This window comes from Neolamprologus multifasciatus, chromosome 5 (genome assembly GCF_963576455.1).
Source record: "Neolamprologus multifasciatus chromosome 5, fNeoMul1.2, whole genome shotgun sequence".
Taxonomy (NCBI): Eukaryota; Metazoa; Chordata; class Actinopteri; order Cichliformes; family Cichlidae; genus Neolamprologus; species Neolamprologus multifasciatus.
Window position 1 is genome coordinate 24,556,756 of NC_140443.1, and position 222,161 is coordinate 24,778,916.

The 222,161-nt window shown below is 39.9% G+C and overlaps 4 protein-coding genes and 2 long non-coding RNA genes across 12 annotated transcripts; 2 read left to right on the plus strand and 4 right to left on the minus strand.

Moving 5' to 3' along the window:
* Positions 1-6,508: 6,508 nt before the first annotated feature.
* LOC146518802 (uncharacterized) lies at positions 6,509-11,194 on the minus strand. The gene is made up of 5 exons (XM_085159368.1): positions 9,788-11,194; positions 9,398-9,688; positions 8,454-9,217; positions 8,133-8,363; positions 6,509-6,512 (listed from the first exon to the last, which is right to left on the minus strand). Exons 1-5 carry the CDS (start codon positions 10,589-10,591, stop codon positions 6,509-6,511), a joined length of 2,094 nt encoding a protein of 697 aa, XP_085015494.1. The 5' UTR covers positions 10,592-11,194.
* A 20,788-nt stretch (positions 11,195-31,982) lies between these two features.
* Positions 31,983-45,765, plus strand: LOC146518803 (adenosine receptor A1-like). The gene is made up of 3 exons (XM_085160170.1): positions 31,983-33,257; positions 37,853-38,144; positions 38,236-45,765. Exons 1-3 carry the CDS (start codon positions 32,923-32,925, stop codon positions 38,614-38,616), a joined length of 1,008 nt encoding a protein of 335 aa, XP_085016296.1. The 5' UTR covers positions 31,983-32,922; the 3' UTR covers positions 38,617-45,765.
* Positions 45,766-46,218: 453 nt separating this feature from the next.
* LOC146518804 (uncharacterized) lies at positions 46,219-51,218 on the minus strand. Of its 2 annotated transcripts, none has more exons than XM_085160171.1 (4): positions 50,813-51,218; positions 50,311-50,426; positions 48,606-48,860; positions 46,219-46,745 (listed from the first exon to the last, which is right to left on the minus strand). In XM_085160171.1, the coding sequence occupies exons 1-4, from the start codon at positions 50,931-50,933 to the stop codon at positions 46,725-46,727; spliced, it is 513 nt and encodes a 170-aa protein (XP_085016297.1). In that variant the 5' UTR covers positions 50,934-51,218; the 3' UTR covers positions 46,219-46,724. The 2 variants fall into 2 exon arrangements, with proteins under 2 accessions (XP_085016297.1, XP_085016298.1); XM_085160172.1 differs by having other exon boundaries at positions 48,606-48,827; positions 50,813-51,208.
* A 25,796-nt stretch (positions 51,219-77,014) lies between these two features.
* Positions 77,015-209,725, minus strand: cpne5b (copine Vb). 6 transcript variants are annotated; one of them, XM_085158904.1, is made up of 22 exons: positions 209,429-209,706; positions 209,009-209,281; positions 180,224-180,264; positions 179,835-179,881; positions 169,112-169,215; positions 163,010-163,049; positions 162,103-162,117; positions 160,060-160,136; positions 123,673-123,736; positions 111,597-111,700; positions 110,385-110,489; positions 98,809-98,850; positions 98,458-98,533; positions 96,611-96,664; positions 95,256-95,317; positions 92,149-92,195; positions 90,102-90,283; positions 89,810-89,937; positions 88,549-88,651; positions 81,654-81,711; positions 80,915-80,988; positions 77,015-80,306 (listed from the first exon to the last, which is right to left on the minus strand). In XM_085158904.1, exons 2-22 carry the CDS (start codon positions 209,125-209,127, stop codon positions 80,115-80,117), a joined length of 1,734 nt encoding a protein of 577 aa, XP_085015030.1. In that variant the 5' UTR covers positions 209,128-209,281; positions 209,429-209,706; the 3' UTR covers positions 77,015-80,114. The 6 variants fall into 6 exon arrangements, with proteins under 6 accessions (XP_085015030.1, XP_085015031.1, XP_085015033.1 ...); XM_085158905.1 differs by lacking the exon at positions 162,103-162,117 and having other exon boundaries at positions 209,429-209,671; XM_085158907.1 differs by lacking the exon at positions 209,429-209,706 and having other exon boundaries at positions 209,009-209,358.
* LOC146518806 (uncharacterized) lies at positions 124,602-160,053 on the minus strand. Its single transcript, XR_014874003.1, has 3 exons — positions 144,020-160,053; positions 137,371-142,605; positions 124,602-137,159 (listed from the first exon to the last, which is right to left on the minus strand). It is a non-coding gene; the product is annotated as an uncharacterized LOC146518806 (long non-coding RNA).
* Positions 163,906-170,013, plus strand: LOC146518807 (uncharacterized). The gene is made up of 2 exons (XR_014874002.1): positions 163,906-164,806; positions 166,005-170,013. It is a non-coding gene; the product is annotated as an uncharacterized LOC146518807 (long non-coding RNA).
* Positions 209,726-222,161: the final 12,436 nt, after the last annotated feature.

A 222,161-nucleotide genomic window follows, 5' to 3' on the forward strand; every position in this document is an offset into this window, starting at 1 on the left:
GGCCAGTCAGTGCATTTGAACCAGGATCTCTTGCTGTGAGGTGATAGTGATGCTGCTAATCAGCACACTGAATGGCAGTACCATTAGTAAGCCTCTCACTTAGACTTGGAGTTCAGATACAAAAACACACCTGACAGATTTATTGTTTTACTTGAGCTGCAGGGGAAACACTAAACACATGATCATATTTAAAAGCCTGCAGAATGAACCCATTAAAAATTGTTGACAGGTTGTGTAATTGTCTTTCTTTAGTTTTAATTTTGACTTCATAGGTCTCTGAGGCCACAGACTCTCGTGCTAAGGCTGTAAAGAAAAATGGGGCTTTAAACTAATATGAATTGCCATGCACACTATATAATAGCTTGGAAAATACATAACAAGCATCACAGGGGATTAATTTGTCCATAATAGGATTAAAGACCTCAGTCACACATGAATGCCAGCAACAGTACAGTAGCCACCTACCTGACTTTTGTTTCTTCCTTTTGCTGCCAGTGCTAGGAAAAAGCTTGAGGGACATGCCTGGATATAAAGGCCCTACCTAAATAGGAGTCTTTCAAAAGCTCAGAAGGATGAAGCTTTTACAGTGAAGCAGAAGAAAGGAAATTTGTGTGGAAAAAAATAGGCACAAAGTTAAAGGAATAACATAGTTTGGATAAATGCTGAGGGTAACCCATGGCTGCAAGTGTCTCATGGATTTAAGCTGGTTTAAACACTGGGGTCATTTGAAGTAAACAGTGTGCAGGGATGAGTGACAATACAAATGTCAGTGAGCGGGATGGCCTCAAATACTAATCTGACAGAACAGATCCTTATATAGGAGAAAACTAAAGCAACACAGGAAATACAGACTCTGTTCTCTGTTCTGGACTTGATCCCTGTGAATTTAAAAAGATGACTTGACACTGAATGAGTTTCTTAAGTTTAAGAGTGAAGAAGTGTCACAGTTTCCTTTGTAACCCTAGTTTTTCCTGTGCTTTCTATTTTCCCTTGTTTGTGTCTCGCTGTTTCTTTGTATTTATTCATTCCGTTCTACTAGCTCCAGTTTTATTTTGAAGGTTATGTCATTTTTTTGGACAGTTTTTTGTAGTTTTTACATCCTCTCTTTGGTTCTTTTCAACTTCTTGGTGTCTGGGAACACCTGTACTTTATCACCCTTCTCCCAGTTGTGTATTTATTCTGCTACCAGGTCTCCTTGGTGCTTTGGTTAATGTGTCACCTTATGGGTCAAATCCTTTCCCCATGAGGATGTGACAGGAAGCAGTAAACAGTCAGTCACTTTGGTTTCATCACTTATTTATGAGATGCTGCACAGTTTCCCATCAAACCACGAGTGTCTTTTTTAAGTCTGCAAAATGTGCTTTTAATGGTTTTGAAAAGAACACTGATTAACGTAGTAATACCAATATTATATATATTAATTAATATTGCTGTTTTAAAGTAAATTTTTGAAATGAGTGTGTCTTTGCTAAGATAAAACACAAATTACTATGACACAACAACAACACTGACATTACAATATATAGCTAATCTGATAGGTTTGTTCAAAGGCACAGTATGTGCATATGAACTAACAGTATCATGTGTTGTTTTCTATAAGCACAAACTGTCACCAGCTTAGAGTCTATGATCTTTTTTCAGCCATGTGATAAAACATGTCTGTCATTCCCTGCTCCAGGCTCCTACAGAAACTTCCTTGTTTCTTCGATTTGGAAACCGGAGAATCCTTGATGATGGCGGAGAAAGAACAATTTCAAGGTCATAGAAGGAAAGAGGGTGTAAGGAAGTTTTAATAGAGGAAGACGCTACGTTTGATTAACCATGCACTACAGAGAGGCAAAGATGGTGACTGTCCCTTAATTCACTCAAAAAAAAAACCCCAAACTAGGCAACATATGAGCATTTTTTTTTCTATTGTTCTGGTAGGATGAGCTCTGTTATTGATTGGCACTCAATAAGGCCAAAGATTATTTTCAGCAAAGTCATTCTTTTGTGAAAAATGAGGACTTTTGTGTTACCCACCTGCTGTTCCTGCATTTTGTTAATGCAATGAAAGTAATAGCAGAAATGATTCAGCGATCTTTTACATTTTATGTTGATTTCAGACACTAGCTTACTTTCCTTTTCTGTCTTTCTCTGTTGAAACTCACATACCTGTTTTCTTAAACAATGTTATTGTTTTTATTTATTTCTCTCCTCTTGACATCCCTCCCCTTCTGCCTTTGCCCTTCTTTCTCTGAAGCTATCACTTCCTCCTCCACTCTCACTCCCTCTTGCAGCCTGGTCGTCTCTTGGACTTGCCATCATATTTCAAAGCAGCCTTGCTGATCATAGCCTTGATGCAAATACACTGTCTGAAGCCATAAGTCTCCAGGATTACATGCACAATCGTATATCTGGTTCCCTATCCAGGTAAAGAGGGAAATCTGTGTGTTTTTCAGTCTGCTGGTACTGAGTGCCTGTAAGTAGCAAAATAAATCACCCTGATTCAGTGTTGCGTGATTCTGTGGAGGATAGGAAATCAACAGTGTGTGACCAAAATAAGAATTCAATGAAACACATGTTTCTAAAAGTGGAAGCAGGCCCTCTGTACAACTAACTAGTATTTGATGAAACACATCAGTCACTGCAAACACAACCACTCTGCCAAGCTCTCAATTAGCAGACGAGTACAGAAACAATGTCTGTCTAACATGGGCATACAAAGAGAATACAATGATTTGCAAATCTCTTATAATCATCATTTATTCCAAATAGGGCATGGAAAATATCGCTCATTTAAATTGAGACTTTTTACTATTCCATGAAAATTCTTAGACCTTCACCTCAAATTAATATAGTATACTTATTTATATTATATTTATGTATTTTAAATGCAAAATATGATCATAAGATTCCTAGAATCTTGTGAAATCTCTTTTGAATCATTCTCGGATGTCCATGAGTTTTGGGCTCTCAATCCTGAGATTAAAACAGGAATGGCTCTGCCACTGAAATCACTGCATGGGCTCAGGAACACTTCCAGAAACCACCGCCTGTGAACACCGTGCCATCCGTTAATGGTTAAAGCTCTATCATGCAAAAAAGAAGAAGCCATATGTGATCCAGAAACACTCCTGTCTTCTCTTTGCCATAGCTCATTTAAAATGGACTGAGGCAAAATGGAAAACTGTTCTGTGGTCCAATGAATTGAAATTTAAAATTCTGTTTGGAAAACATGCATGCTCCGTCCTGCAGTATAAAGAGGATAAAGAACATCCGACTTGCTCAGTTCAAAAGCCTGCATCTCTGATGGTATGGGGGTCCATTAGTGCCTATATATATATAGTGATCTATTGCGAATAAAATATGGGTTATTGAGACTTTTGAATTTCTGTTTTTTGTCTTTCAGAATTGGGATTGTACTCAATGTCCACTCAAAACCCAACGCATGCAGTATCACTTTTCATACTGATAAGAAGGTTAACCGTTACATTAATTTTGCTTCTTATCTGAATGACACTGTAAATGCCTGTTCCATTTCCACACTGGAAGTGGAATCTGGACAGCTGTAATGTCCAAGACAGACATAAATAATTAGCTAATAATACCAGGCTTTACCCACTTTAGACTTGTAAACCTGTCTTCTTTACTGATGGTTCTCACAAATTAGGGATTTGTGTACTCTTGCAGCACTACACTTAACAACTTTCCCCCTCCAAAACGATCTTCTGAACTAGCTGAATTTTGAACTAGACAGTAATTCATCTGCAGATCCATGAGAAGACCCATGTTTACATAGATTAGAAAGCTTGCAATGTACACCAGTAACTACACATTGTCATTTTATTGGTCTATACCAGACAGTATCACTTCTGTCTACAGCCTGGCTTTATGCATTTGTGCATGTTAAAGTTTTTAGGACAGCAGGAGGAATGTGATGGATGAAGCAACAAGCAGAAGTCAGCAGTCCCCACCAATATTATCAGAGTTTGGTCAAGAATAATACACAGATATGTTCTGAGTTCAAGTGCAAGGAATGTTCCACCGTCACAAAATTCTTACACGAAAGGTATTTATCAATTTATCAAGCCAACCAATGTGTGTGTGTGTGTGTCATATTTTCAACTGCATTGAATTTGGCTTCAGCCAGTATTTAATTTGACTTGGTTTCTTTCGTGCCAAACAACTTCTTGGCAATGGCACTTACAAACATGTGGATTGTGTTGACAGTTACTGTAAAATAAGGTCATTTTCCCATGGTCTCTCCATTTCTACTCTAATGTGATAAATGACACAAAGATTACTGAGTTCTTTGAAATTGCTGTACTGTCTGTTTAATACTTTATATTTACAGAAGGAAGGGAATGAAAGAAAGTGAGGGTGGCCAAATCAGGGCAGTTGAGGGCGTTGTGGTTCACTGCGCGCTGAGTTTAGTGGGCCTCATTAGAGACGAAGCTTCATAATAGAGGATTCTCACTAATAACCCTGCTGCTTTGACCCATGTGGGCCGACATGGTTTAGTGAGGACTGGCTTTGAAGAATACATCAGGATTTCAAGTGCCCCTCTCGGGTCTTCTGGGGCTCTTCTGTTGTTTCCCCTTCTAGAAATTATTTATTGTGATGACAGGATTACTCTGAAAATCAATAACATTAATTAGTAAGCCATCAAATGAACTGGCCTAGCTCCAGAAGAGGATAAAGGACTTTAGAGACAAAAGTGGGGAAGTGATTTACTGGACTCATTCACTGGCTTCCTGCCAAAGGTTGAGAGCTGAATGATGATTAGAGGACAATACATATAACCAATATGGACTTTCTATGTAAAGTCAGTTCATTACTTTTGCCATCAAATAAAAGTAAAATTGAAGTAAAACTGAACATACCAACCTTCTTGAGATATTTCCCATCTTAAAAACAACACTTTAAAACAACACTTTACTATACTTTATTATGTCATGAACTTAAGGTAAGCATTGATTCTGAAATACAGGAAAAGTCTTTGACTCCCTCATAATGCAAGAGCTTCTGTGGAGTTCACACCAGTCATGCATCTGTGGTACATAAAATGCAATTAGACGCAGACGGTCCAGAAAGCTATTCCAAACAAGTGATAAGGTCGATAATTCTCTCCACTGCTCTCCATCAAATCCTCCTCTCTTATCTCTATGCAGTTTCAAGGAGTCCTGAATTATTTCCAGGTATTTATGTCTTTTACTGTATTATACTTTATAATATAAGATGGCCAGAGAGATTTGTTTTGACATGATGAATGAAGACTATTTATGGTGACCCTGGTCCAGGACAGAGTCCTTAGATGACCTGAGTGGAGATTATCCAAGGAGGTTAAGCTAAATGTATTCAGCCATCCTGCTGTACGTGGATCTCTCCTTTTCTTTATGTGTATATACTGTAGATATCTATATTTCATTATATGGACAAATTGATTTTCATGTCATTGAGTCAAATACGTTTTTGCTCCCCTACAATCCAGCGAGAATTCTGGGTCCAACAGACTGAATGTGTGTCCATATGGTACTGCCAAGGCAGCAAAGGACTGACTAAAGAAGAAGCACATTAAGGTCATAGAGTGGCCTAACCAGTCTGCAGACCTCAGTCCAGTAGGAAATCTGTGGAGTGAGCTGAAGCTTTAGAGTTGCCAAGCAACTCTAAACAACCTAAAGGATCTTTCTGTAAGGAGGAGTGGGCCAAAAATCCCTCCTGAGATGTTTGCAAACCTGGTGACCAACTACAAGAAAGATCTTACAGCTGACCAGCAATCTGAGTGGAGGACAAAAAAAATCCATAATGTCACAACAAACCTCATTCCATATAAATCACACAGTGAACACGTGACGAGTTATGACACAAAAGTCTTGTTAACAGTGTGCGTTTGATCACATCAATACAAACATCCCTCAGTGTATCCTGAGACGTTATTCTATATTTAGTCCAGTCAGCTACTGAGATGGGTCGATCAAAATGTCAGAGGGAAACGGGAGTGTGCTGGTGCAGAGACACGGAGGCCACTAAGTCAGCGAGTGTCTTGGCTCAGTTCCTCAGAGAGGAGCAGTCGGTCTCGGCTGCGGTTCTGCATGAATGGTCATACTGATCTTTGAGGCGGTGATGTATCAAACAAATGTCAGAGCACTGCCCAAAGCTGTCAAAACCAACAAGATTTCCCCTTCATCTCCACCATTCCTTCACATGCTTCAAACAGCACAAAGTCTAAAGGGACACCATATGTAAAGTGAACAAGCTTCACAAGCAATTACCATCAAAAACGTAACTCTGAATAGGAAAAAAGCTAATGTTTACTACTTTGAGTTAATCCTGTTTTCCTAAAACCAAATAGATAAATAAAATCTGTTTTATTCAATTCATCTAAATGTCACCTGAGTGGATGGTTACATGCACCGTGCCGTCTTCATGTGCTGTTTGGAATCTAATCTGAACATGGTGTCTCAAACCCCGCAGTGCTGGCATTTGACATTTGTTGCTGCAACAATGTTATCACAGAGACAATAGTCTACCTGGGGAGAGAAGGAGACACAATTCAAAGAGGTTCAGCCTCACTGCCATAAAAAGTTAATCAGTGAAATGCAGCAAATGTCATTTATGGAATTGAGCTGTGCACATCTCCAAAATATTCATCAGGGACAGCGAACAATAGCCCATCCCCCACATAGCTTCATAACGATTTGACACACCATCACAGTCATAACATACAAAGAGCCAAATGATTTTCACAGCAGACGGGCTGTCTGGTTAATGGAGAGAAATCAAAGTGGAAGCTCAGGAGTTGGAAGGCGTCTTTAGCACAAACCAGACACAACAAACCATTTTTAAAAGAAACAGTTAAATGTTTATGAATATATTACCGTGAATAATTACTGTTAGATGACTTTATTATGTGTGTACATATAAATCTATAGTCAGGATAATATATTTAGTATAATTTGTTTATTAATGACATTTTTTTCAAGTATTTTTATTTGTTTTTTGACTAACTGCAGATGAAAATTAGGCATCAGATAAAACTGGTAAAAAGCATCTTTTTGTCTTAGGAGATTAATGTTCTTGGCAAATAAGCAAGAAAAAAAATGAAAGAGACATTTTTTAAATACTGATAGCTGCCGGTGCAACCCTCAGCCCCCTAAAACATGCACCTATTATACAAGTTTAAGCATCCTAGGTTACTTCCTTCTTGAATTATCACAGGTTATTCAGAAGCAAACACAGAGATTCTAACGTGTCCAAGATTTTTACTGGATACACTTATGGTATCAATTTGAAAACCCAAGGTCATGTCTTTCTTGAATTATTGTGTTCACAAAGTTTGGTGACCAACCAACCAACCAACCAACCAACCAACCAACTTATATTTTATAATCATTAGCTTTAGAGGTCCTGGTCAGTCTTTTGTTAGGGAACGGCTGTGTGCAGACAGGAATAGGACCCAAAGTGCAGACTCCAGAGACAAAACTTAAACTCAAAACCGCTTTAATCTTAAACTCAAATATAACATAACTGAAAATATCCAAATAAACTTACACCGGAGGACTGAAAAAACACACAGCTAAATAAACGGTAGATCACGACAATGACAAACTGAAACACAGGGCTTAAATACATAGAGGGAGCAATCAGGGAATGGACAACAGGAGGGAAACACAGCTGGGGCAAATCAGAACTGACGAGACAAGGAAGCGTAAACTGAACACACTGAGATAAGACAGAGACCTTCAAAGTAAAACAGGAAACACATAACACAGACTGAACAAAAGACACAGACTCACATGCAGGCACTACAACAGAGGGAACAGAAATGTGGGACCAGGACAGACACAGACTGGACACGGGGATATAGCAGACAGGGGAGACAGCAACTAAGGATTACACAGAGACAAACCGTAAGACATGACTCTAATGAAAACCCAAAGACTAGAAATTATAAATAATATAATAAACTCAAAACCCCTGGGTCAACGACCCAGGCATCACAACAGTATCCCCCCCCTAAAGGGCTGGCTCCCAGACAGCCCAACCCGAAACACCAAAACAAAAAACAACCCAACCAGAGTGGGCGGCGGGGGAACAGGTAGGAGGGACCGAAATGAAACAAACACACGGAGCCAGACACAAAAAAATACAGGGAGCAAAACCCCAAAACAGAACAAAACAACAGCACTGCGGCCCAGCAACAGTCCAAAAGAAAACAGACAAAAAGCCCATGAAAGGCGCAGAGGCCCCGGTACCAGTCTCGAAAAGGTACAGGAGGCCGGCCCGGAGGCTGACGGCACAACAGTCCAAACCCGGGCAGTTCAGGGGGGCGGCCCGGAGGCTGGTGGCCCAAGAGCCAAAAGGACAGTTCAGGGGGCCGGGCAGGCGGGAGGCACCGGCGGCGACGGAGCAGGTCAGGAGGCCGGCCGGGCGGGAGGCACCGGCGGCGACGGAGCAGGTCAGGAGGCCGGCCGGGCGGGAGGCACCGGCGGCGACGTAGGTCAGGGGGCCGTCCGTAACGGCAATGATGTCCAGTCATCAGCCCGGAAAGTGGCCGAACAGGCCGGACAGGACGAGCAGGACCAGACGGCATGGGGACCTCAGGCGCAGACGAAGATAGACGGAGCGAGGCCGGACCAGGCGACGCCGAGGGCGAAGACTCGGAGGCCGGACCAGGCGACGCCGAGGGCGAAGACTCGGAGGCCGGACCAGGCGAGGGCGAAGACTCGGAGGCCGGACCAGGCGAGGGCGAAGACTCGGAGGCCGGACCAGGCGAGGGCGAAGACTCGGAGGCCGGACCAGGCGAGGGCGAAGACTCGGAGGCCGGACCAGGCGAGGGCGAAGACTCGGAGGCCGGACCAGGCGAGGGCGAAGACTCGGAGGCCGGACCTGACGAGGGCGAAGACTCGGAGGCCGGACCTGATGAGGGCGGCGCTGCAGGGAATGGTGCGGGAGCCGCAGGTGGTGGCGCTGCAGGCGATGCAGGTCGCTGGACGGGCCCCTCGGACCCTCCAGCGGGAACAGGAGGCTGGACGGGCCCCTCGGACCCTCCAGCGGGAACAGGCGGCTGGACGGGCCCCTCGGACCCTCCAGCGGGAACAGGCGGCTGGACGGGCCCCTCGGACCCTCCAGCGGGAACAGGCGGCTGGACGGGTCCCTCGGACCCTCCAGCGGGAACAGGCGGCTGAAGCGGTCCCTCGGACCCTCCAGCGGGAACAGGCGGCTGAAGCGGTCCCTCGGACCCTCCCGCGGAGGCAGGATGCTGGACGGGTCCCTCGGACCCTCCAGCGGGAACAGGCGGCTGAAGCGGTCCCTCGGACCCTCCAGCGGGAACAGGCGGCTGAAGCGGTCCCTCGGACCCTCCAGCGGAGGCAGGCGAAGGCTGGACGGGCCCCTCGGACCCTCCAGCAGGAACAGGCGGTGGAGTAAATGACTGAGGTGAGAACTGAGCAGGTGACTGAGCTGATAGGTGAGCTAATGCCCGAGCTACGGAGAGAAGTTTAATATGTATCGACTGTTGTAGAGATGGTAGTAATGGTGGGTAAGGTGGTGGATCCGCAGTAAGCTGAGCTAGTTCCCCTGAGCCTCCAGAACCTGAAGAAATCTGCTGGACGGGCTCACCTGAGCCTCCAGCGAGGTCAGAAACAGGTGCCTGCCGGACACCAGCCACTCCCACCCGAGGAGAAGGTACGGGTGCCGGAGCTAACTGGTTCCCGGTCATCCTCACACTGGGAGCCGGGACAGGCACCGTCAATGGCTGTGCAGCTGCCGTCCCCACCCGAGGAGCTGGCATGGGTGCAGCGACAGGCAGAGGCTCAGCTGGCCTGGACACCGGAGCAGGGACCAGCTGGACCTCAGCCTCCCTCACCTGAAGCACTGAAACAGGTGCAGGGGAATGCTGGGCCCGAGCTGCCCTGGGAGCAGGAACACAACGGTGCAAAGGAGCAGGCTCAGCAAACACAGACTCCTCTAAAATGTTTCTTAGCTTCCTACCACCACCACGTCTAACAGTCTTAACAGTTTTCACAGTCTCAGAATTTACAGTGTGCACATGATTGTCTTTTTCCAGCTCAGAGGGAGCAGAATGAAAACAGTCAATATACCTCACCATGGGGAGTGGCTCAGCAGAGACAGAGTGGCGACCGCGTGAGCGTCGCTTTCTCCGGGAAGTGGGAGGTGGCAAACTGGGCTGCGAATCCTCCAAAAGACCGGGCTGCGATGAGGAAGCAGAGAGTTTGTGAAGCTCAGAACGTGGCAGACCCAAAAACGAAGCGAAGGACTGCAGTGGAGTGAGTCTAACGTCCGGCGTCCAGTAATCCTTCTTCCTCCGCTGCTTAACCCTCTTGTCGGACTGGTAATCCAGGGGTGGAGGCGGAGGTGTAGCGACTGGAGAGAATGAGCATGTGCTCAATCTGATCGCCCGAGGCATAGGCGCCGGCTCGGCCGTAGCCATGGCAGTTTGGAGGCTGCGGGGTCCTCCCCAAGCCAAACGTGAACCATAGAAAGGTGACTCGAGCTCCCGGGCATGCTTAGCCTCCTGCCTCACGCTCTCCTTGAGGAAGGCAGAAGCTGCGGGTTGCCAATACCACACGGAGTCTGCTGGGTCCATGTTATGGTCGCGATCTTCTGTTAGGGAACGGCTGTGTGCAGACAGGAATAGGACCCAAAGTGCAGACTCCAGAGACAAAACTTAAACTCAAAACCGCTTTAATCTTAAACTCAAATATAACATAACTGAAAATATCCAAATAAACTTACACCGGAGGACTGAAAAACCACACAGCTAAATAAACGGTAGATCGCGACAATGACAAACTGAAACACAGGGCTTAAATACATAGAGGGAGCAATCAGGGAATGGACAACAGGAGGGAAACACAGCTGGGGCAAATCAGAACTGACGAGACAAGGAAGCGTAAACTGAACACACTGAGATAAGACAGAGACCTTCAAAGTAAAACAGGAAACACATAAAACAGACTGAACAAAAGACACAGACTCACATGCAGGCACTACAACAGAGGGAACAGAAATGTGGGACCAGGACAGACACAGACTGGACACGGGGATATAGCAGACAGGGGAGACAGCAACTAAGGATTACACAGAGACAAACCGTAAGACATGACTCTAATGAAAACCCAAAGACTAGAAATTATAAATAATATAATAAACTCAAAACCCCTGGGTCAACGACCCAGGCATCCCAACATCTTTGTGTTAACAAACTACCTGTATATTCAGCTGTATTTACACATCTTGCGTATGGTGCCTATATGTACCGTCTCTCCTCTTTACAGGTGGGCCAATCTGCTGAGACTATGTAAAAACATCATCATACCTACAATGATTATTCACATCTATTTTCATCTGTTTTGTTAAAAAGATTTATTCAAAATCCCATTTCTTTTGATTTTCCTGTATACTAGGTTCACTTCCTCGTCCCTGTGTGAATGTAGTGTTATATTCCCTGTTTGCATTTTTTTCATCTATGATTGTTGCTCATACGCACTTAATGGTCAAGAAATGGAATTTTGTTCAGCTCATCATTACATAGAGAATTAAGAATAAAAAAAGGCCTTAAATATCACAGACATGAACCTTAACATATGACAAAGCTGGAGATGTTTGAGACGACCATCAAAAATGTAAACATCAACCACGCGATTTACAGGTTAGTTTGCTTTTGTCTTTGAAACTGAACATGTTTATATGCTTGTAAAGCAGACAAAAAATATATACATGTATCTATCATTATAACCCGTATATATCACTCTGTTCTTAACTGTTTATAACCAACCACATTGTTGTGCCTGTCTCTCTACAGTGGTATAACATAGATATTAAGAATAGGAAGATAAATTAACCAAACGTGATCAAAGTGAGAAAGTGCCTCAGGCTAGTTACCACAAACATGTGATATTGACCTTTTCCTCTTCTCAGCAGGAAAGCTGATACATTTTTGTCTCTAAAAAGCTTAACTATGCCTTTAATCTCCACAGACTACATGTTAGCAGTATCAAATTGCCAAAAGGCCACAGCCTAGATGAGGTCACCACCTTCACCTTTTTTGCACGCCAAACATACATGCCATTGGTGGATGACATGTGCTTTAAATTTTAAAGGGATACTTTTTTACCTCATGTTTTCTACCTTATCATGGAAAAACAAGCAACCAAAAAAACCCTAACTAAAACAACAACAACATGAGGCAAAAGATACACAGATCTATCTAATTTATCATTTGTAACAGCTCGATTACATCTGTCATAACCTCCTGTTAACAGCTATGTAAACTCAGTCACTCTGTGGATTTGTACCTTTTTACACCCAAAATAAAGGGAAAAGAGTAACAAAAGGAACCAGCGTACACTCATTAACCATAACATTAGAACTATATGTTTAATGTTATAAAGGGCTCCCTCTTAGTCTCAAAACATGGACTCCACAAGACCTCAGAAAAAAGTTAGTAGCAGATCCTTGAAGTCCTTCAGGCTGTGAGGTGGACCCTCCATGGATCAGACTTGCTTTTCCAAGACACTCCACAGATGTTCGGTTAGATTGAGATCTGGGGAACTGGGAGGCTGTAGCTTGATCTCCATCATGTTCCTCAAACCATCTGCAGGGTTTGTTATCTTGCTGAAAGAGGAGATAGCCATGAAAGAGTGCCTCTTAAAACAAGGGGTGCATCTGGTCTGCAATAATGTTTAGGTAGGTGGTACACATTAGCAACCATGTGAATCCCAACGTTTCCCAAAACAACACTGACCAAAGCAAATACTGGTTTCCTGGTTTTCTGTGGTGACAAATTAAACTTTTAACCTACAAAAACTTTTCAATTAGTGGCCTTAATTAAGGCTTGTTTCACTTCAGTGACCTTCTTATTCTTATGAGATTCCCATATGCAACGAGTGGGGTGATAGGTGGACACCACTGGGGACTGAAGCGTATATGAGAAAATAACTGTTTTGCCAAATAATTATATCAAGACTCAATTTCCTGGCTGACAACAGGAAATTATGAGGGCTGAGTCTGAGCATGACAGATGCATATAGTTTTACAACATCAACACACAGGATTTCAATGCAGCTGGCTCTTATCTTAATGAAACAGACCTTAAGCAAAAATACTTTTACCATACTACACTGAGTGTGGCATGGATGAAATGCAATCAACAAATGTATACGTTTAAATGGCTGCACAAAGCTGCACACGGCAGAAATCTCTCTAATCTAGAATCTAAAATTCTTTAATCTAAGCACCTCCAAACAGATGTGTGACTCTTTCCTGACTTGTGACTTCACACAGGATCCAAACCACACTCTCGCAGGTGAAAGTCTGTACAGCCCCCAGCATCACCCCATCTGGCTGCCTTTGTTAATTTTTTGCTTTTTAGGCAGTTGGGCTACAAGAGCCATCTCTTCAGCCGCAGTTGCTTAAAGTCGTCTTTACTTTAGGAAGTTATAGCATCCAAAAGGCTCTTGTGTGAGATAGCATAAGGAGATGTAGGTGATAATCCAGAGGGAAGAAATGCTAACCCTTTTTAGCATGTAGATTATTTTTGTAGAACAACAAAATTTTACCCTACTTTTTGGGAGGTTGGGAAAATAATGTACATTATCATATTTTTAAATATAGTTATTTGAATTTAAGCATGTACACAAATTTTATCAGTCCTCAGAAGGTGGCACTGTGTCCCATGTGGATTTGGTCCCTGAAAGGTTTACTCCAGCCCCAGGTTAAAGTAGTAGTAGAACTAGAACTATTATGTTTGGTTAAAAAAAAGATCATCTCAAAAATATTTGTGGGAGAAAACGACTGTTGTTTTTTATGCATATTTCTTTTATGGCCAAACATTTCCCAGATGCCTCAGACCGTTAGGGCTTTAAATGTAATGGCTCAACAGGAAAAAATTAAGTAAATAAATAAATAAAGAAGTAATGAATAAGTAAATGTAGGCGAAAGAGAAAATATTTACTGACGGGCAAAGAGGGCTGAAAAAGAATTTTCCTAATAAGGATGAACTGCACCTTTAGATGAGGCTGAAGCGTTTGTTTGGATGGTAGTTTGCAATTTACTATTTCTGTCCTGAGATCCAACACAGAGTCATCCTGATGAAGGACTTCTTTGTTGAAACCGAGTGGCCACGTATTTTGGGAGATATGTAAATGACAAGCTTAAGTCAGGGTTGAGTGGGTGTCCAGTCTGACTTGTTAATGACCTCTGTGGGCCATGACGCCAATGCACTGGATCACTGGTCTGTGAAAAGGTGATGTTCAATCCCCTCTAAATCTGTTTCATGTGTCCAGTGAATACATCTGTTCATTAACTTTGTTACAAATACCACTGAAATGTATCCAAGAGACTTCTGACTAACTTTTAAAATTATGATGTTTTTTTTTTAAAACAATTGAAATATCTTCTTACAAGCTGCTTTGTCTTTGTTACTGTTTGTTACTTTTGCCTAAGTTATAACAATTTGATATTCCACTTGTAATGTCCTGATGAGTTATCTTCTAATCTCTCTGTATGTTTATTTCAGAGATGCACTAATTGTTTGTATTATTTCCATTAGAAATTCTGGTTAGAAGCTGACCTTTTGTTTCTTCTGTTTGCATAGAATAGAGAAAGAAATATTTCTTGGGCACCAAGTGCCAGCCTGCACCCTCACCTGTCAGCTCCTCTCTTGGTGTGAATGAGGTGCCTTTGGGAGTCTGTCACGTCTTCCTTGCTTTTCTCCCAGAGCACAGTGCATCTTTGCTGACCTGTCCATCATCTGAACCATCTCAGCCTCACAGAGCCATGTAAACAACAAGCAAGCAAACAAGAGCAGGAGATACACCTCTGATGTAGGACGTGGGATACATACAATAATCAGACTCTCGTACACTCAGCAGGACCTGGAGGACTGACTGCAAGACTGCCATATTGTCCACACTGCATGTATTTTACAGGAAGATTTCTCCCAGCAGTTAGGACATAAAGCCACGACCATCAGTGTGATGAGAAAGAATGCTGCTAAGCCACAGATTTCACAGGGTGCATACAAAGTATGTGGCTAGCTGTCACTGTTAGGACTGTCAGGCTGTTAAAAATGTGCTGTAACTGGGAGATGCCACAGATGTGGCTTACTGATGAAGTGCAAACCTTCTAATGACTTCATTTTAATAAAGCCAAAATCCCAAAACATATTCAGCTGATAGATACTACCTCTCTCTCCCACTGAAGGAGGGCTATATCTGTATGTTTGGTTCCTGTTTTATTGAGTGGGAACAGTCTAATTTTGTCATGATCCTGAGTCTCTGACCCACAGTTTCTCTTAAACTCTAAATTCTGAGTGATCATTAACTGTTCTCTATTTTGGTCAGAATCTGAGTTTTGATGTTCTGAGTCTTTAGTTTAGAGCTTCTGGGTGTTGAGGTTAGTTTTAGTCCTTTTACTTATAAATAACACTTTGTAATACGGCCCATTACAAAGGGCATAATTCTCCTTTAATTAATTGGATTTTCAGTGTTTATTATTTGATTTTACAACATAATTATATTTTGATACAAATATTTAAGAGTAGCTAGAGCAGAATAGCAGATTAACAAGTCAGGTTTTTGCAGTAAGACTATAAATTTTTAATACCATGAGAAATTTTCATGTGCTCAAGTATTTGTATCCAAATATATAAACATTGTAATTTAAAATAAAATGCATCCACATATAAATTCAGTTTATGTGTGTGATCTTTGCATTATTACTTTGCATTATTCTGATACTGTGTTGAGTTCATCAAACTGTCAGTGTGGGAAAATTAAGTTAGATTAAAAAAAAAAAAACAGTTGAAATTGAGCTATAAAACATTAGCTTGACAAAGTAACAGTAATTACCGTCTCTCTGTTGTATAAATATTTGTGTAAAAATTTCTACACTATTATAGGCAGATGGATAGAAATACAGTAAAACAGGTATAATAATGAACAGCACACTACAAGTGATGTTAGCTCTGTGATAGTCCTTTTACCCAGTGATAACTGGGATAGAAGCCAGCCCATCCCAACCAGATACGCTTTTAAGAAAATGGATATATGGACATTAAAGCCCATTTAAAAAGTCAGATTTTACACACTATATGCATCTGTATGCAGGGCTGTATCATGCATGTTTAATTTTAGGTATCATTGGTTCTGTGGCTTCTGTATTTTTGTATCACTACTCCACTGTTGCAGTCCAACTCCATTTCCTCGTGACATTTGCTAACAGGAAAGCTGACAAGATGCTTTGTCACGAGGCTTTGATCAGACCCGGGGGGATGCAACAAAGAGAATCTCAATGTAGATGACATACAGGGAAACATGTATTTGACAGCTTTCTTTTAATTTAGGGAATCAATATGTAGCTTTTGTCTCTAGCCAGCTACCTTTACACTCCACACACTCTGCTCTCCTCTCCAGTCCTCTCAGTACATCTGTGGGATCTCAGAGAAACTACTCTGGGTGTGATTAACTGTGATGAGCTGTTGAATTACCCAACATGCCTCTCTGTCCCAATTAGGAGAGAAATAATAACAGTGCTATAACAATGCTGTTTTTGATGATGCCCATTACATCATCTGCTTTTGGCTCGCTGGGAAGGAAACTCGGCCCAGTCAATCAATTGGCTCAGCTGGGCTTTATAAGAGGTTTCTGACATCAGCCTGTCTGCTTCTTGTTTGTAGTTGTAGCATGAGATTTGCTCCTGTGCGGTGTCCTGGAAAATTAAAAGGACTCAGCATCTGCTCCTGGTCAATAGGAAAGCTATGATTTTTATAACTTCTTCATGCAATTAGGGCCTGGGGGTGAGGATAATGTTTGCACTGTAGTAGGATTTATTTTCCATGACTGCTTTCTGGGGCTGTTTCGCTGAACTGGTGCTGATGGGGAAGAGCAAACAAAATTAAAAAAAAACTGCGGTGCAAAGTATTTGATCGGGTTTCTTGTTTCGGACATTTAACTTGTTTTGTTTCTTTAGTCTATTTAATGACACAGATCTGCATTTTTTAAATGTAATTTTCATTTTTGGCATGACTACAACAGGCTTAATATCATACCAGGTGCTAAAAGTGATAACGTTTGACTTAGTGATTTCCTTTTTTGCACACATAATCCTTTTTTGTTGGGTAAATTGGTAATAATTGCCAACAACAATGAAAGCCATATTTTGTTCAACATGATAATGATAGCTGTATCACTCCATCTGTCAGAACACATATGCTGTAGTCTCTTTCCACATCATGTTCTCTTTGTTTCTCTCCTCTGATCTGAAAGCAAGGAGCCTCTATCGTCAGCTGACTGAGCTATTTGTTAATTCTTTGATAACATCTTGACCTTTGAGCCACGTTTAGAGAGAGAACACGGACCAGTTTGTTTGTTTTTGACTCCGCAGTTCATTTATCATTATCGATGCCACTTGATAGCCTCTGCCCACATCACAGACAAACCTGATCCTCAGGATTTGATCACTCAGCGATCCCACGGCCTCCCTTAATGAACAGCAACAAATGACTTGTCAGAGCCTCACAGCTCTCAAAGGAGCCTGATTGGCTGATAATGCAAAACATCAACATCAACCTCAGCAGCCATTTAAAATAGTCATATTCTTCCCTCCCTTGTTTCTTCTTAGAAAAAGAACCCCTGAGAGAATGAGATTATGGATTACATTCCATTAAGAGATATGAGGTTTAAGGGTACATTCGTATCCCTTTACCATCTCTCACACACCCACACGGTGACCCATCTGTCTGTGATTTTACCATGGCACTCTTTATCTGTCATTCTGATGAGTCTCCAGGGAAATGAGTTGCTGGCATTAAAGGATGTCAGGCATTAGTGTTAAGATGCAAATGCATTTATGTTCTGATTGATTTGGTCTAATTTCTTCATCGAGCTCTTCAAAGTCTGGATTTCCACACTAACCACAAGGTTTTGTAGTCTCAGGCTTCTCAGTAAGATCAAGTGCAGACAAATTAAAATGCTTGCTTCATTAAAAATGAGACTATTTACACACTGTTAGGCAAATCATTGTAATACCATTGTTGGGATTGTGGTTTGCATTGCAGTGTACATTCAGTGGCACATTGTGTCTAATCAACATGAACAAGAGAGAGTCCAATGCACTTACAGTAGGCAACTTAACTATGTGAAAAGAATAAATAAATAAATAAAGAGTACTAAAAAGATGAAAAAATCTAATTCTGAAAAAATGGGATGCTGTATAAAACATAAGTAAAAACAGAATGTTTATATATTATCACATGATCACATTTTAGTCACAATAAAACATAACAATGCCACCGTCTCTGTGCCCAAGCACATTTAAAATGGACTGAGGCAAACCGGAAAACTATCCTGTGGTCAGAACATGTATGCCGTGTCCCCCAGACTAAAGAGGAGAGGAAGTGTTATCAGCGCTGTCAGCGCTCAGTTTAAAAGCCTGTATCTCTGATGGTACAGGGTCCATTAGTGCTTAGAGAATAGACATCTCGCCCATCTGGAAATGCACCATCAGTGGTGAAAGGTATATACAGGCTTTACAACAACATATGCTCCCAACCAGATAATGTCTTTTTCAGGGAAGGCCTTGCATATTTGTGCAAGACAATTCCAACCTGCAGTCCAGACCTTTCACCAACTGAAAACTAAAAAATAATACAGCCCAGAAAATAAGACCCAGGACTGCTGAGGAGTAGAAGCTTTTATCAGACATGATTGGGACAACATTCCTCTCTGCAAGTCCAGCAGCTGCTCTTCTCTGTTCCCAAAGTGGAAATGTTTGGGCCTAATGCACAGCGTATCAGCGCAAACACCTCATACTAACTGTCATCTTGCAGTCAACGAGTCTACCATGAAGTCCTCTGTATACCAAAGTATTCTAGAGTCAAATCTACGTCTGACGGCTAAAGTTTGGCCCAAACTGGTTCATTGAAAGAGGACAATAAAACTAGTAAACTACAACAGACTGAAAAAGAAAAAAACAACTTAGGGACTGTGTGCACTGGAACATGTGCACAGTCGTCTGCTGGGGTGAAACTAGGGTGTTCTCAAGAGGCACTATAAAAATGCACATGACCATATTTTATGCACATGTTTCATAAATGTGGACAAATCATTGAAAAATGTGACTTCATCAAAAGGTTCATAATTTTTATACAAATGAAATACAGGTTTCCATGTGGGCTGAAAGGACGATCCAGTCGAATTTTTTGCTTTTGTTCGGGCTTCCTGCATTTGTGACTGTAGGAAAGCTGCAACCACAATCCGAAATGTAAATAATCCTAAAACCACAGTGCTTAAAATGAGAACGTAACAATGGAAATGATCTTGAAGATCATGAATGTTTCCTATAATTTCATTATAGCTAATAATCTTTATTTATAGATCACTTTTTAAAACCCACCTTCACACAAGCCAAAAACAATTTGCTCAAAGTCCAAAACGTCACATATAAGCAGCAAACAAGTGATTTACATAATGATCAGATGTGAGTTTTCTTAGTTGTAAAATTTTGTGATGTGTTTTGAAGTGTGGGACGGTACTATCATCTTTCCTTTCTTAGAGTTTAAAAGGAAAAAGAGAAACGAAGAGTCAAAGGACCTTTCCTTTGAATTTGGACAATTCAGTCAGCTTTTGTCATGGCTGTTATCGAGACACTTCAGCTAGAAACTCAATTAGCAACCGTCATATGAAACTGAATGAAATTCATCTGCGGACTTTCTGTGTGTCACTATGTGCCTGGTGATCAGTTCCCACCTCTCCTGCCAATCGACCTACAAACCTGAGATTCACCCACTCACAATGATACTGCAGTATTTAAACCATGGCTCCTGATCTCATTCTCCAGCATATCTTTTAGCAATGTTGTACTAATGCCAGGTTCAAACTCAAGTCAAATTTTTGTGTCTCCTTCAGAGTGCATAAGTTCTCCACCACTATCTATAACAAGATGAAGCTTGCCTTTCCTGTCTACATCTGTCCTCATTCTGTCACTCAACTCACACTAGTCAGCTTCTGAGGGCATTGATCCAAACAGTTGCTGACTATTTGCAGAGGTGTAACAAAGGTGTAACAAACCCTGTTCAACTGTGCACATGCTTGCTTCTTTCTTCTGAGTCAAGTCTCTCCACGTGATCAAAAAATCATTTTCACCTGTCCTTTGAGGGAAAAAACCATGAGAGGTCAGATCTTCTCAATTGTTCCCACTATGATCAAATCTGAAAATTGTTTTCCACTCTGAGATTCATTGCTATATCAGTGAGAAGTTGCCTTTTCTCCTCTGTGCCAAATCTCCATCCATTTTCTTAACCGCTTATCCAATTCAGGGTCGCGGGGAGGCTGAAGCGCATCTCTGCTGTCATAGGCCGAGAGCCGGCATAGAACACATAGAAACCGACAACCGTTCGTGCTCACATTCACACAGATTTAGAGTCACCAGTTAACCAAACAAGTATGGCTCTGGACCGTGAGAGGAAGCCAGTGTACCCAGAGAGAATCCACACAGGCACAGGGAGACTTATTGTGAGGCCGCATGGCGCCCTGTGTCTGCCTATGACACATCTCTGTTTTTGTTAAAAGAAAAACAACGTAGAGCTTGTTTCTGATCTATTAAACCGAGCAACCTTTGCTTCCTGATTCACAAAGACTAATCTAAGGTAATAGAAGAATTCAACAGGGCAAAAAAAGCTATTTTACCCGACTGCTTAAAATTCGTTTGATACCTCAATTGTAGCAAGATGTTTAACTAGTGAGAGACAAAAATATAAAAGTATAAATTGAAACTAAATTGACAAAATAGATGCAAGCCTGCGGTTCACGCAGGCAATTCTCTGCTTCTTAAACTAGCATCAATCAGCTTCCTGCTTTCCATTTAAATCAGAAACACATGCAAATCAAGCTGCATCACAAACAAAATCTCACCATGCATCACAATATCTCTGCTCAATCACATCTCACAACGTCTGTCTGTGCATCTTATACATGATTTTCTTGAGGCTCTTAGAATATAAATGAAGTCGGCATCCAGCAAAACACCTTTGGATAATTATAGAGCCCTCTGAAAGATGTTCCTGTTTGGAATAGCTGTTTGCACTTTAAAACCCCCAGTGCAATCCCTTTGTGCATTTTAGTTCAAGATGTGGTATTCACTTTGATCATTTTGACACCCGTGCTCCATGCAAACAGACCTTTTTACATGCAAGAGCTTTGAATTGGTTATTTTGCTCATTTTCTTTTCAGCCTGGAGGAAAGAAAAAACATTTTCAGTCCCAAACATCTCACATATGTTCACCTTCTTGGAAAAATCCACAATGAAATGAATTTGAATAAAGCAATTGTCAAGGATTACGTTGTTACAAATGTGGACTTCTTGACTTCAAAGGGGACATGCTAGCAAAGGGGGAAAAAACAGGCTGAGAGGTTTGATGCCTGCAGAGGTTGTAAAATTCAAATTCAATGTGAACGCAGGTTCGTCAAAAGCAGAGCTACAGTGGAGGGAAGGAGCTGAATAGCAGTTTACAAGCACTGTGATCCGATCAAACAGTTATTAACACACTGAACACAAACTTTGTTCTTCTTATTTGCTTAGCAGTTGTAAAATAAACAGCCCCGTGACATCACTTTGTGAAACATATTGCTGGTGATACTGAAAGAGTTATAAGGTATTTGCTGTCATCTAACAATATGGCGTATATAAACACACAGCCTGAAGACTGGGCTAACATTTTCATTCAAAGAAGGTGCTCGCTGGTCTTGAGATATGATTCCTGTTCATGGTGCAATGCTGGGTAATGTGAACAAGATTACAGGTTTAAAGTGTAGCAAAGGCAGCTTCTTGCTGATGAAAGTACAGATGATCCTGACACTCAAGCAACGTGGGATCAGCTGACGTGATGGTGGCTATTTCAGTTCTGTTTCCTTGATCTTTATAATGCATTTGAAATTTCCACCTGATAGTGCTATGCTGGATGCATTTGTGTGGCAGGATGCTTTCATAGATTAACTTTTTGCATGTGATGTGCTGAAAATGAATTTTTTTTTTTCATGATTTGCACAAAAAAGTTGGAACAAGCACTTATGTTTTCTAATGATATCAAAAGCACCTAATTTAGATTGTCACACGTGACAAGGCAACTTCCTTGCAATTGGTCAGTCGTGTTTAACAAAGGTTTACGTAGGTAATTTCCCCCCTTTTCAGTTCTCAATGAGATCTGGGAATTCCTGCTATTGTCCTTCTTCTACAACTCCCTCAGCTTCTTGAGCTGCTCTCACCATGCTGTAAAAAGGCCTTTATTCATGGATGATGATGCTGCATTCTTTGAGCCAGTTAGATACACATTGATGGGCTATAATAATCAATTTCCTTCTCTGCTGTCAACGTCAATCAACGTTCTTATGTACTCTCCATTATGCTCTCCTTATTGATTGTAATACAGATCATGATTTGTCACAAGAATGCAAACAGCACGTATCCAAGCATTTAAGGAAGCTGCCCTCTGTGGTGAAAGAAAGAACCCTTCAGTTCATTCAGTTTCTAAACCAAAATGAAATCAAAAATGTATTGTGTTCATTTAGTTCACATTACTTTCCAATAAGTTTCCAATCCTTTTAAAATAATTATATTTATACATTTGTTGTTATGTTTGTTACTGAATAAGTCATATGTTTAGCTGGCTTACAGTTTGGCTACAAGCCTGTCTAATTTATAAAATACACAAACAGATATGAAGCAAAACTAACAGCCATTTATTTAAATCTTCATCTGAAGCAGAGACTGGGAGACCTCACAGTGTTGTGGGAATGTGAATGTCCTCTCCTGTCCGTAGCGCCAAAGCTTAAATACACAACTTTTCATCTCTTATTTTGTATAAAACCTTGTATTGTGCATTTTTAAAATGCAAACATGTGCCATTACAGAACAACAAATGACCTCACATATACAGACTACATGCACCAATTTCTGGACTAACAAACAATACTTTTAGACCGAACAAAGCTTTAATTTAAAGCAGAAAATGCCAGGATGTGCTAAAATTCCCACAGTACAATGCTGGACTCCTGTTAAGCATTTTTGGGCTAAAATATTGAGCTGAGATTACTCGACAAAGGTCATTTGAATTGTTTTCTTAAACCTTGGCAAGGTATTTTAGTGACAGAGAAGACATTTTACAAATCCCCCCCCCCCCTTCCACAGAATAATTTAAGCACCTCTTAATAAAACACAGCTAAGTTTGTCTCAAAGATCAAAAATAATTCACGTGTGTAATGTTTTGGTATTTCAGGCAGCTCAACAACAAACATTTCTCACTGGAATATCAAGCCTCCCATGATTTCTAAAGGAGTTATGCATCACTGGCTCTTCAGTGATGCATAAATATATGTGATGCTGCTGGTAAGCATCAAAACAAGTCAGGTATGACACGCCTGACACCTGTCTAACATGCCTCTCAGGTGACTTATTCCAGATTTATGCATCCAGGAGGAAACCACCCAGAGCGATCCAGGAAATGCTGGAGAGATAAAGCATCTCAGATTGCTTGGGAATGCCTCGATATCATCTTGGAAAAGCTGGAAGCTGCTTTTAATACTTCAAAGCACACTTGACATTCCAGTGATTTATATACTGCAGAATCATGGTAATGAAACAGAAGGTCAAGTGAAAACATTTAATCTGTTACTCAAGGAAATAACAGCAACTGCTAGTTTTTCCTTTTTAAACCTTTGTAGCTCTGCTTTATATTCAGTCTGCTGTTCACTCGTCTTTTATCCTTCCTTAGCTAATCCGCTCTTCACATGGCTGACATTATCGCTCTTCTCTCCGTCTTGGATGTGATGCCACTTGATCCAGCTACCTGCTGTCTCGCTCTCTCCTCATCTTTAAAGCTGTACGGTGTTTGTTGTCTGCTCCTGTGATGCTCAAACAGCCAAGGTCACACAGTGATAACAGGCAAACTTTGTTCAAAGGTCACAGGAAATGATTATCATATGGGCTTCCCATGGTTTAGAAATGTTTTTTTTTCTTCAATTTTTCTGCCTTCAGCAGGAGCGATGTTAGTGCCTTCTCTCGTGTGGTTTCCTCTTGTGTTGCTGGGCTCTTTGGGATGGTTTGTTTTTTCTTCTGTGGTTATCAGCAGCTGCAATAAGGAGACTGAAAAGAGAATGTTTTAGGAACTGACTCACTTGGTTTCTAATGGGTTTTAGTCACACAATGATCTGTAACGATGCTGAGTGTATTTGTTTCTTTAATGATAAGGGATATGATGCAATGATATGACAATATTATTCATCGTGGTATTTTCTCACACTAGTTGACCAAAAAGAGCTATTTCCAGTGGATTTTCAGAAAACAGTGAAATGAACGACTTGTACAGTGCATAAGCCTCAAGAGAACATGGAGAACATGGAGAAGTATTTGTTTTCTTAAGAAAATGTGGACAAAAATATCTGAATGAGGCAGTGTTTTTCTGTTGTGATTTCAAAAAAAGCTGTGACTCCGTGTACAAAGTGATCATTTCCAAATCCCAGAAACACAACAGACCAGGGAAAACACATTCAAACTGGCAAAATGTACCATTATAAACTGGCAGCAACAAAAGTGTTGGGACTGAGCGATGTTTGCCACTTTGTAGCATCCCCTCTTCTTTTAACAACAGTCGGTAAACATTTGGGAACTGAGGAGAGCAGCTGGGAGAGCCGAGGGAGAAGAAAGTTGTCCCGTTCTTGTCTGATAAAAGATTCCAGCTTCTCAAAAGTCTTGGGTCTTATTTTTCTGGGCTGTATTTTTCGTTTTATGATGCTCTAGTTATAAATATAAATGCTCTTGTTATATTCAGTCATGTTACTAACTTGTTGCCAAGAAACCTAATTTTGGTCAAACGTACTTTTGTTGCCTGCTTTTCAACATTTCTGAGATGCGTTACTGCCATCAAATTACCTTTTTTTCCCTCTTAAAATGCTTTTCTCAATTTAAATATTTGAGCTGCTGTGTCCATTCTGAATATTTTGCTTTTTAGCATTTTATAATGAAGGGGAATTTTTCACCTTTTTGTTTAACCCATATCAAACAAAAGAGTTCAACAGTCAGACCAGAGAAAATGAAAGTTCTAATTCATGCTACTTTTTTGTCCAGTCTGTTTATTCCAGATAAAACTGAGCTTAATCGATTGTTCTTTCAGTGCACTGAACTTTGGCTGAAGTGTTATTTTCAGCTCTTGATATCAGTAAGACCCAAAAAGAAAACCTGACTGGTGTATAAATGAGTCTGCAGCCTATGAGAAGTCTTTAGTGTCTCAGTTTGCTCTCCTCTTATACTTGTCTCACTTCGGTTTCTCACAGATTGATCACAAATGCATTTCAAGCTCCTTCTAAATTATTTTCAGGATAATTGAACAAATGCATTTAGAGATATGTTGTTCTGATTTGGACAGACCAGTAGATTGTGCACTGAAAGCCCGCCGTGAAGTAATAAACCAAAAAAAGAAAAAAAAAAGCAGCTGGAGGCCATAATCATACTAATGCACTCTTAGCATTTCCCAGCAATGGACGCAAAAAGCCATCTCTGTAATACATGAGGGACTCGCGTGTCTGTTCTGGTGGAAGCTGCTGATATGTTCAACACGTGCTTTTCAGTATTGTTTCCAGCACAGCTCTGTTTGGATAAACTTTGAATTCATGTCTTTTAACTTCCAAAGAATAATACTTTGTCCACGATGAGAGCCTGATATCAAACTTACAAAAACACTGCAGTTTGAACCACGTAAGCTCTTTTCTTTTATGTTTTTTATTGGTTTCTTGCCCAATCAAGTAAACTCAGAGAAGCCTATGAGCACAGCGAGAGAAATCCTGCTCTTCTTTTGGTTTCTTATTATTCACAGGTGTTGTATTCCATCTTTTTTGCTGCTTATTTCTCCCAGTTGGAAATTAAAAGAAACAGGTCACCATTCGGCAAATTCCAAATAAGATGATGTATTTTTCAAGCCACAAAAAATAACACAGTTAGCAGCAACTTTTCTGCTAATAATGGCTGAAACAGCTCTCTAATGATAAAAAAAAATTATGAAAAAAGCTTCATTTATACAGGAGGATTTTTAGTGATTATTCTTGAAGTGGTGGGTAGGAAAATAATGGAGGGCTAGGAGACCGTGCCGAGGTGACTCAGTTGTTTTGTCCGAATTTATCCATCAAATAAAACTCAAATTTTGTCCATCAAGAGAAAAGAAAGCTTGATGTAGTAGCCATCATTAATAGTCTTACAAAACAGGACAGTGTGGCGTGGGTGGAACGGAGTCCAGCCCTGTGGCCTCATGTTCAGTTTTCCCCACACTACTTATTTGAAATGTTACAATTGTTACATTTTAACAGATCACTATCATTAGAAATGCCAGGTGTCTCTTGGTTGTCAACCAGTACAGCATACACTGACTCTTTAACAGTCACACTTGAGTTGGATCACTGATGACGATGAATTCAAACCAGGGAAATTTCCCTCAAACTTTAAACCATTGATGAGAACAGGAATTAAAGCTTTATGTTCACTTATTAAAAAGTGTCATATTCAGAGTTTTGAGGATTTTAAAACCCTAACCCTAACGTGCCATCTTACAAATCAGGACTCCTTTAGGTACTTACAGGTGCATGATTACTAACTAAACTGTATAAAGAGAAATGAGAACAAAACTTTCAGCGTGGCATTGCTGTTAGTGTCAGACTGGCTGGTCTGAGTATTTCAGAAACTGCTGATCAACTGGGAAAAAAATGGCCAAAAGAGGAACTAGTGGGCAGCAAGAGCTTTTCTCTAGAAAATGACTGGCTGCTACCGAAGGTCAGAGAATATGGGCACATAGGAAGGCATTGGCAACTCAAATAACCACTTATTGCAACCAAATATGCAGAAGGGTATCTCTAAATGCACACTGAACCTTAAAGGAAATAAGACCTCACTTGGTGACATCATCAGGAAACTGGCGCAGCAGAAGATTGAAAAACTTTGCCTGGTCTGATGGGTCTTTGTTTCTACTGTGACACTGATAATTCCTTGGACACGTTGGACCCCTTAGTACCAGCTGAACAGCACAGCCTAACTGAGTATTGTTATTGACCATGTCCATCCCTTCACGACTACAGTGTACCCATCTTCTGATGGCTGCTTCCAGCAATTTAATGCACCGTGTCACAAAGCTCAAATCATTCTAAACTGGTTGCTTGACCATGACAATGAGTTCACTGTACTCAAGTTACTGCCACAGTCACCAGGTGTCAATCGAATAGAGCTCGCTAAATCTGTGCCACCAGGAATTAAAGCAGTTCTGAAGGAACAGAAGAGTCCAGCCTGGTACCATCAAGGTGGACCTAATAAAGCGGCTGGTCAGTGTCTTTTTCTGTTTGATCGTGGCTTGCTCATCGTCCTGGGTTTTTGTTTAGTAGTTGTTGAGTTTTGTATCCTTTATTGATTTTTTGTTATTTCTTATGTTCACAGTGTTGCCCTCTGAATCCCCTGTTCTCATTTCTCAGATTCTGCATCCTCTTTTCATTTCCTCTCCTTGCATTTTAGTCCCTCTTGCCAAAGATGTGAGCAGACGAGGCAAGAAAGAGACAGTGGACAGAGAAGTCGAGGCAATAGGTGAGACAGTTTTGAAGCAGTGTCAGTTTGATTTGCAACAGTGGTGCAATGTGACGATATATTACGTCTTCATGTTTAATCACACAGAGACATTTTTTCCCCATGTTTCATTAATGGCTTGAACTCATCCTCAATTATAGCTCCTCAGGCAAGACTCCTCTCTCCTCTGTCCTACAAATGCATTTTAAGAAATGAGACATCCTTCAACATGACATAGAAGATTAATACTCGGGTCATGTGTAGAAGTAGCAGGGACAAATTGGACAATTAAGAAAGGCCCTCTGTGTTCCCATCTCTGTTAAAATGTTTAGTGTCAATCTTCGCGTTTTTCTTATTCCCCATCTTTGTCTTCTCTTCTGTTTCTCAAATTGCCTTTATCCATGTCTTCACCACTTACTTTTCCAGCCTCGCATGTCCTGTTCCAGCTTTTTTACGATGCGTTGCTTCCATCAAATTCAAAATGAGCTAATGTTTTTTCATAAAACAGTAAGATATCTCAGTTTAAACATTTGATATGTTTTCTTTTTCCTATTGTGAATAAAATATAAACATAAGGTCTGCAAATCATTCAAATTTATATCAGCGTTTTGGATTACATGCTGCAATTCTCAGAACAAAGCTGATTTTCAGATTTAAACAGGGAAGCCAATGACTTTGCGTGCTCTCTAAAAGCAGGGCAGAACAAATCTAATGGTTTCATGATGATGTAAATGTGAGGGATGGAAGACGGGGCTGAGGGCTGACAGTTGTGATAAAGTTTTGAAAGAAGGAAATTGTTATCTTGCTCACCATATAAAATGTTGCAACTCCTGAAAACAGCTTCCTCATTCCATCTGAGTGGCAGATTTGTCACTGGGCGTTTCACTTAAAACTAAGAGTGAGTAATTTTTAACTTGGAGTATACTCTTAGCTGACAGACACTTTTGATATAAGACTCACTTATACAGTATGAGTGAAAACTAAGGAAGCATGAAGGCACACTCCACAGAAAGCCACCTGTCCATTTGTTAGCATTATCCCCTATACTCCCCTGTCAAGAGATTTATTCTAAATGACACTTCTTTGACTGAGAGTCTAAGAGTGAAGACACACAGGGACGCTGCAGTTTTAACTTGCAAAGGCGTTTCACGGAGCGCTCACATCAGAGAGTGGGGCCCTGTGATCAGCGCTCTGTTCTTGCACTTGTCTTTTATTTATACAAAAGGAAAATGAAAACATTTGTTCGGTGGAATGTTGATATGTGAGCATGTGCGTATGTGATTGTGCGTGTGTGCGTGTGTGTGTGCGAGGTCAGAACTGCTTGTTCAACTTCTTACTATCGCTGTGGGAAGATTCAGATAGAAATATCAGAACACGTTTTATAAAGAACAATCAGTTCTGAACAATGAAAAGGACAATCAGTTCCAAGCAGGGAAAAGGTCATTATGCAGTATTCTATCACATGTAAACTTATATCATTAAAAGCTTATACTGACTACTAAGTACAATTTTCCCTTAACAGAGCCCCGTTGTGCCTGGACCTATCAGCATACCTTCATGGACCTTCATGACAGAAATCTACATGAGGCAGGGCTTCTGTGCTGAAAAGATGCTAATTTGCCTTTTTGTATATTTAAGATCCAACTGAACTAAATGATCCAAAACTAAACAGAAAGTCCTTCTTAGTGCTTTCCTACTTGAGATGTTTCTTACTAAATAAATTATTATGGCATGTTTTGAAGAGACTGGTTGAGCATTGGGAATATCACTTTAAATTATGCAGCATTTTGTACATTTTACCCTCAGGTCATTTGATTTTCCATCCCGGAGGTCAGCAAATGAAGTGCTTGTAATATGAGGCTCATCCCAGCAGTAAAGTGAACAATCCCCTCCATTTAGGACTGGAGAGGGTTGACGAGGAGTTGCACGTTCTCTCCCTAAATTATCATGCTTCAACAGCCAGCACACAGATTTGACACAAAAGAGCTCGCTGCAAGCTGGCCAAACATTCAACAGATCTTTAAGAGGTCATTTCTCTAAAAGACACGAGAGAAGTTTAGTTTCAAAAGCAGATTTTGATTTAAAATAATCATAATTCTAAAGATAAAACTGAATTTACTATTAGGCAAAGTCCAGTGAGGCCAGTTTAGCTCATTACTTGGAGCCAGTGTTGAAGCTATAAAGCCAGAAGACAATAAAATCAAGCAAAGAGGTTCCATCCTTTTTATTAGCCCATGCAGAGCTGCACTCTTTAATAAAAATTCAAGGTTGTGTGCAATCAAATAAAAATTGTTCCTGAAAATGCTAGGCTCCAAAAGAGCATTCATCACATTTCTCTCTGGTTGCACACTATGAATCACATAACCACCCTGGTCATTTATCATAAATATTAAGTTGTTCCAGGAAAGAAAAAAATTCACGTCTGGCAAATATTGATAAGGTAAAGTAAGACCACACAGCCTGTCTGGTTGTGCGCAGATACACGCAGACGCACACAGACACACATGTGCTCTTTGATTCACCGAAGTGAGGGAGGATGAATGGTGAAAGGAGGGAAGAAACTCAATGTTTATGCTACACTGAGATGAAAGGCTTAGCACGACAACATTCAAACTCTGAATCATGATTTATGTGTGTGTAGTGTTCTTAGTATAGAAATTAGATCACTGATACGGATCACATAAAAACATCCTTTAGGATGACTCAAAAACAAGAAGAGCCACAGCTCCCTTTTAAAAGTACAAAGTGCTTCTATCATCAGAATAAACAAAATAATTTGGAAAATGTACTTTTTTTCCCTCGACACCATTAACATAGGGACACAAATCTATTCTTAGCTCAGGTTTAGAGTTGTCTCTTTTCTCTGCCCAACAAAATAGAAAATTGGGTGCTAACAAAAACTCACAACTTTTTTTTACTTGTTTCAACAAATCAGCTTTGGATCACCTTCACACTGTACAGAATGCTGCGGTGAGAATTTTAACTGGCACTAACAAGAGATTGCATATTACTCCAAGTTTGGCTTCACTTTATTGGTTGCTGGTAAATTTTAGGTTTCATTTTAAAATTTTAGTTTTAACTTTTAAGGCTGTACATAGCAAAGCTCCCCGGTGTATCTCTGAAATTTAATGTAAAAACAAAACAAACAAACAAAAACAAAAAAATCATGTATTGTCACCACTAAGTTTACAAATGCAAGAAAAATCGTTAGGTTCCCCCAAGACAGCCGCCTCTCTGTGAGCTTTCTTCTGCTGGAGGTTTCTCCTGCTGAAAGGAGGGTTTTTGTTCCCACTGTTGCCAAAGCGCTTGTCTTTGTATTGTTGTTGGGTCTTTACCTTACAATATAAAACGCCTTTAGTCAACTGTTGTTGTGAGCTGGAGCTATATAAATATATTTGAATTGAATTGAACTGTGCATCAGTCACATGGTAACTATTATATCTATGCGCATACATATAATAGTATGTGTGCCTTTCTTTAAAGCAGCATATATTTGTCACACTTACCTGTTTTTTTATATCCTCAGACTGATGCAAATATTCGACAAAGATAAACTGATTAAATACAAAATGCAGTTTTTAAATGATGATTTCATTTATAAAGTGAACAAAGGTTATTCAAGCCTACCTGTGTGTAAATGTAATTTCCCACTAAAACTAGCTGGGCAATCATTTGCAGCAAGAACTGCAATCAACCATTTGTGTTCACTGACAATGAGTCACACACACACACACTCCCTTAAATGAAATATCTACTTTGCAAGTATCGCAAGTTGCCCTGTTGTTATCCGTTCTCGTAAAGTATTACCAAACTTTTGAGCGTTTGAGCCGCTTAGTCGAGTGTTTCCTGCCAGGTAAATGACGCACCGCAACGTGGTGACGTCATTCGGGGCGACTGGAATCGATAAGGGAATCGTTTGCAAAAATGGCAAACAATTCCAAGGACTTGAAACAGTGGGGACCGGTTCTCAACAAGAATAGGTTTCGATACCCATCCCTACGCACACACACACAGACACACCGAGGGGACTTCCATGAATGAAATCGCCATTTAAAAACTGCATTTTATTTACTTGAATACTTTTTGTTTAATGTTGACATTTGATGGTCTGAAACACATAACTGTGACAAATACGAAAAAATCACTGGACAACAAATTGAGACACAATAACTGAGGAGGAAAAAGGCGCTTGATTTACAAACGGTTTACAACAAACTCGTTTTCTCTTTCAACACTTTTTCAGTCAAGTTCTTGCTCTTTCAACAAAAAAAATGTAACATTTTACAGCCTCTGGAAGCGTGATAAATGTAACTTTTTAACAATGAGTAGTCTTCAAAATTCGGCTTGAAGAGTGTGATGTCATGATCACAGGTTAAACTCTGAAGGTTTCATGCAGAGTGATAGCCACGGAGGTTTTGCTGATTCGTGAATGACTCAGAGTGGTGACAGCGATGCCACTGATAGGCACCTGTACATTTCACACGAAGATGTGCACTTTTCCGGTGTGCGTACAAAAATGGCATGCAACTTGTTTATGTCTCCGATATGTCTCTGGTCATCTGTTGCTTTCTGTGAATCATCCTCAGTATGAACAAAGAGTCGCGGGCTTGTTTTTTCCACCACTTCTTACGCAGTGAGCTTTAATATTTGATATAGTAAAAAGAAAAAAAATGACAAATGCACCTGTCACGAATCCATGTCCTCCTCAGAGCTTGGCGTGTCACTCCCACAGAGGGCGAGCTTTCGCTTACAAATAATTGCAAAGAAAGAAGAGAAGGGAAACTGTTAATCTGACGTCCCTGGGGATACTTTTAGATTATTCTTTTGTTTCGTGTTTTTTTTTTTTTTTTTTTTTTTTTACATGGAACAAGTATCCCAAGACATAGACATCTTTGTTTATACCAAGTAAGTGCTGATGGAATCACGTAATAATTAAATGACTGGAATAAGCGGGCTATGTTTAGGGTTCCCTGTTTATTTTTCCGACCTTTGACACATGCCCTACACCGAGGAAAGCTGCACAGCTAATCTGCTCTATGGGAACCTGCATGTGACTCATTCAGTAGCTTTCCTGTCCCTCTGCCAGCCGGACTGCGGGGGCCGCTCCATTCCCGGAATCTTCAAAGTTACGCGTCGGGCGCGTGGATACATGTCCCGGACTATATTTGAAAAGGAGAGGCACTACCTCCGCATCCGTGGGACATAAAACATGCGAAAAATAAGAAGGGGTGTCTCAGTCGACCCCCACAAACTCAAACAGGGAAGTCCTTCTACGTGTTCGGGTTTAATTTTCTCCGCTGAGCGCACACTCATCCAGTATCCGCGATCATGACTGTGGATGCTTACAAGGCTCTCTACATTGGGATGGAGGTGGTGATCGCCTTGTCCTCGGTCATTGGGAACGTAATGGTGGTCTGGGCTGTGCGCATTAACCGGTCTTTGAGAGACACTACGTTTTGTTTCATCGTCTCCCTGGCCTTGGCTGACATTGCGGTCGGAGCTCTTGTCATCCCCCTCGCCATAACCATCAGCATTGATCTCAAGACACACTTCTACAGCTGTTTGCTGGTCGCCTGCACAGTGCTCGTGCTCACACAAAGTTCAATCCTGGCGCTGCTGGCCATCGCCATCGACCGCTATCTGAGAGTCAAAATACCCATGAGGTAGGCCTAAAGGTGAATTCCTCTAGTTTTTAATATATTGTCTCGTTTCTACAAGCCTTTGTGTCTGGATCGCTGCTGGGATCAGGGACACTAACCAAAGACGCTCCTGCCGGTTTCATGCAGGATTTTCATTTCACCCACCAGAAATTCGTGTAATACGTGGGGTAAAAGTGTGTCTAGCCGCTGAGATAATTTTACCTTAACAGCTCTGTAATGTCTCTACTTGTAATTATTGGTGCTGTAATAATACAGCTAACGGACTTATCGGTGTTTATTAACACTTTCATTCATTTAACTATTAAACATAATTCCGACGTGCCTTTCCAGCGCACAAATTAAGGTGCAAATTGGCAAAGTAATGCGTATTTTTCTCACATTTTGCAGCACATTTACCTTGATAGATAGATAAATATGTATGTTTTCAGTCTGTGCTAAACAGAAAAAGCTTGTTGACTTTTATTTTCGTCTTCTTAATTATATATATTGTTTAATTTTAAGAATCATCTTTATATGCCTTTCTGTTACGGTAACTTCTCTCATGAGGAGAAGCTGAGGTTTTGCGCTCAGTGCCTTATCATTTTGCACTTCTCCTTTTGTCTCACCCTAATATCTCTTTAATGAAAAAGTCTTTCTCGTCCACTTGAAGCTGGCTCGTTTGAAAATAAGCCTGTAAGAGTGAGGCAGAGAATGCATGATTGGTCAATAGGCTCATGGTGGTTGGTTGATGAATTACATAATTTGTCAAGTTGGCTACCAGCAGACACACACTGCTCTCTGTCAGTGCAGGGGCATTGATATAGGTTACAGTGACATTAGCCAGACAACAGTTCAAATATGTTATCTGTTATATGAATGCTATAGGTCTTGTAATAAATAAACTGTTATTTATTGCGTTCTCTTGGGGATTTCAGCCCCTTTCATCATAGTCTTGAGGTGTAGTTACCATGTAATGCATTCAGCAGATGATTTACCCAAGTCAAAAGCGGTATACATTAATGTCTATATTATATGAAGTAAAGTTTAATAAGCACCATCTTTATTTTTCCTTTAAACATATCAGTATAAATCATACCTTTAATAATCAAACATAAGGTCTTTTTATTTTTGGGATGTCCTCCAGCAGAAACAGTGATACTGGGTCTACTTAACACAGACAAAAAATGCAGTGCTTCTTACAGTGTTAGAACACTGTGCAAAAATCTTGAGCTGTCCCTCTTTTGCTTTCAGTATCCAGACTTTCTTCTAATTTTTTTTAATGTGGCCTTGAGCCAATAGTTCTTTCTGAAGATCTTTCAAAAAATGTTCTTTGGAAATTGTCTGCTTTTAGACTCATTTTCAGTCCACTCCTTGTACCTGACTATTTTCACAGGAATGTATTTTTGTTTCTTAAGCCACTTAACACTGACCTGTGAATCATTCAAGCATAAAAAGGGGACTAACTCAACAAATTAAGAGTGTTGTGTCTACAACAGACAATTTACAAAAAGAACGGATTTCAAATTGCACATTTTGTTATTAGCAGCCTGTTGTAAAAACACATCATCTGCTGTGGCTTTAATTTAATTAGTTGAATCTGTGTAAAGTGCCAAAGATAACACAGTCTGACAGGCATAAAGTAGTATTTTTGCAACAATAAGCTAAAGAGCTATTTCCTATTCCTGAAGACTACTTAAAGAAATGACTAGAAAGCTTGCTTAAGAGAGTTCAGACTGTGTTAAAGAATAAAGGTGGTCACACCAAACTGAATTGTTAGAATTCTTGGACCCACTTTATGCAATATTTTTGTTTACACACATTTCAATAAATCCCAGTACACATTTCCCATTTCCCTAGCAACATATTTAGGAATGAAGGGTGACTCAAGACTTTTGCACAGGTGAGCAGATACATTTTTCTTCCAATTCAGAGTATGCGCTTTAGCAACAGACTCTTATCTAGAGTTCAAATACTTGCACCTGCAATTTGTGTTTTACCGATTCGTAGCGAGCTGGTAATATGAGCCAGAGATTGAGTCCTCTTCCCTTAAATACCCCTAGGACTCTGGAGGGACACAGTTTAAAAAGCAGTGTTTGCTTTTTTTAGCTGAAGTGTTTGGAAGCACGTTGTCACAATAAGGACGGTCTGATATTGCCTCACGCATCACTGTTTGGCTTAGCCGGATGATAGAATTTCCAGGTGGGAGATGAGGCTCAAAATCCCAGAGGAAAGACGAGATAACTGGACTACAGTAGAATCCAGAAATCAATTTTTGTCAGACGGACTGCTCATCTGTATGCAGCCAGCCAGCCATCCAAGGTTTAGAAAAAGCTTTACAAACACTTATGAGTGCACAGATCAAGATAGAAATGTCACATGATGCCACATGTGGGAAGGTCCACTCCAGGCACGGTCTTTTTTAACTTCATTTTGTTCATTTATCCTGTGTTATGTCTGCCGCACCCTGGCTGAACTCTTACTCTGTATGTGTGCGTGTGTGTACTATATCCAGCTCTGTGCATGTGTGTGTGTGTGAGAGAGAGGACAACAAGACAAAAAGGGGAAAAAGAGGAATGATAATAGTTTGGTTCTGATACGTACCTGAGTTTGTCAGTGTGTTTGTCGTAACCTTAGTGTGACCTTAGTGTGACTAAGTGAGTCAGCTTGTATTCCTTAGAAATGAAATGAAATAGGAAAAAAGGCAGGCTGCTACAGGAATCCTGAACGAGTATTTCACAGTTGTTCACAAACCTATAACAGCAGCTCATTGTTTGTCAGAAACAGGACTGGTCATTTCCCAGGAAGATAGCAAAGAATTGTATTGACTTTAATAACTTCCTAATTTCTTCTTCTGAAAACCAGGAGCTTGTCAGGACCTGTTTCTGGCTTACATATCACAGCATATCTTTTTCTAGAAAGCTGATTTCTTGGAGCAACACTTTAGTGGCACGCAGAGATCTGTGATAAGTAAAGAAGTGATAACTGCACAATGAACAAAAAATCCAGTGCTATAATTCTGTCAGGACAACATGACAAAATGCGATGCCAGAGAAAGAAAGAAGAGCTAACAACCTTACCTGTGTAACTGTGCGCTGGGAGCTTCGTCTCATTGGTTTCCATAGCCAAGCAGCTCCGGTGGGTGTAATGTGTAGGTGGCCCCATGCTTTTGTCCAGTTAGTGTATATTAATTATTATTAAATAGCCAATTTTACAAATTTTACAAAGCCCACATTTTTAATTAATGCTTATTACCATGACCACAAATATATGGCATGTATATTGGGACAATCTGTGTCAAAATGTGCAAAATAAGATACCTGATTAAATAGGCACTAATTTACATAAATGTCATTTATATCATGTGTAGTGAATAAGCACCGGTTTCTCCCTTTAAGAGCTAGAACAGGCCATGAGGAAAAGAACACATGATCATTTCTTCTTTCACTCTAGTAATAAATCAGGTCATGTGAAAAAGAAAGTTTTCACAGGGGTTTATGTAGCTCTGTGAAAAACAAAAGACACCTTTGCTGTTTCCATAGGAATTAATAGAGTACGTAGCAGACAGACTAATCAAATGCACTTGATTAACTGATTATCAGTCAGTGTGAGCACCTTCACAAAAAGCAGACGTTATGGCAGTTCATTAGTTTGGAGCATTCAGGTGTGTGTTAACACATCTCCCAGGAGTGGACGTCTCAACAAATTCATCACGAGGTCAGATGGTGGACTGCTCAGACTCTACACGCCTCAGTTAGCATTTTAAATGTTAAAAATCATGAGAATAACGTATCGTAAATATGTCTTATGCTATGATTCCCACAAGTCTGCACACAGTATAACTGTATATGAATCAAATAAGCATATGGTATGAGAAAAACACAGTAGAAGGCACTTTCTTGAGTAAAATATAGTTTCAGAGTGCCCAGCCATGACTTTACAATCACCTGCCCGGACAGTATTGTAGGTCCCCTTAAACAGTTGTGACCTGTAGGGTAATGGATGTGTGACTTCTGGTGGTGTCCTGTGCTGTCTGCCACCAGGACCTTGGCAGTGGATCCTTTGCATTCAGCAAGCTGCTGGGTGGAGCCTTCCATGGATTGTGATTTTTCCATTGCATTCCACAAATGCTCAATTGGATTGGCATCCAGCAAGTTTCTATGACGAGCCAACAGCACGGGCGCTTTAATGTTCCTGAGCAGAATGACAGGGTGTGACGGCGCTCACTGTTGTGTTGCAGCAGGCCACACAACACTCTAGTTGGAGTACCATAGCTAAGGGTGTGCTTGGTCACTGCAGCAATGTTTAGGTGTGCAGTATATGTCAAAGTAGCATCCACATCAACACCTGGACACAAACCTTTCCAGCAAAACAAAGAACTATAGCAAGCTTTTGTATCTGCTTTAAATGTTTATGGAATGATTTGCCTTTTGTTTCTTCTTTTAAAAATTCTTTAAATGCAAAAAACTATAAATAAAGTATAATATTATTTGATGTTTTAATAGAATATTAACGTATGTACAGATACTGTTATATAATTTCAAACAGTCCACAGTCAGTCATCTACCTGACATCATCCAGATTATTTACTTGGTGTTTCATCTTCTTTTTTGTTGTCATAGCTACAAGAGGGTGGTGACCCCACGGCGAGCCGGCACAGCGGTTTTATTGTGTTGGCTGGTGTCCATCATAGTGGGTCTCACTCCGATGCTTGGATGGAATAACCTGCAGCAACTTCGTAAAAATGGCAGCTTGAAAAATGACACCTTGGTGGTCTGTAAGTTTGAGACCGTCATCAGTATGGACTACATGGTCTACTTCAATTTCTTTGGCTGGGTGCTCCCCCCTTTGCTACTAATGCTCGCCATCTATGTTGAGATTTTCTACATGATCCACAAGCAGCTCAACAAAAAGGTGAGACCATCTTCTTCTCGTGACGGGCAAATCGAAGACTGTGTGAATACTACAGTTTTACACTGATATCATGTTCTTTAATTTGCCGTAGGTAACAGCAAGCCACACTGACCCGAGACGCTACTTTGGAAAGGAGCTTAAGCTGGCCAAGTCCCTCGCCCTAGTTCTGTTTCTCTTTGCAGTAAGCTGGCTCCCTCTGCACATCCTGAACTGCATTACTCTCTTCTGCCCAGGATACCATGAGGTTGGATTCATATACATCGCCATCATCCTCTCTCACGGAAACTCAGCTGTAAACCCCATCGTTTATGCTTTCCGCATCAAGAAATTCCACACAGCTTTCCGGAAAATCTGGAAACAGTACCTGCTCTGTCGGGATCCAGTTGGTCGTCTTCCTCAAAGAGGAAGCCAGAGAGGTCAGAGTCATGAGAGGAGGTTGAGGCAGAATGATGACGACGACGATGACGTGTGACCTTTGGTAGCTAGTTGGATTGCCGTGTTACTGCCAAGTGTCAGAACACTTGTTCGCAAAGTGGAAAGGACACCGGCCTTATTGTCAGGCTCAACAGGTTTACTGGTTGAAATGGCTTTCAGAGGATGTCCAATGTCTGAATGCTTTCCTCCAACCACATGCACCGACAAGGAGAGAGGATTAAAACTCAGCTCGGGGATGAGATCAACACTATAAATCATACTGATTTCTCCATTGGCTGACAAAATACCGATTGTGTTACATGGGACAAGCACTCCCTCGCTTTCAAAGCCAATTTTTTGGACCAACTAAGTGTATATTTGGAGCACATGTGGTACAATAATAGTGTCTGCTGTATTGTTTTCTTTTCTTTAACCTAATTAAAACTCATGGCCTTTTTCATGTGATTGATGTCCTAGTGTGTGCTACCTTAACATGCTTTGTTCTGTGGCCTTGAGGACAGAAAATGTAACAAAGAACTGAAGTAAATTGTAGCCTAGTGTTAACAGTGACAGTTTGTTAAACAGGAAGTGTACTCAACAAGCTCAGTGGTGTGAGGGTATAACTGGAACTGTTTGTAACTAATCAAACTTTACAAATGTGTTGACCTGTTCTCATTTCCAACTTGTCATGTATTAATAATCAGGACACATTATTTAGCATCAGTGTTCAATGTACAGCGCAGTCCAATACAGGTCAATAGAAGTTCGCTAAGTGAGGAAATGAGACACTATGAGACCATGCGAAAAAGGGCTTCACTGACATGCAACCGTGGTAACCAAGGAAAAATGAGAAAAGCTTGTTGCAAATAGAAGATGTTTGCCTTTGTCAATGTGAAATGATGTATTTTAACCCAAACCATTTTTCTCCTAAGCCTTACCAAAGTGCTTAAAGAACTCAAGTCTGCACAGTTTTTATTTGGATCATATTTACTAAATCTTGCATTTTTCTGCAATTGATTTACATTTGTGAAGAAAAAAGGCATACTGATGATTTAGAGGTCTCAAGAACTCCTATCAAAGTGTATCAAATATGATACACTTGGTGTTACAGGGTAAATGGGCAGCCAAATCCAGTAAAAACCACTTCATCCTTATTTTGGTCCAAAATAAGCCTTATAAAGCTTCCTCCCCCCCTGCAAGGTTATGGAAATAGTTGTGACCTCTCTTGTGTGTATTTGGTGGCAGTGTTTAGTATTTAAGAATGCTCCCAGTTAATTATATTCAGGAGTCTGTGAGTGTCATGTTTCCTTCATATATGACATTTATTTCCTAAAATACAAATTAATGAGCAACTTAACTGCCCAAATCTAACAAACACGAGGGGAGAAAAAGTGGCTCCAGACAGGTTTTTATCTCTTGTCTCAGGGGGTGAGTTTAAAATTCACTAATCCACCTGCCTCCTAATGCAGGCCGTTATTGTTCCTTACAGTGCAGATCAGTCATGGAGTTCTTACTGTAAAGGGGTTACCCTTCGTTTTTGGACTTGACAAAGAGGTTTCTGACCGAGTGCCAGATTGTGATAAATTAGCAGTGAGAAAGGGCTTAATGTGTTGTTAATTATCACATTTAAAGATAAGGGTTTTTGCATTATTGAGACCATTTGAATGATAGTAGCTTATCAATCAAAAATAAAAAAAAAAGCAGAGAATTTACTTGATGCTGATAATTGTAAATTGGACAGCTGTAATTACCACTGATCCAGCTATAGTAACCATATAACTATACATCAAAGCATCAGTGTGTTTAAAAAAATAAAAATCTGTATATCTATAAAACTGTGAAGGGATGTTGAAGCAGCACCATCTACTAAGCTCCATCCAACCTTATCATTTAACTCTATAATGTACTGCACATGTATTACTGGAGCCCTTTCTAATACTCACAGGTGTTAGGTATTGGAAACAAAAAGAAAAAAGAAAAAAAATCTACTTGTGAATCTTTGTAAAATATATTTAACAGTATAGGATCATTAAACCGTCTCTGTGAATTTTTTTTTTTTTTTTTTTTTTGCTGCTGAGCTAAACCAACCAGCATTGACCTCGGCGACTTTTATTTTTAACATAACCGATACATGCTGAGATGGGACTGCTGACACCAATATTATGTAGTAGCATACGTAACTCTGTGTTTAAATGTTAACAGGAGATACTGTCTAAAACACATCGCTGAGCAGCAGCTGCATTATCCCTGACACGTCCTCTTGCAGGTGTTCATCAAATGAGCCATCCTCCAAGCTTCTCTGCTGTTGTGCGAGCTGCAAATCAAAAATAGAAGTATGTTGCGGCGTATGTTGATTTATATACACAAAGCTGCATAGATTAGTGTGCATTAGGAGTTTTTTTGACAAAGGCAGCAGACTTCTTCCCAGAGAGTCATGTACACACACGTACAGTTTGCTCATTGTATTTCCAGCACCACTCATGTACTAATGCTTCATTCTGTTTTTTTTTTTTACTTTGTGCCCATGCAAATTATTGTTAAAGCCATTAAGTCTACAATTTAGTTTATGTTAAGTGTATGACAAAGTTAAATGTAATTGAATCGACTCCATCAAAGAGTCCATTCAAAATTTTCACATCAAATTTAACTTTGATGAAATCGACTCATGCAATTGCACAACTGACCAACACCACAGCATTTTTTCATTGTTCTGTTTTGGTTTGTTAACTATTAGTAGACTGTGGGAAAGTGAACACAACAGGAGTGAATGTCATTTTGCAGTGTGAGTCTACACTGGCTGGTGCTTTCATGTTTTTCATTTCTATAAATATAAAACTGTCTGTTTACTGGACCAGTGTGAAGTCTTCAAAAATCATTTGTGCAATATTCTCTAATGTTCTATAACAGTATCAGAAGAAAATCTGCAGTGTACATATTGTACGTGTAGAAACTGTCATTGAGAATCAAGAGCTGTAATAATGGGCTGTAATAATTTGTCGGTATCTAATTACTGTATATAGGAATGTGTGACTCTACAGGTCAACAGATTGATGGAGAAGGCAGAAAGCAGATTGCTTGTGAATGTGCAAAGTGTTTCAGTGCACTTAGTGTTGTTTGACGTGCTGTTGGAAAATACACAAATCAAACACAAGACAAACAAAATAAAGCTACTGTCACTGTGCTGACTGCAAAGAATCTAATGAGAAATGGTACAAAGAAGTCTGGATATTACTAAAAGGATTTCTTTTGGATGTAATAAAACATTATCCCTTGTCATCCAGTCAAATCATGTTAAGGCTTAGATAAAGGCACCATGAGATGGCATCATCTGCTAAATGTATGACACACATAGGTTAGCTCTTATTTTTTCATGTATTTTAGATGTGATTTCATAAGGAGATTTTTGTTTGCTTGTTTGTTTAAAATAAAACTTTTCTTACCTTTAGTTTTGCCAGAGGGGAATACTGAGTAAATCTGCAGTCATTGTGACTTTCCAGCTGCCAGCTGCTTTACAATTCTTACTGGAATGAAGCCATTGTTAATGTAATTAGTTCCACCTGTGGCTATTTCTACTTTGGAAAATCAAACTGCAGTGAAAATGACGCGTAATCTGATTTGTCTGGACTCAGTATATACTTACCGCACACTTAGGAACACATTGCTACCATTGGGTTGGATCCCCTTGGCCTTCAGAATTGTAAGTTCTTCGTGGCACAGATTCAGTAAAGCACTGCAACCAAAGGTTTTGCTCCATGTTGAAATGAAGCATCACACAGTTGCTGCAGATGTCAGTTGCACCTCCATCGTGTGACTCACATATCCCAATTAAGCTCTACTGAATCTGCATCTGGTGACTGTGGAGGCCATCTAGGTACAGTTAACTATTGTCATGTTTAAGAAACCAGTTTGACATGACATGGCTGGTGCATTAGCCTGCTGTAGTAGACCGCAGTGTAGCTTTATAAAAGGATGGACATGATCAGCATCATTACTCAAGTGCCCTGTTGTGTCTAAATGATGCTCAGTTGGTACTAAGGGGCCCGAAATGTGCCAAGAAAATATCCCCACACCATTACACCACAGCACCAGCCTGAACTATTGATACAAGGCAGGATGGAGCCATGCTTTCATGTTGTTTACACCATATTCTGACCCTACCATCCAACTGTTGCTCCAGAAACAGACTCATTGGACCAGGAAACGTTTTTTCTCATTTTCTGTCATCCTAATTTGGCGAGGCTGTGTAAAATGTAGCCTCACTTTCTTCTTCTTAGCTGACAGGACTGGCACCTGTGTAGAGCTCAGCCCATCTGCTTCATGGTCGTGATCTTCTGCAGACATTGGTTGTGAGGAGTGGTTATTTGAATTACTCTTTCCTTCCTACTAATATTATTTCATCATCATTTCAACCTACATTTGAATACATATATGTCTGTGAAGGTTCTCAGTCATCCAGGTCATCGTAGTCAAAGGAGGTTGCAAAGAAAAGCGTCTGGACTTCTTTAAGTTGCTTGAAGACGTTTCACTTCTCATCCAAGAAGCTTCTTCAGTTCTAAGGTCAAATGGTGGGGAGTCCCAGATTTAAGAAACTTTAAGGAAAGCACAGTGTCTACATACATAGTGAACAAATTCCAGGGCAAAAGATGATTGTCCTTTTCCCTGTAACACGTTTTGTTTATTTCCTCCCTCCTGGCTGGTGACTTCAGATTTCTCTCACCATGTCTCACAAAGTTAGTGGGAAGTTGAGGAAGACTGCCACACAGCAGCACAACAAGATTACACCATGCCAGTGACTACAACACAAGGCAAAATTGCAGTGGGTGTAAATGACTTCTGAATTAAACCCAAGTGAAGCAACAAGATTTATAGGTCAGTAAAGGCGTTGCATCGTGTCAGGACTGTCAGCAAGAATTTCTCACATATTTATGCGCTCTCTTTGCTTTCCAACTTTCACACCTGGGTGAAAACCTACAGTCAGATGCTTTGAGTCTCAGTGTGAAAAGCAGTCAGAGGCAGCAACGGAGAAAAGCAGAAAACACTCCCTTTAAAAGAGGCTGGCAGATAAAACTGTTCATGTTTGATATCTCCAAACTTTATACAAACTAGTGTTATGGTTTGTTCTTAATCCCCCTCTGCAGATGTATTGTTTTTTTAGCTATTGCTATACTGGCATCTAGCAGATTTAGTGTGCAGTGCTGCACTCTACTGGTAGCTGCTCAGAAATAACTATGATGATAATAATAAAACGATCTACAATCAGAAGCATCACAGGACTGGGAGGACTCAACAGATAACATTTTTGTTTGCTTACATGGAACCAGAAGATACACGCAAGTCTATGCAAAATTTCCAGTTTGATACTACTGGAAGGAGGACAGCAGGAATGTTGCTCCTAATCTTATTTATGCTATTGCAAATTTGGTCCTTCTGCCAATACGTCAGATCTCAGTGCGCACGAGTGGAAAGTGAGTTCAAGTAAAACATTAATATGAACAATTAATCAGAACACACACACACTGGCCACTCCCTTAGGTACGTCTGTTTGAGCGTTTGTTAGGAAAAATATTTAATAGGCCAATCACATTCCAGCAACTCAATGCATTTAGGCATGTAGACATGGTCAAGATAACCTGAGCTGTTGAACCGAACGGTGGAATGGGGAAGAAAGGCTACTGAAGTGACTTCAGCGTAGCATGGTTGTTGTTTGCAGAATGGCTGTCTGAGTTTCAGAAACTGCTGCTGACCTCCTGGGATTTTCCCCAGACAACCACCTCTAGGGTTTACAAAGAATGGTTTGAGCTGCAAGGAAAGGAACAGCAACTCAAATAACCACTTGTTCCAACCAGGGTATAGGGCATCTTTGAATGAATATGTTAAAGCAGGTGGGATAAAGCAGCAGAAGACCACTCTTGTCAGCTGGGAACAGAAAACTGAAGTGACATTTTAACAGGCTCACCAAACTTGGAGAAGAGACGACTATGAAAAAAAAAGAATCTAGATCTCAATCTAGTCGAGCACCTTTGGAATGTGGTGGAATGGGAGAGTGTGACGGAAGAGTGTAAGATGTGCAGCCAACATTACATCAATATACACCAGAACCACTAAACCTATTCAAGGAAGAATTAAGGGGGGAAAAAATGAGGTTCAACCTGTTACCAGGTAGGTGTAACTAATGAAATGGCCAGTGAGTGTGTATGATGACTATAGTTAAACTTGACTCCTAGGTTATCACACTTTAATATTCCAGAGTAATCAGCTTAAATCAATAGATGCATAATCCCCGTACACTGGCAGTAAACAGCATTGAATGGAAAGATACTCAAATGTATATTTAGTCACAAAAACTATCCTATGTCCTCTGGAAATATTTTAAGACAAAAACAACTAAACAAAGATGCTAAAAAGTCATAAGATGGAATCATTGCGGTCGCATTTGTATACGCAAATATGCTTTGATTTTTTTTAGGGGTTGAATACTGCATACTGCAAAAGTACATCTTTGGTGTGACGCGCATATATATATATATATATATATATATATATATATATATATATATATATATATATATATGTGTGTGTGTGTGTGTGTGTGTGTGTGTGTGTGTGTGTGTGTGTGTTAAAACAATAATTCACTGAAACTCGAAAAGATTTTCAAATTCTTTTTTTATTTAATCATTAGAAAAATTACAAAAAGAAAAAGCTTAGTTGCACTTTTAACTGACAACAATGTGCAAATATACATTCATTTTTTATTTGCTTCATCTTTTTGCTTTTGTTGCTGGGTTTAATGACATCATCGTACAGCACCAATAACCATGATTTCCTAATATCTGCTTTATTGATTGACATCAGCAAATCTTTAGCATTCACTGATTTTTATCCATCACTGTATAATCTAGTTTCCTAAATTTAAAGATACAGTGCTTAACAAATGCTTTTAAAATTGATTAAGCAGTCATTGACGAAACAAAAAAACAAACATTATTTTAGAAATGCTGTCAAAAACCTACTTAAAATGAATGAATTCACTGAACTTAATTTGAGCCGGCACTAACAACTAATCTTTCTGTTCAGGAACACAGGTAAATAACTGTCATTTGGTCTCTATTTCTTTTAAGTGCTTTACTATTGTTTCTGAATTTTTGTAAAACAGCAAATTTGAAAATTCATGGATAACATGAAATACACTTTAGCATTAGAAATATAATTTCAATTAAAAACCTTGTCCATAATGTTGGATTAACCATTACATTTAAGTAAATACCACTACTGTTTAGAGTCATTTAGAAGAAACAAATAAGAAAATAAAAAATATTTTACCAGCTGACATACAAATATTTTAATGCAATTGGCACATCCCTAATGGCAACACGTGTGTACCTACGTTTGAAGTTGTTCAGTTTTTCCCAGTGCAAATGTGTCATCATGAAAAAAATTAAATAAAATGCAGACATAAACATAACAACCTGACAGCAGGTTCTTCATCATCTGATGGCTCAAGATATGTTAGACTACCTGCATTTCACTAAACTGTTTTCAAACACCTGAATTTAGAGCTCGATCAAAGATAGCAAAATGTAATGAGTATGATTTAAGGTACATATGGAGTCAAAATCTTAACATGCTGGGTTTTGCAAAAGGGACAAATCCCTTTTTTAAGAAGGTTTTTTCCCCATTAAGAATTCAAAACACACCTAAACTTACTAACTAATGCTAATTAATCTAACCATTTTCTCGTTACTGAGAGATGCTAGAGCCTCCCAAAAGACAGCACTTAGAAAGACAATAAATAGACATGATTAGAGGCTACCCCACTGATTACTCAAAAGAATCTCCCTTAAGATCATGATGTAGTGAAGATCCGCTGGTATCATATTTTTATATTATTTGCCCTTTATTTATTAACCCGTTCAGGGAGAGCATTTCAAGTAATACAATTATTTTATCACCACATATAAAGCCAAGGATCACTACATGGGCTCAGCCAAACAGGAACTTCAATGAGAAAGTATTCTGTTTTTTTTCCCTCTCTCTCATATAATAAACAGGCTTAGTGTGTGATAATATGTCTGCCTGTGTGATAGCAAAACCCTGAACAGACATTTAAGAAATTAATACCCGGTTTGATTGTAGAGCTCTATGAGGTTGGTTTGGCTGGATTTAGTCTCAAACAGGTGCAACTTTGCCCTGAAAAGTAACAAAAACACGCACAATGAAAAGACATGAATTTGTATATGTCACTGAAACATTTCAGATATTGCACACAGTGTATAATACAACAATAATCTTTTAATCATTTTTTAATTGATTAAAGATGACTTAACTACAATAAGACTGTGGTTCAGGTCAAAGACAGACGAAGAATGACCGACGGATTCGAAAATCATCCAAGATAAAAGTTCATTTCATGTTGTAAAAATGCTGCATAACAAGGTCATCTGCAATTTCCTGTAGAGTAAGGCAGTATAGCCTCAGTAACTTTGCCAAGTGCATCAGGTTTAACAAGTTCGATCAGGACAAAGTGCAGTGTCATTTTAATAAAACACCAGAAACATTTATACAAAAAGACTCTCTGACCCTTACTTTTCTCCTCTTCTGTAGAGCTTTGGTTACATACACTTATCATGGGCGTGAATGTCAAGGTAATTTGGGGCTTTTAATTATTTATTTGAACTGTTATTTTACCAGGGTGGAATATCTGTACTGCATACATCCCAAATACCTTAAAAAAACAAAAACAAAACAAGAATTAGGTGCACAAATTTATTTCGGATTTTCTCTAATCCACATAGGCCCAGAAGTGTGCATACAGGCTTAAATACACACACACACACACACACACACACACTAATATTTGGTTAAATGTCCCCGTAGCAAGGTAGAATCTCACATCACCTTTCACAATTTTAGTAGCAATCGACAAGCTTCAAGTTTGAAGCCATCTGCTATCAATCTGTTTTCTCTCATTTCAGATCTCTTTATTATGCTTTCTGACTACCTGTCATTCTCATCATCCATTACACATCTATTCATTCCTTAATCTGTATTCATTTGTTTTTCATTTTGGATTTTCTCTAATCTACAGAGTCAAAATTATGAAAATCTTTTAGGTTTTAAAGGTTCAACAGTTTTGTTTCACTTGACAAAATTAAGGCCTATTAACTTCTTGTTTTTGTAATCATGACTAAATATAAGTGATAGTTTCTCTTTGGCAGTATAAAAATAATTTGTTTGTCAGCACTCAGTGGATTGACCTATAAAATGGGAAAGTCCAAGGAAGGTAAGGTCTCTCTTGCCATTCATAAACAACCGCTTATCCCAAAACCATCAATCCAAACACTTGTACGCAAGTACAGGTTATTTTTAGTTTGTTGCCACTTTGTCAAGGTCTGGATGAAGACCCATACTCTCACTATCACATGAAAGGAAACTGACAGGATCACTGTCAACATAGCAGAGAAAGTTTACATCACCATGAACTGAGAGTACCAAGCTTGGACAAGCAAAATGCTATTTGAGAAATGTTTTATGATCAGATGAGACTAAGACTGATCTATTTGGCCACAATGACAAGAGGTACAATTGTGGTTAGAGGTTTTCAGCTAAGAGACCGAAAATGTATGAGATATATGCCTTACTGTGATTCCACCCTGGAAAAAGAGCAGTTCAAAGAAATCAATAAAAGCCCCAAATTGCCATGGTATTCTTATTCATTACAAGTGTATTTACAAAAACATCTTGTTTAACCAATATTTGCAGTGGGACAATTGAAAGTCTACTTCAGCTGTCATTTTTTTCAGTGTCTGACCTCCAACCTTATTATGATTAACATCTAATACACAGAAAAATCTATTTGGAAATCCCAAGACGCCTCATTCTTGAGTTATTGCATTAACAAAAAAAAAAAAAAAAAAGAAGAAGAAAAGGTTTCGACACAGTCCATCCGGCAGCTTGTCATCAATACCCCAGCCAACCTTTTTTGGCTGAGGTTTACTGTCATATTTAGACTTAAATCTGAAGTGATCTGAATCTTAAAGGTTTACTTACCCATCCACCTTTCTCAGTGACCCATTTGCCCACCCGCCTGTTGAGGAATGAAGCCAAGGCTGTCTTAACATTCTCTTTCATCTCTGGGTATGAGTTTTTCAGATAAAGTCCAATAGCTGCTGAGGCCCGGATCAGCTGCATCTCTGGAGCAATGTCAGCTTTCTGAGCGACATGACTCTTACATAGGAGCTCCACGCCACGTTCAAATGCAGCCTCTGTAGCCTGGGGTGAGAGGAGGCGGTCCTTTATAAGAAGCTGGAAAACAAACATCCTAATAACTCTGACCACATCCACCCATCTTCTTCAACTAACACCAATACTTTATCTCCTAAATTATCAGCATACAATAGAGCATATTATATTAACCTCCTCGGACCTGGCATCCACATATGTGGACATCACATTTTGGGTTGTCTAGACCAAAGTACAAAATTTTGCTCTACAAGGGCCTGATATCCACGTGCGAGGACATTATACTGCCACTGTTCTATGGAAATTTAAAACGAATGTCCTCATATGTGGATCTCATTTTTCTCAGAAACAAAAATCAGGTAAAAAAAAAAAAAAAGTCTGGTAATTCTTTGTTTCTACATTCATCAGGTCCCAATCAGCCCAAATAGCAAAGAGAAATTAAAAATGCATGCCATGAAAGAGTTCGGGTCTAGTTTAGTTTACCTTGGGAGAATGTAACTGCATGTTTTGGGTATTTATTCATTCAATTGATTTTATTTAAAGGTGGCACACTTTGGAAATATGGGCGATCGTGGCTCAAGAGTTGGCGGTTCGTCTTGTAACCGGAAGGTTGCCGGTTCGAGCCCCAGCTCGGACAGTCTCGGTTGTTGTGTCCTTGGGCAAGACACTTCACCTACCGCCTACTGGTGTTGGCCAGAGGGGCCGATGGCGTGATAATGGCAGCCTCGCCTCTGTCAGTCTGCCCCAGGGCAGCTGTGGCTACAACTGTAGTTTCCCTCCACCAGTGAGTGAATGAATAGTGGAATTGTAAAGCACTTTGAGGTTTCTCAAAAAGCGCCATATAAATGCAATCCATTATTATTAAGTGTTAATATAAAGTATGGTTTATATTAAACGACATTATCATATTTCCAGCTCATCTTTGTTAGTAGCTATTATATAAGCCATGCACTAACCAAACACTCTGTGTTTGGTTAGTGCATGGCATGACTGTCGTTTTTTTTTTTTTTTTTAAAGCAAATATCTTAGTGCACTGAACATGACAACAGCTAGTAGACTGCAGTCAACTACAGTCAAATGCCTCACAGGGGGCAGATCTCGATTTTGAGAAAAACCCAAACCTTAGAGGAACATTTTCAGCACCTTGTTGAATTCATGAAGAATTAAGAAGAATTGCTACTTCCTGGTCCAACCCAAACTGCCTGGTGAGTGTTTTAGTTGCTCTCTAATTCTAAGAGAGCAACTAATTCTATCCATTTTTAAAATATTGTGTTTAATGTATTTCATGGTGACTCTGGTGATGATCTAACACCGAAATATATGGTTCAGAATCAAACTGGGACTTTAAGCTCTTCCCATTAGCTAACATTCCCATGATGGCACAGGCTCAGCTGTTACAAAACCAAACTGGACACTGTAGATTTAGAAACTTAAAACAGTTTACAATCATCCTGCTGCTGTGTGAATAATGACAAAGAGGACATTAAATAAGGATGTGTTTTTATGGGTTTACCTCTGTTGCTGCGGTTTTCTTCAACTCATCTAATGCTTTTTTAAAATTGGGGTCCTCATTCAGGGTATCGGCGACAGCTCTCAGTTTATCAGCGATTATAACCGGGTCAAAATCGTCTTTAAAAACACAGAGAAGCACACGGTTAATACGTTTGTCATATTAACACTGACAGTCATCCTTATATCGTACGTTAGACCTGCTAACAACAAGCAATGGATGAAGACACTGAGATGAACTCCGTGGGGTATAAGAGGAAATAAAAATATTAGACTAAAAATACCAGACTCAAAACGTCTTCTTCATGTTTTAATATTATTTAATGTCTGCTAGGAGCGAATTTCGACTGCAACAGAAATAAAACAAGGAAACACTTTAATGCCAACCATTCAAAAATGAAAGCGTTCACAGTAAGCGTTTTAGCTTACTGTGGCTAGCTTACTCGGTTGGGTCGCCCGCCAGTGTAAAAGAAACGTTATATTTCACATACAAAAGCTGCACTAACCTGAACTGTCAGTCTCCAAATCACCACCTGGCATACGGGACTTCACACCGTCCTCGTCGTTAAACAGCCATTTAATTATCTCTTCTGTTTGCCACTGTACAATTTTTTCATCCGGCGCCATGGCTATGACTAACTATAAGCAGCCGGAGGAGCAATAGTTGGCTAATTTCCGGTGTGCGCCACTCCCCTCTCACCATCCACGTATCCCTGAAAACACAGGATTAAAATAATACTATCCTGCTTCCGCACAAAACACCTATTATATTTTTGTGCAACTAGGCTACATTAAACGTCAAATAATGAAGTCTGTCACGTTTTACATTCTTCCTGCATCCTTCTTCCTGCATGATGTCCCTGACAGAGTCTTCTGTCCCTGACTCTTTCCCTGGCAGAGTCTTCTGTCCCTGACTCTTTCCCTGACAGAGTCTTCTTCGGGTTTTGAGGTTAACATTTGTCTGAACTTTTATTCGGTCACTTTGAATCTATTTAAAGGCGTACGGGAGTGGGATGGGCTGTACTGTGACGGTTGTGTTTTCTTCACTTTGAAAAATATTGCATCATTTCCTGGTGAAGAACTCAACCCTAACTAGCCTGAACCGAACAATACCCCAATCATAATTCAACGCTGAAATTAAACGTGTGTGAGGACTTCTATTTGGGCACCAAAAATCATTGGTGATGGAGATCCTTTATGGGGTGCTCAACAGGGTCGGCAGCAGACCATATGAACTAAACAGATAACTAACTTTCTTGGATTGCAGATACAAAGCAGGAGAGTCTTGGTTTGAGGGTGGGTCAGTAAACTCACAAGACACTAGGCTGGGTATTTGTCAGTGCAATATCCTTGACATATTTCCTTCTCCTTTTTTCTCGTAATATAGGGTCATGCTTTTCATTATGAAACTGTTTGAACGAGAGTAACTTGCAGTTGAAGTGTATCTGCAGAAGTCCGGGTGACTTTACTGGGCGGGCCTACACCCCGTCCATGCTCAAACACTCTTAAATTTCATCATAGTACCCCTAGAAATAACTATAGCGATAGCAATTATAATAAAGTATTTTGATATTGTTTTCTAAAAAATTTTCTTCTATTTCCCAACTTTTCTGTTAGAGTCGCTTCAGGTTTAAACAAGTTTTAATCCCCAGTGTTCCTGATGTCATGATGTTACACTACATTCACACAGATGCTCTGCATTCTTCAGCAGTGTGGCAAGTTCATTGTGTGTTTACATTACAGTAGGTCTCCAGAGGGCAAATGAGAAATGTGACCTGTCAATGGCCAGTGGCAGCCCATATTCAATTAGAATATTGTCCATCCATCCATTCGCTTCCGCTTATCCTTTTCAGGGTCGCGGGGGGCGCTGGAGCCTATCCCAGCTGTCATGGGGGGAGAGGCGGGGTACACCCTGGACAGGTCGCCAGTCTGTCGCAGGGCTAACACACAAGGACAAACAACCATTCGCACTCACATTCACACCTAGTGGCAATTTGGATTATCCAATTAACCTATCCCCACAAGCTGCATGTCTTTGGACGGTGGGAGGAAGCCGGAGTACCCGGTGGGTTCCCTCCGGTGAGGAACCCCATGAGAGCTGCCCCACGGGGAGAACATGCAAACTCCACACAGAAAGACCCCGGCCTGATGGTGGAATTGAACTAAGGACCTTCTTGCTGTGCGGCAACAGTGCTAACCACCGTGCCACCGTACTGCCTTAGAATATTGTTATAAAGTTATTTAAAACAAGCCTTTTATTGGTAGTAAAATCTGTTTTACTGTTACATTTACCTTTTGGTGACAGGACAAAGGCTGAGAGATGAGGATAGAGATGCAGAGAAGGAGAGACAGCAAAGAAAAAAGAAACAGGTAATAGTGGACATGCAAGTCAATAATATTTAACAAGGTTTCTGTTTTGCTCACATTCATTGATGATGAGTTCAAATTCTACACAGAGCATATTAATTGATATGAATGGTAGCATTTACCAGGATTTCATATGAAAATAAGTTTGTAATTACATAATTTACAAGAACAGACACTAGACACACAACCTGTTGTGCAGTTTATCTCCAGAAGATGGCGGCATTCACCTTCTGACCATGCCCTTTCATGAGAGCTGCCCCACCCTGGCGCAAACACAGTGGCTCTTGGACACTAAGACAATAGTTTGAGCAACATCTACATTATTCACATTCTTAATTACAACATGTGGTGGTACCATACATGTTAGAACATTGTGTGCATATGCATCTGGATGATTATATGTGCACACAAAGCAGAATCGTTAATGCATCATCCCATACGCTGCATAAACACCAGGATTTTTAACCAATAGCTAAAATTTAAATCTCAATGCAAAACAAGGAGCACTGTCTCACAGTACACCAGCCTTTCTAGCTGTGAGTATGAGATTTGTGGACAGGTGACCATGATATTTCAGCAGAGAGCTCAATACAGTTTTTTCTGATTTATTTTAGATTAGCCCAAGCTAACTTGGGACCAGCCAACAGTTTGATTTCTAAAAGACAGCGCAATAGCTGCTAAAGGCCCCCTTTTTGCTTCATTTTAGTCTCATCTGTACAAGAATGATGTTGAATTTTGTGCTTGTGATACTTATTAATGAAACCACGTAAATAAAAAAGAAAAGTTGATGGAGTCACTAATTAAAGTGGCTACTAAAGAGGAGTCACCACCAGTGATTACTAGTCATGTTTTTGAGAAGTACAATCTAAAGAAGTCAACAGCAAAATAAGATTCAGCAGCTGGTAGGTTGGAAAACAGGCTAATAGTCAGAAATCTAGGCAGTGTAGATACAAAAATCTAGCAACCCCCCCTCAAACAATAAAAACAAATGAATACAGATTAAGGAATAAATAGATTGGTAATGGATGATGGATTTATAGGAGAATCATTGAGGATAACTGGTGGTCAGAAAGCATAATAAAGAGACCTGAAATGAGAGAGTATTGATTGATGGCTGTAGACCAGTGTTTATCAGTTGAAATGTTGGCAATCATTTGGAGCCAATAGCCTAAGCAAATAAATTCAAAGAGAGGACAAGAGGAAGATAGATGGAAAACCCTGTGCGTAGTTAACTGCAGGGCTTTTGGTTAAATAAGAACATATGAGGTGAAGTAGGCAAGTAATAAATCCTGCATTACAGATGACACATTCTATTTTTTACTTTCATTAGGTACTAGAGCTGATTAAGAACATACTATTGCACATATTATGCACACAATTAGCCAGTTTAACTTCTGCTTAACACTGGCTCTGAACTTTGACTCTTTTACTCTTTTATCCAACGAAACGAATAAAAAGGGCATGCATGTTAGTCAGAAGGGGTGCACTTCCACTGTGGATCACGTGATGGTCAAAAGGATGTTGGCCATTCTATACTAAAGGTATTCTTCAAATACTATTCAGCATATTTTCCTGGTATACTAAATTGTATTGTTGTATGGGTAGTGGAGCACAGCTGACATTTTGCTTTGGAGGGTGAGTTCTCCTGTCACAAGCATCAGCTTGTTTTCTGTGTTCATGACTGTAACAGCACAGAGATTCATTTCTGAAGCCCTTGAATCAGTGTGGAGTGGAAAGGAGAGGCTACCAATTCTTTTCAGCTTAGTCGGGATCCTCTCTTCTGGCTTTGTATAATGAAATACCTGATCAATAACTGCTGGTGTTGTTGCTTTTCATTATTTATGCACTGTGGTACCAGTAGTCCCAGCATTTCACTGAGCATTATTCCACCTTGTATCAGCCTGTGAGAGTTTTTATAGTTTACAAAGCACATACGTCTGGTTTAAAATGGTCCTGTCTCCCAAGGCCTTCCTATCTATATGCCATCCCTTTGACCATGTATTTTGGCAGATCCACTAAAGCCCCATTAACTTTTGGTAATCACCATAATGGTGAAATCTAAATATTAATGTGCGACTATTGTGTTGAAGTGATTTCCCTTTAGGTTGTTGCCTTTTAAAAAAAAAATGAAACTTTGGTTAATTAAAGGTTGCTGGTAGAAACTAATATTCACTTTAGGGATGTAAATTGCTGTCTTGCACACAGCCCATTTACATTATTATCACTGTACTCACCTTCACTAAAGCACACGTTGATTCTTGTAACTTTCTAGTTAATGTCACGTCTAAACTAAACTAAACTGATGCTAAATTGCTGCACCGGATACTCACTGATCTTAAGCCTGTTCAAGTATTGATAGTGGAACAGATGTCACATTTTGGCATGCATTTTTATCAAGAGGGAAAATATCAGTTTTGCTGTATACTTTTTTGTTAGGAGCCAGGGCCTCCATTCATGACCCAGGCAACCACTACAACCACTCCTCAGAGTAGTAAGTCTAGAAGAGGGTGAGCCTATGTTGATCTTTTGGGGTAAGCATGGCTGGGTTAATGGACAAACTGTTCCCTTAATTTTGATACATCTAATTCTGGGCAAATGGTAACTGGATTTGTTCTTATATGACACTTTTTTCTACTACATTTGGGTACAAAGAACTTCATACATTCAGATCTATTGATGCCTAAGCAGTTTTGAACACATTGGAAATAATAACTTGGGGTTCGGTATCTTGTACAAGGATACTTGGGCATGCAGACTGGAGCAGCCAGGGATTGAACCACCTTCTCATTAGTAGATGATCTGCTCTACCTTCTGAACTACAGCCATTTCAGACGTATCCTAGGAGGACACAAGACACAACTAGGGCATGCTGGAAAGATTATTATGGGAGGATTATTTCTTGACTGGCTTGGGAATGCCAGGATATGCTATCTTCCTGTTAAAAAGGAGTTCTTCCTTCCCACTGTTGCCAAGTGCTCACTTATACTGGGTCCTCTGATCATAGTGGTTTTCACCTTATTATTAGGATCGTTACGGTACAATATAAAAAACCTTGAGCTGATACTTGTTGTGAATACGAGTTATATAAATAAATTGAATGGATGTTACAAAACCAGCTGTTTATCCTGCACATTTTGCCCAGTCCTTCAGTTAATGCCACCAATGCACCTCAGTGCAGTCATATTTACATAATAAATCCATTCTGAGTGAACAGATTCACTGAACCAGGGGTTAGTTTAATACAACTTTTAATCACAGAATAATTTCAATTCTCTGCCCACACACTGCCAACACCACATTTTTGTTCAAGATAATAATGGCACATCAAAACTCTTTCCAGCTATACAAGGAAGAGGAAATATATTTTGTTTTTAAGTGATTATGTGTTTTGAAAAATATTGTTTCTAAATTTCATGTTAATTTCTTTTACATATTTTATACAACTCTTTCTCGTGCTCATGTGTCACATGTTGTGTATTCATTATCACTGCACTAAGATCGACTTTGGATTCCAAATCTATGACACTGGTGTGAGTGCACATTATGATATCCTGAGCACAGATCGGAGATTGACTAACAGCAAGTCTGCATCTACACATTAACTTACCTTCTATTATAAAGATCCTGCTGGTCTAATTAATTCTGAAGGATTAGAGTGCTGCTCTTCGCTGCTCACTTATTGCTTCTCGCACTAAGTGTGCTTCTCTCAACTCAGTTTACAGTCCTCTTTTTGTAGTATACACTTTCAGATAACTGGATGGAAAGCTCTGGAACGTTGAATGAGCCTTTTAAACAGTTAGGAGGCATATGGATTTTTTGTGTTCATGGTGGTGCTCATAGGTTGAGCATTGCCTATATTAAGGCCAAAAAAGACAGTTAATTTAAAAATTGAGCATTAAGCATTAACCTCAATGTATGTGGACATTTTAAGAAGAAAAACAGAAAACTTTAATGATGTAGTTACATCTTTACAAGTTAAATGTGCTTCTTTGACATGAAGTTGGTTCACATGAATATCCATAGACAACGTGACCTCTGTGAGTCAGCTCACATTTGTTATTTCGTCCCATGGAGCCAGAATGGGAAGTTGCAGTTATGGTTGGGTGGAGGGGTGAAAGTCGCTGCCCTTTTTGTCTGGGTGTGATTGCCCTTTTGAAATGTCGAATCAAACAGCTTTTCGCTTATTTGTTGGTTGCACCTGTTTTTAAATGATGCCAGTTTCATCAAAATGTTTTATTTCACCTGATATGCTTTTTCAAAAAGATCAAACTATATGTTTGTGTTAGATTAGGTAAAATAATATTTGTCTTCCTCGTAGTTATCAAACCATAGAGTAAATTAAAAATTGCTCAAAAAAGGTCACCAATAAATCCAGAAGCCAGCTGATCCATAGAAAAGTTGAACTTTTCCGTAGCTATGTTGAATACACTAACTTTGCAGTGTTTCCTGTCAAGTGCAATATTTTAAATGTCTACAAATTAGTACCAACCTCTACACGAGCATACTCAAGGCTCTCTCCATGTAGGTCACTTCAGGTGCTCTTTCAAAGGTTGCATATCCTCACCCTGCCGAATGGATAAGTTTGCTCACTTACAAAGAGATGAATAGTCTCCAATTTCATGGTAGTTTAATTTTAATGAAGAGCAATAAAATATAAACCAAAAACCCATAAAAAAAAAAACTCATTACACAAGAGTTACAACCCAACCAGAATTCCTGCTCCCATGGATTGGCTGTTTGTTCATGTGACACACAGATTGCCATCAATTAATCAATCAAATAATTATAAATACTGCTGATCTCAACTCATTATATGTATAAAGCTGTTCATAAAAACAATTTCTTCTATTCCAACCTCTCCACCATCATGGGCAAGACCAAAGAGCTGTCATAGGATGTCAGGGACAAGATTGTAGAGCTGCACAATGCTGAATGGGCTACAAAACCACCAGTAAGAAGTTTGGTGATGACAACTGCTGATGTGATTATTCAGAAACTGAACAAGTATAAAATGACCACTAATTGCCTTAGTCTTGAATTTGATGAAAGATGTTGTCTCATGAGGTGAGGATGGCGATGAGGGAGGTGGTGGATCAACCCAAAGCACCTGGGAGGAGCTTACTAGTGATCTGAAGGCAGTTGGGACCACAGTCACCAAGAACACCACTGGTAACACACTAACTCGTAATGGATTGAAATCTTGCACCCCTTGCAACGTCCCACTGCTCAAGACGACACTTGCACAGGCCCGTCTTAAGTTTGATATTGAACATCTAAATGATTCAAGGAAGACTTGTGGAAAAGTGCTGCGGTCAGATGAAACCAAAATTAAGCTTTTAGCATAAACTCGACGCACCAACTTGGGAGGAAGAGAAATGCTGAACGTGTCCCAAAGAACATCATCAGACATTATGCTTTATAGCTCTTTTTCTGCTAAAGGTACAAGACGATTTAACCATCCTGAGGGGCCACTGGGACAAGAACCTCTTTCTCTCAGCTAGAATACTGAAGATGAGTCGTGGATTGGTCTTGCACCATGACAGTGACTCAAAACATACCACCAAGGCAGGAAAGGAGTGGCTAAAGAAGAAGCACGTTAACGTCATGGAGTGGCCTGGCCTGTCTCCAAACCTCAATTTATAGTCAATGTATAAGTTTTGTGTAATGCATTTTTTTCCTGGATTTTTGGTTGATATTCAGTGTCCTTCAAATTAGAGACTATTTATTTGTTTGTAAGCAAATTTAGAAATTTGACAGGGGATCAAATGATATTTACTCTACTGTAGATTACCTTTCAGCTACTTTCGGTTATTATGAAGGGAGCGACTGCATTAACGTCTTGTGCTTCTCAGTCTATGACATACAAAGTGAAGACAGTTCCCCAGCAGGGATGTTTGACCTCAACCAGTTGCATCTTTAATTTCCTTAAGTTACTACCCAGAGGCTATACTGTAAAGGGATTATACCAGTGAGTGACTGACAGACAGGCAATCTGTCAAATGACTAGGAGTGACAATTGCCTGTATTTGAACAATCATCTGTCCATTTTTTTTTAAACCACTTGTGGGTTAAATTTACTGTAGACATCTGGTGGGTCATAAATACAATCCCAAGACAGAAGCTGTGGCAGAAGATGCAGGAGTCATCACAGCAGGAATAAAAGATCCCAAAGTTCCCAGAGATTTGAATCCCTGCTGATTTTAAAGCTGCCTGTTGACAGGCTGGGGCGCAGATGAAGTTACTTGTAGCAAAAACTTTTCTTCCAAACTCTGTCACGGTGCCACTTTATGTAGCATTGCAACCAGCTAGTCACACTTTTGCTCTGCTCATAGTTTTAGTTTATATTTATTGTCATTACAGACTAAATATAATGCATCACCAAACTTCATAAGTTTCATTTCATATGTTGTACGTGAAAATGCAGGTGCCAGCTGTGCACCATAAATACATTCAATTTGTTTTACAATTTTTCTAGAAATTCAAATTCAGCTTTAGAGGTTATGTGATCTGCCAGTACAAGTGTGTTGTTCCTAGTCTTGACATCTATTACATATAATTATTATATTTCTCCTTCTCATCTACTTTGCCACTTCAAACATATTCAGAAAAAAAAATATAGAAAGATATCATGCTGTAAAGATATATCTGTGACTGTAAAACCATGCTATTTCCCCATTTTAATCATTCTAGTAAACAGTACAATCTGTTCGCTGTAATGAAAATGCAGCAGCTGAAATGTTTAGTCCAACAAAACCAATCTGCCTGGTTTAGACAGCAAAAGCAATGTTATTAAAAAGCAATGAGTAGCATACAGGAGAAAAGTGACCCCTACATATGAATAAGTGTGCCCTCTTTAAATTCTAAGGTTTTACATATCAGAACATTAAAATAATTATCTGGTTGTTAGCAGGGGTTAAAATTACATTAAAAGAACCTCAGATGAATGACAACATGTGACATATTGCACTGCGTCATTATTTATTTAACAAAAACTGAGCCAAAATACAGAAGCAGTGTGTGAAAAACGAAGTGCACCCTGTGATTCAGCACCTCATAGAAGCACCTTTAGCAGCAATAACTCCAAATAATAATTTTTCATCAGACTTTCAGTCTCAATCTCTCGCATCATTGAGTGAATTTAGGCCTCCTCTTCTTTACAATGTTGCTTCAGATAATTGAGTTTTCCAGGCATTCATTTATGGACAGCTCCCTCAAGGTCCTGCGACAGCATCTCAGCCAGGATGCTGTTTCATTTGCCGAGCTTAATTCTTTACTTTTTCAGTCATTCAGTTGCAGATTTGCTGATATGTTTGGGATCATTATTCCTGTTGCATGATCCAAAAAATGGCCAAACTTTAGCTACCAGATATATTAGAATACTTATCTGACACCACAAGCTGTCCATGTCCTGTGGCAGTGAAACAAGCCCAAATCATCCCCCGTCCATGACTGTGCTGACGCTTGGTATGAGATGTGTTTTGCTGATGTGCTTTGTTTGATTTTCACAAAATGTGGTGCTGTGCATTATTGCCAAATATCTCCCCTTTTGTCTTGTCAATCCAAATAAGATTATTCCAGAAGTCTTGTGGTTAGTTCAGATACAACTTTGCAAGCCTAAGCTGTGTTAACATGTTCTTTTTGGAGAGAAGAGGCTTTGGCCTTGCAGACTTTCCAAACAAGTCGTGCTTTTTCTGTGTTTTTTCTGATTGTACTGTCAACATCTTTAACATTTAACATGCCGACTGAGGCCTGTAGAGCCTGAGATGTCATTTTTGGATTTTTTCTCAGCTTCTCTGAGCACTGAATGGGCTGACCTTGGGGTGAATTTTCTTGGATGTCCACTCCTGGGAAGATTGGCAACTGTGCTGAATGTTTTTCGACTTGAGAAACATTATTTTTTTACTGTGGTCACACTTGTTTATGGAGTGCATTTGATTAGCAGCTCCTGGCTATTACTTACCCTTTTAATTCCTTAGTTTTTGTTAATAAATAATGACAAGATGCAATACATCATGTGGTATTGTTCATATGAAGTTGCATTTATTGATGTCATGCAAACCTGGACAAAAACTAAGTATTGCTGAACAGGCAATCTACAAGACAGCTAAGTGTTTTGCAAGAAAGCAGGAATCTAATAAAGACATCATGTGTGCTCAGCTGTCTTTGAAGTAGTGAATATTTAGCTTACATGGGGAAAAATATATTTACTTATTTGGAGGTTTGTGGGTTTGTGCTGTGAGATAATGTCTCTGTTCAAGGCTCAGGAGAAACTCTCAGAACTTAATTGAGCTCAATTCAGCTGAACATCTGTGATATTAGAAACTCATCTGAAGACTCCAGTGACTGCCAAGTCATATACTTTTTTTGGCAGTACTCAGGTAATTGTTAACATCCCAGCTGACATCATCATCTCATTTGTGTGAGACCACAGACACCACAGCAGCACCTGAGAACAACCACAGATCTGCCAGAAAAAGGTTAAGGACCAAACAGCTGTCCTGTGCCAAAGTACAAGTGTTGTTTGATGGCTGACACACACTAGAAAACACAGCAAAAGCACAAAGCACGGAGTCTGAGAACACAAAAATAAGTGTGAAGATGTGAGATTGTGAGATATTAAATTTGATGAATCACAAAACATTTGAGAGAAATCTGACTTTACTTTAGCATTTACTTTGGTAATAATCTGGAGTGTTAGACTGTCAGTTACTGCTGTAAACTGTTACTTTCTCAACCACAGATATGCCCAGCCTCGAAAAAAGCAACATTTCATTTTTTATTTCACATTTTGATTTTCTTTGAATTAATTTTGTGGCTCTTAACTCACTGTTCCATTTGTATCTGTAGGCATTTCCCCCTCAGGTGCAGTTGTTTGGGTATTTCATTGGAAGACATCTGCTTGGTTGTATTTCACTCTGCCACCTCCACCTTTGTGCATGTTCTGGGGAGCTTGCAGGAGTGCTCACAGACATATTCAATCTGTCCTTGGCCCACGCTGTGGTACCAGCCTGCTTCAAATCCACCTCCATCGTCCCGATACCCAAAAACTCCAACCCATCTTGCCTCAATGACTACCGCCCAGTAGCACTCACCCCCATCATCACTAGGTGCTTAGAGCAGCTGGTCCTAGAACAATTCAAATCCTGTCTCTCTCTCTCCCCCCCCCCCCCCCCCCCCCCCGGACCCCCACCAATTTGCATACCGCCAGAACAGGAGCACAGAGGATGCAGTCTCCATCGCACTGCACTCTGTCCTCTCACACCTGGACAACAACAACACATACGCCAGAATGCTGTTTATAGACTTTAGTTCAGCATCCAATACAATCGACCCCTCACAACTCATCAGGTAACTGACAGATCCTGGGCATCAGTTCCCTCATCTGCAAATGGTTACTGGACTTCCTGACCAACCGCCCCCAACATGTCTGGCTGGATGACCACTGCTCATCTACAATCACAATGAACACCCGTGTATTTTGCAGATGACACCACGGTGATTGGCCTCATCAGTGACAACGATGAGGCCGCCTACAGGGAGGAGGTGGATCGTCTGGCTGAGTGGTGCAACAGAAACAACCTGCTGCTTAACACCGAGAAGACTAAGGAGCTCATCGTGGACTACAGGAGGAATGCTGACCCACATCCACCCATCCACATTAAGGGGACGGGCTGTGGAGGCGTGTGAGCAGCTTCAAGTTCCTGGGAGTCCACATCTCCGAGGATCTCATCTGGACGACCAACTGCTCCAAGCTGGTCAAGAAGGCCTCACCAGCGCCTCTTCTTTTTGAGGACTCTGAGGAAGAAACCACCTGTCCTCAGACATCCTGGTGAACTTCTATCGCTGCACCATCGAGAGCATCCTGACCAACTGTATAACAGTCTGGTACGGGAACTGCTCTGCCTCGGACCGGAAGGCGTTGCAGAGGTTTCGTGAAAACTGCCCAGCGCATCGCCAGAGCACCACTTCCTGCTATAAAGGACATCTACAGGAAGCGGTGTCTGAAAAGGGCTGGGGAAATCATCAAAGACCCCAGTCACCCATCACATAGACTCTTCACCCTCCTGCCCTCTGGGAGGCGCTACAGGAGCCTCCGGACTAAGACCACCAGGTACCGGAACAGCTTCTTCCCCACAGCTGTCAGACTCCTGAACTCTGCCTCCTGACATCTGACCCACGTTAAACTCATGGACTGAACATACACACACCCACAACCACCTACACACACACACACAATGGACAACCGTACCCTCAAACACACAATAATAACATGGACTGAACCACCACTCACAACCACCAGCACTTTATAGCCTCTGTAGAAATTATCCACATATCTCACTTATCTTAACTGCACTACTGTATAGTTCTGTGTAAATAATCATTCTGTACATACGATAATTTTTAATCCTACAACTGTTTATAACTTGCATAGTTCACATTTCTGTATAACTGTATATCTCAGATTTCTATATAGTTTTTTTTATTTCATATTTATATCCTGTTCATAGCCTGTACATAGCTTGTACTTACTACAGCCTGTACATACTTACAATTATAGAATATTCATAACATACTTCATACCGTGTACATTATAACATACTAGAGATGGCACGATACCACTTTTTTATGTCCGATACCGATACCGATATCATAAATTTGGATATCTGCCGATACCGATATGAATCCGATATAGTGTGTTTTTTAATCAATAAAACGTTTTTTTTTTAATATCTTGCTGCATTTTGTATAAGTTCATACTCAAGTTTAAATAAATAACAACACTAAAGCTATTCTGTTATACCTGTATGTAAAAAATACACTGCGCCAAAAAATATTTCATAGTTTCAGCAATACTGATCAAACTAATAACCCTTAAACCTGCTCCATCCTCCCTATTCTGGTATTTTAAAGAGTACTTAGCAGAAATATTAAGCAACCTAACTAATAGGGTTGCAAACTCCCAGCAAAAAAAAAAATAGGGAACCACCCTCCACCTCATGATGCTTAATCGATGTAATCAAATTTAATTTGATGCAGGGGAAAAATGCCACAGAAATTAATTATTTTTCAAGAATAATTAAATAGATTCAACATCTTTCTTCAACAGAATTGCAGACTGCACAGATGGTATCTTCCCAAAGGAAAAAGTACTTTAGCTTACTAGGGATATTAGACTTTAACAGTTACTATATACAGTAATGGACTTCTATACATTTTACATCAGATTAAAACTTTGGGTGTAAGAGTCAGATAATTATTTATTAAAAGCTAGACATTTTAAATGAGAATAAGAAAGAAAAGTATGTCTTTGTTCCCCCTTTTCCCTGTTCATGCCCTATCGGCCCCCCTGGCTAAACTTTGCTAGATCCGCCCCCTGCACAGTTACAGTTAAAAGATCCTGGTGTAGAAAGTATTAATAAATAAATTGTAACAACAGCTTATCAAGCTTAAACGTGCTGCTGTTGTTCAGCCGCTGGTTTCCTCTTTCTGGTGAGAAGTGGGCCAAAAACTAAGAAGAGAGACGGACTCGCGACAGAAAAGCCGATCAGCTGATCATTAAGCAGTTTCACGATTGAAGTAGGAGCAGGAGAGAGAGAGAGAGAGAGAGAGGCAGTCGCTCCATAAGCTTTACAAACATTCAGAGATGAACTTACACACTTGCTTTACTTCTCTCTGGGAAAACTTCCTCGGAGATGAAATGCTGGTTTGCTAGCTAGGCTACAAATACACACAGCCGCTCTATCACGTGATGCACACTGCTGCGACGTGCTAACGGTTTATGAGCCGAGTTATGCCGCGTAGCAAGTTTTGTGAGGTGCTTTTTTGATATTTAATGGATCGGATTACATTTTTTATTTCTCGCCGATATCCGATCCAGTAATTTGGGTCAGTATCGGACCGATACCGATACGTAATATCGGATCGGTCCATCTCTATAACATACCATAATAGACTAATTTCTGTAATATACTTACATATCTATATTATTGCTAATATATATTGTAATATATCTATATCACTAAAGCACTTCTGGATGGATGCAAACTGCATTTCGTTGCCCTGTACCTGTGCATGTGCAATGACAATAAAGTTGAATTCTATTCAATTCTATTCTATTCTAAAGACATGCAGCTGGGTCCAGTAATGCACTTGCTTTGGGAAAGTGACAAGGTATACTCAGTTTTATTGCCTAGCATGGTAGGTAAGCAGACTCGGGACCCATAGGCTGGTGATTCTGTACAATGTTAAATATGTACTGAATTCAAATAGCACTATCCTCCTGCTTTACTTTAATTGCTACTTGTGCAGACCAAACTGGTTATGTGCAGCACTGCACACGGGAGAAAAAAGAGCAAGGAGTAAGAGAGAAAAATAACAGAGACTTTATTTCCCACTTCCAGAGAGTAAGTAAGGTGTAGGAACTGATTTAGCCTACTTTAATTAGCAGACACTGGACAGTGGAGGGAGAGCTGAACAGTATAAAATATAGTAAGGCGTAACATTTTTTTATTTATTTCCTTGTCTAACTTCTTGTGTTTTATTTTCAAACTGTGTATATATGTGGGGGGAAAAGAAAGAAACTATTATTTCTTATATTGGTCTTATTGCCTTTGTTAGTTGGTTAGCTGAATGGCTGATATATAGTCATTATCATGCGTAGTAGCCAGGCAACCACCGGGGAGACGCAGGGATATGAGTGCACATTACCAAGAAGTATTCAGGTGCATAAAATTAAATTGTACCATCTGTACTCTGTGTGTGCAAAATAAGTATTAGTTTTAAATTACATGATTCTGTCACGGCTGGCGGGGTGAGCCGTGTGGTGTGGAGGAAAGGAGGACCCAAAATGCAGACAGCGACTGGTGATTCGAGTGAGGTTTATTTACAAGTGGTGGAGTGGCAAAACAGGCAGTGAGGGGAGTGTATTTACAGTACACAAATAACAGAACCGAGGGCAGGACAGAACATAAACCTAAACTGGGTGAGCTAAATAACAAACCTGAGATCATACAAATGGGGGTGGGAGGCAGAGAGACGCAGACGAGGATAGATAGATAGATAGATAGATAGATAGATAGATAGATAGATAGATAGATAGATAGATAGATAGATAGATAGATAGATAGATAGATAGATAGATAGATAGATAGATAGATAGATAGATAGATAGATAGATAGATAGATAGATAGATAGATAGATAGATAGATAGATAGATAGATAGATAGATAGATAGATAGATAGATAGATAGATAGATAGATAGATAGATAGATAGATAGATAGATAGATAGATAGATACATACATACAATACATACATACATACATACATACATACATACATACATACATACATACATACATACATACATACATACATACATACATACATACATACATACATACATACATACATACATACATACATACATACATACATACATACATACATACATACATACATACATACATACATACATACATACATACATACATACATACATACATACATACATACATACATACATACATACATACATACATACATACATACATACATACATACATACATACATACATACATACATACATACATACATACATACATACATACATACATACATACATACATACATACATACATACATACATACATACATACATACATACATACATACATACATACATACATACATACATACATACATACATACATACATACATACATACATACATACATACATACATACATACATACATACATACATACATACATACATACATACATACATACATACATACATACATACATACATACATACATACATACATACATACATACATACATACATACATACATACATACATACATACATACATACATACATACATACATACATACATACATACATACATACATACATACATACATACATACATACATACATACATACATACATACATACATACATACATACATACATACATACATACATACATACATACATACATACATACATACATACATACATACATACATACATACATACATACATACATACATACATACATACATACATACATACATACATACATTACATACATACATACATACATACATACATACATACATACATACATACATACATACATACATACATACATACATACATACATACATACATACATACATACATACATACATACATACATACATACATACATACATACATACATACATACATACATACATACATACATACATACATACATACATACATACATACATACATACATACATACATACATACATACATACATACATACATACATACATACATACATACATACATACATACATACATACATACATACATACATACATACATACATACATACATACATACATACATACATACATACATACATACATACATACATACATACATACATACATACATACATACATACATACATACATACATACATACATACATACATACATACATACATACATACATACATACATACATACATACATACATACATACATACATACATACATACATACATACATACATACATACATACATACATACATACATACATACATACATACATACATACATACATACATACATACATACATACATACATACATACATACATACATACATACATACATACATACATACATACATACATACATACATACATACATACATACATACATACATACATACATACATACATACATACTAAACGGGTAATGGCAGACAGGCGGGGACACAGCTGGAACCAATGGACATAACGACACACAACCCTACAAAGTAAAACAGGAAACACACAGACTGTTTTACATAACAACACGGGGACATGAACAAAGCACCGAGGACAGACACAGGTAGGGCTGAATATACATTAAACTCCAGAAAACACAAAACACTGGGTCAAAATGACCCAAGACCATGACAGTACCCCCCCTCCAAGGGCTGGCTCCAGACAGCCCAAAACAAAAATAGACAACCAACCCAGGGCGGGCGGCGGGGGGTCCAGGACGGAGGGACCACAACCAAACAAAAAACAAGCTTCAGTGGGCCAAATGAATTGTCCAAAACACATCACATACTGGAGTTCCTGAACAGGGTCCCAAAACATAGTTCAGGAGGCCGGCCCGGAGGCTGACAACTCAGGTCCAAAAGCCGACCGCGCGGGAGGCATCGGCGGCGAAGTGGAAACAGTTCAGGCGGCCGACCGTGCGGACAGCAACGGCGGCGACGGGGAAACAGTTCAGGCGGCCGACCGTGCGGACAGCAATGGCGGCGAAACAGGTCAGGCGACCGACCGTGCACACGGCAGCGGCGGCGACGGGGAAACAGTTCAGGCGGCCGACCGTGCGGACAGCAACGGCGGCGGCGACACAAGTCCGGAGGCCGGCCGCGCGGAAGGTAGCGGCGGCGTTTGGGAGGACGTCCATAGCGACGATGACGCCCAACAAGCGGCCTGGCAGATGACCGCCGATGTCGAGGCGGCAGTTTGGGACCTGAAGGTGGCGTGGCCCCTGCAGCACCAGACTAGGCGGAAGCTGAGGCTGGACCAGACGAGGCGGAAGCGGATGCAGAGGCTGGACCAGACGAGGCGAAAGCGGATGCAGAGGCTGGACCAGACGAGGCGAAAGCGGATGCAGAGGCTGGACCAGACGAGGCGAAAGCGGATGCAGAGGCTGGACCAGACGAGGCGGGCGATGGTGAAGCTGGACCAGGCGAAACGGGCGAAGCTGAGGCTGGACCAGCCGAAGCTGAAGCTGGACCAGCCGAGGCGGAAGCTGAAGCTGGACCAGCCGAGGCGGAAGCTGAAGCTGGACCAGGCGACGGCGAGGATGAAGCCGAGGCTGGACCAGGCGACGGCGAGGATGAAGCCGGAGCTGGACCAGGCGACGGCGAGGATGAAGACACGGAGGCTGCAGCTGGCGAGGATGAAGACACGGAGGCTGCAGCTGGCGAGGATGAAGACACGGAGGCTGCAGCTGGCGAGGATGAAGACACGGAGGCTGCAGCTGGCGAGGATGAAGACACGGAGGCTGCAGCTGGCGAGGATGAAGACACGGCGGCTGCAGCTGGCGAGGATGAAGACACGGCGGCTGCAGCTGGCGAGGATGAAGACACGGCTGCTGCAGCTGGCGAGGATGAAGACACGGCTGCTGCAGCTGGCGAGGATGAAGCTGCTGTTGCTGCAGCTGGCGAGGATGAAGACACGGCTGCTGCCGGCGGCGTGGATGAAGCTGCTGTTGCTGCCGGCGGCGTGGATGAAGCTGCTGTTGCTGCCGGCGGCGTGGATGAAGCTGCTGTTGCTGCCGGCGGCGTGGATGAAGCTGCTGTTGCTGCCGGCGGCGTGGATGGAGCGGCAGCCGGCGAGGATGATGAGGCTGCAGCTGGCGGCTGGACGGGCTCCTCGGGCCCTCCAGCTGACGAGGCAGGAGGCTGGACGGGCTCCTCGGGCCCTCCAGCTGACGAGGCAGGAGACTGGACGGGCTCCTCGGGCCCTCCAGCGGACGAGGCAGAAGACTGGACGGGCTCCTCGGGCCCTCCAGCGGACGAGACAGAAGGCTGGACGGGCTCCTCGGGCCCTCCAGCTGACGAGGCAGAAGACTGGACGGGCTCCTCGGGCCCTCCAGCGAAAACAGTCTCAGAACCAGTGGGCACTGGAGCCTCTGGCAGGGACGGATCAGAACCAGCAGGCGCACGGGCCTCTGGCAGGAACACATCAGAACCACCAGGCGCACGGGCCTCTGGCAGGAACAAATCAGAACCAGCAGGCACGGTGGCCTCTGGCAGGAACAAATCAGAACCAGCAGGCGTGGGGACCTCTGGCAGGAACGGATCAGAACCAGCAGGCGTGGGGACCTCTGGCAGGGATGGATCAGAACCAGCAGGCGCGGGGACCTCTGGCAGGAACGGATCAGAACCAGCAGGCGCGGGGACCTCTGGCAGGAACGGATCAGAACCAGCAGGTGCACGGGCCTCTGGCAAACACAAAGCTGACTGCAGCTGCACCGAGCATTGACTCAGCTCAGACAGCGACAGCCGGGTGCAGTCCTCAGATGGCTTCTTTACCTCCAGGGGTCCAGAGTCTGCTGGGGGCTGAAACCCAGCCTCTGGGGAGGCCCTGGAGTGCATCTCAGTCTCACAACTGGCCAGCCTCTGGGGAACGTTTGCAGGATTGTGTGGTTTGTCTCTCTGCAAAAAATACTTAGAAAAAGAGTCCAAAACGGGGGGCACAGACGCAGCCTCCCGTACAGAGGGAGTCGGTGAAGATGGCATAGATCACTGGGCTAGTGGGGATACCGGGGGCCGAGCTGAATGCTGCTGTGCAGCTAAACGAGCTTGCGGCTGTGCAGCTAAACGAGCTTGCGGCTGTGCAGCTAAACGAGCTTGCGGCTGTGCAGCTAAACGAGCTTGCGGCTGTGCAGCTAAACGAGCTTGCGGCTGTGCAGCTAAACGAGCTTGGGACAGCTGAGCAGGAGAAGAACAGGCAACCAGCAGTTCTCCTTGTCATCTGCTGCACAAAACACAGCCCCTGAATAAACCGTCCCACAGTCCAAAACAGAAAAAGGGTCCTTCTCACTCACCACAGCCTGCAGTGCTATAGTCCTGATATCCAGCTGTGGGGTGACGCGCCGACGGCGCGATCGTCGCCTCCTCCCTGCGGACGACTCCGGCGGGCCGGGCAAAACCTCCGGCGGGCCGGGCAAAACCTCCGGCGGGCCGGGCAAAACCTCCGGCGGGCCGGGCAAAACCTCCGGCGGGAGAAGCTGACGTGGCTGTTCCGGGCCGGCCGTAGTCCGCTGCTGCTGGACAAAGTCTGTGGATTCCCGAGCTTGCACCACCTCCCGGGCTTTACGCAGGTTGCGAATTAAGCCCGAAAGTCCCTCGAACTGGCAGAGGTAGGAATTCCCTTCCAGGATTGCCTCTATGGCTTTTAACCCCACCACTTTCGCACTTGCGTTGGTGGTGTGGGTTACCCAGTCCATTAGGCGTTGGATGCGTGCGAGGTCGCTCTCCCCAGACAAAGCTGCTGGATCCATCTTGTGGTCGGCTCGTACTGTCACGGCTGGCGGGGTGAGCCGTGTGGTGTGGAGGAAAGGAGGACCCAAAATGCAGACAGCGACTGGTGATTCGAGTGAGGTTTATTTACAAGTGGTGGAGTGGCAAAACAGGCAGTGAGGGGAGAGTATTTACAGTACACAAATAACAGAACCGAGGGCAGGACAGAACATAAACCTAAACTGGGTGAGCTAAATCACAAACCTGAGATCATACGAATGGGGTGGGAGGCAGAGAGACGCAGACGAGGAACAGGACACCATGAAACACAGACGAGCCGACAACGAACACAGACCAACACCCACTATATATACACACACACGGTAAACGGGTAATGGCAGACAGGCGGGGACACAGCTGGAACCAATGGACATAACGAGACACAACCCTACAAAGTAAAACAGGAAACACACAGACTGTTTTACATAACAACACGGGGACATGAACAAAGCACCGAGGACAGACACAGGTAGGGCTGAATATACATTAAACTCCAGAAAACACAAAACGCTGGGTCAAAATGACCCAGGACCATGACAGATTCACTGTTTTTAAAATAATTTCATTTTGTAGAAAAAGTGTCTGCTGTCCTTTTCATCTAATTATCTAAAAAGGCAAATGAGCAATTTCCCAAAACACTTCCATCTGTCCCGATCTTATTTTAGTCACAAATCATAACAGTACACAAAATACTAACTTGAAAATCACTCACATTGTTTTATGTGGTTTGGTAATGGATTGTGGTTGCACAGTTTTATTCTTTTGAGTGTTTTTATTAAACAGGTTGTTGTTTGACATACAAGCTTTATTGTTTTTGAAAGGCTGCATCAAAGTGCACAAAAATATCAAATGTTCTTATAAGTGAACCATTATTTATTAAACTTTTATGCTCATTAGTGTCTGTCTGTTTGAATTATCTTGCAATCTCAGACTAAAACAATATGTATCAGTCACTTGTGCAAAAGTTTATTTTCTAAAGTCTGAAAATTATTTCACCACCAATCTTATTTGCTTCCTATTGACCCAGAAACTAAAAATATTCCAGAATCCTCAGGAGTATTAGAGTAGTTAAGATATTTTTCGGTAGAAGATGCACAACCTTGCATGTTGAGAACAGCAGTCTTCTTCTGAGACAGGCTACTACTGTCAGCTAAAGTGGATGTGTTATTTTACATTCAGCTTGATTAAATTATATGACATGTGTCACCCCTGCCTCCTCCTCCACCACAGGCAGCTGAGACAAGACTTTTAACACAGAATATGATGCAAGATAAAAAAAAAAAGAAATAAGAAATTAAAGATAAACTACAATTATTAAAGAAAACCTGGAAATCCAGAAGTGCTTTGTAATTAGTACATGTCCGAACTTTCAAAGTAAAGTGACATTCAAAGAGCTGTCAGATTAAAGACCATTTAATGTCAGATTGGTCTGTGTTGGGCATTTGCGTTCTGACATATGGCTCGCAGTGTAGAAAATTTCAGGGCTGCTGCGCATGCCTGCAAATGACTTAAGTGTCTTAGTTAAGCCATTAAAATTTCCCAGAACAGATTCAATGGTTCCTTGCAGACACTTTAACTGCATGCAGGAGAGAAAAATGATCCTGTATGGACTCGAGTGTCTCTTTGCCGATTTATTAAGGTTTCCTTTAACTTGACATCTGTTTGCATATATTTTAAATAGCATCAAAAGAAGAGAAGTAAAAGTTGTCCTCTTGCTTGCTTAATCTAAAACAGATGAACTTTAATGAAAAGGACAGCAGTTATTTGGAGTTAAAGAAATAACTTGGAAAACTAGGACACTGATGCTTCAGGCATACTGCAAGCATCTTTGAAATCAGAAATCTACCCGGAAGCAAATGTACACTGAATTGGTAAGGGCTGATTATAATATTTATTTTATTTATTTATTTCTAAAAAATATATATACAGTGGGGCAAAAAAGTATTTAGTCAGCCACCGATTGTGCAAGTTCCCCCACTTAAAATGATGACAGAGGTCAGTAATTTGCACCAGAGGTACACTTCAACTGTGAGAGACAGAATGTGAAAAAAAAATCCATGAATTCACATGGTAGGATTTGTAAAGAATTTATTCGTAAATCAGGGTGGAAAATAAGTATTTGGTCACCTCAAACAAGAAAAATCCCTGGCTCTCACAGACCTGTAACGTCTTCTGTAAGAAGCTTTTCTGTCCCCCACTCGTTACCTGTATGAATGGCACCTGTTTGACCTCATCATCTGTATAAAAGACACCTGTCCACAGCCTCAACCAGTCAGACTCCAAACTCCGCCATGGCCAAGACCAAAGAGCTTTCGAAGGACACCAGGAAAAGAATTGTAGACCTGCACCAGACTGGGAAGAGTGAATCTACAATAGGCAAGCAGCTTGGTGTGAAAAAATCAACTGTGGGAGCAAGCATCAGAAAATGGAAGACATACAAGACCACTGATAAATGGTAAATGGCCTGTATTTGTATAGCGCTTTTACTAGTCCCGCCTAGGGACCCCAAAGCGCTTTACACGTCCAGTCATCCACCCATTCACTCTCACATTCACACACTGGTGGAGGCAAGCTACAGTTGTAGCCACAGCTGCCCTGGGGCAGACTGACAGAAGCGAGGCTGCCATATCGCGCCATCGGCCCTTCTGGCCAACACCAGTAGGCGGTAGGTGAAGTGTCTTGCCCAAGGACACAACGACCGAGACTGTCCGAGCCGGGGCTCGAACCGGCAACCTTCCGATTACAAGGCGAACTCCCAACTCTTGAGCCACGATCGCCCTATGTCGGGTGTCTGATCGGAGCTTGTTGGCTCGCTTTTGAAGGGGTCCGGCGGGGATTATTGCAACATAATCTCCCTCGATCTGGGGCTCCACGCAAGATCTCATCCTGTGGGGTCAAAATGATCATGAGAACGGTGAGCAAAGATCCCAGAACCACACGGGGGGACCTGGTGAATGACCTGCAGAGAGCTGGGACCAAAGTAACAAAGGTCACCATCAGTAACACACTACAACGGCAGGGAATCAAATCCCGCAGTGCCAGACGTGTTCCGCTGCTGAAGCCAGTGCATGTCCAGGCCCGTCTGAAGTTTGCCAGAGAGCACATGGATGATACAGCAGAGGATTGGGAGAATGTCATGTGGTCAGATGAAAACCAAAGTAGAACTTTTTGGTATAAACTCAACTCGTCGTGTTTGGAGGAAGAAGAATACTGAGTTGCATCCCAAGAACACCATACCTACTGTGAAGCATGGGGGTGGAAACATCATGCTATGGGGCTGTTTTTCTGCCAAGGGGACAGGACGACTGATCCGTGTTAAGGACAGAATGAATGGGGCCAAGTATCGTGAGATTTTGAGCCAAAACCTCCTTCCATCAGTGAGAACTTTGAAGATGAAACGAGGCTGGGTCTTCCAACATGACAATGATCCAAAACACACCGCCCGGGCAACAAAGGAGTGGCTCCGTAAGAAGCATTTGAAAGTCCTGGAGTGGCCTAGCCAGTCTCCAGACCTCAACCCCATAGAAAATCTGTGGCGGGAGTTGAAAGTCCGTGTTGCTCGGCGACAGCCCCAAAACATCACTGCTCTTGAGAAGATCTGCATGGAGGAATGGGCCAAAATACCAGCTACTGTGTGTGCAAACCTGGTAAAGACCTATAGTAAACGTTTGACCTCTGTTATTGCCAACAAAGGTTATGTTACAAAGTATTGAGTTGTATTTTTGTTATTGACCAAATACTTATTTTCCACCCTGATTTACGAATAAATTCTTTACAAATCCTACCATGTGAATTCATGGATTTTTTTTTCACATTCTGTCTCTCACAGTTGAAGTGTACCTCTGGTGCAAATTACTGACCTCTGTCATCATTTTAAGTGGGGGAACTTGCACAATCGGTGGCTGACTAAATACTTTTTTGCCCCACTGTATAATTCTAATACTATTTAATGATAATGGTTGAGAGCAGCTCTGTTTATGCATCTAATGTTTTTCTGCATATAGAAACACTGTGCACAGACCATAATGACCTGTAGTCACAGTATTTCTCAAATTTTTTGATTGTCAGTAGAAATAAATAGAGAAATAGTCTCACATCTTCCTATATGAAGTTAAACATAATATCTAAAATCCATGGTAATTTAGATCAGAAATTGCTATTTAGGGTCTCAAATAAACATAAATAAAATCACACTGTAGGACGACAGTGTCTAAAATTGGTTGATGTCAGTAGATAGTAGATTTTAGCACTCCCTATTCAAGGGCATAATCCTAGCTACAGTGGCTGCTGTAGGACGACCATGTTTTAGTCAGCCACATGACATACAAAATATTAATCCTGCCTCTGAAAAAAAAACAAACAAAACAGAAAAACAACATTGAACATATTTTGCTGTACTCTACATTTTTACCTCTGACTCACCTCAAAGCGGCGAGTCACCAAGAACAGTGATCTAAAACTGGCTACCATTCATCTGTAATGAGTGTACCGAAAATATGCCTCCACTACACCTGAACACCTAAACTTTCCCTGCTCACATACTATGTAGTATGCTGCTTTCTAGCCATATATGTAAAATGTAATTAGGCAGAATGGTGATGTCCATCTCAACAAATGTACTCAAGATGGTGTGGCAAAACGGCGGCTTCCACAAACGTGCCCCTGGATTAATTGTAAGCTCACAAGAACACTAAACTTTGTTGGAAGATGTAATTACGCACTAACCAATGTATATTTTTGAGTACGACATTCTTTTTTTTGTTGTTAAATAACTTCAAAAAAAGACTTTTGTACCTTTAGTCCAAATGACTCCAGAAAGCGTTAACTGTGTGACCCATCCTTCATGTGGTCATAGACAAAATAAAATACACTGATCATAAACTGTATTATGAAACCTACATTGTTTCAGGATATTTATTTCTTTATAAAAATAAAAATCAAAGAATGACACATAAAGAAAATTTGTAAAAGTAGCAATTTTTTTAATTAATTTTCATTTAAGGCAATCCAATACAAAGCATTTCACAACCCACCATATGACAATAATCATGTACGATAAAAACCCTTTCAACATAAAAATAGGGAATCATGCTAATCGGAAAATACAAGAGATATAAACAACAAATATAGCTTGTTAAATTAGACAAAAAAATAAATAAATAAAGTGTTAACTGTAACATGCAAATTAGCTACAGTTTTTTTCAACCACTGGTGAGACAGGAAATGTTTGAAGAACCAGGCATGATAAAGAAGGAATAGCAAACAGTCCACTGTAACTGCCATGTTTGGCACAGTAATGCATGTAATCTGGTTGGGCTGGGTCCAATTTTTATACAGATCATGGCAACATGAGTGAAACAATCTTACAGTACCTCAAGTAAACATGCAGTGGATAATCCTACTAATAAATCAGGCTTTGGGCAAAAGATGAAGTCACCATAATGACATAGAAGAGGGGAGTGATGGCTTGTCATAAAAACTTCAAAAATAAATCAATAGATATCTTTAATACAATAATATTGCCAAAAATATATTAACCATATACAGTAGGAACTCCTCTCAAACATAAAGTGTTAGATGGATTTATATGTGAACAAGCTGTTATAATACACTTCAAAATTCAGACAAAACAGACGCTTTCTTCTTTTATGTCGCACGAACAACCAGATTGCTGTTTCCATTTTGACCCCCATTTATCAAATTTCTCTCCTCCACTTACTTCTCCACCTGAGCGGCTTCTCTGTACAGAACTAAATGAGACAGAGAGACTGCCTTTCACATTATTTAAGGCCTTCTTTGTTTGCTACATTAGACACCTGAAGGGACACCTTTTTAGCTCAGATGAATTATGCTTCTGTCTGGCTTTATCCGTTTAAAAAAGGAAAACGCATTGTTTTACTGTCTGCTGTAGGCTGCTCATTTTAGGCTTGTTTTTCCTTTCTTCTTTTTTTACTCTACACCAAGGAAGGGCACATGAAGGTTAAACTAGGAAACCGAGCAATGTGAATGCAAAATAATTATACTAAGAGATGAATAATGACTACAGTCAGAGAGACAAACATAGAAAAAGATGATACAGCTAGCATTCAGAAGACGTTTATTACTACTGAGAGAAATCAAATAAACACAAGCAAGTCATCTAGAAATCTGTCGTTAAGTTATTATTGTCTCAGTCACAGAGTAAAAACAGGAAAGCAAGCTCCTTGTGACTAGGAATTTAAGGTTTAAGGCTCCTGTAGACCTCTTTCAACTGCAAGGTGATTGCACAGGTTGCCTCCCACCAGGTAACCTGTCTGCAAAATATTGATGCAACTCATCAGTGACCTGTCTGTTTGCAGTAAGGTCCTTGACTCAGCTGGTTGTATTCTGGTTGTACTGGTTCAAAGCGCCTGTGTCACTCTGCAGTTAAATCATTGTGCTGCAGCAACTATGTCACCATTCATGGAGAAAGGTCTAAATCTCTGTTTTAAATCTATAAAGTTCTGGCTAGACTCTGAAGTTAACTAACGAATTCAAATTTCTATTCAATGTGAATTTCTGTGAATGCAGATGGCAGCATATTTCCAGTTTTTGCCGTATGACCATAAATAGATGTACTTCCCAGCTTGACCCCATTCAGTCACAAACTGATAGCAGACTGACTCTATCTTATAGTCATTTTATCACCAAAGTGGCTTTGAAGTCGCCTGGTCTTTAAAGCAGCCGTTTCAAAGGCAACAAGACTGCAAGATTTGATTGTGCTTTAGTCTCCAATCACTGTTTTTCTTAGCGTGACTGCAGCATAACATATTCCAATTTTGACCAAAATTGGATCCCATTTCAAACTATGCAACAATGATGTTATGAAAGATGGAATGAACTAAAAGTGGACGCAGGCGCCTCCCTTTCAAATTCATTGTTATGCAGCATGTATATGGCTGCTTTCAATTATAGCCCTCAGTGATTTGTATAAATGTAGCGATGCTTCCTGTTCCTTAAGTAAACAAAGCTTAAAGTAGAGAGGCGGGTAGTGTTGCTAATGAATACTAAACAAAGCATAACACTGAAATACTGTAATTGACTAAAGCATAAATACTTTGTGTCTTCTTACGACTGTAATCCCGTATTATACGTATTGTGCATGTATAATGATCAAAAGAATTTCATTCAGTTTCGTGGATCATATCATTTCAATTTCTTCCATTACAAAAATCCTTTTACTTCATTATTTTACAGCTACAGTCAAAAGACTTTATGGATCATTGTTGCATTGTTGTGGAAAGAGGAATCTTATAAACTCTGTAAAACTGGATATGCGACAGGTTTTAAGATTGTACAGAAAGCCAAATTAAAACAAAAACTTGAAAGTGTTTTGCACAGATTAAAGGATTTCTTGCCCACCAAATGTAATACATCGTGAAGCTTTGGAAACTGCTTTTGAACTATCTGCCAGAAGATACTTGTTATACAGCGCAGGGAGGACGGCGCTATATTACATGAAAATCTCTCGGGAGGAGTTTATGAGGATGGAGCTTTTGTGGCTGCTGATGCGTGATCACCAAGGGCTTACAGGTTTTCACTGTCAGTGAAAGTGTCTGGGCTGCAGAGGTGGCGTGTTAAGAATAGTATCAAGGCTAAAATAAGCGGCCACTGGGACGGAAAATGAGTTAGGGAACATATTTATGTAACTACTGGCCACTCGGTTGTCCTAATGGTTGTCAGTGTAAAATGTCAGAAATATGTGATTATATTTAAAACAATGCCCTTTGCTATCAATATGTGTGCTGATAACATTATTTGTTTTATTTAAAATAAGGCAAATCAAAGCAATTGCTCGACAGTCATTATGCGGGAGATATTAAAACTCAGATCAGGTCAGGTTGGAAACCTAACACTGCATAGTATTTATACATATATATATTGTTAAAATATGTGATCATCTTTTTTTGTCTCCAACTTACTTTTTTTTAAATGTACGATCTTATATATTTTATATTTATGGTGCACTTCAAAATAAGTAAAAAGAAAAGTCTATAGGATTCAATGATTAAAAGCTATTACAGTAAATCACCATCCTTTTCCAAAAACCACTTGGTATTGTGCAAAATGTAAATCAAAACAGAATGCAGCAATTAATGCCATTAAAAATGACAATATATCAAATAATGTGATTGTTTGTCTGTTTTGGGGTTGTTGTTGTTTTTTTTTTTTTTGTTTTTGTTTTTTTTTTTTCAACAGACATGTTATCTGTTTGTAGCACTTTCAAGTAAATCTAGGGATTACTGTAAATGATTTAGAAATCACAACAATCTGTTTTTATTAGCAGTTTATGCAGCTTCCCAATGTTTTTGGAAATGGTGCTGTAGTTAATGCTCTTCATGTGCAACACATCCTGTGGTGAAAAAGCCTTTGTATTAAAACGTGCGTGTAGAAAGTTACATGCACCTTTGATTGTGGTGCAAAAGTATCTCAGTTGTAGTTTCTTCAAACACAATGAATAGCAGCAGAATGATTAAGTGGGGTTAACCTTTTATCTTCATAATTCTTACACTTGTGTGTAGTCAGGTTGTGCTTTTCAATCCAACTCACTTAAAGTAACTGTTGACCACTTCAAAATGGGTAGATTTTTATGGTGTTAAAACAATCTATCAAAGGTCCATGCCACTCTGAATAACATTTGAGAATAAATACTGGATTATGTGCCTTAAACTCTTATATGACATGCTCTTATAAACATTTACTCGCTAAATCTCTGAAGGACAGGTCGTGAAGTGTCATGGTATGACAAGCCTGATTAATCTTCAGGGTAATAAATTGTAAACGACACTCTTACGGCTTTTCTTTCTTCATAACGGTTGCATCAGCAGATACAGAGATACTCCCAAATATAAAAACTTATTCCAGAAGGGAAAAAGGTGCCTATAAAATTTCACTGTATTAGGCCACACCAGTGACTGACGAGCAAGGTTCAGGTTAAAGTTCACATGTCCTGATACACTTAGAGAAACAACCACAAACAGGCACAAGTTTTAACCACAACATGATCGTTTTTAACCAACCTGCTGTCATATTGGACATGAAACAGTCACTGCCTAAAAGGCTTTTACCCACGAGTCCTGAAAGGTTTGTAGTTTCTCTTCAACAGAAACCAAACAGCGGAATATATCACAGGAAAACAGAAAGTACTACTCCAGTAGTCGTTGGAGTGTACAGCACAAAATTCAACACCCGTTTCATGGCGCCCCTTCTCCTATTTGCACAAAAAAACAAAAAAAAAAATCAGGAGGCAGAGAGTTTCCACTGGACTCTGAGAAGCTGCTGATTATTGTCAGTCCTCAGTGAAAAGCCAAAGAGGAGATCATCAGATCTGAGTGTGGTGATGTGTGTGTCCCGGCGGTGTGTAAGGAGGTGGCGCCGGGTTGGGTTTGATTCCCCGGCTCTTCATGTAAGAGATGAACTGGTCAGGGATCTCTGCTAGCACATCTTTAGCAAGTCGTGCCATGCTTAGCACGTGGTTACCTGTCCGATCCATATAATCTCTGAAAGGAACAAACTGAGGAAAAACAACAGACGTAAAAATGATTTGAAATGACAGTGATTTAATATTTAAAGTCTGTCAATACAGAGTGGTGTGATGTGGGAAACTGTATTAAAGAGCACATGGTTTTGCCTAGCTGATATAATATCATCCGGGCTTATTTGACAACTGTTGTGATCCATGGAAAGCTCCTAATACTTTTTGACACTGTACACAAGCAGGTTTGGAGAGCAGGGTGGGACACCAAATGGAGAAATCCCTGAGGCTCGTGTTTAAGCCCCTATGTTAGTCAACATTTGCAGGATCCTGAAAGCTTTAGGATGCTCATCCGTCACTAATCCTCTGATATGGTTTCCCTTAGGAGAATGAATGTGCTCGAGCAAAAAGACATCTTTTCCCTCTATAGTCTCATAAATTACTCTTAAAGACTTTTTTCTACCCTTTGCTATTGCTTGTAATGATTCGTGGGGGGAATATAACTCACCGTTGTTTTCTGTCTCTCTCTTCACTGACAAAAGATATTCTGTGTAAATTCCATGACTTTTGACCCTAACGTGATTCTCAGACTCAGTGCGTGCAATGAATACAGCCAAAGTTTGTTTCATGCTGTAAAGGCCAGTCACCTGAACTATGTCTCGCTCTGCCAGTTTCCCCCGGGATGAAATCCTGATGTCATCACCATCCAGCTCCACCATAGCTGGAAGACACAAGTTCACACAAACACACACACATAGTGTGAAAACTGATTAGAGGCAGCTGCCTTTATGACAAAAGGTTCTTACACTAAAAGGTTTATTTATCACAGATGATAAAAATCCAAATTTAAATATGATCTTTTTGCACTAGTAAAAGCTATAATTGTTCTTTTTTGCATGTCTAATCAACTAATAAGTCCTTTAATATAGACTGTACAATTTAGAATCATCAGCACTAAATACTGCAAACCCAGCAATTAACCCCAGCCATTTCTTCTACAATTATGCCTGCATCCACCTCCTCATTCCTTTCTCTACTGAGACAAATGAGTTTGTACAGTAATTTTCTCTCTGGTATTTCTCAGAATTAGTGCCAGTGAAGTTAGAACCAGCTCTTATTATAACATACTGCGAGTTGAATTAAATTGTCAATTATTCGTGGAGAATGACTGATACACTGGTTGGCTGATTTGATTGGCTGATAGAGGCTGTCTCACAGCTATATCAGTTCTTTTATTACTCCAGAAGATAATGCATAATGTAATTTAATAATAATTATTTTCATCACACGTTTATTTTGACACGCACATAAACACTTTACCTCCTTAATAAACCAGGTCTTTACAATTACAATCATTCTAAAGGTAAAAATTTAAAGCTAACGTACCGTCAAACTCAGCCTGACCCACTCCGACTATGATGATTGACATAGGAAGCTTGGCACCCTGCAGAGAAATAGAAATGAAACAACTCAATTTTTTCTAGCTCACATAGCTTGTCACCATTACCACTAACCTCTTGTGCCTATTACAGTGACATAATGACATTGTACTAGTTACACGCTCTTTTACATTCAGCACACTGCAGCAGCAGAAAAGGTCTATATCAACCTTTAACTAGCTAAATGACCTTTGGGTAAGAACAGACTTTCAGAGAAAAAATAAAAGGGGGAGAAAGAAGCAAGCTAATGAAACAAGATGCTAATGCAAAATATCTATACTTTTTCCTAAACTTATCCCAGATTTCTGATATTTCAGAATCCAATTTTCTGTCATTTGAATGACACCAGCTGTTATGTAGAGGCTTCACTCAGCAACGGACCATTAAATGCTGATTGTCAGACTGAGGAATGGAGATTAACTCACTGAAAACACTAGTAGTGTCATCTGAAATGCCACACTGGTATCTCATGCTGTTTTAATAGCTAAAAGTGGCAGATTTTTTATTTTCACACAAATATTTGTAGACGTTTATGTCGGAATTTGCTGCCTGGATGAATGCCGAACAGAAGTGTGAAACTACGAAGCTGGCTGAGACTAAAGGGAAAACAGCTGGATGGTCGCATTTATGAACCAGGAGAAGAGGGAGAGGGAGGAGGTGCCAACTCAGTCACTAGGGCAACCATCCTCATTCACCCACCCAGCCACTCCCAGGCCACACTGGGGACTCATGTCGAGTGCAGTTAGTCTTGATACTGTGGAAGAGATCGGCACAAACTTTAGATGGAAAATAAATGAACACAACAGCAAATAATATGGTGCTGCTACATTTCCTAAATTATATCTCACTGTGCTGTAATTTACCAGTCTGTGTGAGAGAGCTTCTGTGGGTGTATATGTCTAGTCAACAATTAATGTGCACATAATTACACAAGCTACAAGTGGAACATGCGGGGCTGTCCTGCATTCATTAGATTTGCTGGTATTTTTCACTTAGGTAGATGAAAAGAAATGAAAAGAAAGAATGAAAAGTAAAAACAAACTTCATCCAGCTGAGATATAAACATGTGCAGCGTGCAATCAAAAGGCACTTGGAAATAAACTGGCATTTATAGAGTACTTTCATAGTCTAGCCACATTTAATGACTCATGCATCACTTTGTCTGTGCACTTTATTGACCACAACCCTGTGGGCAATTTACAATCATCAATAAATTGCATGTCTTTAGACTAATTAGGACACTAAAGTACCCGGAGGGAGGCCCACATAGAAAATCCACCCATAAAAGTTTAACCCAGAACCTCATTGCTTTGAAGTTACGGTTCTTACCACTTAACCACTGATCGCTCTATCATGACACTTAAGAAGTTACATTTTCTTCCATCCATCATGCAGCACCAGTAGGGAACCATCCTATTGGTCACAAATTTATTCCACAGCATGACAACATGGTGAAACACGCATACAAGTTTCCACAAATAACGGCATGAGCCTCCCAGAGCCCAAATCTCAATGGAGTCAGTCTGGAAACACACCTATCTGCACAGTACCATGAAAGTGTGCAAGTGTAACAAAGAGAACTTCTTTGAAGACAAACGGTGGTTATAGCAAATATGGATTGAATTTATGTATTTTTTTTAATGCCCTTTGTATGACATTAAATATTCATCACATTAGATTCGAAAGCATTCTTAATTTTAATTTGTTCTACATCACTTGAGCAGTACATCATCTGTACAGCAAGTCATTCCACATGAAAGTGATGCTTAAGGGAAAGCTGTCCAAAGTCTATATAGGATACATCAACCCCTGGAATCATAAATGTTTGCACAAATTGAGTTCCAGTCAAGAAGATGCTGAGATACCTAACCATCCATCAATCCAACCACCCAACATTTAGGGTGGCAGAGAGAGTGAGCCTATCCCAGCTGCCATGGGAAGAGAGGTGGGGAACATCTTGGACATGCCGGCTGCCTAATTAACGTAACCAATTAACCTAACCCCGACTAACTTCTTACTGTTAGGCAACAGTGCTAACCACTTCCCCACCATGCTGCCCCATACTTTATTATATAAGCAACAACTTGTAAACTTCTGGTGATAGAAACAAATATTTGTATATTAGATATTTGTATGTTAGAATGCCATTTTCCCTATCAGGATATCTGCTAAAGGGGAAAGGTTATTCAGTGCTCATCTGGACAGCATGTTTTCTCCCAACTAGCTTAGGAGTCAATCTTTGTGGAGTTTGCAACCACGAAAAGTGCACTGTTGTATAATTTTACTTTGTAGAAATAAATATCAGACATAAATTAATATTCTAAGCATTGTACTTTATCCATTTATGTCTAGAAGTGGCCTTTCTGCATAAATGACACCATGAAAGCTCAATGCAAAATCTCCTGTTACATCTAATAAGGTTTCCTAGACTCACATATTTTTTTACAAAGCAGTCACATCACCAGGGTTAAACTTGCTGGCACAAGACAAATGCACTGTGGCAAATCAGGCAACCTCTTTTTTCCCACAGGGATGAGAGCAGTTTGTGTCCTCAGTACCTCAGCCACATCACATCAACGCGATTATCAGTGTTCAACGCGACTCCTGTCAGTGCCTGTCCTCCCACTCATACTCGGAGATATCCGTAAGTGTATGCGCAGCCAGAGACACACACATCTCAACATCAAATGCCACTAAAAATAACCTGGCAATCCACCATGCCCCACTTTTGCAGTCCTCCTGTCACCCTGTTTTGCAGCAGAGATCCAGTCTAATGAGACAACAAAACAAAGTGTCAGTCAAAACGTGCAACTTCACTTTGTTTGTGCTTCTTAAATTCAAATGCCAGGCATGTGCATGCTTTGATGAGTGTTTGTGTTATTGCAATTACACATATGAGCTTAAGGGGCTTTATGGATTTATGTTTAGAGTAATAACCATTTCATTCACACATGGTCAGCTATGTTACTAGACTGTCTGACATTGGCTGCTTCAAATGTCAGCTCAGAGGAAAATTTAGGATCGAAGACTTTTAAAAATAACACAATTATCAGTGAGTGCAGACCTTACCTTTGAACTGTCAGAGTGTATTCTGTGTTCAGCCAGTTATTGAACACAACAGCCCACTATCATTCACATCTTGACAGACTAGTATTGACTGCATTAAGAAGAATGTGGCTGAATGTAATCAGATTTTACCCACGAAATGTTTTTTATATCGAATACAGTTTTCTCAGCCAAGCAACAGCATCACAGTGATCACTAACATGACAGTGCCTGTGTGACAAACATATGTACATTAAGGCTACTCCTCCCACAAAACATTCAGGTCAGCCCTATAGTTCATTTTTGTCCCTCTCTCTAGCCACTGGCTGTATATTGTTTCCTATTACTACTACTATCCAGGCCTATGGTGCTTTTTCAGATTCTTCATATTCAGCAGTGACATGAAGAAAATTACACTTGGATGCAAATTTTGGTGACCGTGAAACACAAACAGACGTAAACAGAGAATTTAACATTGCATTTGCATGAATGAAAAAAATAAAAAGAACTGGGATTTATAATAAATGTTTTTAAAAATATATACACGTTAATAATTGCTGTATGTGTGACGATGTTCGTGCAATGTTTTGTTGAGATTGGTCCATCTGTTAAGGAGACGATAAGGAACATCACTATAATAAATATTCCCTTACATTACAGAGAAACGCAGGAGTAGGTTCGTGTTTTCAGTTGAGTATCGTCTTTAGGATTGTAATATGCAATATCACATAAACATACAAAGACTGACGAAGACAGTTGATGAAAACCTTAAACTCTGTGCTTTCACTTCCAGGATGCAAGTATGAAAAACCTACATTAGATAAAGGATGTAGCTGAATACAGCTGATAAAGTCAGAGCAGCTACTATATGCATCAAAAGGCTGTTTTTTAACCATTTGACTTACCTGCAAAAATCTAATGAAATTTACTTCATTGGTATACATTCAGTTTACATCATGCTCATTTTCCTTAATGATTATTTATTTGAATACATAAAGCTCTTTTTTGTGAGTCTGTCAGAAAACAAATGCCCATTTGTTCAAAAATAAAAACTGAGTGATAAATGTGTTCCCAGGTGTCGTGTATTATATGCTCGACTTTATTATGCCGATCATGACAGACGCATGCTGAAAAGGTCGTGTCATATACATGAACTGTTACCACAGGAATTTGAATCTTTTAACAATCATTGAAAAGCAATGGGCTGTGTTTCCCTTACTAGCTGTGCTTTCTACAGAGATCCAGCACCGGCTACTTCTGAAACTCAAATTATGTCCTTCCATTTCAGGAGGATAATGCTGTGATAACTTAAAAAACTGCAGCTGCGTCCACATAACTTCAGTTTTCTTTCAACAGGGCTCATTTCTCTGCACCATAAACTTGATTTGGCATCAACATCTAAACAGTGCAAAAAAAAATGGAGGTTAAATGGTTGTGAAGTGAAGTGCTTTTGTTGGGTCCCTGCACCGATAAAGAGACAGAGCACAAAGCACAGACAGATAACAAGTAGAAGATGAGAAAGGAAGGAAATCAAAGGCAGCAGAGGATTTTTTTTTTATAGTCTGAATGTGGTGACAGAAGTATGGAGGGTGCAAATGAAGACAAAGAGGTGTAGATCTCTGAGTGGGAAAAAGATGGAGCGAGACAGCAGGTCTTTGTGTGTGTGTGAGCGAGGGAGACTCATGATTCCGCAGAGGTAAAGAAAATGAGGCAGCAGAGCAACCCGAGCAGAGGAGGGGGCTGCTGAGTGATTGACAGGTGGATTTCTCTAATGCAGCAGAATCAGTTGTGACTGATAAACCCGCATGATAAGCCACATGTCCACATGTTAACCAGACATACCGCAAACACCGCTCTCCAGTTGTCATATATGTGTACAAATATAAACTTCCTCTCACTCTGTTTCTTAGATCTTTCTTCAAGTGTGAATATGTATGAGAAAGGCTTATATAACCTCAGCACATGTGTCCTCCCTCGCCCGGGATCCGTGGAGGGTAAAAAGGCAAGCAGTGGAAGCAGCAAGCATCAGTAGATCAGAAGAGGTGGAGGCAGTGTGATAGAGCAGCAGGCAAGATCTTAAAAGGAAGGTGTGGCTGTTCTAATGTTTTGACTAACAGTCGCAAATTCCCTTTAAATCCAGTCTGCTGGGTGTTCTGTGCCTGTGGCAGGCTGAGGAGGAGTGGAAGAAAAGGGGAAGAGATGGAGGAAAAGGAAAAGGGGAGAACAGCAGCCACCTACTGTTTTAGGCTGGGGAAAGAAAGGTGTGAGGATAAGTTTGGGGGGGAAGCTCTGAGGAATAATACACAATGCTGTGCTGCTTTATTTACTGAGGCAGTATAAATAAGCCAAACTTTCAGCTGCTGTCTTATTCACAGGGGGTCGCCACAGCGGGGAGCTCCGCATATTTGATTTAGCAAATTTATTACGCCAGATGCCCTTCATCTTTTCACATCTCGTATTTATTAATAGTCCACTGGTAGAAAGGGAATACCTTAAGGTAATTTAATGGTCTATGTATCATTGATGAAAAAGTTTCTAAACGTGTAATTACAGTTCTAAACATGCGGCTTGCTTGAAGCCATGATTCCAGTCCTTTTTCTCTGCATACTGCAGAACAGCGGCCATTATTAAACCACAGTGCTGTTCTGTGGACTGAAGAGAAAACCATAGAGAAGTTTTAGGGCATGCTAGAGCTGATCGGAGACATAACAATTTTTATTTCCAAGAGCAGCTGAATAGCTGCAGCTAACACGTCCATTGATTGTCAGACTAAATAAGACATTTGAGGACGTACTGAGCAACAGAGCTATATGCAATTTTCTCAATCAGTAGACTTTTATTTGATACCTCATGAAAAGTTAGCGCCAACAGTTGATTAGCTCATTGTAACTTAAAAACAGTGAAACAGGCTGCCTGGCCCTCTTACTGTAACCTTGAGTTTGTCATGCAATCAGTGCACACTTAACCACATAATCATCCCTAAAATCAACTAAAAACAACATTTATGCACTTCATTTTACACTACACCAGTTTTGTTGCTCCATATTGATGAAAAATGAGTTTGATTGCGCTCCTTACTGCTACAAGATTGTATGAAGACAAACAAAGTAACCTCTTGTGGTGCGTATAGGTGAATTTCGTCTCTGGCACCGTGAATCAGTCAAAGCCCTTCTGTCTTTGCTTGTTAGACGGTGCAGCTGTAATGTTATCAGCAGGAGCTGCTAGTTCTCAGCTCAGTACTAGCCTCGCTTCTATCAGCACCGACAGCAATGAGCTGCTGGCAATTCAACTATTTTTTTTAATCTCCACTACATCTGTCTGCTCTGCTCTACTCTATGTTCCCCTCTGCCCACACATATGCATACAGATATGGTGAAACAGGGAGCAGAGGAGAGAAGAACTGGTGCTAGCGTCGTTACTGACAGCAGAAAACAGTGAATGCTGTCATTCTTTGCCGAAGTGAAACAAGTGCACATAGTCCCCTCTAAGCAAAGGAAATACTGAGCATGTTGAAATATGAATGGTAATGGTAGGGAGAGAGTAGAGTAAAGGGAACAAAGTTTAATCAGCTTCTGTTTGTAGTTGGGCACAGAAATAAGACTATTGAGTTTTTTGTATCTCCAGGAAACACTTTTATGTTCTTAAATTACAATTTATTCTTTAAATAATGGCCTTTAGCCTACGCTACACAGCATCATTGAGTTCAAAAGTGTCCTCATTAACGCCAAAACAAGTTGGGTGTATCTAGCCTTTTTTTTTGTAGAACAGGAAATGCTCTCCCACTTTCCCATTCTTACATTTACAATGGCCTCTTTGGTCTGGGCCATGTCTGAAATGACGCCGTCTGTGATGATGAGGAGCACAAAGTACTGAGAGCCATCCTGCACCGCCGCTGCGTATCTGCATACACAGATAGAAGCCATCATTACACGATGCCGTGTTATCGTTTTAATACAGAAACAAATCTGACTTCAAGACTTATTAATGAATTGATCAAAACATCGATGTGGAAAACAAACGGATGACAGTGCACTCCTTATCGAGCACTCTCACTACATGCAGATTCAATAAAAAAAATGTTCTTTGTCATTGCTGTACTTCAGATAACACGCAATAAAACACCCCATGAGAAGAGAGTGAGTGATTAGATCAAGCAGATTTAAAACAAAGCCTTCTTTCACCGTTTGATTCATTTCTTTGTTAAAATAAATCTCTTTATAAATCAGCTAACTTATTCAAATGCTAAATACCGACTGGCCGAAAGCCACAGCTTAAAAAAGTGAGATACCTTTTTATCAGAATTACATTTTTAATTAGAGCGTTGTCATAATCAGATGGAGAGCTGTTTGGATTTGGCTCAACAAATGTACCAGTGAGGGCAAAAAATGACACCGACCGAATCCCGTCACACCACGGCTGTGTAAATACAGTGGCAGGTCAAACTATATGACTTAGATTGTTGGTCGTTTATTTCACTGGCTATATGTGTGACTGCTTTGTAATTGCTGTGAGCCAATTAAAATTCATTCTGAAGCACATCACATGCTGTTTGTTGTGAAGCAGAGAGGTCAGATAAGTTAAAGCCAAGAAGTTGAGTTTTTTTTAACTCCAATGTTATAAAGAAAAGATAATCTCACTATTTATGCCAATAAATTCCCACAACAGCTGATTCTATCTGAGACACCGAGCAGACTATAACGCACGCTGCCAGTCTCTTTGCATATAAATTGTTTTAAAAAATACTTTTCTGAGATAATCTTTCTGAGCTGCAGAGTTTTTTTTAATATTACTGTGTTTTTAGCATTTGGATATAAATAATGTAAAAATCATAATAACAGAAAGACAAGCATGAACAGGAAAATCCACAGGGATAAAACAAAAATGACTGCTGCTAAAAAAGAAGAAGAAGAAGATGAAGAAGAAAAGAAAGGGGGAAATTTAAATAAAGAATCCAAGATGGTTTTTTGAATTTGCATGTAAAATCACTTTAACTTTAAAGTCCCAAAAAGTAATTAAATACCATCTGTTAGAGTTCACCAGCTTGCATGGATCTCTCACCTGGCAACGTGGTTCACCACAGGAGCAAAGTTTGTCGGCCCATACAGCTGCACTGTCTTTAGACTCTGATGGTATGCCTCTAAGATGCCTTCAATACCATTGCAGTATGGATTTTCAATGTTTCCATTCTGAAAAGGATAAAAATAGAAACAAGATCCTGTTCAAGATTCTTGAAGTCAAATAAACCTAAACAATATTTACTGTAGTTACTGTCAAAATGAGAAATTATTCAGCTAAACATTTAAAATCAGCTAAACTCAGTCAAAGGTAATATGAGGTGGGAGACATATACCAGTGGGAACTCATGTGACACCCGCCAATCGGGCGGCAGTTTGGCACCAAAGCCTAAAGCTGGGAACATCTTGTCACTGTCGTAGTCTTGAATGATCTCCCCAACAGCCTTCAAGGCCATGGCATAAGCATTTAGCTGGTAGGGATTCATGTAGTGCAGTGAAGTGGACTGGGAGGGGTTACCTGTTGACAAATAAATCAATCATAAGCTCATCTTGATGCACAAGCAACAAAGTCATATTTCAGGTGCAATCGATCGAAGGTGCTGCTTTTGGGTGGGACTTTTTCTAACATTTGAAAATAGCAATTAGCTGCAGTCACTGATCACATTAACACAACTGCAGTGAGCCTGAGCTGTGATGTTCACCCCTGTTAGTCGTTGTAACAAACTGTAAGCTTATCAACAACTGTGACCTTCTTAAACAGCACCGCTGTAACGGCACATCATAAAGTCATTCAGTATTAACTGCCCAGCTGGGATATTTTGGACATGTTTGGAAAATGTTGCTGTCATTGCCCTCAGTGAGGTTGCTGGTGATATGTGCTCACTAGTTTTATTACTTCCTATCTGACAGCACAAATCCTGCTGCTTTCGTAGTCAAGTGACTTTATCAGGGTCCGGGGTATAACAACAAATTGCATATCACCTGGACTAACACCACAACTGCAAATCTCGAAGCAGCACAGAAATAATTGTCTGCTATATTCCACCCTTCTTATTAGCTGCTAAGCTTTCCATTCTAACATCCAGCCTTCACAGGAAACGGTGGAAGATTTACTGTAAAAAAACAACAACATATTTTTGATGCAGCAGGTCTTTAAAGTGGGATGGAGGTTGACAAAAGCAGAACTGACATTAGTATCTGACACTATTGCTAGAGATTTAACCAGATACTCTGGAGCCACAAGTTGATTGAAAACACCATCTGTGGCTCACAACACTACGCAGGTGGTTTCAAATATGGACTCACAGATAGAGTACTGTGCAAAAGTCTTGAGCAAACCCTCCTTTCTCTATAGTCTGCTAGGAAAATGGTAAATAGGTATAGGGATTTATTGAAACATATGAAAACATGCATAGAAATACATTATACTATGTAAAATCAGTTTTGCTTGATGCAGCTCTTAGATCTTTGCTCAGTTCTACACTCTTTTTTGTTTTCAGCTAATAGTTTTTTTTGGGAATCATCTTTTTGAAGTGTCAAACTGTTATCAATTTTCTGGAAATTCAATTAAAGAAATGGGACCAAATTTTATGTTTTTACAATAGAAACAAAGTGCCTAAAGACATAAACTAAAAAGGCTTCTTTGTTAATCTCACATGTTAGGTGCCTTTTTCACATACGAATGATCCATAGGTCAGTGTTAAGTAGCTTCACAAAACACAAAAAAAACATCTCTCTGAAAATGGTGAAGCACTTTAAAACCAATAAAACGTCTTTAAAAGCAAAGGCTCAAGACTTTTGCTACTGTACACTTTATACATGTTAAAGCTTCCAGGTAAAGTGTCCACATTTTTCCTTTTAATGATTTGTATGGAAGTAATGCAACTACTTAAACCCGACAGTGGAAAAACACTAGCTTTACTAAACAGGCTGGTATAAGTTGAGGGAGGAAATAAGTTTTCTTCCAGGGGCGTGTTTGTGATAAATCAAAAAAAAGGAAAAAGGGAAACTTATATTCCCCCCCTAACAACTTTCATGCTGAAAGCTAGGACTTAGGACTTAGGACTAGGTAGATAAATCTTTTGCAGTACTGCATTCAGTCACAATTATTGGAATAAGTAGTGTAATGACAGTTAAGTGTGGTGCTATTTGCTTTTTAAAACTTAAACGCCTGCTCTAATTACCCTTTAAGCTCTCAAAAAACATATAGTAAGAACTTTCCAGGCCATCGGCTGTTAGAGACACTATGTGTACAACGTGCATGCCTGCAGTGATGGTTTGTGTCACTGTGAATTTGGACATGCCACGCTTTTGGAGCAATGCTAAATATTTTTATCACCGACCCCCCTTCTCCCTACACACTTTGCTGTTAGTATCACTCACCGTTAGATGCTGTGAAATCAATGGCCACAGTGAAATTGATCTGAGTCCTAGAAGGGGTAAGGAGGGGAGGACATCGGAAAAAAAATCAACAACAGAAAGCAGCCAACAATAAAAACATGCCAGAGCTCATTAAATTTCCATGCTCATACCAACGACCACACACGACCCCAAGAGACACGAGGGAGATCACATACGGCATGGCGATCTTTTCATATGACGATATCGATCGGCCTCACTGTCAATACCAACTGCTTCAATATACAAAGTACGGCCAGTTGTCAAACAACATTTAAGTGATTACACTCTTTTATCTTGTTTATCTGACTTTCACCTCCACGAGAAAAGCCGGAGGTGCCGAGGAGCTTCTGAGAGATGGAGCATGGTAACAAGCAATTACACTGATGGAGCACTTAAGAGTAAATCATAATCCAATTTTCCCTGCTGATGAAGCACTCCCCTCTTCTTTCTAATTTACAACAATGAGACGAGGCCTTCGGGGGCTCACACGACAGCCTCTCATTATCTATGAAAGTCACCAGAGAGAACAGCAAAAGAATGATAATAAAAACGAATGACTTAAGGATTCACATTAACCTTTCAGCTTTAGGTAGGGATGCAGAATATGCCACAGCCTGACCCTGCTCACCTTAGCATTAATTAAACTTCATTTTATTCATTCATTAGGACATTTTGGAAATAATTAGTGTCTGGGAGGGCGGAGGGCGGAGCGGGAGGGTTTGCAAATTGTACATCTACAGCAGGAAAGTCAGAGTTCTTCAGCGTGAGATTTACTTTTTATGTTCATTTACATTAATTTGTTTGATCACCTCTCATGAAAGTAAGAACACACAAGTATTTTTTTAATCTGTCAAAAATTTTGGTTAAAACAAAAAAATTATTTTGTTATTTTTTAGGCAAATAACAAAGCGAATTTACATTTTTATACCAAAATTTGAGCTTGCACACTGGATTTGTCTGCCCACTAAAACTCATTTTTATCTGTCCAGGAATTCAAGTAAATGACTGTAATTATCTTCATCAAGAAATTATAATGTGCTTCACTATTTTTTCCAGCTTTTCAGTAAAACAGTAGGAAATTCACAGACAACAACAATAATTATATTTTAGTATTAAAAACATTTTGATTATAGAGCTCGTTATAGCTGATGGATAAATCATTAAGTGCTGTTAAAAAGCAGGTGTGGCTTACACCAGCGGTCCCCAACCTTTTTTGCTCCACAGACCAGTTTATGTCTGACAATATATTCATGGACCGGCATTTAAGGTGTTGCGGATAAATACAACAAAATAAAACCAGTACCGATACCAAAAAAAAAAGATTTATTCATTACATGGACCCAGGGAAACCGAGTTAGTGATAAAAACTGATAAAAACCCTGAATACCATACATTTCACATCCGAGCCTCAACTCTCGCTGCCCGGTACCAAACAACTCACGGACCAGTACCAGCCCGTGGCCAGGGGGTCGGGGGCCGCAGGCTTACATCTTACATTGTGGGGTGGTCTAATACATTTGTCACGCACGGCATGTCTGAAGTTTCGATTAATAACACAACTACAACACTACTGCATTTTGCAAGCTGCTAGTTAAAATATTCCTCTACTTACTGATAATTATTTAGAACAAAAAATACACAGTATGTTTCTGCAAGCTGCATCGATTATGCACGTTCTTCTGTTCTCGCCCTACAGGTCGCTGGGAACAGTTTGTGTTGCATTTATGTTAATTCACAACAACACAATTGTTACACATCCTATTTCAAATTTGTGATTGGTAAAAAGGTATGTTTGAATGATTTTCCTCATATGTCCTCTCAGTCTTTAACCTCTTTATGGTCTCTGTGCTGCTGAGTTTGAAAGAGATCTACACTGACGTGGAAAGCTTTAAAGCTGTTTGAATAGTCAGATTGTTCTTGCTCTTTTATGATTACAGTGGCTTTAAAATGAGATGTAAAAGCAGGCATACTTCAACTTTTATCCTGATGAAAGCTGTAAAGCTAAATATTACAGAAAAGTGCTTTAACAGCTGGAGCAGAAAAGATGGCAGTGATGGAAGTGTTTCTCCTGTTTTGGACAGCTTAAGTGGCACACTTTCACAAACTTACATCCATTTTCAAAAGAGCCTTCACATTTGCAAGAACCAGCTCTCATATGATATGTCTTTCAGTAAGCACCACAGTAATGTTAGGGGCCAGGCTGATGAGGATGATATTTCTGAAGAGAGGCCACTAAACTTTAAGGTTATTGTATCATAAATCAGCCAACGCCAGGAACTGTCAGCGAAATGTGTCACACTTGTCAGCTCTGCCACAGCACATAAAAACTCTGACAGCTGCCCTGCTGTGGTGGGACATTTGAGATCAAAGCACAGCCCAATCCGCCTGAAAGACACACTTCACCTGAGAAAGACTTGATATTCACACGTCAGCCTCCGGTGTTAAAGCTTCACTGAAATTGGAGGGCTGGTACTGTACCGTTTATCTTTTAGAACTCATTAAATATACATTTGGAGTTTGAATGCCCCAGATAACTTCAGCTATGAACTTATTAGTCAGTTTAACAAAGTTGCAGTGGAACATTGGACTTTTGATCCCTCTGCATGAAAGATAGGAAAGTATTTTAATAACATTTTTAATGAAGACCACACAGACGGTTTTTGGTATGTTAACAAAGGCTCAAATTATTGTTTGAACATTAAAGTGCCAGATATTTTTCTACAGAGCTCTTGGAGAATAATCAGAGCTGGAAGACAAGCAAATATCAGAAAGGAACACAATGTTGATATTATTCAGTGTCCTACAAATGTGCCAAGAGGCTCGTGTTTCAAGCATGGTTTAATAAATATGATGCTGAGCTTTCAACTTCTGGGAAATCAACAAATATTTAACGGTGACCTCACTCTGCATCATTAAGTACAAAGATGAAACCACCCAAGTATTTCTGCATTAGTTATAAATGTTCCCTCCCTTGATTTATGCTTCGACGGAGGCGTTATTTACGACAGGCTTTTAGTCATAGTAAGGCATTACAAGTAAAAGGCAATTTCATGGTTTCTTTCAGTTTGAAGGTGGACGTTCCCACTCACCCTCCTTTAATGTAATCTAAGAAGGTGAACTCCGACTCCACTGAGAAGGAAAGCAGGGTCACCTGAAATTAAAGACAAGGATAGACACTTGATTAAATGCAGAGGTATTGATGTTTTCCCCTTAATCCAAAATAAACTCCACATCATGTCTTAGTTGAGCACTTTATGCTCTCTCTGGTAAAAGATGTGAGCCGGCCGCTTTCTGATGAAAGACTCATTTGCATTGCCGGAGGAGACGTTTGAAGAGAAGATGAGATAAATTTGTACGCATTACGTGTTCACAGCCACGCTGCTAGGTAAGCTCTGTGGAAATCACAAATGTCACAAATGGCTGCAGGTGGTGGCTACTCAACACATGTCTTTAAGGTTCTGTCAGCCTTCTTTTGTCCCGCTCATATACATTTTTATTTGCAGCTTTCATAAAATTTCTCTTTTAACATAATTACCTAAAGTACCATATACTCAGGCCATGCCCACACTATTACGTTTTTGTTTTAAAATGCATCTTTTTCTCTCCGTTTTGGCCTCCCGTCCACACTGAGACGCGGTTTTTGGTCAAGGAAAACCAAAGCGGATACATTTGAAAACGCTGTTTTCGCGTCACAGTGTGGACAGCGAACCCGGAGCCTTTTTGAAAACGATGACGTATTTTAGTTATGTGTTGCAGTCATGTGACCAATTAAACTAAGATTACGGAGGGCATTATACAGCAGTTGCTTTGTTTGCTCTCAATTTTGACAGCCCTATTAAAGATTTATATCAGTCTGTACATCCTCCAGATAGCTTTTCTTCAAATTCTTTAAATCTCAATCGCTTTTGCAACTTTGTACTTTTGTGTTACTCGCAGCAAGAACTCCACCTCATTGTTAGTCCATTTAAAAAACTCGGTGCTTTTCCTTGACATTTTGCCGCGACGTTTCAAAGAGCCGGAAAGTAAATAAACAGCAGACAGAAATGAGGCAGGTCGAATCATCTTACGTTTCACCCATGTGCAATACAGGAATGTAGCGTTTTCGATCATTTCAGTGTGGGTGAACAACTGGTCAGAAACGCTTGAAAACAATAGCGCGGACACGGAGCGTTTTTAGACAAAAACGCCGTTTTCAAATTATCCGGTGTATTAGTGCAGACGTAGCCTCAATCATGTGTAATGTTTAATTAACAGGTCTGTGGACAATTAAAGAGAACATGTACAGTGCTTCATGTTGTTGTCCAGATATAGAAAGCACACCGTCCAAAGTCTTCCACAACACTTGCATGAAAATTAAAGAGGGAATCATTAACAGAAGAAAAGTAGGTGTGAAACAGAAAAGCGGCAGTCTGCCAGCCCTGATTAGTGTTGAAACTGTACTCACTGTTCCAGAGTTGACATATTTCTTTTTCTTCATTTTCTTTTTGGTATTAATCACCTACAAAGAAACAAGGAAAGGAAAAGGAAATCCAAAATCCAGTCCATCATATGCTGAGCATAGAAATACTTTATATGAAAAGTATTTATACATTTATTACTGCTTCTAGCTTACCAGAGCCAGTAGCACAAAATGCCTTTAAACCAGAACTGATTCTGGGCTGTGCTTATTAGCTGCAAGCATTTTATGCAAACTGTAAAGCGGCCTCTTTCATACCAAACCTTTACATTCACCAAAAAAACAACAAAAAAAATACTACATCCCTGTGCCACATGTATTTTTACACACTCTAAAGCAACGTTTCCTTTTACACATATACACACTCTTTGGTTTGATGATATAATTCCACCCTAATTGGAGGCAACAAATCTAATGAAGGCATGCGTGTGGGTGGCACACAGAGACTGCGTGCCATCGCACAGATGTATGCAGCGTGGAGGCAGGATGGAACAGTGAGTGTGTCTATATGACTGACGGAGGAGCAACAAGGAAACAAGTGAGGTGAGAAAGGGCGCGTGTTTATGAAATAATAGATGGGTATTATAAGAAAGCGCCGCTCCTGCAAGGGAAGATTAGAAAAACTAGAAATGGATGCACGTCAGTGACATTACTGGAGACTGGAAGTTCAAACATGAATCTCGGGTTGCAATGACTCGATGGGGTGAGACGGGCTCAAGGTGCGAGGTGTACATTTGCTTTACTGGTATTCTAACGGCTCCAAAACAAGACGGAATTGTCAATCTGAAGACCAAAGACGTCTCAGCTCATTACCTCAATTCTCTATGGCTACTAGGCATGGAAGTGACAGCCCCTAATTTAACGTGGAGGGATGGCAATTTGTCTGACACACTGAACAATCTGCTGATGCAAAAACTAAAGGGCCTTTCAGTCTCCCCGGGAGGCAGAGAGGAATCAACAGTAGCGTATAATGGAGCTGACATCTAAAAGACAGGTATTCGTCCTTTGCTGAAGGCCACCGAATCACAGAGGCGTAAAGGTATTGACATGTCTTCTTTGCAAAGATATTAGCTTTCAACTGCCCCCTCCCTCAAAATATAGTTGTGGTTAATTAAAGATGGTCGCCTAAATATTTAATATTATATTCTAATCATGAATATTAGCATAAAGGCATTGCCTCTTAGATTAATGCAATGCATTCTATTCAGTGGGATTTTTATGTAAACATGGGATACACCTATGTCATTTTGGCAAAAGCAGTTCAATCTTGATCCCCAGAATGAGATATTTAAATGAGATGTGTTTGTAATTTGCATACAGAGCCAAATTGTATGCTATTAAGAGAAGAGACATGGTAAGCTGTCCCCTGAGAAGCACTGAGAAATAGCTCAGATCATTCTAAATCCCTGGATTGTTCCCCTATTAATCCTGTTTCGTGCTGCTGCTAATAGCTGTATTTTTATGTGTGTCAGCATCCAGGTGATTATAGCAGCAAAATAAATCTTGGGTTTAAAAGAACATCAGCAGAAGAAACCATTAATTTGATGTATTACTGAAAGGAGGAGGTGGGCAGACATGCTCAAATACTGTTTTATAAGAAAAAAGTATGGAATAACTTTTTCAGTGTGTCTTCATTATGGATTTTTGTGTTGCAGGAGTGGAGACTATCAAATGAAATGGAGTTTTTTTTTAATGTAATAGAAAACAATGCAATGATGTCAAAGACAGCAATGTCAGTCCTGTCAAAAATGGGATCCAGGATCCCAAGTGTAGAGGGTTTCTAGACCTCAGAAGCCTCTAGACACGCACTTGAATGGTGAGAATGCTGGAATTACCTCATACACATTGAACTGGCTCTGCCCTCGAGCTAGCTCTCGGTAGCTGGTGGTAAAATCCCCAATGAAATCGTGGCTGGGATAAGAAATAAAGGGGGAGAAGCATCAGTAACTAGAAGCATTTCTATTACAAATAACAGGGGAGAGGTTTGGGATAAGCTGGAACTTCGTGACAGGAAATTATAACATTCTCAAGTAAAGTTTGAACCTTGAGTTCTTGGCCTTTTGAGATTATTGTAGAGCAAGTTAGAGTGAGTTATATATAATTAAATATGGTCTTAAACAGTAACTGTACATTAAAGATTTCTCAGATTCTGACTAGTCATGTAATTTCTTGGTTAATATACTCACCTGCCATCCCTATCCCAGTCATACACCTCCACTTTGATTGTTCTGGGGAAACCAAACAGAACATACACACAAACACAATATAATGTTAGCTGTGATTAAAAACTTTTTTGGACAAGATGTTGATTCAATATTTAGCAAAAGATACTTAAGCTGTGTACACACTGGAAGCAATTTGCAGTGATGTGTCAGCTGGTCACAATAGAAAGTGAATTTGACAACTTTATAACCGCTGTTGATGTGAAATGGGCTTCCTGTTGAGCAACTGAAGCGACCATCAACAGGAGTGAAAAATATCACTGACTGACATTTGTCCAGGTGATAAATATGCTAGAGGATAACCTGGACAACCTGAGCCTGGAATGTCTACAAGCGACCAGCTTTCAGCTTCAAAGCAAGCAAGTTGCTTAACTGTGTACGCAGCTTTAGGGAAAAGGTTTTTAGAAATGGAAAGACTACAGGTGAGTGTGAGGGTTCTTTATGTTCAATGCAATAAAACAAGGTAGTAAGTAGAGATTTCCTTTTGCTTTGCTTCTTCACTTTGGTGAACATTGTTTTGACGTTTAGACAGTTGTTATAGAGCTCCTAGGTAACCCGTAATTTCCAGCAGACCAACCCCAGACCTTGAGAAGAAAGCCTGCTCATATGATGACTGATCGTGTGAGGTTAAAGGTTTGTGTCAAAGCGTGAAGAAGTGACCTTTAGTAGTGGGAAGAGTCTCGCTCCTTCGTTGTTACACATGGATAGTTGGTCAGGACCTCTTAGAATCACGCTGAAATGTACTGGGTACTCTTGAGTAGTGAGGTGTGTGAAAGAGGAATAAACTAAGCAAAACCACAATCCTTTCCACAGACCTAATTAAGTTATTTTCAGTCTGCCTAAACAAGCAGTGAGTGAAAGTGGAAAACAGCAAGCTCCCAAAAGGGATATTAACTATGACCTTGCTACTAATAAACCTGTTCATGCAGTGGCATGAACAGGTTTATTAGCAGTTTCTAAGTGGTGTCTTATGGTTTCTTAGTGCCTTCTTATAGTACAAAAAACTTAAATTATTATTTAAAGTGGTTGTAAAAAGAGAGTTTTTCATATTAGGACAAAATAAAAACATTATCTAGGTCTTACCAGGTCCTAAAAGATGGTAAATACAAAGAAAGATGAACAAGAACACAACACATATCACACTGCGCAATTATTTAACAAAAACTAAGCCAAAATGCAGAAGCATTGTCGTCTACCCATGATTCAATGACAGTGTTGAAGAAGTCTATTGGTTTGTTCCAATACAACACAGATATGACAACACTTCTAAACAAGTCGTACTTGTTCACACTTTTTCTACTACTACAGTCACTCAATTAAACATTTAACATGCTAACTGAGGCCTGCAGACTGCAGAGGTGTAGCTCTGGAGTTTTTTGTAATTCTGAACATTGTACAGTCTGACCTTGGGGTGAAATTGCTGGTACGTCCACTCCTGGCAAAATCGGTGACTGGGAAGATTGAATGTTTTCCACTTGTGAATAATGTTTCTCACTGTAGAATGATGGACTTCAAATTGTTTGGAAATGGCCTTCTAACAGTTCCCAGATTGATGTACAGCAACAATTACCGCTCTAAGATCATTGCTGACACACTCGAATGCCCCAGACCTGCAAACTGAACAAACCTCTGCTTTTACAGAGATGCTCACACCCTGATGATCAGTTAATCACATGCATTTGATTATCAGGCTGCTATTTGCCCTCTGAATTCCTATGGAAGCAGTGGTACTTATGCTGCTTCTGCTTTTTGTTTTTTGTTAAATAAATAATCAGACAGTGTAACACGCAATGTTTTATTTTTCATCAGAGGTCACATTTACCTCATTTTAAGACTTGCTGAGGATCAGAATTTTTGTGTTTTGATAGGTCAAACTTTTGAAATGAGAACCAAGCCAAAGAAATATTATGTGTGTACCACTGTGATGCTGATGGCTTCCTCACTAAATGGCAGATTTTTGACGTCCTTCAATGTGAATGCAGTGGATTGTTTTGTCAGTTGGTTGTTAGAACTACAGAATCCAAACGGCATATTTACAACAATTCTGCAATGTCTTAAAAGTGGATTTTCAAAACAGATATTAACGGAAAAGTTATTTCTCAGGACAAAAGAGAGTAAAATAAATACACTGCAGTGCATATGTGAAGCTTCTGTTCTGTGTAAAAAAATAAACCCAAGTCTCCACCAACAGTTTTATCAAAGGTTATTTTTAAGGACACGAACAACAGCTACACTTTACCAGGAGAAAATATTTTGACACCGTGCTCAGGGAGCCCCGAAATCAGTTAAAACAGACGTCACTCGGTTCTCTAACAGGGATACTCGCTAACATTAGAACAAGGCTGAGCTGCTGGCTGCATGCTGCAAGAGAAAACGTCAACTCGTATAAAGCGCTCCCTTCAAAAAATTGCCATTTGCAAACTGATGACATTTTACACAAATGCAGCAGAAACAATGTCCCAGCAGAGAAGCGAAAACTTTTCTCAGCTCTTTCATTTCAGAGTCACATTGATCTAACCCCCGTACCTCCCCTCCCTCCCCGACTTCGAGTTACACAAGTACTGACACCATCCAGATCCAAAGAAAATATAAGCAACCAGTAGATCATAGATTTCTTTCTTGTCACTGCATAACTGAAAGATGCCTGATATGAGCCCAGCCACTTTCCCTGCCACATGGCCCCTGTCGCTCTGTGGTGACAGTTTGTTCTTTTGAGGTAATCTTCAAAATGTGCTTGTCATCTTCGATGGTAGGAACATGGTGCTTCTCCTCGAGGGAGGGAAATAGAAATAATGGGCAGAGGAAAAAAACTACGTAATCCTCTCACCAGTCTATATACAGGAACAAATTGAGTAACAAGTGCTTAAGTGTATGTCATGCTACTCCAATAAAGGACCACATCAGACGTGCTTCTAACATTTGACACAACTTTAATTTAAATCTCGGTAATCTTACAGCCGTATCAAAGGACACGGGCGGCCCGGATCATCGAGTGGCTCAATTGAACCTTGAGAACAATATACACTCCAAAACTAATCTGCCAGAGATATCTTTGGCTACTATTCTGAGGCATCTTTAATGAACACGACTCATTTTCAGTAATGGAGGTCTATATAATTGAGTGACAAAAAGGGAGACCGCGTTTGATACCGAACAATTCCTCAGCTCCAATTACACAGATCTGTCTGTGATCTTTTGCCAGGAATAAAAATAGATGATGTTTGAGTCACCCGGGCTAGGATGTTAATGAGGAAGAAATGACTCTTTTGGTGTTTGAAATTATTTATTAGTGTTTAAATATATACCTTAGGTACCGCCTACACTGATGAAATACACTAGAAAGGTGAGATTTTCCTACACAACCAATTGTGGAGCTGAATATAGAACAACTTGGAAGTGTCTTCCACTCGTCTTATTTCTCTTCACACTCCCTCATTTTCTTCTCCTTGACTGGAACAATGCCTTTGACACGCTGGATCTCTGATTTTCCTTCTCCGGTTCGACTTGCCTTTGCTGCCTGTTAAATGTCTTCCTTTTCTCATTCATTTCTCCCCCCTCTCCATCTCATCTGCTTCCTTTCTTCCACTTTCACTTGCCTGTTGTTTGCCAATATGTCATCTTGTTGCTTAAATTTGTTCAAGGATCAGATGCTTGCTGTCACCAGGGATTCAACTGGATTCTGCTGCCACCGGAAGGATGGCCTGCCTAATCACTGTGCCATCCTGACACTCGCTAGCAAAGTTGAAAGGTGGTTTTTTTGTTAATCCTTGACTTTCTTGTTTGCAGGGTATTTTCGAAGACTCCCAGCTGATCTGACTAAAATATTTTTGGCCAGTAGTTCCTGGATTGATCTGGGATTTCCATTTGCTGTTTCCTAACAATAACAAGCAGCACTTTCTATATGACAGCTGAGGTGCAGTAGTGCGTGTATGCAGTAATACATCATGTACCCCACTCTGCACAGGGGGATTTAGTTTATACTTGCTTCAAAACAACCACAGATATGTATCAGTGCGTATCTTGCAGGGTAAAGCTGCAGTCAATTACATTAAAGTCTTTTATGCAGTCTGTGGTGCTTCCTGCACAAGGATTTTTGTTTTCTGACTTTAGCCTTCAAAGCGGTGCCCATCACCAGGTAGCATTACAAAGTAGTCTGGGTAAAACTGCATCGAGTCTGGGGAAAAGCTGAAAAATGTGAATGGAAAAGGTCATGGTTAAGCCCAAACCTGATTTAGAATGGAGTGGACACGAACAAACACAGCGACAGCAATTGGTTATCTCTGATTGGTAAATATTTGTTGGGATGCCTGGGTCGTTGAACAGGGTTTTTGAATTTATTATATTATTTATAATTTCTAGTCTTTGGGTTTTCGTTAGAGTCATGTCTTATGGTTTGTTTCTGTGTAATCCTTGGTTGCTGTCTCCCCTGTCTGCTATATCCCCGTGTCCAGTCGGTGTCTGTGTCTGCCCTGGTCCCACATCTCTGTTCCCTCTGTTGTAGTGCCTGCATGTGAGTCTGTGTCTTTTGTTCAGTCTGTGTTATGTGTTTCCAGTTTTACTTTGAAGGTCTCTGTCTTATCTCAGTGTGTTCAGTTTACGCTTCCTTGTCTCGTCAGTTCTGATTTGCCCCAGCTGTGTTTCCCTCCTGTTGTCCATTCCCTGATTGCTCCCTCTATGTATTTAAGCCCTGTGTTTCAGTTTGTCATTGTCGCGATCTACCGTTTATATAGCTGTGTGTTTTTTCAGTCCTCCGGTGTAAGTTTATTTTTGGATACTCAGTTTTGTTGTTTTTTTAGTTTAACATTAAAGCTGTATTTAAGTTCACCTTTGGTTTCCTGAGTCTGCATTTTGGGTCCTTCATGTCACCACCCCGGCGTGCACACAGCATGCACATAACAATATTACTCTTACTGAATATTACTTAGTGTAAAACAATCGAGATTATTAGTTATGACTCAAAAACTCAATAAACGGGGTTCCAGTGATGCCAAACAGCTGGAGTTTCTGTGGTGGCAAAAATGCCTCACTGATACTCTGAATTTAGAAATAGTAAAAAAAACTAAAAGTTTATACTAAACTAAAAAATTATCTTTTTTTTTTTTTTTTTTTTTTTTGAGCTACTCAACTCCAAAAGTTCTGGTTAAGTTTTGAAATCTGTTATGAAGTCTACCTCTTTATAAGCATACCCTCTCAGCGGCCGCTCCATCTGGGCTATTGTAGGCTGAGTACACACCTGGCAGCTCCTTGTTATCACCTGCTACGAGGTATTCAACAGCCAGCTATTGTGAGCGATCCAGCTGGCTATATAAGAGAGACTCAACAAATCAAATATTTTGTCACGTCGCTAAAAAGTTCAGCTTTTATGCTCACGCCTCCTTCTGCCACTTGTTCTCCATCTTGCTTTTATAACGAGGCAGTGTGGCTTTTAATTGTATTTGAGGGGAGAGAGGGAGGTTGCATGGGAACCAAAGCATGCTGAGTAATTTAAACTCACAGACGGTGTCTTGCGGTGACAGACCCCATTCGTCATATCTTTTCAGTTTGTCCACTGATGGGGTGTTAAAAGGGCACGGTCATCCATTAGCTGTGCTCCCCAAATGGGAGACTGACAACATCAGCCTTTTGAAACTATTTCAACAGAAGTAGTAGAATACATTAAAGCCCTCGGACACTCCTTTGGCAGCACGTGGATGTTTTTAGATGCAACACCACACTGGCTGAAAAAAAAGTGTCCTGTGACTGGAGGGGAAGTCAGCCAAAATAACATACGGCTGTCACTGAAATATTAACAGTCAGCTCCCACTGGAAGTTTAGGATTTAACAAAGACACTGAAAATGAAACAAATGCCATTTTTTCATCACCTGATTTGAGAGTTTGAATCACTGGAATTTCATAGATCCGTGCCTAAAGTGCACATCACTACAATATAAACTATTTTAGGGACAAGGCGTAGCCTGGGAAGCTCAACATGGTCTCACATTTAAAACCTATTAAAATAAATGGCAAGCTGAATAGAGTGGAGAGACCATGTGCAGCACTATTTTTTTATTTGGCTTCCAGTGGCTGTTTGTCTTGTTTGGAAGAGAAAATCTTGCAAGAAGTGGGACGGATGCTTTACTTTTACAGCGGAGACACTGTGTCTTGCTAGTCTTATTCATTTAGAGATGTCACTTTGGAGAGTCTTGTTAAACTTCAGCTTCTCATTTTGTCAACTGGTGCAACGACTGGGATGAATGTGTGCCAACTAATACAGGAAAGCAAATCAGCAGTCGGTCATCCACTGACTCATACAGGCGTAGAGGTAGAGATACCTCGATGTCTTCGTCAACATGAGATGGGCTCAGAATGAGACACATTAGAGTATGAGATGCACATAACAAACAGCTGGAACTACAGACGCTGTCTCTACACCCTGCTACACTCATGCCAGAATAGGGAAAGTCTTCTGCAACCGCTCCAGATGTGGAAGATTAGGATGACATTATGTTGAAGGAAATATTTGAAATACTAAGGCCTCAGGCTAAGAGATAAGGCCTCTCTGGGAAAGGCATATAATGTAAGAATAAGTAAGAAAACAACACATTTACTTCAGGTTATTGCTTTATCCATGTGTGTCATCCATCGTAAAAAAAAACCCAAAAAACATTTATATTCTGCAAAAATATGCCTCCGTGTTGAAGTGTAAAAATTGGTGTATTGGAAAAGAATTATTCAAACTGCAGTGGAAGAGACTTCAGAAATAAATCATCATAATGGGCCGTACACCAAACAGGTGGCTTAAATGTCCACCAGGTGTAGCTTTAACATCACTGCAAAGACAAACAAAACACGAATGAAACAGAAATGTCATTAGCTAACAAGATATTCTCGGAAAACTGAGACTATGGTGTTAGCTAATGTTAAGCATCATACAGAAACAAAAGATTTTTTTATATTTAAACTATACATGCTGGGTAGAAAAATACTTTGTGGTAGCTTAACAAGGTACATTATACAGCACATTTTTCCTTTTCATCCAGCTGACAAACATGATAAAATAGGCTTTGCATTTAACACACAGTGTCTTCAAAAGTATTTACCCTCTTCCTGATTTTTTGTTTTTTGCATATTTTTCACATTTCTATGTTTCCAGTTACAGATTTTAATATCAGACAACTAGAACCTGAGTAAATACAAAACAAAGTTTTTAAATAACGATTTCATTTATTAGAAGGGAAAAAGCTCTCCATATACCTGACCCTGTAAGCAATAGCCCTGCCTGCTGAATCACAAATTAATTCCATTGTTTTTGAGAGCTGAGTTTAAGTTAACTAACCATACCCTGGCCTGATTACTGCCAGACTTTTTAAATCAAGAAATCACTTAAATATAACGCGTCTGACAAAGTGAAGCAGATTAAAAGATCTCAACGTGTAATGCACCATGCCAAAAACTAAAGAAACAGCTGAGAATAAAGTCTGGAAAGAGTTACTGATGGAACCATGAAATCTGCTCTCTACCAGAAAATCCTGAAGGACAATGTCCAACCATCAGTTCACGCCCTGAAGATCAAGCACACCCAATTTTTGCAGCAGGACAATGATCCAAAACGCACCAACAAGTCCACCTTTGAATGGCTCAGAACAAACAAAATGAAGGTTTTGGAGTGGGCTAGTCAAAATCCAGACTGAAATCCAATTGAGATACTTTGGCACGACCTAAACGACGGCCATTCATGCTCAAAAATGTGGCTAAATTAAAGAGTGATCTGAAAGACTTGCCAACTATTTCAAATGCTTGTGGATAGCTTTGTTCCCTTACCAATATCTGAAATCATTATATAATCAGCTGCATCTTATATTTACTCGGGTTATCTTTGTCTAATTTTTTTTTTGATGATCTGAAACAGGTAAGTGTGACAAATATCTAAAAAACTAAGAAATTTAGAAGAGAGCAAATATTTTTTCATGGCATTAAATACCAGCCATTTCTGAGGGCTCAGTCCACATATTATATCTATATATTTATTCTAGAGTAGTGTTGCATGATTTACAGTTCCAAATAATCCTTATTTATATCTGATGGGCGTCGGTGCATTCCCACAGCTCATTCATTGTCTGAATCGAGTTGTTTTCAGCTCCTCTCCCTTTAAGCCAACTTGTTCTAATTGGCTGTAACTGCAAACTGCAAGATTCAAAACCCAATTTTAAAGACAAATGTTTGATACTTGTACAATTTTAAATAGGTCTGGACAGTATTAGATGTGTTTGGTGTATCTGGCTCTTTGCATCACATTAACACTTCAAATATTTGGAAGGTTTCCTTCACTTTATGTCTGTAAGCAGTAATTGCACACTGGTTCAAAATGACTGACAGCCTAAAGAGGTTGTGTTTGCTGAATGACATCCTCGGTGATAATGTACCATGACAGAGGTTGTAAAGATTATTTATTAAACGATCTTGCAAACTATGTAATTAAAAATACTGACAGGCCTCCCCATTGCCCACTCACAGGAACACGAAAACCAAAAAAAGAGAGAAAAAAAAACCCACTGACACACAAAGTTGATTTCTCACCCACTCTCAAATATATAACCTGTTTATAGCACTGTCTTGGTGATATTTCAAGACACACAGAATCTCCTGCTGTTTCAGCTTTTGGCTTGTCACATTTCATTATACTGTGTGGGCATGTGTGTATATGTGTTCATGCTTTCATAACACAGGAACATTTAAGGAAGTGCCTTTGATGTCCAGCTCAGTCCCTTGTGTATGATTGGCTCTGACAGGGTAGCGAGCGCTTCTCGGACTTCTGTGTGATTGGCTGACTGACACAGTTTCGCCTGAAATTTATCGAAACGCATCTTGAGGCAATCCCACACATCCATAAAAACAGCGTCATCAGTAGCTATGTCCCTTTTTCTTTAGGATTCATCTCAGTTTTCTAAGCACACACCAGGTTCTCAGCATTTTCTGTAATTACTTTCACTGCATACAAAAAAAAGATACGACAGACACCTTTGAGAGCTGAGAAAAGAGAGAGAGAGAGAGGCAGGAAAAAGATGCATAAACACACACACCCCCCCCCCCCCCCATACACACACACAAAAGTGATCTGTCACAACTTTTTTCGTCTATCCTCACAGCTCCTTCATGATTTACTTTGTTTTCTTCTCAGAACTGTCTTCTAAATTAGAAACAGGCAGATACCCCATGAGGAAAGGGAATTCATTACTTTTCTGACACAACATATCAGCATTAATTATGTGCCAGGAGGGAAGAGCAACCCATCATTATTTTAGATATTTGGCAAATAATGTAATCCAGTGTAAAAACAAAGAAAGAGGAAGAAGCCTGAATCATGACAGTGTATTTAAAATGCTTCTAAATTCGTTAACCATCATATTAGTCACGTGGATGCTCTTTAATTTTTTTTCCCATCGACTCACAATTTGTTAAGCCTTGTGTTGTCTGAATAATGAGCATTCTGCTTTCACCCCACACGTATGTGGTTTACAGTGCTAATGGTAGCTTGGTCACTCTTAAAACAATGGCTGCTTGAATTAAGACATTGACAGCTGAGGACAGTATCACATCTAACCCGTAACTACTATACACGGGCTCAGAGACCAGTTAGCAAACACAAAAACTCCTTGCAATTGCTTTGGTCATTAGCATAATGCTGTGGTTTGCATGAACAATAGCGACTACTCTGCAAATACTAGCAAACTAATTAAGTTTTACTTAAGTAGTTTGCTAGTATTACAAGTATACTCCTTGTAGTTTCACTGCAAGCTTTAGTGAAACTTGAAAAAGTGCAATTTAAACCTTTGTTCATATTCAAGGTGCAAGTTTCACTGTGAAGGCAAATAGTCTCCATTTCTGGTTTGCATCGCACATTTCACAGTTTCACTAAAGGTTGGCAAGTAGTTTGCTAGTGTTTGCTGACTATTCAGCATTTTCCTTACAGACCACGGGTGACGATTGCAGCCATGTAGTGACCAAAGTAGGGATGCACCGATACCGATACCGGTATCGGGTATCGGGTATCGGCCTCGATACCACATTTTCTAAAGTACTCGTACTCGTTAAAAGTCCCCCGATACCGAGGACCGATACCACAGTCTGAGACCTGTCTATGTTTGAGCGGCATGTAAGGGGTTAATCACAGGCCCCGAGTGCCCGCCCCCAGGCCCCGGCTGCAGCTCAGAGCGGGGAGAAGGCGAGGCGAGACGTATCAGCCGTGTGGAACTATTTCAAAGTGAACGAAGACCCGAAAACAAAGGCGGACTGCAAATTGTGCTCAGCGAAATTGTCCAGAGGAGGCTCTAAAGGTAGCGTATTTAACACAAGCAATTTAATCAAGTACCTAAAATCCCAACACAACAACGAGTACAAAGAGTTTACCCACGCTTATTAGCACAGACGAGCATAGCTGATGCTATAGCAGTGGGACGGAAAATAGTTGGGCATTTTAAACATTCCGCCTTAGCCTACTCCCGCCTCGAGGACATTCAGGGACAGCTCAACCAGCCAATAAAGAGACTGCAGCAGGACGTACAGACGCGCTGGAACAGCACATATTACATGCTCCAGTCCCTTATTGAGCAAAAGCGAGTGCTGGGCGTGTATGTGTCCGAGCATGAACTCCCTGACTATCTCACCGCTCACCAATGGGCTCTTATGGAGACGACTGTTGCCATCCTCGCCCCCTTTGAGGAACTAACTAAAAAAGGTGAGCAGCTAAGGCGCACTAGCCTCTGATGTCATCCCAGCTGTGACTGTGCTAGTGAGACTTCTAAACAAAGAAACAGACAAACAAATTTAAAATTAAATTTTGTTTTTTTATAATTATTTATTCTGTAATATGTTGCATACAACATGCTTTTCATTTTAAATAAATGTTCTTAATTCCAAACTAGTCCCTTGTTTGTTTGTTTTTTGTTAAATTATAGGACTAAAGCTGTTACCTGCTAATTTAAATCATGTTTTATTAAGTACTCGGTATCGGCGAGTACTGAAATGCAAGTACTCGTACTCGTTTCCAAAAAAGTGGTATCAGTGCATCCCTAGACCAAAGCAATTGTAAGGAGCTCTTAGCAACTTATTTGACAATAGCAACTAGCAGTAACCTCTAGCAATCGCAACAGGTCAAGGATTATACACTCTTCCCTAGCAACTGGCAGTTACCAGAGTCAATGACTGGTCTCTAGACCTGTATGAATGGGGCTTTAGCAATTAATTTTACAGTGATTGTCAGCAACTTTCAGCAACCACTCACAGCCAGTCAGCAATTGGTTGCTAACTGGTTTGTAAGCCCATGTTGGCTGATACCTTCAAGTGCAGCATTTTTAACTGTTTAATTTTATAAGAGAAAAGCTTGTTCAAAGAGAATTGTAAATTTATTGCTACATCACCATCTCTCATTTCAACATTACCGACTGTTCATGGTGTGTGTATTATATTTATTATCAGGTAGAAAGAGAAGGTCAACAGACCCAAATGCAACAGTGTGGGGAAAACAGCAGATATGCAGATAAGAAAGTGTAAAGTGTTGTACCTGTCATAATCTCCATTGCAGAGTGCTCGTACTGGGATGGTAAAAGGCTGCCACACTGGATTTAATGTGTTCTTCACCACCTCAGTTTTGTGGCAGATAGTAAACCTAGGGAAGGAGAACGAATGTTATCAAATATATTCAAGAAAACAGTGAAATAAAATTTGTCCTCTGTTGCTTACACAAGCCAGAGAGAAATACAAAACTATGCAAATAAGAGGGAAGAAGCAAGTAATGTAAGAGATGGGCAAAACAATAAAGAAAATCTTGCAGTCTTAAATAGGGCTAGGCCAGTCTCACATATTTTAGACCATAACGAATAATTTTATATTTTGTCTAGCTTTTTAATTCCCTATCTTTGACCGCAGGTGAGACTATGATATGCTAATGGATTCCTTTGATATCTAAAATGTTTTGCAGACAAAAAAAACCTCCTAAAAAGCAACAACGTATCATAGTTTTAATCCTGCCTTTTTACCCAAAGGCCTGGATTACTCATGCACTACTAATTGCCTCAAGCCTTTCAGACCCCTGTGACACGTTTAACCATGAACCTCCTCTGGCCACCAACATGTAGCATGCCTATGGGGATTGGTTTCCCAAGCTGTTAACATAAAGAGAAAAATGCATGAAAAAAACCTCAAACTACACTAACACAACACTTGGTAAAGCATCTGTTGGCAGATATCGCTGACTCCATGATAATTGCAAAGCCCTCTGGGAGGCTAAACAGCACTCTGGGAAAGCGTGAGGAGATAGGAGACTCTTGTGCATCCCTACGTGAATTGCCTCAGAAACTGTTTTTCCTATTGGTTTAAAAGGCAGGTGCAGATGCAGTGTTTTTCTTTATCTGTTCATTTTATGCTTCTTACATTAATTGCCTCTTTTTCCAATTTGCTCTCCTGGAGTGTTTTATGTAAGGCATAGTCATGGGAGTTGTGGTTGTGGTGTGAACTGGATAGATGCCTCTGTACACAGCTTTCTGGGGTGTACGCACTTCATGAACCACTCCAGCCCCTCTCTAATAATCATATTTTGCTGTTTTTGTCTGTACTGTTCCACTAAATGTTGTGCATTTCAATCATGGACTTAACATGGCAAATGCAGCACCTTTGAATTAGACCACCGCACCAAGACTGGAGCTCCATGGATTATGTCTCAGGAGCCTTCCTCAAACGCTTCCCAGTGTAAGACAAAATCACAAGCAGCACTCACGTTCCATCCTCGTTGCTTCTGTAGAAAACCATGAAAGGGTCTGACTTGCCAAAGAAGTCCTTTTTGTCCAGCTTGTTGGCACAAAACTGCATGGTGGCACTATCCTGTAGGGATGCATGGGAATGTTCCTCGTTAGTTCTTTGTGATTTTATTCATGGTGGCCTATTTCTGATCTTGCTTCCTACTTCTCCACTTTTGTCTTCACAGCTTGCAGGAGGGCAACAGATGGATGCAGCTGTTTGTGCATCACACAATAGGATACTGAATACTGCATGATGAAAAAGCATCTTTTCATTTCACGTTTTCTGACATACTGTAGTTTGTGTAGTTGTGTATATTTTTTACAGTGACAGTCAGACATCTGGACTGTCAGTGTTATTGTCGTTTCTGTGCTTTTTTGTTGTTGTTGTTGGTTTTTTAAACATTACTAAAGACATCAAAACTGTGCGTCTGATAGGAGCTTTGCAGATTCTTGGCTTTCCCTCAACCAGCTTCTTGAGGTCGTTTCCTGGAGCTTTGCCGACAGAATTCACACGTGAGGACTTGTTAGCTAAAAAAAAGGTCAACAGTGTCACCAGGAAAGACCATCACACCTCCTTTTGCACTGGGAATCGCACATGCCGATACCATCTGTTCACACAGCAGTTAAAATATGACCTTCAACATTTGTTTCCTCTTTTTCCAAATCCAAAGTGCCACTGTTGAGTCTGATATGAGGGTATGACTGCAGGAAAAAACTGGCACATCAGCTTACAGGTTGAATTTCAAACCACTGATTGAAATAGTTTTCAAATTAAAAGTTCACATGCAATCTTCCCTGATAAATGCAGCTTTTTCTGTATCTACTTTTAGGAAAATCTGATATTTTTGTCTGTCATTCATGGAAATATAGAAAATCTCACAAATTTAAAAAAATGCATTTTGCATCTATGTATTCATTACTGACATATAGTCACAGTTACTGGGGTTTTCAATGTATAATCAATTTAAATTTAAGTCTTTCAATCGATAATGTTGTGAAATCATAACTTGGAACATGTTCTTGTATAAACATTACATAATTTTCTCTTTTTATTTTTATAATTGTAATTTTATTATGTTGTCTGAAAAAGTTCTTTCTTGTAAATTGAGTGCTTAAATAAAGATGAAATAAAATCAAATTAAAAAATTAACAATATTCAGCTTTTATGTGAGTTTTATGTGGGCCCTGTGATGGACTGGCTGTCTGGGTCCAGTGTGCACTCCACCTGCGGGATACACCAGAACTCTCTGAACCCTGAAATGGATAAGTGATTAAGAAAATGACTGGCTGGGCAGCTGAGTGCATGGATGGACAGACGGATGGAGACTTTGGTAGATTTTCAAATGTGAAATTGAATGGTTTTGGACTTTTTCATACTGACATTTCACATAGACATAAGACACCATCTAACTGCTGAAGATCAGCAAAAATTAGCTTCAGTGGGAGTCTAAAAGAGTTAGGACTCACTGTCTGCCCACTACATTCTCACACATACATGCGCTCATGCATGTGAGAATTCTCGACACTGCTGCTGAAAAAACAAAAAGCTTATTTCTTGAGGTATAGTATAATATTTTGGCAAAATACTTTCCATTTATTTATACGAGGAATGGATTTAGACATATGACTATCTAATGCTTTAGTCTGTGTAGTGTAAATGTCACCTGCTTATATGGTCTTGCTCTGTCAAGCTCTGGCACTCGGCCTAGAGTCCACTCCAGCTTTATCTATAAACACGACCTAATGATCCACTACGCGCACATGTGTGTGCGCGCACAGACATTGTAATCAATGTACCGTATCCATCTAGTAGCAGTCTTGCTAAAATTTGTGTCATCTGCTTACCAAGTCTAATTCTAGCATGAGTAATAGTCATCAAGTTAACGTCTTCTGATACCTGTCACAGCATCTGGGATGTGTCCGATGCTTCAGGTTCATTTCGGCCTCAGAGGAACACCAAACACAAAGTATGCTTTGAGCTTGGGGCTTCGGTGTGTCTAATATGTTCTGAGGAGGGTTGGACGCACTTACAGGGACCTTTTATGCTTTTCCATCAGAATTTCATATTAAATTGAGACATGTTAAAATGAATTCCTGTGAGCCAAGAGTTCAGGCTTTCGATTTGAACCTTTCTTGTTTACACGGCCACATAAAGTCAGACTTTGACTTATAAGACCACACGGATAACTTCCAATAATATGAGCAGAGCTTGTGTTGTTAAAAACAGTTTTATTGGAACTTAATGAAAACATTTACGCTGAAACGTATTGTTATTGTTGGCAGTTAACCAGTTAATGGAATTCTTATGCTTACACCCTAGCATATCTCTAAGAGAAATGAGCTGTGAGGGTGGGTGACCTATGGCTATTGTGGATAAACAAAGATAAACAAAGACCACAAAAAAAACATTATACACCACAAATAAATCAGAGGCCAGCAGCAGATGCTGTGAGATTAATTCTTACTGCAAAACAGCTCGTATTCTTCATCTGTAGTACTCCCACTTTCTCTAACAAATGGGCCTGATTTTGCATTTTCTCCCACTGCTGTTTATCATGAAATGTAGCGCTTTTTAAAGCTCCAAATATAAATCACTTGTCCGCTGTTTAGCATTGTAGTACTACTTGTTTACTGCTGCCGGTCCGTGTTCTGGGCTCTCCCTGTGTGCGGAGATGGGGACTGACAGAGATGGGGCCTGACTGATCTCTGGCACATGAGCTGTAGCTAATCTCTGAAACACAGTGGGTTCATTACAGTACATTTAGATGCTATAACAGTAGATTGCTGTTGTTGTCAGAGCCTCAGGCCTTCCACTGGGCAGCCATGGCGCCACTAATGATAGCTTAATAGCTATTTAATGTTGCAGCTTGCACCTCATGTTTGGTCATGTGCCGAGTGGCAAATCAGCAAAAGAATGTGTGTGAGATTGTAGATGTGACAGGCCGGGTTTGGGAGTGAGGGCTTGAGTGTCTTTATACACAAATGCGTTTTAATTCCTGTTTGCATGTTGCTACAGTGTCCTCTCACTACTTTTATCAGACACGGGCAGGCACGCTGCAGCGCACTCAAGAAAACATTACATCCAATCCAGCAGCCAGTGAGGAACTTTATCTGTATTCTGCCCTCAGCCTGAGGACACACGCACACTACATGACTGGCGTTTGACACAGACCTCCTACATTGAGCTTACTCGCTCACTCGCTTTCATTCTCTTAAAAAAACAGTCTTTTAATCCTGAGGGAGAGTGCTGACACCCACACTGCTTACTGATTGATGCACAAGCATATGTATGAGTATGAATGTGAGAAGTAGAATTTTTTTCGCTGTAGCAACAGATTTTATTTCATCTCTGGCTCTTTCTTTCATCCCATCCCTGGATACTCGAGGAATATTTTCCATTTCAACAAGTGCCTGACTTCAACAAGTTTCTTACTGCTCGTGAAACCACTCGAGCTCTCGGTTCATACTGCCCTCGGCTGAAGCACACTTGCATTTTTAAACCTCTGAAGGCGCATATTGCAGCAAAAGTGTGTCCGTGCACCTTATAAAAAATTATTAATAAACTGGCCATAGGCTACAGGACCACAGACAGAAATTTAGATCAGTTCCAGGGCACTAGGTAGGCCTGAATGGTCACACTAAATTAATTCAATCAATAATTTTTAACAACAGTCCATTTTCTGCTTTACAACACTTTCCCAACCCACTAACTGCAAGCATGTGTGTGCCCGTGCATACTGCATAAAGATAATCAAAAAATACACAAATCCTCAACTCCTTGGGCACCTCTGCACCACTTCAGCTGCTGCAGCTACTTTAAATCACCAGCAAGCTACTGGTCATGCTCCGCTCCTGATGTGCTACCTCTGGGTTTTGTGCAGACTCTTTCACTGCTGTTTGCTTTCTGGATTTTTTTCAGACACCAGATTCTCATCAGTAGCAAAAATATTTACATGAATCACTTTCAGGCGCAACTTGATGTTTGTTCTCTGCACAGTTTTGAGGTCCACTGTGAAACAATACCTCCAGGGTTTGTCCTAAAAGTAGCAGGAAAGGTGGAGGCAGTGTAGATGTCCACATGGAGACAACTTTGAAGGAGATTTTGGCCTAAATGTTTGGCTGCTATTGCCTGTGAGGAAGATAGCATTCAAAACTTGTCCCCTGCTTCCTTCAAAGATTTTTAATCTGTGTCCAGTAAAATGAAATGCATAAAAAATAAAGACTGAAATAGTAAATATAAACCCTCAACAGAGTTTGAGGAATTTGTAAGTTAAGTTTCAATAACAGATGCAAGGGTGTAGTAAATCAAAAGATATTCTCCTGATAAAGGTTGTTAAACTGCTCCCAGAAATCCAGTTAAAACGGCAGTCTGGGATTTGCGTGGTTTATTTTACACATCTGCTACAGAGTATCGACAGCAAGCTTTCAAGCAGTTTAGCAGTTGTTTGGTCCTGAAGGAGTTTTAGGGATCCAGCTGCAACCTGACAATTTGTGTTCATCTAACCCTCAGTAAAGTCCTCTAAATATAGCTGAAGTTGCCTCACAACCAATACCGACCTTGTCATGTTGCCCACAGCCCACAACCATCTAAAGATGCTGTAATAAAACATTTAAAAAAAAATAGACAGCAGATCATATTTTTTTTACTGTTCTATTAATATAAATATTAGTGTAAATTAATAGCAATGCGTGTGTATGTGTGTGGGTGGTTGGGTGTGTAGCAATGTTGCTGCTGCTTTGAGTCAGCAAGTAAAGACACACCAAATCTCCGAGGAGTTGACAGGCACATAAAAGCATTTATGATGACAGCATGTAGAGGATATTAAATATGCATCTGCTTCTGCCTCATTAACACTCTGAGCCACAAACACACACACTTTTGCACTCCTGCTTTGTGATCAACAGCCCTTTGCTAATATGGAGAGAATGGCAGTATCAATATTTAGCTAGAGGGACAAAGACTAGGTAGAGACACATTCACACCCTCAGGGGGGAATAAGGAAGGACTGTTTGTGTCAGAGCAGAAACAGTTACTGACACATGAATTACGAAAAAAAGAAGACAAATTAGAAAATGTATACTATAAACTAATTTATTAGAAACACATAGGCCTGAATTAGTGTTAGCCAGTGTGTTGTTGGGGTTTAATGCAGAAAAAGAAAAAAGAAAAAGGGGCAATCAGCAAATTCATTAAAGGCCCAATTGATGAGTCTGAGAGGAAACAGTGAGTCAAAGATGGGCTTAGTGGGCTAGTATGCTGTCTTTCTGTGTTCAGTGATGTATGAGAGCACAGATTTATGATCACTAACATACATGATCATATTGATTGTCCAGTCATTATAAACTGTGACAGTTATTACACAAACCCACTTAACCCACTTTCTAAGTTTGACATCATCTGGGTCCAAACTCTTCTTCAGTTCCCAAACTCAAGCAAACACTGTGGCATCACTGAGAATTTAAAATCCCAACCCAATCTTTTAATTTCCAATACAGTGACGAGTGTTGCTGCTCTCCCAGGTATACTAAAGTTTAACATCCAAGCATCAATGAAGAAAGAGGATTTAGGAAGTTTAATGGGCTTAGAAGTTAGCAGGAAGTTAGCTCGCTAGTTTCAAATATAAAGATGGACTGATATAAAATGGTATATATACCATATATCATAGTTACGGTGATATACATAAACAGAAGCAATGTTTGCAGGGTATTGAAGTTAGGCTAGCTGGTATATAATTTATAATAATCGTATTCTACCTCGTTGCTAGCTACAGAGCTACTGTTAGGATAATATAATCACATTAGAACAGCAAAGATGGAGGATGACTATTAATGTTTTTCCCCTCAGTAAAAGTCAGTGTGAGGGTTCCTGATGAGCAGAGACAAATGCTGAAAACGGACCGTCCACAACACGAGGTTAGTCACTAACATGCTGCTGCGTGGTTTGAATTACTCACTCTGAAAAATATCTGATCCTAAGCTTCATTGTCCTCACTGAAATGGTTAGCATCAGAGTGATTATTTTCTGAATCTTTCATATATTTGGTGCCTGGTAAACTGTGAACACATGGGCTGTAGTTCCATCATAAGCTTTTAAAAACTGAGCTTAAAAATGTGCAGCACATGATTATTGCTAATAAAAAGTCAGACAGGCCAACAGTGATCACTGATTACTTTTATGGGCTTGTTTATTATATTAAATAAAATAAGATAGAATTACAACACAAACAAGAGCCTCAGTGAACGCAGTAGGAGCTTGGACCCGGAAGCAGCGTTGATCACAAGTGAATAGCTAATATCTTACTTTTCTCTGTTCTTGCTTGATTTATAGCTGCAATAAATCTGAATTTGTGGTCTATGTTTTCATGATGGTTTGTAGAATTTAATAAGTTTATCAAACAGTGTACATGAGGGGAATTATGCAGAAGCAATTTCTCCTCCACACACAAAGCATCTTCTAATGACCCCATTTCCAGCCGCTCCAGGTTTTTCCTCCTTTCTACATTTCAATACTGTATTTTCCATTTGTTCTCTGCTCACGCTGATCGAAAACCTGTTCCACTTTGCTCCACACCAAATGTTCTGAAGGCTGCCCTTCAGATGTACGGTACAATCTGAAGTGGAATTTAGAGGCATCAAAGAAGATTTTAAAAAAGAAAAATGGAAGCACGGCAAGTGGAGGCGAACAGACGAGGAGGCTGCCATTCGGATTTAGGAAACTGCTCTGCTCAGACGAGAATGTTTCGTCGTCATCACAATGACAGAAAGATCAATCAGAATCAAAGAAGCAAAAAAGACATATATATCGGGGCCTGTCAGAAAGCAAATTAAGTTCCTGGCTGTTACACATGCAAAGAGTAAACATCTGTACTCTTAGTAAGGAAACTTCTCCACTGGCTGTTTTGGTCAATCACACAGATGTCAAATAGTCGGGCAGGCAGTTAAATTTCAGCAATTAAAGCAAAATGAAAATCCTCACGGGGATCTATTAGCTTTTAATGTGGTGGAAGTTTCTCTTAAAGCAAGAGCAAATATAGAGATGCTGGGGGCAAAAACAAGCTTCTGTGCTCCCACTTTGTGAAGAAAGAGTTGCCTTATTGCCAGTGGGATTCAGTGATATAGTACATGTACTGGAAAAGATTAGGTGGTCAGTGTTACCATGAGGATACTGTGTACATCCAGAACTGTGTGCAAGAAAAGTCAGCACACTACCAAGTGAAAATACAGCCGCTAGATTTGGAGGGGGAGCGGCCACGTTGTCAGAACTCCTGCAGGATTTAGGATTCCCGAAACATTTGAAATTTGCATGAAGCCATAACCACCCCCGCAAATTGGTTGCTTCGGGTGTGTTGATAGCGTCAGCAAGTGGGTGTTAATCAAATTTACGTGACCTAATATTTTTAAATTTACCATGTTTAGATAGCAGCAAGAACTTTTAATAACCAGCACACAGAGTTGGGGAAATGTTTCAGTATACTCAGATTGATTACTTTGCTCCATGGCTCATAAACTTGATTAAATAGGAGAACAGTCTTGTCTTTAATTGCTAGCTCCGTTTCATAAGCTCTCATGGTATTTTGTCCATATAATTCAGATTTATCAAAGTCAATCTTTGCGGAAATCAGAGACGGATAAATAATAGAACATATTTTAATCGGGGTTGCATTTGTTTTGTTTTATTTTATTTTTAATATATTAGCCTTCGTGTAATCAATAATAATTCAATCAGGGTAATACAACATGGAACATTTCTGGCAATACCTATTTTGTTTATCTAAAAGTTGCATATGAAGACGCGGAGCTTCTGAGAAAGCGTTAATAATGGGTAATGTTTTTCTTTTTCACATTTAAAGCTTAATGATTTTATCCCCGAAAGCCAGTGTAACCCATAAGGTCTAGTGATATAGACTAATTGCATCCGTAGACCATACAAAATGTAGAGAGAGGATGTTTCAGTGGGTTAACATTCATTTTTTGGCACGAGCCAGCTCTAGTCTACAGCATCGCCAACTGAGGGGTGAAGATATATTTTTTCACTGTCTTTGATCTACACTTAAAAGTCTGCTACTGGCATGATCACGGTGGAGTACGAAACCTTATACTGAGAGATAAAATGTAGGGGAACACACTTTGATTCATTTTGCACATACTGGGTATGTGCAAACATTACTCGACCCTGGTAAAGGATAAAAATAATTATGTTGTGGCAGTAGGTCGAAATAAAGAAAGGTTATAATAAAGTTCCACCCTGAAATTGAGATTATCACACACTAGGTAGGAAAGTCAAACATTTTGATTGGATAGCCCATAAGCTTATAGGCTGCAAGAGACATATTAACAAAAAAAGCAGTAATTAAGAGGTCCATAAGGGGTCGTTAATAATGCTGATTTGCAAATAGAGAACAGAGGTTGAGGGCCACAAAGGTAAATGTGGAGCCACATGCTACATTGCATTACATCCCAGTATAACGTTTTGCTGTTATTCATCATCTCAAGAGACTCTATACACACGGCCCCTTTGCAGGACCCCAGACTGCATCTTTAATGTACTTGCATTTCTTCTAATATCCATATAAGAACTACAGAAACTACAGTGAAACACTGTAAAGCTTTTCCAAAGTTACTTGATCTTTGCAGTACTTTTATTGTTGTTGCAGCACTTTACGTATGCAAATGAGGCTGATAAAGTTTAATCATTTATGCGAACAGATGTATTAAAACTTCCTGCTGTAGACTGTGTAAGCAAAAAGACTTTAAAGAAATACTGGCCCACCGCATGCTCGCTTCTACTGGGACTACATCATAAAGAGAAACTGGTAATAACGCCAGCTCATGAATACTTAATTCATGTTAACCTCTTAAACCTTGCCAGACCCACCAGCGAGGCCATCATTACAAAGTCATGTTCACAAAATCCAGTGAACTGTACTCAGGTCAAGACGTTAGTGTCTCTCCAGGGATAGCAAATGTCTAAATTATAGAGAATTATATAGAGAGAGAAATTTCAAACAATCGTCACACAGACGTGGTGAAGAAGGTACGTGATATATAGCAGAGTTTACAAGTTGTTTGATTTTTAGGTTTAGTTACAGGAATAGGCATTTTATTATTAAAAAATCTATTGTCTATGGCTGAAGAGAAGGCTAAAAGAGCTGTGAGAGTGAAAATCTTTAAATAGTATAGTCTATATAGTGTAGCACTATATACATTTGCCTCACAATCAAAAGATCCCTGGTTTGATACCAGGAGGAGACACAACTGTCTCAGGGGGTTGCGTTGGGAAGGGCATCTGGTGTAAAAATAGAATATGAGGTGACCTATTTTGACTAACCTTGAGTATAGTTCTTGACTGTAATAAACTGAGCTAAGACTGTCTGTAAAGCTCTCTAGGATAGCTCAGCATTAGTAGATATTTTTTTTTCGCACTTTCTATTACAGATGAGTAATAATGTAGTAATAGTGGAGTAAACAGACTAGACTAAGTTATTACCACTTCATTACAAAAGTAATAGGAAAGTCATAAAAGTATTGAGAAGCTACCACATGTTTCTTGGACCTTGTTTTTATAGGTTATTAATTTGGCCTTAAATAGAAACAGGCACTTTGTTGCCCTGATTGTTGGTTATTACACAGAAATCATCAGGTAATATAACTTCTGTTTATCAGGTGTTTTCAGGTAATAAGCCACAACATTAAACATATATATTGTTACCTTCAAATAAAGACTAATACTGGGGACAAAAGAATAATTTCAGCATTATGGTAATTTTATCATCATATTTTCAATTAGCATAAAACAAAATTAACTTATTTATTATAAGGTTACTACCACAGATCATTATATATATTAAAAAAAACAGGTTTGCCATTTTATTGCTAGCAGGTTATTATATTGTTACTATACCTTTACTATACCATTACTAATTTGTTTTGTCTTATGCACATACATTTGCTTCCCCATTATTATTATGCCCAGTTTCTGCATTGCTGCTTACAAGTTACCCAGTTACATCAAGGTCAATGTGATATTGCTCTGGCACAATGTTGATTTGAGAGAATTACATGGATACTAGTTTGGCGGCTAGCACAAACTTGCTAAGTCCATGTTATTACCTTTTTGTTTCCACGTAATTCCACTATTACCACATTATTACCTAGCTGCGATAGAAAGTGCGGCTGATATTTTTAGACTGGGTCATTTACTATAAGTGACCCTTTTCACATACAAACTCCAGCTTGTGCAGGTGACCTAAAATTTAACAAAACATTTTGCACAATGCTTCTAATATGAGTACCGGCTGCAGTTGGTGACCAAATGTGTGAAAGAGACAGTATACAAATGTGTTGTATGTGTGTGTTTATGCATGTGCATCCCACAGGCTGCAGGGGACAAGGTCAGGCAGGACGACATTTTAATTAACCATCACTCAGTCCCACACTATCATCAGCCAAGCAGTTTTTATAGCTAAGAGCTGGTTTTACACCAGGCGTGAAATAACCCTATATTGATTAATCTCAGTGCCTTTGTGACTGTTTCTATCTGTTTGATTGTGTCTTTTTCTCTCATCTAGACACACTCTGTACACGCAGAAATGTCTGTTTCATCATCTTATCACCGCTCGTTTGATCTTTCATTTTCATTGTGCCATTTTTTCTTTCCCTTTCGCGCTCTCTACGTTATTTCTTTTCTCTTTGGACAGCTTCTTGTATTCACATGTTCCTGTTTTACTTTGTATGCTGGAACCCCAGTGAACCATTTAAAATCTGTATACCAGAGTTGGCTGAGGAGGCATTCAACATTCACCACACCATGTTCTCGGATCCTTTCATTAGAGAGCAGGTCAGCGCGCAGTGTGTAACACCGAGCAGCCGAGTCTGTGTGCATGATAGGTTGGGTTTTTTTTATACATTTTTATACAGATGGGTAGATGTGCAAACATCCAGACTGATAAACAAACGCTACGGTTGCACCAATGACTTGATTAGCTGATCATCAGAAAATAATCTTCAGCGTTTTTATTGCTAACTAATGAAGGTTCAAGCAGTGAAACTGCACAGGTGCCATACTGAGTTCTAACTTTTCTTTTGTGTCTTCATCCTTATTTTCTTTCTCATCTCATATTCTTTTTTCCCTTGGATGCTCCTAGGTCTATAAGGGAGAGCGATGAAGTGTGGTACTAGGGATCCCTGATTCTTTCCACTGAGTTATATGCTTACATGCGTTGAGAATTCTAGCATCACCAGTAGGCATTTAGAGACATCCAACCATGCATTTTCTTCCACTTATCCAGTTCAGGGTCATGGCAGTGACTGGAGTCTACCCCAGCTGTCACACAGTGAGGGGTAGGGTACACCCTGGATAGGTCACCATTCTGTCACAAGGCCATCCCATAGAGACAGAGTACTATTCACATTCACATCTATGGCCGAGTTAGAACCTCCAGGATAGCGGGCTCATGGATTCAGACCCATGACCATCTTCCTGTGAAACAACAGAACTAACCACTGTGCCGTCCATATTTTTAACCGTATGTTCAATTTTTCAAAATTAGGTATTTTCTGCTGTGAAATTTTACTCTTCCTCCATTTTCAAAGCCAGTGGATTATACAGTGAAGGCTGACAAAGAATCTATAACAAACAAACACGGTACCATTGCCTGAGGCCACATTTTGAGAATATAGATTTCTCTTAATTCAATAATTCATACAACCATCATTTTTGTAGAAATTGTAAGAAAAGTTGTTTAGATTAAAAATAATCATATATTGCACCTCATGGGGAACAAAGACAGACAGTAGACAGTAAATCAACACACTACTGGGATGAGTTTTTGAAATTATTTCAAGGTGACCAGTACCAACTTCTTAAAACTATTATGGGGTAGTTTCTTAAAGTGGACAAAAGGATGTTTCTATGAGCCTTGGTTTCTTTTGTCCCTTCCAGCTTCCATGTTTCTCTATCCACTTTATGTGTGATGTCTGTTTAACCAGGCTTTGCTAGCAGATGTTTGCTTGCTAATAAGTGTTTGGCAGGGGGGATTATTATGGTTTACTCACTCGACAGTTGCTCAGCTCCTCTGCAGTCAGGATAATAGTTCCACATTTCTTTCCTGGAATCCCTCTGTGAAAGGAAATCAAGAAAACAATAAAAACTTAACAGAAATCAAAGAAAAAAACATCTTTTTTTTTTCTTTCCCACTTATTGGCTTTAAATTGATCAGTGAGGCTGCTGTGGAAATCAAGGCTAATTTGTGTATTTTCTATCTCTGAACAAGTTCTCTTGACTATTCTCAACAACAAACTATCCAACTATTCAAGTCTAACTCATGTTTTCTTATTTTTTATTTGACTCAGATGATTTTAATAAGCACAGACATATGTTCCATCTTAGCCAATCCTGTTTAGAAGGATTTAAAAATATGTGCTGGCAGTTTTAGATGTCTTAATGTTTGATGCAGCTAATCAGTCTTTAGGGGATACAGATAGATACCACATAGATTTGTTCAACTTTTTGGCTGGTGAACATGTAGCAATTAGAGAGCAGAGATGAGTTCTGGTTTGACTTGAATTGATTTTAGTTTGTTTGCTCTGACTTTCTAATCAGCACACAATAGTTCATATTGTTCATATACAGATGATCTCATATAGAGACAGTCACTGATGCCTTAATTTCCTTTCATCTTGGCTTCATTATTAGAGTTAATACTAAGTTGTAGTGACAAGTAAACCCATCATGACGTCACCTGTTCAGAAAACTGGATTAACCCTTTAAGACCTACCATAGAACCAAGTCCGCCAGAGCTTATATTATATTTTTACATGCTGTAGTGCCATTTTTGGGAGCATTTCAAGTTGCTATACATCAATACAACCATTATAGCCCAAATTTTAAAAATATGTATGCATTAAGTGCATAGTAATGATATAAATTGCGAAAAAGTGAAATAAACTACCAAAAAATTTAAAATCGTTTTTGCTTTTTTAACATATATTTCTAGTTAGAGAAATTTAAGAGGCTTATCCCTCAAAACTGTAAATACAAAAAAGTTGCACAAAATAGTTTCCCACCACAAAAAATTTATTTTGAGTGTCTTTATAGTTTTATTTTTGAAATACACCAATTTTTATATACTGCAGGAAAAACGAAAATAAATATTATAATGCAAATTTGCAAAAAAGCAGCATATGCATCAAAATAAACTATTTCCAGCAGTGCAATATGAGTCCTAAGCATCCCAGAAACGACACAGAAAGTCATAAAGTCAAACATAACTTTTAAAAACACCAGTATAGGCTCATGAGGCCCTGATGGTAAAAAAAAACTACATTTCCGCGAAATGACGTCACTTCCGGTTTCGGGCAGGTAATGGCAGACATGCGAAAGTTCACGCTGACGTCTATTCCAACATAGGAAGTGTTATGAACAGCTGATCGGATCAGCAAAGCGTGTTTCGGGAATATTATGTTTTTGTTGCTGCAAGTGCTTTTTATGCAGTTTTTGCAAAGCTGTATGTGGAAGGAAACTGTGACCTAGGGCAAGCTGATGGCATAAGATGTAAGTACAACTCCTCCGGTTTCATATGCAAAAAAAATTATTGCGCTAGCTTATGTGGTTGCAGAGCTACCGGGATTTAAAAATAGTTACGCAAAACAGAGCGTGCCCGCTCCGACCGGTTTTAAAGGGTTAAAGCTTCAACCCTGTAACACCATTTTTGTTTTTTTGAGTTTTTGAGATCTTTAGATCTTTAGTGTGATTTTTAAAACTCATGCAAATTGATATTTGTTTAGAAGGTATGTTAGAAAAATTAGACTTGTTGCTAATTATTCATTGGTTCGGGTTTTACAGGGTTAAATAGAGAGTGAAGAAATGCTATAAAAGCAGATAGACAAGCAAAGAAATCATCGAAATGCTCATTGAGTAAACATGCTTTCGAACACTTTTCTTTATGTTGCTGTTGATGTCACATAATTAATTGTATTATCGCTTAATTCCTTGCTCAAAGCTAAACTATTCAGAGATATTCTCTGCTTGGCAGTATTATAATGTTATGCAGATTGAGTTTACTTGCTAATTGACATGCTTCGGATCAATTTTCATCAAATCTCAATTTCAAAGAGAAAAAAAGAGATTTTGAACATCAGGAAGGCCATCAAAGACTCTGCCCCCTTGTTTCGCTTATTATACTCAACTCAGAGAGAGCGTGGGGAGGCAATGGTCTGTTTCTTTGAAGCCTACACATTTCAGTCTTTTCTCTTACTTTACGAGATACAATTCTGTTTGATAAGAAATATATATATATTTGCCTTAATATCTTGAGAATGTATGTGGGAATGAACATTCTCTTACAGATGAACATTTCCTAGGTTTACAGCCACATAGCTATTGACTGTCTATCAATAAGGAAATCAATTCACGATTACTGTACACCAGAAGGCAATAGCTGGTGAACTAACCCCAACACTATTTACTCCCTCCCACAATTTTATTATTTAGGTTTTATTCAGCTCCTGTAGAAGAGTTGATATACTGCCATGGATTTACTTCGGCCTTGTTAGAAAATCTAGAAAATTGAAAATCGTGACCACTCCATTAATCAAATAATTTTTTTTACAAAAATCTGGTAATCATATTGGACTCAGGGGCGCTTGTGTGTGGAAGAATTCATTATTGCTGGTGTTACTCTGACCTCTTAATCCTGACTGCAGCTCAGACCTCTGCACCAGTTTTCAAGCAAAAGAAACCCCATTAATCACCTCGCTTCACTGGCTCCCTGTTAGCTACAGATTGAGATACAAACTTCTTTTTGTGCAGAAATCATTAAATGGCCTTGCCCCAGCTAACTTTACTGAACATGCTGTCAGAGACCTGAAATTCTCTGCTCCTGCAGTGTATTTGGGTCCTGGGATTTTCTCAATGCAAACGATGGTTAATTGTTCCAGATTTGTCTGTGTGTAGATGTTCTTGAGTATGTGGCAGTAAGGTGTGATTGTATTATAATATCACTATTTTGGAACAGTTTTCTGTCTCAGCTGTTGCACCATTGTGACCCTAAAGTTTACTGTTATTAAGATGGAACATGTTAACTGTATAATTCATGAGCTGTTTATTTTATTATCCATGTGGGGCAGTATTGTGTTTTATTTTACAGTAACAAGTAGTGTAAGGGATTAAAATTTGAATGCACTAATGACATTATTGTCAATTACCCCCATAACAGTAACACTGAGGAGCACGAGGGAGAGAGGCAGACATGACGGCTGGGAAAACAAGACAGAAAACATAACTAAAGAAAGACTACTAAAGAACCAAGACATAACCAAAAATACAAAAATATCACAAGGAAACAAAACGCTGGGTAAGAAGGACCCAGAACCTGACAGGAATAGGTAAAGCAGGATCACATTAAGCTTCTGGAACAGTCTTCCCAAAGCCCTGACCTCAAGCCTATTATGCCTAAAACCTGAGTGGGACCAGGAAAGCAACCAATTTAACTGAACTCCGCAAACTCTGCCAAGAAGACCTTTCACTTGCATCCCAGTCACGGAACCGTTGGAGGTAGTGCGTAAGAGATTACAGGATGACCCCAACCTCAGCAACAGGACCACTCTCAGCATCGACCAAGTGTGTTTGCTTTTGGAACTGTGTCTTCATTCCACCTACTTCACATACAAGGGTCAGTTCTACAGGCAGAAACATGGGTGTGCCATGGGCTCCCCAGTTTCACCCATGTGGCCAATTTGAACATGGAAGAAGTGGAAAAGAGGGCTTTGCGATCCTACCCTGGAACACCACCGAGTCATTGGTTCAGATATGTGGATGACACCTGGGTGAAAATCAAATCTCAGGACGTACTACAATTCACGGATCACATTAACTCGGTGGACCGACACATTAAATTCACCAGGGAGGATATGAAAAGTGGCTGGTTAGCCTTCTTAGACTGTGAGATTTCCATCAGTAATGGGGGACATCTAAAAACTGACGTGTACCGTAAACCTACACATACAGATCAGTATCTAAGGTTTGACTCTCATCATCCACTGGAGCACAAACTGGGTGTCATCAGGACGCTACAACACAGAGCGAATACCATCCCCACTGACACAGCGGCCAGGGAGGCAGAAGAACAGCACATCAAGAAGGCCCTGAGTAAATGTGGTTATCCCAGCTGGACTTTTGTCAAAGCTGGGAAGGCATCTAAAGAAAGCTCCAGCCAATCCAGGAGAAAAGAACAACCGCTGCCCAAGCGAAAACCTGTAGTGATCCCATATGTGTCAGGAGTATCGGAACAGTTGAGACGCATTTTTTCTAAACACCGGGTCTCTGTGGCTTTTAAACCCCAAAACACGCTGCGCCAAAAACTGGTCCATCCCAAAGATCGGGTCAACCCGACACAAACAGAGTAACATAGTGTACGCTGTTAAGTGCCAGGAGGATTGCCAGGATTTATACATCGGGGAAACCAAACAACCTCTGGCGAAGCGGATGGCACAACACAGAAGAGCTACCTCGTCAGGTCAGGACTCTGCAGTCTATTTACACCTACAGGCCAGTGGACACTCTTTCAATGATGATGATATACACATCCTGGACAGGGAGGAACGCTGGTTTGAGCGTGGATTCAAGGAGATTTACGTGAAAAGGGAAAGACCATCTCTGAATCGAGGAGAGGACCTAAGGGTACATCTTTTGACATCTTACAATGCTGTGATTGCAGCCATTCCCCAACTCTCTGTGAATGGTGCTCATGGCCATTGATCAGTGGTCTTTGATCAGTGGGTTTTGGTCAGTGGTTGTTGATCAATGGTCATGAGAATTTGCATAATTAAGATTAAGGAACTGACCTCTTGGCCCATTGTTCCTTCAGTGGGCTGGTTTCAGTCATTATGCAAATGTACTGTTTATAAGATTTGGGGAAACCTGCAGTCAGCTGAGACTGAAGAAGTCACTTGGATGAGTGATGAAACGTTTCTCCCACAAAACACCACATCCAGATGAACAGAATCAACTTTTGGAGATCTGCCAAGAAGAGTGGTCAAATATCCAGCCAGAATAATGCCTGCACAATCATTCCACCCTGTAAAAAGAATAGTTTGAATAAGTCATTAAAAGCCCAAAATTACCAGGGCATCCATGTATATGATGAGTGCATGTAGACCTCTGACAGCTATTTCTAAATAACTAAATAGCCAAAAATCCTTACTGTGTTATATTAGTTTGATAGCACCTAAAAGCAGGTTTAAGTTCAGGTGACCTGCTGAATTTTTTGCAGGGTCTTTATCTTACACTGTAAAGTCACTGTAATGCAAAACTTTAAAGAAACATAGGATAAACTATGTGTGTTTGGTCTACGAGGGCAAATAGTTAAAAAAAAAACCTGAAACCATTAACAATCTCTCATACATCTTAAACCACATCGCCTCTTAATCCAGGAATGGTTTTGGTTTGTTTAATAATTTCTGTGATTTAGTTTCTTTTCCAGCTCACCTTTCTGTCTCCTTTCTGTTCGCTCATTTACAAACAAGGTCTGATGTATTGATTTTCTGATAATGTCGCCACGTTTGCTCTGCCTGATCGTGCTTTGGATACAATAGATCCAGTTTCCAATGCCATGCACTACCACCTTAGAAACCTTAAGTCTAGCCATGATTTGATGTCAAGAAAGCCCTTATTTCCCCGGAATAGCAATGTGACTTGGAACCGTGTTGCAGGCAATGTTTTGGCGAAAAGCAAAAGGACAGCCATATTTATGACAGGTTTGCACGAAGATATGATCAGACCCACGTAAAAGACCACAACATGTTTTCATTTTTCCTGTAAACATGTTTCCTGGCTACTAGTTTTATTTTTTAAGATTTTAATAATGCATACTGTAAAAATGAATTAGCTTCAATTAATTATGTGAGTCTTCATTAATTATTTAAAATGTCAATGCTGCTTTGACGTAAAAAGCAAGATGTGTCACTGTTCTAAATATTTAAGCCAAACCACAACCTTTCCCTAGGCCTAGTCACATGTTTTTAAAGTTTTAGTCTAAAAACACATTTAGCATTTACTGATAAAAACTAGAAGTACGACAAAGGACTGTATGAGAAATACTATTATTGAAGGAGGCCCATGATATTTTAGACAGAGCCTAGAGTTATTCTACTCACAAGTTAAACCCCAATGACACTTGCACGAAATATTGTATTTTCAGCTACAGTTTACTGAAAATTTCAGAAAATGATTGATGGAATTCACTTATGTTCTCAGGTCTTTGCACAACATACTAATGTCAAAAGACTGGAGTGCTCTCCAGCTGTGTGCGTAAGTGCTGTCAGCACTGTTGTCAGGTGGTTGTGTGTGTACGTGTTTGAGGAGGCTGATGGAGGCTTTTGAAGCACACTGTAAAAGACTCTGATCGATCCTCAGGTGGGGAAACCATCCTGGTTGCTTTGCTGAGTGATGCAACAAAAATGCAAGAGTTTGGGGGTTTCTTTCACATGCGCACTCACACAATGTCTCTTGGCACGAACTGACTAAAAGGAAAAAAAAAAAAACAGCTTTCAAAGGACAAATGAAACCATATTTACATCAGTCTCTACTCATTTCTTCCTTTAGCTCATGTAACTAAATCAATTCCCTCTCCCTGAAATAGACCATTAACTTGGGGCCACTGAGAAAGTAAAATCAACAGACAAAAGAGTTTACAGTTGCTTGAGTGGAACTGTGCAGTGCTGACAAGCTGCATGGTAGCAGCAGAGCAAAGCCACTTTAGCCACAAAAAGCAAGATTTCCTAATTGCTACCAACATACAGTACTGTATAAAAATCTTTAGTCACTCCTCACTTCTTTGGGTTTTGTTTGTTGAACCTCTTAATGCTGATCTATAAATCATTCAAACATAAAACAACGCCTAATACAAGAGATGAAACAGTATAAAACAGTATATTTCTATGCCTAGTACTATAGCTAAGTACCAGGCATTGAATACTATTTTTAGAGGAACAAGGTGAATCCCAAAAAGGTATTAGTCAAACACTTGGCATATCTCAGCATGCTATCTGGTGTGTCCTTAAAAAATTGAAGGAAACTGGACAAGTGGAGGATAAAAGAAGAACTGGCAGGCCTAAAAACGATCTACAACAGATGAACAGTATCTAAAAGTCATGTCCTCAAGTGAGAGCAAAAAAATCAGCAAACACCTGACACAGGACCTGAGAGATGCATTTGACCCTTCAGGTGACCCATCTACTGTTCACAGAAGCATCATGAGAAACAGTCTCAGTGGAAGGGTGGCTGTCAAGAAGCCATCCTCAAGAAAGAGAAATGGGAGGAAAATCACTGGCAACAGGTCTGATGGAGTGGTTTTGAGAAGTACAACAGTGAGTGTCTACAGCCATTTGTAAAACAGGGTGGTGGCTCTGTCATGGTTTGGAGCTGCATTACAACCAGTGAAATCGATGGAATTATAAACACAGAGAAGTATCGTCTGATTTTGATCACCCATGCAATACCATCTAGAAAAAACCTGATTGACAACTGCTTCACTTTTCAGCATGACAATGATCCACACACACACAGCATAAGGCCAGTTGCAGACACACTGGTGGTCCTGCGCTGGTCCATGTGTGGATCACCTCTAGCAAACCTGATCTGGGCCACCAAAGGGCCGTCATTCTTTGCGGTACGTGGGCCATGTGTAAGTTGTGTGCAGCCACGGGCCAGTTGCTGACACACTGCTGGTCCTGTGCTGCCCCAGAACAGTTTCAGCTCTGGCCCCAGATGTCAGCCTAATGTGTACCTTAATCAAGCCATGTAATAACAACATGTGCCAGAACATAGTAGTGCAAAAGCACCATGGTAAAACTCTGTTCAGACAGTGAACAGAGCTATAAAACTGAGTGTTTTATAGCGCTTTTCTACTCTCCCAGATTACTCAAAGTGCTCTATACAACATGCCGTATTCACCCAATCACACACACTTTCTCTAAATTGAGTACTTCCTAACTACATTCATACACATTCACACTCTTGAGATGCAGACTGGAGGAGCCAGGGATCAAAGCACTAACCTTGCAATCAATAGGTGACCTACTCTACCGCCTGAGCTACAGCCACCCACTGGCAAAGACGAGTAAACCGTCACTAGGTTTTGGATAAAGTGTACACTCACAAACCTGTCAAATCTGCATTTGAAACGTTGGCTACCAGTATAGCAGCAGTTTAGTATTGTAACATGGCATTTGGGTCTTCTAACTAAAATAGGAAAATAGGAACATAAATAGTGCCATCATTGCCAGATCTGGTCCACATCTGGTTGGTTCTGCCATGACACCGGTCAGTCAGAAGTGCCAGCTTGATGCCGGATCCAGGCCAGACCTGTTTTCTATGGGCCTGGGCCACATACACCAAACCACAATTGAGCCAGATGTGGCATGCCATCACATAGACAGTGCCATCTATGCCAGGCCTGGCCCATATCTGGATGATATACTTCTTATCACGCCAGAAGTCAACCAGCAGTGCCGGCTTGATACCAGATCCGGGCCAAACCTGCTTGCTATGTGCAATGTCCTTCAAGAAGCCTGGACAACAACTCCTGAAGATTACTTAAAGAAATTACAAGAAGTCTTATCTAAGAGAACTTAGACTATGTTGAAGAAGGCTGTCACACCAAATATTGACTTTTAGTGTCATTAGAAATCTGCAAACTCTGGTTTTGCCTTATATGCTGTGTCAATAAATTGCTCCACCAATTTCACATTTTCTATAAAGAAAGTATAAAGAAATGAGAGGTGACTCCAGACATTTGCTTTTACTGTATTATTAATAAGGAAGTGTAGGAAATTTCAAAATCGAATATGGTAGAATATCTATCATTTTGATATATTTGATATCATTAGTTTTTTGTATTTAAGGATATCTATCTAGTATCTAGTATAATCTAGTATCTCTGGCTAAGTCTGTGTATCAGAAGCAGTCTAAAGATTTATTTTCTCTGTGATTGTAAGTGAAATCTTATGATAATCATCACAATGATGAGTCTCTTCCTCAACAAAACAAAACAAGTCAATTCGTCTCCAAATGCAGTCTGTCAACAACAATTTATTTTTGCTTGTTTCTTTCTATATTGTTCATACAAAAAACCCATCCTTCTCATTTCTTGTGTTGAAAGAGGGAGATGAAAAATCAAATAAGATCTAATTTGCACCTTGCTATTGATTTTCAACAGCTCAGACTTGATTTATAATTTGTAACAGTTACAGAGATAGGTCCTCTTGAGGATGCCACACGATAGATACTGCTCCCTCGTATTACTGAAAACCTGAAACAGTAATCTAATTAAGGTGCCAAGCCGGCAGTAAGGTTTTTTTTTCTCTTTGAAGTGGATCTGGAAAAATTAGAAAGCTAGTCTTGCAATAACGTAGGACGCGCTAAAAGAAAGAACTTTTTTTTATCTTCTTAACAAAAACAGACAACAGTCGATGCAACAGTGTATGCAGGCATTAACGCAAAGCTTCACAGATCCTCCAGGGTACCCAGAGGATTATACCCACAGATGTTTTAAAAAAATAAAAAGGGGAGCTGTAAATCAACAGTGTGTGTAGGTGTGTAATGTGCTTGAATGTGTGCCGGAACTGAAGAATGTGGCATGTAGAGTAAAGCACAGTGAGTGGTCAGTCATGTTTATTCGTTTGGACTATGACAACCCATACTGACACACAATTGCACACATACACACTATTTTTATTCACAGTGGTCGGAATCTGTAATTACAAAACTCTTCAGGGAGTCAAAGACTCAAGCCAGCTAACAAACCTGCTGTGAATAACACAGCTAAATTAATTTTGCCTGAGGGGTATGCAAGAAGGATGAGAAAAGCAGAAAGGGGAAACTGAAAAGGTGTAACCAATCTTCTCTCTTTTCTTTCGAAATTAGCACATGTCTTGATTAAGAACCAAATTATGTCTGTTTCCTTTTTCTTGGATTTGAATTCTACTTTGTAAGTGCCACAAAAAAAAATGTGTTCGATGCTTTTAACATATCAATTTCTCTGATCCTTTTAGTGTGAAGCTCAGCAGGAGATCTGACACTGCATAATAACACAGTGAGAACATGTTAACATCTCCTGCTATCTCCTGAAATTTTCAATCCTGCTACTTTGCTGAGGTTCAAACTATGCATCTGAATGCTGAAGAAAGGTGATTAAAGTGACTTTGAGTGCCACAGGGAGTTCTGAGTATTTCAGAAACTGCTGATCTACTCAGATTTTCCCACCAAACTATCTCAAAATTGTTCTGAAAAAAAGAAATTATCCAGCGAGCAGCAGTTCTTTGGCAGAAAATGCTGGTGTTAGAAGAGAATGGTCAGACTGCTTCAAGCTGATAGAAAGTAGAAAGGCAACAGTAACTCAAATAACCACTTGTTACAGCCAAAGTATGTAGAAGAGCAGTTCTGAATGCACAAACTTTGAAGGAGATGGGGTTAAAATGTTGCAAGGTCTGATGAGCTTGGAAAGAAAAGCATCAGGACTTCTTTCTTTAAGCTTTTTTTTTTTCAAGCTCCTTAGACCATTATTTGTAACATTTACACTGTCTCGGTGTATATGTTACAAATAATACATTAAGAAATAATGCATTATTTTTTTTAATGCATTACTGAACATTTTAACTTATCGAAAGTTCTCAAAGTTTGTAGTAAATTGCTATAAAAATACATAAATGTACTTGTAACTCTTCTCAATCAAACAAGGGTTTAAAGCATTCAAGTAGCTAGAAGCACAAAAGCTAGTATCTAGGACCAAGGGCCATTGTACATAATCAGACTTCTTGACAGCAAAATTGTGCTGGAGGCCTTCCAGAAGAGCACTCTAGCAAAGAATAGTCCCTCATTGATTCACTCAGAGCAGCAGCTTGACTGAGAGCCTGAAATTCACCAGTGATCAACAGGGAAAAATGAGAAGTTTGAACCGAAGGAGAAGATGGGAAGGTAAAAGAAAGAACCTTTAGAGGGCAGAAACTTTGTCTCTGTTAGCTTAGTCTCAGAGAAGCCTTATATATTTTCAAAGTGTCAAAAAGTGAGGAAAAGTGTCCGTTAACTGTAAAACTAGCTATTAAATGAATTTGAATAATTTTAAAATATGTATCTGCAGTGTATTTTACATTTTTACTGACCAAAGCACAATACCTGCTCACAATTATTGTACATATTTACTAACTAAACCTACAAAAGAACTAAAATATTGATTTATTTTTATTTAATCCTAATTTAAGTGAATGCAAAAACTTCTTTTTGAGGAAACCTTTCAAGAAATAATCAATTGAAATTCGTCTTACAGATGTTTTTGCAGACATTGTCACTCCAGCCTAGCTGCTCAGATATAATGTAGCCCTGTTTCAAGGCCTTCAGAGTCCTGCCTTTGAATATGACTCATCTGTACAGTTTCACTGCCTGCAGTTTTCCACATAGAAAAGTCAGTGACAAAGTCAGCTTTGGCCTAGATTTGATTCTCACACATCAGAACTTTCTCCACTCCAGTACCATTTATTACATTTCAGATTCACACTTTAAATCTGTGGTGCTGAAAATTGTTCAAAGGTACATCAGACTTAATAGGGTGGCTGTAGCTCAGGTGGCAGAGCAGGTCAGCCACTAATCAGAAGGTTGGTGGTTCGATCCCAGGCTGCCTCCTGGCTGCATGCCAAATATCCTTGGGCAAGATACTAACCCCATATTTGCCTACTGGTGGTGGTCAGAGGGCCCGGTGGCGCCTGTGTCCGGCAGCCTCGCCTCTGTCAGTGCGCCCCAGGGCAGCTGTGGCTACAATGTAGCTTGCCATTGCCAGTGTGTGAATGTGTGTGTGAATGGGTGAATGACTGAATGTAGTGTAAAGCACTTTGGGGTCCTTAAGGACTAGAAAAGCAGAAAAGCAGCAGGACTATACAAATACAGGCCATTTACCATTTAACTCTACCGGCATTTCCTCACAGATTAAATACAATTAGTTCAGTTTTAACCAAACCCCATTTACTCAATCTGTAAAACAAAATATGTAAAATATGTTTATCGTTCTAACTCAAACCATCTGCTGGACTACTGACAACTCAGATTTTACCGTCACAGAGGAAATCATAATCAGCAGTAATGAGTTCACGCTCAAGTGACAGGTGTCTTATTTTTGAACATTCGAGGCTTCCGCTGCTTTTGCCTTCAGATTTTTTGAGAAGATTTTCAGACATTAATTAACTTCCAGCTCATTTATGACTGAAGAACAATGGCTGAGACTGCTCACTCACTCATGTATTCATATTCCTTTCCAGTAACTCTAAGATAGTGAGAGCATTATTCTCTTAATACAGAAATGGAAGTTTCCTTTCTCACTCTACCAATAACAGCGAAAGTTGGACTTATCACTGTGCAATTAAAGTGTAATGAATGCTCACCATGCATCAAAATGTTTGCCATCATTACCTACATGGATCTGGGTGAGGCTAAATACAGGGGATTCTAACAAACTCACACAAGCAGACAACCATCTGTGGGAAAATCCCTCCAGAGGGCACTGGATGACGATTACTCAAAAAGAAGACAGCTTCATTGCAAGAGACACTCTCTCTACCTTCCCTAAAGGCTCTCAATTTCTTCTAACCATCTCACAGAACCATCTGGAGGCAGATGTTAACTAATTTATAAATGCAGATTAAATAGCCCCATTTTGCTGTGCTGTACATTAGTTTCTGGGAAATTTGGACTGCCCTTGTATGTCAAAATATATTACTGAAAAATATCACACATGCATATTTTTCTTTTAATATATACTGTAGGGTAATGAACAGAAGCTCACAGTTGTACAGGGTCAATTCCATATGCTGCGTTTTTTTAGTGAAATGCTTTCCCCTCAGTGTTCAGATCTCATTGCCATGTTCCAAGCACAGATCTCCTAATCCATTCCACTCTGCAGCTTTTGTCTAAAATGGTGATCAAGAATAAAAGAAGGTAGAGCGCTTAGCCTCCTGGTGCCTTTCACTGATCCTCAGGCCACAAACTGCACACTGTGACTGAACAGAGGAGAGTTCAGAAAAGCAAAAGCACCACAGGGGTGTCCTTTAGGAAGCCTATTGAGGACGGTGATTATCGACTGCCATTAAAACAGACAAACGCTCATCTGCTGTTTTGGAAAGCGTAAAGGTGAATGGGTGCTGAAAGCGGGGCTTTCGCTGATGACAGAAGCTGCATGCTGTTGTTAGAATATAATAACAAGTACTTTTGGCAGCCATGGTTTAAGAACACTTAAGCTGCAGCTGACATAAATCTCAAAAAGGCACAAAAAAAGAAAAAAAGAACCCTTTCCAAAAAACCGAATTTGAAGACTGACAGTCCTCTACTGTAAGCACAGGCATACGCACACAATGATGACTCTTTGTTTTACTGGGATTCACACGTTGCATTCCCAGGTCAAAGTCCTCACAGGATAGGGTTGCAGATGAGTCCAGATGAGATGCAGACATGTGAACGCCACATAGACAGGCCCCAAAACTTGCAAGTTCAAACCCAGAACCTTTATGCTTTGACAGAGAGCACTGGTAACCACTGCATGCCCGTGCTTCCCATGTACAAGTTGCCAGCCCCAGCTTTATACTCACCAGTGTATGCAAATTAGTTTATGTTGTCAGGAAAATAATGGGCACAGGTGGTGTTTGTGGCTGTATTTAAGGGTGAAATAAAGCCTTTTGGGTGATTTATAAAAAAGCTCATTTTACAAACACAACAAATATTGGAAAAGGTAGGTAAGGTAAGGTAGAGCAGAGAGCTAAGCTCAAATCATTTCAGTGCCATCTATTTCAGTTTTGCAACCAATTCTGGACAAGGTTAAAGTACGGGTGACTCAACAGGGCCTTTATCGTTAGATCATTTCAGGATCACATGCAGGTCTGGACACTGTCTATTCAGATTCTCTTTCTACTGTCTAATGAGCTGAACCGCATCTGCGGACAGCTTGAAACGTGGCTGATATAAAAGGAACACTGTGCAGCCATGTGCTGTTCAGGCCCACAGAAGAACTTTAAATTCTAGTACAGATGTCAAAGCTTGAAAGATACCAACTGAACTGTCACAGCAAGTTTGGGATACTGGGATAAGAAGATGCTAAAAAGAATATATTTGTTTGATTTAATGGTGCATCTATAAAACATGGCATGCTGGGTATGAATATTTCACTGGGTATTTAAGAGTCACGGCTTCAATGAAGTGTTGGGACTCAAACTGTCTTGGAGTGTGGTGAAACTCTCTAAATTTAAAGAAAATTGGAAAAGGGAAGTAGTCAGCCAAAGACATTAAAGGGAGTGAATGGGAAGAGCATGAAAATGGGACACATACAAATTGGAATAATATAGTCATAGCCGAAGGACGTGTATAAATTCTGGTCAGTTGCAGATGCCCACGGGTGCAGTGTCAGTGTTAAATACCTAATGAGACAGCAGCTTAGACTCTGTTCAGCGTACTGTAGGGGTCAGCAGTTTATCTCGGTCCGGTATCCCTTGGAACAACAACCATAATGCACAAATCTCCACCTCACAATCTAGCGCTGATGTTCAGTATAAACACAAAAAAAACAAATGTGCCCCATGAACCAAAGCTGGAAGTGTTGAGTAGAGATTGCCTCTTTTACAAGCTGTGTCATCAGCTGCACAGGCCTAAGGTTTAGGGTTAAAAAATAGTTCAATGTCCCTTATACACTGCATGTATCCAACTTAGTTTTCTTTGGGTGGAACTTGTGTCATTATATTGGATTTACTTTCAATTTACCCAAGGGAAGTTTTTTTTTTTTTTTAACAGTATAATTTTATTTTAGTGCACTTTAATAATACTCAGTCCTCAGAAAGGGGTACCAGTATGATGATGCAGGATAATTAGCCAAATGTTTTATTTAAGTAAACGTGTGGACCAGAGATCACACTGCATCTGTCTCATTAAGTGTAATACGGCAAATGTGTGCTGTTTCCAAGCTGAGGTAACCAGACACCCCACTAAAAAGGAGCAAACATTTTCTACTTGTAAGCTTGTGCAAACATTTACATTTGTATCAGCTGTGTGCAAGTACTGGGCACCTTCCATAGTTAGGTTTTTTTTAATATATTTTTTTCTTCTTTTTAACAGCGGTAATTAGTGCCAGGGTGCAACTTACGGTGCTGTTTTTGTTCTCTTCCCAGAAGCGCATATATAAATATCTCATTATTACAATGTGTTTTTTGTTTTTTGGGAGGGATTTTTTTCTTCATTAAGTCCGAGTTCTTGTTGAGCTCATCCATCGTCTCCAATGCTGCTCATGCCACACACAGAAGAAAAAAAACCCTCTCTTTTTCCTGGATTCCAAACAGCAAATGGATTATCTTAATGACCTTGTAGTACCATATCACCCCATTAGAGCACTTCGCTCTCGCTCTGCAGGCCTATTTGTTGTTCCTAGAGTATTTAAAAGTAGAATGGGAGGGAGAGCCTTCAGTTTTCAGGCCCCACTTCTGTGGAACCAGCTTCCAGTTTGGATTCGGGAGACAGACACTATCTCTACTTTTAAGATTAGGCTTAAAACTTTCCTTTTTGCTAAAGCATATAGTTAGGGCTGGACCAGGTGACCCTGAATCCTCCCTTAGTTATGCTGCAATAGACGTAGGCTGCCGGGGGATTCCCATGATGCATTGAGCTTTTCCTTTCCGGTCACCTTTCTCACTCACTATGTATTAATAGACCTCTCTGCATTAAATCATATCTGTTATTAACCTCTGTCTCTCTTCCACAGCATGTCTTTTATCCTGTCTTCCTTCTCTCACCCCAACCGGTCGCAGCAGATGGCCGCCCCTCCCTGAGCCTGGTTCTGCTGGAGGTTTCTTCCTGTTAAAAGGGAGTTTTTCCTTCCCACTGTCGCCAAAGTGCTTGCTCATAGGGGGTCATATGATTGTTGGGTTTTTCTCTGTATCTATGAAGCGCCTTGAGGTGACTTTTGTTGTGATTTGGCGCTATATAAATAAAATCTTTTAAAAGAGATTTTTGTTTTTAACACAAATGACTCACTATCCCACAGAGCCATTTGGCATTTGCTGAGGAAATAATTGCAAAAACATAACTAGATTAAGATGCTGCCAGGAAAGTAAGTTTGAAGCAATTATCATGTTTGTTCAAGGTGTAGATTTAGTTAAATGAAAAAGTAAAACAAAACACCAGAACATGAACACCTCATTATGTAACTATAGATATGTCGGACCTGACATATCTAGACATTTTCTGTTTATAAGTCATGCTGTAAATGTGTGACTATATTTGATTGGTCCAGTTGGGTTTTTTGTAGAATGGACTGAATTTAAACCTGCAAAGGGGGGGAAAAAAAGTGGTGAGCCAGATTCCAGCAGGAATCTAGTGCTCTGTTACACTTTTTACTCATGAGCTTCCTAATTAGGTCACGTGGAATCAAAAATAATCCCATGTGCAGGTAAAGTCTTTCCTGGTGAAGGAAGATACTAAGGATTAGCAGGTTCAGGAAGGATTTCTGTGCAAATTCCAATCTCAGTGTGGGATGTCTTCCTCAGAAAGAAAGATACAGAGGATTACAAAATTTCAATTATCTCTCCTCTGCCATCATTATTCAGGAGACCAACCGAGCACGATTTGTTACATTCAGGAACGGAGGAAGTTTCTTCCACACCACCAGCTCTGTAGCCTTTAAAACACAACACGAGCACAGCCATCCAAACATACAACAAAGCGCAATGAAGCAATCTCTCTAACACAATTACTGTCTTCACTAACTCTGCTGAAGGGAAAAGTGAAACACTATTTCATTGCTGTAACGACACAGAGCTCCACCTGGGACATCCACTCCCTCAATTACCCAGTGCTGATTCTACAAAGCCTGGGCCATTCGAGACTTCATTTGACTCTATTACAATGGCCACCAAAGAGAAGGTGCCATTAATCAAATAGGAGAGAGAAAGAGTGAGCAGACACCTAGGAAAGAAAAGAAATGAACTGAAAGGCTGGAGCAGTTTCTCTGTCCTAGCTTACTTCTGCCTAAAAGAGAGAAGGACCAGGCATCCATCATGCCTCAAATGAAGCAAGAGCCAGTGCTGACAGATCTTTTGAGGTGGCGGAGCTATCATTTTCAGCTAGTCTCAATTGTACCTGGAAATAAACACACTTATAGACAATAATTAGGGCTATCCGTGGCTGATCTTGCATTTGATGAAAAGAAGACAATACTCAAGAAAAAGAAACACATGCCTTAAACAAGCTTGGCTAATTTCATTACATGTGTTTTCTCTGACTCTTTTATCTTTCTTTTCCTTTGTTTATAGCCACAAACACAGAGGGTGAAAGGCAGCAAAAAAGCTTTTTTCCCCGTTTCAGTTGGGGAACAAATGACACCTCAGGCAATTAGCATCGTAACAATGGCAGCCAATCTCTGTAATGCTTTGTTTTCCATCAATGCTGCTGAGTCCACTAATTCGCTTTGGAGGAAAATCAATGGCATTTGCCAAAATAGCTGTCTCCAAATGTTTAAACAGGCTGCTCTTAGTGCAGGACTAGCATGCTCTGCCGCTCAGTTTGTTGATTTCCAACCAGATGACTGAAAGTAATAGGCATACAGTGCAGTGTAGCTTAATAAAATAGTTAATCCTCCAAAGCATTCATGAACTTGCTAATTTAATGGGAGAAGGACTCATTTGTCAACTTGACTGATGGCTCCAATTGAATCCACAATGACAGAAAAAAAATGTTTTCCCTACAGATGGCTTAGCTTGGAAAGAAGGAGCAGTGATCAATTGCTGCCTGCTGGAAGAGGAAATGGAATTTTGCTCAGAGATATTAGACTCAGGGGTATCAATACTGCATGAGCTCACGCAGACAACAAACATCTCTTTTCCGCCAAAGCAACAGTGCAGGAAAATCTGCTTGCCATTCATTGTCAATGGGTCTACAAGGGTTATCTGACCTGCTTTAGGATCCAGCTCACAGCCCAGGACGAACACAGTGTTCAGAATGACAATAGTCCCTTTTTGAAAGAAAAAAACCAACAACAATGGTTCCATCACGCATCTCAATGAGACACGAGTGCACATCAGTGGCACAGTAGGAGATTCACACAGCAAAAATATAGAACCCGGCTCACCTTTTCACATCCTGCATCGTGCAGCAACCCAGTGTGCAGCCTAATATGTGCACATTCCCACTAGGTCATTTTTGAAAAGTAAAGCACATTTTAAAGATGTTTTTTAATCGTTTTTATTGTTAAACAGTAAATTCATCAAGATCCAGTCATTCAGCTTAGATGATTGTAGTTGTGGTAAAGTTTTCTAATGTTTCATGGTATTTTATGATGATCGATGTTTTTCTCTAAAAAGTCTGAGATGGGGAGAAGTGTTTATAACAGCTGGAAACATGGATGGAAGAGTTAGTGGTTAATGTTTTAATGGTGTGTTGTGGATTGTTGTTTTGCAAATACTGTGGATGATTAGGGACGCAGTACGTGAAAAACCTGTTTCTATTAGCTCATTTATGTCAAAATATGTGATGTTATGGCATCACGATGCATGTTTTAGTGATACTGGAGGCTTTTTGCGATAAATGAAAATGAGGAGAAATTGTTTTTCGGGGGGTTTTCGTGCAATCTCTGAATCCGATCAGGTTAAAAGCAGATCAGAGCACAAGAATAACAAACATTTGCCTTGAAAATTGCAATGCTGAAACATATCTGGATGTTTGCATGTTTGTTTTCATGAAAGCAATGTGATTGTAATATATGTGGGGCTTAATCTGCCTTACAAAACAGGGATGGGACAAAAAACATCGCATTAGCTCTTCTTTGGTGTGTAATATAGTGGACTTCAGGAAGACCAGGAAACACTTGACCCCTGTTTCAGTCCAGGGGGTCAGTGTTGACATTGTGGAGGACTATAAATACCTTGGAGTACACACTGACAATAAACTGGACTGGGCTAAAAACAATACAGCTTCTTGTTTTAAATGCACTTTAGAGCAACACACAGCAACACTACACATGAGCGGGAGGAGGGAGGTATGGGGTCTTAACACACCCCCGTTCTCTACTAGCCATCGGGGCAGGGGGGGCTGGGAGGAGATGTTGGCTGTCCGATTGGCCTCCCTGCTGCTGCGGAGCCTGGGGCGGTCTGCTTGGGGGGGAAGGGTAACATGTCTTGGGTCTGGGTGCCGTTTCCCCCTCTGGCGGCGAGGGTACCTGGACCCGGGGTATAGAGTATTTTGGGGAGTGTGATTGTGTGTACATGTCCATTTATGTTTATCCCTACGTTGGGTGAGTGCTGAGTGTTTGTATATGTGTGCATGACGGTGGGAATGCATGTCTGTGTCTGTGTGTGCCTGTTTGTCTGTGTCTATATGTCAGGTCGGGTCTTAGACTCCACCTCTCTGGGAACTCCAAAGTGTGGAGGCCTATCTCCCCTCACCACACTCCCTGCCGGTAACTGATGCCCTCAGGGGTTGGTGCATTGGTGGTTCTTGGTGTCCGGGGCTGGGCGCTCAGGTATGTACCAGCTCTGGCACAGCTGGCTGTCGGCGGAGCCGGCGGGCACGCCGGTGCAGCCCCCTCTAGCTTCTGCCCGGTGGCTACTGGGTGACCCCTCGTCTGGGGATCCTCAGCCCTTCCCATGAGGGTGGCACGGATGCCCCTCCGGTGGTCCTCCTTGGGCTCTTGCACTCTGGGGCCTCTGGATGTCTGGGGCCTGGATCTCCTCCATGCCTGCTTCATGCCCTGGGGGACAGGGCTATGGCTCTCTACATCCTCTTGCAGACCATTACATGGGGAAACCATTTAAATACAAGCGCGCCGATCCACACAGGTGTGCACACGGGTGTTCACTGTTCATAGACTTAAATCACACCTTTCTTGGTTGCTACTTCAAAGCACATTGTGCGCTGTCTGTCCTGCGTGCTGCACAACAACATTCAATATTTAGTATTTTCTGCTGTTTACACTTAGCTAGATTAATGCGATGGTGTTGTGTTTAGTATGTTGCTTTGTTGGTTTTTTTTGCTTGTTTTCTATTCTTTTTCTCTCAACAGATGATCCAGGAGATATTTTTTTCCCCTTTCTCACTGTCCCTCTCCCCTTCTGTTTTTCTTTTCCTTCCTCTTTCTTTCTCCCTTTCCTATCCCTCACTCATGTCTGTCCCGTCTGTAACAACTGAAAATAAAATAAAATAAATAATAAAAACCAAGGTCGATCAAATGGACCAATACGGCAATGCCATGATGATGATCCATTTGGCAATATAAATCCATTGGGTATCCTTGTTGGTCTTCAGACAACAATTCTGACGGCTAAAGAACCAAATGGGACAGGCAAAAAATTTTTTTTTAAAAATAAATAAAAAAATAAAAACAATACAGCACTTTACAGAAAGGGCCAGAGTCGTCTCTATTTTTTGAGGCGACTGAGGTCCTTCAACATCTGCCAGAAAATGCTCAGGATTTTCTATGAGTCTGTTGTGGCCAGTGCGATCCTCTATGCTGTTGCATGCTGGGGGAGCAGGCTGAGGGTCTCGATACGTTCAGTGAAAGACTGAGATTACCGAAAAGCACCACTGAACGACACAGGAAATCATTCCTGCCTGTGGCCATCTCCCTGTACAACGCATCCACTTAACACACTGTTTACTGCAACAGCTACACCGTTGTTGCACATGTTCTTTTTCAGCTATTTATTAATAAGTGACTTTTATGTATATATATGCTTGTATATATTGTGCTATTCTTAGTGTATTGTCTGTCTCTGTTAATGTTTGTTTATAATGGAGCACTGTAACAAAAAATAATTTCCCCTAGGGATCAATAAAGTATTCTGATTCTGATTCTGATTATGGATATTTTTCTTTTACATGGGATAGTTCACAAGGGTTTCCCCCAACATGAGTCACTGCTTTATGAAATAAGAAAAAGACTTTGAAGATGCAAGGGAAAACAAACCAGAAAAACCATTAACACATAAGTAACACTGAATAATTTTGCCAATAAACACAGACAATGCAATGATTAAATGCATAATTCTTGCCTTTTGCTTTTTAGGGCTATTTTGTCCATCATTTGTAAGCAACTGAGAAAGTAAATTTTATTTACAGAGCACATTTAAAATCAAAGGGCTACTACTTCTAGAAAGTCTAGAAACTACACAAATTCACACTTTTTACATAACAATAACACAACTGCTGATCTCTCCGTTTCCAGAGATCAGCAGTTTACAAAAGCTTGACGAAGCACGTTTGTATTTAGGTTGGATTTAAACACAGTCACAGTTGATGAGGTCACACGGGAGATCATTCCAGTCTTAGTGCAACGACAGCAAAAGCACGACCCCCTTTCGAAATAAGCTTCGACCGCAGGGTGATCAAGAGTGATTGAAAGGCAGGGCTTAATGATCTTTAGGGAGTATATGGAAGCAGCGTATCTGCATCCATACGCTCCACCCTGCACCACTGCACTAAGCGCCTGCACCCACATATCCAGGTACAAGGCCATTTAGGGCTTTAACCACAAACAGTGCCATGTTATACTTTAATCTGTAATGCATAGAGAGCCAGTACCAGGGTGCTACCTCTGCAAGTAATGTGATCTCTCTTTTTAATCCCATTCACTAATCTGGCTGCACCATTTTGGACTAATTGTAAACAAGCAAGATATGACTGACTAACTTCAGTGTGTTACAGCAGTCCAGTCTCGAAGTAACAAGCAAGCATAAACATTTCCAGATCGCATGGCTAAATAAAAGATTTCAGTCTGGAGGTTGTTCCGAGATGGAAGAAAAGCGGCCAATGTCAACTACTGTATGTGCAAGCTACACAAAAGTGGGCCTCAGTCTCATATCTTTGTGCATTGCCCGGCTCACTAACACAGCTTTGAAGCATGTAAAATATCATCCTTCCATCTGGAAGCTGGAACTTTTAATAGACTGTCTTAATTGGTTCGTCAAGAGATATTTTTTATAGTCATAAAATGTATTATTAGCTTCTATCGCTAGATGAAACATGAACCTCTACAAAGCCAGATGTTTCTTTTTGATGTGAGTCTTACACTTAGAGAGGTTCCTGGAAGAAGCTGGTGATGTTCCTGCGAGGCAACCCGTCTCTGGTGAGCATATTTCCATGAAGCTCAGCACCCCTGAACTATCTGTTTCATTTCACCTAGCCCTGCAAACACAGGCAGCCCTTGGCATTACACCCATCACTTTTCATCACAGCATCAAAGTCTTCTCTGTCAATTGCAAAGAATGAGCTTGAGGGGGTAGTGGAATAAATTTCTACCCCCTCTCTCCTTCCTCCCTTCAATTTCTTCCTTTCTTTGTTGAGACACTGGTTTGTTTGCACTTCAAAGATTAAAAAAGCAGTAAATAATTGATTAATCAATCAGCAACATGCAGAAACTGCAACATTACTGAGAACTGTCTTGCACAGCCGCCCACTCCAAGACAACTTGAATATAGGGTAGAATGTGACTGACACAAATAATAGAGTTACACTGCTGCCTGATGAAAGAGGGTGGATATGCCTCCTGACCCTGTGGTCCGCAGCCAATTGACTTTTAGCTAAGCTCCATCCGCCTTTGTAACTGATTTCTGTTCGTGCAGGGAACATAATGCAGCTCAATAACAATAATAAGCACAACAAAGTGGAAGTTGTCTCACTATTGTAGCTAAATAGCAATGCACGCTGCTGCAACTGCTGCTTCCATTAGGGGAGAGGTGTTTAAATATCGCCTTGCCAGTTTCGTCTTTAATTTAATTTAAATTCAATATGAATTTGATTTTATTTATATAGCACCAACTCACAAAATAAATCATCTCCGGACGCTTTATATTGTAAAGACCCTACAATACTGAAGATAAAAGCCAGCAATTCCCTATGAGCAGCAGGAAAAATCCTCCAGTAGAACCAGGTTCAGCCGTCTGCTGCGACCTACCGGGGTGAAGGAAATGTAACAGTAACCTCAGGCAGTGACTGATAGATCAGAACAATGCAGCTCTAAAGCCAAAAATAGTTATAATAATCAAGAACCTACAGTTCTTTGCATAGCGTTGTAGCACATGTCGCAAAAGCTTGCCTATCTACTGCTCCTGGTTGCTATGGTGAGCTGGAGAATTTTTGAAGGGAAGAACGGGTTAGAGTTAGGTCCTGGTCGTTTGTTTTTGCTTGATGATTGCAATGATCTAGTAACTTGCTTCCAAATCGTATACATGTGCCCCAGCCGCATAGACTTATCTTCCCCACCAAAAATCTGCTCTATGGCCACATTCAATGTACATCCCCCAGAAGGCAAAGATTCAGCTGCAGCCTTCCACAAAGACACCACCTCCCATCAGCGCATGACGTAAAGAGAGACGGGCAGAGCATGGAGAGAGGACGGGGTTGCGTACTCATGTGGAAGAGAAGCCCTTGGTGGTAATTACTCTCCTGGCCATTATTCTTTTCTGGCCATTCAGAGAAACCCCCTAAGGAAATAAGTCCAATAACATATATTTACTGCATGATCTTTGTCATGAAGAAAACCTACATCTGCAGTGCAACTGTTCCCAGAACAGATATTACTCTTTGACAGCAAGCCAGGCCACCAATAAAGGCTTCTCAGGAGAAAGAGCAAAGCACAATGAATGGATCCAGCGAGCGTGGTCTAATCTGAGAGGAAGACAAGTGTGTGTGAGCAAGAGAGACAGAGTGACGGAGTGCATGAGGGAGTGAAAACAAACGATTGAAAAGCACAATAATCCAGAGAAGGATAGGTGAGGAGATTGTGTTTAGAAGCTATGAAGAGCTGCTGTGGAAACCTACTAAGGGACAGTGATCTAATGCATGCGTGTGTGAGTATGTGTGATGTGTGTGTGTAAACATCTGTTGGCAGTCAGAAGTCTCTTTGTGGAAGTGATGCCAGTGAGAGACTTGATATATCACTCTGTGTTAGAGAAAGAAAGAAGCAGGGTGGGGGGGTGGTGTGACAGCTTTATCAGTCCAGTGTACCAAACCTCCATTAGCACAGTCTGTCTAAGGAGCAGAGCACAGATGTGTGTGTGTGTGTCTGTGTGCGTGTGTGTCATTAAACAATTTAGGGTGTTTTAAAATCAGTATTGGTGGGATGTTTGTATTCTGGTTCTCATATTTAGTCATTTTGTATTCCTGCTTGGATTATTTTAATCTTGTTTCATCTTTTCTTATAATGTTTTACATACTCTGGTAACAGTGACTCAGGGGAGGGTGCACAAGTGGAGTTTATCTCTCTAGGCTGGAATATAAATGGGACCACCTGATAATGAGAAAGAAACTTCCACTCCTGCCAAGTGAATTCATTCCTGGTGGGAGAAAATTCTGTCTTTTATTTCAAACTAACCAATCAGTGGTAAGTGAAATATCCGTTCCACCCACTTCACTTTGTGCCTAAACGACATACCAGGAGAAACTAACTAAATATTTTTCAGCTGATTTAGTTTATAGAAGACACATTTATTTATCGACTCCTGGGGTCAGACACACTCTAATGCCGCCTTCTGGGACTGTAACTTGCGACTGTGGATGTTGTTCTGCTCTGGAGATCTGCAAGCTTAAGGGCTGCTCTAATGAAACCGTGCAGCAGGTAGAGAACTGCTTTTAGTCCCTCCACACTGAGCTCACAGAGGCTGCAGAGCAGAAAAAGGACTGCCAGCTGCAGTAGGAACCAGAGACCCAGTGGAGAGGCAAATGATTATAGTATTTGTTTGTCATGAAGTACTTGCACTTGCACTTTGGAAGAACAAAGTACTTAACCCCACTACCCCATCAAACCCCACCCAAAACACTATGACAAATAGAATCCATGTCTGTGGTAAAGATCTCTCCCCAGTCATTTAAGACTGGTCTTGTTAACTGGAAATAAGCGCCCAGTGTGGAGATGCCAAGATGTTTGCCAACTGTCAAGACAGCTTTTGGGACTTTGGTAATGAGTAAATCTGCTGTTAAGTACTTAGCTATGTAAAGAGGGAGAGACTGCATGAGTACAAATAATAAAATGATGTCTATGTTTAATTTTTGTGAACGCATGCAGCATTATTTTAAGATGGGACTGCATTAGATAGTTAACAAGCAGTTAACCTGATGTATCTAATGAAGTGGCCAGCGAATGCATGTTTTTTTAATTGTAAAATTTATGGAAATTTGCTGACTGTTAAATGACTGTTTTTTCTGCCAAATGTTTCAGGAAAAGATGAGTATCATGAGGCCCAGTCACAAGGAAACACTAGGACATACAACGATACAGCATATGACTAACATAAAGCTACACCAACAATAATTCCACAGCATAGAGAGCCTGCACCTGAAAATTCAGTGTTCAAAAAGCTGAAACTTCAATTCTCTTCTCCAGAGGAGCCAAACATGAGAGTCTTATCACACAAAAAATGCCACGAAGAGAAGAAACAAAACTGCCGCTTTCTTTTTCCTCTTTTTTTCCCCCCTTGTGGCCTGCGCTCATGCACAGCTGCATGTTCCAGATAGGTAATGATGGGGCGCAGTGGAGCACAGCTCACTCGAAGCATGGGTTAGGACTACTAGAAAGAGACATGGTTTTCATGACAGGTGAGGTTAGAGAGAAATAGAGAGAACTAAGCAGAGATACAGATAAAGATTACTATAAAGAAACAGACACAGTCAGAAAACCACCCACCCTGCAGAAAGAATGAAATTGTTCAATTTCCAATCCTGCTGGAAACGTTAGGACAGATGAGGTGAATGAAAATCCCCCTCTGGGTGATGGAAATCTTGTGAGCATGTTAACGTGTTAATGGTAGAAAATTCAGGAGACAAGAAATGTCATAAGCAGATACGGTTTTTGAAGCTTGATATCAAGGAGACAAGACAAAAGCAGGACTAGTTAATAATTTGAAATTCATTCCAATTCTGCAACGAGGGTTATTTTCATTGCGGGCAGAACTTATACACGTCACATATAGGGCTCAGTTACAACACTGGAGGCTCAGTCTGTCATATCTTCATGACCCTCCTTGCCTATGTCGCCTGCTGTCGGGCGGAGGATCAGCTTGATTTGATAGACGCCCCAGTGGCATTCAATGTTCAGGGACAAAAATGTGTGGAGTATCTGGGAATTAAAAATGCCCAAGACCTTTCCTATAGGGACAGGGTTTAATAAGAATATTTTCTTCTTCCTGCTCCTTTTCACACATGGTTGCAGTGCTTTACTGATAGAAAGTGTGGTTGGTTTGTCTGAAATAACTAACTGTGGAAACTGTTGTACCAAGTGTGAAATAAATAAATAAATAAATGAAATGAAATGAAATGAAATGAAATGAAATGAGTTCAGTTCTGGTAAAGTGGGAAGAAAGCCAGGAGAATCCATTATTCTGACTGGTGTGAATGGATCTGTGGAAGTTAAAATGAAGACTAAGAAGTCAAGAGGACAGACAGGAGATGATCCAACTCTTGATGCAAAAATTGAAACTATGTAAAATGATCCTCAGTGTTTCCTTATTTAGGCAATAGGGCAACAAGTTACAAGCAGTAGTAACAGAAAACTCTGTTACTACTGCCTGAATGATGCCTGACATTATTAAAAGTTTGTTTAAATGAATATTCGATATTAAAGTCATGATTCTGATGCAGTCCTTATATCTGTCTCCTACAACTCTATAGGGATTGTGAAAACCAAGCTTTTCTGTTTGATAAGTCATTTTCACCATTTATGCCTAAATGTTGCTGTCATTCGATTGGCTGATTAGATATTTGTGTTAACAAGAAGTTGAACAGGTGTTCCTGATAAAGTAGATAAAGTGTAGCAATATGTAATCAATTCAATTTAATGAAGACAGGGTTTAAGATAGGAGGTTTCTTCCTGTCAAAAGGGAGTTTTTCAATCCTACTGTCACCAAGTGCTTGCTCATAGGGGGTTGTCTGACTGTTGGAGTTTTCTCTGTATTATTGTCGGGTCTTTACCTTTCAATATAAAGCACCTTGAGGCAGCTGTTGTTGTGATTAGGTGCTATAGAAATAAAATTGAACTGAATTGAACTGAATATTGCTTTTGACTAAATAAGACTGAATATTATCTATACAGAACTGTCTAGACTCCAACTTGTGTCATCCAGCCATGCTCTTATTTCTGGCTTTGTGGGCTGTGGTTTTGTAATATTCACCTCTGAAACTTGTGCTACAGCCAGTGGAGGCAAATACGGAGGTGGATGATTTTATTCTGGCACTTTTAGTGATGACAATAAATATTTGACATTTGCAGCCAAGTTTCACTGGAGCCATTTTCTGCAAAAAAAAAAAAAAACCCCAAACAAAGACAGCTGCCAGGGAGGTCTGTGACTTCCAAGACTAACCAAGACAATGTTTCTGTAACAAAAAGTTTTTCGTTCTTAGAAGACCACAAATAATCCTGCTTCCACACTTTATGTTGGGATCATGGCGAAAGATTCAGTGGCAGCATTTTTAAAATCAACAGGCTTAAGGCCCCTACAGCATGTAAGAAATTGAGTCCCACTTCTAGCTGTTTCTGGCCTATGACTGATACATCGATCATTGATTATGACCACTGACAGCTGAAGCGAATAACATAAGGAGCTAAATCAGGGTCCAAACGTTTGTTCATTTGAAAAAGTTTTGATATTTAAACAGAAAAAGTATTTAAAAAAACAGCAATTCAACAATTTGAATAAATTTAATATTAATATTTCTGATTATCCTATAATGGACTTTATTGTTTGAAACATATTGATATAAGGTGGGAAAAAATTTACCCAGCACAGGGAATACTGTTGTCTGATTGGCTGGTAGGTTGCTAAGCCACAACAGCTATGAACTCTGTACAGAAATCTAAGAATCACCCATTCATGTCTGTATATTATTTTAAAAATGCATATAATATACATATAATATATATAAATATGTTTTAAATATTCACAGCACCTAGAGAGATAGCTCTACCTTTATAGATAGGTAGATGGACAGATAGATATAACGGCAGCCATAACCCACATACACTGTAAATGTAATCATCTCAAAAGTTCTTAGATTTGCAAATATAATAACTTCTACTGTAGCTTCCACCTCATCCGGGGGGGGGGGGGGGGGGGGGGGGGGGCAATAGTTGGAGACGAGGAGGTGGCTATGGTGTTGGTTTGCACTGTTACCCATCTGGGTATCCTGCCTCTCCCCATATGAATCTGTTGACATTCACAAATAATTTCCCCCCATTTCTGCTCCGGTAATTTGCACTGACATTCAGGGAATATCGAAGCGGTAAAAGGCAACGCATGCTTAAACACACCTCGTCCTCAATGCTCCCCTTAACATTTTTCTGATGTCTTTTCTGCACTTTTAATCATGCACCTCTCTCTGTCGCGTTCTTGTTCTCCTTTGCATTATTAATTCAGCTTTATTCAATTTCCCTGTCTCCCATGGTCCCAAATGAAACGGCACACATCTTTTTAAAAGAAATCCTACAACAGACCACAAGAGCTGACTGTGGACGGTAGCTGTCAGAATGTCAGGGAAAAGGAAACACGCCATCTAAATTTTTTCGAGTTGGAGTGTTGGAGTGAGGGAAAACTGAAGTGAATGACAATAATTCTACCTCCTGCTTGTCTACCATCAGTGAGCCACTGAGTAAGTAATTTAACCTCCATCTGCTGCAGTGCAGCTGCTCTGTGGGCATCAGTTGAAAAATGTGGTGTTTATGGTCAGCAGTCTGTAAATGGCAGCGCCTTGAGAGTGTTTGTGCACAGTTAAACATTTCTGAATCAATAAAAATAAAAAACACAGTATTGTCTGTATTTGAAGCACTCAGCCCAATCATTCCATTCATACCTTTGTTCACTAATAAGAAGGTCAACTCTGGGTTTTGCGGTTGGTGGTTATGCTTGGCATGAGAAGATTTGTTGTATGGATTTGTTATGTCTTTCCTCATGTGATGTAATGCAGCTTTTGCCTTTTATCTTTCAATTATCTTCTCCTATCCTGATATTTCTTCTGTGTTTGGTTGCATGCGTGCTCGATCAGAGGGGCTGGTTTTGTAGCTGAGTGGTGGTTTTTGTTTTCTTTTAGTCTGTGTTTTTAAAATGGGCTTAGACAGCTGACAAGAAAAAAAGAAATATGAGCAATCTAGTGTTTTTCTAATCATGGCAGAACCCTTTTAAGGTCTTTAAATCCTGTATGTTTATTGTTGTTTAAAAGATAGTTATGGTTATATGAAAAATTGGTAGAAAATCATCAATATTTGCCATTTAGGTTTTCCAGACTTGGAAAATCCAGCTGTTAAATAACACAAGAGTCCACAGCCACCCGGGCGTGCTCGTCTTAGTTCAGCTTTACTTGTACGCTGACATTTCCTAAATAGCTCTAAACACAATGTAGGCTGATTTAAAAGTAATTCGTTTTGCAGGTATTTGGTAATAACCCAAAGTATGAGACAAATTAAAATCCTGACCCGATGATTGCGCCAGAGTTAAAGTGAGGGATCTCCAAAGTCATACACGTCTTTACCAAATGTCATAGTAATCCATCCAAGACATGATGGGGTTTTGCACACAAAAATACAAATGTCAGCTTCACAGTGGCTGAAAGAGAAAAGCCAAGGGATGACCAATGCCACTGCAATATGGTGCCTGAAAATAATACATGATAATAATAAAACTTTGTCTAGAAAATATTGAAATATTTCACTGGATAAATATCTTTTATCTGCTGAATGTGTCTTGTGGTATGTTTGGAAAACTAAAGTCATGTTTTGTATGGTAATATGATAGCTCACATCTCCCTCTCGTAGTGAGGTAAGTGGTGTTTACTCTAACAGCAAGAAATGGTTTCGTTTTTCTCCGTCTCTGAGACACACGAGAGCCATTCAACAGCAACCTCTCCAGGCACGGACTCTACTACACATAATGTTCAATATATAAATATATCAATGTCATTATTATAAAGAGGACGCTCATTGTGAATTATGTGCCATATGTGTCATTCAGTTTTTATGCATTTGAGGCCAATGGCAAGAGAGCGCCGTACAATCTGAAGCAATCATGAAAGAGCCGAGAACCTTTGATGTTCAGATGAAACAAATGTCTTGTTTGGCGGCAGAGCTCTGCTCTTCTCTGTTCCTTTCTCTCTATCACACATCCACATGTACACAATGAATTAGTTTCATTAACATTTTAGGAAATGCTGGAGTCACGTGTCAGAAACGCATAACCCTGTAAATAAACACAATATCAGCGTAACACAGAAATTATACCGTGACAGGTCAGGTTTGATAAAAATGTCCACATAATTTGACATAGCACAGAAGGCCAAACGTAGTCTCAGCAACAGTTTCCATTAAGCGATCTGCTAATTTAGCCATTTGTTTAAAGAAGGGCTCTGAAACTATGAGCTTAAGAGTGTATTTTTCAGTCACGCTAAAGACTAATGAACTTGTTGGTTGGTAATTACGACTGCCTCACACTACACCTGCTGAGTGAATGACAAGGGCTGGCTAATGTTTCTAAGGAAACTGATTCCCCTCGGTTGTTGTTTAGAGCCCACAGACAGACTACTTAGCTGGACTTAAGTACCAGTACTTCATTTAATAACACTGAGTGCAATAGTTTGGGCCCTTATAAATCTTTTAAAAGGTTGCTTTTAAGGTTTGTTTGAAGCACTTTTATTAAATCTGTGTCGCTTTCAGTTGAGATGAAATCAGAGTGGAAACAGAAGACTCGTCTGATTTACATATTATGACACTTCCAGCTTATAAACCTGTATTCCAAATGATGCTGACATCCATTCTTACCCAGTATAGTTGCTTCAGGTAAGCAAGAACAGGTTTATCTAAAGTCTAGCACAAAATTGAGAGCCATATGTCTGTAGCATCAATCAGTGACACGTGGCGGATGACAAAAAAGATGACAACATGGCTCACAACTTGTGACAAAGACACAGTTAGTGACAAATTTAATTCTGCAGTTTAAGGGAAAACTCCAAATCCCTAGGCTGTATGAGGGATTTTGCAGTCATGGTTTGGGTTTTACTTTTCTCCTTAGTGAATATGTTCACTGCAAATCTTCTTTATCCCACAATTAAATGTCCTATATTTATGCATTTTCATCTGTTCCTACCATTTTGCATGAGCAGTCACTGAGCATGAAACTGATTTCAGTCATATGCATGACCTTCACAATCAAGTTTCAGTTTAACACCTCTGGGAGATTTTATACAGACTCTATGGATGGCACCCACCAGCAGCAGGCTATTATCAAAGCACCGGATGAAATAATTTTTTTTTTTGGAAGGACGGACTTTGGTCGCACCATGAGAGCTCAAACTTAGAGAATCAATGCCAGGCATCACACAAGCTGCTTACTAAAGCACTTCATGTTGGTTTGGCCTTTAATTTCTCACCCATCTGCACTACATAGCAGTCGAAACAGCTAGCATGACTCTGACTGTCAAATTAAAAGCACAGTGTGCAAAATATCACTGCCGGAGGTCACTGGATTCTAGTCAGTTCCCTTTTCTTACACCTCCCGATTCAAGTGAATGATCCTAGCTATGATGGCCGCTGTTGGACAAACAGCTCTGCCCACCATATATACTGAGTGTAGGCTGTCAGTCCTTCATTTACCTCAGCTGGGTGTCCATATCTGTTTGCTCTGGAGAAGACTGTAGAACTTTGTTAAAGGAGTCTGAATCAAATTGATGAGTAAGCGAAGCTCATTTTTCCATCGTTGTTAGCTGTTATTTTTTCAGCTGTTAGCTGTTGTTAGGCAGCATTAGTGAAGCTTTCTTTGAAACAGCTCTAATATTGTAGGACACTTAGCAGATAAACTTTTATATAATGTGAGAATGTAATCAAACTATTTATCAGAGAGAAAGTCTGAGTTTTAGAACACTCAAGGCTAACATTAGCTCACATAACGTTAGCGTATAACCAGCCATTGTTGTTATTTAGCTGGCTCGTTGTCAGCTAAGGACACAGTATGGTCACTTGTCTAATTTGCTGGCAATAGGTAACTGCAACAATATCGGGAATAAACAAGCATGTTTATCCATGTTTCCATGAGTTAAAACCCTGAAACAGTTCATGCTTGAAGTGAGCGTGAGATGAAAATGAGTTCGGAGAGAGATGGTGAAAATATATTTGTACAAATGTTATATGTAAATGTATAGTTTGAAACAGCAATCTGCAAACTTTAAATCAAAAGTAATTTATATGGCGTACTAGGTACGTGGCCGGTTTTTAGCCACACTGTTGGCCGTGTGTGTTGCCAGTCTGTTGTCATTTCAACACAACCTTTTAGTTAGTCGTGTTTTTAGCTGAAGTCTAGTGATTCAAATAGGATGTATTGAGTATTATGTAACAGGTGAAGCACAGTATTTGGACAGTGACACAATTCACATTCAAAGGGAATGTGCAAATCACACAGTGCACTAAACAGCACCTGACAAGAGGATTTGAGGCCACACAAGCTGATGAATTAATTACTAGCAGTGCTAATTACTCTGTGTCTTACAATAAAATTCATCCTGCTCAAGACCGTGACACCTGAACACAAAGTCTCTTACAAACAAGTAGCTGCAAAATCAATTAAAGTGGAGGCCTCTGCTGACACCAATACCCCTGAGAACAGAGTGGAGCTGTGAAGGGATTTTGACATCTTTAGCATCTGTTAAATACAGGTCTGCATTTACAATGGGTTGATGGGTAGATAGTCTAATGGGTAGATTTTACAGAAAGGAATATACATTCCCGAAGAAGAACATGTGTAATGAAAGCATCATCCTAAACATATTGAGTGAATATTATCTACCTCCCTCTGCCTTTCTCACTTTTTTCTAAGACAGCGACTTGTGTTGTGTAGAATCAGACAAGCAATTATAGGTTGTTTTGAGTGTTTTCATCAGCGTCTGTGTTTCTGTCCCTCTGTCACTGGTCATTAAATTCTCCTTCGCTCTGTGTGTGTGCGTGTCGCTGTCTCTCTCGCTCTCCCTCTCTCTGCCATCAGGAGCTTTTTTTCTATTCTCTTTTTTTAATATAATGAAAATCACAATGGCTGCTGCCTAATTAAATAAGCACTAATTTCAGGAAGATTAAAGCCATTACAATTAGCCAGAGAAAAGAGAGCACAAGACAGGGGACAAGAATAAAATACACTTATTAATTTGTGTGCCATTTATGCTCAGGATCTATGAAATAAATAAATAAAACATGCCTGTTTTTTCATGTGTGTTTTCAAGTCTGTGCACACATTTGCATATGAAGGACAGTATATGTTTAAAGGCTGAAAGAAAGGACTAAAATTAAGTTATGTCGTGCATTTTAATGTGATTTTATTTGTACTTTATGGTATTGCAGAATTTATAAAGAAGCAGATTTATGTACATATGTGACACAAACACATAGAAGTAGATATGTATAGAGATTTACTTCTCCGACTTACACCATATTAGATACTTTCAATTTGCAGGTGAAAAGCGAAACAGCGTACAGGCTGAAACATGAAAAACAAAAGAAATATTCTAAAACATTCCCTGATTTTTTTTCCAAGCACGTCTTAGACAAATGTTTTGACATTTTTCAAGCAATGAAATATGAATCACTCTTCATTACTCAACAGAAACATGAAACCAAATTTCAGTCGCGAGTATGTCTGCCAGGGAAATGCAACACTTTGTGTGTGAATGTGTATATGTACATGCTCATTTAAACTGTGTTTTTACTGTTCCTCCACATTACAAACTCAACCCCATGGAAGCTATTAAAAAAAGCAGCAACTCAGCCTGTTATCTATAACTTGCAGTGAAAAGTTGCTAATCACTTTAAATCCTTTGTATAACCTAACCTTTGTGTCCTGCATATAATCATAGAGGTGTTTAATATCTCACAGGAATGGCATTTAAGGGTATTGTTTACTGCATATTGACTAAGTAAGAGCACTGAATTAAAGTGATCCCAAAATCTGAATCAGAGTCAGCCAGAAACCAACCTTGATCACTCATTACAAGCCAGAACAAACTCCTCATGTACTATCCCAGAGTTACACTGGTATGCCAGCTTTGACCATGTTAAAAACAGGCTTGCCCTACATACGCCATGAATGGTGAAAGGTTGATGTAATTATTTTTGTTTTGGTTTCCAGCGGAGCTTTTATTTTGCAGCCTTTAAAGAACGATTAAAGGCTGTCGTAAAAATGAAATTTGGCAAGCACTTCCTTTATCTCGCAGCTGCAGAATGTCTCAAAGTAAAAATGAATGGTTTGGCAAATATTCCATTTCCTTTTCTAAACATGCCATACATATTCCCACTACAGATAGACATGGCTCGATATTAAATTTCTAATAACATTAGTAAGCTCTATGCTCTCAATATAGACTTTCAGGGCAAATTATATTTGCTAAAGCCCCCCCATGAGCCGGCAACTTCAGTGGAAAATGTGAACCAAGGATAGAGAGAACGTATAAACACACAGTTGGAAATGGTGTGGTTACAGTTTTGCAACTTTCATCATCACAGGTGTGCCGACACAACCAAGCCCTCTTTCGTATTATGTATTAAAGACACAAGACATAATATAATAATGGATGTCATGAAGAGAACAGAGACAGAGACTTGGATTGTAAAACATCGATATTACTCTTAAATAAGACCTGTATGGAAATCTTTGCACTAAAGTGATTTTAGAACCAGCCTGGTGATTTGTATGTCCACATGTGTTCCTGCATTTGAACAACAGTTTGTCACATTACCAGAAAAAGAGGCGAAATCCCAGAAAAAGAAACACTTGTTGAGGACCAATTTTTTTTTTAAAATGAGAGCACATTTCTAACAATCTTTGTTCTTTTAAACATGTCAGCACAAACCATCTGTTCCTGAATCTGTTTTTACTGGTCAGCATTTGTTTGATACAAAGATCTACACAAGCAGGGATTTTAGACGAGCCTGCACTGGGTTCTCTTTAAATTTTTACTTCATTCAAATCATCATAAATATCTTAAGGCATGTCTTTACTGTTCTACATGCTTTCATGGGTGACCTACAAAGCGCTGGGCAGGTAGTTTTAATGTTACAGCAGATAACTGCAAACGCAAAGTCTGGTAGAAAACACAAGTAGAAATAAAACTAATTCGATGATTACTTGCTGAATGATGGACACAATCTTAATGAATAATAAATAATAAATCAGTTCAAAACCCCTAAAACACTAATTTAAAAATCCGCTTACAAAGATTTATTTTTTTGTTTTTTTGTTTTTTAAGTGAAAGTGAAAGTCATGTCAGGTTCGCCAGTGCAGGAACATGGTAATCATTTTTCAGATTTACCAGTTAAATATCGGTATTCAGATGTTCTGTCTTAATGCTCTCCAGGGTAACACATTCGGATGTAAGAACCAGCACATTGTACTGAAAGCAGCATTTGAACAACTTTGCCTGAATGCACAATAGCCCAGCAGACTGGTGATGATGATGGTGATAGATATAGAAAGACAGATAACAGGATACCCCATTAACACTACATTTTCCTCGGCTAGTGTGAGAGCACAAGCTGAGGAGATGAGCAATAATTTAGGTAATTTTGCTCTACTCGATTCCCTTTTCTTTAATGACAATAATTATCAGTGGATAACATCTGTAGGATGTGGGTGTTGGCCCCCACCCACCTCTTCCGCCCCACCAGACACCACCGGCACACTCACACACTCTCCTTTCTTGTCTGGTTTGTGTCTTTACCGACGTCTCCTTCTAAACCGCCCCTGTGTCTTTGCCTTTTTTCACATCATCAGCCCCCTCTTGTGATTTCTCTTTTTACCTTACGTTCTTTCTGGCCCTAAGTCAGTGTCTTTTCTACTAAATTACCACCTCCTCTAGTCTATTTATACACATCTCTCAGTCCTTTATAACTTTGTACTTTAATAATCTCCTCGCAGCTGATGTAAAGCTTCTGAGAAACACGCAAGCTAATGCTTCACTAGTATTTGTAAATGGAGACAAAACTTACATCAATGAATTCATCTTATTTTCAGTCAGTACCAGATAGACTATTTATTATTGCAACATGCTACAGTGCCATGTGCTGGCAGTCAACTGACATCCAAGTTCGTCTAATGGACACATTTTGTAAGAACCCATTTATGTGATTTTCTGCAATCACTTTCTTAGAAAAGCATCAGAAATGCCAAGCTGGATCTAGTCTGTATGTTGTTATTTAAATGTTATGTTCATAACTGTGAAGATGCCTAAACCAGATATGCAGGTATGAAGCTCCCGAAAGAGCGTTATTGACCCAAACTCGGAACTGAGATAAGTAGTTGCATTTGTGTCAAAGTCATTTTTTCTGCCCTTTCTCCCCTCTTAGCACTGTCTAGTGTTCCTCAATCACATTTGGAGTCAGGGAGCATTTTGCCATTGCGAAAACTGGCTTGAACTCCTACTCACCCCAGTGGTTTCTCCAGTCGACTGGCTGGCGATCCAACAATCTCGCCAAGAGTACAGAACATCTGACCCAAAAAGTCCTGCAGGGAAGAAAGGAAGGAAGAAAAATAGAAGATGAAAGGAAAAAAAGAAGGGCGGGATTGTAGACGTGAAACAGAAAGTCTACAGATCAAGTCAGATTAACCTCAGGATGTTCCACCAGATCTCGTACCACTGGATCGTTCATGCAAATTCAAGAATTTGATAAATTCACTAAAGCTTGTTCACTCATGCTCATTCGCAAGGTCAAAGTTAACATTTGGCCATCCATACACAGTTTACATCAGCAAACTATTTCATTTTTAGTGGGAACATCTTCTGCTAAGAAGAAAAAAAAAACCTTGGAGAAGTGATGAAAGTGATCATCACAAGAAGTACTGTATTTGCTACACTTAAAATACAACTGATACGGTGCGCTCCTTTTCATAAAAGGTGATATTACTGTGATGTGCTAATTGATGTGACATTGTGACATCATGTCCATTGCTGGTGTGAAGCTGTTTTATACAACTGAACCCAAGTAATCCAGTAGGCTATGTATGCATGATTGCATACTGGGTTAATGCAATGGTCAAAATGTTTTCCACTAAAATCAGGTCTGTTTCACACATAGGCAACTTAACAGCACCGTAAATATTTTCCATCCCACCTGTCAACAGACATGAGATAACACCAACCTCTGTGCAACCCTTACGTTTGGAAAAAAAGATAATAATAATAATAAAATGATAAAAGTACAACTTCAACCTAAATGTTAAAACAGTCGTTTTTAATAAGAAATGGCAGCTGGAGCTCAAAATCAAAATCTTAGCAATAGCAGCTGCAACAAATTCAGTTTTATTCAGCTCACTAAATCAACAGTATAACGTGGTTACACAGAAAAAGACAAAAGGTTTTTAAAAAAGCACATCTCAACAGATCCAATAAAACTAGCACGAGTACATGGAGAATCCATTGTGTGGTTGTTTCAAAGCCGTGAACTAACCATATTAATTGCTTCTTTGCGATAATTGATTCTACATTTCTCACTTTGTAAGAGCTCATCTGACCAGACCAACATAGAACATCAACATCAACAGTTCTGCAGTTCAGTTTTTGCTGTGATACTGTTTCCACTTCTAACCACAGAGATAATGTCAGGGTTTCAACCATATTTGCTGGGTAACCACATAACCAAAATCTTAATACAAATTATAAAAGAAAGGGGAAGTCTCGATGGATAATAATAATAATCTGAGCTGAAGGAGAACACTATTAAAAGAGCCTACCTGAACTTTGAGTCCCTCAACTTCAAAACAAAGTAGAGACATATTTCAAAGTATTTGAATTTAACCAGTCATCAGAAATTATTGTAACCCACTCAGAATATGCTCCAACCAACCTGATGGAAACCACTCATTTAATGAACCGTGAAGTATTACACATGATGGGATAAGAAGGAGGCATTCAGTGACCCGTGTGTAATGGCCAGAAACATGATTGAACACAGTTATGACTCTAGCTCAACATGTCTGTGGACAAAGTCTCTCAGTGTCAGCCAGCACTGATCTACTTCATCAGACTCCCAAGTTTTTCTGCAAAGAATCTCATTGTGTATTTTTCAGCATAGTCTTTCCTGAACTTATCAGAGGCAGGATGTGGGGCAAAAGTCCTTAATATTGACCTCGACAGACTGGGATCGTTAAATAATTTATTGGGCTATAGAGTGATTGATTTCAATGAGTCTCTAGGTTTTTTTAAGCCAATTAATTCCACTCAATGCAGCCCATAAGAGCCTGGAAACCTGATCATCTTGATGGTGTTGAATAAAACATTCGAAAGGCACAAAAACTACATAGTTCCACTGAAATTACTGTGGCCAGTAACAAGAGCTGTGCAAATGGCTTGACTTGGCTCTCAGTTGTTTTTGTTGTGATCAGTGGCGCCTTCTTTTCTCCTGAGAGACGGCTCATTCATGTGAAACAGCAGCCATGCAGTGTTAGAAGTGAGAGAGATGTTGGGACCTACGTTGAGTTCTGCGGGCTTCCAGAAAAGTTGGGCAGCAGCAGCAACAACAACAACAACAACAATAACAACAGAGCACATCATATACCAGCACACAACACCATATCAAATACCTAGCACTCCTGGCACCGTTCAAAATGGGGAAGTGGGACCCCGAAAGACGACAACATGCTGTGCCACAAAAGTAAAACCCAAACCCCAACAGAGGAACAGTTAAAGCAAGTGATGGAAAAACGCAAACCTCACTTATCCAAATACACCAAATAATCACCCGCGCTGATTATTTTGACATTTTCAATGCTTTTCCATCACCATAGTTTCCAGTCATGAGTAAAAAAAATTGTTTTTTTCCCCCAGAAATGATTAAGAACAAAAATAATGTAATGCATCGCTTTAAATGGAAACTAATGGTTAAAAGCATTACGTAATCCTTTTTTCTACATGAGTGTATATTATGGTGTTACATACTATCCATTACTACAGTGCCAGTAAAACCAATAAAAAAAGACGATGAAAGAACCAGTTGCTGATCAAGTAGACATTTAAACTGTACATTTACATACGAAATATAAGTACAGTATATGACTGCATATCTAAAAACAATAGCACTGTGAATAAAAGAGAACAAATAAAAACTTTGTATTTGGATACTTATGTGATCAGGCAATAGATGGGGTTTGCTTTATTCCACCCTGAAAACATGCAGCAGGCGACAAACTAATTAAAACAAGCAACATTAGACCACTGATAAAAGGAATTTTTACTATCTTCCATTTTGTCAAACACCATATTTAAATGTTTCCATGGAGGAATTTTCTCCACAGCAATTCAAGCCAATATTTCAGATTTTACCCAAGACTGATCTCCATTTATCTGTGGTTCAAGGTTTAAAATAGCTGTGAGTACTCACGTGTTTGGACAAGTCGGGGCTTTTGGAGTCAACATCATACCTGAAAGGAAGAAAAATGAAAACAAAAGCCTTACTTTATACATTTGACCAATGTGACATTGCAGGAAGGTTTTCGAATGAAAATCTTTGTATCTTTTTGTTTATCAAGTTGAACAAACGGAAGGAAGCAGGAGATAGTCATTATAATTGGTGCAGTGCATGGATTACAAAGAAATAAAGCACAGGGAAAGAGCTAAAAGAAAACGATATAAGGTGACACTTAAATGTGCTGCACTGAAAACTGCAGCGTTTAGTGAGGTGAGCAGAGGTGGGTAGTAACGAGTTACATTTACTCCGTTACATTTACTTGAGTACATTTGTGAAGAAGAAACTGTACTTTTACTCCGCTACATTTGCAAAATTCGACTCGTTACTTTTTAAAATATAATTAGTTTAACACATTAGATAACATGCCGCCAGTGGAGTTTCAGATGTGGCCATGCAGTCACATGACCAGTTTGAAACTGTGGCGGGCAGAGCGGCCCAAGCGTTTCAAAGTAGCGGACACACGGAAATTTAGGGATGCACCGATACCGATACTGTTATCGGGTATCGGGGCCGATACTGTAAAATGTGTGTGTACTCATACTCGTAAAAGTTAACCGATACCCTGAACCAATACTAACTTATTTCATTAGTCAGAGGGTGGCTGGTCATTTCTGTTGTAGTTTTTTAGATTGGTCACTAGGGGGACATCCCGCGCTAAACAGGCACAGGGTTAGGCGAGTGAGACTGGCGGCTCCAGATAAAAAAGAGAAACTGGAGGCTGCTATAGCTAGGCTAAACAAAATGTCAGCAGTGTGGACCGGAACAGCCAACTTTAACTCAGGTTTTAGATAAGTGATGAAAAATGTCATGAGAAAATCCACTGGCAGTTAAAATAACAGAGACTCTGACTCATTTTATTTCTCTGGATGACCAGCCAATGCCGGTCGTGGAAAGCATAGGATTGAACCGTCTTCTCAGCATACTCGAGCCGCAATATGAAATTCCCAGCCGCCCATACATCAGGGAGATAATGGTGAAAAAAACTTTCTGAAGCAGTAAAGACAAGCAGTGTGTGCATGATGTCAGTCCTCAGTTTAACGGCACACTGGACTGATGATCCACGGGCAGATGAGGAGTTTGTTTGTCAATGCCAAATACTTTCGTTATTTTGTTTGTTTGTTTATAATATGGACACTCTGCAATAATTTAAAAGTTTATTTTATTCTCAAACCTAATTTGTATTTATTTTATTCCAAACAGCAGTGTTTATTTATTATTCTGAAAGCTCGAGACAGTGCCAATAGTTCAGTGATATTTTGCTAAATTACAATGTGGATACTCCATAATAATTTAACAGAAGTGCTTATTTTTCACTTGAAATTGTTTTTGTGGTCATTTTTATTAAGATTTTATTTTTTATCGGCAGAGAATAAAATAAAACCTGTCTTCCAATTCATTGCATTTGTGTGTGTGTGTGGTAGAAGTATCGGTTTTAGTACTCAGATCCAAGTATCGGTATCGTATCGTTTGAAAAAATTGGTATCGTTGCATCCCTACACGGAAAGAAGAAACATGAAAACATGACAGAGCCAGTTGTCTACGCTAGAGCTGAAGAGGATGAACAGCATTTTCCTCACATACAAAGAATGTTCGGCTTAAAAGCAGTTACAAAAGAACAGCTATGTCTTCAGTGTCGGTGTCTTCAGTGAGAGCCAAAACAAACCAACTTTTCAGGGTGAAAAAACTCAGCTCATGTAACCTGAGGAAACGGTAAGTTTTCTCTAAATATCTTTTTAGCTGTGGTTAGCTGGATGTCAGTCTTATGTTACAGCAGCTGTGTCGAGCTGTGAGTCATATTTTCGGCGCTAAGTTGTAGCGAGATAAGTTTGTGGGTGTTTTGTGCAGCTTCGGCTGTCCTTTTAACTGCTCGCTGGTTAGCTAGCGTGAGCTATAAGCTAACAGCTAGCCTGGTTAATGACGCTGGAGTTCCACGCACATGCAAACAGCTCGTCTCTACTGCTTTGACTGTTAAAACAGAAGGCAATACTGCGGCTGACAGGGTTTATTATGTGAAAAAGCAGCTTGTTTAGTTTAAACAGTCTGCATTAAGCTGGGCAAACACTGCAATTTTTTCCAGTCGCGTTATTCAGCTCCTGCTCAAACTGTACAATTGAATCGCAGAGGTTAGAAGTTCATAGGTCACGATGCAGGGTCTCACACTATACGGCCTGATGCTCTGATGCGACCTGAGTGCTCAAACTGTGCGTCCATAACATGAAGCTTATCATACAAAATCTGTCTTTCGCTCTCCCTCTCTCTGTCTTACACACCACCACCACCATCAACTTTGCTAAATTACTAATGGAAAACATTGACCAGGCAGCTGTGATTGAGCAGCAATGTCCATCCAACTCTTTTAATGGTTGTTGTAGTCGTCACAATTTTGTGAGGCCACATTGAAAAGCCTCGGATACCGTAGCGTAGTACGGAAGTGTAGAGCTGCCACCCAGCCAAAAGAAAAATAGAAAAGTATATTGTTCTAACAATATACTATTGTTAGAACAATATCATGTTAGTACAATATACCTTTCATGTTTGAACAATATCACGTTATTACAATATACATAATTATCACGTTCATACAATATAAATATTATATAGGCTATAGCCAGTCACGGCTTCCATCACCGTCTTTCTCGTCTTTTCCCAGAGTAACAGGCCAAACAGGAGGATCTATTGGCTAACACTGCTTAGCCTTGCACGCATTCTTATTTTAAACCTAATCTGGAATTCATTGCAAACTGTTTGTGCGGGATATGAATGACAGGATTTTGTTTTTCTACAAGAGTTAGTAAAAAACATCTCCAGTGTGATCAAATCTTCTTGCCAAACATCTGCCGCTTGGCAGTGTATACAGCACTATAATGACAAGAGCTAATTCTTTTGAAAACCATAGATCTTTCCATAGGTCTCAACTTCATCAGACATCACCTAGACTCAGAGCTGGATGAGGCCAGCACAAACAGCAGCCTAACCGACTAAGATGATGGATCCATGGGGTCAGAAAAGCCAGAAGCAGGGCTGGAGAGGTACCTTTCATGTCCATTCACTGGAGGTGTGGATCTATTGCATGGCGTTCCTCACATCAAGAAGCTGTCGATCAAAATCAATACAGCTCTTCATGCATCTGGAGCTTGTGAAGGACTTCTTAGTCATGCAGGACTCCTGTTCACTGCTAGACAGTTACAGCTTCACAGAAAGAACCTTGAGAGCAAACTGCTGCTGAAGCTTAACCATCACTTCACTGAGTGAAGAAATGGCACATTTTTGCTAAATATAAAGAAATAAATGCACACCCATGCAATTTATGGTAAACTGAGCTGCCTTGTATGAACATATGATGAAGATGCCTCGCTCTAATGTTTTCTCTGAGGCTGCTGTGCCATTTGGAGCAAAAATGAAGATAAAGTTTACAGCATATCTTGTCACTGGAAATTGTTTGCACTGTTTATGTTTATATTATTTACACTAGGTATTGGTGAAAAAAGCTTGATGTTGTGAAAAACTGAAATCTGGAATTTTTTTTGTTAATCTTTTTACATATATTCCTGTTGAAAATACTAAAATTTGTATATTTATTTATTTTTGTTTGTCTGATAGCATTTATTTATAAAATAAATCAGACATTTCACACAGTTACTCGCTACTTGAGTAGTCTTTTCACCAAGTACTTTTTTACTCTTACTTGAGTAACATTTTTGAAGACTACTTTTCACTTTTACTTGAGTAATAATATTTTAAAGTAATACTACTCTTACTTGAGTACAATTTTTGGATACTCGACCCACCTCTGGAGGTGAGTGAGCATCAAGAGAGAAGACAAACAAAGTTACGTGTGAAATCAGAATGAGGAGAGATGAAAAGAACCGAGATCTTAGTGTCATTTCAGATGTTATTTGTTGTGCTGAGTAACTGGAAAGGGGTTTGACTACAGACAATAAGACCTGAGTGGTGGACCTGATCTGATTTGCATGTGAATATAAAGCAATAAAAGGGAAAAGGGACATATGTGATGTCCCAGGATTAAACGTGTGATGAAACAATGGATCCCGTTTGCCTGGAGATCAAATCCAATACAATTACTGAGTAATATGTTGAATAAACAGCGCGCAAGACTTTCTCTTGGTGAGCTGCACTGTCACTGACAGCGTAGGGTGGCACAGATTTAGAGCGTCAAAGAGATTTGACAGATTTGTTGTTTCAAATTTAAATCAATTTAAACCATAAAAGAGTTAAACAAACTGCATTAAAACCTGAGGAGGCATTCCTGGTGTCCAAATTACAAAAAGCATCTTTTTGGAATCTGACCCATCCAAAAACTTTAAGGTTAAAAGCAGATGTGATAATATTACCAAAGAAATCCATTATATTATCGCGTTCTTACATAGTTTTTTTTTGTTTTTTTTAAATACATGTTGTGGGGGCTTATTAAGCAGATCAGATTTAGAAACACTTGTAAGATTAGATTTATGTTCATATTTAGGCTGGATCTCTCTTGTGGAAAAAATAACGTTAACAGTTGCTTCTTGCAAACCACTGCTCTCAATTAACATGTGCTTAAACCATAATATGATCACTTTATCTTTATTAACAGTCTCCAGATGTTTAAGATTGCTGTCATTAAATCTCTAATTGAAAATCCTTGATTAAGGGCGTTTGGCCAATTACTGCCAAATATCCATTACACCCTTTATTTATGATTATTTTTACTCGTTTTATTCATTATTTTTATTAGATTAGCATGCAATAATGGTTCCATTTTTAGGAGTTTCATTCAGCATTCAGAGAGCATGATAACTCAGAGACAAGCATGGGTAAAAGGCATCAACCATCTTCTCATATCCTCACACAATGGACTCCTCTCTATAGCTATCACGCTGGATCTCGGTGTTGCATTTGACACCACTGATCATATCGTGCTTTGACTCAAAAGACGAGCACTGTGCTGGTCATATTTATCAGATGTTGAAAGTCTTCCAAAAGTCATATAAGAGGTTCAATGTCGTGTGCTGGTTGACAATGCATATATTTCTATTGGCAATTGGTGATCTCAATGTTTTGGGCCCTAAAAACATGGCATTAACTTGGTCTCTAGCACTGCTGATTCCACTGAGTCATTTTTGACTAGAATATCTCCTTTAACTCATGCATTTAAAGTCATCTGTAGCGATACAGATGAGCCGTCCAGCATTATTAACATTACAAACATGCCTTCTTAGAATGATGCTGAAAACGATCCCATTCATTAGTTACTTCTGGGACCAGCAGTTGTAATTCTTTACTATCAGGATATAGCTCCCGGAAAGCTTCTACAATATGTTGCTCTGAAGATATTAAGTAGCAAGAGAGATCCCAATTTCTATATTGCTATAGGCTCAGGCTGCTGCTGGACCTCCCATCAAGCACGGAGCACGTCTCTTATCTCATTTCTTCCTCTATGCATTCATGTAGCCTTGTTCGTGTCATAAATTGTGTTTCTTTCCTCTTCATTAAGTTGTGCATTTTCCTCTCTGGCCTTTCTCTCTCTGAAAGTCTTGCAAACATCTCCAAGTCTGCATGACCCTGATCTGAGGTTGCTTTTCTTTTCTTTCTTTGCTTCCCCCTCACCCCAGTAGGTCTAGACAGACATCATCTATAGCAGGTTCCTTCCTGGGTTTTTTTTCTCACCACAGTCAGGGTGCTCCTCAAAGAGAATTGCTGCTTTTGTCTTGTTTTTTTGAATTGTAAGGCTTACCTTATGATGTATATGACAAATGCTGAGATTACATTTGTTATGCACTGGTGTAAATAAATGCAGTTATCTAAATAAAACAAACAACATGCCATTTCAGAGCAATGTTTAGATCCCCATCCATATTTTGGCATGGTGAGAGAGGTCAGTCTTGTTGTGCATAGTTAGGGTTGTTAAATGTTCTGGTCAGGTATGGCAGATGGTCAGTTTCTTAAGTTAACTGAACGGTGTAGGCAGATGGTGCAGAAAAGGAAGTGAAATAATGAAAACTAAACATCACTCACAAGTCAAAGCGAAGGTTCTGCTTCTCCTCAAAAAAGTAGTCCAAGATGTACTTTCTAACAAAGTCGGGGTTTAGAGTGTTGTCTATCACCTCTGTTCTGCCAAACTGTAGGAAGAGAAAGACAGATGGAGGTCAGAAGAAGAGAATGACGAAAGAACAAGCAAGACATTGAAACACAGTTTTAAAAACAAATACAGTTAGTGTGTGCTTGCCCATTTCATCTCTTTCCTGGGCTTATTACGTAAGTGTATGCACACAGTCACAGAGGCCTGATTAATGGAGGTGCTTTCACATGGTTCTGCTGTGCAAATGAAATCAAGGGTGGTTTTCCCAGATGCTTGATCTTCACCCCTCTCCTGTATTAATTACAGCAGGTTAGCGCATACATCAACCTCGCGGAAGGAAAAGGAAAATGTAAGACGCCGGGAAAATGTGTGGACAGGGAAAAGTTATGGGTAGACTTTAGGGGTGAGGGAAAAAATCGATACTGTGTAGTATCGTGATATTTTGTTTGCTAATAATGTATCGATACTGGAACAGCAGAAATCAATATTTTGTTACAAAAAAAGTTTTTGTGGACTGGAACATGCTCTGACTTCAGAGCATGTTGATCCTTTTTCTGAGCAAGAATCCTGACATTCCTTCACTGTCCAAATGTGTTTAACTTTTTTTATGGCAGCAATAAACATGACAGTTTACTTATTTTAATTTAAGACATGTTTTATTTTAATTAAGTTTAAAACTTTTTTATTTAATGTAAAATTATATTTTGTTTTAATTTACTTTCAAATTCTTCAGTTGCTGAAGGGGCTGCATAGTTTTCACAAATTGCATAGTTCAGAATAGCTATAATTGTACCAGATGGTTGCATTCAGTTAAGTTGGACTAGACTGTAATACAAACCGTTCAGTTTGTCACCAATATAACTGACTGAAATGAGACAAAGACTGAGTGTGAGACTTTGTTATTAGATAAAATGAATATTGATAAAGTTTACCTTTATGTACAGAATCTGAATATTGCAAAATATTTTTAAAAATTGCAATATCGTATCGTGCATTAAGTATTGTGATAATATCGTATCGTGGGATGTATGGTGATTCCCACCTCTAGTAGACTTGGAGGGGGAAAGGGATAAAAACTGCTGGAGGGAAGGAAATGGGGACACTGTTTGAGTCAGAGCTTTGGATTGAACAGTCAGATGGGTAAAAATGAGAAAAGAGTGAGGAGCGGTGAGGAGGAGGAAAGCAATCATTAGGGCTTCCTACATTTTCTCACTCCTAAATTACAAATGCAGGGAAATATGCCAGAGAACAATTGACAAAGGCCCAGAAACTCCAAGTATATGCACAATCACTGGCCACTGTATTAGGTACACTTTACAAGTAATGGTTTGGACCCACTATAGCGGTCAGAACGGTCTTAATGCTTCACTTCGGCAAAGTGCTGGAAACATTCCCCACATATTTTGGTCCATATTAACATGATAGGATCACACAGTTGCTGCAGATTTGTCAGCTGCACATCCCTGATGTGAATCTCTCATTCCACCATTAAAGGTTCGACGTGTTGTGCATTCAAAGACATTCTCCTGGTTGTGGTTATTTTAGTTGCGACTGCCTTCCTGTTTGGCCATTCTCCCCTGACCACTGAGATCAACACTGGATATTCACCGCGAGGACAACCTCTCACTGGATATTTAAAAATCTTTTTGGTCACCATTCTCTGTAAACCCTAGAAATGACCATGCGGGAAAATTCCAGTAGATCAACAGTTTGATAAATACTCAAATCAGCCCACCTGACACCAACAAACATGCCACATTCAAAGTTACTTCAGTCACATTTCTTCTCAGTTCTGATGCTCAAGTTGAACCTCAGAAAATCACCCTGTCTATATCTACATGCCTAAATGCATGGAGTTGCTCCCATGTGATTGCCTGATTAAAGAGTGTGCGTCAGTTAAAACCTCCACAGATTTATATTTAATAAAATAAAAATAAATAGTGAAGCCTTAAAGCACACATTGCCTCATTCGTGACTTTATACTAAGTCTGAGCCCTCTGGTGTTTGAACAAACATAAAAACAGTGGAGTCAGATGAGAGCAGTTAACACAAGAATGAAATTACCTCAAAATGGATTCAAGAAAACACACACACTGGAGATTGCACCACATTTCCTGTGTATACTGAGTCTACTGTGTACATGGCTGCATGTTTTTGATGTCACATTTAATGGTTTCCTGCCAGCACAGCTAGAAACTGTTTGCGGTTTGAACATCTCAGCTTAGTCATAGTTATTTGCTGGTAATATCACCAGAACTTCACAAGATAAATCACATCTTACTTCTACATTTCTAAATTTGAACCATGTGAGCATGCTCTGGGCCTGTAGGCAGGGGCGGATCTAGAGAAATTTTCTTAGGGTGGCATGAGGGAGGCAAAGAAATCAAATGGGGTGGCAAAATCAAAGCCTTTTTTGTCAAACACATATGCAGGTGGTTACTGATTCAAATGCAGTAAGTATACACGTTTTTCATATAAATATAGTCTGTAACTTAATTATTGTCTGTAGCCCACATAATTAAACACTTTAGTTACATAAAACAAGTGCGTTTTGATTGTATGTACTGTATAGCCTGTATAATAAATACATATGTAGCCCAATAAGTATAAAATACAGAAAGCTACACAACATGGGGCGGTTGCTTTACAAACACAAGTTTCACACTGTTTTTTGTTAGAAAACAATCACATTGTTACAGCTTAAATTACACAAAATGTCAGAAATCTGCACTGTCATTAACAAAAATTGAAACCTAATTTTTCATGATTTGTTGGATTAACCCACTGAGGTCTGAAATACAACCGACCATTTTTGACTCCTTTTGAGTTCACCCTCAAATTGTTTCATTTTATTTTTTTCCCCCTGCCTTGTTTGGTATCTTTTCAGCTCAACTGAATTTAGTTGTTTTTTTTCACTGACATACTGCATTAGTGTTACTGATCTGAAATCACACAAAGAACTTAAAATCCTAGTAGTATTTGCAGGTGTTGCAATAAGATGCCCCACAAATTATGTATGCCAGTACAAATAAAATGTTTTTCTACCAAAAGACAGAGGAGAGCAGCACAGGGATAAACCTGCAGACCTGACAACAGGAGGTGTATCACTCCGCTGGTTTTCTACTTAGTGAGAGTGTTTACAGTGCAAATGTGCCTTTGTGACATTCATTAGTGCCCTCACTGACACACAAAACAAGACGACTACACAACAGAACAACTACACAAGACAACACAACACACTAAGTATACACTCCACACTAAACGTCACAAATCTCCCACATCTAAAAACTCTCTCTCTCTCACTGGCTCGCTCTGTCTCGCTGTCGTTACTGTCACTCCCAAAACGTTTCCCTCTTCCTAAACAACCAAATCCCACGTGTTGACTTTTTTTTTAACTGGTGGACATGGTACATTTTTCCACCGATAGGAAAGAGGTGTTTTTCCCCCTTTCTTTACTGTTTTTGCGCTGTCCTTAGAAAACGCTTAAAACACACACACACAAAAATGTGACAACAGTATTTAGAAAAAAGCGTGTCTTATATATATTATCATAACTCTGGATTTACTGGCCTGTAATTAAAATTAAAAAACTTTGAAGTCCGAACTTTCAATATGGGCTGAAATAGAGACTCGGTGTGGCTGCAGCTTGTTGCTATGTCAGCTTAAATCAGTCATGTGATTTGGAGGTGCAGCCCATCGGTGGACACCAGAGGGTTAATAACACTCACCTTCCTTCCATTTCCAGAGTGTAATAACCAACCACCTGTGTGAAATCTGAAATTCCCATGGTGTTGTTCAAAATGTGCTCTGGCACGATCATAAGCATGCTTGCTACTGAAAACAAGAAAAAAGCTGGTCCTGCTATGGGCTGAACCATTTGTTAACGGTGGAGGGGGGTAACACTATGCAATATATTTAGTTTTAGCATTTATATTCACTGTTGACTGTAACTACGCTCAAAGTGTTAATGCTATCTTTTTTTAATAAGCAACACTGTCATATGCAAAGCTGGGGTGGCACTTGGGGTGGCAAGGGATGCCACCCTTCTAGATCCGCCCCTGCCTGTAGGGGATAGCTGCTCTTGTTATAGCTCAGAAAAATACGTTATTGCTACATCTATTAAAGCCACGCCTCCTGTGATAGGTTTAATATTCATATCATCCTTATATCACAACAAGGAACAGCATTAATTGATTTGTAATGAGCGGCATTAATCATATTTTTTCTTAATTGATTTCCTTAATCAAATCCATCTTCATTCCTTCATGCCTAATATTACAATGATGCACAGATGTCAGAGGCAAGCATTCCTTCTTTTGTTAGAAAGATGAAAATTCAACCTGTGCTCAATCTAAACGTATGCAATAATGACACCGGGTCAGATGCGAATCATATATAGACAAACTGTTTCCACAGACTACGACAGGTCTGCCTCTGAAATAGATACCATGAGGCAGAGGGCAAACGTGCTGTGTTGGTGTCATCAGCATCATAGCAGTCGAGAGGTGTTTGACCTTTAATGTGTAGGTAATGTTATGAAAACCATCCATGAAATTTAAGTGAAGAGAAGAATGTGTGGTTCCAGACATGGTTCAAAAACTTCTTTCCATCTAGAGTTTGTATAACACCACACTGGCCTTCTAATGCTGATTTTTGCATTAGTTGTCATTCTTCCTCATGCACATTGTGGGTGTTTACATTACAATATAAGGCGCCCAGAGGGGACTGTTGCTGTGATTAGGTGCTATATGAATAAAACTGATTTAAACTGAAATGGTATTCTGCTGTAACATCCTGCTTGGTGAAAAATGTCAGTAAAGCGTTACCAAGTGCATCAGAATGTGACAAGGAGCAAGCGTCAGTATGTGATGAGTTCGGAATAAGAATATGTTGTAATATGTGCAAACTGTAGTATTTTTAGTGCAATAATGTTTATTTGTATGGGAATAAGCATGCAACTTCAACGAGTTCCACACAACATTCATAGCTTAAAGCAAATCTGCAATGCCCTTTTCAGAGTCACTCTTGTTTTCCACAGTCTCATAACTCACCAGCAAGTCTGTCAAACTCTTCGTAGAGGTAAACAGAACCTGTTTGCAAAGATTGATCTTCCCATAACATGGAATGCAGCTTTTGTGAGCGAGTGTGAGTAAACGATGACTTTGCACTGATAGAAAACTTCACTCTTCTGCGATATTGCACCACTGTCGAATCCCTCTTTCTAAAAATAGGAGGGCAGGACTACTGATATTGAATCTGTGTTCTGCCTTGAGTTTTTTTCCGAAGCACCCGAAGCTGTTGATAAGGTTGTGAGCACATGTTAGTAAAGAGGCGGGAGATTGCAAAAATGAGCACCATACGTGATTTCCCAGCTGAGTGGAAGAGACAATACCGTGCTGCAGAGTTCATTAGATACTGCTGGGCTGCTGGAGCTGGCTAATGAGAATCTGGCAGGAAGTCCCTGACCTGCACCCTTGACATTTACACACATAGACGCAAGGCAGCTGGCACGCATATACTTATGGCATCTGAACTCTTCGGTCCGCTGATGTAGAGACCGATAGTGTCTCGTGTTGAAAATGTGACCATGTCCCTAAGTCTCATTGCAAGTGATTATGGTGTTAAAGGAGAACAGTAATAAAACATGTGTAATCCATTATTATCTTTTTGGCTTTTCTATCCCAAATATGGCTAAGAGTTAATTATGCTGACCATCATACTTTGCATAAACAACCTTTTTTTCTTTTAACACACACAAACCGCCAGTGCAGATTTTTGCCATCTGAATGTGCTGTAGTTCTTTTTCTGTTCTTTGTGGCTCAGCAGACAGCAACACAGTGCTCATATAATGAGCATGTTGGAGTCAGTAGTGTGAATTAGTGTGAGATAGCTTTCTGTCTGTTTTGGCCTTCAGTGAAAAGCATTGGGGTGAGTTTAAAAAAGAAATCCCCAAGACAAAGAAAAGACACAGAAACACGAAGAATACTGAGCAGCTCCCCAGGACTGATAGAGAGTTTAGGGAGGAAGAGTAAAACAAGCAGCTGAAAACCATTTCTTCCACGATAAGTGCTGCATGGCTTCATGGGAAAACAACTCCCAAGGTTTGTTAGAGCTTCGAGCCACAGCTGTGATTGTGCGAAGTCTGGGTATATGTGCACATCAAACAAATTCTAAAACTCATACATGCAGAAACAGGCATGTGCACCAACACGCACACAAACGCACTCTCATTCACATAGCAGGTAGTAGCAGATAATGTCAGATGGTGGGAAAAAATAATAGAAATCATCAACCGTGTCAATCTCCATTAGCTGTCTCTGTCTGGCTCACAGCATACAGTGATCACTCGGCAACTTTGCACCTCCATTGCTATGTTCTACTTGTTTATATATCTAACAGTCCTTCATCGTATGTATGTACTATATATAATGTCAACCATTCAGTTCAGCGACTCCACCTGTGAAAATAGATAAAAAATACAATTTAAATTTGGTCTATTTTCTCCTCATGTTTTCTCCCTTGCAGTGCAGCTCTCTGAGCAACTTTAGGTCCACAGGAAAATCAGAATGAGCCTTTCAGGGAGTGATCTGAAAGCAGTAAGTGGGCCAAAAGTAAACAAGGAGACAACCTGGAAGGGGAACTCGACCAGATTTAAATAGGTTTTTTTGTTTAGTTTTTTTTTTATTGGAGAGAGTTTCTTATCGTTAGGACTGCACCTTATATTCATCTAATGAACCTAAAAATAAGTTGATGTAATTAAGTGTTAACATTACAGGCAGCCGGATCAGGTCAGGGACGAGACCCTGCCCCAAGTGGAGGAGTTTAAGTATCTTGGGGTCTTGTTCACGAGTGATGGCAGAAGGGAGCAGGAGATCGACAGACGGATTGGTGCAGCGGCTGCAGTGATGCGGATGTTGTACCGGTCTGTTGTGGTGAAGAGAGTAGAGCCGGTGCTCCTCCACATCGAAAGGAGCCAGCTGTGGTGGTTCGGGCATCTGACAAGGATGTCCCCTGGACGCCTCCTAGGCGAGGTTTTCCGGGCATGTCCCACCAGGAGGAGGCCCCGGGGCAGACCCAGGACACGCTGGAGAGATTATATCTCTCGGCTGGCCTGGGAACGTCTTGGTGTTCCCCGGGATAAGCTGGAGGAGGTGACTGGGGAGAGGGAGGTCTAGGCTGCTCTGCTTGGGCAGCTGCCCCTGCAACCTGACCCTGGACAAGCGGAACTAAATGAATGAATGGATGGATGGATTACAGGGCTTTATTGATCCATCCCTTCCCCATTTAATAGGTCTTGTCTTGTGTTATATTGTAAGGAGAAGCAAATGGTTCACAAGTATCCTTAATGTGACGGTGTTTGTATGGACATACTGTGGAAACTCAGTGAAGCCAGAGCTGAGACTTTTTGCAGCTGTGATTTTCTGGTATACAGTCTAATTACCCGAGGTACACTTACACAACGATTCCAGGAAGAAGTGTTGCACTAAGAGTGCTCTCAATTTGGGCTGTATTAGTCAGTAATACCTCAAATTGTTCAACAGTATGTTTGTGCCTGGTAAACATCTCCTATGACCTTTTCAGACTTGGTTTTGGATACTATAGTCCATATTCAGGTTTATTTTCTCCATTGTTTTGGATGGGGAGTCATTATTGAAGGTCACTTAGTTGTTTTGGTTTTTTAAAACAATAACCACTGGAGCAATAAAAGCACTGAATCATCTTGAGCATAAAATCAACCTAAAAGTATCCTACAACTAAATCCGGAGCACTTTAATGTACTGTAGAGGATAATGAGCGCACAACGAAGAGAATCAAGTCCACACATAACTTATCTATGCACTAGTCTGTTGTATAAAGTGATGCGCATACTCTTCATCAAGAATGACCTGTATTAGCATGGCACGCATAATGCAGTGTGCACCAAATACCGGAGGAGATGGAAATAATCGTCAAACGTGGCCCCACCGGTGTGCTAGAGGGCCCTGTCAGAAAGCGTTATTTAGCAGTCCCTGGTGAGTCACCTGTTTTAGCTTTGCTTGTTCAATCAGAGGCGCTCAGTGTCGCTCACACAGCATCACCTGGAGCCGCTCCAACACATACAACTGAACAATATGACTATGGATGTGATGGTTCATGTCCGCAAGGAGAGGGCTGATTTAAATGTTTCCTGGTGAACAGCAGAAGATGGAGTGCAATCTGAAGTGAAAATAAACTGAAGTGAAATGCTCATTATATTAATTACATTTTGTGTATTTGATTGGATTAGAAGGCATTCAAACTGAAAAAACAAAGAAGTGGATGGCAAAGGGACCTTTACTGCACATATGCAAATGCATATGCGCTTAGGATTTACACATATGCATACACATTTTCACACCCAAAGAGCAAGGCTGTCAGCAATAATTCTGCTACCTTTGAATTAATCCCACACAGCCATCTGTTGGGAGTGAGTAAACATAAGAACAGCAGATGAGTTTATAAATAAAACAGCCATATACCATATAAATAAATAAATTACATTAAATTATCATGTATTGAAAATATCTGTGCCCATTTGGACAATGAGCAGTGTTTGATGAAGAATCAATCAAACTGTGCATGTCCAGCCTTGAAGGGGATGCAAGTGAAATCACGGCTGTGGCACTGGGAACTAAAATTAATATCATGCTATACTCATCATGTTACAGTTCCATTTTTAATGACCTTGTTTTATCATTGATGTCTTGGTTGATAGTTTGTAATATTTTTGTTGCCTGTTTGCATTACAGAACATTAAAATCGACTATCTAGTGTCAAACTCTATTTATCTTCGCAAGGTTTGGACCAGAAGTTCTCTAACGGGAATAGTTTTTAAAGCAAAACTCACTTTTGATTTATGAGTTTTTGATCTAATGACTTTAATTTATTGTAAGCCAAACATGTATTCTCACTTACAGCATATTTGCTGTGTTTTTACACTAAAGCATTGCGCTAGCAATACTCTATAATTTTCAGATATGTGCATACACAGTACAGTGTATCGCATTATAAATTTATTAGACCAACATCTGATGTAAGGTTTATGGCACAGCTGCTATAATTGCTGCTTTAATAATAAAGATGCCAAATTACACTTACTTGCATTCCTGAACAGCAAAATTCTTTTAGTGGTTGAATGCTATGCTTCATTAGTCCAGTGTGCTGACCCAAATTTGGCAATAAAAACAAGAATTCAATCATTTTTAGTTTATTCAGATTGTTAAAATATTTATGTTTTCTTGTTTTTATGAAAGGTGGCCTAATAAATCTGTTAAGCACTGTATAAGTATGCACATCTATGAATATATTCATATATGTGTAAAAACATTGTCTGTATGGTCTATGCTCTCACAGTATTTCACAAATGTTTCTTCCCAGAGTCACAACAGAATTGAGGGCGGAGGGCTCTCTTTTTCTGGAATAATCTATAAGAGAATCTGAAATTGTTATTGCAGTTGTTAACTGGTTATGAAGGGTGAGTGTAGGCCTGATTTAAAGGATTGAGGAGAGATTCTCTTGTTCAGTGTGACTGCTTCTGAAGTTCATGTCCAGTGTCACCTGTATTTATTTCTTTACTTGAGCTTATAGTTGTTGCAATTTCTGCTGCCCCTTCAGCCAGATATCTCTTGGAAAAATAGAGTTTCAATCACAATGGCACTCTTTAACTTGACAAATAAAAGATATTTATGTACAAAAATATTTACCGTGCCCGTGACAAATTTATTACAGGCTTAGTTCATAAACAGTATACTGTATATATTTTAATTTGGTCTTGCAGTCAGCATTTATTGCAATAGGACAAAAATTCGATTAAAATAAACTACAATGGCCACGTTCGATTTAATCGAAAGCAGCAGCTTGGCCCATTTCTGTTAATAGTTTTTGGCTACAAATGGAGGTCTGTGAAACATCAACGGGCCACATACACATGCACTTGTATCTACTTAAAACTGTTCATCTTAACAACAGGAAAGATGCTGAATATTGTCAACTACATCCTTTTGAGTTATTATTATTATTATCATTATTACCTTCATTATGTGCCACATTTGGGAATTTCTTCCATAATAAACATTCTGATGTCAGCTGCTTATCAGTATTTGCAAAGACATAAAGGTAAAGAGTTCGGCTTCAATACTTTATTTAACACTTTACTTCACATATTTATTTTGTATCATTACGTGTTTTGCTAATTCTACCTGCAATCCAAATAATTAGGTTTCATTAACTGGACAAACAGACAGAATGGTGAGATGACAAGTAGAGAGCTGATGGTAATGCCGCATAAACCAAACAAGGTTCACTAAGATGTGGATTAACGAATCGGCAGCGTGCTGTTTAGTCCCCAAAATGTCAGCATATTGATCATTATGGTGTGAGGGTTTTTGTTGTTGGTTGAAGTCTCCAATTAGGGAATTTTTCCTTGGCATTTTAAGACGACTGATGCTTGAACAAGTTTAATGAATTGTCAAAAAACACTCACAGAGAAAAAGGGGTAAAGAAAACCATGAGCTGAATGTCTTAACTGGAGTGCCACCACTCCACCCCTGTGCACACAGAAAGCAAGGCCAGAACTTAATTGGACGCGCTGTAAGTTCTTTCTTTTTTGATTTGTGTGTGCATGTTCATGTGTACACTCACCTCTCTCCACTGTTTGGTTTCAACACCTTGTGTATAGAGCACGCACACTGTGAAAAAGTGCCAGGCAGGGACATAAAAGGAGGAAATTTGGTGAAAGAAAGAGAAAAGAAGAACCGGGAGGGGGGGGGGGGGGGGAGAGAGGAAGAAAAGAGAGTGAGAATTAGAAAAATGGAGGCAAATTCCAAATGGGAAATCAATGTGAGGGTTTTAGCTCCAGTGAACAAACAGCCACAGCGCACTGAGGGGAAAAAAAAAAGATTTCCCAAACTACAAGGCAACATATCGATAAAAAACACACAGAGGAGAAGTAGAGAACGACCACAACCAGAAGCAGGCGTAGAAAAATAATAAAGTACCATAAATAGGAGAAGTCTTTACAAAATACTCACTTGGATCTGACTTTGAGAATGTGTCTTTATCCAGCAGATTTCTGGAAAAGGAAGAGAAGAAAAAAGCAACAACTGTTACTCATGCTGACAGCTTGACGTGAGTCACTTATACTCAGCTATGTTCTAAAATTTATGTGCATATACGGTATATTCTTGTCATGTTTAAGATGCTACCATCAACCAGAAGCCCACTTGAGAAGTGCAGAGCCTTATCTGACAATTTTACAGAAAGTGATCTAATCTGCTGATTCGGATCACTTTGAGTTTTGTGCGCTCTTCATTTTGTGCCTTGGTTTTCTGGTTTTCCCTTTCTTCCTTTCTTCGGGTATCTAGTTTGAGCTTTTGTCACATTGTAGGCTTTGGTAAGTCTCTGGGGACTTTTTTTTGTTGCATCACTTTTCATCTGTCTCGCTCAGCCTCCACTCGTCCCCCTCTGACTGCAGATTCACATCAAACATGCAAAACTCTTCTCTGATGAGAGACTATCAAGAATTTCCTCTCATCGCCACGGCAATTTTTCACCACCACTCCCGGCATCAAAGCCATGATACCTTGCAAATAATTAGATATCAAATTAGATGCAAGCCAGCATTAACACAAGAAGGAAAACAATAAGCCACCCCACATTTAACATCAATGTTTAATAGTGGCGTCTGTTCTCCTGTCAGCTCTGCTCATTCAAGTCAAAACATTTGTTAGGTCCAGGTATTGCTGATGGAGACCTGAATGTGTTCAAATACCAGCGGTCACATTATTGGGACTTGGATTCTTTAAGGGGATAAACCCCAGGTCTTAGTAATGTAGATTTTTAGCATGTTTTGAGATCAGATTTAGGGTAAATGGCATTAACATTGTCACTGTTATAGGGCAGTCAAAGTGGTGAAAAACACTGAAAGATGGGTGTTGTGAGGTACATTCATATTAGAGCAGGAGCAAAAGCACTACCTATATCAAGGATCAGGATAAAGGGTCCAAAGCAGGATAGCAATGCAGAGATTGGGAACACAAAACAGAAAAAAACCCACCAAGAAAACAAGTATGATGAGCAGGAGCACAACAGAAAAACAGGAGACAAAGGTGGGAACAGGACAGAAAACAAACACAAACTTAACTAACGAGGGTGAGTCACTGAAAACAGCAGAAGGTAAAACAAGAACAAGGCTTTAAATGTAAAACAGAAAGTAAAAAAAGGCAAATAACTAACACTGAGACACGAGGACTAATATAAACATGGTGATAGAGACAAGAAACAGGCGAACTAGAAGCACAAAGAAACAGCACAGAACCAACAAAGGTAACAGGGAGCGAAAGAACACAAATACTCGAAAGTCTATTACAGTGAGGGAGCCGTGGCAGCGGGGAGGGAGCACAAAAGGTATGTGACCCTAGCTTACTTCATAGCAACTGATAAGACCCACTCATGAAGCAAACATGGGCGCCTGCAGCACTGCGGAACATTTGTGTCCCCCATCAGCCAATGAGAATAACTACACAATCTCTGTTAAGTTATTATTCAACAATTCTACTACTTGTATTATTTATTTGGGATAACGCAGTCAGTAATTGTGGGGTCACCTCATTATATAGTGTCATTACACGATGCTCACTAAAAAATTAAATAGGAAGCAGTGGATGATTCCTAACACAACCCTCGTTGCTGTAGCCTACGCTCTGTCTGTTGCTACCGTCTTCTGATCTTCGGCTCTGGCAAACCATTTATTTTCAGTTAACATAAAACACAGGCGAACAGATTAAAAACTTCTGGCGTTTTGTGAACTTCAGAGAGATCTACCTGATGGCCTTAATCAGCACTGAGTGAGCTTGTTTGTCAAACCCTCTAATAGACATTCATTTGTATGTAAAAGACTCTTACTCTAGCTTTAGAAATGAAAAGTTCACTAAGAGTGCAAGGTTATTTTCACATTTACAATCCCTGCGTTTGCAAATGTGATTGCATGTGAAGCCTTTGACATGCACAAACAAACATGCTCTTTCATTCATTCCCAGACAATGAAATCAACTGGCTAGCGGGGATATCAACACTGAAAATTGTCGGGTTGGGTTTTGCACAATGGCAGCCTGATTGCTAAGAAGTCTCCGTGTTTACTCATCTCATTTGCTCATCTCTATCTCTGCCCTCCCACCTTCCCTCTTACTTTGTAATGGCACGTAGCGTTCAACCTCATACGTTTACATCTGTCATATTAAAGAACAAAGACTTGATGAATCGTGGATTTTGATTGGTAATAGAACTTGACCACAGTTTGGGGTTTTAAAATATGACAGTTTTTTTTAACCGTGCATTGTACAGTGTATTTCATTTCAAGACTAATGTATTTTTTAACAACTGCCACCTCTGGCACCTCGTCCTAGCAGATGTAATTACAGACGTTTTCCTATTATAGATCACAATGTAAGAATCCCCTTAAACTCAAGTCTGATGAGGGCCCGCCACACTGATTTACAGCAAAGGTTGCAGACACAAAATTACAGGTTTGTATTTGAGTGGAAAGAGCGCATAAAGGTCATTGTCAAGGATCTTGTTCATTCCTTGTTTCTCCGCCTACTGTACAGGTCTCACTCCATCTTCCAGCGTCCTTCACATAACATCTGTAAAGTATTGTTTTTAAAGCTTTGTACTTTTTCTACTTTCCCTACACCCTCACATGTGACAGGAATTAATGTCTTAGTCAAGGCTTGACCATACTACACATGTACAACACACTAGTACATCAAAAATCCTTTAAGGAATGTCATCAAATACTATAAAGGTATTTTATCTGGGTTTGTTTGAATACATCTTTGACAGATGAAGTTATGTTTGTAAATGTTTACACACTCAAATCGTTCTTTTCCCTCATAAACATGAACAATAATTCTGAGTAAAACGCAACTGGAAGATAATCAGATCAAAGCTTCATTTATTCAAATAATTTATCACTAAGGAGGACATGTTTGGTGTGAACTGACTGTATAAAAATCAAGTAGCTTCCATGTGACCAGTTTCCATTAAATTTAACCTGTTACATTGTAATTACATGTTACTAAATTGCATGCAACCTTTAAAGGTAATTCATTTCCTTAAAGTCAACATTTTGGCCATTTAGGCATGAATCCATACTACCTGGTTACTTAAAATGGGCTATTTGAAATATCAACACGAGCAACACAAAAAGCAGAAGTTTGACGAGTATAGAAGTAGTGTTAATCGCATTTTTCTCTCAAGCCTTCATGTGGTTTCAGATCTTTGATCTTTAATTTAGAAACCATTAGTCTCAAACCATGCAGGGCCTTTCACTGTGCTATCATTTGTGATTTGCTAAAATCACAAACGAAATCACACAACAATAATTCACCCAAACACTAATGGGCTCAGAGATGTACAGGAGTCTTTTATCTGAGATAACAGAGTGCAATTAAACACTATTTGACTCCGGACAGAGAGGTGTTCTTGTCTTTTGAAGTGTGTGCTGCACGAAGGCCAGCCCGTGCTTTTGTTGGCTGCACTGAGCAAACATCCTTTGGGAACATAAAACTGGAGCTGGCATAAAGTGATTGACAGTGAAACACTGTTCTTTATATTAATTATTTGCCTGCTTTTGTGTGTGTGTGCTTTCCTCTTAGCTTTTTCCACCCTGTCTCTCTCGATCTATTCCCGCCTGATTTTAATGCATTTTTTTATGAATTTGACTTTCTCTAACTTAATCTCTCCCCCGTGTTTCGAGTGTTGTGTCACACCTCCATCAAGTCTGACCTTTTCATAATGTTTGCCAGAGGCTGCTATGTTCCTAGCTCTATTACCCTTCACGTTTCCTCTTACTCGCTTGGTCACGGCAGCGACACGAGAGCCTTCACTTGAGATGACAAAGCCTGTTGTCTCCTCTGATTCTCGCTTCTGTTTCTTTCTCGTTTCATTTTCTTCTGCAGTTTCTGCTGCCTTCCACCTGAAGCTGTGCTCTTTCATCCACAGTAATCTGTTTTGATTTTTCCTCTGTTCCCGTATTTTCTCTCCCTCCTTTAAGAGCTTTCAAGAGCACACCGATAAGAAAAAGAAACACATAACGTCCTGAAATGTTTTGTTTTTTATCTTACATTTAGGTTAGAAAGACATTCTGAGCTACAATACTCTGTGTTTGTCAAAATGTCTTTGGCTGAAGTATTGCAGTCTAATGTCCCTGAAATGCCTACATCTCAGTCTAAATAACAAAAAAACACATATTTGATACCAAAAAAGGCAAGATAATTAAATTAGCAATTCACCGTTTAAAAATTCTGCCCTGTAGCAACTCCAGTTGCAGAGAAATGAGGAAATTTAAAAAAAAAACAACACCTAGCTATTTTCAGATAACAGTGCTTGTATGCAAAACTGTCCCAGGAATGCATTGTTAATAATAATTGGATGCTTTGTTCAGTTTAATTTATTCAGCCCTTATCCAAATACATATTTAGTTACATCTGGACCCTTTCCATCCACCACCTCACCATAACAACCCTCAATAGTACATTAGCACACAGCAAGCAATCACATTTATTTATGCTTCATTGTTGTTGTTGTTTGAATGGGAGGCCTCTAGTAAATTACTCTGGCAATCTTACACGTAATAAATGTTGTAAACTTCTGAAACTCTGGGACCACTAAAAATATTATTGGTACAGGTGTAAACGTGAACCGGTACAAACTGATCAGAAGTTGGTTTTACTGACTTTGTAAGCCGGGAAGAGAAGACGAAGGGTTTTGCACACAGTTTGTCACAAGTTTTGATTTTTGTGAATGGCCACGTTTAACAAGTGCATCACCAGCACAGTTCAAATTACCGAAGCAGTTTAGGCATTGGTGTGTAGTTAAGTCCATGGACTGTGTACTAGCATGTAAATGATACATGAAACTGTGACAGACATCATGCTATTAGTAGAGATGGCACGATACCACTTTTTTTATGTCCAATACCGACATCATAATTTTGGATATCTGCCAATACCGATATAAATCCGATATAGTGCATTTAATAATCAGTAAAACTGTTTTGTTTTTTTTATATTTTGCTGCTTTCAGTGTAAAGTAACTCCAGACCACCGACAGGTCTCGCATGCCACAGCCGCTCTATCACATGACGCATACCACTCCGATCTACTAAGGTCATGAGCTGGGTTACGCCATGTTGCAAGTTTTGTGAGGCGCTTTTGTGATACTTAATGGATCCGATTACATTTTTAATTTCTCTCCGAGTAATTTAGGTCAGTACCGGACAATACCGATACGTAATATCGGATCGGTCCATCCCTAGCTATTACTGATTAAACCGTAACTATGATACCTGTAAAATAAATGTCATGTAAACACAGACTTTCTTTCTCTTCACTGTTTCATTCTAGTTACTGTCTGTGTATCAGCGAGCTTATTATTTTCTCTTTTTGTTCGAGAAAAAAGAGGTGGCAGAGGTCGCCATTGTTCTAACATATTTGATACTTTCAAAACTGAATAAAGATCGGGTTTCCTGTTCATTATTTATTCCATTTTATATTTAGAGCTGTTAATGTGTTACATTGTTTTTAACCTCTGTAGCGTCACACTGTAGGAAAAAACATTTTGTTAAGTGTAAAGGTTGATAAAGGTTGAGCTTCTCTACAGTCTTTGAGAGTCTGATAAAATAAATTAAACAAAGCAGGTCTGTCTGTGTTAAAGAGTATTATTAGCTTTGCCAAGGAGGTTATGCTTTTGGGAGCATTTGTGTGCGTTTCATTCTGTCTGTAGACACAATAGCTCAAAAGGTTATTGGTGAATTATGATAAAACTTCGTAGGGTTGTAGCGTGGGCTCACGCAAACGATCCAGTGAAATTTGGTTTACATCTAACAAGGTCTTGAAGGTCAACTTAATGATTTACTGATCAAAAATTGATAACTTAGCCTTAGAAACTATGAGAAAGTACTGTATGAAGATTTAAATACCATACAACATTTGACCTCTGACCTCTCTATGAAGGTCAAAAGATTGATCTGAAGGTCAAAATGATAGTGATAGCTATTTACAAATGAATACCTATTATCCTTTAATAGAATAGAATAGAATAGAATAGAATAGCCTTTATTGTCATTGTACAAAGTACAACGAAATTGGAGTGCCACTCCCTTGGTGCAAAAAGCAAAATAAATATAAATGTAAAATATAAAAAGTACAATAAAACAACTGTAGTGCTCAGACAATAAATAAGTACAATATATACAGGATAGCAGCATAATATAATGATAGTATGAATAGCAGCATAGTATAGTGACAATGGCAAGTATGGTTAAGCAGGTTTAATTGTTTTGTGCTTATTTACTACGGTGATAGCTCTGGGAAAGAAGCTATCCCTGAATCTGTTTGTCCTGGTTTTATGTGACCTGTACCGTCGGCCTGACGGTAATAGTTCAAACAGTTGATTACTGGGGTGAGAGTAGTCCTTAATGATATTGCCAGCTCTGCTGAGGTATCGGGAGTTCGCAATGGCCTCCAGGCTGGGCAGAGGGCAGCCAGTGATCTTCTCTTCTCTTCTTCTGTAAGTACTCCTACATAATGTTTATATAATCAAAGTAAACATGACACCCTTATCAGATTTTCCCTTAAAGTATGTTTAAAGAGAACAAAGAAAAAATGCATGTACACAAAAATAAATATTATACAATTAAAAGTTAATGATGCCCAGAGATGGAGCCCTGAGTGTGCCTTGTTATTTCCTATTGTTGTCTTAATGCAGGACATTTTAAAATAATGCAAACACTATTCATCAAAGAAACAGCAAAGCAAAAAGTGTTTCACTTTTTTTTAACTGTGGACATCACTCTGTTATAACTTTGTTTGAATCTGGGTTACTCAAAGTTACCAACCAATCATGCAGGAATCTCACCAGGAAATAGTTTTTCCTTCCCTTTAACCTCACATCCCTAATGTAGTTTATGTCGTTCCCACTCACTGATCCAAAATGAATCCACTTTTATCATTTCCTATATCCTCCTCTATATCGCTGTCATTTCCACCTCCTGTTTATCTCTCGGTGGTTTATTATCCTTCTAATGGTCTCTCCATTATCTCTTATCGTAAATACAGCCCCAAACTGCTTTCATCCCCATGCAACTGCAGTTCTTTCCCCAAGCAGTCAATCAAGGTATATATTTTAGTTGTGACCTGTAGTCAGATTAAATCACTCCATCCAAGTCGGCTATTACAAGCCGGTGGGCACAGGTTCAAATGTGAAAAACTGCAGCTGAGTGCATCACAGGGCAAATGTGAGGAAAACATTTATGGATTAATAGCAAAAAAAAAAAAATGTTTACAGTTTTGATGATATAGTTGTGGTGCTGTGATGCAGTAAAACATTTTTTTGGCACTGTGTTATCAAAATGCTGCAGTTATGTAGATTCTATCTATATCTGCAATCATTCTGGCGATCCTATAAGGCCAACCGAAGAATCCGTTCAGGTCCTATAAATCAGTGTTTTAATTTTAGCTTTTTATGAGAAGCCATCTTTTACAGTCATAGCATTCAAGGCGTAAAGACTGGTGGTGAATAAAGCGCACAATACACACAGGATATCTGTAATCTAACAGACAATGACTGAAACAGCATCTGCCACTCTATAAACTATGTTGCTATGAATATCAATTGATACAATCTGTTCATTTAAACTCAGTACGTCTTCGTTGTGTCTTGAGGGAGTACATCATTTTGCTTCTGCTTGAAGCAGAAAAGATGCTGTGAATCACATGTAGGGGTATTGTGGGAGTAGCATTGTCATATTTTCAGATAAATAATTGTTGGAGAAGATAGGATTTTTGCACTTTGGGGTCCACTAAATGTAGAGCATGACAGGCAATCAATATATGCTGCTATGATGAAATGCTCACTGATATACAGGTTTAATCTCTAGGTAGCACATTAAGTATGATGTGGATGTTAATTATCTTTTTCTTAACTGATCTGCATTTCTGCTATCACTGGCACAAGCTACACTCACTGACCACTTTATTGGGTACACCTTTTCAGCTGCTCATTACTCCAAGTTTCACGCAATCAGATCCAGACAGTCAGTGTATTTAGGCCTCGATATCAAGAAGATCGCTTCAGCTTCAAACCGTGCATCACAATATGGAAGAAAGGTGATTACTTTGAATGTGGTATTGTTGTTGGTGCTAGATGGGCTGGTCTGAGTATTTCAGAAACTTTTAATATACTGGGATGCAACCATCTTTAGGATTTACAGAAAACGGTCCACAAAACACAAAAATCAAGTGAGCAGCATTTTTCTGGGAGAAGAATGACTTGTTAATGCCAGAGGTCAGAAAAGAATGGCTAGACTGGCTTAAGCTGAGAGGATGATAACAGTAACTCAAATAAGCACTGCAAATGTTAAACCTTGAAGCAGATGGACTATAGCAGCTAAAGACCAAATATAGGTGGTGATCATGTCAGCTATCAACTGAAAACTGAAGCTGCAATTTGCATGGACAAGTTGGACAATAGAAGACTGGAAAAGAATTTCCTGGTCTGATGAGTCTCAATTTCAGCTGCAACATTTGGATTGTAGGGACAGAATCTGGCAAAAACAATATAATGGTATTCAAACTACTGTTTTTGGTGGTATTAGAGTGATATAATAGTTTCTTGGCACACTTTGGGTCCATCATCACATCACAGACTACCTGAGTATTGATGACCATTTATGTGTGTTTTGATAGTCGCTTCCAGCAGGATAACATACCACATCAGAAAGCTCAGATAATCTTAAACTGGTTTCTTAAACATAACAATGAATTCTTTGTAATCAAACTGGCTTCATAATCACCAGCTCTTAAACCAATAAGCACCTCTGGGATGTGGTAGTACAAGAGATTCATATGATGGATCTGCAGTAACTGTGATCCTATCATTTTAACACAGACTAAAATCTCAGAGGAACGTTTACAGTACCTTGTTACTATCAACGTGTGCCTAATAAAGTGGCCAGTTTGGTAAAAATATTTAAAATTGCATCTTTAACAAGACACAGAACATGTAAGAATTGATATAATAAACAATTTGATAAATTCCATTGCAGAACACCAGCTACTGTAGACATATGATGGTACAAAGATGAAACAAATAAACTGTCATTGTGGTGCTTGTGAAGAAAAGCCTGTTTGAAAAGCTCACAGAGAGATGAAAAGAAAAGACGAGAAAAAAAAACACTCCATAGTTACAGCTTAATTAAACACTACTATAAAAATAGACAAGTTCAACACAGTGAAGTTTCCCAATTATACTATAACTACATAAATCCTGTGACACAGACCTCAGACTAAGCAAATATCATGTCAGCGTACATAATAATAACACTTCATCATACCACAAGCTCACATTAACAATAATTGTTTTAATTGTTTTAGTTCCAGCTCCATCCAAATGGAGAACTGATTGGTTGTTTATAGGTAATGGATTAAGCTGATTACATATAGCAACTATTATGGTGTTGCTATATTTACAAAGGCATAAAGAAACTATGAAGCTATTTTATATATTTGATGATGCATTCTTTAAACACCTATGTACCGTACAGCATTATTTCTTTTATTCAAATCACATTTCATTAGGGATACACTCTCATTCACACATTAATATAAAGTAGATCAGTAGTTTCACACACAGAGAAATGCATAAACTGTAAAGGCACTCAGCCATTGAGACAAAAGCAGGACAAAAGGCAGTATTAACTGAACCTTCAAACAGAACTTCCAGCCAGGAGGAGAGCAGCCTGGGTCTATTCAAAACTAGGTCTGCTGTAACAAAACCTCATCAGAGCAATTCTTTCTAACCATGTCAGCTGCAGAACCCACAGCAGATACCTTCCTGCACACCAGCCCCAAGTCAACAATGGCCCTTAAATCTGAAACCCAAAAATTCCTTCAGATGAGGTGCTCCTCTAAAACAATGTAGAAATGTCAGTGCTCCCACAGATTTATTGCAAGGGTGGATCGGCTTCACACGAGCCCAGTAAAGTTAAACTGATGTAAACGGTCTTAAGAAAGCAGAGTTTTCAAGGCCTTATTCTTAAGGAGAATATGTCAGCAGGATTTCAGACTGTGGTAATTACATCTCTCATAGTAACAGAAAAATTTCCTGATCCCACAAGCACGAAATTTCAGCTATTTGAGGTCACTGCATTTTGCAAGGCAAAGCAAGAAAATAAAGTTTTAAAAAAAGTTTTTTTATTAAAATGCTACATTTTTTCATAATGACGACAAAAGGTTGGTTTTTCAATTAGATGCACAGCCTGTGCTGCTCTAGTCTTAAATACGCCTTTTAAAGCAGGAATAAACTTTTCTCCAGGGCATCAGCAACGACTGCTATGGCATAAAATATTTACAGTGTGTCACCAGATTTGCATTAGGTGTTACATAATACATTTCAAAGGGAATTCGCAGCACTGAAGGGGTTTCAAACTAACTTCCTGAAACACAACTTCCTTATGTAAATGAGGCTATGAAAAGATATGAGATGCACAGAGGCAGCGGAGGCAGGATTTTGGTATGTATGTCTCTGTGCACGAGGGAATTGGCGAAATCAAGAGAGTATGAATGTCAGAGAAAATGTAATGTAAGAACAAGCGACGGAGAAGCGAGAAGGTGTGTCAGGATGTGCGTGCGTGTGTGTGCGTGTGATGGAGTTGGAAAGAAAGACAGAGCGAGGGAGAAAAACGAAGTCCTAGGAGATTGTATCAGAAATAGTCTGACTATACCGGAGCTCCTCTTGCACAGGGAGAAGAAACGATGCTGCTATACAGACGCACAGACAATGCTGTCTCTATTTACAGAGATCTGACACAGACCGCAATAATTAGACAGCTCCTTTCCTCAAACCTGCAGGAGGTTCCTCATCACTGCAGCCTTTAACCGCCCTGAGTGCAGGCTGAGAAGAGGATGATAAATATCTAGGGATGAGTGGCTGGTTTTGAAGAGGCGTTTCAAGCCATATAAATTGAGCTTATGAGATTCTCGGCTTGGAAAAGAGCGCAAGTCAGCAAAAAAGGCTGCTGCTGGCTATGAAGTACAACTTTGGGAGCTTGTGGATACACAGCCTAATTGTAAAATGATTTCAGATGATTAGCTCAGACTACTTTTGTATGTATGTATGTAATATCCAATACAGAGAAAACAATTCACTGCTCTCCACTAACTTGGCAAGTACCTTGGCTAACTACAGCAGCTTGCCAATGCAATAGCTTTCTAACAGCTAACAAAGACATGGGGTGCTAAAATATGGGGGGAGGTAATATTTTTAGCCAATATTTGATTATAATTCCAGCTCTGAGCTACATATTGTGAGGTTGACTGTTTCCCCTAGAGTGGGTGTGGTTTGCAGAGTATGGCACAGCGTGCAGTCGCTGTGGCATGCATATATAGACATATGAACATTCTTGCAGCAGAGCTGTGGCTATTCTCTGAATCCAAGTGTTACTGGAGCCCGGGTGTCTATAGGAAATGTACTCTGCTACTGTACTGCACACATTATAATAATATTTCCAGCACAGTAATCCCTGGAAATGTATGCCCAAGAAAAGACTGAGAGCAAAAGGTTAACATTGAGGGTGTATTTTTTCTGGTGCAAGAAGGGCAGTTTGTTTGTGTGGGAGGAGTCTATACGGGATACATCCAGCCAAGGCTCTGTGCTTGACCTCGTGCTTGCCCACAATGCAACACAAGTCAAGATGAGGGGGAAGGTTTGTTTGTTTGTGTTACTATAGAAAAGGAGTACACAGAGCTGGATAAGTATCCTCTCCAGAATCACATAGTAGATAAAGTGAAATGAATCTAAGCAAATTCAAAACATGCTTCTTTATTTAGATGCCCCTTAGCCTTTGCATAGCAGCAGCACCTATTCTTTGTGCTGTCTACAAAGAGACGACAAATGTACATACGTGCTTTACAACAGACTAACATAATACACTAAGATTTAAAAAACTATGAAAATCGAACGAAAGTCTTTTTCCACTTTCGGACTGCCTCGAAGAGGTTCTGGCAAACCGTCAGGCGTCTCAGGAGGGGAAAGCGGTGCTCTACCTGCACTGTGTATAGTGCTGGCGGAGCGCTGCTGACGTCGACTGAGAAAATTGTCAGGCGGTGGAAGGAATACTTCGAGGACCTCCTTAATCCCACTGACGCGTCTTCCGAGGAGGAAGCAGAGTCTGGGGATGAGGGGAATGACCCGCCAATTTCCGGGGGCGAGGTCACTGAGGCAGTTAAACAACTCCTTGGTGGCAGAGCCCCTGGTGTTGATGAGGTCCGCCCCGAGTTCCTGAAGGCTCTGGACGTTGTAGGGCTGTCCTGGTTGACACGCCTCTGCAATGTTGCGTGGAGATCAGGGGCAGTACCCGTGGATTGGCAGACCGGGGTGGTGGTCCCCATCTTTAAGAAGGGGGACCGGAGGGTGTGTTCCAACTACAGGGGGATCACACTCCTCAGCCTCCCCGGGAAAGTCTATGCCAGGGTGCTGGAAAGGAGAGTTCGTCCGCTAGTCGAACCTCTGATGCAGGAGGAACAATGCGGTTTTCGTCCTGGTCGCGGAACACTGGACCAGCTCTTCATCCTCTCGAGGATACTTGAGGGTGCATGGGAGTTTGCCCAACCAGTCTACATGTGTTTTGTGGACTTGGAGAAGGCATTCGACCGTGTCCCTCGGGGTGTCCTGTGGGAGGTGTTGCGGGAGTATGGGGTGTCTGGCCTATTGCTACGGGCCATTTGATCCCTATACAACCGTTGCAAGAGCTTGGTTCGCATTGCCGGCAATAAGTCGGACTCGTTCCCGGTGGGTGATGGGCTCCGCCAGGGCTGCCCTTTGTCACCGGTTCTGTTCATAATTTTTATGGACAGGATTTCTAGGCGCAGCCAAGTGGCGGAGGGCTTTCGCTTTGGTGGCCTCAGGATCTCATTTCTGATCTTTGCGGATGATGTGGTTCTGTTGGCTTCATCGGGTGAGGGCCTCCAGCTCGCACTGGAGCGGTTCGCAGCCGAGTGTGAAGCAGCGGGAATGAGGATCAGCACCTCCAAATCTGAGGCCATGGTTCTCAGCCGGAAAAGGGTGGAGTGCCCACTCTGGGTCGGGGATGAGGTCCTGCCCCAAGTGGAGGAGTTCAAGTATCTCGGGGTCTTGTTCGCGAGTGATGGGAGAAGGGAGCCGGAGATCGACAGACGGATTGGGGCTGCAGCTGCAGTAATGCAGACGCTGCACCGGTCCGTCGTGGTGAAGAGGGAGCTGAGTGTAAAAGCGAAGCTCTCAATTTACCGGTCGATCTACGTCCCTACCCTCACCTATGGCCACGAGCTGTGGGTAGTGACCGAAAGGACGAGATCGCGGATACAAGAGGCGGAAATGAGCTTCCTCCGAAGGGTGGCTGGCATCTCCCTTAGAGATAGGGTGAGAAGTTCAGCCATCCGGGAGGGGCTCAGAGTAGAGCTGCTGCTGCTCCACATCGAAAGGAGCCAGCTGAGGTGGTTTGGGCATCTGATAAGGATGCCCCCTGGGCGCCTCCTGGGTGAGGTGTTCCAGGCATGTCCCACCGGGAGGAGGCCCCGGGGCAGACCCAGGACACGCTGGAGAGATTATATCTCTCGGCTGGCCTGGGAACGCCTTGGTGTTCCCCCGGATGAGCTGGAGGAGGTGGCTGGGGAGAGGGAGGTCTGGGCCTCTTTGCTTAGGCTGCTGCCCCCGCGACCCGGCCCCAGATAAAGCGGATGAAGATGGATGGATGGATGGATGGAAAATCGAACGACTCGAAAGACTCTCGTGCTGTAATATAATTTAACATGAAACCCTAACGATTACACACCAAAGTACTCTTAGTGATTGTTCAAGTTTCTTCAGAAATACGCTTTCACCATTTTTTAAACCACTTGTTGTTCAATTTGAGTCAGAGGAGCATTTTTGCATTTCTTTGAATGTTATTGTGCATTACGGCACCTTTTTTAAAGTATTTTGCAATGTTCGTGTTTAGTCCTGACTCTTCAACCTCTCATTCTGAATTATTGACTTTTAAGTTGTATTATTATTGATTATTTTTCAGCTACTCTATGGCTTTTATCATTTGAGTTTGGTGTTCTTGTTGACATAGTGTCGCTGTATATATATTGACTGGTTTTCTCGGTTTTACTTTTAGCAGTCGAGCTTAGTTGGTTGTTATTGTCTATTTTTGATTCTTGGTGTTTCAGTTTGTTCCCCCCGTGTTTCCCCGTGGTTAAGTATCCATCCTTGTCTTGCATGCATGGTATTTAGTTTTACTTTAACTGTCTCACTGTCTTTGACTAGTTTTAGCTGTGTCTTGCTACCCTGAAGTTTCCCCTCTCTTGTGTCTATTTAAAGTTTTGGTTTGTCTTAGTTGCATCATTCTGTAATCATCTTGTCATCTCAGGTCTGCATTTTTGTTTTACCTGGACTTAAGCTGTTGTCTTGGATTGCACACTTTGTCTAAAAATAGGTTTGTAGCAGCCCCTTATCCACACACTTTTTATTTTAGCAATACAGTTTCCCTTTTCTCCTTATTATTTTCTTATTCAGAGACCTTTGTAGTATATTTGTCAATGAGATTTGTACCATCCATTAGTCTGGGTTATTTTAATTCCTCATTGAACCCCTGGGGCCATAAATATTTTTAATAGTACAGGTTAGCGTACAGAAGTCTAAAATCCAGGCTGTAATTTATCAGTTGCTTTATTTATTTCCTCTCCAATTATTGATCCGATTAATGGAATCACCTTGGGGTATAACATCTGTGCCTGCTGTTGTCTCAACACATATTTTTAAAAAACACCCTGGCTTTCAAGTTGTAATTACTCTCACTGCTACCAGTCCATCTTTCAAATACCACTCTATTTTGAAACAGCATAAACAAGTAAAAAAATATCCGTACACCTTGAAGCTCCAGCATTTATTCCTATATGTCCTATATAGGCTGGTTTGGAATTTATGCGCATGTTTCGACTCGGCAAAAAAAGCCGAGCAACCAAAAAACTAGTGAATAGAAAAATCATGCAATCTCCAGGCCTCAGCCAGTGGGTTTGAACTCTGAATTAATTTTGGTAAAAAAAAGAAGAAGAAAAGAAAAGAAAAATGGCTTTTTAAGCTTCAAAAAATCCTGCTGTTTCGAAAATATGAGGACAAATGGACTAAAGAAAAACAGAAACAAAGTGTTTGTTTGTTTGTTTTTTCCCAAGGACATTTAAACAAGGATTGGTTGTAATATGTTGGTTATGAAACATCTTGAAGAAAAAAATCACTGCCTGGAACAAAAAGATTGGTATTAACTTCATTTGGTAAGTTAGAAGACAGTGGCATATGACCAGAGAAAGGAGTGAATAGATGAGGAAGGGATGATAAGGTAATATAGAGGAAGCAATATAAGAAAATGTGGAGGTGGAAGAAGTAGGGTAATTGGTTTATAAGGCAGGACGATGAGCACTGGGTAAAGCAGAGTGTTATTACAGCTAGATGATGCATCACGAACCATTCACTGGCCCTTCATCTCTGTCCCTCATCTTATCTCTGTCCTGTCATTTTTCTTTATTATCTCTTTGTCTTATTTGACTAATAGAAAAATGTAATACATTCTATAAGTCCTTCGATACATCACAGTGATATAGTCAGTCATAGATCATAAAGTTTAACATAATTGGCCATACCTTGCCTACAAATAAGAGCCTCTCATCCGTCTTGCACCAATAACAAAGCCACTAGCAGCAGCAATTCATAAATAAAGGACTCCTCATAGCTTCAGTCATATGAGTCCAAACTGTAGTGCTGGTATTGCTTTAGCGTCAGATCGATGGTAGAACCAAGCAAGATCGTTTTTCCCACCAGCTGTTGAATTATTCAGCCCACGACTTCCTCTGGGGAGATTCCTGCTCAGCCTGCCAGACAGAAACAGCAAGCTCACAGCCTGGCAGGGAAGCTTGGGATTGTCACAAAATTCCTAACAGCACGGTGTGTACTGTGTCTGAAGACAACAGAGGTCATGTAACAGACAACAGGGCATACTGTTTGTTTACAGCCGGGACAAAATGCACTTTATTGGACGCTTATAGTTTGCATCATCTGTTTTTTGTGACCTGAAAAATATTATGTGCAACTTTTAATGCAAACACATATAAGCTCGGGTCTGTTTTTCCCAATGAACAGGAAAAGCATCTGCTTCTCTGCAATTGAAAAACCACCAAGGAAGTTCCAGCTCTCTGCTTCTACAACTTGCAAATGCAGCAAGATTCTTGAGATGAAAAGCAAAATGGAAATGAGAGCAAGTCCATACTGTAAAACTAATATCCAGGGAGAAAAAGTTTGGAAACTGCTTCAGAGTAAGCCATTGTAAATGTGCATCAGTGAAGTGTGTCACTGTTGAGTGAAGATTTCATTGTCAGATGTCCACCTCTGCCCCCCCCCCCCCCCCAGACGTGTTCTTTTAGCTAACGAGCTACACTCGATTTCACAGAGACACAAACAACACACACACACATCTTAACATGAAGTAAGGCTCTAAAGAATGCTTTCAAATCTGCGAAGCTCCATTTCTTCTAAGAGGTTTTAATCCAAAGGTTAACAGGCCAACGTGCTACTATTTAGAAGGCGACCACACACACTGCACAAGTTAAACAGAGACATTATTTTCCTGATTTGTAATCCTTTTAGAATTGAATGTGTTTAAGCTACTGTAATCCATCCAATTCTGTATAGACAGACACTTTATTAGGTCCACTTTTCTAGCATTGGGTTTTACCCACATTTACCTTCAAAACTGCCTTCATTCTTTGTGGCATAGATTTAACAAGGTGCTCACAGACTTTGGATCATAGAGACCACGTCACACAGTTGCTGGAGATTTGTTTCTGCACACCCTTGATATCATTGTCCCGTGCCACCACATCCCGATTGGACTGAGGTTTGGTAACTGTGGAGACCGTTTGAGTACAGTGAAAAAACTGTACTGTTCAATGAGCCAGTTTAAGATCATTTGAGCTTAGTGACAAGGTGTGTTATGAGCATCAAAGATGGTACACTGTGCTCATAAAGAGAACATAGGGCATAGTCACCACCAATATTCAGGTAGGGTGTGGCAAGAAAATGTCCTCCATACCATTACATCCCCAGCAGTGTGACGCGCTGATACGAGGCAGGCTGGATCGATGCTTTCATGTTGTTCAAGCCAAATTTTGACTTTGCCATCTGAATGCTGAAACAGAAATCAAAACTATTCTCCATTTTTGGTGAAATTTTACCATCATTTTTTCTGTTTTTAGGAGAAGGGAGTGGCACCTGGTGTGAACCTCTGCTGCTTGTGTCACATGTTGTGCATTCACAGATGCCTTTCTGCATACTTTGGTTGTAACTGTAGCTGTTTTCTTCCTATCAGCTCAAAACAGTTTGGACATTCTCCTCTAAAATCCACCATCAAGAAGGCATTTTCTCCCAGAGAACTGCTCTAAATCTATCATTGTACCTTAGATATAAAAAAGGAGCTCTGAAAGCTACGGTAAAGATTCAGTAAGATAAACTTCATAAATAATTGATCCTGCAGACTAATTTCAGCCACACTTCGAGCTTAGATTTGCAGAAAAATCGCAATATATAGTAAATGTCAATATCTCTGAAATAAAATAACTTCATAAGTCCATAATGTCTTAGCTGCTTTGAGAAGTTTTCACTCCTTTCAGTGTAGGTCTAAGAAACTGCTATCCTTTCATTACAGCAGTCCTTGGAGTGGAGAACTAACTTATTTTAAGAGATGACAGAAAAATGTTTATTCAGCTATATGTGCAGTTATTTGAGTCCAGAAATGATCCGTAACAATAACTGTCCTAAACCATCACATCTGCAATCAATAGGCAGCCTAGAGAACAAGACAGGCACTCACACACACACACACACACACATATTTTTTTCACTCATTCATTATCTATTTTCCCTCAGGGCGTTGGTAGCTCCATAATCAAAACTAGTCATCTCACCCACACACTTTTCACACTCTCCAGTTTTGCTGTACCACACATGCCCATCTTGCCCAATCATCCTATCCCGCACTGAAGGGCTCAGAGCCAGAGCTGAAATAGCCCTGCGGCCTGAGAATAGGCAAACAATTTCACATCTACTCTGAGGAGTGAATTCAATCGTGCATCATTCACTACAAGATGCTGACGGCCCAACAGTTTGTATAAACAACGATACTGTTAGACTGTTTTCATTCATTTTTTTTGACTCTCGCTTGTGATAAAAATCTTAATACCTGACTTCATTTGGAATTTCTGGCTTTAGAGTGTCAACAAACAGCTTTTAACAGGCACAGTTAGTGAAGAATTTAAAAAAGCGTTAAACAAAACACTCCCACCTATCACAAGCTGAACGTGGTATCCATTTGGCATCTTTTTCCAATGCAGTGAGACACTAGTTTAATGTCATTTTACAACTTGAGGAAGAAGACAAACTTGCATACCTGCGTATGATGGTGTCATGCGTCTGGTGGGGTGACACATGGCACCAACCAAGAACTCCAACCACAAGACAAGCTTTCAAGTCCTCTCTTGGACTGCTTTACCTTACAAACCTTTGTTAAAAATTTGTTTTATTAAAAGACAGACTTACCCAACAAGGTTCTTTGACATTTTTTTAGTTACCATGGTTATAATGTATGTCCTTAGCAACCAAAGTAACTCAACCCACAATATTAGAGAGTCTCACGCTGCCCTACATACTAAAGAATTACGCTGAGGTGCACAGCATATTACTGTGAAGCTTACAGGTCACAATGAAACGCCAAGTGACGCTATTGGAAATTTAAAAAGTGACTTTTAATAAAAAATGATCTTATAGGATTTAGTTAAATTAGACACACACTAATAGATGTATGACTTCAATTCAACACAGCAATATGTTTGCTGATAAAATGCTCTGGGAAAATTAGCATCAGAGCCAACCAGCACATATCAGTAACAGACTAAGCTCATGAGCTAAGGTGTATCGCAAAATATTTCTAATTATAAGCTCCACAGATACAAATTCAAATCATCCTGTCAAGAAATGTGTTCAAAGACTAACACGGTCATTAAAAAAACTTCTGAACGAGCATGTTGCTGATGAAATGCTGCAATGTGTTTAAAGCTTTTGTGGCAGGAGCCAGCCCATTGAGAGTCAGATAGCTCTAAGCAGCTAGTTAGCCGAGTGTTATAGTATTATTGACCCACCAACAAATGGAGGTCCAATCAGCTGTATGGGTATCCCATTCGAAAATAATTAGTTCAATGAAGTGAATTAAAATGCATCACCCGCAGTGTCTGGGTGCCCGTTAAGGTGAAAAACATCATCTTTTTAGTTGCCAGGTGATGATAGCTGTCCACAGCTGTGACTCACCTTCCTGAATAGCTCCGACTGAGAGCTATTAAGCTCCCATTACTCCATCACATATGTCGAGGACAGATGCTCCTACCGCAGCACAATGGGCGCGATTCACGCACGGTAAATGGCTGTTCGTGCACGTGTCTTGTTTATTAGAAGCTTTTGATTTTTAGTGCATTTTATTGTTGAGTTTTATTTTTTGACTTCAGATGCATAAACTGAATCTTTGTCAGGTATGTCTGTCTTTCAGATGACTTTGGAAACTCACCAGACACTATTACAGCTCCGCTGGAAGGGATTTCATGCATATCCCAAATGACCCAAGTACAAACAGTGACTTCTCGTTGCACAGAAGGCACAGCGAATCTTTGAGTTAGTGGGTTTTGTATACATATTTTATATTCCACATTTATTACTGATCTCCTGGCCCTGTACACTATCTACAACCAAAATGCATTTTGATAGCTCCAGTACATTGTTGGCTACTGCTGGTCTGAACAACATGCAAGTACCTAAAAGCATTAAACAGGTAACATGCATCTGTTTTCTCAACAAACACCACTATCATGTTGAGTGCCTGCAGATATGTGTCCAAAAGCTCCAGCTGAAAAGCCAAATGAATCCAATTATGGAATACCATAATAAGACTCGTGAGATACCAATACTAATCCCAAAGTCCAGTGCTACTTTGACAAAATGCTAATAAGGTCTCTGACACAAGTGAGCTATAGACCTTGCTCGGATATTATTACAAGATCCTGCAATTAAACAAACTATTTAGGTGATGTGTGAGCCTCCGCATGCAGATCAAACATGCACATATATATTAATCCCTACCTTCAAAGAACACTAAGACAACAAATTACTGATTTCCCAGTAGGGACAGTATGTATGCAAATGAGTAAATGCCTGGTTTGAATATGGCTGTGTCTGTGTTATTCCAGCACATAGCCACGCTTCAAAAATAATGGTCCTATGTTGCGAATCTTTTTATAATATCAAAATTTAATTTAATCAGTTTGAACCTTGTTTGCTATTATGGAAACATCTGCACCCTCCCGTATTGTTTGCTTTTGTCTGGAAATAAAGATATGAACACCGGAGTTTTCGCTCATCAGAACAGATCTGACTGTAGCAACACTGATAAGATGAGGATTAAAAAGAGCTAAAGTCAAAAAGGAAATAAAAAAGTGTTTACCTTGTAAAGGGAAAATTATTCTGAAGGTTTCGGGTCAAAAGCAAGCATTGCAGGTATATATCACATAAATTATGGAACACGGCTGTGAAAAGATTCCTTATCGGGGAATCGGTTAAGCTAAAACCTGCTAAGAATGGGTTTGGGGAGCATACTAGAGCTTTGTAAAGAAAAATATGTAATTGGAGCGATGTTTATGTTTCTCAGGGGAAAAAACTAATCAATTTCACTGTCACCAAAGTCACAGCGAGGTTGCATTTCAAAGGGCTTAGCCATGGCACCCTTTCTCCACCTCAACTTGAAATTAATTTTTGCCCTCTAACATGTTTACTGGTCACAGTGTAGCAATTTAGGACACCAAGCAAGGCTTTTAGGTGATCCTCCATTTCTCCAGTCCTTTATCATAAATTTGACTTTGTCTTCCCATGACTTCCCTCCTCCTGCCAGAGACCCAGCAAGTCCTGTCAGCCAGAGAGCACAGATCAAAGCCTCATTCCAGCCTCTCAGCCACTAAAGCCAGCATGACAGTGAACCATCATTAACACTTGAGGAGAGTGTTACCCTTCTTCCTCTGAACTTAACATTGCCTATGTTCAGTGGCTGTCGTCAACGGTCTCACCAGGCCTCGTTGGCATTCAAGGAGATTCTCTCTCACTCTGGAGTAAGAGCTGCAAGATACGAGCTTGATACAAGCATTCAGGATGGAAGAATTTGATGGCTGCAGGAATGAGACAGTTAATTCTCAGTAGCAGGGCTGACAGAGCTGATTATAGGCATTGCTCTGTGAAGATGCTGACAACTGAACAGTGCTGCTGTCAGGGCTGGAGGGGATTATTGGGTGTAGGGCGAAGAGTGACGGGTGAAAATTAGCATCTTTATAATATCAGTGTAATAATAGTGAACAAAAAAAACACAAGGCAGTTTTTTAGGGGCAAAAGATGATGACATTTTGTTTTTCATTCATATGAAACAAATGAGTGGGCAAAGAAAACATTGCTTTTAAAAGGTGGATTCAAGGTCTTGACATGTGCACATTTAATCTCTTCTGTATGCCCACAGTCCATTTTATTGATTTACTGAAAGCATTAGTCACAGCCTGTCTATCAGTGCACACAAGGCACTGTAAAAGGAATTTAAAAAGGCAAAAAAAAAAAAAAAAAAAAACCCACTACGAAACATAGTAAATGCATCAATTCACTCTGTTGGTGAAGAAATTAGAGTGTAGAAAACGTTCGATTGGTTCTGCTAGGTCAAGAAAAGAGAGTGCTTCATGCTGTAACAGAATCTAAATGTCCTTTTGCACGCAAACAGCTCCACACAGACGCAACAAAATACAATGTGCTTTTTGTAGATCAATGCAAAAACAACAAAGCCAGAACCGCTCCTGATGTGTATTTAATCTGTGCTGCTTCCACACTTCACACACTGGTTTAATTTGACTCCCAAGTGAACTGTTGCTGTTATAGAACAGTCTTAGCACTCATACATGCATGCCAGCAATCGCACAGCTGTTTACTGGTTAGCTACAAAAATCCAGCAAAGCGGGACAGGAAGAAAAGTGAGGTTATCAGGTACTGTCTCAAGATTTTGTGTTTTGGCCCCCAAAAGGACACGGCTGTGTAGGAGGTAGTTACAGTCAGAGTGGCACTGGAGCAGCCTCGTCAGTGTTGCAGGTGTTAGAGTGCCATATGGTCCTAGGTGGTAGCTCATCTTCAGCTTACACATAGGGAAACTTAAGAAGCACAGAGTAAAAGGAAAAGGAATGATATCAGTGTAGCCTCAACAAGCACAACGAAATGTCATAAGACTGTTCCAGAAAATAAGAAACTAAACCTAAACTATAAGGAGAAACTGCAAGAGCAGAATGACTATAGTTTAACTGTTAGGATCGTTGTTCTCCACCGTTATATAAAGCTTCAGACAGTAGATCACCTCTGGGGTTTCTTGTTATTTTTGTTTTTGTTTTTGTTTTTTAGAGAAGATGTGCATATTTTATTTGAGAGACATTTGTCTTAAGAAACATGTCTTTACTTCTTTTTTCCTTTTGCTCCCTTGTTTCAGCTTGTTCAATTTAAGATAAATCTAGTTTTATTTTTGTGGCTTGCTCTGCCTAATGACCATGGCTTACTGTAATTAGTAGAATATTTAGAGTAATGGTCTGGAAATTCCTTTTTAGAGCTTGATTTATATATAAACATAAAAGCTTTGTCCAGCTGCTCCCATATTCACAAAGGCCCCAAAGGCAGATTAATCCACGTTAGATTTGCAGTTCTGCTGGAATCTTTTGCACGGATAGAAAATTAAGGAAATAAAGAGGTAATGCTACAATCACACTGGGAAAATCATGGGTTACAGACCATGAACAAAATTACTGCCACCATGTGCAATGAAGTTGTGACCATGTTGCCTTTGAAATTGCTTCAAAGGCTTGATGCATCAGTATGGGGGGGGGAAAGGAATCAGTTTGCTATCAGTTTAAAACTGAATGGGAGTTTGTTTTTTATTTTATATCACAGAATATAGTATTTTATGAAGAATTTGACATAATTTGCCATTTAAATTATTGTAGGGGTTAAAAGTCATTTTTAACAAAGATTTCAAATTATATTTTCAATAGCAAAGCAGACTAAACTGTTTTATTACCAAGTTTTAGTACCAAGTTATTTAAATTAAACTCCATTTCCCTTGCCTGAGGTGTTAGATAGTGGCTGTAACTGATATTGCAGTTAGTTGTAATTGATACAAGATGAAACACCAATACATCAGATGACTTTGAGAACTGTGACAATCTGAAAAGGTCCACTGTTTCAAGACTGCAAGAAACCTCAAAAGAATTATCCCCTGAAATGTTATTTAGTTGCATTAAACAGCGGCGACAGGGTTAAATATACAAAAACACAATTTCTCATTGGCATCAAGTTTAGAACAAGCAATTAACAGGGCTGTCTTTGAAAGAAAACCCATGTAGACAGAAAATGAACATGCAAACAGTAACTGTAAAAGCCACAGCCAACCAGGACCCTTCTCACTATGAAGCAACAGTGCTAACTACTCTTCTGCAACCTTTATCACAGTATTTGATGGTAATGTATTGGTGAAACCAAGAGCTGAGTAAATGTTAGGCCCGATTCACCAGGTGGTCATAGACATGAATGATGATTCTCCTTCAAACTGCTAGGTGTTTAAATATGCACCTGTGTGCCATAGATATGCCAACCGTATGTTCACAACCTGTTTATATTGCCCACAGATCATTACTGTGTTGTGCTTTCTCATTTACTTCTGTTGCTAACATTTCAATAAAGCATCACATCAGGTACTAAGACAAACCTGCAGTCTATTTGTAAACTTAACCTGCTGATAGGAGCAGAAATATTCTCAATAAATACAATTACTTTTTTACCCCCCTCTTTTTTCAGGGTGGTGTGTGGTGTGGGGGGTCTTCTTATTGAATTTACATCCCTGCCTTCCAGTTACTGTGTTTCTCATCTCAGCCTTTCTTTATCTACATCCTAACCATCCACACTATCTTTCCTTCCCTACCTCTATTTCTCTTTTCCCCACACAGCCTAACAAACTAAAGTCAGTTAGGCTGTGTGACATTGTGCAGTGTTCTTTCTCTGTAGTATTTAAAAATTACTCTGTGTGTGTGTGTGTGTGTGTGTGTGTGTGTGTGTGTGTGTGTGTGTGTGTGTGTGTGTGTGTGTGTGTGTGTGTGTGTGTGTGTTTCAGAGAGAGAGAGACACAGAAAGAGGTTTGTCTTACATTTCACAGCAGTGGGTAGTCATCTGGAAGATAATTATATTGTGGTTTGCAAAGCTGAGCTCATGTTTTATACACAGCATTCTTCATGAGGCTAATAAGCTTCAGTGAAGCTTGTGGTGCAGTACACATTCACACTAAAAAAGCTCAGACCGAGAGAGACGCAATGTGAAAGGCAGGGGAAACCAGAGTGATAATAAGCAGCGGTGCAGGATCTCCTTAGGGCTTTTCTACGCTCCGTGAGATGCTTTCTGTCCCAGATCTGTAAAGGAAGCTAGCAGATGCTTAAAACAGGGCTCTCATAAGTACAAGTTTCTATATGCAAATGCAGACCATCCAGGCATTTAGCAGAGGAATTTAATCACCGCAACACATGCACTGCCTGCACTCAAAACCAAGCTGTGAAATCCCACATCAACCCCACCACCACCACCTCCTGTTAGCAAACTATGCTCTAACTACAAGAATAGAATTATTATATCACTACCATAAGCCACCAATTAAAGTAAAATTCAGCAGCTACAAGATCTATCTTCAGCCTTAGGGAAGCCCTTAGATTAGAAGTCGCTCTCGAAGAAAAGGATGATCCATTAATGGTATAATTGGGTCTCCGCACTGCATTCAGTCGATGTGAACTTTGACCCAGTGCTCTGTAGAAATCACACCTCACTTCTCTTAACCCCAATCAGTCCCTTGCTTGTACAGAGCTGTGCAAACATTTGGGGCACTTTCCCAGCCAACCGGGAAGGGTCACAAATTACAAATTAATTTGACAGCATGGCTATGATCCCAGAAATGCAAAGACTATGTTCCCTGACAAGAAGACGAGGAGAACAAGGAGCCTAACTCTATGCAAGAACTGTAATCTGGCAAGTACCTTGTAAAACTCTGGTTAAGCACATCTTTAAGACAGCTCCGGCTGTTTGGGTTTTTTATTTTTCAATTTTTTCATCCGTGTATGACTTCTAAATTAGAACTCCTCAAACCATTATTATTGAAATTATCCTCAATTTAGGCAAAAAAAAATCTAATGCTTTTTGATCCCTATTAACTCTATTGTTATTAACTGTCCCAAAATTAACATCCTTTCACATTTTAAAATGACTCCAGTAAATTTTAAACTTAACCGCATGCGCCGACTGTGCCCATGTGTGTGCCTTTCATGTATGAATATTTCATCACCTAAACTCAGCGCATATCCTTTTTTTTTTTTTTTGCTGAAAAACAGATTAAAGGTGATATCTGAAAAACCCTAAATGTAATTTATCAACACCAGAGCATTTTAAAGGTTTGACAGGCTCTTCTAACCATCGGAATTAAATAATGAAGCTTTTTATCTCGTGCCCTCCTCCAAATGATGTTAGCCAGGTGATTGCCATTGAGTTGAGGTGCTAGAAAGCCCTTCATGTTCTCTGTTACTGAATGGTAATGAATGGCAAAAAACGAATGCTAGGTCCAACCACTGGTCTACAATGGCAGCTTCGAAATGCAGCTCATACTCTGGGCTTATGTTTATGCAAGCTCCAACACTGTAACACAGCTACACATCATGCCAGGTGAGTCTGCTGCTTTTCACCATATCATTCTTGGCAGCTGACAGACCTGCTCTTCAATAAACAAGCCAGTCAGTGTCCCCAGAGCTGACTGGGAGACTGGTAAATGGCCTTAGATGCATAAGTACTGCTTTATTTTGTTGAACTGACTGGACAGTTGGAAAATGAAGCAAATGGCAAAGAGGGATATAATAAAGGGCTGAATGAAAGCCGAGCTTTTCCACTGCATTTCTGTTCTAGTGCAGGTTGCGCCCTCTTCTCATCACTGACCTTCAGAAGATGACCATTGACTGGCAATCCCTGTGGGTGTGTAAACACCATTTTAAGAGAAACCACACGTTCAGTGTTGGCCCCCAATATTTTTTCTTCTTTCTGCCGTGTCAAACTGTCTCACCGGTCTTTCATTTCCAAAGGCCAGGCTCTCTCACAAAACAAATGTGCCGCAAGTTACACATCAAACGTAAGCGAGCAATGCGAGCATGGTGACAGACATAACCGAAGGACTGTCACCAATGTGTCGTAGAAGCTAAATCTATTTGGTGAATATTCAGAAGAGCTTCTGATTGGAAAAGGATGATCTCTTTTATATGACAAAAATGTCCTACCACCCCAAATCTCTCATGCTTCTCCTTGCCTTGAATTAAAGACATTTCAATTCTTGTCATTTTCCCTCTTTTTCCCTGATACTGTGCCCGCTCAGCACTCTCTGTTTGTCACTGGTCCTGATAATAACACGATGTCAAAAGCAGGGGGTGCAGCCTGTAATAGGGGGTATTAACCCGGAGGGAACAACTATCATCATGGTTTCGAGGTTTCAGAGCGCGCACGGACATGATGACAAAGGGAAAACTGCATAGAAGAGCCAACGGGGAGGCTCATCTCCTCAATAGGAATCTGAGTCACACAACATCTGTACAAAGGATTTAGAGGATTTGTGAGGCCTTGAACTGTTATTAGAAGTATTTGACTGTGACAGAGAGATTTAACTGTTGATTTCCTCTGCTTCAATTGCGGCTGATAGAGTAGCCTGTTATTAGCTATTACAGAGAGCAGGGATTGTAGTCCACAAAGCAAAATCCCTACTATGGGGTTATGTGAGCAACCTTTTGCACTCTTAAGGTGTGTGTAGCTCATTAGCATTTAATCCTATGTGTGGCATGATCACAGTAAGGACAAGCCCTTACCCTTACAAGTAGAGGGCTTGTAGCGCTTGATTTGAGTATGTATGAGTATAGACCATTTATGTACAGGTAAAGACCATCTATACATCTTCCTGCCTTTAATAAAAGTCTAAATTACCAAGACATCAAACATAAGATGAACTCGTAGCTTTTCGAACTCTCGATCTGTCTCACAGACACAAACAAGGCGGCAGTGAAGCAGGAGGGAGATGCATCGACCTTCTCCTTTCAATTAATGATTTCCTCTCAACAAACTCCTCTTCTTTCTGCCAGGAGGGTTGTGCACCACTGCTTTGGTTTTCTCCCTCTTTTTTTTTATTTTAATCACACATCAGCACAAATGTACACACATGCAGAGGAACCATTTGCATATATGCTGGGGCTTGTCAGAATGGGACTCATTATTTACCTGAATGGTGCTTAATTGCGTATCAGCAATGATATAATTCCATTCGCCTCATCATTACAGGCTGAGAAACATCAAAATCCAAGAGCATGCAGGGCTTTCATTGGTAGGCAACCAGTTTGCTACCCATTCGTCATCTAAGCTGATTCCCCACCATCGCCCAGCAGCACAATGGCTGTTCATTCAGTAAATTCCAAGCAGGGCTATGTTTTGGGGGGGGTTTTGTTTTTTTTACTCTGAGACGAATAATGTGGCAGCGAGCTTCTCTGAACGCCAGAAAGCGCATCAATAATGCACACGCAGCTTGTTATAGCTCAAACTCACTCTGCTTCAGTGGCTCACCAACCCAAAATCCAGCATCAAAGACCAGAAACATTTATGTGCGGTTCAGTGTGTATGTGCATGTGTGTGTGCGAAGATGCTCACACATGCCAGCAATGGAGTGTCTGAGAGGTGAAAGACATTGAAAGCCTTGACTTTAAAACCTTCTTCTAATGGGAAGAGGAGTGACTGTCTATTCTCACTGAACGAGCGCTGTAGGGAGATTCATTTGGTGAGGGTGGATTTCTCTTCCTGAGAGGCTTTCTGAATCCTTTTGCAATGAAAAATAATAAAAATGGGAGTAAGCTTGATGCCAAGGACACGGGCGCTGTGTGAACGTGATGCAAACCTTTGAATCTTTAACATCCACTACTTTTTAAAGAGTGTAGGGGAGGTAAGAATGAGGCTTTTAGTGTTCTGAAAGCAGCCAGCGGTTACAATGGGCACAGCATGAAAGAGGCTTCTGGCTGAAAAGATGTCACATTAAAGGATCTGTCTAATATGTAATTATTACCATGTTTGGTGATGTATTATGTCACATGGAATTATTTTGTCCTCAAACAGTGTTTCAACAAAAAGAGCTGGCAGCATGAAAGATTTCCTCCCAGATTTTACCTTGAATATGTATACACAGGGAAACGAAATAATGTGATGTTGTGTATTTTCAGACACTTTTTTTGATGGCAAATTGGAAATACTTGAAAAGTTCAAGGGAAATTGGAACTTTTTCTCAGATAAATGCACACACGTCTTACACTGAAAGTTTAAGTAGAAAAAAAATGATACAAACAACTTTCGTTGTAAACCAAACCATGGAAACTAACGGTCTGCACAGCAAAATCTGCAGCTACACGTATAGGATGAGTTGGGTGGGGCGCTTTTCACAACTTTTCTAGCACAGGTCTAACATGCAGTCCGAACACCGAACTTTCCTGACCGCCGGTGGTCCGCTGCGCTCTCCGCTCTCTGCCGACGCGTCGACTCACCTACAGGAGACGGTAATCTCTACTTTGGTGGCCGGAATGTTGCCGGTGATCGGGTCGAAGTCGTACACCGATGACGTGTCTTCCAGCTTGTCCATAACGTCTCCTTCCATCATGTCCATCGCCAGAGCTCGTGATGGCTCGGGTGTGATCCGAGAGGCGCACAGCCTGGCGCCGGCGGTGCGCAGCGAGTCTCCGGTGACTCCTGATAACAGATCAGAGACCAGACGGCCTCCGGTCCGACCGGGTGAGGCAGCCACTTCACAAATGTTGAAGCTGGAGAGGATGGAGAAGAGAGTACCCAGTGAGGGAACACCCAGGGGAAAAAAGGAAAAGGAAAAGGGCGCACTTGGTTAACTCTGCGCAGCGTAAATACTTATTTTTTTTCTTGATTTCTGAGATTACTGTTGCGCTTTCACCGACCTGCTGGACGTCACATGGAGAAGTGGACCGCGCTCTGCTTTTGTCTTCACCGTGTGCGCACAGCGGAGCGTGTGAAGAGGAATGACTACATACACTTAAACCCACCCATCCTCCTCCCACACGGAATTACAATCAAGTGCTGGCAACCCTGTACACTGGCGCTGCTGTTGTCACCCTGCAACATCCTGTGTAGCCTCCTCTTCAGCGTGCACTCGAGTGTCAGTCATAGCAGATGATTAATTGATGTTATTTTGTATTTTGGACTTTTTCTAAGGCGTGGCATCAAAAAGCTGGTTGTCCTGAAGGATGCTTGTGAGACTGAGTGCAAATTGGAAGTAGTCCTGCTGGTCGGGACAACCCATGTTTAGAAGGATGAAGAGCAAAGCTGGAGCACAATATTTAGTCATCTATTTTTTATTTTTTATATTGGAACATTTTATATATTGGACTTTTGTGAAGGCATAACAGAATGCGAAACAGTAAAGAAATTCAACACCACAGTGAACCATTGAGATTTTTTTTTTTTTAAAGAAAGAAAAACAGCAGGATCAGCTTTAAGTGCTTACACAAGTCAAAAGTGCAAGTGTTTCCCATCTTTCTTTGATGGAAGGCTTGTGCGCAACATTTTCAGACAGTCAGAACTGCCAATTAAAAAGTGTTCATGCTGGCTGATTTAAAATCAATGATGATTAGAGTGAGGGAGTTGCATAAAGATTTAATGGCCATCATCCATCCCCCCATTAGCCTGTTGTTGTGCAGCTAAAAACCCACTCTAAAAACACACACACATTGTAATGAATATGCTAAACTGATGCCACTGCCTGTCAAGATAGTGATGTGTTATTTTTGGATAAGTATGGTTCCTAAATACAAGCAACATGTGCGCTGGTCTCTCTCCATCACCTCACTGTTTATCTCACTTGTTCTGACACTCCACATATTTGTCCGTCCTCTTCTCACAAATATGAGAGAGGGAGGAGAAAGCGTTACACATGTATGTGAAATGCATGTGCACTTGTGGCTGTGAATAAACAAACATTATTATCAGGAAAGGAGCCCCTTTTCACCTACTTGGAAAAGTGTAGTTGTTACTTTTGTGGTCAATATGGAAACAGAGACATCAGATTTTTCTGTGTCATTGCACCTTTTCTTTCTATTTCTCTGTCTCTCCTTTCCCTATTGCTATCTCTCGCACACACATCACAGAGACACATGCAACCATAAACCATTATACCACCTTTCATAAATGGGTGCAGAAGCACACAGCTCTTTCCTGCATAGTGCACCTAGCGTCTGGATTCTGGAAATCAATTTACACCGGCACAGGATGCTTCTGCCCACACAGCTCTCCAACTCAGGATCAGGAACACACACACACAAAATCATGCAGTCGTTCTTTTACACGTGCTCACCAACGCGTACACCAGTGTGCACGTATAAAAACAAATTATTTTCTCATATATCACCCATAAGCAGAGATAAAGAGGCACACACATCTACATACCCACCCTTTTCTCTCCAGGATGATTCATGTATTTTAAGGGTTTGCTGTTTAGAGTGGGTGAGCATGCTATTGCAGATGTTCCACAGAGTGGGTTGGCAGGATCAGGGCCAGAGGACAAAAAAAAAAAAGAAAAAAAAAAAAGATGCAGGAAGGGGAGGAAGGGGAGGAAGAAGACCTTCACAATATCTATTTTTGCCTTGAGTAGTCACCTGTGGATGGCAGACTTTTCAGAAATATGACATATTTTGCATATGTATATTCTTAAAAACTGGGAATACACATATCAAAACTAAATCTATTTCCATCCCTTCATGTGCTGTGATCTGAAAACACAGGGTGTTCTGTGGGGGAGGGGGTGTTGAAACCGAGCAATGTTTTGCCTCCTGGTTACTGACAAAAAAGAAAGAAAACACATCACTGCATGAGTTGAATAGAAAAATACCTCTGTGTTTGTTGCATCTGGTCAGTGATTGTCATCAATCACAGACAGAAAATAGATTGATAGAAAAAAATAACAGTTATTCTCATTTGAAATTATCATATTTAATTAAAAAACATATCTTTTATGAGTTTCTGATCATATATCATACCATCAAACTTATTTTTTCAAATAAATTCTTCATTGGGCCATATAAAAGCAATATCTGATTATCTGTGCTACATTAGTTCTTAATATTGTCACTCAACTTGAGTGATCAATAGGAAAAAACCCTCTAAAATACTGCACATCTTCTTTAAATGCTATTCCCATCCATCTGCCACAGACTCGGAGGTGGTCAATGCTTTGTACTGCCAGTGACATTAATAACACCATAGGAGATTCAAATGCCCCTTTTCCTCCTTCTCCGTCCTATTTTCTCAGCTTCCTGCAGTTTTCTAAGCGCTAATTACTGTGTTTATTCTTACTTGCGTCATGCTGTCCAAAAAGATCGCCTTTCTGGAAGCAATTATGCAAAAGCAAACAAATGCCCTGTCAAGAAAATGAAGCTTTTTTTTTTTACCCACCTGAAATAGAGACACATTTGTTTACTCGTTTAATCTAATTTTCCTGCGGTTTTAACATTTCTTTTTTTTTTTTAAGAAACAAAGAATATTTTACAAAGTAATACATTTTGGATGTCCCGTTAAGCGGTGGGGGTAGGAGTGGAGGTACAGGTAGTATTTTCAGCCTGCCTGTGACGCAAATAATGTTTTCTCCTCTAAAATGAAAAGTGTGTATGATTTCATGCTCAAGCGCAATTAAATATAAAAACACACAACATCTAAAATTATAATATTAAGGAAGCTCTAGGACCTGTAAGATTTTGTGATTATACCTCCCAGTTAACAAATATTTTTCAATTCGTTTTAATTAATGAGCCCAAAGAAAGTGTTTTTTTTATTACTCAGTAAGCTTTAATTTCATTTTAGTACAAAGTAGTGTTAAGTAAAATCTTTAACAAAAGGGTTTAAATGTTTAATCAAACTTTTAAAGGTTATATTCTGATTTATATGGCTGTGCTTCAATAACACTCAAATTAAATGCTTTGAGCGGGTTTTTTCAATGTCTTTCTCTGAATTGTAAATGAAGCAAAGGTTTCAGAATCAAGTGTAAATTTAACATGGGATTATACCTTTTATATGAAGCATTTAGTGTCATTTACTTGATATAGACCCTTCATACATTCATCCATCCATTTTCATCTGCTAATCTTTGTCAAGGTCATGGGGAGCAGAGCCTTTCCCAACTACCACAGGGCGATAATTTGGACCTTTAGAATTAAAGTGGTACCAAAAAGTAAATCACAATTATCACCACATAGCTGAGAGACTGCAAAACCAAATTATGAGTTCAGCATTTGGAACAGTCGTTCTAATTTAGCACAACTCAGATTTATTTATTTATTTTTACTATTACGATAACAATTAATTGCTGCAGCTTAAATCAATACTGTGGTTTTGACTTATGACCTCTGATTATGATTAAATTGGATTTAAAATGGGTGCTGAGGCTTTGTGCTCCTCTCTGCAAGACACAAGTCTACTCAGTTGTACCTTGTAGATAAGTAGGGGGTTTGATAAACCCAGTTCAAAAGGACCACATGTTCCCTCCCAGAGTGTAATCCTGCTCTGTGGCCCAGTGGTTTAATCCAAAATCAAATCCCTCTTGAGGTGCCAAGCAGCATAAAGAAGGCTTTTATGAATCATTGCTCCAAGACTGACAAACTGAGGGAAACACACATATACAGTATTTGTGGGAAGCCACTATGGCAGCCTATAGGTGGCTGATGGGCTGGCTAACAGCCCGTGCGCTCCTGCAGTACTTGTAAGTCAATGAACTCCATGCTGTGCCAGAGCCACTGGCAAAATAATAATAACCTGATTTTTCCAGGTCTACAGTAGACGCACAAGCTCTTAGAGTTAATTATGAAATTCTTGATAGAAGACTTGCAGCTACTTACCCAAAAGTTTTAATGATGCAGTAGTTTTTCTGCTGTGGGGAAAGTTCATCACGGAGTTCTCATGGGAAGGTGCCTGGACGCTCTTTTTTTTTTTATTTTTTGTACTAGACAACCATATGTTGAGTGGGTTTATGTCTTTGCTAATAAGTGGTGACTGAGTTTAAAAGCTGAAAATAAAGTGAAAATGATACAGAGCACAGTGGCAAAGAAATCCCTAAAGGCAAAATTTCTACAGGGAAGAAAATCCAAGGAGTGCTCAGCTCCGTGTCACACAAGCTGGCACCATTAAAATTGGCCCTTATTTATCTAGCCTGTTACTGCCCTCAAAAAGCCTTTTTTTATTTTATGGCTGGAATACCAAAGCAAAATGTATCCACAATAAAATGACTAAGTAATGCTAACACTGCATTATATTAATAGTGATATAAGAAGAAACGTGTCTAATTAAGAGATTTGTTAACTATGATTTAAAGAGTTAGATTGCCATTTACCCTTTAGAGCTACATTAATAAAACAAAGTTGCACATCCCAGTGATGTCACTTAAACTAACCACAGCACCTATGCTTGACTTGAAAATTATAGCATTTCCATTTAGCAAATACAGAATATTTTTCTGGTCCTTGGGTTTCAATTGTAGGAAATATTACCGTGAAATATAATAGGAATGGGCATTTTTTTATTTCCAGCCCTGAGTCATTGTTGTTACAGAAAAACTAACACAATAGTTTGCAGGTCATCATTATACCTCCCGGCATTTGGTTTAATCTGTTATTACTTTTTCTATAGTTTTCTATTTTTCACCCCAATTTTATGGTTATTGTTGCAAAGAAACTACCACAAATGCTTCCAGGTAATAAGTCACAAGATCAAACATATAATATTTACTTTATTACATTCAAACAAAGGGGGGAGGGGCAGGAGGGGGGTTAAGGCTATAAAGTAGCTTTAATTTCTGTATTATAATATGGTCATAGTGTCCTAATAAGTAAAAACATCTGTACACAAATTATCTCTGTAATCCTGACAAGTTACTATACTACCTAAACAAACACTTTACAGTAAAAACTACTATTACTAAATGGTTCTGTGCATTTTATACATTTCAGTCAGAGGATCAGCTTAAAACCAAGGTTGATAAAAGTATTACCTGGTTATTACCTTGTAATTACATGTAATTAAATGTTATTACCACCACAAGTCTGAAGTGGCAGTCCTGTTTCTTCTATGCTAACTCACGACAGCAGCGTCATATTTGGTGTACAGGCATTAAAGTGGTATCAGTATCAGTATCAGTATTCCTCTCTAATGCTACACTAGAAAAAAAGGGAAAAAATGTGCTCCTGACCCCGAATATCAATCTTTTGAAACTTAGTCTATAGTTTTAAAACTGAATAGTTTTCTTTTGTGTGTATGTTTGAAGTTAGATCACAAAAGATGTTAAAAAAATAACATTTCATGAGACATGCTGTCTGAAAGTAAAGTTCAAGATTTTATAACGTAATTAATTTATGATACGTCATTCAGTTCACACAAGTCAGCTTATTCATGTGCTCAAAAAATGAAAGTTAATTTGACATATTTCAAGAACTGTAGAGGAACGCGCTAACTTTTTAGATGATGCGCATGAAAGCACACTGTGTTGGTCAGGTGGAGTATTTGAAAGGGTGTTGTTTTTTTTTTTTTTTAAACACCAGATCACGTTGAGATGTCAACAACCTTCGAGTGTCCCGATAAGGAGGAAAGTAGGTGGCTAATGTTTGACAAGACTGTTGTGATGAAGGATCAAAGGTCCCAGTCTGTTTTTCTGTCACAGCCTCTTTCACACTTGAGAGGGATTTCTGTCTGGGAGAGAGCGTATTTCATGAGGGTGAGTGTGTCTCTGAAAATACTCAATAAGTCAGTGGATTTTTACAAACTACTTTTGAATACTATGCACGTTAAATCCAAAGGCACCGGGTCATCTTCATCATCGTGATGGAACTGGCCTTTTATCCGGCGCTGGCACTGATGTATTTCTTTGGAGTGATGAAGGCCGCGCAGGATGACCGGGTGGAGCTGACCGACCACGCGTCGATGAACGTGTTCTGTCTGTTCGTGCTGGCACAGCCGCTGTGTCTCATAATCGGTGGATACACTGGCATGGCTACTTACCTTCTCACCGCTCTGGTATCCTACAACTTCCTGCCATGGAAAAGCAGTACAAAAAAGCAAGCAAAAGAAAAAGACTCAGAGAAGAAGACAAAGTGAGAGGCAGAAACATACATTACATGGAAATACCAAGAAAGTGGATTCAAAAGGGGACTGAAAAGTATTTAAATAAAGAAAAAAATTATAAATAAATAGCTATTTCACAACACATTATCAGTGATTAAACCTGTTGTCACAAATCTGTTGTTTTGTCTGCAGTTGTAATGATCTGTGAGAAAGTATCTGTATTTTCATACACAAAGTGACTCATTTTATGATTCTTGATGTAGATGATGTTGTTGTAAATACATTCAGCTGGGTGACTCAAGAGCAAAATAGAGAAAATTGCAAACAAAAGGAACATTAAATCCAAAAAAACTTCACCAAGTGAAAAAATATACAGAATAGTGCACAGCACAAACAGAGCTATTCTTGAAATCAATCATTTCTAGACCTACTGGCTGGGAACTTTTCAAATAAGTTGAATACTTACTTCCACACCTTTATGATCAGGTTAGATGAGAGGATCAACTCCAGATTTTGTAATACTGAGCTAAAGCCAGCAGCTTGTGAGTTTAGCACAAAGATGGGAACGGGGCAAACTAGCTAGCATGTTGTGCAATCTGTTGTTTCGTTTGGGGGGGGGTTCCCTTTCTCTTTTCCATTTTCTTACAACATTACAGATAAATAGAGAGCCATAAAGGTATCTTTGGACTGATTCAACCTCGGTCTTTATGCTAAGACTCCATAACAAGCCATCTAAGAACTTGCCTCAGGTATTAATGATGGTCAGGTTAGAGATCCTTTCCCCAGATTAACTTAAATTGTATGCAATAAGCAAAAGTTACAGTTAGGGTCATAAAGCTCACAGCAACCTTAATAAGTTGCCCATAATACTGATTTCTCTGTCTCTCATGGAGTTAAGGAAACTGGCAGGATGGCAAGTACTGTAGATATCATAAACGTAACCCATGGCTAGGGTTTTTTGGCTTTTTTCAATATTATTGACAGACACAGTAAGAGGAAAGCAGAGGGAGAGCGTCACCTGCTCAACACTGAGCCAAACCCGCGCCCCTTAGCCCTAAACCCATCGCCTGCTTCGTTGCATGATGCTTCACGTTACAATTGATTCAGTCAACCACTCACTTTTTTTTATTTACCACATTTTACAAGACTTAGTTGTTGGTTGTTGGAAGAATTAACAGTGAAGTGCTCTATTCTCAGCTGCACTGAATACACTAGGCGCTGTCACATCTTAGCCAAATTAAATAGTCAGAGGTCACAGTTACGCACTGGAGATAATTATGGCGACAGGAGGATAGCATATTCTAAAATAGTTTCAGGTCTTCATCACAGCAAAGGGGAAATCATCAAAGGAGTTTGGGCTCATCATAATGGTTTGAGGTAATTGTTGTATAACTGTAGAGGCGCACTGTGGTCTCAGGACAGCAGCCACTAAGGGAAATCAGAACCTGTGTGGAACAGATCTTCTTATTCGACTCTTGGCAAGAAGTGTACTTCCCAAAATGAAAAATTGTTCCTTTAAAACTGAGAAAATGATTCAGTGAACATCTCCAAATTATAATTACATTGTTAATGTCATAATATGAAGCCAATTAGCTCTGGACTGTAAAGTTTGTCAGTGACAAACAAAGAAAGCGATGGTTTCCTCTTTTCACCTGACATGACAGTGACACTGAATGTGTCTCTGGCCTTATAGCTGAGTCATTTCTAGTGAACCTGCCTACTTGAATATGACTAATCTGTCAATTAATTAAGTATTCAGTATATTATACACTCATGAACAGTGTTTCACAAAAGCTCCCACTATATGGAGGACCACAAGAGCCACACGCATCGAAATAAAAAGTTCTGTGCTTAATTAATGAATTGTAGAATAAAATCTGCATTTGTAAATTAATTTTTGAATTCCAATTTAATAAACTGATTTTTAAAATGCTTTTTAAGTCTTCATTTCAAAAAACATTTTCGAATTGCACTTTAATAAACTTCATTTCAAAAACCTTTTTCGAATTGCACTTTAATAAACTTCATTTCAAAAACCTTTTTTGAATTACACTTTAATAAACTTCATTTCAAAAACCTTTTTCGATTGCACTTTAATAAACTGCATTACCCGTAGGCATTCACCCGTTGCCTACTGGTGGTGGTCAGAGGGCCCGGTGGTGCCAGTGTCCGGCAGCCTCGCCTCTGTCAGTGCGCCCCAGGGTGGCTGTGGCTACAATGTAGCTTGCCATCACCAGTGTGTGAATGTGTGTGTGAATGGGTGGATGACTGGATATGTAAAAGCGCTTTGGGGTCCTTAGGGACTAGTAAAAGCGCTATATAAATACAGGCCATTTACCATGATACAAAATAAATACAGAAGAATAAAAACTTTGTGAATAACTTTACTCTTCTTAAAAATAACTCATAAAACAAGTAAAAGTACAAGTTAGAGACTTCCTCACTAAGATTTTAATTGTGTGTTAAAGAGAAAGAGATTAGGAGGTAAAGTAGAGGATGCAGAGTCCATCATCACTGAGGCCATCTCTCCTGCATGAAGTCCAGGTGCTGGTTTCCCAGTGTGTGCATCTGATGGCCCAAAGCTGACTCAGAGCCGTAACACCATCAATGGCTGCAGTATGGAACAGGTGTGGGTGTGTCCTCATCTCCCAGAGGAGTCCAAATTGTCATCAAACAGCCCTACAGACTATCAGCAGTGATTTAAGTACTTTAAGACCTCTGTGAAAATCATTTACAGTATATATCACAGAATTTAAGGCCTTTATAATCACAGAGCATACAGAGAAAAGTACTAAACTGAATCAATTTCAGCTTTTGTTTCTCATGATGTATATTGTATTAATTAAATTTCATTATCTGTAGCTTTACCACACATTTGCCACACAGGTGTAGATACTGTAGGTTCAGTGAATGCTTAGATTGCACTGATTAGAATATACTGGACATTCAAAGCTAAGATTCAGCGCACTGTGTTAGAGGCTGGGATTTGATGAATTCATCATATATACAACCTTTGATCATCGTTTATGTCCAGTTGAGAATGAATCTGTGCACTCACATATTAAATGAACTGAAATCAGTAATGTGATCTCGAGTCTTTATATGCTGAATGAGAGAACTGAAAGCTGTTATTTTAATCAGCCTGTCTCAGTTGTTTTAACTCACAAGTATCACAAAGTAATGTGGTAACATCTGGACTGACGAGTTTACTGTCAGCATTTTAATCGCTAGTTTAAAGGTTGCTGCAGCCGTTGCTCTAACACTGTATAAATGTAACGGGCCTCAGTGCTGGTTCTAATAGTCTGAGCTGCTTCCAGCTTTATTTGTGAAGAGCACAGCAGCTTACAAAACACGTAGCTAGCTCGTACAGCTGCGACGTAAAACTTTCATAAGCTAAGATGTCCTTAAAATAACGAGGCTATGTGCGGTGATGCTAGCGTTAGCCACGTTAGCACGTTACCCTCACAGGTGGTCAGACTTTGTAAACAGGCACTAAGTCAGAGGTTGGGCTCTCAGTTTCGCTGCAGGGTCCCTTCATTCTTCACATATCCGTGTCGAGCCGAGTGTAAATCCCGAGGCCGAACGGCCTTTGTACAAGCACACACGCTTCTTAGCAGGGCGAAGCTATGAGCTAGAAAAATCCAGGCTGGCAGACAGCCTGCGTCTGACCAACCAATCAGAGAGCTCCTTACATCCCACGGTGTGGCTAATTTGAATAGCAGCAGGATTTTTAAAATGAAGTTGTTAATCCAACTGCTAATCCAAATGCTAATCCAAATACTAATCCACCTGTTAATCCCTGAGCTAACAGGAAAGGGAAATGGATTTTGAAATGCAGTTTATTAAAGTGCAATTCGAAAAAGGTTTTTGAAATGAAGTTTATTAAAGTGCAATTCGAAAAAGGTTTTTGAAATGAAGTTTATTAAAGTGCAATTCGAAAAAGGTTTTTGAAATGAAGTTTATTAAAGTGCAATTCGAAAAAGGTTTTTGAAATGAAGTTTATTAAAGTGCAATTCGAAAAAGGTTTTTGAAATGAAGTTTATTAAAGTGCAATTCGAAAAAGATTTTTGAAATGAAGTTTATTAAAGTGCAATTCGAAAAAGGTTTTTGAAATGAGGTTTATTAAAGTGCAATTCGAAAATGTTTTTTGAAATGAAGACTTAAAAAGCATTTTAAAAATCAGTTTATTAAATTGGAATTCAAAAATGAATTTACAAATGCAGATTTTATTCTACAATTCATTAATTAAGCACAGAACTTTTTATTTCGATGCGCGTGGCTCTTGTGGTCCTCCATACCACTAAACATAATTATTAAATCAGCATTGTGTTCATGAATGACTGAGTGTCACTCTGATGTGAATAAGCCTGGTACCACAGAGCGTCGGGGTGTGCGTAAACCCGGACTCAAAGAGAGAGTGCATAATGGGATTAGACTGTGGTATATGGGTGATAGTCCAAGGCTGTGCTCAGTGGGTGCACAAATGTGCAAATGCTTGCTGTTTGAGTGAAAAACAGTGGTTTGTTTTTTTGCAGGAAAAGTTTATTAGTTCTTCAGCGCTAATATCCTCAGTTCACGACTGTCTCTCAGAGTACCTCTCACTTATTTCTCTTCCTAAGTGTGAATTTATGTAGAGTGAATAAGGTTCTAACCTAAAGTGTCAATCATTCGCTATAAAGGCTCTAATTCCACAGTTATTATCCATATATATGTTCTTTCAAGGTATAGCATTAGCAAATTGTTCAGCTTTTGCGCTCCACACATTTGTTCAGTTTCCTATTCAATATGTGTGGAGCATGTTCTCAGTTTACCTCCCTTAATGTCACACTGGAGGTGCTTCCTACTGCGTCTTCATTTTATTTAAAATAATAAGCCTGCAGCTTCCCATTTATTGTAACCCCCCCTCAACATGATTCTTCTTCTTCCCCAGCCAGCACTCAAAACCAAACTCCTTTCTTTCTTGTGTTTCATCTTCTGTCTCAGTCTTAATCCTTTTCCACAGTTAGGCTCGTTTCCATAATGTCGCTCCTCCTCGCTTGCATTATCATCAAAAAGGGGGAATCTAATAAATTATATAATAAAGTGTAATTTCTGTTATTGTCTATTTAGGATCACTCATATAAAGTAAGGTTTTAAGAATTCAGTTGGAAAAGTGTGTGTGCTTCATAAGTGGCAGCTCATAACACACTGAGCAGTTGCGACAATGTCAATTTTAGCTCTATTTATTAATAAAACTGAAACAAAAGCACCTTTCATGCTGGTGAATGTGTATCATACATTAGCTTTGTACTTCAGGCATATTCAGTTTGGGCTCTGTTTTGGTTTCCACTGATTACCAAGGAAAATGTCTGGGTCTTTAGCTAAATTATCCACTATGTCTATGCTAACAGGCAGCATCAAGCTGTGTTTTGGCAGGTGATCCAGTACTCATGTATGAGCCTTTAATTTAAATCCCTTTTAAGATGTGGGGAGTTGGACTGTGCGACTACTGCTGCTGGTACTGTGAGGCTCACCTGTGAAAATAAAGACAGCATCAGTTAGGGTTTTAGGTGTTTAAAGCTTTTGTAACACAAGCAGAAAATGTTAAAGCTGACAGGAATATCAGTAGTTTTGCAGGTATTTCCTTACTGTAAAACTCAAAGAGTTGAACTGAGAATGTCTGCAACGCCCACAGATTTCTTTCTGCAAACTGTGGAAAGTGACAGACCAGCCAAGTGGCCCACTGACATTGCCATTATTGCAAAAAACCCAAGGTTACTGTGATACTGGAAACTTTCATTTTGTTTTACCTACCAGTACACTCTGAATATAGAACATAGCTACACTCTCGGGGTATTTGGCTGAGTTTCATATTGTGTTTTTAGTTACAAGGAGATGAATATTGTAGGACAGAGACTGATGGATCAGCTTGTGAAAACAGACTTACTGGAACGTTGAAGTGTAATGAAACAGACGGAGGCATTCAAATGAAATTTCAGCAGTTTGCTGTATGAAGAGAGCAGATGGAGCACATGCAGCTGGGATGTGACAGGGTTTGTGTATGGATGTTTATTTGTTTGTGACTGGCATCGTCAAATGGTTTCTGCCTCCTCTGAGGCGTTAATGGCCATCGTACATCACAGTGCTTGTGTCTCCCATCACGGCTGGGCCAGGCGCAGCCCGACACAAGTTAATGATCAGAGTTTGCAAAGGAAATGAAGATTTATGAGTTTTGGAAATGTATCTCTATCCCTGAAGTAGAAAGAAATGAATCTAGTTGAAAAACATGCCCTCCCATGTCTACATTTCATCGTCTACAACCTGTTGGTCTGTTTGTACTGAATGATCATAACTCCTCTCCCATCTGCAATGTAAGAGATCCTTTGGTCTTTAATATCAGACAGATTCAAGAGCTAAGAAGTTAGAAAGCTGGGCAAATACGATGACTAATAACAAAACTAAGTGTCTGATAATGAGTTTCATCTTCTCCAAAGAGACTTTTGATATTTCTTTATGATCCACAATAGAGCTTTGGTAACCTTTATTTAAATTATCCTTTGAAGAATGCTCATTACTCATTCGTCAAGCTTAGTG

Excerpts from the sequence above, each read along its gene's own strand:
- LOC146518802 (XM_085159368.1), bottom strand. The coding sequence starts at position 10,591 with ATGGACCCAGCAGACTCCGTGTGGTATTGGCAACCCGCAGCTTCTGCC. Across the intron at positions 9,218-9,397 it reads AGTCATTTACTCCACCGCCT|GGACCGCTTCAGCCGCCTGT; the intron begins GTTCCTGCTGGA and ends GGAGGGTCCGAG. Across the intron at positions 8,364-8,453 it reads CGCCGGTGCCTCCCGCCCGG|CCGGCCCCCTGAACTGTCCT; the intron begins CCGGCCTCCTGA and ends CCTCCCGCCTGC.
- LOC146518803 (XM_085160170.1), top strand. The coding sequence starts at position 32,923 with ATGACTGTGGATGCTTACAAGGCTCTCTACATTGGGATGGAGGTGGTG. Across the intron at positions 33,258-37,852 it reads AGAGTCAAAATACCCATGAG|CTACAAGAGGGTGGTGACCC; the intron begins GTAGGCCTAAAG and ends TTGTTGTCATAG. Across the intron at positions 38,145-38,235 it reads ACAAGCAGCTCAACAAAAAG|GTAACAGCAAGCCACACTGA; the intron begins GTGAGACCATCT and ends AATTTGCCGTAG.
- LOC146518804 (XM_085160171.1), bottom strand. The coding sequence starts at position 50,933 with ATGGCGCCGGATGAAAAAATTGTACAGTGGCAAACAGAAGAGATAATT. Across the intron at positions 50,427-50,812 it reads TTTGGAGACTGACAGTTCAG|ACGATTTTGACCCGGTTATA; the intron begins GTTAGTGCAGCT and ends GTGTTTTTAAAG. Across the intron at positions 46,746-48,605 it reads TCACTGAGAAAGGTGGATGG|GGCAAAGTTGCACCTGTTTG; the intron begins GTAAGTAAACCT and ends GTTACTTTTCAG.
- cpne5b (XM_085158902.1), bottom strand. The coding sequence starts at position 209,127 with ATGGACATGATGGAAGGAGACGTTATGGACAAGCTGGAAGACACGTCA. Across the intron at positions 179,882-180,223 it reads ATTCTCAAAGTCAGATCCAA|TGTGCGTGCTCTATACACAA; the intron begins GTGAGTATTTTG and ends ACTTTTTCACAG. Across the intron at positions 92,196-95,255 it reads TTAGATTACATTAAAGGAGG|GACTCAGATCAATTTCACTG; the intron begins GTGAGTGGGAAC and ends TACCCCTTCTAG.